This window comes from Manacus vitellinus, unplaced genomic scaffold (genome assembly GCF_001715985.3).
Source record: "Manacus vitellinus isolate BGI_N305 unplaced genomic scaffold, ASM171598v3 scaffold_4_pilon, whole genome shotgun sequence".
Lineage (NCBI taxonomy): Eukaryota > Metazoa > Chordata > Aves > Passeriformes > Pipridae > Manacus > Manacus vitellinus.
In genome coordinates, this window is record NW_021940604.1 from 2,758,660 (window position 1) to 3,025,475 (window position 266,816).

Genomic DNA, 266,816 nt, shown 5'->3' on the forward strand with positions numbered 1-266,816 from the left:
TCCGAGGTGCGGTTCTTTGGTGCCCGGTGTCTTTGTGGGGGCTAGCTGGGCTCGATTCCATATATAGTATATTTGGGACGTCGGTTTCCATTGTTCGAGTCAGTTTAATTGTTGAGTAGACATTCTTGAAATGGTTCTGATAAGAGAGGTTTTGAAGAGAGGAGACACGTACTGTTTCTCGTTTTCTTCTCTTTTTCTGTTGTGTCCCTCTGAGAGACCTGGGAAGGCTGTGCGGAGGTGTGTAGTGCTTTGTCTCATTCATTGAAAGGCTCGTGCTAAAACTCTGAATGCTCAGCCCAGATGTAGCAAGGCCTTCAGGGCAGAAGCCTTGTGTTCTTTGTAATGTACCTGGTCTCTCAGCAGGGCCTGGTTTGTGCCCAGGACCTGTGGGTGTCCCTGTATTAGTGATAGTAGGTGCATACATTAAAAAAAGAATTCCAGAGGAATGCTTCTGAGCAAGGAGTGGGCTTCAAGTGTGTTTTTCTAGTCATTATAAGTTTAGGGTATTTGATATAGACTGACAAAAGCAGTTTCTGACATTCAGCAGTAGAATGCTGAAAACGGTGCTGCATATAGTTTTCAGTACTCTAATGTGTGTCTTCTGAATATCAGCAGAAGTCAGATAAAGTCGTTATCTTAGACTGTTCAGATTGGTTTGTATAATAATTTAGGCACTGAAATGGTACTACACATGTGCTGCTTTATAAGGAGGGCTAATGACACTAATAGCAACACCATTATATTCATGATTGGCCACGTGGTTTTTTGAAATTGAGAATAATTTTCAGCTTGGGTGCTGATTTCATACACATCATTCAATTATTTGTTCTTTATCTATTCTATTGTAATTGGGTTTTGTTAAACCCCAGAATTCTGATACCTGCTTTTGGTAAGAGGGAAGTTCCACTGACACATTAGGAGACGCATGTCATCAGCTTCAGTAAGTTCTGCTCTCCAATTTAAATGAAAGTTTCAGTCATCTGAGATTGTTATCCATATGTTAAACTTAGGGATGCTCAGCTGTAGATGGTACCTTGGCTTGCGCTGCAGCAGAACGGACACTGAGTTCAGTCTCAGTTTCTTTTAAAACCTGAGAAAATCCGTGTGGTTTTTCTCATGTTGCTTCACAGGAGAGCCTGGAAGGGGGAAGGGGAAAGGAAGGCAGTTGGCGGAGAACTCAGTCTGTGTCATTCCAATTTTGTGTTTGAGATGCTTGATAAAGCATCATCCATGTTTCATTACATGTGGGGGCAGTGCCATCTTGCTATGCTACACTACTCTTGCTTGTACCAGCTTTCCAAGACTGTGAAATGTAAACCATTTTCCTTCTCAACATAAGAGAAGTCCTAGGGTTCTGCTCTCTTCCTTTATATTTGCTGATACAATAATAGAATTCTTGAAAACGGGCCCTCTTCCTATGACAGTGTCCTGGTATAAACTTCTCTTTTCCAGCAGTGACAGAATGGAAGAAGATAGTGGTTTTCCTCACTTGATTTGAGTGCTGAGGTCGTATGTTGTTTTGTGATGGTCTTTGGCTTTATAGGTAACTGGTATGTTTTTCAAACCATGTAGAATTAAACCTGTCATCTGTTGAAGAGATTATTCTCAGCAAACTTGTATGTATGTTTTGGTTTTTTTGCTAGGCAGTTTAAAGAGCTGTTGGCAGACTATTTCTTTGTGAGAATATGCTTTGAAACATAAAACTAAGTTACTCTTCATCCTATTACGAAGTGCAGCCTCCTTATCATGATCTTCATGGCTGGAAGCACTGGAAGAAAAAAGGTTGGTCAGATGTGACCTTAAGTTTATGAAATGACTGTAAAATTAGGACTGCGGGATCAGGCTGATCTTTTCTGAACTGCTGCAAGCGGAATGCTGAATGATGTTGCTGTTGGTGCTTTTACAGGAAATAGAACAAAAATTCCAGTGATTCAGAACTGGATTTTTTTAAAGCTATACCCAAAACTCAAATATTTAAATGTTTGAAATGAAAGTTAACTTTTGTTACCACGAATGTATGCAGTAATTCAAGTTGGTTTGTTTTTTTTTTATTTTAATTCCATAGTAGGTTATCGCAGCTGGGCAAGTGAAGGCATTCTGTTTCAAACAAGAGAAATGCTGGTGGATGCTCTAAGACATCTTGAACCCTGCTTAGCAAACTGGTCTGGTTTGGATTCCACATATTTAAATGCAACTATGAAAGCACAAAAGCTGTCAGATTTACAATAGGATAATATTTTTTTGCAAACTCTTAATTGTAGTCAGGAGTTTCAGTATAATAGTTGTTTCAGTTTCACCCTCTTTTGAGAATGCTTACCAAAAAATCACCGACATAGTATTGATGCTTTCCCTGACAGAAGTTTTTGTAGACCTGTATTCTAATTATACTAAAATTAGGGATTTATTTTTATTGAACTGATGAGTAAGCTCAACTCTCATTCAAGGAAGTATTCCAAACACTGTGCAGATGTTTACTGAGTTTTCTAGTTTTGTCTTATGCTGCCTTTGGATTTTGGAGTTCCTTAATTGCTTGTAATCGGGTTCAAGTGAAACCAAGTGAAATAGCTTGACATAATTAAAGTTAAAAGATCTCTGATGTTTGTGTATAATATCCTGATATTCTTGGAACATATCTGTTGCTGAATGAATGGCATCACTCAGGATGTTCTTGTTGCCGTAGGTGCAATTAAGATGTCATTAAATAGTTAATATTTTTAGAATGTGTTAGATTATTTTTTTTGTTGGTTGCAAGAAGTTAAGCATAACTTGGTATGTGCTAAACAAATTGTAAGGTAATAGCTAGTCACAGAATTTAACCAGAAAAAGACTCTTTTGTGTAAAATATGCATTATATTCTTAGAAAATAGCTATGTGTAATCAATTTCTATAGCAATATGGAAATTGTGTAGCTCTTTCCTATTCTGAGCACAGATTAAGATCAGATTTCACTGTCTTTGATGTTGAGTGGTTTAAAACTCATTCAGATCCTGGTTGTACTATGAGCAGAATTTAATTTTTCTGTTATTTTAAAAATCTGTGTTTCAGAATGGATGTAAACCTTGTACTCCCTTTAGCATTTAGAAAAGCATTAGCTCGGGAACACCCAGTGGTAAAAGAAAATTGTAGGTTGTATATAGGAATTTTTAAAAAATAAAAAAGTCACCCAAGCAACCAGAATTGTGCACCTATTAGTCAGGATATTGTTAAGTTTGCTAGAATTTACCAAAACCAGGACAAAGCTAATATATATGCTCACTACTTTGACTGTCTTAAGCTAGATGAACACTTTAATGCAAAGCTTCTTAAGCTTGTTCCAAAATGAATCAAAGCTGGTGCTATGTGGTGCTGGCTGGTTGGTCTGCTGGGGCTGCCAGCGGAGAAGGCAGAATTCCACCTGCCTTTCCCCTCATCAAAAGCATGAATTCGAGTTTCTTTTTTCTGCAAAGCTGCTAGTTTTCACAAAATTTGTAGAACCCTCTTTATCTGTGAAACTTTTATGTGTCCTTTAAAATGCATTTGAAAATTATCAGAGAGGATGCAAATACTTATTAAAAGGACAAATAAAATACATAAATGCAATTTCTTTAAGAAACCTTAGTTAACTAGGCATGCTAGAAGATGAATTTTTGCAGTTTGGGAGTTCAGAATCAGCTGTCCTCACATGGATAAGATACTGAGATGCACTAATTTTCTGGGTTTGTTTTTTAAGAAATAGTTGCTTTTGGGGTTTGTATATCTGTGTAGTGTATAAACAGTCTTTAATTTGCCTTTCTGAAGTCACAGATCTTGAGTAATTATGTTTCCTTTGATCCTGTGTCTCAGTAAATTTTGAGCTCCTCCACTAATTTTCAGCAAAGAAATTAGCCAAGGGTCAAGGTCTCAAAGATTTTACATTTTAATAACGTTGAACAAAAGTTAAATTTGTTAAAGTTGATGACTTCATTAAGATCATCTCTTTAGGGGAAAGTTTTGCATGAATTTAGGAGCTACCTGTGTTTAGCTGCCAGTTGGCCCGCAGACAGTTGTCTATGGGGTAAAAACTAGGTGTGAAGTGCAGTACTCTTTTCTTCAGTCAGTAGTTAGAGGACAGGAGAGGTTAAGTATATTGTGGCTAATGCTTGAAAGAGAGTGGTTAGATAATATAGGCATCTGGGATAGAGGTGGAATGTGACTAATTGGAGCACGGAAGCATGTCTGAGACAGAGTGCAAATCTATGGGAAACGGGGCTTTGCTAGTTTTGCTGTTTATGGGACGATGCCTTTGAGAGGAAGGTAAGCAGCAGCTGCCAGTTTTGGTTTACTAAACAAAAATCATGTTAAAATAGGTTCTTAAGAAGATGAAGACAAAGAAAAATAGGGTGGAGGACAATATGTAAGGTACAAAGCAGATTGCTGGGCTGCTAAGGTTGTCTTATAACAGTGGTACACTTTTGACTACAGTGTAGCAACTGTTGTTGTGAGTGGCTGTGAGATGTTTGGTGACAGTGTTGGTTCCATGTGTACAGAGCCTCTTGAGCTGTGCCTGTATGTGTGTTTGTGTGGGTCTGATTCAGCAGGATTGCCTAGACCGATACAGGGCATGAAGCAGCACGGGGCAAGAATGTGCGAACTGCATAAGACATATCTGTTGTTCTCAAAATACGCTGTCAAAAGCATTATTTTGTTACATCATATATAATTGTAGTTTCTTTAGACAGTGTGACTTACAAGTTTGTTGCATGCTTACAGTGTAATGCAGTCATGTCTCTGTGGGCTGTTGCATGCAATGGCATATTTAACGTGCTCACAGGTCTAACTGATTTATCTGTGAAGGTGGGCCATGCTAGTATCAAATTATTTAGAAGCCTGAAATTACTTGTTTTTTATTATAGATTTATTATGGACTAAATATTTCATGGAGTTTTTTGAGTCTTGAAATAAGTATTTACCTGGTACATCTCTATTTTGTATGTAACACTAGTAGAAATGGATAAGAAATCCCTGGCAGACAGGAAATACTCCTAATACCTTTTAATTTTATTTGCTGCAGCCTGTCTTTATTGTTCAATAATATCTTGCTGTTATCAGGTATTTTCATAGATGACTTGTAGAAAGATCAAGCATAAATATGTCAAAGCTAGGGCTTTAGAATGCATTTTTTAAACGAAATTGAATTGTGTGTAAAAATCTCTTTGGTTGGTCCATCTGTTTATCACCGTTCTCAGGATGTCTTTTTCAACAGGGTAAAATAACTAAAGAAAAATACAGTAAGTTTCAGAATTTAACTATCCCACAAGACACCAGTACTTTTTACTGATCCAGTGCCTCAGAAGCTGTGACTAACATGTAGGTTCAGATAAGTCATTTGTTTTCCTGGAGCCGTTTGGGGTTTGGAAATCGATTTCTGCTTTATACTGAAGGCTAGAAATGCAGAATAGTCTTTTGCAGTCTAAGTCCTAAGCCTGATTTCCCCAGGTGGAAAAAATTAACCGTTTCACCTACATAGGGGGGGAAAAAAGACACAGTTAAAAAAAACGTTGTACAGTGTGGCCTGTAATTAAATCCTTTGTCAGTTCATGTTGCGTTTAAACTCTTAAGAAAAGCCTCTACCCCCTGTGTCTGTGCTATGCTATGTTTCTCTGTTTACAGTACTCTCGTGTCTTTTTACAGCATTTTTTTTCTGTTTGTTTTTTCTTTGCTTTTTGAGAAATCTGTCCCATGCAGAATTTATCTCCTCCAACCACTTTTTTACTGACACCCCATCATATTTGTAGGTGAGCTAGAAAAGAGGAAATCTGGTCCTTTGTACCCCCTTTTCACTCTCCCTTTGCCTTGCGTAGGCAGTATATGATCTATACTGTGCAACTGAAGCATTAGTTTCCCCTTGTTTAGACTTCTCTTTGTTGTTCCTTTGTTCTAATCTTTCTCAGAAACTTTTATTTCTTAAGAGACCCATTCAGCACTTGTCATTTCATTCTTGTTTTGTTTCTCCTTCAGAGTATCAATTGATAAGTTTACCCCTGCTCCATTTGGGCTTTCCTGAGCGAATGACAGGGGGGAAAAAAAAAGGGTCATGAGTTCTATACTTGGATTTTTTTCAATTCATTCAGCTGGTTCAAACTGCTACTTTCCATTTGTTGAACAAGTATTTGTTTTTTTTAAAGGGAATGGTAGGTTATCTTTCTTAAAGAGCCTTCTTAAGTCTAACAGGCTTAAGCCTGGGAGCAGACAATCTCCAGTTGCTCAGCAAAAGTATGCTTAAAAAGGCATTTATGTTGATAAGTACAAAGCAGTATGTTTCACATTGACTTATGAAGCTGTTTCAGTTAAAATATTTGGTGTCTTGCTCCTTTTTTTTTTTTTAATAGTACTCTTGTCTTTGGTAAATGGGGATGAGATTATTTTGTGTGTGTGTCCCAAACTCTGTATTTAAAACTGTCTTACTGGAATAATTGCCAATAACAGATTATGTTTTACCTATGCTTTGGTATTGGCTAGAGAGTTTGACTTGGATTAGGCCCTTTAGTGCAAGGCACAATATTTATTAAATAAGTCACTCCTAGAAGAGTTTACCGTCCTCTGAATAATAAAGTTGTTTACCTAGATGCATATATTGGATTAGACAAAGACATTTAGCAAAGTATGTTATCTTTCACCTATTATTCCTGTTAGTTCTCCAGTCATTTTAAATTGTTCCAGTCTTTTAAAATTAATTAAAACTGATTTTAGTAGCTGTAATTCATTTAGTGATGCCTTGACATGACTTTTAATATTTGCCTGAAATACATAAAAGAATTATGAAATTACTTGAGTTAGACACCAGCTTGTATGTGTTGGTAGCTGCTTATGGCAGAGGTAGGTGTATCATAGCTGGGAGTTGAAGGTTATCACAGTGGATTGTGTCTGATACACTCAGGACTTCAGTCAAAATGAGAACTTTTTTTTCTTTGTAAAATCAGTTGAATACAAGGAAAATTTAACCACTAACAGTTTTTTAAGAAATATAATTTACTTTGTAGTGTATCTGAGTTAGAACTTAGTATGAACATATGTGTAAAAGGGAGTGCTACAGAATTAGTTTTTGCTCCTGTACAAGAAGCACATTTTGATTTTCCTTTTCCATACCTAAAGTGCAATGCTTTTTGATTCCTCTTCCACAGTATCTGGTGAAGGAGAATAAAATAAATTGGAAGCAGCAGGAGAAAACTGTCATTTGGACTGTGGAAATTTCTGTTCTCTCCAGCCTCTTGTGTCTAGCAGGTGATGTGTTAAGCAGTAAGGGTCAGAGAAAATGCCCATTATTTGTTTCTTTTTTTCCCCTGCATGGTGCTGAAAACCCCTGTGGTTTCCAGACTGAAGGGAAAATATGATTTCTACCAGTAGTGCTTTCATACATACGCTGTGGAGGAAAAATACCAATTAGATAATGTGTTACCTTCACTATTCCGGTTGATAAAGGCCTTGTCAAAGCTGTGAAAGGTACGAACAAGGCTGCATCATTTTGAATGAATGAAAGTGTGTCATCCTTCCATAATGTAGCAGTCTGCATACAGAGGTTGCTAGTGTAGCTGCAGTTACATGTGCAGAAGGGTGTTTTTGTGGAAGAGCTTCCACATTGACTTGAGCGAGTAGTTTTGGTTTATTGGTACAAAAGTATGCCTTTGCTGCCGTGGAAAGGAATGCTCTAGCTATTTTGTTAGTATTTCTGCATAAATTAAATACTCTTGGAGGAATACAACAAAATGGCCTCAAGATAGCTGGTTTAAAGCAAAACATGGAAGAAGGCAAGTGTTTGTGAGCATCAGGGGCCAGTCTGATAGTTTGCTGTGACTGAACAGGGAAGATTCCTTTCACTGACATAAGCAGCTGGTCGTTCATACTAGTCTCATCTGTCTGTGAGCTGGGTCAGTCTAAGTACTGGGGGTTAGAGAACTACCCAGTTTGCTCTTTACCTGTGTTAGGTGATCTCATGGAGTGGAACTAAACCCTTGGTGCTGAGGAGCTCTTAGATCACTTTGGTAGTCTACTGTAACTTCACACTGATGGGATTGTTTTCCACATCAATGCTGGGGTATGGATTTACCATCCTTTCCCCTGAGTTCACTGATGTGATTTTAGTATGAGCCCATAAAGAGGTTTTCCTGCAGAACTAAGGTGTGGTGAAGAAACAGAAGAAATAAGAGTTAAGCTGGTATTGTTGGTGAAGAAAGCCCCTCATGGAACTGTAGACCTAGGAGAGGTGTTACCACAGACAAGCAGAAAGACCAGTTCAAGGATTCATCTCTACCCACTGTGGCACTGCATCTGTTCACAAGGTCAACTGAAACACTGAAATGGTGTGAATTACAAGCTAGCCCTTCAAAAAGTAGGACAGGAACTAGTTGAACTAACTTAACCACAGAATTCACTGATGTGGATTCTGCCACTATGTTAAATCTTCAGTAGTGACCTACATGAATGAAAGATGACAATGGTAATATTTCTTCTGTTCCATGGATGTAATCGAAGAGTCTTAAATGCAGTCTTCTCTTTGCCAGTAAGAATGGCTGTGTTTTTCTAAGGTGTTTAGTCTTAAAATGTTGTAGTCCAGTTTTGCGGTGGAGTAGGAAATTCAGGTCCTGTTTAAACTTGTGAAAACGTGGCTAATAGATAAGCATAAATGCCATGAGTTATGTAAACTGTGGAAGGAAAGACTGAGAGAATTGTATAGAAAAGAGGTGCTACACTTGTTGACACTTGAGGAAAGATGTGGTAAAAATGGGATAGCAAAACAGGTGTTTTGTAAAGATATTTTTTTCACCTGTGTACTAGAAGGGAGCATTATTTGAGGTGGCCCAGAGTTAGAGCCTTTCATAACCTTTAATGTTTGTAAGAGAAAACTAGTGAATCTGTTAAATTATTGTCTGCTATTCAGACTTGTTAATGAATATAAAGCTTCATTTAATGATGAGTGAATTAAAACTAATGTTTAGGTATTCTCTTTCTTTAAATCACAGAGTTTGGGTTTGGATGCACTTGGGAACACAACAGTAGTTGCTAATCTGGCCTGCATGTTCATTTTCTTGGTTGTGTTTATTATATTTGTTTTGCTTGATTTCTTGTGGGTTTAGGTTTCAAGGAGTTACACTGTGATAGTGTCTTCAAGTCAAAGTACCACCTAATGGTATTAGCAGAGTTGATGGAGCTACAGGCTTCCTTCCTGTTGAAACTGGCCAAAAGAATGGGCCAAACTGGAGTTTGTTTCTTCAGTGTAGAGCCAATGGCAACTCTCAGGAATGTTGTTTTCCACTCCCCATCAATGAGTGGGGAAGTTCTTGCCAATGCAAATGAGACTGAGACCTGCAACTTGCCTCAACATAATATAGTTTACACTAAAAAGAATACTTTAGCTAGAAAAATATTCAGTTACACTAGCATGGAATCTTGTTAATTAAAAAACAATTGTCTTCATGTTTGAAGTTTTCAAGAGTCTTGTAGTAAAATACTGTTTCAGCTTTGTCTGTGTGACTTCAAGCTGCTGCCGGTTTGTGATAAGAGCAAGTCGTCACTTTACACTGTCATATCAATGAACGCTGCAGAATGCCTACATTGACTGTGCAGACTGTCAAAATTTATTGATTTCCAAAGCACTTCCTCATTTCATGTTTTACTGTTGCAGGGCATCTTCTGTGACTCTTGTAGCTTTGTTTTCAGGTATACATGAGTTGACAAGGATTTTAAATTGATTTAGGAGAAGCCTAGTGGTGCAGCTTTGTTTGCCTTCTGAACTTAAGAATATATTGCCACTGCTTTATCATCCTTTCTGAACCTATTGTGAGAATTAAATTATGTAATTGGAAGGAATAGTACTTACTTTGCTATTCATTTATGGGGGAAAACTGTGGTGATATCACAAAATTAAAAGCATAAGAGATTTTTTTAATAGCCTTGTTCTTGCCACCTCCTGTGAAAAGTCCCCATCTGCATTTTTTAATTATACATGCTTGTAACCCATGGCTTAGTATTTTTGCAGGACAAGCGTTAGAAAATTGGGATGGTGAAAAACTGAATTCTTGTGAAATACAGAGTTCAATAGTTATGAATCCTTTGCCACTTTATCTGCATGACATTGTTCATCTTATCTTTCAAAAGTTGGTCTACTTCTATTAGCAGGCCTCTTACCTTTGTTGCAAATGCAAGAAATGTATTATTATGTCTAAGTCGTAAAGAGCTATCGAGACTAACAGAGTTACTTTTTCTCCATGGACTTGTTTAATATTTATTTTTATGAAATGGATTCCTGGCTCTCTTCAGTTTCCTGAAAATACGCAATATCTGGCTATATCTGTGGTTAGAAGATAAACACTGAGGCTTAACGATTCTTCTTAATTGTGTGTACTTTTTATATTTTCAGTGTTTAACTACAGTTGTAAAGAGAGAGAAAAAACACAGCTGATTTCTTAATAAAAAGCTGTAAGATGATATAATATCCAGAAAACACCATGGAAGGTCAAAATCTGAGTGGGAATTGTTTATTTCTGTGCTTTTACTCTGCTTCTCTCTGCACAGTTTCCAAGAGAGGGCCTGGAATGGGGATAATACAAGGACAAAATCTTAATTGAACATGTTCTGGATTTCTTTATGTGAATTTTAATCTTCCATAAGTCTTACTGCTGTTGTGGGAGTCTCTTTTCTTCCCGAGTGGTGTGACAAAGCGGACCTTACAAGGTTAGAAGCTCTTTACTCACCTGGTGCCATGAGGCATCTTTGCTATTCTTTCTCAACTTCCCTCTGTTGCTTTCCTGAGCTGTCTTTTTTGGAGAAAGTTACTTAAAATTTTTTCCTTATGAGTATCTGGTTGTTTTGTTAATCTGTATCTGGTGTCAGGGCCTTTGTAAGCATTTATAATGTAAGGTAGAAAAAGTAGAAGAAAGGTTAGTAGAAGAAAGGATTAGTGATCATCTTTTTAAAGGTTATGACAGCAGGAAGCAATAGGTATTGAGCAGCCATGAATACTGGAGGCATTTCAACTCTTAACTGCTTTCCTCTCCCTTTCCCTTGCTAATCTTTCCTTGAATCCTGTGTGGAATGAAGTGAAGAAAAAAGGAAGTGGTGGTATTAGTCCCTTACGTAACAGCAAGTGCAGTGATCGCATCTTTCTTTCCTTAACGAAAGGTTGGAGAGCAACTAGCATACTTCTCTTCCTTGAAGGCAATTCATAGTGAAACAGGGAGAAAATAGCAAATTCTAAAATTATGCGTTATCAGTTCCTAGGTGAGAAATCTGTTTTATTCCAGAAGAAAATAAATATGGCAAAATATTTGGGAGCTATATGAATAGCTGTTTAAACATCTGTCAGTTACTTTTCCCTCCTTGTGTATAAAATATGGTCTTGGAAGAAAAGCAGCAGGAAATCCAAGTTGTATTGGCACCAGCATGAGTATTTCTGTTTGACTCTTGCCTATCAACATCTGTTACCTCGTGTTGTTGTAGGGGCTTTTTCCAGGTTAATGGATGGATTTTTATTTTTCTCTACTACTATGGATGTGGCAGAAAATAAGTGGAAATTAGAGGCTTCCTCCCAAATGTTGCAGTGGTGGTCTTGTGTTTGTCCTTATATATGTTGGTTTGGGAACTAATAGAGAAGCAAGAGAAAACGACTAGTTTCTGTGGCCATGGTTCTCCTGTTCTTTCCCCCATTTTCCCGGCAGCTGTTCTGCCACTGTAGTTTCATGGGTGAAGGTAACTGCAGATACAAAGTTAGCCTGAAACTATGGCAGCCTGGCTGTGAGCCTTTTCCTACTATGGACACCCTTCATATCCAGGGGCCTCAATTCCCTTTCTAGAGAAGAGGATTGACAGAAAAAGGGACTTCTGTAGCTGTGTTAAATAGCTAAAGGTCTTTTCTTCCCTTCCTCTTGGTGGGAGGTTCTCTCTTGGGGTTGCTTTACCAGTCTTTCTGAAACCTCCACAGGCTCTCACTTCAGGTGCTGTCTTTTAGCACAGTTGTTTCCAATTTGCTGTGAACAACTCAAGGAAGTGGTTTGCTGTTATTAACCCTTTTTCATTCCTTCTGTAGAACATGTATATCTCCTTGTTCTTATCCTACAGGCCCACATTATTGCTTGTTTGTAACAGCTGCCAGAGGCAACCTTGTGTGGTTGGACTAGCTTTTAAACTTCCTAAATGTTTATTCTAGTGCTAAGGCAATGTAAAATCAGAAAAGTCTGTTTTAGTGTTGAGTACATCCTTGATTTATTTTTTTTCCCCCCTCCTCCAAGATTGTCCTTAGAAATGTTAAGAGTGTAATTCGTAAATCAGTGTAAATTGGCTCGTCTTTTTTCTCTGTGTTCACCCTGGCATTCATCTGGCTCAAAGCCAAACTAGCAGAAAATTAACAGAACCTTATCTCCTGCCCTGATTTTGCTCCATGAACTGGCTTGCTGGAGAATTAGCAAAGTGCCAGCATTGGCTTAGGTCATGGGAGGAAGAGGGGGAATGCATGCCTGGGAGCAGGAGGAATGAGAGTGGCAGTACTGAATTGTTTTGAAACTGCATTTTAAGGAGTGGCTGAAATACCCAGCCTTACTGTCATTGAGACATTATGAGTAAGTGATATATTGGTAAACAAGTCTTTATCATCTTGATTAAGATGATAAAGAAATTTTTTTTGCCGGTCTGGCTTTCAGTAGGTATTTACGCAAATGCTGGATTTACCAGTGACACCTCACTCATCAATTAAAGAAATTGTTTGAGTTTTGTAAAGAGTGGAAGAATGGAAAAGAAAATACTGAGCCAGCCCAGAAGTAAACGAAAGTATTCAGCCAGCCTAGAAGTAAAAGTGTATGTGTGACACAATCCCCTGTGCTCCTTGACCAGGAGAGAATAGCATGAGGGTTGCTGGGAAATTAAATCAAATCTCAGAGTTCGTGAAATAAACTGAGATGTCCTTCAAGGTATGAGTCACCTAGCATAAATGAGAAGGAAGTAGAAGTTGCCATGTAGTTACTTGGTTCATGATTAGGGAGCAGGAGGGAAGTTGGAGCCTATGGTACTTAGCTACTTAGTTATCTAACTACATGCCCACTGGCCCACTTGCTTCAGACCTTTCATTCTGCTTGCATCTGTTTCTGTGGGAAATAGGACCAGGAGCTTTCTAAACAATATCCAAGTGCCTGATAGGGGCCACACATTTTAGTCTTGACCAATTGTCAGTGACTGGTGATACTGTCATATTACTAAAGGGGGAAGTTCTGAAAGTGGTCAGTGTACTTCCAAGGAGTGGGTGGATTCTTTTCTTTGCTCATTAGCCACTTCCCACCAACCCACCTCTCAGCTGACTAAATTGCTATGGAATGGGAGTTAGCCTAAGAGATTTCACCTTTTCGGAGTCTGCAGGACAAGGTGTTAGTGGTCATGACTGAAGAGAGTGAGAAAATTGGGTTTAATGCTGCCTTGGGGCTTGTCCTACTGTGCCAGTTTCAAGTGTCATTACAAAAACTTTTTCAGTATGGCAAAATTAAAAAAGGAGAGTCTCCTTTTGGTTAGAAGCCTAGCAAAGAAAGTTCAAAGACTTTTATATACTAACTGTGTAGTCGTTTTCTGAGGAAAGTATGGGTAAAATGAAGTACAGCAGTGCACAAAACTGAAGATGTGTTCTCTTTGATCTTCGGACATATCTTTTAATTGTACATTCGGTTATTACTGTATCTTTAAGCTTGCTGTTGTCAAAAGATGACCTCTTTGAATAAACTCTTGCATGGAAATGTCTGCAAATCCTTAAAATAACCAAAAGTGTTTACCTCTGTTAGAACAAATATGCTTTATATTTCATTTAAACACGAGAAATATATGGCTGATTGCATTAGCCAGTCATTTTCTATGTCATTAAAACTTTTACCTTTGCAAAAGAAGTAATTATCCTTGACTTCTGCTTTTCAGCTTGATAAAAGTTTAAACTGTTACATGTGTAACAGCTTTGTGTGGTTTACTTTAATTGATGTGTGAAACTTTTTACTATACCAGTTGATATTTTCTGGGTTGAAGTAGTATGACCATTTTGTAGTGAAACATTTTAACTGAAGCTCTTGTTGAACAGAAGGAAATACGCTGTGTGTGAAGGGTGTAAAGACAAAGGCAGACTACTTTCCTTGAAAAACTGGGAAACCTAACTTTGTACCTGGATGTTCTCAACAAACTAGTTTTCCATTAGACTTAAACGATTAATTTAATCTCTTATGATTAGGTCCCGATCTTATGATGGTTCCAAATCAAGGTTCTTTTTTCATTTTTTTAAATGAGTGAAAGGAATTGCTAGTTTCTTGACACTTGTATTTTAACTCTCTTTTTTTAAAGAAGATGGTCACAGATGTTCATAAGGGAGAGGTTTTTTAATTTCTTCCCTTTTTCTTCAGCAGTGATGCTGTGTATATTTGCTCTGTTAAGGGACCATGATAATAGTTTTCAGGTATTTGGTTTTTACCTTTTATGTCATGCAGAGAGAACAGACATTTGCTTGTATTGGTATTTGAACAACAGAGAGTCTGTGTGTGGGAGGGGGGAAGTCTTCTCTGATAATCTGTTCTGAGATGTTTACTTCTCTTTTTTTGGTCAGAATCATGTTTATTTACTTTTTTCCCTTGACAAAAAGAGGTACTTTTTTGTTGTTATTATCCCTGCAAGTTAAATGCATTGTCCAGCTTCGTGTAGGTAGCGATTTTCTTTTTGCAGCTCAGTCACATCTTTCTTGGACTGAGAGAATGAAATTTAAAGTGTTGGAAATTGCTGGGATTAGAGGGGGAGAACCTGAGCTTTGAGTCTTAAAATCATGCTACTGTCTTATGTATTAAGGTAGATAGAAGTTTTACCAGAGCAGCCAGTAAAACTATCTTTCAAGAGCAGATGCAGTTTCCAAGAACTGGATCAGCAAGTCATTGCAGGTAGACATTTGGGCTTCTATATTGAGAATGTTGTAGTTCTAAACAGTGCTTGGTAGGATTTGTATCAATAGCACATAAGTTAAAAGAACACTGCAGAGGGTTAGACGTTCTAGTAGGCATTATTGACTCACCTGTCCCTTCCAAAGAGCTGCAGATTAAACTGGGTATTTGCTGTGTGAGGTTTTTTCCACAGTAATGGGGTTTTTTTCTACAGTAATGGGTTTTTTTCTCAAGACCTTTCTCTTCCTTTCTTCATTTACCTGAGTGTTCTACAAGGGAATCTGCACTGTCCTCCTTAAATACCTGTTTTTAACCTTTTCTTCCAGTGTACAGTGACAGACCTGTTTCAAACTAGATCTTTAGCTGGTTTTGTCTTGCTGATTGTGGCAAGTGGAATTTTTATTATGATTGGAAAGTGAAATTTCTTATTGTGATTGCTCTTTAACAGATGAGAGATTAGAGAAAAAGGGGTGTAGGGTAGTTGAAGTGTTGGTTTCTGAATATATTTTTTGTTTACTGGGAGGATGCACATGAAGAGACGACAGGAACAAGTAGCAAAAGAAACACTCTGTCTGCTCCAGTGGTTTTGCAATGAGCTGCATGATACTTGGTGGTGCTTGAGCCCTAGCTCCTGAAGTTAGAATTTGAATGTTCTTAAAATAGAAGCTTCTGTCCTTTGAAGCTGAAGAACATAATCTGCATATATAAAAATTCAAGGTTAAAAATTTGGGGGAAGAGTCTTGTTAAAAACAAATAAAGAACAACAACCAAACCCCCAACAAACCGACCAAAAAAACCAAAATCCCTCCTAACCCACACCCCCCCCCGAGTACCCAGAGCTTTCTAGATTAATTTTGACTGCTTCTATTGTTTTCCCTATTTTTAATCTTTGAAACTGATGAATGTGGGTGATGTTGAAATGAAAGAGGAAAATAAGAGAGAAATGAGGACAGGGTTCCAGGAGTAGGAAAAGTTCATTCCAAGTCCTTCAGTCAGATAAAATTATCAGGTGTCATTAGCAATGAATGTGAAACTGAAAGTCTGTGCTGAGTTTATAACTGCTCAGAGTCCAAGCCTTCTAGACTGGTTTTAATGTTTTACCTGCCGTGCTCTCAGGGAGAAACTGTGGAGCCTAGTGTTTTCACATATACCTTAGAATTTCCCAAAACTTAGCCTCTAATACTTAGTCTGCTCCATTAAAGGGTGTAACCTGCTGGTTATCTGGAAATAAAACAAAGTGAAAGAGAGAAAAAGGAAATTTTATTGATAAGAATTCCTTTCTCCTTTCTTTCTTGCCTGAAGTCTTTCAGAAAACCAAAGCCCATTTTTATGTGGTCGTTTGTATTGATGACTGTTTCTTACTTTTGAAACTGGAATTGCAACCACTTGTAGTCAGCTTCATGCAGATGACTACAACTAATGTAAAATTACATTTGTTGTAAAGTTAAAAATGTAAAACTGTCCAATTGAAAATTGGGTGTTCTGAAGGGTTTTCATAATTGAGCGATAAAATAGAGATCTAAGCAAACGCATGTTGAAACCGTTATTTTTGTGAATTTCCAGATACTTGTACAGCTCAGTTACTTGATGTACTTTGTTCATGCTTCGTACCTTGCTGCACTTGCAACTTTGGTGGGCTTAATTCCAATTTTAAAGAACCTAGTGGAAAGATGAATTGGTATTCAGAGATTACTTTCCTGTTCTTTTACCAAAATGATGGGTACTAGCCCAGTTGCTAACAATGACATAGTTTGTCTTAACTCCTCAGAGATTCACTGAAAGCTTGAAATCAAATATATATAATCTTTACTGTGTGTTAATTCAGTACTTCAGACTATATTTTAATTACTAAGTGATGCAAGACCAGGAGTTCTAGAAGGTACCCGAAGTCAGCTAAGAGTTTTATTTTCAAAGGCACAGTGTCTTTAAGCATGCACGTAAAAGTGGTAGACTTGAGAACCAACTTTTCATGGTTGCTGTAACCAATATTGATATGGTTAGTTTTGTTAATGGTAACAGTAGGTTACTTTGTTTATAACTAGCACGATGCTGTTTGACTGTTAGCTCTAGTGTTCAGCAATCATTCTCCTTGTTCCTGTAACTGGAAATTAAACAGTGCTAATCTAACAGTTCCCTTCTGTTAAAAAATGACATGTATCTTCTCCTACATGTGGGCTTGTCTTGGCACTTCTTAGGTCCCTCTTCTATGCAACTCAGTTTGCTAAAGACAGAATCAGGCTCCCCCTTATGCACCAGAAAATCACTTTCTGCTGATGTAGCAAATGGCATTTCTTCTTTTGAGTATCCAGTGAGCAGAAGACCCAGAGAAAAGTTTCGGGATTGGTGAAAGGAGAGTAAGAGCTCTTCTGGCAGGTAGCAGCAGCAACCTGTTGAGCTGGGCTGTATTGGAGGGGTGAGGGCATGGAAAAATGAGGACAGGTATATGATAAACAGATGATGAAAGTTCACTGATGGTAACTTGCTGGCTTTTAGTAAATAATATCTTGTTAAAGGATTTATCTCATAACTTTGACTTCAAAAGAAGTTGTGATACAGGACACTTACCAAAAGAGCTCTGCGGTGGTATTTAGAAAGGAACCCTTCTGAGTGACAGCAAGCTGCTCGTTTGCTCAGCTACCCATTGTAGGATCTTCTGAGAAGGTACATCTGTGTTACTGCAGTGGTATGGTAAGACTTATGTAAGAGACAATATGCATTTTTAAATAATGCAGTTTACTTTTTGTGCATAAACAGGTAGTAGTTGTGTTGGGTGATGTATTTGGGCACATCAAAATTCATGTCTCTTTATCACAGTTGTGTAAGACCAGTTAAGGTGCTAGAACAAGTACCTAAATAAAATTGTATGTTTGTGGGCTACAGTTTGACCATGAGTTTGTCAGAATTAAAACCCTAACAGTAGTATAGTGAAACCTGACCCCTGAAGAGGTGTGTTCAAACCAGATGAGAAGCCGGACTGCTGTTACAGGACTTCAGTCTGCTGTTTCCTTTACAGTATAGGCTACTACAGAGTTATACTGCAGGACGATCATTTGAGGTCTTTTGGTCAAGGTCTGAGAAATACAGTGCTTATCATTATTTTGTGCCTCTTAATTGCTGAAAAAGTACACACTTCTGCCTAGTGTTTTTGTCTGAATGGATTTGGAAGCGCACAGCCTTAACCCCTGGGAGGGGACAAGCAATAGGACAAGAGGCAGTGGGCAGAAACAGATGCACAGAAAGTTCCACCTGAACATGAGAAAGAACTCTTTTACTGTGCAGGTGACCAAGCACTGGAACAGATTATCCAGAGAGGTTGTGGAGTCTCCCTCACTGGAGATATTCAAGAACTGTCAGGACACAATTCTGTATTGTGTGCTTTAGGACGACCCTGCTTGAGCTGGGAGGTTGAACCAGATGTGCTGTGGTCCCTTTTGACCATCCTGTATAAGTTGTATTTAAGAGAGACAGGCTTAATTAAGCCTGTGTCAGTGTTTCACACTAAATTCATCCCTGCCTGAGGTTTTTTTTTTTTAAAAAAGTAGTCCAGGCTTTCATGTATTATTGGTACTGGTTTGGCATGTTGTGGTATCTGTTGGAAGGTAAATAAGGAATCAAAGTACTAAACAAGATCTGCTACTCATGTCCCAGCTCAAGAAATACCTTTTGCTCACCAGTGACTGAAAAGACTACAGCGTATACTTGGCATCAAAAATTCTTCTGAATCAATATTATAAGGCTCATTCTTTAGTTACAGTATTCCTTATTTAAAATTCTAAACTGTACTTTGAATTAAATCTGATGATAAACATATGAAGTTAACAGGTGAAGAAAAATGCATTTATTCCTTATTCTCAAAGTTGATAGTGTTAAAAATGTCTCATGAATTCTTTGAAGCAAATTCATAGCAAGAAACTACAGAAGTTGGACTTAGCTGCTTGATATATTTTCAACTTAAAAACTTGAAAAGATACATTTATTCACTTTTCTGATATGTGTTCAGAAACTTGCCTAAATGTGAAGCATGTATGTGTAAATAAGGTATGAACTTAAATAAAAGACTGTTACCAAAATTAGTGGGGTTTTTTCCCTGTAAGAAAAAGTAAAAATAGACTTTATTTCGGATATTAGCTGCAATCCTCTTAAAAACAGTGCTGTAGCCAAAAGGAGGTAGAAGATTATGTGCCAGGGATGCTGCTTTTATATGCTTTTGAAGGTGTGTGCCCCCTGTGTCTTGCATGCCATACTAATATGATATAAACCAGCTTCTGTGTCGAAGCTTTGTCCACGCAGTTGTAAACTTGAGTAATTTGTGTGCCAGTAGCTCTTGTCCCCAAGATAGAAAGTGCTTGTATCAGTGGAGTGCAACCAGCAAGGGTTCATATCTTTTCCTGGCCCTGTAGAGATCTCTATGCAGAAGGAGTAAAGTAGATCAGTAACAGAAAGGATTGTCTATAGCTGCTGAAGGTTAAAATCCTATCAGGGAGGTAGGGTGTAGCCCTTACACAAATAAGAGAGCTAGTATTGTGAGACAGATTACGTGTTTTTAGTCTGGTTACTTTTTCAGGGCATAGAAAATGTGCTTACATATAAAGGTGCTGTAAACTGTTGTTACTGTCTTAGCTTACAGTTTATTTTCCCCTTCTTATGCATTGCCTAGGATTTGTTAAAAGAACAAATGCAGTAGGATCTTGCCCATTTGTCTGAAGGGCAGACATCCTGTGTCAGGTTTTGTGCATGAACTACTGAAAGAAACAGTAAATGATAAAATACACTTGTTGAACAAACAGAAAATTATAATGGGGGAGAGGGGTGGGAAGTGGGGGAGGTTTAAAGCTTCTGTTTTAAAAAATAACAGTTTCTAAGGGAATTTCTTATAGCCCTTGCATAGTATTTCCTGAAAAGTGGGTGGAAGCCTCCTGTGCTTTTTTTTTTTTTTTTTACGTGCTTGTGAGGTAGTAGTATTCTCTTTTATTCTGCAGTATTTGGATAATGCACTGTATCAGGGAATGCCAAAAGATTGAAAGACCCAAGAGTGTAGCTTCATGAGCATTTCTTTCCATGTCAGCACTGGCATGGGCTGCCCTGACCTTAGCTTCTTATTCCTGCCTTACCCCTTACTTGTACTGGTTTAACTAGTTAATGTGCCAGGTGGCTATGCAGCAAAGCAGATTGTGGAATTTACCATCAGAAAAATATTATTTTTAACCTGGATCAATTCCCTGACTGGCCTCACTGCTCAGCTGCACAAACAGTTGTGCCAGCACAGCTGAGGAATGAACTGCTTAAGCTGGTACTGCAGTGGAAAAAGTGTTGTGAAACTATAGCTTAATCTGTGTGTTCTAGGTACAGTTGTACTATGCTGGCAAAATATTCCTCACACAGATACAGCTTTTATCAGCACAGTTTGATTGTGGAATGGAGAAAAGGATAATTGCGGGTTTTGCTCTGATACTTTCATGTTGTCAAAATATATAAGGTATATGTACAACACATCTGACAGTTCTGTATAATAACTACTGTTCTTTACATAAACTGATTTCAACTGCTATGGATCATTAGAAAATTAAAGACCTATAAAATCAAGATATCATCTGTTTATTTGTGCTGTCTACTTGCAATACATGTAATGTTGAGATAGTTGCTTCCTTTAATCACATCACTGTTCCTGCAGATGATGAAAGATTATTAGCAACCTTTATTTTAGAAGGTGAGGGCACCAGAAAGTCTAACAAGAAGTGAAATTCACAGTTTTTTAGTAGATATGATAAGAAGATCCTCTGAAGAAGATGTTTAAGATTTCAGGAGATAATATGCAATTTCTTAAGAACTCCTTCTTGTATAGCTATGAGTCCCCTCGGGATAGAAAGAATCATTCATTCTTTGTCCTGAAACTTTGACTCTCCAATTGCTTGTCAAATGTCTGGCATGTAGGCAGTTATATTCTTTAATTTCTTTTCTGATTTAGGTGTCACTTAGCTTCAGTTCTCAATCTCATGTTTTAAATGGACAGGGGGGGAGGCAAGTATTCTCCCTTACTTGGACTTTGAATGTTGATATGTTTGAATTTATTATGCTTTGCTTTTAAATTTTGTAATTCTACATATTGGTACTTATGGTATAGAGTGATGAATAATACAGAGCTGATACTGCATTTCTTTGTATTCAGATACCATTCAGCTGATATGAGCTTTCTTCAGTCGTGTGCCTAATAGTGTATTTCTAGGATTTTCAAAAAAATGCTGCACTATTTCATATTTTTTACTCTCTGGTTGGTAAATATCTAAACTTTCATGTGGCTGTAAAGCAGTATAATTTATTTCCTTTGGTAACTAGTGTTTGGAATGCCTCCTACCCAATTCAGCTTCTAGTGTCTGTCTGGAAGGGACTTTAATACATGCACAATGAGAAGTCTTAAGTTTTGAAACAAACTAGTGTTCTAAACACTTTTATTAAGCGTTACCATATAATGTTGAAGTCAAACAATTACAAATTGATTGAGAAATATAATGTATGTTACAGTAGAAATTTGTGCTTCTCTTACTCCTTTCAAGTTCACTGTCCCTATGGCAACAGCTGGAAAGAGCTTTTTCTAATTATGCAAAGTTTAAGGTTTCATTAAAATGGAGGGGTTAAAAAAAGCAGCTCCTAAATTTCTACATTTTGTGGCTTGGAAAGGAAACACAAATCTGTTCTTTGTAGACTGTTTTTTGCTGACTGTTTGTAGCTGTCCTAAGCACTGAAGAGAAATTTTAATATAAGGGTAAGTTTACTGGATCTGCACAAGAGTGAAATTGTTAAAAAGACTGATATTTTAGAAAATTATGCAATAGTTTAGAAGCTATAAAGACAACTCTAACAATTTCTTCTAAAGTTGGACAAAGGAATATGGGCAATGCATTTCACTGCAATAGTAGTTTCCTTTGCTTTTGAATCTATAAGAAACATATTTCTAATATCCAGTGTTGCTTATAATGGAGTTTTCTTTATAGAATCCTAAGTTATGGGAAGAACTGGGTTTTGTCTCTTACAATATAAATTGGGATACAAGGAATACTTTTCTTAAAAGGCATGTTACATATATTGTTGTAGAGTTTAAGTAATTGTTAGTTTTTACTATGAAATGTTATAATGAGTAGAATGTATTTTATTCTACTCTTATACATATTAATTTTACTATTAGCCTTGGCATAGGAGCATTTCACCATTCTTCATTCTGTATTCATATAACTGAAATGGCAGTTTTCACTACAGAATTTCTCAGTTTAGACTATGTTGGTTTGTTTTGTTCCTGAATGATAGGAGGCCTCTCAGGTTGGTGGTGTTGATATTGGCATTTAGTTTTTATTTGCCTGGAGCCATCAATCCTGCTAGGACTCACTACTGGTAAAAAGGGATTGATTTTTGCTGTAGCTGAAACAAGCAAGTTTCAGAATATTTCAGAAGATGCTTTACCATTGTGAACTTAAATGGCTGTAGATTTTTGAGTTCTAATTTATTTATGGTAACCTGTGTTGCATTGTGACAAATCCAGTGGATTCTGCGGAAGACTTACTTTACGTTTTGCTTACTTCATTCCTTGCATGCTTTCTGTGCCATGTCACTAAGCCTCTCTCATAGGACTGAAATTAGTCATATATTCTAAACCTATCTAACTCTCATTAAGAGAGCATAGTATGGTCAAAATTCGTGCTGCAATGTCTTGAAAATTTATCCAGGTGTGATTTAGTTACTTACTGTTACACACTGAACTGCTCTATCTGTCCCCAGTGTCTCCCAGTGAAACGGTTGAATTGTCTTGGTCAGTGTCATTAGAACTGCTACATAATAATAGGGGGTGAGAGGCCTCATCATCCACAGACTGAGACAGGTTTCAGGGATACCTGGAATTTTAGACTGATTCCCTCAGTGACCCAATCACTGAGTGAACTGCTTTTTTAAGACTTGTGTAAGGGTACCCTGACAGCATCACAGTAAGGATGTAACATTTCCTGTGGTAGACTACTGACTTTTTTACAGCTTGAACATAGCTTTAAGGCTAAGGTAGAAAGACATTTAAACTCTTGTTCTGAGGACTTCTTGTGTAATGACCAAAAGTGATTGCATGTCTGTCTTGAGACTAATCAGTAGGCATTCTGGAAGATCTGTAGGATAAGAGGAAGCCACAGCATTTCAAAATATTTTTAATCGGGTTTTTTTCCACAGAAGGAATTAACTATACCACCTCATTTTAAATAACTAACCATTCATTTGCAACATGGTGGTAACTTTTATTTCATGGAAAGTATAGCAGTTTCCATTCCTTACTGGAAAGAAGCGGCTCTTTAGGGCAGTGTGGGGGAAAATGGAGTTTATAAAGTCCATCTGAAACCATTTGGTTTTGGTTTTTATTTTTTCCTTAGTTTCATAATGACTGGTGCCAGTAGCAACTCACAGTAGCCCTTTTTGATACCTATATGCTTTTCCATTTACAAGGATTACTGTTCTTTTACCCAGTAGATGGCCATCCTGCATTTATCTAGAAAGTCAGAGCAAGACCTACCAGCTGCAATGACATGGGACAATGTGGAGCATGACAATTTTTTCTAAACTTCAATATATGATATTGAAAAAGGTTTTCCACTGTCTGTACTGGCATCAAAACTTTCCTGCTGTGAAAATAATATTTGCAGTTGCTTTGATTTTTAGCAGTGAAAAGTTTGGCATTTTAAAATTTTAGTTTCAAATATTTAAATGAGTTCTTTTTGATGTCTAAAGAGGACATATGCCTGGGCTAGAAAGAAGTAAGTCTTATTCAAATGGAACTAAATTCCACTGAAACATGTAAGCATCTAGCTAGTGAAGAGGGATCTAAAGGTCTGGAAAAAACTGTTGGAACTCACAGTAGCTGCTGATCAAGGATTTACATAGAGCCCAACAGTAGTAGACAAATAAACGAGTAAACTTGGCACAGTGGTTTGAATTTAATTTGGACTGGGTCACAAATTGCATTGAGGCCTATATTTTTTCCTGTAGCTCTTCCTCATACCTTATTCAGCCCCATAACTTTTCATTTATCTCTGTGTGTTTTTCCCTTCGATTCATAAGTAGGTAGCTACCAAACTGAATGGTTTTCTCCAGGTTCTGCAGAAGAGGAGGATGCATGTGTTACACATGTAAAAGTGGAGAAGTATTTAATTATTTGTTTAGATACATAGCTTTACTTAATTTAGAATACAGTTGCTGATGCAAAAGCACTGTAAAAGCATCAAGTGAATTAACTTGTTTTAAAAAAGCAGATTTGATATGGCAGCTGTGAATCTAAATGGATTTCAAAGTACTTCTCAATGTGTCATCTCCTCAAAGGATAGGAAAAAGGGCTTTTCAGACTGAGCACGAGAGTACAGCCAGCTTACTATAGGATGTGGTTATTCCTTCTCTTCAGTACCTGTGGGTGTGCATCTGACAGTCTTGAGCCTGCCATTGCAAGAAATGCTGACAAACTGAAGTTCAGCTGAGGGAACTGAAATGGTTAGTGATGTAAGTGGAGAGGCTGAGGAAACTCGGTGTGTTTAATGTGGGGAAGAGAGGTCTAAAGATGGATTAATGCACAGTTGGAATTACACGCAAGATGGGGGAGGAATGCTTTTCTCAGATGGCAAACAAAATGACAAGAGATAAGTCATAGGTTGCAACAAGGGAAATGCTAATTGGATATAAAGAACAAGTTCTTCTTAGTGGGGCTGATTAAACAGTGGAGGAGGTTTTCCAGAAATGTAGTGGAATCTCCATCCTTGGGGTTTTTCAGAATTTGGTTGGACAAGGCCTGGTGTACCTGGTTTAAACCTGAGTTTAGTCCTGCTTTGAATAGCTGTTTAGAGCTGTTGACCTCTGAGTCCCTTGCAATCTAAATTTTTCAGTAATTCTATGAAGACAGAGTTGTTTTTTATTGCAGACTATTCAAGAGTTGTAGGCCCAAGTTTAGAAAACATTATAGATCCAACCCTGTTTTATCAGGGATGCTGCTGGAAGTGCTTTGAGACAGAGCAGCCTTAGATTATATTGTTCCAGTCTGTTTGATGTTGCATAAATTGAGACTAGCGCTTCCTAGAATATACTTTTATGTGTTTCTTAGAAATGCTTTTGATTTGGTTGTTTTAGGCAGTCACTGCTCTTATGTACCTATTCTAGCTGTAGAATTGGCTTAATGTGTGATCCAATAGGAGTGTAATAGGAGGGGAATATACAAATGATGCAGTCATACCACTGATCCAATGCTGGCTGCTAAAATAACATAACACATGGCTCATAACTCACTGCTAAAATTCAGCTTTTGGTCTAGCCATGCTTACAGGATCTGTAATTCAGATTCTTAATTACAGTTCTTGGAAAGCGGGCATAATTTATGTCAACCTGTTTCATTGTTCCTCTCAGTTTAGCAGTAAAGTCTTTGATTTCAGAATAACGCAGTTTCAGACTTCTTGCACAGTAGGATCTTCCAGTCCCCTGGATATGATACAGGTGAATGTACCTGAGATGATTTGAGTTTATGCAGCACTTCATTGCTGCTGAAATGTGAGGAGTATCCAACAAAAAAGAAAGGTATTATCTTCTAGTCAGTCAATCATTTGAATTTGACCCAGAGAAGAGGTGGACAAATACCATGACCAGAACAAGAAAGATGTCAGAATTGCAGTGTCTAGGAGCAGAGTGGAGAGAGAATGCAAGATACGCTCTCTTACTGAAGATTTTGATCTTTTCAGCTTTCTTATGTAGTTTCACCCATCAGCATATTTGCAGATGACACTAAGTTGGGGGGGAGTGTTGATCAGCTGGAAGGCAGGAGGGCTCTGCAGAGGGACCTGGACAAGCTGGAGGGTTGAGCTGATTCCAGTGGGATGAGGTTCAACAAGGCCAAGTGCCGGGTCCTGCACTTTGACCACAACAACCCTCTACAGCTGGGGACAGCTACAGGGGGGACAGAGTGGCTGGAGAGCAGCCAGGCAGAAAGGGACCTGGAAGTTTGGATTGACAGGAAGCTGACCATGAGCCAGCAGTGTGCCCAGGTGGCCAAGAAGGCCAATGGCATCCTGGCCTGTATCAGGAACAGCATGGCCAGCAGGTCCAGGGAAGTGATTCTTCCCCTGTACTCAGCACTGGTGAGGCCTCACCTGGAGTGCTGTGTCCAGTTCTGGGCCCCTCAGTTCAGGAAGGACATTGAGGTGCTGGAGCAGGTCCGGAGAAGAGCAACAAGGCTGGTGAAAGGACTGGAGCATAAGTCCTGTGAGGAGAGGCTGAGGGAGCTGGGGTTGCTTAGCCTGGAGAAGAGGAGGCTCAGGGGAGACCTCATCGCTCTCTACAACTCCCTGAAAGGAGGTTGTAGCCAGGTGGAGGTTGGTCTCTTCTCCCAGGCGGCTATCAGTAAGACAAGAGGGCATGGTCTTAAGCTGTGCCAGGGAAGGTTTAGGTTGGATATTAGGAAGAAATTTTTTACAGAGAGGGTAATCAGGCATTGGAATGGACTGCCCAAGAAAGTGGTGGATTCTCTGTCCCTAGAGGTTTTTTAAGATGAGACTGGATGTGGCACTTAGTGCCATGGTCTAGTAACTATGGCAGTAGTGGGTCAAGAGTTGGACTTGATGACCTCAGAGGTCCCTTCCAACCCAGCTGATTCTATGATTCTATGATCTCTAAGCACTTAGTAGAGGAGCATGCAAGGTTGACTTACTACCAGACTATTAACTTGCAGTGCAGGTCTTCTATCTCATAGTCTTCTCATAGGGGAAGATTCGTGTAACAATCCTAACCTTACAGTGAGTGAGAATAGCGATAGTGGACTTCTTGAATATTCCTCATAAGTGGACTGGAAACAGAAACTAAAAAAGCCCAAATCAGCTCAAGATGGTTCTGTGCTTTCCTTACTGAGGTGGCTTCTGCTCTGGACTTGTGCTGCAGGAGGCAGTTGACAGATCTAAAAATGTTAATGCTGGAGCTTCATCGTATGCATCTGGAACACAGAGTGGCTCTTGGCCTTGATTTGAAAAGGTTCATAGAGATTTTGGACATATATATTCAGAGAATTTTTTCTACTTTTTCTCCAGAAGAAAGTAGGCTAGAGTGAGTGTTAATTCTGGAATTACTTTGAAGAGCTGAATATCAGAAAACTTTTAGTTGGCTACTAACCAGCCTTCATTTGTATTGAAGCCAGTAGATTTTAGCTAAATATTTTGAAGCAGTGTTTTCTTTGGGGGGGTTGTTTATGAAAGGCCTTAAATACTTTGTTTTAGTAAAACTTGTTTATTTTGCATTTGTATGTTCAAATAAATGTTATTCAATTAACAAAGAGCAGAGAAGTTAAGAAGAGTGAGATAAATTTCCTGTGGAGTCCTTAATCTGAATGAGCACAATTCTCTCTTTAGCAACTAATTCTTTTCTTTTTTCATGCATAATGTTTTTACCACAAATCATTCTCTTAGTTTAGTAGTCTGAATTATAGGAAAAGTTCTGATTTTGACACATTCAGTAACATTACCATCCTGCACCACTGATTTAAGTTACCTGGTTATTTTTAGGTTATTTTAATTGATCTGATTGAAATTGTTTGTTCTTGAAATATGAATAAATACAATGAGGGACTTTTTACCTACAGAGCAGGGAACTATGAGTGCTTTCTGAAAGGAGTATGTGGAAAGTAAAGGGAATACTTGGAGTTACCCAAACGTTTTGGATTTCTTGTGGCTTTTTGTGACACATACATTCACTACTTAGTGAATACCAGAGAAAGTGTAATTTGATCGTTGAGCCACGTTTGGTAAATACTAGTTTTGTGGGGACGGCCTGTTCTGTCCATAGGGGGAAAGCTCACTGCCAAAATCTAAAAGCTTTCTCTGTTATTTGGTTCTCTGTTCTTTTGCTCTAGAGGACTTAAATACAGATGCATGTTACTTGTGACACTAAAGCATCTGTATAGGTGTTAGTTGCTGTAGTGTTTGGTTGATAGGATTTCAAACTATACTTTTGTTAAAGTCTTGCTAAATAGTTACTTGAGAAAATATTTTGATAGATGATTTTGCAGAACTTTAACACAGGACCAGTGAAACATTAAAATCTGATGTGATGCCTGTAGCCTGCTGCTGCTTAGCAACTGTTTGAATACTTTCTCAGGTCAATTGTATATGAAATCAAACTATTTGTGTTCTGTTGTTTGATGCTTTCTTTAACAGTCCAAAGCTACTTCCAGTTTTTCTGTAAATGGTGTATTTTAAAAGGGATTAGCAAGTCTTCCACACATAATTTAAACTGGGCTAAGTTGAAAAGACTAGCTGAGAGCTCTTTAAGTGTTAAATTTGCGTTCCTTCCATGTGGATTGTAAATGAGAATAAAGTACCTGTAGCTAGACATACTTTTAAAAGAAACATTCCAAAAGCTTATTTCTTTGGCACCAAATAATACTTTTTTTCCTCTAGGGAAGAACATTAGGGAAGAAGGCAAGCATTAGCATTCTGTGAAATGGTTTTTCATCTTCAAATTATAGTTCTGAGAATGATCTGAGCTGACACATCTTCTGCCAGCCTCTGTTGCTCCTGTTGGCACAAGTGTTTGATTACCAGAGTGATGAACAAGGCTAGGAAACTGATTTAGGTTACAATTAATCTAACCCCTTCAAAAAATGGGATTACTAAATAAACTAAGAGGTATTCTGAGTGAATAATCTAATTTTTTCATCTAAGTGCTTGCTCAAGGGAGAAAGGGAAGTGCCAGCCCTGGTACTACTGGAGAGAAAAGCAGGATCTTTCCCTTGAGAAAACCTGCACCTCAGACTGTCCTATGTGCCACTTGCCCTAACCATCATGCCATGCCTGGTATAAATCTACCTAAATTACACATATGAATGATTTTGATATTAGCGTCTTGTAAGGAAATTTTGATATGCCAGGAGTGATAGTTCCACAATATAATCTTAATTGACTGGTTACTTAATGATACTGAGTTACAAATGCAAGTCAGGCAGCTTAAACTTCATTTGCATTTTCATTGAAACATGGGTGAAAGGATTTGTTTTGTACTAACAAAGGCTTAAACTGTGGATGTGAGTTCAGTGGCTTGAAAAGCAAGAACTTCTGTGGTAAGGACTGCACATGACTCCTGGGAGGAAGTTGTGTGGTGTGATGACTACACATGACAGCTACAAAGAAGTAAACCAGCTTGTTCCTTCCCCTTCTAGTGCAGTGTACACAGCTGTGGGTTGGTGATGATCAATTGTGGTGCTTTGTGCAGTGACTTTCCTGTAAATTAATTTGATCACAAATTCCACCACCAAGCTTCGGACTACAGATGTGTGTGGCCTATAATGTACATTTTGACATTAAGGTAACTGTTGATACTGTATAGGAGAGAACACTGAAAATGGTAGGCAGTGAAGTTGTTTTGCTCTTAAATCATACAATTTGTAACTTGTAATAGCTTACAGACTAGCTCAAAAGCTATCCTTAGTATCTTTTTGCTTTTCTCTAAGCAGATAATCCCTCTAAAGCCGGTGTACTGCTCAGGAATTTTTCACTTTTCTTTTGAGTGCTTTGAGGCATTCTCAAAGTAGTCTATGAATCACATGCTACATGAATATGGCTTCAACAAGTTGAATTGGGGGGGGGGGTTGTGCACATTGTACACCGGTGCTGAAAGAGCCCTTACTATAAATTTTTGCCAGATGTTAGTATTCTTAAGTATCTGCTTAGCATAAGGAGAATTAGAGATTTTGACCCTATGACCTGGAAAAATTCTTGTTGTTTCACAAGTTAGAATTGCTGCTATGTTTTAAAATTAAATCAGCAAAGAGACTGCACTGATAAGAGTTTTTGGAACATGATACAGTTCAGAAGTGTAGTGTTTTGCCTAGTGCAATACAAAAGAAAGATGATGAATGAGCTGTAGTATGATAAGAAGAGAGAAATTGTCTCTTTGGTTGTGTTCCAGTATGTTAAGATCAGAGTGTGCAGTTCTCTTCCTGGCATTACTGTGGAGTTACTGCATTATGTTAGGCAGGACTTGAGTGATGTGTGTGCAAATGCACGTCATATGGCTTAAATGTGATGATACTAATGTTTTACTCTTCTTAACTTCTCAGTGCTTTATGATTTTTTTCCCTATTATTTTATGTGTATTTAAAGCCTTTACTTAGTTAGATCACCATTAATATAGTCTGCTCCGCAGTAGATATATGAACTGTTGAACACTACACACCAGTTTGAGACACAAATTAATAATAATTAATTAAAACCAAGATATATTTAAAGCAGGTACTACTTCTGGAGTTTGGCTGTCACGATACGACTGAACTGACATTAAGTAATTCAGAGTATCACAACTATTAATTTGCCTTTTGTACATTCTTGCTTTTTTGAGGTCTTTTATTCAGTTATTGCAGTGATCTGTCTCTTTGTTTGTAGAATATGATGAACAGTACATAACAGGGCTATGAGGGCAAAGACCCAACAGCATTATTCATAGCAATATTATTGTTCATGGTAGCCCTGTAGCAGGAAATAAGAATTTTAAATGCTTCTTTTATTGTTGTTATTCTAATATGCACATTGTCAGAAGCTGTTTAAAAATTTTGTAATGAGAATTCCTCAAACCTCTCTTGCTTGCCCTGTGAAATGTTATTGTATCTCATTGGCTGAGTTAGAAACTTAGTAAAATATGTTTCCCTCCATGGCCTGAGGAGGTCTCGGCACTGGGCCATGACAATTGCATTCAAAAACATTAGCGTTACTGTTGCCCTTGCTGCAGTACTAACAACCATTAGACCAATAGAATAAATGAAGGATGGAGAAATCTCTTGGCTGGTTGACTCTATTCTGGGAACATTACAAAGAAAACAAGATTCATTTAAGTCTTAGAGCAGAGGTGGTAGTTTCCTCCAAATCAGTTTTCCAGACCTGGAATTTTTTCTCCAGCTTCTGCTTATGGCAGGAGTTAGCCTTATATCTTTTATATTCCTTTAGACCCCTTACTCTTTCCTCAGTAAGAGGATTGAATTGTCAGCCTTTAGGCAACCTCTTGCCACTCTTATTGGTAACTCATATGGGCTTATACTAACATCTTTAAATTTGTTTCATCTGCTTCTCTAAACCACAGCTGAAGTTACCTACTTACCTGGTTTAGTCAGAGTCAAGAGACATAAAGGAAACAGGGCAAAGAAGTAATAAAAAGACCATACTTGCCAAACGTGAATGTCTTCCAAATAAGAACATGCATGTTTTGATTTGAATTTCAAAGCACTGGAGAGAGTGTCAAAGGTGCAAATAGTCCTGAACTTGAAATGTGTGCTTTGTTTCTTTTTGTAGTCATATAAACATTTGAGAACCAGGTTTTGTTCGAGTAGGACTTGCACATCTTTGCTTCCTGTGTCTTTGTTTTCTGACAGTGGACACCCCTGTCTTGCTGGGCCATCTTGCAGTGCCCAGGTTGTGCCAAAGTGAGTGGCTGTCTACACTGGGCTTGCACATCTAAGAATATAGAAATTTAAATTAAAAAGTAAAGAGTGGAGATTGGTCCAATGAAATCAGGGAAATAATTAGAAAAACTTCCTCCCAAAACCAGGAAATAGCCTGTGTGTTATGTGGGCCTAAGAAAGAGAGACTGATGCAAATGACTTGTGATTTTTTTTTTCCCATAAATTAATGTTTTCAGTCAAAGCAACAAGAAAGATTCACCATAACCTTTAAATTATTTGTGATGAGGGGTTTGTTTGGTTGGTTGGTTGGTTTTTAGAAAAATCTCATTTTTTATATACTAAGTGTGCTATAACAACATTTTAGACCAATATTACAAGCAAGCCATTTCTTTCCTCTAAGGAAAAATGTAATTCAAATACTAGAAAAAAGGACGCAGCATATAATGTGAATAAGAAAACAGTCGGCATCGCTTGTTACTACTGGGATTTTTATGAATATGTTTTTCTTAATGTAATTGTATGCATACAACTTGCTATACAACCTGACTTCAGCAACATCATGTAACTGCATGAAAAAATTCTAAAAGCATTACTTAGCTGCACCAAAATCCAGTGCATTAAAAGAGTTAGTTATCTTCAGCTTGGACACCACTGATACCAAATGCTTTAGATCTGAAGGGGCCTGTAAAGATCAGGAACATCTTTCAGAGGGTCAGGTTGCTCAAAGCTCCATCTAACCTGATTACTGCCAGTGAGGGGCACCGACAACTCTGAGCAATCTGTTCCAGTGTCTCACCACCCTCATCACAAGTAGTTTCTTCCTTATGTCCAATCTAGATATATGCTCTTCTAGTTTAAAATGATTACCCTATGTCTGTAGCTATGGGCAATTATTGAGATACTTTGATTCTGGAATGTTCTCCCTAAAATGCTGTCATGTCCCTTGATCTCTCATTAACTTCATTTCTGACTTACAGTTTTAGGATAATGGAGCTTTTTTGCATTTCTTAGGGGTACTTGCTTTAGTATCAGTATGAAACACAGAAATTAGTCTTTCAAATACCAGTCTAGTCACAAGCAAAACCACTGTAAGATTGGGTTACATAATGGAAGCTCTGAGATTTGTAATGCTGTTGTTGGCTTCTGTATGGAACTGCTGAAGTTCAGCTATTTGCCTGGATACAGAGGCTTTCCAGAACTCTGTGAACTGAATAACCCAAAATACATATCAGAAATTGAACTACCTGGCAAGCTCTAAAACATGGTACAGCAGGAACAGGGCTTGTCTTGTTTGTTCTCATATGAATCTTAAAAAAATATGGTAATACTGTCAGTGGGAACATATTAAAAGTTGCACAAAGTTCGCTCTCAGACTTTCCACCGCTGTGAAAGTTTGACAGCAGGATAATTTTACATTCAGCAATTGTAGGTCACTATAAGTGAAAGCAAAATTGTTATATATCATGCAGGTAAATTAACTTGTCTTCAACCTTTAGAATTCTCTCATCTTAGAATTAATACAGTAATGAAATTGAAATTTTTTTTCATGGATAAATCTGAGAGTTATTTCAGTTTCAGACCGTGTGGGTTTGAAGTGTCTCTCCGACACAGTCTTCCGAGTCACTGAGAAGGGTTTAGTGTTAACAGTACTCTTAGTTCTGAATTGATGACGCTTCTTGCTGTTCTCTTTAGAATGAAAGCTAAGGTGTGCAAAGTTAACAGCAGGCTGTGGGTAACTTTAATTTGTGAGATACTTTGTAGCTATGCTGTAATGGAGGGTGAACTCTACAGTGGTTGCATGGTAAAGCATGAACAGCTTGTTTCACAGAATCTGTTGGCTCCTCAGTACGAAATGCAGCAGTTGTTCTTTACTGCAGTATTTCAATGTGGATTTGATTCTCTTCGTGCTTGGTTAAATCCAAATCCAGTTTCAAACTGTTTCCATCTAAGTTTATTTCTCTAAGTCATATTCTTCTTGTCTTATGAAAAGAAATTGTTTATGCATAGTTTTGAATAGAGCTTTACACTGAGAAATCCTGAGGTATTCCTGGTCATGTGATCTTCTAAGAACAAAGAGCAGCAACATGCCCTTCCTATGTGCCGCCTCCACGGTGGCCCTTCAGATACTAATCACGTGCATCAGTCTCTTACTGAAAGAGATATCTAGTGTGTGTGCTGTCTTGTTTTGGTTTTAAACTGGGAAATTGCTATTAAAAACTACTGCTAAATATCTAGCTTGCTAGAAGTCATGATTCTTATTTCATCCTATCTCTGTTGCATTTAGCTGAAGATTTTTAAATGAAACATGAGCCTAGCAAGCAGCATAAGCTGAATCTTACCTGGTTTCTTTGAAGCTACCATGGGACTAGTGACTCTAGGGTTCAGATTGACAGCTCTGAAGCAGCCAGTCATGCTGGACTGTGGTTTTCGGTGGTGGAGCCAGAAGTCTGCAAGCTCTGCAGATCCAGGTCTAATTGGAATGTGATTTCATACTGTTGAAAAGGGCATTTGGAGCCAAGAGGTTTTGAGATAGGCTTCTGTGTACTTAGGCTACAGGGTAGTCCCCTTTGGCCCAGAATCAGCTATTGTAGAGGTTCCTGAAGCTATTGAATGAACTTGTCATTCACATCCATTTTATTGCTGCTGTTAGACAGCAGTTTAGGTTACTGGCACATTGCCTGAACATCTACAGCTTTTTGGGAGTAACTTGTTCAAGGAAGACTTTCATCTGATTTGGACTGGTCAGATATAAAAACTGAAACTTTACGAACTGCTCTGGAGCCAGCTCAGAGCCAACTTTTAGAATTGATTTGTGTGTAGTGATTAAAAGTCATGAAAGCAAGGGGATAGCGACAAACAAAGTAACACTTTCAGGTGCTTGTTACTGTACTTGTTACTGTGGTCACAACCAGAATGTACAACAGGCTTTGTATCACAATCTTAACACTTTTTTGACTCCAAACTATGATGTTCTTTGTTGCCTGTGACTCTAACTCTTCTTTCTGTTGCAGCTTTTACCAAACTATCTGCTACTTGTCAAACTATGAAGTAGTAGAACACTGGAAAGTGTTTGAAACTTTCACAACTAATGATGTTTAGGGAACTAGGTATGGAGAAGGAAAAGCATAGGTGGGAGAGAGGGATAGGAATAACTTATTAATGTTCCAGTGCGCAGTCTTGTGTAATAGGCATGGTCATGCTTACAGGTACTCTGTTGATAAGGGATTACAATGCAGAAGAGAGATCCTGGATTTGTGAATGTTACATAAAACTCTTGGTGCAATGTTCAGCAGCAGATGGAAAAGCCAGCAGAGGTATTGGGTATCAATAGTGTTGTCTTATTCCTACATAAAGCCCTGTTGAGCCCTTCTCTTGAGCACTGAGGACTACAGTCCCCATATTTCAGGGAGCATATATTGGTGTTACAGAAGGTAGTGTGGAGATTTTATTTTAATTTTTTTTAATCAAGACAGCAGCTTTTCAATGAGGCATTTAGAAGACAGACTTATCAATTTGGAGAGGTGAAGGTTGTAGGAGGATTTATGAGTGAAGCTTGCAAATTCATGCACGTAGTGAGTGCAGAACTGTTACCAAATCCTGGAACCTTAGAACTGCGTAGTACTCAGCACTTAGAGGACAAGAAGTTCAGAAAAGTCTGAGGAAGATTTTGGGATGATGATTATTATTATTTGCACACAGTAATAAAATTCTGGAATTCTTTGCTGCAGGGTATTGGAGGAGCAGATAATTTCAGCAGGTTAAGAAAAGGAATTTGATGAATATGTCGTCAACAGTTCTGTAAAGAGAATAGACAGGCGACTGTTCTCTGGTTTCCTCAATCACAAGGTTGTACATGCAGAGAGAATGAGAGGGATGTGCTACAAAGAGATTCGGGCTTTCGTGTTCTTCCTGAGTATTGCTTTTTGTTGCCTCTGTTGCAAACAACACTGAGCTAAAACGACCCTTTTTCTGGCTAAGTAGGATATTTATGTTCTTACATTAGTGCACATTGTGATCAGAGAATCTGTGAGAGATTATCACATATAGTTAGATTTAAACTGTTTGTTTTAAAATCACTGCTTCATTTTAGGAAGGCTTTGTATCTTTTTCAGTCATCAATCAAAAACAGACTTTAAAGGAGATAAGCGAGTTGAAGAAAAAAGTTTAATCATGCTTCTGTGTAGACTATGTCATTGTCATTGTTTAAATTTTTTTTTCCAAGTTTTTTTAATAAAGACTGGTCATAGGTTTTCTTGCCTCTTTCTCTGACTGGAATTTTTTTTCTTTTTTTTCCTCTTCCTCCAGCTCTCAAAACAGTTGTGCTGGAAATAATGCACACTTTTTAAAAACAAAACTTCTTCAAAAAACCTGCATTTGACAGTAGATTCCAGGGAGTTCATAGAAGATTATCTTTATGGAAGCTTTATGCTGCAGCCAAAGTAGAAGTTTGAGGGTGCAGAAGGGAAAAAAAAAAGTGGAATATACTTCACAACTTTCTCATTGTTAATCTGTGTAAGAAACCTAATACCATGACAGTTGGGGATGTGAAGGTTAATACTTGCTACTTGACCTTCCCATGAATTAATAATGGAATTTTCATTCATTGGGAAGCTGACAAATGGAAGCAAAAGTGCAGATGCATAGAAAAGAAGGGAGTAAAACTACTTAAAGGTAGAGAGATTTGATTATCCGGGTAAAATTAACATGAAGAATATTAAGACTGGAATCTTAACACAGGGGGAATTTAGAGTTACTGTGGAGTTCATTAATATAATCTGTAAAAATACCCTGACTGGGTTATGTAATGCAATTTTTCATTTCCATGTGACATCTTAGAGTTGCCATGAAACAGGTGCTGCAAGGCACATAAGAAGTGTATGGTTGCTTCTGAAGTGAAGGAAATGTTTCATCTAGATAGATTTTTAACATTCTGAGACTTCACATTTCTGAGTTTCATCAAGTATTGTATTTAAAATACACATGGCATTCAGTAGTCTTGATTTTTATCTTCACATATATTTCCAGTGCAATTTAATAGGTAGAGCCCCAATTTTCAGATTCATGTGGTTATTTGATAGCAATCAATTGCACTTTTACTGTATTTATCAGGGAATAAAACTGAAGAAAAATAGCATGCCTAGGACTTTCTGCTTGTGACCTTTTAATTTCAACCTGATTAGATTGATTTGGTTTGGTGGAGATGGACAGGAGGACTAGTATGTTCTCCACCAGAAGGCTGTCTTGTGATGTAGAGCTCTTAGCAGTTTTGTGGGAACTGTGTGCACAGGAAAACACGTGAGCAGTATTGCTATTAAACAGTTGGATGGGCCCTGGAGAAGAGTAGAAAGAATTGAAAACACCTTCTCTACTGTCTTAGAGGTGTTTTTCTTTTCTCGCCTCTACTTCATCTCCAGTAAAAATGAATTAAAACCCTTTTTACAAATCTGAAATCTTTCAGATCCAGATTTCTGTTGTTAACATACTGTGGGAGGAATACAGGTCAAATTTCAAACTGTCAACTCTAGCAATAGTTTGAGACGAGCTCAATAACTGTTCTGATAGGTTTTTCTCTAAGAAACCATATTCCTGAGGAGTTCTCTGTAGTGATCTTAGAAACCTCATTTTTAAGGTGCTCATGTAGGAGGTTTGCCAACATATTGCTGAGCTATGGAAAGGTCAGTTATGCTCTGGTAGAATCCACAGAATGACATGCAGTAAAAGAAAGTGGCCTTGTTTTTAATAGATACTGTAAGGGAAGAAAAAAAAAATCCAACACAAATTTATGTAAAAACCATTAATAGGATCCCTTAATGTGTACATTAGCATGTGACCTAGCAAGAATTAAAATAATTCCTGGTCAAACAAAACAAAGCTTTTTATTTGCTCAACGTGAAAAAAAGTACAACCTCAACTAACTAATTTTCCTTGAAAAAGAAATTGTATAACTGCTCATAGTTTCCAAGGAAATACCTGACAGATTAAATCTCTTTAAATGTTTTATATGTGCACACTTTTGCTATGGGACCCATTATAGTACATTGTTATTCAGGCCAGGAGTTTAAAAGACATTATGAAATGTGTTAAATCAAAGTTTATTTCTGGACATTACTCTTTATAATGAATTTGGAGGAAGAAAAAATACCAAGTCGTGCTTCAAGGTAGGAATTGCTTCCAGGTATGGTCCCTTAAAATAAATTTTCCATAGGAACATATTATTTCTTTGAACTGTTGCAGAGTTTTTCCTCTGACCTTGCTCATCATTAATTATATTATAGTAGTGTTTTGGTTTATTTGCAGTTCTGATTTTTTCAGTTTTAGGGTCACACAATGAAATCAGGTTTATATCCTCCTTGTTCCTCTGTGATCTTGTTTGGATTCAGAACAGTGTAGAGTAGAGATCTGGCAAATAGGTAAATGGGAGTGTCACTGTTTATTAGGTTGAAGATGAGATCAGTAACTATCTGTGATGGGCTAATTTTATTAATTTTTTAGTTATTTAGGAAATGGATGGTAGTGAGTGAAGTATAACTTGTGGGTTTTATAATATTCTTCTTTAAGCAGAGAAACTGGTGAAGAACTGTTGAAATGGTTCGAATTAGCCATGGAAAAGCTGAGCAATGTATTAGAACAATTAAATTCTGCTAGGAATATTTAATAAAGCAGTTTCCATCATCCAGTTCTCACACTTTCTTTTAAAATATGCATTTAAAGCATTAGTGATGTTAGTGTAGGCTTTTATATTCTGTCATTTTACTTCTTAATCTCTTTTGCAGAAAGAATATGGGACTCTGTGGGAGAATGTTCTTGTTTCTATATTTTTTCCCTTACAAAATTATTCTAAATTTTGAGAAAACAAGTGCGTATTCAGGTTATCTGATATTTGACTCCATGTAAACTTTCAGAAAAAGTCTGTTAGGGGAGAAGATAATTTCATTGTTTCTTGCTGTTTAATTTCTAAATGGCTTTTTGTAGTGTAGCTTCTCAGAGAGTCATACAATTTTGGTTTTGTTATTCTTGGGTTTTTCTTCTTTCCTGCTTGCAAGTTGTCAGTGACACAGTTAAAACTGTACAGTCCTCCATGGAGCTAGGAACCCATTTCTTTAAGGAAAGTTGGCCTTACATGCAGTGGTATCTCTTGATTTTTATTTTTCTCCACTCCATTTACTAGGCACATATAGTGAGAGTTTTTAGTCTCATGAGTAACAAGAATATGCAGTTATAAGTGAGGAAGGAAAGGTAGGACTAGTAGGTATGGAAATTGGTAAGCAAGAGGTTGGAGAGGTGGGTTGAAAGAGAAGAATATGGCATTTATGGTCTGATTTTTCTTTGTTTTTTCTAAGCAGCAGGGATACAAAAATACACTCTTAATTAATATTCCATATTAATATCAGTCATACTTTATTGTTCAAGCCACTTGGTGTAAACTCCTCAATGGAAAGTAAACTGAGGTTGGCCTTCCATTGAATTATTGGAGTGAAACGTCAGAATTGAGGTCTGGCTGAAAAAACAGACCATAGAAGCTTTTTGAGTTTTGTTGGCTTAGTGTTTGTATAGGCGCTTGGATAAGATAACAGGAGAAAAGTTGCTAAATATATAGGGGAAAGTACTGCTCAAGAAAGCATGGAGCAAGGAAGGGAGAAGATAAGTTTCCTTCTTTGAGTTATTCAATGGATAGATGCATAGTTTGGGAGAACTGGGGAGGGAACTACTTAGTCCTGCTGAAGGAACCTGAGATAAGTGTAGAGGGGTTGGGTGGTTTGGGGTTTTTTGTTAGGATTTGGGGTTTTTTTTCAGTCATCTTTATAATTGCTTGTCTGTTTCTGCTTTCTGCACCTCTTGGATTCATCAAAAGAGACACAAGAAATCCCTTGGCTGTTAATCTCAACAGGCAGTTTAGCAGCCTCTACTGGGCTTTTATTGCAACTTGTTGCATCTGATTTGCTGTCATTACAGCAGTCTTTTTATGCACAGTGTCTATAATCTGCACCGTTAATGCTACAAGGAAATGCCCTCTTCTCTCTTCATTCACTCTCTTAAGAAATATTTAAAGCCAGGTTTCTAAAATAAGCTTTTAGATAGATTACTTTTATGGCATTTTAGCCATGTGAGTAAAACACAGATGAGATTAAAACCACAGAAAAGCACAAGCTATTTACTAGATGTAGCTGAAGTAAAAAGGGACTTATAAAGGTTGCATTGATTTGAGTTTGGGGAAGGTGAAGGTGTGCTGGTTACTGAGGCAGTTCTGCATATTTCCAAATGCTGTTCTCCTGAACTCTCCTGAAACTCTCCTGACCATGGTAGCTGACCATAAATGGGACTTCAGTCATTATGAGCGTATCATAACTTCAACTGGAATTATTCTATACAGCAGTTATGTTACTACCGGCACAATTGCCTGTGATATTTCTTACAGCATGGACTGGATGTGCAGTTGCAGTAAGAGAAGATTAGTAATGAACAAGAAGTGCAGATAACATTCTAGTCTGTCAGCTTCTTTATGAAGACTTTGTCAGGTATAATTATTTTGTAAGGTCTGGTTTGGCAGCATTTACTCTGAAAAACACTTGCTTTATAAGGGTTTTGTGAAAAGTCAGTGTGATATTAAGGTTTGTATTGAGGAATTTTCTCTATGTTGAACATGTACTCTGTCAGAAGAAAGGAGACTTTAAAATTTATTTATTTATTAGCTAGCTATTCATCCAGCATTATAATGGCCTTAGTATTTGCCATCTGAATCATATTTCACATTGTCATCTTTGAATTTTTTAATAAACAAGAGAGGCAGTTTATTTTGTGACTCATACTCATGGATCTGAGTAGCCTTTGGGAGATGACACATTGTTTACTTTGGTTTCAATAGTTTTCACAGAATAAAGCTTCAACAGTAGCTCCATCATGTTACGATTTCCAGGCCTTTTAAGTTGTCTGGGGATCACGCCAGTAGTCTTTAAAAGAACACAGCTAATTAATTCTTCCGGTTAGTTAGTATTTCTGGCATAAATGAGCACTAGGATCTCTCTGTGTGTCTCTTTTCAACATTATAAAGTCACACTGAAGGGGTTTTTTTTAAATAGCTAGAAGCAGGATGTAAAAGGATCAGTAAATGGTCATTACTACAAGCATAACTTTATATTGTACTGCACTTCAGTATTTAAAAGTTTTGCTTTGTAATTAAACTCTGATATTAATGGTTTTAGGAAGAATACTTTCTCTGAGTCACCATTGCTGGATTTTCCTTCTGGTAATTAATTTCTTGAATAGATTTTTCTCTTTACTTCTATGATGCTGTATTGCCTTTATTTTTATGCCCAAGTCTCTGAATGAAGCCAGAATGTTGCTGCCAGCAGTTTCCCTTACCTCCTGTTGGTACCTTTTTCTTGCCAGTCTATTTACTGGCAGTCTTGGCTGTTCACTCTTGCATCTGTGCCTTTTATTTGCCACTGGTATATATAACTTTCTAACAACATTCTGCATGTCCTGCTGCTGAATCCTGAGTTCTGTGGCTGACGACAGCACTACATGTTTGTTCCTTTGGTATGCATCTGTCAAAGTAACTTTCAGTTCCTTTAAGCTTTCTTCTAGAGATGGAGGCTGGGTCCATTTTGTAGTTTCTTTGCAACATCAATATTTGGGGAAAAAAACCTTTTAATCTGTTTTTACTATAGAAGAGAGGCCTCATGAGGCCTCGTTACCTTCTACTTCAGACTTCTGTAAGGTTAATAATCTTTTGATGCTCTGCAGTAGGTTGGGGTTTTTTTAAGTGATGATTGGAGAGAGACCTTCATATTCATATGATACAAGTGCATTTTTCATGTTATGTAGTCAGTGCAGCCATATTAGTTGCCCATTGTAATTGAAATGGAAAAAAGCCCCTTTTTTGTTTTTGTGAATATGTTGGAGTATATTTCTCTGTGAATGAAGATAGTGGAATCAGAACCTACTGGGTGTATTTTTATCCATAATACGGTAAATGTAATCATATTCCACTATGTTGCCACATTTGATGCACACGTACAAAAATTTCTTAGTACCTTCAGTAAAATTATAGACTGGATGTTAATTCTAGCTCTTTCTGCACTAACTGCCTGCATCCATCTTGGTTCTAAGCCACTGAAACTTAAAAGTACAGTAGTAAAATAAAAATAAGCAGTCTCTCAAGTTTTGCATGCTACCAACACATAGTTGGACTTCAGAAGCGTTGGATGATGCCCCATAAGTAATTTTATGTCTCATGAAGATGCAGAAAACTTTCTCTGTAGCACTTCTTTGAATTTTAAGATAATTGTTATAGTAGTTGGCAGTTTTGGAGTAATAACTGGAAATTGTGTTTTATTGAGACTCCAGACACTGAAAAATGAGCTAGAATACAAAATTATGTTATTGAAATGAAGCACTAGGGTGATGATGGGGTTTAAATACTGTTTTTCAATTTGTTCTGTGTGGTTTTTGTGAAAACTCTACATACATTAATCTTTTTCCGTGGAGTTTTTGCTGTAACAGCTGTGAAGGTGCTTTTTTTGCCCATCTGATAAAATTTACATAAGGAGTAAGTACAAACTTCTTAGTACTGTACAGGGAACTTGAGATGGAGATTATAGAATTTACTGTTCTGATAGAGTGTAATGTGATATGGATTACTTTAATGTAGGTTAGAGAAATTGGAAAGAAAAATAAGAGGTCTTAGGAGGATTGAGGGGACTAACTATTTAGCAGGAAGTCTTAAGGACTGTTCAGTAGACAAGGGGTGGAAAAATGGCATTTGCTACTGAATTATGGTAAATCAATTTTCTTCTTTTAATGGAATCCTCTGTTTTTGTGGACTTGATGTGATCTTGTCAGATACAAATTTTAATTAGGAAAGTATTGCAGTACAGTTATTGATAAACTTGTGTTTCTTTTTTTTGTGGAGTGTTTTTTTGTTAGATCAAAAATGCCTGCTTTCCATGTCTCAAGGCTTTCCTTTCTCTTCCAGAAAATGCTGGGACAGAAGAGATGAGTACTCCCTTTACTAAGGCCTAAAACTGCCTGTTGAAAAACAATCCTGACCAGGCAATATACGAATGGCCCAAGGAAGCCAGCAAATTGATATTCAGGTTTTACATGACCTGCGACAGAAGTTTCCTGAGGTACCTGAAGGTGTTGTATCCAGATGCATGTTACAGGTCAGTGTTCTGTTAATGACTGTAAGAGTAAGCAGCAGTGCTTATTTTAAGCCTGGGTGCCTCCTTTGAAAACAGATGTTTTTCTTACTATTTTTCTTTATAAATGAGACAAATACAGCCAATTCCTTTATTTTACACAGCAAGCAAAGTGTTAAATTGGCCTCTCTTTTTCGGTGTCTAATGAGGGGGGGCCCAAGGTAAACCAGCCTATAAATCAGTAATCAGTGTGTGCATGGAGACTATGGTCTCACCAATCAGTATGCTCATGCCTTTTGGCCATCTCAAGAGTCAAAACTAACTGTGGCAAAAGGAGGGATGCAAAGCCAACTTGAGTCCAACAGGGACAATTTAAGGCAGTGCTACAAAATGCATTATTTTTTTAAATTTTATTTTGGTTTTTATTTGAGGTTTAGGGCAGGTCCAGAAGCAACTTTGCTATCTAGTCTCCATCAGACTTTGAGGTAATTAGTGGGCCCTTGCCTGCATACAGGTTGGCCCCAGTGCTTTCCACTCCCAGTTCCCTTGGCCTGCAGAGCCAGCACTGGTGGCCTTAGGTAACTTCTGCACCGGCAAGTGTGATGTGGGCACACTCCAATTCTCTGTCTGACTCAGGCTCAATCAGGCAGGACTAGATGGTTGTAGCTTAACATCCACCATGTTAGACCTGAGTGGGTGTGATGCACTGGTGTGCTTCTGCCCAGAGCTTCCTAGGGCTTTGGCTGCCAGATGGGATTCATTTGTTTTGCTGTAGCTCTGGAGTCCATGTGGCTAATTAATGGATTTCTGTTGGGCTTGAAGGTAACAAAGTGTTTTTCACAGGTGCTGCAGTTAGTGCTAAGACCGTGGACTGATGTTCTCAACGTCTGTGTGCTGTTTTTAATGCTGCCACTATCAGGATACGTGCCCATGTTTTGTAGCAACTTCTACTCTATAATATGACGTTAGCCACTTCAGCAGATAAATCAGTATGCCCATCCAAAGCCCAGCAGGGACACCTAAATGCCTAGAGTTAACAAATGCTGATAGACTTACTTAACTATGTTCCTTAAACATGTTTGCTTTGCATTTTTCAGCGATTCAAAGCATCCATACTGATTGAATTTTTTTTCATTATCTAAGATACTCAACCTTTGAGTACTCAAGTTAATGAGAGAATTATCTTAATATTCATACAGATAATCTGTAAACAACACTTGATTTGAAAAATGACGGGTCATGGGTTCCCAGAAGCTAGTAGTCTCTGGACTATGACTAGGACATCTGTGGTTAGGAGTCAACATCCTTTATATCATAATTGTTTGTCTTGCTATTTATATGTATTTTTATTTATGAAATACATATATGTGTGTACTTACAAATGTATATGTACTCACACACATACATCCAAATACAGTGTTCGTACTCTTGGTAATAAACTTGTTAAGCTGTGCCAGTTTAACATTCATATTTTCAAGACTTTATCATAACTCTCCATTCTTACTAAGAAGAATCGTTAGACTAAGAAGCCATGAAAAGTGCAGTCCTTCAAGAGAATTGCTTTTGATTTACAAGAAGACAAAATTTTGCTTGGGGCTTGTGAGGTTTTAAGCTTTCCCCAATTCCTTCTTTCTAATTATTTAGCTGAAGAGGAAACTGAACCAGACTATATTTGTTCTCAAGACTGTACACTGCAAGTTTTATATTAGTGCTTTGTAGGACTTAGTACTACAAGTACAGTTTTGTTCTTAAAACATGAGAACTGCTTGTTGAGCAAGGTCAGTGGACTTGACAGGGTGAATGTATCAGTAATCACCTTTTGAATGTAATTCTTGATAAATTTAAAAGCTAATGCTTGTCTTTAGGGAGACTCAGCAGTCTTCATAACATTGAACACAGTGGATTTTTTATTTTTAATAAAAAGAGTCTTATAATTGTGAAGAAAAGATACTGTACATCCCATACTTTGACAGATTTATGCAAGGAGGGTTTAGCTTTTGAGGAAGTGTTTTAGGTCAGCTTTCGTAAGAGACTCTTTAAAAAGCACTTCCGTGTTTTTATTTGAGGGTTGAGTTCCATGTGTGCAGTATTGTTACACTAATTTGTTACACTAGAAAGCTACCTGTTTTTGTTAGTTAGCCCAGAACTAAGACTCACCAACAGAATCCTGTCATCTCGGTGGTTCTTTGAAATATTGTGAGCTCTGGTTTCTCTGACTCAGCTTCTAGCTTTTCTGTTCTGAGTTACTAGGGCTTTTTGGTTTTGTGTTTTGTGGGTTTGTTTTTTTGCTTGCTTGCTTGTGTTTTGGTTTGTTTGAGGGGGTTTGTTGTTATAAAAGCTGCCTAACATGACTTCTTTAAACCAACAAATTTTGTACTTGGACTGGCAGGAAAGATTGAAAAGCAGAATTTGAGAGTACTTGTGCACGTGTTTGCAATACTGTTGCAACAGTGTGTAAATCCTGAGTTCTGCTGCCTTGTAGTTAAGCATAGTGAAAGGAATTCCAATAAAGGCACTAAGTGGTTTAGGTCAAAGACAAGTACTTGAGGACATTATCAGGTATAAGAAATGGTGTGTTTGCCTTACCCCCACAATACCTAATGTGCCTGATATGTCAGGGTGAAGTGATTTTTAAGCTAGGCATTATAAGATATCCTAGGAGAGAATCTGAAAGAGTTTAAGCAGTTAGGCAGTTTATAATATTATTGATGAGGCTTTTATAACAAGGAAAGTTTCTTCAGATCACTGTGAATTATGCATGAAAAGCTATACAGATACTTCAGTCCTTCTCCTTGAATTCTTTTTAGCCAAACACAGCATAATTTTAAACAAAGGTTTGTAGCATTATATGCTTATAATGAAAAAAAATTATGGATAAAGAGAATATGCAAATGTCTCAAGGTAAATAGGTCACTGTTGAAATGTCTAAGCAATATATAGCATACTAAAACCAGAGAACCACCAAAGATCCAATAGGATGAAACTTAAACCCTCTTAATTAGGGAGTAAAAAGTCTTGGGCTGACAGCACTGAATGTTCCTAAAAAGTTTTGTATCCCTCTGTTCTTCCCAACAAGCCTCCTGCAATTCAGCTCTTCCATTCTCCTCATTTAAAGGAGTCACTGCAGTGCCTGCGATCTGTGGACGTTGTTCCCTGTTGTTCTGTTTTTTGTGTCTGGAGCATTCTGTAATGCCTGCTCCTCAAGTCTACGTCCTCTCCTTGCTTCCTTATTTCCCTCCAACATTCTTATTCTTTCTTTTTTTTTCTTTCTCTTTCAGGGTGCCAACATTTTAAACTCAATTGGGACATGGGCAGAGATAAGATGAGGGGTATTGTTTTGCTGGAATATGCTCAGTTCTGCCATCAACCGGTTCTCTGATCTATAAAGAGCTAGAAGCGGTTGAAACTCTGCCTCTGCCAGCCAGAAGATGCCAGGGGTTCCATGTGCCCCCGTTTCCCCTTTGAGTTCTCCAATTTTCTCATTGACGTCACTGAAATTTTGGAATTGATTGGATGCAGTCTTAAAAAAGAAAAAAAAATTGTCCAAAGAAATGCATTCAAGCTGAATGTAAGGGCCTTGCAAGCTTGGCCTGTTCCTTTTTGGTTTGGTATTTTTGGCCTTTCTGTTAATAATTTTAATTCACTTAAGTTCATGCAAAATCTGCCTTTAAGATCTTTCTAGCTTGTTTTTCTGTGGCATCCTATCTTTTTTCTTTTCTGGCTCCCTTTTCTCCTTTGCAACAAATACAAGGCTATTGTTCTTATCTTTTCTTACCCACTGTTCTGTCTGTGTGTTTCCTTTCTTCACTACTAACTTCCTTTGATTACTTTGTTCTCTGGTGCTTGTTCCAAACTAGAGCCAATACACATATCATCAATTTCACCCATTTTCATATATATGAAGACTTTTCTGCAACAATCCTTATATACAGTTGTCTTGTTAGATAGCCTTTAGGGAATCCTGTTATTTTAAGAGGTTTTGTGGCTGGGTTTTGGGGGGAATTTTTTTTTTTTTTTTTTAGAGTTCAGAACTGCATCTGGTCTGTATAAACACATAGTTTTGGTTTTGTGGGTGGAGTTTAGCCTTGTCATTCCTCTCCCACTTCTGTTTTCATTTTTTGTTTTTTTTTTTTTTTTGTAAATGTGTAAGGTAGAGATGGTCTTGCTATGTCTGCACAACACTGTCACCCTTCAGCTTGGTTGAAGGAAGAGAAATAGGTCTGCTAGTTTAACAAAAGTAACTTGATAGAAAGCATGTAGCATGGATCAATTTATCTTGCTTGTGTTACTCTTTAACTAACTGATCACCTTACTTCTTGGCATGTGCAGTTTTTATCCTTGGTCACGTGCATTCTTTCTAATAACTGTTTTCTGTGTGCTGGATGAATTTGACACCTCTTTAGTTTTATTAACATCTGGGCCTGAACAGATGCTCTTCTGGCTGAAAGTATTAACCTTTATTTCTTGAGGGGTGAGGGGAGGGAGGTTCTGTAAGAAAAGTGATATAGACAGAGCACAATATTAAGAAATTATGCCACTGACACATGTTCACTCTTTTCTAAAAATCCTTATGTAGGAAACTAAATTGGGAAGATTGGAATACAGTATTACTAAACATGTGGAAAAAGAGAAGAGAGATTAGCAGTTTGCTTCTGAAATGTTCTTAAAAAGCAAATTAGCTAGGTTGTGGTTTCTTTTCTAAGTCATCCTGTTACAGGTTTTATGAAGTAACTTTGTACAAATATAAATATTTAGGAGCTGTGCAAGCAGTGGTTTAAAATGAAAATACAAATGTCCCCTGGGTTTTCCATTAATAGTAATCCTGCAGTATTTTTATAAACTGAATTTCTACATTTCTTCTGAAGTCATGTACAACTCCTTGGGTCAGCATGTTTCTTCTCTGCATAAAATTCACTTTCCATTTTCAGCAACAGGTAATGCATAGCTGGTATTGAAGTATTTGGGAAAACATTTAAAATAAACGTATATTTTTATTTTTGTTTTTAAGTTGTTAACCAATAACGTGCAGATGCTGTGAATCCACTTCTGCTGTCATTTTCCTCCTCAAGCTGGAGATTTGGTCTCTGCTGAAGATTATTCTGAAATTGAGAAGGAATAGGAAAAGTATTCATCCAAGGTGTATCATATTGTATAGTGTTAGCTTGTCAAGGTCCAGGATCTCCCTGTCATTGCTTCAGCAGCAATGCTGACCTCTGCCCTTGGTGCCTCTGGCTGTCTCTGTTCTCAGGATAGTAAGCTTCACATGCAAGCCCCTTGTGTGTGCATAGCAGCTATGCTAGCCAGCCACCTAAAGCTTTCTGTCTGATGCTACATTGTTAATTTATCAGTTGTGATTGGGTGTATACATGTATAACTATGACAGTATTTAATCACTAATGTCAAACTTGCATCTGTCTTTTATAGAATAACAATAATTTGGATGCCTGTTGTGCAGTTCTCTCTCAGGAGAGCACAAAGTATCTCTACGGTGAAGGAGACCTAAGTTTTTCGGATGATTCTGGGATTCCTGGACTACGAAATCACATGACATCTCTTAATTTGGATTTGCAGTCACAGAATGTCTATCACCATGGAAGAGAAGGAAGTAGAATGAATGGAAGTAGGACTCTAGCTCACAGTGTTAGTGATGGACACCTTCAAACCAGTCAGTCCAACAATGAACTGTTTCAACAGGAACCACAGACAGCACCTGCGCAGGTTCCACAAGGATTTAATGTCTTTGGGATGGCTAATACAGTTAGTACTTCTAATCCAGGGCAGCATCTTGGATTTCACCTAGGCAGCAAAGGAGTATCTAACTTGTCTCAACAAACGCCCAGATTCAACCCCATCATGGTAACTTTAGCCCCAAACATTCAGCCTGGTCGCAATACCCCTACGTCTTTGCACATACATGGTGTACCTCCTCCTGTACTTAACAGTCCACAGGGAAATTCTATCTATATTAGGCCTTACATCACAGCTCCCAGTGGTACCTCTAGACAGACACAGCAACAACCAGGCTGGGCATCTCAGTTTAATCCCACGCACCCTCAGCAAGTCTACCAGCCTTCACAGCCAAGTCCCTGGACTACTATTCCTACATCCAGTACTACGCCACATACCTCATCGCAACACTCAACACAGCCAAACCAGCAAGGCCACCAGACTTCTCATGTCTACATGCCTATCAGTTCTCCTACTACTCCACAAGCACCTATGATTCATTCATCTGGTAGCTCTCAATCTTCTGCTCACAGCCAATACAACATTCAGAATATATCCACAGGACCTCGCAAAAACCAAATCGAAATCAAACTTGAACCACCACAGAGAAATAGTACTTCTAAGTTGCGTTCAACTGGCCCTCGCACCTCCACTGCTCCCTCTTCCCTCAACAGCCAGACATTAAGTAGAAGTCAACCCACTGTTTACATATCGGCCAGTCCTCCAAATACTGATGAAGTGATCACTCGTGGTCAGCCCAAGGTCTACATTTCAGCAAATGCCACAACAGGAGATGATCAACTTGTGCGGAACCAGCCCACGCTTTTCATATCAACAAATCCTGGAGTATCTACTACTGCTAGGAATATGTCTGGTCAAGTAAGCATGGGTCCTGCATTTATTCATCACCATCCACCCAAGAGTCGAGCAGTGGGCAACAGCACCACTGCAACCTCTCCTCGAGTGGTGGTTACGCAGCCTAACACAAAATATACTTTTAAAATTACAGTTTCTCCAAATAAGCCCCCTGCAGTTTCCCCAGGGGTAGTGTCCCCGACTTTTGAACCTACAAACCTTCTAAACCTTCCTGATCACTATGTTGAACCAGAGGGTATCCAGCATCTTACTGACCCTGTTTTAGCACATGTGGATAGGATCAGTGATGCACGGAAATTGAGTATGGGATCTGATGATGCTGCCTACACACAAGGTAATATTCTTAATATAAATCATAGAGATTTTGACCAGGTTGTCCATTCAGCGTGTAGATTACAGAACAGAAAACAGTTAGTAACCTTTGTGATGTTAATACAGTATTGTCAACTTTAGCATTCGTGAGTATTTCTAAATAAATAAAAGTGCTTCATAAGCAAATCACAGATTTCTTTTTAAGGTAAAGACATGTAACTGAATACTTGGAGATAATTCTTCTGTTTGTCTTAAGTAGATATGTTATCTGTTTAATGAAGTGGAGTCATAACATCTTCATTTTTTACGTTGTTCTGAAAGAAACATCTACTCTTATTCGACTTGTCTTAATGACTTAAAGGTACAAGTCCACTGTCAGATTTTTAAATCAGTTGAGATACTGTTTCCATTGGGTAATGTTCCCATTTTTTCTTTTTGCGAGTGTTATTTAAGAAAGAAGAAAAGCAGACTTCAAAAGCAATTAATGGGATGAAGTCTTGGCCTCCATGTTCTCTACTGTGTGCCTGACAATAAAAATCTTAAAGTCTTGGTACTTACTTCTGTTACGTTATAAAACGTTAGAAGGAACACCACACCAAAGTTAGCTGTTTTACAGGATCAGTGGTAATGGAAGGATAAAACTTAAAATATGTGATATGGCAATATAACCTGTTAATCTGTTTTCTTCTTTTTTCATGGGTTTGCATGCTTTTATTACCAACCTGATGGTTTATTAACCCTCCTGTGGACTTTTTGTATAAAGATGCTGAATGAATTTTAGGATATTTAAGCAGTATTCAGGAGAATTGGTCAAAATAATTTGTCTTTGACCTCACTGGTCCTCAAACAGTTGGTCACACACCTCCTCCAGACAGTTCAGAATTAGAAAAATGGGCTTGTTCCATGACCACTGTAAACATTCTTCAGATGAATTTAGCCATTTTGTTTTATGTATGTAAGTACAGTGATCAGGAGACTAGAAGCCATGTCTGCATCCAGAATACTATATGAAGTAAATGAACACTAATTATAGCTTGTGCACTACTTCTGGATGTAATTATCTTTGGTGAGGAGTAGTCAATCCTAACTCAAAAGTTTCTAAAGGTTAGGTGTGAGAACCAAAAGCTAATTGTCCTAGACTGTCTTTTACATTCAGTGCATAGTTAAAGAACTTCAGAAAATTACTCATCTGTAGATAAGGAAAACAAATAGCCCCCCAGAAGTCATATTCCCTTTTCTTACTTTGAAGGGAGACTTGACTGGCTCTTTTAGTTTTAGTCCTAGTCCTAGTAGATTTTGTATACCTAGAAATTAAGCAGCTGAAATCTTGTCCTTAGGCTCTAAATACTCTTCTAGATCATGAACTTGCTTCCCAAGCATTCTGCATTTTGAGTACTTTTTGATGTAGGGTATCCCTATCTCCTGTTTTGCCTTTCTGACGGCACTGACTTCTCTACCACGTCTAGTTCTTTACCTCTTGTACTCTTGGTAGCGATGGCCACTGTAACCTGCACAATCTCTATAGGCTGCAAGTATCAGCATTCAGTTTATCAAGATGGGGCAAGCTTGATACACAACATAAGAGCTCAGAAGTGTTGACCTCAGACCTGCTGTGGAGCCCAACTCTTCCTGAAGCCAAGACATAAATGCAGCTTTTAGATGAAGTGTAGATGCATGATGTGGGTTGGTACAGCTTTAGGGACCTCAGGGAAAGACCACCTTTCTGTGTCTTCAACTAGTTCATATAAAGTATATTCATGCTTCCGAAGTTCTTTACATCCAGAAGATTTCTGGCATGTGTGCTTAATTTCTGCTGCAGTAAATGCAGTATTTTTTACATTTTTATTATTATTTAATCTTTGGAAAGTTGAAGTCTGTGATAGGCTTGCTTGTATAATATTGATACTTGAAAGTTCTAATTATTGCTTTTAAACATGTTTCTTTTACTTAGCAATGGTTTTTTTTCTGTTACGTACAAGAAGGGATTTGAGTTGCTCGATGCTTTCTTTTGTGAGGCTGTGTTCTAAAGTGCTCATAATTTAGCCAGACTATGCCAAAAACCTTCCATGCGAGGTGATTGTCTCATTCTAATTTTAACCAGAACAGATGAGTAGTTTCTCTGGCCATGATTAGAGAAAAATGTATTTTCATCAGCTTTTCCATTTCTGCCAGAATGCTCCTTATCTTGGCAGGAAGAACTGAAAGTGGCTTGGAGTAGAAGGAACCTTGGGGTGGAAGGTGGAGTTGCTTTGGTGTCAAAGAAAATTTCCTGTACTTTTTTTATTTACTTTACATTTATATGCGTGGTCCAACCCAGGAGAAAAGAAGATGTGTTGGACCTATCTGCAAGTGCTGCTGTCTGCCATCCGAGAAGCTTTACTTAATTATGTGTGTAGGCACTCCAGTCTCCTTCCACGATTAGATTTCTCTTTGTCCTCCCAAGTAAGTCGCAGCAGGTAGTAGGTGGCTTCCCCAGATCTCTGTCTTGTTTGCTGCCAAATCTGGAGGTTATATAGTGTGAAAAGGAGTGGATACTGCTCAGAAAAAAATGGCTATCATTACCATGGAATGCTCAGTTATATCTCTGGCACTGACTCTGTGATGCTAAGAAACTCACCAGACTTACCAGAAGTGGTTGCTAATGGATGTCTCTCATTTTCTGGGATTCCTGTTTGAGATACTGTGGACATGCTTGTGGAAATGTCGAGCATCCACATCCGCTACTGAAGTCAGTAAGAATAAAGCTGTGAGAAGAGTAATGCTAGGTGTATGCCCAGAAGGACAGCCGAAAGAGGATGCATTTTTATGCCAATCTGTGTAGTGTCAGTTCTCTGCGTGTACAGGAGTATTGGTTCCCATTACTTAGCAGAGATTTCAATTTATAATTAGTTTTATTAATATGAAGGAGGTAAATGAGATTTCAATGTATACTTTAGTTTAAAGTGTTCTTATGGATGAAAAAAGTGAAATCCTGTTGGAAATGGAAAATTCTGTACTCAGATATGTTGCTGTGGTGTATGTTCACTCTGCGTGTACTCGTGTTGAATAGTGAGGCTAAATAATTATTTAGTAGTTGCTCATTCTGTGTGTAGCTTTCCATCTGTATAATGGGAAGGCATCCCATTAAGAAAATGCATAATTGTGTAATAAAATCTTTAGGTAGATGTTTTCTTACTTGGGAGCTTAAGTCCTTTAGTTAAGTATTACATGGCTTTGGCTGTCTGATTATTTTTTTTAGCCTGGGAAGGGGATGGTATGCAGAGTGAATCGTTGATACCATCTATAGGTGTTATATATGTGGGTGCATGTTTGCTTAGCAATTCTTGCCACTGTGTTTTTAATAAGTGAATTGATAAACTAGATAAGTAAATTAACATTTTGCACTGTTCTTGCTTTGGCTTCTTGGAGCTTTTTAAAATTTTTGAAAATAAAAAAAGCTGCAGGAAACCAGTTTCCCAAATTCCTATCAGTCCTTGTAGATGCTTAGGAAAAAAAAGACTTCAATGAGACACAGCTGTGCCCCATGCTCCAAGAGGCTTTGAGCCCATTGCATCATGTGATCTAAGAAAAAACTGCAGCCTTATATTTGGCTCTCTATATCAGGCCCCACTCTTCAGTGATGCTCTCTTTAAAAAATTAAATGAAGAAAGTGTTGAAAAGGGGAGAACAAAAAAAAAATCAGAATTTGCGTATCAAATGACTGAATTCTGTGCAGCTTCAAAGACAGATTTTGAAAACATGCACAAACATAAGTGTGTCCTGAGACTTTCACAAACCTACTGCCGCAGAGTAATTGCGTTGCCAGAATTCCCCTCCATATTTGGCAAACCAAGAAATCTCAGAAATTCATAGGTCTGTGGAATAGGGTGAAATCATTGCATTCCCAGATTAGCTTAGAAACACAATAACAGAAGACACTCTAGATTTAAAATTCAGATTCAAAGAGGCCTTGAGAAAACAAGTATGCCCGCATTTCCAAACTTACAAGTGTACTCAGAACCCGATTGAGTAGGTCTCTAGGGGAGGAAGAGTGAACTTTTGTCCTCTAGACTTTCATACTCTCTGTAATTATAATGATACACAGCCTTTGTGTGAAAAATATGCACTTTGAATATCAAAGGAAGCAGTGGCATCTGCTAGATTATTAAGTGTAATGTGCTTGCCAGTCTGTTGAATGCAAACATGCAGAAGTTGAAAAAATTGAAGTACCTCGTTTGCACGTAATTAAGAAGTTGAACTGCAGTGTTTTTCTGAACGTTTTCAGTTGCTCTGAGCAACGCTAGAGGGAGCTGAATACCTAAACTGCCGGTTTCCATTCATAAATAATGCAGTGGGATATGAGGAGGGGTTTGTCTTCCCCAACCCATTTTTTTTCCTGGAGCGGCCCGTTTTGTATTTAAGGAAAATTGCCAAATTCTGTGTGAAAGTCTCCACTTAAACTAATGTCTTCGAATTCCTTATCCAACTTACTTTTAGTGGAAGAAGTATAGCATAGCAATACAGAACGCAATTGTTTAGAGCATGGTGTTGATAATGCCAAGGTCACAGGTTCAATTCCCACCATATGGACCATTTGCTTAAGAGCTGGACTCAATGATCCTTCTGGATCCCTTCCAAATCAGAATATTCTGTGACTGAATTAATATCAAGTGATTCTTCTTTAATCATAATGGTAATTTTGTAATGAGTTTTTCAAAACCTGTTGGGATTTGAAATTGTAAAATGGTAAAGTAGTCACAAAGCTGGTAGGAGAATAAATGGCATCACTTTACAGACCTGGTGTGAAAATGGAGAGCAAGTAATAGTGCTGTGGGCATCCATCAGTGCCTTCTACCCCTTGTGCGGTTCCATGACAACTAAATTTCTAAACCACAGAAGTGGGAGAACATTGAAACGAGAATTTGTGGGGGTTTTCCCTTTACGAGAGTAGCTGAAACAAAAAAGGAGGTGGGGGATGCACAGGTCAAAGTCTTGAGTCCGTGCCATGCCACCTGGAGATATTCTGGTAACATTTTTCCTTACCTACCACATCCAGTGGTACTGGCTGCATGCCAGCAGCCTGCATCCAAAGGTCTGAAGAGTTCTGAGTCTGGTCAGTAGAGCACAGCTGTGTTGCTGCAGGTCAAGTACCAATAACCTGAGCTTTGAGATGTTGCCTCAGCAGTAATACCAAAGCAATAAAAATAGAAGAGACTGTCTAAAAGTGGAAATTAAGTGTAGAAGGAAAAAGGGCCTGTATTCTCCCTGCAGGAAGAGAGGCAAAGTAGCCTTTGATTTCATTTCTTTATAGTTGCAGCTGCATTTGTAACTGCTGGGGTTCATAAATGAGAAAAGTTTCTTCCACTATTTTTAAAAGGCTTTTCAAGAGGAGATAGTATCTTTTGAGAATACTTACCTGATAATTCAACAAAAATCTTTACCTTGAGATTTCAGTTATTACATTTTATATTACATATGAGCACAGTGGCAACTTTAACTATGGTGTGACTACTTTGACCTGAAATGAAGGTGCCTCTTTATGTAAACTTCTCTGATTTGATCGAAACCTAGCAGAAGCTTCATCAGCTTTGTCATTTCGGTATCTTGTGAACACATGACTCAAAAGCCTAGACTGGGTCTCAGTAAGGCTTTGCAGTCTGTAACACTGTACAAAAATAGTTTGACGTGGTTTCTATTTTTGAAGAACCTCTGGAAGACAAAATATGATGTGTGACTGAATGAACAGGCAGGAGTTACAGCAGAAGACAGTTCTGCCTGCCAGAGATGTGGAAAGTTGCATCTTTTTGATGTGCTATTTTTTCCTTTGCTACTACTCAGGAAACCTAGGCAACCAAATTTGAGTGCTTCTAATTTTTTGGTACCTGAAGAAACCACGATGAACTAAATATTATGTTTGACTTAAAGCTAGAGTTTGACTTAAAGACCTTTGTGAGGCAAATTCAGTCTATTGGAACGTCTTGTTATTGCTACTTTTTTATAATGTCTTCGGTGCTATAAAAGTATCCATGGTCTATGAATGGTCCTAGTTTGTGTGAATTACTGATTGAATGGATGAATTAATGACTATGAAGAAGTTGAAATGATTTCTGGATTCATTTAAAGAAATACTTTTTTTGTAGAAGGTGATTATTGCTTTGAGCAGTGTTATCTGCTTTTGTGGTGATATTTAGTAGTAAATCTACTTTCAATGAAATGAACTCATTAAACTGCATGAATTTGCATCTTCTGCTGCATACGTTCTTTGTACCTTTAAAAAGCTGTGGTTTAAATGCTAACTTCATTGTTTCTAAATTGGGTCTCCTCATACCTTTTGCTTTACAAATAGCAAACAGTGTTAGAAATTAGAAGCTGAGCTAATGGTTCTGCACCGTAGTTTAGGGATAAAATGACATACAATCCAGCCTCTGTGATAAATATCACTGTTTCCTAGTCATATTACTTATTTCTGGTTTAGTTTCAATTGGTGTGCCCTGTTATAATCAACACTGGATTATGTTCCAATCTTAATAGCAATAAGCATACCTAGTGCTGCATATTGCAGTTGTCTATCCTCTTTATGCTGTTTTACAGTGATGAGGTTGAATGCAATGCAAAGAAACATTTGTTGTTGGCTTCTGGTAGCCATTCTTGTAGGTTTTTAGAGATTACAGTTAAATTTTGCGTGGTCATCTATTATGATGTATGACTCATTTTATTTACTTGTCTGTAATTAATTTGTGCTGCTTTCAAAAATACAGCACATTCTGTCTTATGACAGAGATTTTTCTTGTGAGGAAAACGGAAAAGCAGTGGTTTTGTCTGTATTTTCCCAAAAGAATACTAACTTGCTTCTTTATCTGATATTGCCATGTGAAGGATAATAAAGTAGATAAAATGGGACTTTATGTATTGCAGCTTTACTGGTACACCAGAAGGCCAGGATGGAGCGACTTCAACGAGAACTTGAGGTTCAAAAGAAAAAGTTGGATAAACTAAAAGCAGAGGTCAATGAAATGGAGAATAATCTAACACGAAGGCGCCTGAAAAGATCGAATTCTGTTTCCCAAATTCCATCAGTAAGTTGAAACGTCTGTAGGCTATCAACCTAAACCACAAGTGTGGTCTGTCACAATAAATTGAAGGAAGAGCTGTTCATATATTGACAATATACTAGTGACAGGCAGTATAGCTAGAATTAAGCTGGTAAACAGTGTAGCTCAGAGTAAAGACTAAATATGTGTTATTTAACCACAACCTTGCAGTTCACTAATTGCTTTGTGAAGTATTGCTTTTAAAGGCAGTCACAAAAGGGTTGGCCTGCTAGTCCTTTCTAACATTTCAGACTACAATTTAATACTCATACTACTTTCCACACCAAATATTCTTTGGTCTTTGTGCATATACCAATCTTGAGGAAACCAATTTAATGCACCAGTTTTCAGTGCATTCAACCATTGATTTGGTGGACCATTGGCGATGTCCTGACCACAGTCTAGAGTTGTTCAGTCAGCTCTGAAGCCTGATGTGAGGGAATTAAGTGGGTTTCAAAGATTTTTGTAAGATCATACTTGGATTAAAAGAAAGGTGGTCATAAGGGAAGATTTTTAATCTTCATTTCTAAAATAACTAAATGCTGTCTACCTGTGTGTGAATGATAACTGTTAATAAAGTGGGGAAATTTAGTCTAACAGGCAGATTTATTTTTCCAGCTGGAAGAAATGCAACAGTTGAGAAGTTGTAACAGACAGCTGCAGATAGACATAGATTGCCTAACCAAAGAGATTGATCTTTTTCAAGCAAGAGGTACAGTATATCTTAGTACATCAACAACTGTAAATGTTGATTTTTTTTTTATTTTTTTTTTCACTGTCTACATTTATCAAAGGAGTCTGTGTTATAAGTGATGGACACTGTTTGCAAAATCATCACAGTAGTTTGAGCAAAACCATGGAAGTAACTGTCTTTTATGCTTGTTGTTTTAGTTGGCTTTATGATTTTCCTAATCCCACGGTCGTTCCTGTTTCATACTTGGCTCAGAAGAGAGAAACTTGTGATGCTATTTATTTAATAAATACTGGGGGGAAAAATCTGATTATCTGAGTATCAAAGCGAGAAAAAAAGTTTTTTAAACCATACAACTATACGTATGTGTCCATCTCTCTCTTTTGTCTTCCACATCTGTCTGTATTCAGCCTCTCAAGTTAGCAAATATAAACTACAGTTGTAACTTCCAGTGTGCTCTCCTTCTTCCGCTTTCCTTGTCTGCAGGGACACAGCCTGTGGTCATGAGGGTGAAATTATGAGACAGCTGAGCCAATTCAAGAGCTGCCAACAAGAGATCCTGCTCTCTTCCTGCTTCCCTCTTATGCCACTTACTGAGCTCTGGCTCTGTATTAGTCTTTTAGACCCTTTGCAGAGCTAATTCTGTCCACAAGCCAAGCAAAAACTGTTGCATTGCTGGAAGAGCTTACTACATACAGCTCATGTGAGGGAGAGGCATGGGTAGGGAGAACTGAGATAGTGAGAGGGAAGGAACCAATACTTCCCACTTCTAGCAGCGGTGAGCTGTTAGGTCAGTTCAGACATAAACCGTGGAAGTTCTCCTTCAGACAATATACCTGCAGTTAAGGAGAAGGTAGACAGGTGTACTGAATGTAATGCTACACTAAAAACCTGACCTGAAATAGAATATTTAAATTGCAGATGACTTTTTTATCTGTTTGTTACAGTAAATTGGATGTAGGACTTCCTCCGAGTATTAATTCTAAGCATGTATCTCTGAGTATAGTTGCAGTTTAGAAAAAGCTAGAATTTACAATAGAACAGTGTTAAAGCATAGCAGAAAAAAAATACCTTTAAGAGTTTAGTCTGCTGGATTCTGTCTCTAGATTGCACATTTTGGGCAATAAGTTTCTAACAGTTTATTGTTGACATCGCTAATATCTCACTTGGGTCTGTATTGACACCTTGATATAAAAGGTGATAAGGGAATAATAGTACTGTTACAGAATTACTGCCAGAAAAAAAAAATTGACATGCTTCCCGACTCAGATTTATTTTTTTAAACTGCTGCACCTTTTTTTTTCTATTTTTAGGACCACATTTTAATCCCAGCGCTATTCATAATTTTTACGATAATATTGGATTTCTTGGTCCCGTGCCACCAAAACCCAAAGGTATTGTACTGATAAAATTTGGATTTAATTCAAATATTTGGTTTCCATCTAATATCAAGTTCTGATTTACAAATCTATTTTAAATGTTGATTATGGAATAGATTTCTTCAAAAGTATGTGAACCTTGCGTTTTATTTGTATTGGCAGTAAATATGCTTCTGTTTGCTCTTGTTTCCTCTCTATTCATACATTCAGGAAAGAGAAGTATATTAAATGGGTTATGTTAAAGATGGATAATATATTGGAAGGTAGTTTAAGTAAATGGAAGTATCCATCTGTCTTTAAAAATGAGCATGAGGTACATTGCTTAGGGATGAGTGAAACTCATATGACTTTGTCATTGTCTGTGGTGAAGAGTGGATTTGCTTATAGCAATAACTCAGTTTGGTTACCTTGACTGGACTTCTGTCTACTGTAGAGATTGTATTAACAAATTACATGAAAGCCTCTTCTGACTATTGTTACATATAGTTCTAGCTAGTTGAAGAGGAAAGTAATGTAGCCCAGTAGGGCAGTCAGTATTGCTGAATATTAGCCAGTCTTAAACATTCTGCTTGTCATTGTTTGGTACATTACTTATTTTCTTCCCTCTCAGGATGTCAAACAAAGCAGAATAATTTCCTCTTGTGTGTTACATAAAGCAGAGAATGAAATTAACTTATTTGCAAGGGCATCATACTATGAACTTTAGGCAAACCACCAAGTGAAATAGATAATCCACTGATGTTTCTGTGCAATCTTTCTGTTCAGGAAGTTCTCCACATAATATATATATGTGTGATTGGTCCTTATCATGTGCAGTAACTGTTGCTACAGAATCTCATCTTAACAGATTTCTGACCGTTCTATATTGTAAAATGGTCTAGATAAATAGGACTTTCTTTATCTTCCAGACTGTTTGTAACATCTCCAAACTGATACTGTTTTTCATGCTTTATAAAGCTCTTCTTTTATCTTTTATCTGAGCTGTTAGTGAAAATACTAACTGAAGTTAAATCCATGCACAGTCCTATTAGATACATTTTACAGCTGAACTATAAAGAATTTATAAGAAGTTCTGTCAATTATTTATTTACTGTAGTTCCCTTTACAGTAAATAAAAAATAACCTATCACAGAAGAAAATTTAAATTAATTTTCTGTGACTAATTGTTAACATTTCCATTGGCTTATCTCCTAGGAACTCCAAAATTTATTTGATTCAATCTTGAAAATGCAAAATTAACCCCGACTGGTTTATAAAGCCCTGAAGTCCCTTTATCAATTGTCTTCCTTTTCTTCTTTCTTTTTAAAAAAGTATCAGCGGTGTATCTTAGTTGTTCATTAATTTTCAGTTAAACTGAAGCTTAAAATTAACTGTCACATAGGCTTTGATTTAATCCACAATTACTGCTGTTCCCAAAAGAAAGAAAAATAATTCTTCTTGCAGTTGTGAGCAGTACTGTTGTACTTTATGAAGATCTTACTGTTGTTTTGCAGCAACTTCCATTGTCTAGTTGCTGATGAGATGTTCTGCAGTTGAAATAATGGGATGAAGGACTTTGCAGTTGCCTAAACTGGGAACCTTTAACTTCAGAAGTCACTCATCTCCCTTTTCATCTTTTTCATCCCTTTTCTCTTTTCTTCTTTTCTCTTTTAAAATAGTCTAACACATCATGCAAAAAGATGCACTTGTATGGTTAGGAGCATTACTCAGTAACATGACAGAGCCAGGCATTGTTTTTTCTTTAATGTATCTGCCTGCTGAGCTGGCTTGAGGAAGAACTGCTGATACTCATTCTAGGGTCAAAAAGTTAAACATGTTGGAAGGTTACAGAGCATTTACTTCTTGGCATAATGAATTTTAGACCTCAGACTTCTAAATCTTGTGCATGTTTCCTGTGCTGATTAATTTCTAAATTTTATCTCCTTTCCATGCAATAGCTTTGAACTGAAGGCGGAAAGGAAGAAGGCAGAGTGAAGGGATGGGAAACTTGCTTTTTATAGTTTCACCTTGTGCCTTTTGGCTGACTTACAATCAAACTGTAGTCAAGGGGGTGGTAAAAAGCTGCTTCTGTCACTCGTAATAACTGTGCTGTTCTCAGAGGAACAAGATAGTTCTAAGTTACTGAAAAAAAATAATCTCAAAATTCTTTCCATGCTGTTCTTGGTTAGTAACTTCTTATCTTATCTCTTTCGTGTCACAGATCAGAGGTCCATTGTGAAAACACCAAAGACTGTTCCAGACACAGATGAAGATGAGGGAGCTCAGTGGAGCTGTACCGCCTGTACTTTTTTAAATCATCCAGCCTTAAATCGCTGTGAACAGTGTGAAATGCCCAGGCATTTCTGAGCCAACAGGCCCATTACCTTCTGTAAAACCACAGCAAACATACAAGGAATTATCCAGTCATTGGGGGGCAAAAAAAGCATTTATGCGTAGGATATTGTAAAATCGAAGTTGTGAGGAGACGGTATTTTGCTAATGTTCAGTGTCAGCCCACAGAGCAAGCAATACCTCAGTGTTGTGCCACAGGCAGTTGAGATTGACTGACTGAAGGGTAATCTGCTGAAAGACTTGCCAGCTGCCTAAGCCATGTACAGTATTACCAGTGTCCCAATAACAAACACCATGTTCAGTGCCTGGGTGTTGCCCATCCTCTTCTTTGCCCCAGTGTCACTACTGAATTTTGACAGGGGAAGGGAATAGAGTGCTAGTGTTTTTGTTTTCAGAGCTCTCGGTGAAACACTACATGCACGGAGGAGATCTTAAAAGGAACAAGGTTTAAATATTTAAACTGTTTGCTGCCACATAGTGCCTTCGATAAAGGGAAGAGCTTCACGAATCAGTGGTACTCTTTGCCTTGTCTTCCCTGAAAACATCTCTGTGAAGCCAGAAATCAGTACAACTACGTCTAAAGATGAAAAGGAAAAACTGCATGCGTTGTCTGTACAATACACACAGTGAAATACCCCAAAGCTTTTCCTACTGTACATAGTTCTAGGGCCTGCTTTAAGTGATTTCTTTTCTTCACCTTTATTATTTTCTTGTAATTCTGTATGTATAGTGTAATAGTCTTTTTGTTAACTTTCTTTTTTTCCCTTTAAGTGATTAAGCACGATCATGTCCCTTTTTTTAAGCTTTTATCTGAGAGAAGCAATGCCTTAAAATAAGAGCATTAATAAGAAACTATGCACAAAATAGCTTTCCTCTGCTCGTTCTGTACATTGCTCTTGTAAATGCTGATGATCTGTGAAGACCTGCAGATGCAGCGTGGTAAAAATGCAGGAAAAGTTTGAAGAGTTACACATATAGTTCACTCTGTACACTGAGTTTTACGGTGGGTGACACAAAGGTAGCATTTTGTCTGGCATGAGGAAACTTTATACTAGGAAACTTTCAACCCACCAACAGATCAGCATCCGAGTTGAGCTTGCTTCATCTGCTGGGTGTCTTGCAGACTCCTGAAGAGAGATTCATTGGGGAAGTACATACAGTGCCAAAATCAACAGCAGCAGCATCGTACAGCTTTGTTCAAGGACTTTAAATGCTTTCCTGTTTTGGCAGCCAGTTTCTAAACCTGACTTTGTGGTGAAGTCTCATATTTATAGAAAACAAGGATAGCGATATTTAGGACAACTGAAATAAAGGCTGGAAAAGAGAAATCAAACAGACTTGAACACTGAAGCAACCTCAAGCATCTCTTATATTTTGATGATCTATTTTTTTAAGGAAAATACTCACATGATCGGGGATGTATGTAACCGAGATCAAGGAAATGGAATTCCAGTACAATATGCATGAAAGACGGCACGCAAAGAATTATGTAGCAGCAGCACTTAGTGTGAGGCTGGAGGGAGTGCTAACAATGTAGCAAAAGATAAAGTAGACTGTCACCCACTGTAAACATCTGCCAGTGGACACTTTTATTAGGAGTTTTACAAGTGATCTATGTGAATGCACAGAGGCCTTTGTTTTGAAGGCTTTGCATTTTTTTTATGTGGGAAGAAAATGTCAATCCCAGGTAATTAGGCAGTAGACCCAAAGCACACTTGCATTCAATGCATTTTGTTTATAAAATGAGGCCTTGTTTTTCAGCTTCATCTGCAGTTCTATGTGAAGATTGACAAATCAGTTTTTACCTGTTTATTAATAAAACCTAATTTGGATATCTTGAGTTGATGGTTTTGTGATTTAGCTGGGTAAACTGCCTTTGTAACAGATAAGTTATTTATAAAAATTAAAAAAAAAATTATATTCTAATGTTTTCTTCTGTGATTTGTTTGCTTTTTCCATGCTATGGAGCAACAGAATACTCAACGGAACAATAAGTATTAACAGTATTAAAAGTAGGATGATTTCTTATACCAGAGTTTTTACTTAAACTTTTGTCTTGTAGAACCTTGTGTCACTCCTCCCAGGCACTATTCTGTTTAATTCAGGGAGGGTATGGAATGTATTTCATAAAGTTGCACTGACTAAATTGTTTCCTGACCAAAGACCATACTCATAAAGTAATAAGCTGGACACAGGCCCTTTTTACTTCATGCTTCAGGGGTTTACGATTTTAAAAATATTTTTCTAATCAAAATGGGTAACCACTTTGTCCAGGGCAATAGATGATATAGTTACATCGATATAAGCATGGTTTAAAGGATGAACGTGGTTAAACTGTATTTTGGTGCTATGTATATAATAAGTGCTGTGAGATATGCAGTGTTCTTAGACATGTCTTTCCCGCATGGATCCTGTCTAAGCAGACAGTTAGTACTTGGAGTTGGACTTTCCTGCGACACAGTGATGCTGTGTAAAAGTCCTTCAGGAGGCCTCTGTAAACAGATCTAGCAAAAAACTAACTGCAAATCCAGCAAAAATCTTTCCTTAACACATTCAACTGGAGTGCCTTAATCTGCAGTAGGAAATAAAGTGGTTGGAGCAAGGAGGGCAGCTGTATTTAAAAAGCAAACAACAAACTCCAGTCAACTGTGGGGTGGAATGAGCATATTTGGAAAATAGGCAAGATGGAATTCTGCTCATTCTATAAAATGCATAATTGATCTTTTCCCTGCATTTATTTGAACGTTTATTTTTCTGAAGGGGAAAAAAATATTTACATCGTAGCTCCAGTTAGCTGCGCAGAGCCATCCACACAATATGAGTATGTATTGGACAGTCTGTTCAATAAATGATACTGGAATAGTGGGATAAGAGCAATTATGTCTCCAGTGTCACCTCTTCTACAGACTTTTGCCTTCACCTTCAGGGGTTTTATGTTCCTTGTGTATTTCAGGTCACATGTATCATCAGCACTTCCTTCAAGCTGATACCAGTATAGTGACATGTCACTATAGTATGTCTTTATTGGTTTCAGTTAAAAGGATGAAATAGGACTGGATTTCACTGCTGATTTATTTTTTTAATTTTTTTCCTGATAGAGGATAACTATAAAAAAAGAAACATTTGCAGTAAGGTTAAACTTTGTATTGTGTACATCGGTAGTTTATCTTGGACGCTGATTTATGACTTGACTTTTCTGTACTGTCTTTGTCAGAGATCTCTGTAACTGTAAAAAAAAAAAAAAACCTTTTTGGCAGGAAAGCATTGCCCTTCCTTCCTGGCTTTCAGAGATGCTCCTGTGTTTTGTGAATGCTTGGTCAAGTTTCAGAATAGGGGTAACATTAAAAATGTAGCAACAGAACTGAGACAAAGAGATGGTAACGGACTGCTGTGTGTCATCATCTCTATGGAACTGACCCCAGTTCACCTTGCCACTTTTCTAGATAAATTAGAAAAACATTTATCTTGTGCAGTCAGCACTCAATAGAGCTATTCTTTTGCCTGGGAGTGTGGTTAGGTGTGGCACCTCTGAAATTCATATTAATTGTGAGATTCAGTATCTTCAGTCTCAAGCTAATGATAGATTGGTTTATAAGCTGCATGGTTGGTATTTGTGCCTATCTTTGGATTTGCATTATTTGTGTGAATTTAATCAATTTTGTGGTCTCGAAATGTCTGCCTTCAGTGTACTTTGTAGATGACCAGGGACAAAAGTATCCTTATCAGTACTACATATCTTCAGTCAAATTCCTCTGCTATAAGTGTACATTGGAGCCTGGACACATTGATTAAAGATATAGAACAAATAATTGAAAAAAAAAGCCAACTGTTGAATTTACCAAGTATTTACCCTTTTCAGTACTATGTTGGTATTCTAAAATGGGAGTATTGCTACAGAGCAGTGGCAGAAACTTTACAATACAGTTAATTAACAGCATCTACAATGCAGCTTCTGAATGCATGGCAACTCCCAGGAATATCTAATTCTAACTTTAGCAAGAAAAAAGATATTTTATTTGTCTCTTTATTTGTTAAAATACTCTTGTAAGTTGAACAGAAAATAGAAATTAGCTTTAAACTTTTGATTCCTTTCATGGGTACAGAGTAGAATGGAAAGGAACAGTATGTTCCTTTTTAAGCTGACTGCTTGAATAGCTCTTTTATTGCTTACTTTGAGGAACAGTCTTTGATTTTATGTAGTCCAAAATGCCTTGTAAGGTTCATATTTTAAAATGCATTGTGTTAATGGCTTTGAATTCTGTGACTGCTTTTTTTCCCACTGCTTATAGGAGCACAGTGCCAGTACAATTTTGATGTAGTTGATGTGGTAATGAATGGAGATGATGTATATTGAGCATTTCCAATGTGGTTTTGTCTTAGGACGTATTGGCAGACCCCACCCAGGATGTGACTGATAAGCTTCACCTAAATTCAAGTTCCTATGGGGAGTGATTTAAGATCCAAGGCTAAGAAATACAATGTTCGAGACACCAGGGAAATGGACTAAGGAATCCTGTCTTTTGCTCTTCATATACAGAAGCAAGTGTTGTTGCTTTTCTTGCACCCTTCTGTAACATGCAAATTAAAATGTGGCAAACATAAGGCCTCAAGGCTGGAAAAGGATGTCAGGAACTTGGAAGGTTCCATGAGAGAAATGCAGGTGTCACCACTGTGTATCTGTTTATGTGACAGCCACATCTCCATTGTGCACTAAGGTCTCACACTTGCCACACTTCGTTACATGCCAAGGAAAGATTCACAAGGTTTCCATAAGAAAAGGATAGTGGGAAGCAAGTCCCTGGAGTGCCTCATCTGACTTGTACACAGATGCTTACCCACAGGAGAGGAGAGGGACCTGCATCTAAAAGGGGTTGTTCTTCCTCCATAGTGTTGGAGATTGGACACCAATTCCTTAAAACAGTCTCAAAAGAAAGGCCAGCGCATCAGTAATTCTAGATTAACTTTGTACCATCGTACTACAACAACAAACTCTTAAAAGTGGTGTTTTCTAATTAAGGTAGTAAATCTAGAAGTGAGTTCAAAACAGGTTAATGAATATTGATAGGTCTTCTGAGGTGACAGGAAACATATTTCAAATGAGAGAATGAATGTTTGTTCAGAAAGAAAACTTGATTACAAAAGTTATCAGCCCTAAAACTTTAGATAAAGAATAGTTTTATAGTGGTTTTATGTTGATATACATTATAAGCAAATCAATGTTTGTATGTACAGCAGATATAAAAAATATTTCATTTACAAACTGCTTATTTGTAGTAGTAACTCTGTACTTAACAGCTGTAAATTGGGGCCCCTTTTTTCTTTATTATTGGGGTTTTTAATATATTTTTAATATTTGATATTTCATGTTTTGTAGTCTGGATAGAACAAAATTGGATGGATGGATTTATTTTTTTACCAAATCTTTTCTCATTTTTGCTCTTGTTGTTTGTATTTGTTTTGTGTTAGTCAGATTTCCAGAATTACTTCTTTAGTGTCTTACCTTATTGTCATGGAAACTTACTGTCACATCATCTGGGGACCTGCTGTTTGGAAGAAGGATGTAGGAGGTACTTGCATGTGTTGTGCCCCTTCCTACTACTCTGGTTACTCTGGGGCTGGAGCTGACTGGGAGACTGTGGACAGCAGTGAAAAAAGTGTGAAATGCCACTTAAAAGACATTTCACCAAAAGTGTCATAGAATCGTTGAATGGTTTGGCTTGGAAGGGACGTTTGAGGTCATTAAGTTCCAAACCCCCTGCTGTGGACAGGGACACCTTCCATTAGACCAGGATGCTCAAAGCCTCGCCCAACCTGGCCCTTGGTTTGTCTAAAGGGACCTGTTAGAAATGGTCCATCTCAGCAATATTACTGTGTCACTGGCTCACTTTTGAAAAGATCCTCTGTTTTTATGACATGGCAGCTCTGTGCCAAGAAGTGTGCAGAACGTAAACCCAGCTTCTTGCTATTCCCTGTGCCTTTTCTCATCTCTGTTCTTATCTCTGCCTCTGTCTTTTCAGCTTTCCTTTTCTCCATCTCTAGAGACTTGAACAAGCACTCAAGCCAAATCTTGTATGTTTTTTTGTAGCTATCTGATAGCTAGAGTGAAAAATAGGATTAAAACTGGGATGCATCTTTTGTTTTCTTTCATGAGCCTTTTTCTTCCCTCTCTGTTTTGGGGCCAGAAACCAAATTTAAATAGAACCTGAGGAAAGAAAATACTGTTCTTCTGGCAGAGATATTTGACACAATTATGAAAAGATTGTCATGAGATGTCTTTTCTGCCAGCAAGAATCACTTTTTGGTAGCCAGTGTCTACAGCTCATATTTGCTGTCATAGAGAGGATGCTGGATGCTGTCATCAGACATCCAGCTTGAAATCAGTATGGTTTGATGCCGTGTCACAGACTTGTTCAGTGGTTTGGGGAGAGTTGTGTAGATCCTTGTCTAGATGTTCCATAGCAGCAGTATGACCTTTCTCACTTCTACGCTGTTTCTTGTGCAGTTCCTCTGCAATTGAGAAAGCATTTAGAGGTGTGTATCTCTTTTCATGTTTTCTGTCCACGTTCCTATGTTAAGGTTTTGAAGAACTGGAGCTGTGTACTAGAAGATCATACTCTGTTGCTGCAACTAAGCTGCTGCCGGGCTTAAACTAAAAAAAAAAAAAAAAAGGCAGCGTGACTCTTGGCTTTGGCTTCATAGTCCTTGGCACAGCTGCCCTGTATATGAGAAAGAAAATGTCTTGTTAGTGTTTTTTGAGCTGAAGGACATTACAAAAGCTTTCCCTCTTTAATAATGATTAGTAATCTGGGGGGTTTTCCTGCTGAGCTTGATACTTTTAAATTAACTGGCTTAGGCTTTTTGAACCCCTAAGGAAACCAAGTGCTGTGCTTGCCTGACCACTGTTCTGCCTCTATGAGCTTCACTTCTGGCCCTGGGACTCTGGACTAAATGAAACAGAGCAGCCAGCTAGCACGGGCTGGGGCTGAATTTCCTTTTGTTAATGGACCCTGCAGCTGCCCTGATGGATCTCACCAGGCAGGGCTCCACAACCCTTGCCATCAAGCTGCACCCTCCAACTGTATCTGTAGTTTTGCACTGAAAAAAAAAAACTTTACCATTTTTCAAGGCAGCTGTGATGTGTTCCAGTTCTTGATGCTTCCTGAAAAAACAGTACAGTTGAGTGGTGGAGAGAGATAGTTTTCATGAGTTATAGTTGCACCAAAAGCAACTGTCAAGCGTAGCTGTGCCATATGATGTGATGCTTGAAACTTTCCTTCCCACTTTGAGGGCCCAGGAATGTTCAAAGTGGATATAAGTAATGTGCAAAGGTATGTCTTAATGTAATTTTTTTGAAAAGTGCATCATCCATCTCCTGATCTATTGCTTCGTGTTGGTTTTCATTCTCTTTTCATCCTGTTCTTTTCATCCTGTTCTTTTTCTGTACCAATCCCTGTATCCCAATAGCAAGATTGAACCTGTTGATTTTTTGATTGTGCACAGTGGTTGAGTTCAAGACTTGAATAAGCATCTAGATCTCAGTTGAACATCAGCTTGTCACTCCCTGGCAGCTGTGCTTTTCTCTTGATTTTTGAAACACTTCTAGTAGTCATAGTACTGCCCCAGGAGGTGGTAGGCTGCCATGTGGTGATTTCATCTTTTAATTTGACATGTGAAATTCATCTCATGCAACTAAGACAAAAGGCATTAGTAATGCTTCAGAGTGGGGATTGCATCACACCCTCCGCCCCACACTCAGCTGGAAGTGTCCTCATTGCTTGTTTACAGGGCTGTACTCTCTGATGCTCCCGTTCTCTGTGGAGCTTTTAATGAGCTATGAATCCTGTGTTCATAGAACACATCAGAATGGCATCAGAATGGCACATGCTCCCTAGAGGCAACAGGGAATGGCTGATCTCAGCACTACCCATCGTTTGGTCACAGCAGCTGTTTTCTGACTAGTGCTGGAGGGTTTTCACTTCTGAAGGCAAAAGGAAGTTATCAAGTGATATTTTTTCTGAACTTTGATTTTATGACTCTAGCCAGGTCTCAGGAAGGTAACACAGCTCATTTCACATCACAGTTGGCTTCTGCTGTTACTGCCATAACCTAATTTATTTTTATTTTCATTTTGTTTTAAGAGTACAAGCATTTAAATCCAACCTTATAAAGACCAATTACTAGAATGCACGAGTGAAGAAGCTGTTAGGTAAGGGCCTGACTAGGTGGCATACATTGGATTACTCAGAGGCTTGTTACGTCTGTCATTAGTTTTCTGTTAGCCGCTTCTGTATGAGCCTCTAAATCATCAGCCATTGCTCATGTTTGACAGAGCTTGCTTTTTCTGGTATTCTCCACCCTGAAACCCTCCTGTAGTGTGTTTAGCTACAAAAGCTGCTCCATACCTGCAGTTTCTCTTGGCTGCCTCTGGTGGCTTTTTATCTGGTGGTTTGAGAGGGTATCTACCAGCTGTCAGGACACAGGCACGGTTAGCTCTCTCTTTATATCCTCGAGCAGTAACGTTAACCAGCATGCTTGCTGACCTTTTCCAGATGTTTTTTCACCAGCCTTCAGTATTTGGGTCAATGGAGTTTGCTTTTCCTGCCGTTTTAGCCCTTTCCAGTCAGGAGCAGATAAACCTGCTGCAGTTTTGAGAGGGGTTATACCACGTTATGGGCATGGGGAACTCCCAAACCATGTGTTTTCTCATTCTCTCTTGTCTTTCCTGCTAGCATGTTTGATGGTGCAGGGCTTGATGTAATGCACACGAGCTGCTGAGTCACTCCTGAGCTGGCAAAGGTTTTATTGTACTCTTAACCCAATATAGAGTGTCTGGTCCCTGGGCAGGCAGGAGCGAAGCTGGTGTTTCCTGCTTCCTTCAGAATCACATCAAGACCAGCCTGGGGGAATCTTTGCTTTTAGCTGTGTGCAGCTTTTGGTGCTGGTAACCCTGTGCTTCAGCTGCCATGAACTGCAGAGCAGTGTTTCGAGGCTGGGCCATGGCAGCACCCTAGGGGTGTTCAGCAAAAGCCTGTGTGCACAGAATATTCTGAGTTGGAAGGAACCCACCAGGATAGAGTCCAGCTTCTGGCCTGTGCAGGACACCCCAAGAATCACACCATGTGCCTCAGAGTGTTGTCCAAATGCTTCTTGAACTCTGTCAGGCTTGGTGCTCTGACCACTTCCCTGAGGAGTCTATTCCAGCACCTAAGCACCCTCTGGATGAAGAACCTTTCCCTGATATCCAACCTAAAACTCCCCTGACATGGTTTTAGGCCATTCCCTCGGGTTCTGTCACTGGTCACCAGAGATCAGTGTCTGCCCCTCCTCCTTCCTCCATAAGGAAGTTGTGGACTGCAATGAGGTCTTCACTCAGTCTCTTCTCCAGGCTGAACAGACCAAGAGCCCTCAACAGCTCCTCTTATGGCTTCCCCTCAAGGCCCTTCACCATCCTTGCTGCCCTCCTTTGGACACTCTTGAGAGTTTAATATCCTTCTTATGTTGTGGTGCACACAATATTCAAGGTGAGGCCGCACCTTATGGGTCCTTTTGGATGCCAGCTCTGTATTGATCCAATGTAAGATAATATTTATACATAATAAAATATATATTTGTATTTAGAATAGAATAGAATTTATTATATATAAAAATATATATTTATATTTTTATAAATAAGACATATTTATACACTGTAAAATTGTCTGTTCTCTGGAAGATTTGCTTTGGAAGTTGTTTAAGAAGGGATAGGGATGCCTTCTTTTTTTCACAAATTCTGGTACATATGATGGAGTTTAGAAAGCATGTGTAACTTTCGTGATATCGCTACTAATGACTCTGATGTAATTCTGCCTTGAAATAGGACAAACTGCATTCACTAGAACAGAAAAAAACTGTATGGAGCCCTGAAAACCAAGAGCTGGGCACCACAAATGCAGTAGTTAAAGCAGGCCTGAATAAATGAAAACAAATATGTCACAGCACTGGGAATATCTGCTGGTCTTTGGGCAAATACGGGCTCCATCAGGAGGCTCAGGAAATACTGCTTTCAAGCCAGCTTTGCTGCTTTGCTGGTGAGGTGATAGCTGGAGCTAAAGGGTTATTTGTGCCTCTGGCAAGGAGCTTAGAAACAAGGCTGCAGGCAGGTTTCAGATAGCTGTGAGCTCAAGCCGGTAAGTGCTGAGTTGCACATCCAGCCTCTGCCTGGCTAATGGAGAATTTTATTTTCAGTTCTGTGGAGATGTGAGCGCACAACCCAACTACCCAGCTTTGGGCAATCGTACAGCTGTGGTGACCCCACTCCCTAAAAATGCAAGGAAAGAAGGTGTAAAATGAATTCAATAGGAAATTGTGGCATTTTGAGTTGTTTTGGAAGAAGCTTTTCTCCCCCTTCCTCCCACTTAATCCTGCCTTACAGTTGCATGCTGGGAATATTTGTTGTTGTATATCTGCCTAACTGTTGATTAACACACATACAAGATAATAAACTTAATTAGTTAAAATCCCATGGATTCTGATTGCCTGCTAATACCCAGAGTACACCTGGAAAGACTTTGGAGATAACGTTTGTAAGGCAATGCTATCTGGGCTTGGAGAGAGAGTGTTTTTCCAATTAATTTCTGCCTAAGGATTGGCTGTGATACTTATCCAACTGGCAAACCTAGTTTCATATTTCAGCTTTAAAATATAATTGGCAGCTCAGCAAATTCATAAAATTGATCCCCATTCACACTTATTTTTGGCTTGCATTAAGAATGTGCCAACCTGGAACTCTAAACTTAACCCCAAGTGACTTTCCCAGGGCTGCTGCCCTGAAAGGAAAGCCTGGCAGCAGTGCCTGGGCCCCAGCCAAGATAAATCCTGAGCTGCCAATGGCAGGACAGTCATAGCTTGAACTGCAGGTGAGGGGAGAATAAAAAGATGGAATAAAGGGTGGATTTTGCGAAATGTCCCCTTTCTGAAACCTGTTACTCTGCATTTGACGTTTACTGCTCCACAGCCTGACACAGTGCTACAGCTTCTAAGACCATCTGAGCTGCTGTGTGTGCTTTTAGGGCTGCTTAAACATAAAACACAGGCCAAAGTCAAGGTGTGGGGTAAGTACGTAACAGTGCCATGTGTTTCAGCTCTGTGTACGAAGCAGCAGATCACAGACGGCAACAGAATCGTTTCAGATGGTGTGATCAAGCTTCACCTGCAGGTACATGGTTTCTTTCAACCTGCAGGAGCCTCTCTGGCCAGGAGGCAGGCCAAGGCAGAGTTGACTTGGTGCTGAGCAGAGCTGAAACTCTGCCACACAGCCCTCCAACCTGTGCTGTCGTGTCAGGTCTGTTCCATGTGCAGATGAAGGGAAACTTCTGCTGATGGGATTTATGCGAGTGGATAGGACCGGCTTCTGAAAGTCAGCCATGGAGCAGCAAGTACTGTTTCTAGTGCTACCACATTGACACCTTGTGGTGAACTTGGCCTTCATTTTTTTTTAAAAATATGGTACTGGTGTATGTCTTATGAATGTCAATTGCTAGACATTTCCTAGAGGCTTCCACTTGGCTGTGTATACTTTTTCTTTCAACAACTCTACTTAAGCCCCCTTGGACAAATTCAAATATTAGAACATCAAAGAGCAAAGTGCAGAGACTGACCTAAACCAGTCTCCCAAATACCATCCCCAGTTGCATATCGGTATTGTAGAAGATGAATAGAAATAATCACTGGAGAATATTTCTTTTAGCTTTCTGCTGATCTAGAACTTGGATTATCTGCCCATTTTTTCCAGTATATTGTATATTTGACTTCAGCTGAAACTGATATTCACTTTTTTCCCCTTCTGCCAGGCTTAAATATGACCTAAGGAAGATGCTCTAAAGGTTTAAGGATCTTCCATCTGGTTCCTAAGTGAAGCCAGGGCTCCAAATCCACCATATGTCATACATTACATTATGAGCAAAAGGATATGCAGATACTGAAATTCTTCTCCAAGAATGTTTCCCTGCTGGAAATAACATTTTTACAAGCTTCTGTATTCCCTTCAGTTTCTTCCTAACAGGACCTCCTGTGGGGAAAACTTGGTATTTCTCATTCCGATGATGGTTTTGGGTAACGCTTATAATTGTCTGCCAATGACTGTGTATATTTTGGCAATAACAAATCATACTCAAGTTTGTTTCCCTGCTAAAAATCTCCTTAGTACCACTTTTGAAGCAGTGGTGAGATGGACTGCAACCTTTTTCAGGCCATCATGGCATTTAAGCTTTTGGTTTCCCTGTTGCTGCACAATGTGGTTTTATTTATGAAATACATTTTGTCATTTACCACTTCAAGTACTAAAAGCCATCACATTCCTCTGCTTCTCCTGCTGCCCCCCTTAGCAAGCACTGGTTACTCTTTAGTCCTGTTAGGCAGTTCTTGTCTCTGTGCAGCTCTCCTGACAGTGCCAGGAGAACGTTAATTCCTGTAGTAAAATGAAGTCTAATCTGGAAACCAAATCACCAGAGAGTGCAGGTATCTCTGTCTTGGCTTTGTGTTCAGTGTTGTAGTTCATTTGGTTATTAGAGTTGATGCTGCTCCTTATTTAGCAGTTTTCTCAGTTGTTTGGAGTGTCTGCAGATATTAGATTACAGCTACTAAATTCAGCAAGCTGCCAACCACAGGAGAGCTGGACCCACTTTGCTCAGTATTGCAAGTGTGCAGATGGGTGGCAGCTACCTTTTTCAGTCTTTCTTTGCACAACAGTTTCTTTCTGAGGTTTAGCCTACCATATGTGACATTCAGTACTTGCTTCTTCAAACTCTACCATTCATTAATTTTATTTAATTGCTTTTTTATCTTTTCTTGAGAAAATTTACTTCTGTTTGCCCTCTTTGACACTTTTTATGTTTTGTTGCCTGCTCCTAGTTTGTTTTTCTTCTGCCATTAAGTGTCCTAATGACCATTTGTCCTCTCTATGAAACCAGTAGTGTTAATAACTCCCTCAAATGTACAAACTAGGGAATAGTAAGTGAAAGACGAATGTGGCTTTTACAGTAGGATTTAAGAGCATATGGTGGCTGAGTTTCTGCTAGCATCCCCTTTGATCCTTAGAGAAAAGAAAACTGTATGAAGTCAGCACAAGCACCTCTGAATGTAACTTTGCCTCTGTTTCCTTCCCCAAACAGCTTTTACTGGGAAGACTGCTTTAAGGTGCTATGGGAAAACAGCTTGAGCGTATCAGACCTCTGCCAGGCCAAAGCCATCTATGTCATGATTTTAACAGCACCAACAAAACCCAAACCAAACAATATTTAAAAAAAAAATAAATAAGAAAAAAGAAAAGGAAAATAGAAAAGAAACTCATAAAAAAACCCTTCAGCTGGAGGGCGGAGGGGAAGGGAGAGAGAGGATGCTATCTGAGTATGTGGGACAGCAAGGCAGGAGGTGAGCACACAGGGAGGTAGCAGGGAAGTGAAAGGAGCACAAAACTAGAGTTTGGGCTGGCAGTGGGTGGGGATGCATGGTTTTGTGGAGGTAGAAGGAGAGGGTTTGGGGTGACAAGATGTTTGGTAACTTGTGCCCCGCTCCATAAAGATTGCAATGGAAATCCTGATCCCAGCAAGAATAGGAGAAAAAAGGGAAGACGAGGAAACTGCTTGACTCAGGGAAAGAGGAGGAGCCAGCAGTGTGGTTACAGTGAACAATTCTGGTGCTGCTGAGAAGTTGTTGCAGGGGTGACCTCCCCCCAAGACTTCTCAGTGAAATATTTGTGTATAGTTTCCCTAGCCTCTTGCAAGGGAGTATGTTGGTGGATTCCTGACTGTTTGGGAAAGGGTGAGAGTTGAGAAAGTAAGAGGATTCCCTTTTCTGACTTTTTTTTTTTTTAATCTTAAAATTAACTTGGCAACACTGTAAATCTCCCTTGGGAAAGTGGCCCATCTCCTGGAGGATTGCTCCCACTGCTTCCAGCTTCTTCCAAAAGAGTCTTGACAACTAAAAAGCAAAGAACATCAAGGGCTTTCTGAGTCTGTTGAGATTTATGGGTTCATTTTCAACTTGGCAGTGAGAGCTGGCCTTAAATGCATCTCAGCAGAGATACCAAATAGCAACAGCCTCCTACCCTGTCTGTATAAGAGCTGCCACCTCCTTTCTGTTAACATGTTAGCAGCCCCTTCCCTTATTTCAGGAGCTGACAAAGGCAAAAAGAAATCCTCCTGCTTTTGAAAGTGCAAAGGGCGCTGGAGCATGAGCCCCATGTGCTTGTGCTGTGGTGAATAACAAAAGGGTCTGTGCTTTCTGTGGGCTTCTGGCCAGCGGCAGAGCTCCTCTCAAACAGGCAGTGACACAGCGCTGCTGCTGAGCTGCCCTGCAAACAAAATCTCCATGAGAAAAAACCCTCTGGTGAGCACAAGAGCCAAGAGAAATCAATTTCTGTTTAGCACCAAAGTCTGATTTATTTTCTCAGACACTTTCTCAGCAGAATGCACATTCTATGTACTTTACTAAAAGATTCCTCAGTAAATAAGACAAAAGTGAAAGAAAAATAAGTTCTTGAACAACCACCAAATTCCTGTGCATCCTCAAAGGAAAAGGAGAAAAGCTTATGCATGTCTCCAGCAAGCTGAGGGCACCATATAGAGGCAGTGTGCCAATTTTCCTGTAGATTTTTAAATGCTTTCTGTGTCAGAAGATATATGTACATTCCAGACATGAAAATAAATGTTGACATGTAACAGTTATATCCTGGTCTGTTGCTGTGGTATATTTTCTGAATGCTGTCATTTGGGACTTGCTTTGTTTGAGTAGGTGAAAGGTATTTTTCCACTCTGCAAGTGTACAGCAGTAGTTGAGAAAGACCTGGTCCAGGTTGCAAGGCAAGCTGATGTGCCTGGCCCTGCATAGGCACAATGTAGGCATTTAATCCATGAAATATCTCAAGTTGCTTCTGTGTAGGTGAGATGCATTGTGTATCACAGTGCAAATAACCATAGCTGTAGAACTCAAGTACTTTTCAAAGAACTTCGTGGGGAATTTATTCCATAGGGTTTTTTCAATACAATTTCTAATCTTTATGTAATATGCAGTGGATAAGTTTATAAGCCATTCTGACAATCCATATGACAAATGGAAAAAACTGTCAAGTTCTGTGAAGATAAATCATATCTCCAAACTCCAAATTATAATTTCTTGGAGCCAACCACATTGGCAAAAGAAATTGAACAGATACAGTATATTATTTCCTGAAGATTCTTTAAACACCACCACCAAAAAAAGAGCTGGTGGTGGTTTCCAGAGGGAAAACCGCTTTCAAAAAATGCATTGTGTGATAATGTCACTACATGTAAATTACTACTCCCTTTTCAAAAGCAAGAGAATTCAAGCTTCTCAGTGATGACCATGTTTAATTCCTGCCCGGAACCAACAATACTGATTGCACTTCAGAGAAATTAAATACTGCAGGGTCAGAGAGTTTGAAAATCCCACCTGAATGATGAAGCATCAGTGCTAAGAGGATTGGAAAACAAACAAAACCAAACACTAAACGAAACCAAGAAAACATCCAAACAAGCCCTAGAAAATAAGGAAGACATTATCCAGAACAAAGTGTTATAGATGAATGTTCTATAATGTGTTAAAGCGTTTTTAAAACATGTCATACTGACATGCTTAAACTTTGGTATAATGCCAAAAACCCTCAGGGTCAACCTTAGTATTTGAATTATAACCTGAAGAATTCAGTGGAATAATACAGAAATTAGCAGCTTTACAGCTTACTGGAAATCAAACATGTCCCAACAGGACATATTTTAAATATTTGTAATCATAAATTGTCTGTATAATTGCATTATGGGGCCACATTTAGTAATAAAGGGTTAAGTCAACAATAGTTTTCTTATTCAATACAAGAGACACTTTAAGGCTTTTTTTCTTCTTTTTCTTCTCTTGGCATCATTTGGATTTCTGAATTTTTTTAATTACCAACCCTTAGCCCTCAGTCCACATCAGGAGTTACACTGAAGATTACTTCCTTGAGTTGACTTATATTGTGCGTGGTACCTGAGAAATGTACCTGCAGCTCCCTTCAAGGGCTCTGGTGTAGCTCCACCACCTCTGCTAGTGATTCTGTGTGTTCTCAGCATTGCTTAATAAATGTGAAATATGTCTTTGAAAGCTCACTTATATCAGGCTGGGCTTGTATCGGCTAATAACACAGACCCAAAGATGCCTTCTAGCAGAGAGCACAGCCCTATGTTAGGGGAAAATGGCCAAATAGTTTTCTATGCTAGCTGAGCAAGTAGTCACAGGGAGGTCATGGGGGAACCCGTTACTGAGGACAGTGGAAGTTGAACAATAGGTTGGGACTTCAAAAACATGCCTTATATTTCAGGGCATTAATGAAACTCTATGCCATCCTGAATCCAGTCACCAGTGAGGTTCAAATGCTGACAGCCCAGTTACCCCAAGCCGTGCTGTTCCCTTTCCTGGGAGGTGGAATGCGATCCCACTGCGGTGGATGACAGCCTTTGCCTTGACTAGATGTCCTGTGCAACATAGCTGGTTGATACTTAGACTTGTATTCCTGGAACAGCTGCAACCCTGGCCATAACACACTTCAATAACACTTAGTTGAGCCTCAGAGTAGCATCTTTTTACCCTCGGACTTGTGCTTATTGGGAAAGGTTTGCTCTAGAGATTTCACAGGTTTCTGTGTTTTTGAATCAGTAAAGCCAAACAAGCAATAGGATAGAATCATAGAATGGTTTGGGTTGGAAGTGACCTTAAAGATCATCTAATTCCAACCCCCTTGCCATGGACAGGAATACCTTCCATTAGAGCAGGTTGCTCAGAACCCCATCCAACATGGGCCTTGAGCACTGCCAGGGTTGGGGAATCCACCACTTCTCTGGGCAACCTGTTCCAATGCCTCACCACCCCCACAGAAAAGAATTTCTTCCTCATATCTAATCTAAACATATCCTCTTTCAGTTTGAAGCCATTCCCCCTTGTCCTATCACTACAGTTCCTGATGAAGAGTCTCTCTCTGGCTTCCTTCTAGGCCCCCTTCAGATACTGGAAGGTGCTATGAGGTCTCCAAGCAATCTTCTCTTCTCCAGGCTGAACAACCCCAACTTTCTCATCCCGTCTTCATAGGGGAGGAGCTCCAGTCCCCTTATCCTTGATATCAGGGTACAAAGTCATGACCTGGTTCATCTCGCTGTAAGGAAAAAGGGAGCACAGCTCCCTGGGTATGTTTACTTGCTGGGCAGAGGATGGCCTTTCAGCTGGGGCGCGCCAGTAGTCACTGTAAGAAGCACTGGGGTAAGCACAGGCTTTCTGGAAGAAGCCCGGTCTGTGGCTGGAGTCTAACAGGAAGGGCTGCCGTGGGGGCTGGCTGGGGGAACAGTGCTGCTGCTGCTGCTGGTGCTGGTGCTCACTGTACAAGTGAAGCATGTCCGGGGGAAGAACTGCGGACTGCAGCAAAACATGCTGCTGAGTCCCCAGGGTCTGTTTGTGCTGAGCACCATCGGGGACATAGCAGCTCCTCTGTCCCGTTCCGTGCATGCCGCAGCACCCATGAGGCCAGCTGTGCTCTGGGCACATCCCGCCTTGCCCAGCGGGGAGCACTGTTTGCTGGAAAGGGCGCCCCAGTGAGCAGGTGTGGTCCAAGCTGTGAGGGTGGCGAAGTGAGAACAGCTTGTACCTGAGGTCACCGCAGTGATGAGGGTTGTCCATCAGCTCCCTGTCCTGAGAGGTTTGTATGGACCAGTTATAGCTGTAGGTGCCATCACCAATGGACATGGCTGACATCTGCTCCAGGAGCGGCTGGTCTCGCAGCGGCTCTGGCTGTGGCAAGCACTGGTCCAGCCCCAGGTCAGAGCTGGGACCACCAGCCCAGGCACTGGATATCTGCTCAGGACAGCTCCTCTGGGAACTCCCTGAGCAGGAGGAAGGCCCTGCACCGCCTCTGGCTTCTTGCAGAGTTTCTGTGCAGGCTTCGCAGGGTGCAGGCTCTCCTCTGGTCTTGTACAGTGAGCAGTTACATCTCTCCTCCTCTTTCCCCGGGGTTAACAGGACCTTTGTTTTGGCCCTGAGCTCATCAGCAACTGAAAGCTGAGCTTGACGTAGTCTCTCTGGATGGTAAAATTTACATTTATTGCCATAGGTGCATTTTTTACCTGAAAGAGTCAAAAATATCAGGCAGAAGGTTGTCACTAGCACCAACATCAATTAACACACTCATCACTTCTCCCCAGCACCAGGCATTTGCATGGGTGTGATGAGAACAAATAGGGAAAAGAGGAACTGCTATTTTCGGATTTGGTACTGTTGACCCCAGATTTAAATAATGCCGACATAAATAACAGGGTGAAGCAACAGTGAAAGGAAGTTTCTGCTATTTTGGAAGTGTCTGATATTCATTTATGTTTTGGTTCCTGCACTCAGTGGGCTGGGACGTCTGCTGCTACAAAGGGTTGCTTTAAGAAATGGCATAGGGGTTTACCTCTGAGAAACCTGCACATTGCTGGAGAGGTGTTGGGAGGGGAAAGGGGGAAAGTGTTTGGATGGATTTTCCCAAGTGCTACAGCACAAGTTCACTTCACAAAGTGAGAAATGTGTGCAGGTAGGGTGGTCAACACAGCCATGGTGCCCAGTTTGGGTGCTGTGTGCAGGCAGGGATGGAGGAGCCAGAAACAGCTGCTGCCTTGGCTGAGGTTGAAGCTACTTAAGCAGGAGAGGAAAAAAGCATCACACTTTAGAGCAGCCCCAACCTAAGTCCCTACCACACACAGCAGGACAGCACATGGCAACATCACTTGCCCTTAACCAAAGGGAAGCACCACTGGGATGTAAGGGGCAGGAGGAAGAGGAGGGGCAGTTCATAGCATAAGAAGAAACCCACCATAGGGGCAAGGCTGCAATTTTTTTTCAGGAAGCACTGGCTTTTTGCTGAGGAAGTTATCAAGAGTAGGTCCATGCCGGCCTAATGGATCATCAGGAGGCATAAACCTGGAAAAGTAAAAAAAGTCATGGATATAAGCACTTGTCCATGCACACTGGATGTCTCAATGATGTGCATTTCCCCAGAACACCTGAGCTCAGCTCAGCCTCTCAGACATGGTGCAAGTGCCTTATTGAAAACCTTCCCCAGTGGGGATGGTGAAGGGTCAGAGAGACCAGCTTCCTGTCTCTTCTGTTCTAGAAAGTTATGATTACAAAAGCACAGGAAAAAGTGCTGTTCTGTCTTGTAGGAGAATTAAAAATACTACCAGCCAGGTTTCTCTCATGGATTTAATTCTCTTTCTTTTAAGAAACAGAAATTAGAAGATATCAAGCTGTGGTTTAACATCCCAGCTTGAATTGGAAAGAAGCAAAGCTGGTCACTAATGCTGTCATTCAAATAGAAAAGTTCACAGAAGAGTGACATGGGAGAGTTTAACACCAAGTAGTAGACTACTCCTGAGGGAGTAGGAACTCAAGAAACAAGATAAGAGAAGTTGCAGTAAATTCCTCTCAGAAAAAGGCTCATGTATTCTGCTCCTGGTGGGTCGTGCATTGATGTTGGAGCTGACTTGGCCCATAATGTTTAAATTCTAGATTATATAACACAAACTGTCTCTTACCTGTTACTGACAAAAGAGTACATGAGTAGTCTCTGTTCAATAAACCATTTCCATTCAGGGTTTTCATTCTGAAGATCCCGGTAGTGGTCATTGGAAACAATGACTCCATCTTTTTCATAAGCAACTTTCACTATATAACGATCATCGTAGCAAACTACTCTCTTGCCTTTCACCTTCCGAGACGGTGTGTAAACAAGGATTGATTGCTTTTCAAGCTCTTCAAGAATGTGCTGATCTGATTGGGTGGTTAGCAGAAATGGATAGGATGAGGGGGGGAGGAAAGAAAAGAAAGAAACTAACTAATTAAAAATGACCAGGTCTCAATCATCTGCTAGATGTTTCAGCAATTTAGGCAACTCACAGCGCTGTGATTTTCAGATGCACTGATATCTGTTGGTTATTTGGCAACTTGTAAAATTTGAGACACCTGTTTTTAAGTCTTACCTAAAAGGATGCCTTGAATTCTACACCAGAGGCATACTGAACCCTTGTAGTGCCCTTTTTACCCTGCTAGATCTAGAAGGCTCGTAACCAGCCCTGGTGTGAGCTTTGTTTGGAGATAAAATGTGTGTGATAAAACAAAGAAATAAACTTCTTTTGCTGTTATTTAGAACACTCTGACTTCTTACCATTCCTGGTCTGCAAAAAGGCAGATCCCCAGATGCTTCATCTGCAGACACCAAACTGCTGGCACAAATCCTGCAGATTTATTCCCATACAAACTGAGTCTCACTCCCCTCCATAGACTTTTGCTGATACACTTCCTTCGTCCAGAAGAGGAACCCTCTTCCGTGAGGGTTCCATGTACCTTCTGTATCAGGTAACAGGCTAACAGATAATAGTCATGCAGTAATGAATGTCGCTGTCTCCTGGCTGGACTTAAAAGCTCTGTAGACTCACTGTGAGCTGGAAAACTGCTTCTTTGACTCTGCTGGCAACAACTTGTGCTTGTAAAGCAGAAGGTTCAAAGCAGTGTAACAAATCCTTGTAAGTAATTTTAGCTACTAGCCAGGAGCAGTGAATGGGGCAATGAATTAATGGCTAATTTGAGTGGTGGGAAGCCTGATACGCAACTTGCGTTATGCTTGTCTTTGCAGGGCAAAACTGTACTGGGTTCTTCACACCCCCTCTGTCTCTAAACTGCAAACTATACCCAGGATGGTCACCTACCTGCAATGGGACTGTCTTGTCGAGGGGGCTCCTTTCTCCAGAGTGGGACAAAGACCTTGATGTATGTGTGCCCCCTCTCTCGAAACCAATCCACCGCCAGCTGGATCCCCCAGCAGGAGAATACCTCTTTGTTTCCATGGCTATAAAAAAAAGGAGGTTGATGAGGCAAAGCTTTTATGAAGTTTAGAGTTCTCTTTAACCAAGCCAGTAAAGGCTAGAAAAGGAAAAATAAACAACTTTTGTGTCATTCACCAGTTTCCAAGAAAACAACCTGGCAGGGTGTCCTGGTTAAACAGATCCAAATACCTCTTCAGAAGCAGAACCAAAAAAATTCATCTGAAGCAGTTTGGATGCTTAAAAACAGAGATATCCTATTGCCCATTTTTATGACCCAAGCCTGTTCCTTCCATCTATATCTGCATCTGGGTGCACTTGGGTACCAGCAAGTTATTAGGTCCAGTCTTTACATGCCTTGTCTGATAAGGGTTTTTGAGGAGTGAGAGTTTCTTCTAGCACCAGCAGAAATCCATTAGGCTCTCCAGTGAGAAACAAAGTGTGGCAACAGTACCATTAATGGCTGAAGCGGCTGCAAGTGTGATCACAGGGCATTCAACTGCTGATCTCCTTAGGAAACAAAAGGCAAACTATGGGGGAAGAAAAACTGCAAGAGGCAGGACATAAAATATAGAGAACCTAACCCAGGACACTAAAAATGGGACAAGACATCAGGGGAGATGACCACAGGCACCTCATAAACACTTTTATCTTGCCCTAGTTGGTGGATTTTGTCTTCATTGCACAGAGAGGTAGGAAAGCCCTAGAACAAATGTTGTCAAAGATGCCAGCAAGAAGAATTATCTGAAGAATTATCAATATTCAGCATAAGACAGAAAGGATATCACCTCTAATTGTTTTTCTTGAGGTTGTTTTCTAAGTTTCTCCCCCTCCCTGAAAGTTCATACTGCTTGGCATTCACTTATCTAAAATTCAACTACAATGCAGTGCATGTGTAAAGGAAGGTAATTTGTTAACTACCTCCGCACGAGGAAACTAAAATGAACTCTACACAAAGTCCTAAATGAATAAACACCCTCACAGTATGTACAGAAACCTCATCCTTGTACTTTGACCTTTCTGGCTAATATCACCACAGTCTCACTCAGGCTTTCACCTCTGAAAAATGGACTTGTAAATTACTCTCTCAATTACTACACCTACCTACAGTGACAGAGCAGTCAAGGACAATGCTGCAGTCTTAAATGACTCTCCCATCACCATCCCCTGGGGATTCATCTCTAGGTACTGCCTACATCAGCCTCATAACCAAAGCTCCATTTTACACCCCATAAAAGTTTCCATCCTGAAATGGTGACCACAAATGAAAAATAGCACAATTTGGAGCAAGAAACCTCATTGCCTATTAATAACTACCAAGGCAATAGGAAGCCTTACAAAACCCCGAGCAATAATAAATGGTCTGAAGTGCTCGACACATCGAGAACAGCTGTTTTGTTTGGTTTTACATGATAGGATCTACCCAGGATACACATAACATCACCTGGACAGGTGAATTGGAAGTTTGGGTGGCTTTTTCAGATAACTGCCTTTAAAAGACACTCTAGGTACATCTTTGATGCCACGACTCAAAGAAAGTTCAGCAACAGCCTTCTTTAACATTGACTGCTTATATATATAATCCTGCGAGCTTTAGGAAAGCTGGGCTAGATATACCCCAGTGCAGAAGGGGTACTCAGGCACAGGTGAGTCGGCCAAAACGCCAAGCAGAACAAGCAAATGAGGCACCTGGAACTGTTTCTCAGCATTATCACTTTGCTACAGCCAAACCTGGGGACCGTGTATCTAAACCAGTACGTACATGTGTGGTGTGCTACACTGTCCACACAATGCCAGCATCTGCTGTGCAGCAGAGATGGGGACTCAGAGCTCTACATTCTCCTTGTGTGGTCACAGATCAGCTCCTGTCAGTCAGTTATGTCCAGTCTGTGGACCATAACTGACCTGCCAGCAACAGGTTACATTGCACTTGAGTCACAGACCAGCATGGTCCATTTCTCAGAAAATGAAGCAGCAATTTAGCATCAGTAGCATGCCATCATTAGCATGCAGTAAGTCTTTTTTAAATAGTGCAATTCCAACTCCTTTGAGAGGAAGTTTAGGCAAAACAACTCCTTTTGGAAATTGCAAATGGCCCCATCTCCACCGTTCATGGCACAGACTCTGCCACAGCTTTGTCAGAAAGGGGAGAGCCTAGTGCAGGGTTGCAGTGGCCTAGGAAAGGGCCTTTGTACCTATCACAGCTTTTAACCTAGGTGGAAGTGCAAGCACTAGAGTAGATAGCCTCTTTGGTGTGCAGTGAATAGGGTTATGACAGTTCCCTTTTCATATTAACACAACTCCATTTATTTTTTCCACTAGCTGTCCTAATTGTCCTGCCCACTTCCAGTGGATAGGCTGGCAGGCAGTTAAGCTTCTCATTACATCTGATGGAAACACAAAGTGTACTGAGACATTTGATGAGTGAGACTGGCTGAAGGCAAGGTTATTTTCCATTCAGTTTCTATGGGTAAGCTGATTGATGGTTGAAGACTGCCAGCTCACTCGCTTTATTACCCTGGGGAATATACATCCTTTTCAAAACCTTGCAGTCTGCAGTAGGCCCTCAATGCCAACTCTGAAATGCTCCAGAAATACCAACCCTAAGATATACATACAAATGGTTGAGACATTTTTCTCCACACAGGCAACTGCCTCTTGAAGCTTTAACTTTGATTGTTTCATCCCTAAACAGCTGCTTCTGCTGCACTTTTATGGTTGTTGGTGTTGATGGTGATGCAGTTTTCCCCAGCAATGAGACCTAACTTTTCCCCTAACTTCTGCAAAGAGTCCTTCTCTGTCTGACAGCAGCAAAACAGAACAATTAAAACAAAGATACTGAAAACACACACTAGGCCTATCCCATTAGCCAAAGTAAATGCCATTCAGCACCACTTTGAAAGGCATCCAGGATAGGAAAGCAGCTCCTCCTAGGCTATGCCAGTTCAGTACCAGCTGAACTGACAAGCTCAATAGTCTCCTCCATCATCCAAGTAGTCTTTAATTTTATCAAGACAGAGGTTGGGATGTTTGAGAAGAGCTGTAAAACCTTTGCTTTTCTGAAACTCAAAACTGCTTCACATTCCTCTAATTCCTTTTAGGTGAAATATTATGACTCCAAATCAGAACATCAGACTTCAATAACCTATCAGGCAAACATCTCTTGGACTCATGCTTTGGAATTTATTCTAGAAAAAAAATTTAAATTTACATGCCACAAGCATGTGTGGTTTCTCAAAACCCATTTTGGTGGGCACGTGGTCTAGGAGAGCAATACAGCGTGCTAGCTCAAACCATCCACTGCACCTGTAATGCCTGGTTTAAATAATCTCTCTCTAGCAAGCTCCCATGCACAGGTTGGCACAAAAGGATGATCTCAGAGCTTTCCCACAGTACTCCAAGCTCAACAAATGCCCTATTTCATCAGCTACCAACCTACTCTGAGCCTCCTGCTCAGTGGCCAGAGTGCATCTTCTGTCATCTTGGAAACAATGCTGTCCTCTGCCTTGTCCACCTCTGCCTGTTCTAAAAAAAGCCCTGGTAAATCATTGAGGATAAGGTTGTGCCAGGAGACTGGAGAACAGAGCACGTGACCCGTCAGGGGTAATATTGTCCCTGGCACAATGGAAAGGTGGGTGAGCAGCTCAGCCACACTGCCTGAGTGGGTGATCAGTTCTTCTGCAGAGAAGCAAGAAGGACACCTCAAGAAGGGGCTAGGGTGAAAATGGAAAGTGGGGCAGGAGGTCCAAACACCTGGCTACCTGAGCTCATGGCCCAGTCAAGGTCAAGCAATTTTGCTCTGGTGTGTATTTCCCACTCCTCGTGAGTCACCCTGAGCAAGAAACCCTTGTTTTCAGCAAGAATTTCTGCCTTCACCCAGAAGATGGCATAATTTGCTTAGTCTTCAGTTGCTTTGGATTTGCTCGTCCACTTTGCCCTCTAACTAGAGGGAATGTGGTCTCATCTCACCTCACAGGACAGCAAACCAAAGGAGGAAGTCCTCCTTTGCCCTGTCCCAGCCTGCAGGGACAGGCTTGACCCTGCTGAGTGGACAGGGAAGTTAACAGAGAAAGCAGATGAATAGCCAGTGCATCCTGGACTCTTGGCTCCTGGAGTCTCTTGCTGTCCATACTGCTTGGGTAAACAGAAGCCAACCCATTGCTGTCTTTGGACATCCCATCCACATGGACATGTCAGGTTCCCCACCAGTAAGACCTCTTCCATAGTGACAGGGCACTGCCTAGGCAATGTAATTGGACAGGATAGGTTGATGTGACATTTCCCAGAAACAGAATTATTAAAGAGGAAGTGAGTCTATTCATTACAGGTCAACTATCAATTCCCTGATATTTCCATAAAACTGAAGCCAAATCGAAAACCAACAAAAAATATACAAGCCAGGAACATTTTTGGGTTTTACTTGCAAGTCAAAACATTACAACTGTGATATTGTTAGAAACCACAGTCACTTGTCTTTATTTCCCCTCTCCTTCTTAGGTTAGTTGAGTGAGTCTGTCTATATGTTCATCAGTTTTTCCTGGAAACTTCTCAGCGTATGGATTCGGAAATCCTAGGCACCCATTTGAAAAGGCAAGGAAATTCAATGGTGAGATAAAAGGGAGAGATACTGCCGCAAACAGTAGTGGCTAGCCAGCTGTTGCCTTATAAAAGGTCAAAAAGTAGAGCAAGCCAGTGATTGCATGCAACGTGCATATTTACGGGCATCAAGATATCAAGAACCTGTGCATCAACCAAAGAAAAAAAATAAGTGATCATTCATACATTATAAATCAAATAAGTGCATCTCTCACCTGAAGAAAAAACATACTTCAATCCATCAGCTTTAAAATTCAAAATCTTCAGAGGAAGAGAGATCCCTCTGAGGAAATGGAGCTTACCTCATTGCAACATTGCTGCCATCAATCACAATGGGTCTCAAGGAATCGGAAGAATCACTTTCGTCTTCTCCAAGCCACTTCAACCCTGGTGTAGTGCTGCATGATCCACGGGCAACAAGTTTTAGTGGGGAAGGCTGAGCCTGGTTCTCCAGAGCTTGAGGTTTACTTCCCATCCGAATCAGTTCTTTCAACACATCATCCTCCAGGGCCTCTGGGCCCAGGTTCTCCAGCACTTTGCAGATGTCCTGCTTACCATAGCCCAGCTTGCAGAAAAGATCCAGCTTGCTCTGATTCACTTCCACCCCTGCTGCAGACACTTTTTTGGAGCGTGGTGGTACCAGTTTGCTAGAAATTGAACCAGCCAGTGCCATCTTAGCAGGCATTTGCATTCCTTTAAACCCAGTGTTCCTGTCTTCCTAGGCTTGTCCAACAGGCATCAGCTTTAGGGAGGGAAAGATTAGAAACAACCAAATGCAGGTGTTAAGGAAGAATGTGCAGTAATCTCAGTTATCTGCCTAGTGCACAGCAAAGAGACCATCACATCATCTGTCTTCTCTCTGAGAAGACCGTCCAGTCTTCTCTCAGTATTAAAGCATTTTTCTGGTCCACTCTCACTTATAAAAGCACCAGAGTGTCCCATACAATGTTTGTCACTCTCCAAACATTATGTCAGACAGGTGTCATCTTAATTCATGAGCTATGCCAGCCTGCCTCTACGCAGACAGCCTGTATGCGTGAATTGGTTCTTCAGACTTACCTCACAGGAAATGATATCAAGGACGGTGTAACCGGGGGATTTTCAACTTGCTCAGTGTGGTTTGTCAGCCAGAGATAAATATCTGTCAGATGTTATTGGATGGGCTCAGATGCCACAGCAACTTAACAAGTATAGCACATTTTATCCAGTGATTTAAGGAAACATGCTGTTTGCAAGGTATCTGGGAACTCTGAACATTTTTTGTAGTTTTGTCTTTCCTAGCATGTGTTTGTCTCTATGCACACAAGCTATACATTATGAAATTCTGTCACTCATCTATTCTGATAATGCCTGACTTACTCTTTTCCTGTTACTTGCTATTTCAGTGAGGGCTTTTATATTCAGAGAAGCAGCTTGTTTTTTGAAATCTCTCAGGGCAGTGCTTGGAAGCAGCCAATAGGCAATCTGGAAAGCAGTTTCAATTTCACTTATATTTATTATCGAGAGAAACTGGTAATTCAGAAATGAGTGTGCAAAAGTAGCAGAAAGCTACTTCATGCTTCTCCAGAACTGCACTATCTATGTAAGTTTCTGGTCTACCCAGTGACAGAAGGTGATGGGCAGCATATGCAGGAATAGCCTGAACTGCTTTAGCCCAACAAGGGTGACACAGAAGGACATACACAGTGACCACTCATCCATCAAACCAAACATCTTCAGTCACTGTTGGCATACTTGCACTGGAGCTTCTCTTGCTGCATCACTGCAGTTATTGGTGCTACCTGGATAAAAGCTGTGGCTGGTTCTTCTACCCACGTTTAGGATGTAAGGGTGACCCTGTTCCCTTTGCTGGTTGTGGTCAGCAAATGACGCAGAATTAACTGACCAAATAACTACCCCAAGGACAAGCCCGGAGCCATAACAACATTGTACCCACTAGCTCCACTTCTCAGCCTGTCAGCCACTCCCTGCCCAGCAGCAGGCCACCCCAGGAGCTCAGAACCCAAAACCATGTGAAGGAAGGCATGGAGGTACTGGAAACAGGGAGCTGAGAGAGGAGTCAGAGTGAAGCTCCTACTGAAGAGCCCCACGGGGCTGTGGGGAAGAAGTCCACATTGTGTTCAGTGAATTTAAAACTGATTAGTTCAGCAGGAAAGCATGATGATTAGTTATAACCCTACCTCATACAATTTTGATCTTTACTTTCCTATATAGCTTTATAACTTTCAGGTATTCTGTGGAAGAAATCTGGCAATGTGAAAAATGAGAAATTACATCAGTAAAATAAAAAATACCTTAACTATGTCATAATCATAAGTGTAAAGCAGTTGCCATGTGTATTTTTCCATCTAAACTAAAGCATTGCTTTTTTTAGTCAGTGACTGTTTTTCCTCACAGTGCACTCCATAAATATAACAATTTTTACATCTAATCCCTGTTTTTAATTCATTGACTAAAGATGAAAATGCAATTGACTGCTTTTTCATTATTGAAATGGTTTCTCAGCTTTGAAATAGCTATTTGCTGAGCTGGAATACATTGATGTACGTAAATATAGCTGAAGCCATCACATCTGGGCTAGCACTGAAGCAAAATCTGCTTCCAGGTATGTGGTCAATGGCTCAAAACACTTAATGTGTACTACTTGACACAGACAACACTCAGGTCACCCTTCTAGAGAGGGAATTACAGGACCAAAATATCACTAGCTTACATGTTAGTAAACAGTCAGTAGTGTGCCCAAGTCCAACACCTCAGTTGGTTGCTTATAACCAGCACAAAAAGAGAAATTTTGCATCACAGACTCCAGCTTTTGCTATCACAGATAAACAGGCTATAAAATCCCATTTATAAACTTTGTGACCTTAGTTTTCAAACTACTTAGATTTCGACCTGCCACTTTCCTCCCTTCATCTCAGCAGATCCCATTGGGAAGCTATTTTTGTTTTCACTCCACCGAAAGCCAAAACCTTCTCATTTCCTGGCTGAATTTATCCACAGGTAATGGTGTGCCCATCCTGTGTTCTGGCTTAAAAAGCACTCCTCTCTGTCTGTTAACCCCTTGTTGTGACCCCAGGTGCACACACACACAAACACACACACACAGAGGAAATGGCTTCAGTCAGGTATCCAAAATTCTATTTTAATCTTAACATTCTAAAATGTTAACTTGTAAAATCTTAACTATTTTTTAAAAGTACTTTTTACCAAAAAAATCAAAAGACCTCTTACGGTCTTCAGTCTTTCTTTTATTTTGACAGATTTTTTAAGATTAGAAAATAATAATTTGAAAAACTTTCCTAAAAAATGGTGATAACTACTACATCTTGAAAGACTGTAAAGAATAATTTTTTCTTGTCCTTCCACCAGGTTTTTGCTCTACTTGTGACCAGTCAGAGCAGGAGACCTGGTGCCCTGCAGGTGTGTGTTTAAGCAGAACCTCCAGCAGCCTCAGGCCACAGAACCACAATAAGGACCAGCTTGACTCACAGGGAGCTAGGACTCCTCAAAGCCCCTACCAAAGCCACATCCTGCCTGAGCAGAGGCAGAGGGGACGTAGCCCCAGATAGACCTGGCATTGGTCTAGGCAGAGCAGGTTTAGGTCTTCTCTAAAGTAGATGTGTGTGCTAAATAACACAAGGAGCGCAGCAAGAGCTCCCTGCTATGGTAGTGTTCCCGCTCTCACCTTAGGTCTGGACCCTCTTCTTCCTCCTTCACACCTAAGAATAATGCTGCAAACCACCTAAGACTGACAGCCCATTCAAGCCCTGCAGTATTTCTCTGAAAGGACATCAGCTGCTCTGCTTTCAGAAAAACAAGAATTTTTACTTTCACAAATTAGAGATGCACATAAACTCTTAATAACCAGATCAGTCATTCGTCGTATGGATGACTAAGAAAAATTTGCCTTTTTCTTCCCCAACCTCACTGCTCCTTTTGCCAAAAATAATAAAGCTAAACTGTCCAGAGAGCGAGGTGTACTCACAGGTGACCCCACTGGCTCTGCACCTTACCTGACAGCTGTTCTTTCTGTGCCCAGCAGTATCTTCCCACCACCCGCTGGCCAGCAGATGGATTCAGAGCAGTACTGGCCTCACAAGGAAGTCACCAGCTCGTATTTAGAGGCTTTATGGCAAGGCTGATGTCAACTGAGAGCAAACAAGTGCAGTGAGCAGGACAGAACTCCTTCTATAGGAAGGTTTTACTTCCTCATTTGGCTGGCCAAGCTCTCATTTAACTGTACCGTTTGATAAACTTTCACTTCAGTTTTCAAAAGGGAAAAACTAAAAAAAGAGCTTCCCAACATATCTCAGTTCTGAGTCACAGGAAAAGATTAGTCAAGTCCACTATGGCAGGAATCCATAACATAAGGCAGTAAGGACATGGCATATGAATTCTGGGTCAAGTGAAAAGTTTGCCACCAGGGTTGCTCTACCAAGTTAGGGTAGCCTCATTCCCATACATCTGGCAAATTTCTGACCTTCAGGGATACATGGAAAAAAAAAAGAATTTTAAAAAATCAACATTTTGCTTAGCACCTGATATTGCAAAGCCTCATTCAAACACTTCCACATCTGAGGGAACCTGGTCTGGGAGACTACAACAAAACATGAAAAACTAAACAACTCCCTCTAACCTACTGGTGCCTCAATTGAAAGGCTACTTCAGAGACACAGAGCCTGTCCATGGCAAAGAATGACAGGCACTTCCCAACAGAAAACAGAGGTTTTCGTCTATTTGTTCCTTACCTCGCTGCAAAGAAATATGCCCAAAATCCAAGTTTGATCAGCAGGAAGGGTTGAAGACTCAAGGAAGGGTTAACCTCTGGGACCATTCAGATGCTGTAATCAGCTCTTGCAGGTGCAGTGCCCTCTGCCTCCAGGGCCAGGGAGGGTGGGGGTACCCCACTGTGGAAGGAGAGCACCTCTGCCACTGTCAAAAGGTGACACACCAGAGCAGGGTTGACCTTTCCCAGTCAGAAATCCCTCCCTTACTTGCGTACTTTGTGGGAGGAAGCAGGGTGGCCAAACCCTTTGTAGTGGTATCCTGTTTAATCCAAAGACTGACTGCTGGTAAGCAAGCCTCACCATCCCTTCCCAGATCATTCCAGTAGGTGGTTATGCCTTTGCATTACACTCACGGTCCTGGAAACTCTTTGGGACCCAGATTGCTCTACTGTTGTGTAAAGCAGTGCCCAGGTAGTCACAGGATAAAGAGGAAGCACACCAGCTCATCTATCCCAGTTCTGTCACAACACTTCCTCTGATCCACAAAGATCTGGCTGAGTAGATTAGTGGATATGGAAATAAGGGAGTGTTCCTAAGATCACAACTAAAGAAATATGTTAGTTTGTTGCTGCCCAGAACAGCTATAAACTGAACAGCCACAGCCTTTGACTCCACACCCCTGGAGAGGAAGGATTTTCTTTGCTCCATTTAAGCTTGCAGAATGTCACACACCTCATTACAAGACCACTAGGAAGCAGTACTATTGGAAAGGAAAGAGAAAGTTGTTGCATTATTTATAATCCGGGTAGGCAACAGAGCAAAGCATACAGCATTGCATAGTATCATTTTAAACTCTATTTCTCACTAAAATGTTTTCTTTACCACATAAATAGAAACAAAACGGAGCTTATAAAAAGAAAAGTCAATTAGATAAGAGAATTTCCATTTCTAATGAAATTACTAAACCCATCTACCATAAAAAGCCATGAGGAAAAGACCTCAATATCATTCAAATTGTAGTCAGCTAGGAAGGCCCTTACCCACTTGTTAAGAGCCTTTACCTAGGTGGTTACCAGCTGACAGAGAGAACACCATGAGAAATAAAGGAGCATATTTAATTTTTCAGATGGCCTCAGGCCCTTTCACTTACCAGTGCAGATAAACATTTGAGCACCCAAGGTTTCATAGACATTTGCTTTCTCTGCTGTGCTTCCTTGTGCTGAAAAGCATGCTGAGTTTTCCCAGCACAGATTTATTGCTGCTCAAGGCTGTTGTTATGTTCAAGAGGGAAAGAGCTGCAGTGAGAGATGTTTTCAGCAGGGAAGATCTTCCCACTAATGGATGTTCTGATGCAGAGCTGAGGACTGAGGATTTACTGGCTTGTGAAAAAACTAGACCTTCACCAGAAAGAATCACTACCAATCTCAAAGTGGGACAGCTTTTTTGTGGCAGCTCCTGGAGGCTATGGAGAGGACCAAGCATGACTTTCAAGGAGGCTTCCTGTGCAAAACCACTTTCCTGATGGTGTTAGACTTCAGTATGAAAAAACCACTCTCTTGAAACCAGTACTGCAGAACACGTCAGGTGTTTTGGTCTGCACAAACCAGTGAGCTATTTGCTTTGCTAAAGGAAACAGTCATTATTGCGTCATCACAAGAGAAAAGCGTTATCACCATCTTCCTCATCTGTAAAAGTTCACCTGCTGGGAAAATCAAACAAGTGTATGTGGTCATAGTATCACAGTGAAAATTCTTTAGCCCCTAACCAGTGTAAGACAGTTGGGATAAAGCAAGTGCTAAATCAAATGCAGGTCTATTGCCAGGAATATTTTAAATAGTCCTGGAACTAATACATTCCTCATCCTACCTCAAGCAAGAATATTTCCCTAGTGCCTTCGAGGAAGGGTTGGGGCAGACCCTCAAGCCAAGCTCCCTGTATTCAACTGTTACACAGTACTTGCTATGCTCCCAATTTTAAATAGAATTTTTGCACATTAGGCAAAGTCTAGATGTTTGCTGCCAGTGCAGTGAACTGTTGGTGGCTGTTTGCTGCCAGTGCTGTTGGAGACACTGGAAATTTTGACTTGGAGACAGTTTTTTACTCCAAACATCTACATCACTAACTTAACAGGTGCTACTAGAGTGACAGCTCAGTTATTGATGGGCAATCCTGTATTCAGGCTGGTAGAGAGCCACTATCTTTAGAAGAGGTACTTTTGCCAAAATGACCGCCTTTCCTATCTCCCCAAAACTATGCCACTGTGGTGAGCACTCCAACTGACCAGGGAACAGGGAGAACAAAAACCAGGGAGAACTCATTTCAACAATGCAGACAACGGTAACTTCTTGGAAAATTACAACCCCATCATAAGATGTGATGCAGCAGGATCCCAACTTGGTTTTGCCTAAAATATCTATTTTTCCTCTGCCTTTTATATAACAAGATACAGCTATTACTCAAGTGTTTTCCACTAGGCTTATAACAAGAAAGTACCTTTCACAATCAGAAAGTCCCAAACAAGTTTCAAGTTTAAAAGTTTACTGCTGCTCAGCTTAAGATTTCAGAAAGCTCTTGGAGCTGTCTTTCAGCTTCAATAATTTATGTCATGCTCAGAAGACTTAAACCTTAATGTGGTTGACTGATACCTTTTAACACACCTACCACGTTTAACCAATACGATACTGGCTTGCTCACTGAGAAAAAGCACTTTATATCAGTAACCAGACCAAGCATTTTACACAAAAATACTGCCTTGCAGCAAGTTGTCACATAAATCTGTCATTTAACAGTTTTCAAAATGCTTGTGCTACCCCTATGTGCGCAGCAGGCGATTGATAGAAAAGGAGAGACATCACCCATGCTCTAGGAAGCTTACAAGCAAAACTTGTAATCCTGTTGTCAATAAAGTACAAGTTTTACATGAAAAAACTCAGGCTACAGGAGGGTGAGATGAACAAAGATAAGGGCAGCAACTGATTCAGAAATTATTCTAAACATCTTGAAAGTTTTTAAATGCTTCTCCAGGGACTTGTTTTGTTAGGGGGTTTGTTTTGGGAGTTTGTTTTGTTTGGGTGGTTATTAGGGCTTATTTGGTTTGGGTTTGGGTTTTTTGGACAAGTGAAAGGAAGCAGGTACAGCTTTACCTACAGAGAGTAAAGATTCTTGGCAGCACAGAAACAGAGGCACATGGCACGCTCTTCCATCCACATGTGGGGCTACGCAGAACAACTCTTCCAGCACGTATCCCAAAGGAAGAGTCAACATGCCAAACCATCGTGCCAAACCAGGATTTTGATGAAGAATCCTTATGTGTTGCCAGCTCCAAAGCCACATGGAGCACAACTCAGGTGAGTTTCATAAACATACTCGTGACCTTTGAGAAAATAAACAGGAAGCCATCAGCAAGAGGGCCGACAGCCACCAGGCAGAGCACACATCAGGAGAAGCACAGGGTTATCATGGATGTTTTTGGGTAACTGTTTACTGTGTCATCCATCCTGTAATGCCAACCACTTGTATACAATCTTTCTGCTACTTCTACTGACTTGTATGGTGTCCATGGGACTATAGAGAGATCTCTGTTGCAAAACCCTACCCCTCTCCCACTCGCCTTTAGTGCTTTAAGACTACACCCCATTCATAACATGGTTTCGGTCAAGAACACTTCAAATCTTGGACTCAAACTCAGGAGAGATAAAGAGAACTACAGTAACTACAATGCACACCATCAAAATAGGTCTCCAGCTTCCTGTCATCCACAGAATATAACAGTTTTTAAGCTGTTGCAGGTAAAGGAAGCCAGTAGAAAACTCTGAGGAGCTGTTTCTTTAAGCCTTTAACCTCTGACAAAAGAGCCCAAAGCATGAAGAGTTCCCCTTCAAACAGGTCTCAGCTATGGCGAAGTGCACATGTTGATGTTTCTGCTGCAACATTTCAGTGTTATTTCTCAACATTATAGAGGAAGGTGGGGTGTTTTTTGTTCTGTTTCCTGACTACCACAAACACCAAAGGTCAATAGTGAAACTGAGGTTGGAGATAGCACTGACGAAAAGGAAATGAGGATAGGGAAGTGTGAACTCCCATTAGATTAGAACAAGTCAACTCTTCACCTCCCAGATAATAAAAAGTCCTGTCCACTCTACACCTCTGGCAGGACAGAACCAGCTGGAAGTGTTTTTGGTTTCAGCTGACCATACAGCTTGTCTATGTCATTTCCTGAAGAACCACATACACACAACCATAATTTCCAACAACCATAGCAGTAAATCCCATCTAATCCAGAGCGCTGGGCCACCCATGTGTGTGCCAGGTGAACTGCGATCCCTCCAGCGTTAGCAGACTAGCCTAGAAATGCAGTCCTAAAATTAAGTACTTGCCTTCAAATTGGGAGCTTTCATGCTGTCATTTAATCATCTATTAATATCACCTTACTTTTGAACAACCACATCTGAGAGTTTTCTCTTAAAAATATAAACAGGTAATCCCATCAATCTGAAGCTACTGGGTACATTTTTAAAAGCACTAAGGCATATTGGAAATCAGAAACTTGAAACCTTTCGGATGTACTGATTTTTTTAACCTTTTATTCTGAAGACTTTTTGACCACCAACACAAATTGACTATTTACTTCCATACGATATTCATATAAAGGTTCAGTTCTTAAGCATTTACTTTTTGCAAGGAAAAAAAAAGCCATTTCTGCTGCAGAAAAGTGAACACATTCATCTGAAATAAGGTGTTTGTTTCTAAATATCAGGAAGTTCTGTATGTCCCACAGGTGGCTGGGGGCTAGCTGAAGCCTATGAATGCCTGCTGAAATTCTTTGTGCTGTAAAGTTACAACTCTCCAGTAAGAGATCTCTGGTGTCCAGCAAGAATTCAGTGCTCTCCCCAAGTGGAAGCTGTTTTTTTGTTTCTATGACTGCCATTTCCTAAAAGCAGCAAGAACTCAATTGCTCTACCATCTCCAGATCCTTGTCAAATCTACAGCACAGCAGCATTTCAGTGCCTTTTACCACTGCTGCACAGTGGTGGCAGCACATGGAGCTGGTGGGACTAAGCCAAGCAGAAGCCCTTAATTTTAAAGGAAGGAAAGAGTTTTAAGTAGTCATAGACAAATGGCATCTGCCCACTTCCTGGAAGGACTGTGCACACTTCTGTCTTCCCAGGTCTTCTATCACACTCATTACCATGACATCTGAAAGTGCAGAAAGGTAAAAACAACCTCCTTGAATAAAGGAGGTACGTCATGCAAATCCTGTCACAGTGGAGAAGGGTAATTCACTTGTTAGTGCATGCTTATGTTTCCAAAAAGCTTTAGACAACATTCCTTACCAGAGATTCAGACCAATTAACTAACATAAAATATTTTATTGAAACCATGGGTTTGGAATCACAGCTTACTCTGAGAGTCATACACTGGGCATTCATAGAATTATAAGGTCAGGCTGTCAACAGAAGGCAACTGCTTTTATCCAGTAACTGTACATCCATTTGAAAGAATGCAGGAAATACTGGAAGAAAACATATTTTAGTCCCCCTCTTTCTTTTCGTCATCCTTCATCTGTACTTGGACCTCTCTTTGTCTTTTGATTTCTTAGGACTTCTGCTTCTGTCTTGTTTTTTATCCCAGTCTCTTACTCGGAAGTCTTCTTTGTATTTGTCTTTCTGTTTGCTGTAACTGTAATCTCTCTCCTGAGAACGGCTGCGACTCCGATGCCTGTCTTTCTTCTCACTCTTTATCCTCTCTCTACAGCGTTCTCCCTCATGTTTTCGATCAGAATCCTGTTAAAGGAATTGGACAGAAATGCAGTTACAGACAAAATGGGAAAATATATGAAGACATGAAGAGTGAAGAGAACTTGAGAAGACTCAAGCATGGTTGGTTCCTTAGCTAGGGCTGGTACTACCTGAAATAGATGCACATCCATGATGATTCAAGAAAGACAACACAAAAAAACCCCCACCAAAACCACATGAAGAAGATAAGTTTTTGTCAGTGTGTATGGAAAAATGCAGGGCTGTCAGGAATGCTTCTCCTTGTATTTCCTAAGGAGCATTACCAAAAACTGATGATATCAGGGATTCCACTCGGATATTATTAAATTCTTCATAAGCATCACACAAGCTTCTAAGCTAGATTTGGATTTTTAATGTAAGTATCCAATGCAAGTATTTCCATCATAAGTTTTGGTTCAAGCCCTACAGGCATTCCAGTGCAGATGCAGAACATTTTTTAAGACATGCCTGTAATAATTCTTAATGGCCTAAACTCTAGGTTTCAGCAAAATAAATGACACTGTTACAGAGACCAATGACACACAGACAGGTGCAAACTACGTTTCCTTGAAGTTAGAAGTCCACAAGAAGAGGCAGCATGGAGAATATGATCCTCTTAAATGCACAATCAAACAACAACACAGGGTATGTGAGTTGAAATGGAAATAATGAGCTAAAGAAAAGCTAGTTATATTTTGTAGGCTTATTGGTATGACCAATAGAGAAAACACATGAGGATACACTCATACACAGGCATAGTAAAGTCTAAGGGGTCCAAGTATTAAAATGACCTAAAAAGGAGAGACCAACAGTATTTACAAGTGGTTATGGTGTTTAAGCACATGCATAAAAACTCCTGAAAAAAAAAGCTGCAAGGTCAGGGAGTCAAAAATTAGGAAATTTTGAACTTTCCCAGATTTCTTCATGTTGTCACTGAGAATGCTGTGTGAGTGGGCTCAGTGCACAGAACAGATTTGCTCTGGAGAGAAAAAAGATTAGGTAACAAAGGAGGAACTGCTGTCAATAGAACAACTGCTCTATATGTTGCACTAGGCAGTATGAAACCACTGAGACTGTAGTTAGGAAAGACAGTCTAATCAGTCAGGCCTGAAATGTCACACTGACAACATTACAGCACAGCACACACTAGACTCACTATGTGCAGACACCAACACCTGCACAGGCCGTGGCATCACAGCAGTTTTAAAAGTAAAAAGATACAGATCACTTAGGAAGCAGACACTCCATTTCAAGGAGCTCTAAAGATTTTATTAATACAAAACACTGATTTTTGACATGTGAACTAACATTTTTCAAGCACTGCTAAAAACTAGTTTGTTCTTATTATTCAATTAAGATATACCACGAAACAAAATACAAGAGGGAGCTTCAGAATCCTGCAGAAAGATACTTACACACCTCGCTGTTAAAAGGTGGCAGACACTTTTTTTTTGAAGGTATGACTGATCACCTGAAAGTTCAGTATGACTAAATGCTCTAGCAGACAGGTACCAATTTATGGAATTTTAATAACAACACTAAGCACAGATCACGATGAACTGTGAAAAATGTCTGCATTAAATTACACAGTGTTTCCTTCCTCGTTTCAGATATGATTTTCCTAAATACGCACCATGACAGTAGCATTCACAACTGTACGGCTGAAACCTATATTCCATGTACAAACAAGCAAACTTTATTTATTTAAAAGAACAGTGAAAAAACTCTACTCCAAACAGAGCTTTTATGCAGAGAGCCAGGGACCAGGATGGTTCCCAGAGCAAACACCACTTTTATAATGACATAGGTAATGCTGAAATACTAGGGTTACAATAAGCAACATAAACCCCCTGGATAAACACCCACATGAATAATTACAGGTTTGATCTATAACAAAAAAATTCTCCTACTGCTGGCTACAGTAATCTCACTGGTGGCCAAATGCCTATTCCATGTCTTTAATGTCAAACTTATTTCAGTACAGATGTTGAAATCTGAATCCGCCAAAAAGACTCAGTGGTGCTTTGAGCTATTTATAAAAACTTTGTCCATTCACTGTCAAAACGATGCACAGCCGTAGTACTCTTCTAGCCAAAAACCCTCACTCTCCATATGTTTGAACAAGACATCAAGTTTCGAGCCCCTCTGTGGCAGGAATATCAGAAGATGGACATCAGAAGATGGACATGCCAGTGGTGGAGTACAGAGAAACAAGACAATATTGGCCAGGTGAACAAGTGGTGGGCTTTGTGAATGGCTGCCTTCTACCTGATTTGTTGCTGGAGTTGCCTCCCAGCACATGGGAAACAGGAGAACAGCAGAACAGTGCTGCTGAAAAATCTAGCAGGTCATCACTGGAGGCAGGCTACTGGCCAAGTCAGGGCAGGGAACAGGTTAGTGAACACTTGAAGCTACAGAAAAATAGCCCATATTGAATGCCATAGAACGGGCAACTTGTTGAAAGGATTAAAGAAGTCATATAAGCATTGAGTTAGCCAAGCTCAGTGACGTTCATAGAAGCATTTAAGGTATAGGTGTACAGGGCAAGTCAGAAAGGGACACAAAAAAGTCACCACAGTAGCTACTATGAACACGGTGTAGTGGTCTGAATTAATAGAATGAATTGCATCTTAGTCCACCACCAACACAAGCTGCATTACCCCTTAAATAAGACTTTACATTTTAAAGTCTTTGGCATAGAAAAAGGTCAGTTTTTTAAACACTCTATATTACTAAAAACAATGTTACCTTGATATCAAATCTTTTATGCCCTAATTCAAAACCATGTTGTTTCGGAAGAGGAAGAAAAAGAGATTCTTCCTTAAAAACAGGCTCTCTCCTACTGCTGATGTTCAGATTTCTCAATACAGGATCACAGCCTCTCATCAGTTAATGACTAATGACTAAGAGATGATCACCCCAATTCTTAATCCAGCACCAGGCTGGGTTGTTTGAGGAAGGAAATACGAAAAGAGGGAAAGACATTTCTCTGGAAGTTCATGGCTGACTTCGCCAAAAGTAGTCACTTCCTAAACAGCACCTGCAGGTAAATCAGCTAGAAATACTATGACCACAAAAGTAGAATACATATGCTACCTCTAAACACATTAACCATACCACTTATAGGTACACTAGTTAAAGGTTAAAAGGAACAAACAAACAGAGACAGCCTTTTCAGGGGGAATATTTTGATCAAACTTGACCCCGAATCTAAAGGGAACAGTATGCAAAAAGCAGTAAGAGCAGGAAATTAAAACCAGAAAAATGAGTATCTCTGTTGAAACCATGCAGCACAGAAATTGGAAAGTCAGGAAGCCTCTATGCCTCACAAAAAACTATTGGATAGGCTATACTCCTCCACAGATCCAGTTATCTTAAAAAATAAAATCCAAGAGAAAACAGAGAAAACTGGAAGGGGAACAAAGTTGTAATACAGATCTCAAGCAGGAGCTTGACCTGTATTCAAAAAAACTACCAAATTCTATTCACAAACCCACATGGTAGTCCAGCCTCCTGCCCCAGACCCACATCCTGTTACCTACTAAACGCAAGCCACAACACCCTACCTCTTCTACCCACTGGAATCAAGTCAAACAGCACAAGATTCAAAAATACATTCTTAAAACATCAACACTGCTGAAGATTCAGGAAACAGGAGTCAGACTAAGAAAAGGATGAGTCAAAATATACTAAAGAAAAAAAAAATCACCAGCAAGAGAACAGAAAAACAACCTAACCTTATGGAAACTATTCAGAAAATAAAACCCCTTCAAGTCATAGCTGGAGTTCATAGAACAAACTGCAGTTCCAGTTGCCAGAACTTCCCACTATAAGCCCGTGATCTCAATTAAAATCTCAGCCACACTAAGGACTTGGGGTAGAAGTTTCTGTATGAAGCACGGCTATTGTGGTCTTTGGCCAATTAGCTGTGGGAGGTCTGCTGTTGCTTTGTTTTAAAGTTCTTACTTCAAATATATTCTATGATTTACAAAATAGGGTTAAGGGAGAACGCTTTGTTTGCCTATACTAAAAATGCTACTGTTACCCTCTGTGCTGGCCTCAGTATTCACAATGAACACACTCCACAGGATTTGTCAGCTAAGCTGGTTGCAGATTTCATTGGAAAGGCCATGCCCAAGACACTTACTGAATCTCTACATGTGAGTGAGTACATACTGCTCAGTATGTACATACTATACACTACACACTAACGAGAATAGTCAAATCCAAAGAGAAAAGTTCTTCCCAGAAATTAATTTTCACAACTCCAAGAGGGATCTATGATTCTTGTCATCAGAGAATAGAAGTAAGCCTCCTTCTGTGATTTTGGGCATAAGAAAGGTAAGATATTACAGCGAACTGGGTAAAGGTAAGTAAGAGAAAAGAAAGCCACGGGAAAGAAGATACCAGAATACTGGGCAGAGACTACAGGAACAAACCACACTAGGAGAAGGTGACTAAATCACAAAAAGATACACATACACATAGAAGAGATCATACAGTGAAGCACTAGGAAATATTCTTTTCCAGTACCAGAAACAACGCCAGGAATCCATCTGTCTTCATCCATGATTTTGTGAAATCCACTGTGCTATGAAGACTAAGACTCCCTTGAAACTATTATGACAGAGATTAACACCTTATATTGCTGCTGGTACTTGTGCCATTTGCAGGGGTGGAGACTTCTAAATGATTTTTAAATGTTCTCTGCTGATAACACATGACCACCAAGTTCCACAGGTGTAATTTCTGAACCATCAAGAACAAAGATTACTGCCAGAAATACCCTTTTCAAGAATGCTGAAGCGACAGCGTCAATCAGCCAAAAAGACAGGAGGAGGTCTAAACCAATGGTAGCCCAGACCTCTTGTCTGTACGTGCTCCAGTTGAGATTTCAATTATCTGAACAGGTGTCTCCCCTCCTCTGCCCAAGGGACCCTGACACAATTAGTACACAGTGACAAAAAGACTTTGTCCATGAATGAGCAATAGGGCTCATTGGTGGCACTGAAAGAATTTAATTACTAATGTTCATGAGAAAAGTTATTTTTAAGCATCACAGAAGTAGTGATGTAACAGAACAACAGAATCGTGAATGCTCTGTGTACACAGAACTTACAGCAGTACTCAAAACTCATGACAGGACAAAGGCTTTATTTACTGTGGCTGAAACCTTACCACTTTCTACAAAGTTGGTAGAAGACAGCTTTGTTCTCACTCATAAAGCTTGCTTTTTTAAAATAGTAGGGTTTGGGTATTTTCTTTTTCAGCTTAACTCAATTCCTCCTAATGCCCACACTGCAATGACGGTTCAACCCTCCACTTTATCATTGCAGACCTTGTTTCCACAGAACACCAATATCTTGGCTATCCCAAGTTCACAGAAATGTGAGAATGCTGTCCTGACAGGCTGCAGTGGAACTAATGAAAGACAGAACCAGTCTTTCCTGATGATCCCCTCCATGGTCCCAGCCTTACAGTACCATATGCTTGCACAGTAGAGATGCAAGCAAACCCACACACAGATTTTACAGAAATGCTTCCAAAACAGTTAGGGAAAAATAAAAAAAAAAAAAATGCAAAGAGATTGGGGGGTTTTCCATATGGGAAAAAGTCAACATATGATGGTCTGGCAAGAGAATGAAAAATAATCTACAGTCATGAAATATGATTAACTACTAGTTTATGACTGGGAATATGTGAACAACGGGTTCAAAGTGCTGAAGATCTCCTACTTTATGAGAGGCTACACTGCCTCTTTAGGATGTTTTGGTGAAAAGCCATCTAGATATGCCAAGTTGCAAAAGTCAAGAAGGATTTGGAAAGCCTCTTTTATAATCAAATATTAACATCAGGTTCACAAGTGTTGTATTTTAAGGGACTTTGCATGCCATGTCCTCATTCAATATCGGACCTGTTTTTCCTGGCTTCTTCTATGAGGAAACCAATCAACAGGTATAAAGTTAGTGCATGAAGAGGTAAGTACCTTAGATTTTTTGGTCCTCTTGTCATCATCGTCATCTTCGGAGTGGTGGTGCTTTTTCTTCTTTTGTTTTTTAGCCAAGTGTGAGTGACTTGTTTGAGACTCTTCTACATCCTCATCCAGCACAAGGTCATACTTGGCACTGATGGTGTTGGTTAAGGACAGATCTGTTATTTAATATCAATAAGTAGCAGAACACAACACCTCGTGAAGCAAACAAATCCCTGTTTATCGGAAAAGCATTTACCAAGACTTAAAATGTATTTCAGTCAGAACAGGGTTGTTAACCGAATTCTGTCCTGTCAAACAGTACAGCCAGGTCCCAGTTCTCCTTTTTTTAATACCTGTGGATATCTGAACAAGCTATGGGCTTATTTTCTCTCATGCTTGCCACAAGCAAAGTATAATCTCAGAGAATGATTTAGTTACTACTCTAGTTTCATTCTGGATACAATGTCCCTTCTGAAACTACTTAAAACTCTGTTATGCTATACGTCATTCCAGGGCCGTAGACTTGGAACATTATTTACCTGCACACAACATGGAAGTAAAAGAGTATATTTACTAAATTCATCAAAGCTATCAAGTGAAAAGCACAAAATGCTTAATTCTATCTCAAACACCAAATGGTTGGTTATGAGGCAGCAGCAAAACATCCATTTGGCAAGCTTTAAAATTAAGAAGTCTTTTCCAGGCTGCTTTCATAAACTGTACTTAATTCAAAAAGCACCTTTGACCAGAAAGGATACTCTTGCTTTGGTTTTACCTTCTCTTTCAGAGCAAGTTTTGAAGGTTTGTCACGTTCCTTCTCGTACTCTTTGAAATCGTCCTTGGTATAACGCCCACCTGTTCACAGAAAAATATAATCAACTCATTACAGCTAAAAACAACAACCAAGACACACAACTATTATTAAGTCCTGATTAAGAGCTCTTCATAACCATACAGAGATGCACAGCGGGATACAGTTCCAGAAAAAAACCTGACATCTTGGTTACAAAGAAGGAAAGGAGGACAAGCTGTGATGTTCTGTCCTTCTCTTCCTTGCAGATATCATTAGGCAACACATGGTTTTCTCCTTATTCATGTCTAGTGGAGACAACATACGAAGAAGATCACAAAGCAGAATTCAGTAACTGGCTTAGTCCCATTTAGGGATCATGTGTCACACTACTTAAAATTCTGTTACCATGAAAGTCCACAGACTATTATTAATTGACTTTTTGCTCTGGGCTGCACAAAGGGAAACCTCTGAGACAGCTACAGCTCAGTAATTCAAATGGAAAACTATATAAAAAAACCTGGTCACGTTTGGATTTAGAGAGGGGCAAGGCAGATTCCCGTTTCCATTCATTCACCGGAAGTACCAGCCCAGAGAGGAGCGAACCACAGCAACGTGCTGCCATCTCACGGCCACCCTGAGAACTGCAACATTCACTGGCTGGGCCAGAAACGGCCTCCCAAGGAACAAGGATAGCACCTCCCCTAGGTCATTTTTTAGGTACCATTGAAGCACAAGACGACAATATAGTTAGCTTTTCAATATTTTGAACAATTTAGACCTAATCTACCCAGATAAAGTTTCCCAGACAGTCAGTACAGGATGCAGTGCAGCGCATGGTATAGACAGACTACAGAGTCTGCTTTGCTCTGTGCAGGACAAGTTCTAGTACCTCAGTGTTCATGACCAGAACCCTACTTGGAGAAACTGTGTGCTAACAACCAAGGGCTGACTGCATTTTTAGGAGAAGACACATGAGAATGCCACCACTGCAATGCACAGTTGCCTCTCCAAGTCTAGTGTTTTCTTCATTCCCCAGCAACAAAATAACCACTGCATCCACCTCTTCCTCCATTTTTTTTCCTCTCAAAACATCCTCAAACACCTGAACTTGGGTTTTCATACAATACAACCTGCTGGACAGTATGTTTGACCTACTGGATGTGAAGACCAGAAATCCCTGGCCTGAATAGTGGCTTTTTCTTATATATACCTGACTGTCATACAGTGAATAAAGAAAAGAAACTAGAAAGTAACAATGTACTGCAATATTAGTTTGCTAATAAGTAATATCAAAAAACATCATGTCCAAAGCTTGAGAGGAAAAAATATTTTAGTGGCAAAAATACACTGGATAAAAAAGGTAATCAGTGGCAATGCAATGTTAATGTAGTACAGTTGTAAACCCTTCTACTCTTTCATACAAAACAAGTGAAAGGAAGAGCTAACAACTGTGTTGCTTTATTTATTACAGTACCAGGAAAATTTATATCCCCGAAGATGAGATGATTTAAACTAGAAACTCTTTATATAATGCTTAGTTTTGAACCCATAGCTTATTAAGTTATGAGGATCAAAGTATTGCAAATGTACCTACCTTTTCCTTTCCATTTAATCTTTGCAACAGACTGGCTAAAATCCACATGTATCCGTCTGTCATCTATCAGCACATTGTCCATTTTGAAGTAGGCTTTCTCACAGTCTTCCTCCTGATATTAACATTACCAGAATACCTTGAGTCATGATTATTTCGTAAGTATATTCAACTGCTTAATGACATACATTTCTTTCCAAAATTGCCTACAATATACCAGTTCTTGCATTGTACCATTTCAAAAGCAATAGTTATGCTTTCTCTGAACATCAGCATTTCAAATTCCAATTCTTTAGTTCAATTCACCGCTTTAAAAATTTGCCAGTCCAGTTAGGTATTCGGCACAATGTAATACATTCAGAAAAATAAGGAAAATAGGACAACTAAAAAAAGCTCCATTTTAAGTATGTAAGTAGGCTAAAGCAAAGTGAGAACACTTTTCCAGGATTTTCCTCACAGATTAGACAGATTACCACATACAAAGCTATGCACCACCCAGAGAACTATCACTATCAATCTCCCAGTAAGAGCAGCATGTTGATACAGTAAGCATCATTTACAAGCCCAGTGCAGGACACTATTGTATTATATATTGTATTAGCTACCCCACACTTGAAGATGTCAGCGTTTTTCCTTAATGGAAGTACACCAGATATGAATTTTTATAAGCAAAATCTACATATAGTATACCTAAAAAACATACCTTTTCAAACTCAATGAAAGCATAACAAAGAGATTCACCAGTCTTCCAGTCTCGAATCACTTCACAGCTGAAAAATTGATATAAAATTAAAATGTCAATGCTGTTGAAGCAAAAATCATAGGATAGGAAAGCATTGCTTAAAAGGGAGAGTAACAGTTTAAATAAATAAAAAAATTAATCACAAAACCAAAACACCTCAAAGGTATTACAACACTTGATTCTGAGACCCCCTACTGATGTGGGGGTGTCTGCACAGAAAAAATGCCTGCGACATTACTTGAGTAATTACACTTAACTCACAAACAGCTACCATGAAGTGTAGAACTAGAGATTAATTTTTAATTAATGAAATAAAATATATTTTCCAATATTTGTTATTAATTTTTTGCATTTCACTAATGCAACACAAGAAATTTCACATTCTGTTTTCTCAGTCATTTTAAGCGAAGTTTAAACAGACACCATGTGACAAACTTTCTCTTCTCAGCAAGCACCTCTTTAGCAGCCATCATTTCATCAGGCAGTTCACAGGGCAAAAATAAGAAGCCCAAAAGTATTGAATCAGTAGATGCAAAATGGGAACAATACAGAATTGCATCAGTATTACCCAACTCTTGTACTTGACATGAGAATTCTGACTACAGGATGCTGAAGGAGGACAGACAACCAGGGCAGGAAATGTGGCATTAAGGTGAGACTTAATAATGTGAGACCTCCCCCACATGTACTGAGGAAATGACAAATCAGGATTAGGATACACAATGAAAAGGGGGGGGGAGAGAAAAAGAAAAAAAGCAGAACACAAGGCTATTCAGAGAAGCTATAGCCATTCATTGCAGCAGCCATCAGCAAGGAAGATGACAGGATGGTTTTCTGCAAGAATGCTGCTTCGTGGATTATTCCAAGAATCTATCTCAAAGTGGAAGGATTGCAGAAGAGGTAGTGAACAAACTGATAGAGGGAAAAAAATAAATCCCTAGGACAAACAGACATCATGCTGGAGTTGTAAGAGCTGCACACAATGCCCATTTCACCACCCCCTTTCCCCCCCAGACAATCCAGTTTAGGATCTGGGTGTCTGCAGGCCTGTGTGCCAGTACCACACAAACTGGTAGAAACTCAAAGCAGAACAGACTTAGTGTGTGTCTGAATACACAGGGCCTACTCAGGACCACCTGAATAAACCTAAGTGAAGTGCTCTGAAAGAGTCAATATGCTTATGCATGATGATGATGCATTTGATGCAGTCTTTTGAAATCCCTCTGGAATTTCTAATAAACTCCTGAACCAAAGGCTTTCGGGGAAAAGGATATAAGGAACATCTTTGCACTGATAAACTTGCAAAAGGTCAGGTAAGAGCAAACTGATTTCAAAGTTTGCTGATGATAATAAATTGTGCCGATGATACTAATTGTTAAAGGTAGCAAAAATAAAGACTGAAGAAATTGCAGAAAGTCCTTATGAGACCAACAAGACAGCAAATGATGCTCATATGATGTAGATAAATGCTACAAGGTGAGCAAGGGTAGAATCGTGTGCATTATAAAAAAAAAAAATCCAACAAAACCCCCTCAGCTTTAGTATTCACTAGAAAAGGAGTTGAGAATAATGCAGAGACCACCACTGTGCCACTGCATATCTGTAATTTCTTCAACACCATGTGCAGTTCTGGTTCTCTCATCTTGAAATGAAAACAAAAGAACAGGAAAAAGTCAAGAAAAGAGAAACAAGGTAAGGAAATTCCTACTACAAAGCATGAGTATGTAGGCTAGTGCTCTTAGCAGTGGAAAAATTTACTTTGGAGTATAGGACAAAGAGGTGTAGGAAAGCAGACTTCATTGCCCATCATGTCTTTTGATAGCAGTACTAGGAGGAATCAATTGAAACTACCAGAAGCCAAGTTCAAAACTCAAAAAGGCAGCAGGCACCAGAAACACCTTACAGTGAGTATATCAGATGTCAGAAATGTTTGTTGCTTTATCCCAAAACATATTTTACCATAATTACCTTTTAATGGGACCAAATCGTGAAAATATTATCTCCAGGTCTTCCCCTGTGGTCACAGGATTCAGCTTACAAACAAACAGCACATTTTCTGGTGGCTTGACATCTGCATCTGGTAAGTCTCCCACCTGTGGCATACAGAAAAGGATGTTCATCACTTCTGCCTAAAGCTCTTTACAGGCAGCACAGCACACTGGCAACACAACTTTTGTATGATCTCAAAAAAAAAAAATCTTTCCTATCACAAAATCAAAAATTAAATTATTTTTCCTACTCAGTGCCACAGAAAAGTCTTTTCCATAGCACCTAAAAATTATTATCTATTTGCAATTCCACCGCTGGGACTTCATTGAAGTTGACAAATGCTTTCTACTTTGCTTTTCCTGTTCATAACGTAACAGAGAATTCTAAAAGCGCTTCTTTTTCTCCTACAAGTCTTCTGCAACATTGCAGCCATATCTGGGGTTTGACCTTGGAATTAGGCTCTGCTGCGAACTATTCACCATAAATCTGAATTTGGTAGTTGTAAAGGAGTGACATGGATTCACTCATTCTTCAACAGTGCATATGCTTTTTTAATTTTTTTTCCCTTTAAGAAAAAAAAAGATTCCAAAGCCTATTCACAATTTTTGTTACTACTGAGTTTACAACTGCCAGCAGTTACCAAACACTAAATTTAAGAAGGAGGAATACAGAGTTAACCAGTGTTAAATTCAACTAATTCCACAGGAGGAAGAGTGCCATTACAGATATGAATAATGCAACTTCAATGCCACTGTATGTACTGGGAAGAGATTATCACAAATTAGCTCAGCTCTCTCCCACACATGCTAAACCTTTCCCAGGATTACAAATACTCAGCAGCATGTTATATATGTTACGTTTTTTAACTGGATGCATTTCTAGCAAGTTTTTACAAAGCCTCCACTGCCCCACTTTTAATCCTGGCTTTGAAAATGAAGTATCACCAGTTTTATCAAAAAACCACATCCACTGCTCACACTCAATCCTTTTCATTGTACCACAGACATTTAATAGCACAGATTCTGAAACATGACATCATCACAAGATAAGCAATTTCAAGATAAGTAGCACACATTCTTCTAGACTTAATAACACATGCACACGCTGGAATAACATCTGCAAGGTAAATTCAGGAAGATTTTCACCATTTCCAGAAGAATGGCACGAGTTTTTGCTTCTTTTTCTGCTTGAACTTCCTCTATTTCATCTGCAGACCGTCCTTTCATGTCATCAATTTCTTCATCTGCTCCTATTCTGCCACTCTGAAAAATTAAGGAAAAAGCTATTTATTACCAAGTCATGGCCAAAAATTCTTTCCTACTTTCCAAATATTACTTGTATGATCTCTCCCCTCACACCTCAAGACATGAAAACGCTTAAGTACTGTATCTCCGCAGAAATGGACTTTCAGGCACTGTGAACTGTGTATGAAGTTTTGGGACCAGTCTAAACCATATTCAGTTAAGTATTCTAAATTCTTTTATATTCCCACCTCATACTCAAAAAGTCATCACAAGTGTCAACTCATTTCTAATTCAGATAGTTCCTACCCAAAATGAAGATCAGGAACACTGCAAGTATCCATGATGTCTTGTAAGACTCAAACATTAAATAGAATATAGCAAAATAAGAATTTTATTTTTATACACCTACACCTAGATAGGATTCAAAGTTTAATTTTTCTCCTCTTCAGCACCTCCACAAAGCTCTCCCTCTTACACCTTTTGGTGTCTGTATCTTCAGAAAGGTTACAAAAAAGAAAACTAAGTAAAAGTTTTCAAATCCCTACACAGTTGGCAGTGAGCTATTAAACTCCTTATACCATTTAAGGTATCTGAAGGCACATCAGACTAACCACAGTGCAGACGCACTATGAAAGCCTCCTTCCAATCTTGTAATTATATGTATTAAGTTTGAGAATAAACAATATTCTCTCTAGTCAATTTATTCATTGCTTGAAAAAACTCCTTTCCATGCAAGGAGATAATCTCACATATAACTTCCATAACTCCATGCTATGAGTGAATTATTAACTACTCTAATTATTTTTTAGAAAATTCCTTCTGTTTGAACAAGTAGTCCACAACAGTATGCATGTTAGCACATATGACTCAAAGAATGATCACAATTACTTCCACTGAAACACATACTATTTCACATTTAAAAGGAAAATAGTGGTAACTACTTTAACAATAGTAAATGTTAGTTATATTTTGTCTTCTACCAGAGTATACAGAAAACAAATAATACCAAAGGTGAATATTCTGAATGTTCCGCTTATCTACACTGCAAATAGAAATCTAAAATACAGCTTTCAAACCTAAATCCACCAGAGCCACAGGGGAGAGCACTCAAGTCACGCTTTTAACATTTTCTTGAAAGATTAAGCAGCTGTATTTGATTCAACACAGCAATAGCTTCAAATAACTGACAAGCACTTGACATATCAGAACTCAAGATGCGCAGTAGAAGAGTATTGCTTATCCTCCTGTGTGAAAAAATGTGTCGTTCTTTTAGGACATGGATTCAACAGACAAAGTCTTAAAAGACTGAATTCTTATTTTGGCCGTGTCTGTGCTGGACACCACTAGAGATAAATTTATTTAATTATTTCTTCCAACTTTTCCCCGAGAAGATAACATGAGCACTCACATCGAGCTGTTCCTTCGTAGGTTCTGGTGAGTGATCAGGAACAGCCAAGCCAGGCGGATCATCAAATGGATCATCTAAAATGACTGTGTGATTTATCCTTACAGAGAACAAAATCAAGATCAGCATCAGTTACATGCAAATAAAACTCTCTTTACCCAAGTAAGAGCAAACCAGCCCCACTAATTCTCAGTTATATCCCAAACAGCCAAACATAGAATCATAGAATCAGCTGGGTTGGAAGGGACCTCTGAGATCATCATATACTGTATGCTTGTAAATTCTAGTACTGATGCTTGTAAATTCTAGTACTGATGCTTCTGTAAGGGCGGCATAGTTGAGTTGTTTATTTAGTACTTGCTTATTTTACCACTACTGGAATAAAAAAATATTTAACATAGCATGTACAGGTCACCTGACTTCAAAATATTCATCTAGTTTCAAAAAAAAAGACTAATTCATTTAATTACAATGTATTCCTCAAAAAGTGAAGTTAAAAGCAGTCACACCTGATATCTTGATATGGGATAAAGTCCTTATCTACAAAGGTTTCATTAATTGTCTTCAATACATCCATGCCTTCTGTCACTTCTCCAAATACTGTATGTACACCATCAAGGTAATCCAGGTTTTCCCCTGTAGTAATAAGAAACTACAAAAGAAGACACAAAACCAGTAACAATGAATACCAAAATTCAGTTTTGTTTTGTTTTGTTTTTTTAACTTAGGAGAGAGAGACAACTCTCACTGAATTCGATGGGAAAAAAATTCTTCCTGACTTTTGCAGAAGAAGATTAGTCTTCTTCCATCAGCTCTGGGAGCATTGTGAGCCAACCTACAGCTCACAGCCACTGCCTGAGGCAGAGAGGCTCTCTCATACAAGTGTCCCTCTGCATGAGCCTTCAGCTCTGGCTCTCTGGATCCTTTTGTGAGTTGGTTTGACTCAGCAATCTGGCAGAAAGTCAGACAGGCAGAGGAAGAGCAGACAGCTACCTGCTGAGTAGGTTTCTTGAGCAAGATCAGCAAAGGCTGTGACAGGCACCGCAGCTGATGAAAGGGAGAGGGCAGAAAGAACAAGGCTACCCCTCCGGGTAGCAGTGAGTTGGGAGCTGAGCTCTAATCACCTGTTCAACAAGCAGCGGTCAGCAGGTGCATTTTCATTAATTTGGCAAAAACTTCCACAGTTCTACCTTCACCTAATTCTACCCAGACTTTTTTCCTTACTTCCCACAAACCCTTCTCTCCTGAAAAACAGGATGCAGTAGCATTGAGAGAAGAACTAGCACACAGTAGCACTGACTTAGATCAACTGGCACTGAAATGTATCAGTACAAATCAGGTCTTTCACTTCAGGGCAAAAGTGAAACTCTGGAAAATGATACCAACTGAGCACTTGGTAACTAATCAAACATGGAGGGCACTTGGTAATGAATGAAGGAGGAAGAAGCAGATATGCACAAATAACAGAACACAACCATTACATCCACACTTTACAATCTGACCGGTAACATCTCACTCCTCATTCTCTCTGCAACACAGCTAAGACTGGCTAGTATTTGGTATAGGTCACACCAAGCTACATTCTACTTGTAAGGCAACTCCATGTAATTCCTTACTGGAATTTTTCTTTCCCAAGGAAGAAGCTGAAATAATGTTCCTGGGAATTGCATTCGTTCCCATATGCCTGTATATACACTAGCAGGCTGCATCTTAAATATAAATACAAATATCACCTCTTTTTCCTAAACCCCACACCCAAACACTTTTACACATACAGTGTAAGGAAGCAGCAAAATTAACTGCATATATTACAAGCTCTAGCTGGAATAAACCCATACTTTTTTCTTAACTGTTCTTCACATATTAAGAAACCCTCTTTTTAAGAATTAAAACATATGGATATTACAAGTGAGGCATTTTAAATTTATAAAAGTGACAACAGACCTAAAATAACAATTTAGAAACAACAGCATTCTATGCAAAAGAACTTTAAAAAAAATGTAAAAAACCCTACCTACAGCAAAAATGCACATGAACAAGGAACAGCAAAGGGCACACCACCACTTTCAAAAACTGTTTTATACCAGCACTGGGGTAAACTGTAAACTTACTGTATTATTAATACACACTTTTATGTAACAATACAGAAGAAACCGTGGTATGATTTCAGTTTCCAAACTAACATCAAGTCATAACCAGAAAATTTCAAGATTATTTCAAACCCCAGTTTCCTTACTTTTCCCTTCCATTCAACTACAGATTTTTTTCCTGACTGTTTTATACATTAGCAAAATCCCATCAAAGTATTAACAGGAATAAATAAAGGAAAAAATAGAGTACTGAGTGCTAACAAATAAAACTAATCTAGGACAGGATTTGAATCTGAGTATTTTAATTTTTCTCTTGTCTGTAACAAAATACCCATTGGGACCTGAAATCCTATGCAAAATATTGAACTATGGCTGGTTTTTCACATGTCTTTTGACCATATTACAAGATGATGCTATTGAGATGACGCTATCATTGTTGCATTGCTTTTGTAAACTCATGGAATCTTCATTTTAGTTACTTAGATGTGTACCAACACTGTGTACCAACCTGTGATCCATGTTGATCACTGCCATTGTTCACCATTGACACAGTTCCTTTCTTCTTATGCTTGATTCTCGGCACCTTTTCTGCCTCAAAAAATCTAGCTTGATCACCATAGAGCTGACTGAAAATATATATAACAAATTCGTTATAAGAAAAAGTGAGCTAATTAAATGCTGTAAAACAGTAAATAAGACATCTTAAAAATTTTTACATTGGCCTTCAAATAAACCCAGAACATACACTGCATCCATGCACATTTTTATGGACCTGTACACTTATATAGTTCACTTTATATTACAGGGGAACAACAGATTTTTCTGAGACATTTCACAGAGTCTTTCTGGGTTGGGGGAGATAGAGGGTGTATTTACATGCTGTTAAATGCAGTATATAACATTTTTCTGAGGCATGAAGTAGGTTTTAAGTAGGTTCTGTAAAAATAAGTTATTCCACACTGTAAAAATGCAGTCATTTACATCAAAAATTTCTCTTCCAAGAGAAACAGAAAACTAGATTTTGTGGACTTCAGCAATAATGAACAGGTAAAAAAGACCAACTGCCATTCTCCATGCTAGCAGCAGGACAGGATCTCACATTCTCTCATCACACTGCACTTCTCTACCTGCCATATCAATAAGTCTCAGAAGACTTGTAACAGAGCAGAGTATCAAAATAAACTTGATCTACTTGTGTGCAGAGAGAGCTTAAATCTGGCAAGTTCACCTTCCTAGACTTGCATCTGCTTAGCACAATTATACTGTTTCCAGGACCACAAAGTGAGGATTCATGGATCCATGGGTTCAAGGTTTTGTATTTAAGAGGTTCAGACAGACTTACAAAAGCCAACACTGGTCGAGCACCATTGTCTCTGTTCAAACTGAACTATTTATCTCTGTATATTGTGCCCCCCAGCACTTTGTAATTAGTCCTGCTCTGCAATTTTAATTCTACTTTTAATAACAATTTCAAAGGAATCATATAGAACATACACATTTTGCTAACTTCCATCCTAGCTGTTCGAATGATTTCTTCAATTTTTGTCTGCATGACCACTGGACATGTCTTAAACAAGGAAGAAAAGCGATTTCCTTATATACATTCAAAATTACTAAAATGAACTCAAATAAATTTTTAGAACAAAGGGATTACATTCTTATAGACAGAGGAAATCAAATATAGCCTCTATGTTTCACTCATGTTCAATTAACTACATTTTGTTACAAAGATAAAAGTAGTAACAAACTGCTAATGGTTTTGCCTTCTACAGAGCACTTAGTTATGATACTTCTCTTACCAAACTACAGTTATTTGCTAGTTTTTAAACAAACAGAAGTGTATGTACAAGCTGTTAGTTGTAACTTCACTTCTAAGGTTAAAGATAGAATAATGTCCAGGGAAAAAAAAATGGAATGGCCAAAGGCAGCATAGAAGTTAAAAGGTATCTGGGTATGACAACCAAAGAAGCCTATGCATCAACATTTTTACTTCCCACCAGTGATCCTGCCTCAAGAGAGCTGAAGATAGTCAAACTGGAGCCCCTATTTCCCTACACAATTCATTGTTGATACATATATTATACACACACATACATATATCACGTTGATACTTACCAAAATATGGATTCCCCTCCACGGCCAGTTCCCATGGGGTCCCCAGTTTGTATAATAAAATCCCTCTGTCACAAAGCAGAATATGTTAGATATTAGCTTTCGTGTTTGTGATTTTAAACCAACAACAAAAAAAAGGAATTGAGAATCCTCACCTGTACATTGTGAATAAGACAATAGTTGTAGTACTTGACTTTGCAGAGTTTCAGGAAATTCAGACAAGCTGTAAAAAATCATACCAGCATTTACTAAAGGAAACTCCAGATACAGGAAGAATAGATATAACAGATATTCAGTTTAACGTGTAGAAAAGTGTTTTTGGAGCAGATTGTGTCGAGATTTATCAGAGTATAATCTATAAGCGCTGAAATACTCTAAGGAGAGGTAACATTTCCTCCCTTCCTACAGCCCATCTCTAGCGATTCGAAGAACTCTAAACACGGCTAGTTATACAGAAACACACTTGATTTTCCCTCCCGTTTCTTTTCAAACACCTAAGAAAGAAGATCGCAGCAGCCCTTTGATTTAGAATATATTACATTTGTGGCCGCAAGCGCCGCCTGGATCCCCCGCCCGCCCCAGGGGCGCCCAGCCCGGCCGCTATCCCGCTCGGGGCCGCCACCTGCCCGCGCAGGGGGAACGCGGTACCAGCAGGGGACAGGGGCCAGCCCGGTCCCGGTGGCGGACAGGGGCGGACCCACGGCCGGTGGGGCCGGCTCGTACCGCGGGGCCGCTCCTCCGTGTACAGGTCGATGACCAGGTCGCCCACCGTGGTCTCCAGCAGCACCGCCATGGCCGCCGCCCCCCCCTCCGCGCGGTGGCACGGCTGGCCGCGCCCCTGCCGGCGCGGAGGCCCCCGGGGCCGTGAGGGGCGGGAAGGGCTGTCCCGGGGCTCTGAGGGCGCAGGTGTCGGAAAACGTGGAATGTGCCGATCTTAAGGCAGGATGTAAGATGTAAGATCCTTGTGTAGCTTCACACAGAATCACGGAATGAATTGGGTTGGAAAAGACCTCTGAGGTCATCGAGTCCAACCTATGAACGAACACGACCTTGTCAACCAGACCATGGCACTGAGTGCCACATCCAGTCTTTCCTTAAACACCTCCAGGGACGGTGATTCCACCACCTCCCTGTGGGCAGTTCATTCCGGTGTCTAATCACCCTTTCTGTGAAGAAATTCTTCCCAATCTCCAACCAAAACCTCCCCTGGCGCAGCTTGAAGCCATGTCCTCTCATCCTGTCATTGGTTGCTTGGGAGAAGAGGCCGATCCCCACCTGGCTACAATCTCCTTTCAAGTGGTTGTAGAGAGCGATGAGGTCACCCCTAAGCAGCCTCTTCTCCAAGCTAAACAACCCCAGCTCCCTCAGCCTCTCCTCATAGGACTTGTGCACCAGATCCTTCACCTTTGTCGCCCTTCTCTGGACTCTCTATTTCAAGCCTAATCAGCAAGAAAGGAGACCTAATCAGTGGAACAGACAGCAGTCAGCATCCCTTAGCCAAGGACATCCTAGAACCAACAAGCTTTCAGGATGCAGCGAATCAAGATATTGATGCCTCTCTATATATACACTGCTAACTTGGCAAAAGACTCAGTCAAAGTCCATCTATCCTATAGCCGAACTATGCTAATTATAATACTAAAAAATCACAGCCATAGGTCAAAAAGACCCCTGCTCATGTGAAGACCCTTCCCTTGAGCATATGTAGAAGTTGTCTGGGATTACACAGCTTGTATGGAAATTATGGTCAAAGGTTGGACTCGATGATCTTGAAGGTCTTTTCCAACCTTAACAATTCTAGGATTCCCCCCATCCACCCCTAGGAGCAACCTCTTACAGCAAAGTGCACGTTTGGAGGTGCATCACTCAACTTTTGAGTGTGGTGTGCACTGAGGGGGTTGTGTGCTTATTCTACATAGTCAAAACCAGTTTTACCTCACAGATAGTAATTAGAGCAATTAACAGTCCCAATATTTAACTTGAGTACATGGTCACAATATGACCTATAGTACTGTGGGAGACTCTGAAAGAACAGACAAGTAAACAGAATTTATTCCCTTCCAGTGTGTTTTTGGGCTTATGTGTTACAGCTGAACTCAATCTAAAGGATCGTTGCCTTCAAAACAAGGGATCCCACTCCCCCGCACAGAGAGCTTCTGCTTCAAGCTGCACTGTCTTCACCTCTTTCTAGATCGTGCTCTGGTACTCGCTCACTTGTTGATCCAAGTCATTAATGTGTTGGAAAACTGGTTTTGTTTATTGCTGAATTTGTTTTCTGCCAGCTTAGTGACCTGAATTGATTCACTGAGCAGGAATGCACAGTACAGAGTACAGAGGTGCAGGTAAGTTGGTAAGAGCAGGACCTCCTCTTCAAGTAGCAATAAAAGTAACAGCAGATCTAATAGCACCCTTATGAACAGCCAAGCAGGGAGTTTACTCTGCAGGCCTATACTGCTGCATAATGGTCCTGGAGACATAGTGGGCTGGTCCTGGGGCCAAGACATGCACTGCAGGGCATTGTACTCTGCCTCCATATTCTGCTAGTTTTCAAAGCTGTTTGTGCTATCATCAATTATTTTGCAGTGTTGTACTCTTTTTGTGAGCTTATTCCCAGTCTCCATGTCAATCTGGAATTGATTCTTGGCTGTTTTAAAACCATCCGTATGGCACTTATCGACAGAAGAAAGCACTATAGCACACATTACATTTATTACTCTAAAACTTTGAGATGTAAACAGTACATTAGTCTCATGCAAGCCTCTGCTGCATGAAATTTAACTAACTTGCTACTTTAAGTACTCTTACTTTGAACTTCAGTAAGAAAGCATACCACTAAGGCCAGGCTTTTATCACTCTTTTTAGTCACAAAAGAAATTAAATCCTAATTTCCTTATTCTTTATACTGGCTTTTGTCTCCTAATAACCCATGTCTATAATGAAGATTCAAACTAAAAATGGCTTTTCAGGATCACTTAAAAAAAGTAAAAAATGTGACTTTCCAACTTAAATATAAATCCAGCAAAATATAGTACTTCTGGCACACTCAGCAGCTCGAGCAGTAGTCAGTCTCAGCACCACATACTTTAAAATGTTACATATTCTAATAGTTACAAATGTCATGACATGTTCACCAGCACTCTAAAGGAGCCTAGAAGCTTTGGGGCTGAGCCAAAAGGAAAAGCCCTGTTATGCTCCCAGCCTGTCCCAGCACCGAGTACTTCCTTTATCACCCAAGGACTATTCACTTGTGAAGCTGATCATAAGTTACTTATTGCAAGAAATTTTACCATTTAGGTTAAATAAAACTGTTATGTCCTCTGTTGTGCTGTGAGACTAATAAAAGCTTTGAAATTTGGGGAAAACAGAAGTATCTTGAAAGCATTTTTAGTGAGTGGTTTTTCAAGTTTTGATTAAGTTCCAGGAGAATAAAAAGCAAATAAGAAAGAGGACTGAAGAGAAGGGGATGCAAGAGATTGAGAGAAAAAGGAAAGAATGATGGAAACAGAAGGAAAACATCAATAGGTAGTTTACCAGGAACCATACAAATGAAGACAGTAAAAAATGAGCAGGCATTCATCTACTATTCCATTTCAGTGAGATGCTAAATTCCTTAAGGTCAGCTGAGAGCCCAGCCAGAATTTTGCCAAATCTATAAATTCTGCAGACCTATAAATCTATAAATTCTTGCTTCCCTCTATTTTTATGTACCCTGATAACATTATTTGTGAACATTTTAGTTAATTAATCTAATACACAAAACACTGTAATACTGTCCTGTTGGAAGACACCCCCACTCTGATTTATACAGAGTGCAACTCATAGTTAGGAATTTCGGTAACTTAAACTTCCTCCCACCAGCACATGCAAATGACTGCAAGTACTGACAAGAGCTGGATTCTGGCACCCATCATATCCCTGAAATCACTCATGCACCCGTCATAAGATTGAGCAAAACGCTGTCTTGGAGAGCTGACTTACCTCCTAGTTTTCTGCCTCATGAGAACTGCACAGTGAACAAATCCTTTACGTATTTCTTTCGGTTTACCAAACACAGCAGATTTAAAAAAAAAAAAAAAAAAGAAAAGAAAAAAAGTCGTAAGGACAGGCCTAAGAGAAACTAGGTAAATCAGGTGATGGTGGTAAAGAGAGGTGGTGGAAATTAAGACATCTGAGTTTTTATTCCTTCTTCTGTTACTGACTTTTGTGATTATTACAGAGGCAGTTAATCAGCTTCGTTTTTTTCCAGTCTCTAAAACAGTACTAACTGCTGATAATAGAGGTGTTTAGGGATTAAATATCTGAGGTTTTCATGTAATTGTGTGAAATATACTTCACAATATATGACTCTCTAAAGCCTCATTTTCCAATACCTTGTACCTTGTGCCAGATGTTTATACCAGTGTCTCGTGAATGCAAACTGCACATAAAATACTACGTTTCTGTGGGGTTTATGGTTTATATTAATTTTCAACCAATTGGGAGTCACAGATTGCTTCCACAGGACACCTAATTTATTGCTGTATTAAAACCTCCCTAGACAAGGTGTTAATATATTTACTACCCTTACCATTGGGAAGTTTTTTGCTAATAGGTAACAGCAATCTTTCCTGTTGCAAATAAAGCACTTCTTATCTTCATATCCACTGGGGACTTCGAGATCCAGCTTGTTTCCTTTGTTTTTGCCTAAGACTTCAATGGCTTTGACTCCCACCACTAAGTTTCCCCGCCGTTTTCTCTTCTTTAGAATGACCTCTAGCTCTTTCAGACTTTATCTTGCGCCTTATTCCTTTCCGACGACCCTTTTTGCTCCCTCCCGGAGTATGCTGCCCTGCTTCTGCTTTCAAGAAGCCCCCCTTGCAGGGCAGTGCTCCAGCGCTCAGCCCGGTCCCCCTCCGGCCATACAACCCTCGCAGGTGGACAATTGCAGGCGCCCCGCGGGAGCCTCACGACGCACGCCGGCCATTTCAGAAACAGCTGTAATTATTAAGACTCTCTACAGTGGTAGCTCTCTTATTCTGCAAAGTGCTTTCAAAGGCTGCTATCGCCTACTAACAGTGACGGGCTCTTGCAGGCGCGGGTCCGTGCCCGCCCCTTACTCTGCAACGCCGCACTCGGGCTCTCCCAGCGGCGGCGGTGCCGGGTCAGGGCCAGCGCAGGGGCAAGGGACAGTGACAGTGGCAGGGGCAGGGCCGGGGCAGGACCGGCCCCCTCCTACCAGCCTCCCCGGCTTCCTCCCGGCCCCGCCTGTTGATGTTTCACTTTGTTTTAATTCCCGGGTCGCAAGATGGAGGCGGCGCTGAGACGTCGGGAGTTGTTGCTGTTGCTGCTGTCGCTGCTGCTGCCGCCGCCGCTGGCCACCGCGCTGCTGGGCCCGGCCGCGCCGCTGGGACAGGTACCGCCGGGGCCACTCCCTGCCCCGTCTCCCTTCCTTCCCCTCTCCCTGTCCCTCTCCCTTCCCTTTTCCTTCTCCCTACCCCCCTCCCTCTTTCTGCCCCCCTCCCTCTCCATGCTCCCGTCCCTCTCCCTCCCAGGGGTGAGCCCGACGCTGCCGCGGGGCGACAGAGTTCGCCCCCCTCCTTTTAATGGTTCATTTGTATAGGATTTGGTGTGCCGAAACAAATAGCTGACAGGTCGAGGAGGGAGATAGTTACTTCTGTGCAATGTAGGTTCTTTTGTTGTATTTTCATGCTTGTCCGCCCACACCTTGGTAGTTCAGTGCTGTAGCAGTACGCGGCGCGTTAGGTCCGCGTTTGTTCCTAGTGATTTCTGTACTCTTGAACCAAGAAAAAGGCTTTGATGTACTGGTGTGTATCTATCTACCTATATACAAATATATTCGTACAGCGCTCTCTGTTTTTCTGTTCCAATATCTATGCTGTATCTTGGTGACACTAGTTTTAAATTTATTGGCTCTTTAAAGGGTGGAAAGGGTATTTTGGGTATTACTTGGGAAACCTTTTCAGTGGGAATAAAAGGATGTGCCACAGGACCAGGTGAGCTTTGACCTCTAGAATTACAGAAGAAAACTGGGTACTTCTGCCTGTAGTTGAATCATGTCCAGATACATCCTCTAATTGTTGTAACTGTGAAACTCAAAAGTGTGAGATTGCAAAGAGGGAAGAATTGTCTGGGGTTTGTAGTCACTTATTTAGCCAATGCAAATTTGCAGTTACGTAAGTAAATTTATTATGGCTTTTTTTCCCTCCAGAGTAATTTATTTGTTAATTTAATTTACGTAATTTAAGTTTCCAAGAAAGCCTGACAGAAGCCCTGCGCTGGCACATCCTGTGTTGCAAAGCAGAATTCCTGGCCTTACTTCCTGGCCTTGCTTCTCTGTATGAACTTTTGAAGAGACATTTTTAGCCCTGATTTCAAAATGGGGATCTAGATCTTCAGACACCTATAAAAAGGGCATGGATGCTTGAAATCACATGTGCAAAAGACAGCAGGGCGAGCTCAGTCCATGTCTACTTTGCTTATCCCTCAGAGAAGGGGAGTGCTAGCTTGAATTTGCCAAAAGACACGTGAAGTGACAATGTAATATAGACCTGTGCTCTTGCTTACTTCCGCCTAGAAACTTCTACACCAAAACTTCCAGTTTAGCAGCACTGAAGTTGTTTGTAACAGCTGGCAGTTGTATAAGATGTGGAGACACCTTTGTGTGTGCTGTCTCTGGATCTGAAAGCCTGAGCGTGCCACAAGGGTGCCAGGGTGGTCCCACAGAAGGCAACTTGGGGTCAGAAGTAGAATAGGTATGTTTTAGGGTGCTAATAGGACTTGACTTAGTAACTTAGTAACTGCTTTATGGGCACAGCTACACTGTTTGTGGGGTTGAGTTTGTCCATTTGTGCAGTACTGCTCAGGTGGTCTTGTCAGCTCAGTTTTTGTTAGTTGGAAGTGTCTGCGCTCTTAGCTTTATACTGGTGAGGTGGCATAAGTATATGCAGAAAATCTCTTAAAAGAATCAAAAAGGGAACATATAAATTTCTACTTTAGTATTTTTTTCTTTTTAAGTCTTAAACTTAAAAAAAAACACAAACCCTTGCATTTTCTCCTGCACTATTTCGTTTTGTACATACAGGATCACTTCTGATGTGAAAGGAACAATGTGTCTTGAGAAAGTTTTGAGTAGTATAGTTGATATTTTTTGAGCATGAGCTGGTTTATGGTGGCCTGCTAGGAACAGAAGTGCCTAGGCAGTGGGAATAGGCAGAGGGGGAATGCCATGCTGTGAGGTTGCCTTCAGAAGCCACAAGCTTAATGATAGTGGGTGCTCGGGTCAGAATAACTGTATTTTCCTCAGAATGGCTTGGGACAACAGACTGGTTGGGAGAAGGCAGAATCAACATGTTCAGCTTTGCTTTGACTCGATACCACAACTGTGCTCTAAATTCTGTGAGCCTGCTGGACTCACACTACTGACAGCTTCACATTTTGTAGTTCTTCTGTATGGGATTAAAGTCTGCCTCCTTACTGATGGTGATGGGGTTACAGAAACCATAGTGGAAAGACTGGGGAAAAACTTTGAACCTTTGGAATAGTATTTTGTAAGGCTGAAATGCTTTTCTTCAGCTCTGGAATGTGAACGCCTCCATTGTTGTGCAATACTTGTAATTTCTTAAATAAGCTGTTTTGAAATCTGGAGTTTTTTTTAAACATTAGCATGTCTGTTTTGATTTTCCTTTCTCCTCATGAACTGGATTACAGATAGATTAATTTTAGACGAAGTTTGGGTGGTTTGTTTTGTTTTGATTTTTTTCTTAAAAAAAAAAAAAGGCAGGGAATGATGCAATAAGACAACTGACCTTCACATTGAAGTAACATTTCTGGTGCAAGGTTTGGTCTATAGAGTATTTTTTTAATGTGTTGATAGGAACTGGCTAAAAGCACGGTATGCTAAATGCTATCGCTATGTTGTTTACTTTGTTTACTTCTCGATAATTTAGGCTAGCGAAGTTCTTTATAAATGGCATACTTGCCTACCAGACTTTTTTCTTTTTAGTTCAGTTCAGTTGCCTGGAAAAAAAATTGTTTTCGTATTATTTGTTGGCTGTAAGAAACATCTGTGTGGATGGATAATTTCAGAACACAAGAAAATAATCTTCACTACATCAACCATTTGATGCAGGGAGTGTAGTGTATTTTTATCAAAGAAGAACTTTGTTAATAGTGACATGCTGAAATGTTTCTTGCATTCCTTTATGCCAGTTTCTCTATTAAAAGCCTAGCACAAGTTCTGAACTTTATGCCTAAAAGAGCTGACAAAATCTTCCTATGTGTATTTGATTAAATTAAAGCACAGTATGATGCAACCGTGTCTCAGTGTGTGAGAATGAGTATTCACCTGTAAAACTCCTGATAAAATATTCATAGTATGAGGGAGAATACAAAGGCAATTCATTCTAGTAACATATGTAGGGCAAAGGAAAGGATAAGCAGTGTTGTACTAAGAGTCATCATTAAGCAAGGAAGGAATATGTGTGCTTGTTCAGAAAAGCAACATAAAGCAATGGCATCATGTTAGATTTTTTTTTATTATTATTAACAAAGATAGTTCAGCTTTAGTTAGTTACGAAAATAATGGATTTAGTTATCTTGCCCTAAAGACTGACAGGCAGCTTAATAATGCCAAACCCTAATGGAGAAGATTTTGTACTAAAATTTTGTAAAATGTGAAGGACTAATTATCATCCTGCAAACTTGTCAAGTCTAACTTGTCATGTCAAACTTGTACCATGACTGTTTTTTAACTCAGTTATGCTTGATTGCAGTTAAGAATCATCCTAGCTCTGTTTTGAGTCTGATGAAAGAATTATGTGAAGCATGGATCACGGAGCTCTGGATTGCAAATATATAGTTACACTATTTGGAGCCAGTTGTCCATACGAGTGCCAGGACTCAAATGGCATGAGTTTGTATGGTAGTTTTGTTTGTCTGTTCGAACACTTTTTTTGCCATAATCTCTTCTTAAATTTAGAAACAGGTTATTAGTTTTGTCTATTTCTTATCTATTTGGCAAGATAAGAGCCCACCTTCATTGGACTTTGTATTTTCCGATCACAAACAGGATATCCCAGTAGTGCCTGTGTAATGGCTGCGAGGGGATTGTCTGCCTTTCAAGTCTCTGTACAGCTGGCCATCTTGCAAGGCATTGTGCCATCTGTTCCTAGTGCTGCCCGCTCCACTTCCCACAGACCTCCTAGTGCAGAAAGAGCCTTGTTGGGAGAGCCTCAATAGAGAACAGCTGTGCTTTAAGTGGGCTGGCCCATAGCAGCTGAATGGGGTTTAAGTGACTGATGCAGTTGTATAGGGCTTAACAGTTACCCTGTACTGGGAGAAACTGTACAGTGCATCGGGTACTCACTGCCTGTGGAAGAGGTTTTTCCATGATTCATTAATCAGAGCTGTTTGAAGTTCATGCAGAATTAGACCCATCAGCTTTGTCATGTGCAACATTTTTCATAAAAGAGCAAGATTAGGTGAAATGTTCTCTGTACATTTCTGTGTGGTGTTTAATATGGGGAGTCTTTGAGAATTAATGAATATTCCCTTTTAACTTATGCCAGATGCTTTGTATTCTTTGCTGCCATCTTTTCCTTATCCTGTTCTTCTGCTGCTACTGCAATTATACTGCCTCAGTTAACACTCCTGAGTTCCATTGCAGCACATGCTGAAAGAATTAGAAAATTATCAGTACCTGCTTATCTCTATTCACTAGTTCACTGCAATATATGTCATCACACTCACTGCTGTTGCCTAGCTGTCTTTTAGAACATAACGACATACATTTGTGGTAGCAGTGCTGTCCTCTTTACAGGTTCTGTGGCTGTTACCACTGTAAATATCACTGTTGGAGCACTAAAGCAGGGATGAGAAATTGTAGGAAAACTCAGGAGACACATTTACATCCTATGAGAGCATTAAGAGTTATAGGGACATTTTTAGTGCAGATTGGAGTTTTGTGTGAAGGCATTTGCCAGTACAGGAAGGGATAAGGGGCTGTGAAGTATGGAACGGGTATCAGTGTTAAGCTGAAAGCACAACCTGATTCCTGCAGACCTGAATTACTTCTTGGGGTTGTCCTTTGATTCTGACCCTGTCAAAGTGCAGCTTTCTCAAATATTCCAACGAATTCAGAACCTTTTAAGTTTCAGGACTGTCTGAAATTATGTGAATCTTCATGATATTGTTAATACTGAAAAGTGTATTGTAAGTTATACAAAGAAGTTTTACACTCATAGTTCAGGCTTCTCCAGAACTTGATGGTGCCATATTATGGATTACTGCAGAGGACCTATGTCCTGTTCTCAATGACTTTGTTACTACAGGATTGGCTTGCTATGCTTCTGATACCCAAAATAAAGGATATGGGGTTATTTACCTTTCTTAGTACTGAAGTACATAGTACAAGACGTATCTATAAAGCACTATAAAACACCTTCTCCTTCCCCTCCCCCAAGTAGAGAGTTTTATTATGGTAATATAAAAAAAATTTCTCTGTTGAAATGAAAGGATGTTTTGTAAGTCTGACTCTTCTGCTCTAGGATTGGAAAGATGAATACTGAATTATCACTGGAGCACTTTTTAGCAAGTATGGCTTGTCAGGCCAGGGATTTCATCATGAAAGGCTGGTACAAGACCTATTGGCCTGCCAGGTCTGTGTCCTTCCCACTTTAGTAAAAGTAAACATAAACAAGGTATGGCTCTTGAGGCTTGAGCGCTGCTGTGGATGAAAGTGGATCGGCTGGGATGGTGCACTGCTCTCCTGGGAGCTGCTTGCAGTAGTGCCTTCCTTTCCCCCAGCTCTCCTGCCTGGCTTTTCATTGCACTTGGCATGTATCCTGTGGTTCTTGCCCTCCTGTAGATTTTGGTATGGGGTGTGTAGGATCAGGAAGACTGGCTGCAGCAGGACCTGTTGAGTTTTAGGTGTGGCACTGCAGGAGAGGCCAGTGGGAAGCTGTGGGAAGACAGCAGTGAGGAACTTGCTTCAAGGAAGGGTTAAGTGAGCTGGAGGCTTTAGCATAAAATCAGGAAGAGTGAGTTGAAGTACAGTTATTTTCCTCGGGAAGATATTATGAAGAGTAGTGAACAACCTGTTCATTATTTGCAGCAAGGAAGCTTCAGATTAGATACTGAAAAAACTTTTAATATTAAAGGTAGCTGAGTAGTGGAGTAAAGTGTTGAGGAGAGTGTGAAATTTTTGAATGTCACTGGAGAGCTTTAGGAATACATAGACGCAGCTGATTCTGACTCTGGAAAAGTTTGCTGTCCTCTGGTCCTTGAGATGTTACTGTATCAGATCAGGAAGGTTTGGAGCAAGAGCAATTGAAACTAATTTTTTAGCACCAAAACCTTGAGATCTATTTGAAATATTTCTTAGCAAGACTGGCATCAAGTCTTGTGAGACTGCTTAGTGAAGAGGCAAAACAAGAACATATGACAGCTCAGGAGAATGGAGGTACAGAATATGGGAAAGTATCTAGAATTTGTTGGATCTGGATGTGAACAGACTGGTCTTGGGAATGGCAAGAATATGAGTTCTCTGTTGCATGTGAACACAAAATTGCAAGAATAATGGTGTAGCTGCTGTAGCAGAGTATTAATAATTTCTTTAAGTTATTGAAGAGCTTTATGAACCTGTGCCATTCAAGAGATGCATCACCATCTGCTGAGATGATGGTGAGGGCAGACATCTCTCAAGGAGATGCCGCAAGGACAGGCAGACCATGCAGCAGAGCCAATCCAACAGTCTGTGGCCATCAGAACAATTAGCCTGACTCCCTTCTCCCAGCTGCATTCTTGGATCTCTTGTGCTTGTCTGGCTCTTCCTTGCTTGTTCAAAAGACAGAAAAAATAGTCTGTCAAAAAAGGGAAAGTTTTTGTGCTGATTTAATGACCTAGACTGGCTCACTGACTTGGCATAAATGAGAGGGAAGGATAATATGCAGGAGAGATCTGCACTCTCAGTGGCAGAAGCAGCAAGCGGTTAAACCGTCTTATTTGTCTGCATGTTATGTTCTAATTTTTGTAACTTTGACAGCATGGAAATGATCCACTGAACTATTTAATTTCTTAAACATGTAATATGCTCTTCAAGTGCAAGTTGGATACTACGGGAACAGAATTGACAGCTGTTTTTCAGGAAATTAATCATTGTGTACATAGCTCACTTTGTACATTTAACAGTCAGTTGATGAGCGTATCTATCTTGCTTCATACCCTTCATTTTCAAAGAAAGCATTTGATTCAAATAAAAAAAAAGTAGGAGGGGATTTTCCTATTTTTCCCCACTCATTTCCTTTTTCTTATAATCTGTTAGTTCCTTCGTAGATGTTGAAAAAAGATTGCAAAATACTTCCTGTATAAAAGCCCTCAGATTTCACTTGAGGCTTAAAAAATTAATTACTTTTAAAACTGCCTGGAAAATCAGTCATTTGTGCCCTTTGAATTCCCAGAAAATAGAAGAACCTAGGAAGTAATGACACAAAGTTTTGGTAATCTGTTAAACAGTTTGCGGGTATAAAAGATGTACAGCTGTGAATGCTAAGAACTAAATGAGCTAAAAGTTTGGTGGATTTTTATTTTATTATTAATATACAGAATTCTTAAAACATGACAAGAAAATAAGTGGTTCAAAGAAATTACAGATGACAGAATAGAATACATCCTATGATTATACTATTAATCTAGTTTATATTTTCAGTTATATAATTCCAGTTCTCTAAGGAATTTGGTAATTTTCATTTACTTTGAATAGCTGGGATTTAAGTTTTGAAGAAAAGTCAATGTAAAAACCTGTTTCCTAGAAAGGGCATTAAGGAAGAGATTTCTTTTTGGTCTTGGTGGCCAGGGAGTTTTCCTGCTGATAGGACAAATGTGTCTGAAGCATCACTTATGAGTCACTTCCAACCAAAAGCTTAACTGTGTTAGATTTTTAAGCTGTACTTTTCATAATGCCAGTTTTCTGCTGAATCAGATTTGGATGTTGTTTTTCAGTTTTTGACAGTCCTGGCTAACTGTCTATACTGTTGATCACCCATGGTTTTAAAGACTTTTTGACATTATACTTGCATTTCAGAAGCTCTCTTTTCATGAATTGGGACTGTATTATGCTAGGTACTGCATATTTTAAGTATTTTCTGGAAGAATATTTAGTGTTATATAAAAATCCCAAATGAAAAGCCTTTTTGTGTATTTATTTATTTAAAATTTTGAGCAAGCTGAATTTTTTATTGAGACTTATTTTTAGCTGTTGGGTGTGAAACCATGACTGAAACACAGAGCTGAAGAAGATACTGAAGGTATGGAGAGGTTTTCTAGAGGAAAATGAAATGCAGTTAGAATCACTTAAGGCTCCCAAAAGGCAAATAGGGAGCTTAACATTATTTTTGAAGAGGTGACTCAGGAAAGCTCTGTGGCAGTCATTACTTTTGGCCATGTGCAAGAGAGATTTGACTTTTGCATGCAGTGTTTTTGAGGGACAGACCTGGGAGAGTTAAGGTCCCATCAGCAAAACAGCCCCTGAAATTACAAGAGGGAAATGAGAGGACAGAATGAGTGAGTCAATAAATTACAGCAACTGGGGTTTGAAAGAAAGAAGCAAATCCCCACTGGATGTGGGTTTGAGGAGTCCTGTGTGGCATAATTTGGGAATGATAACCAAAAAAAGAAACAGGATTACTGCTAAAACTGACACAAATGAATATTCTTTACAATAGGCTAGCATGCATTAAATTAGAGTTCACTTTGAAGACTGAGTGCTTAAAAAACATTTACAGAGAAACTGATTTTTACCTTTTATTGTCTGTTATTTTTTAGCTGAGAGGCTTCTTTTCCATTATATCCTTGTGAAATAAGTGATTATTATTATTTTATCCTTATTAAAGAACCCCGGGCTATACAGTGGGGGATGCAGATGTCATTCTTTCTCATCAATCCTCTTTATTAAAAAGTGGTGGGGAAAAAAACAAACCAACCCTTACATGAAACAAGTAAGAATACTCCTGTTTCTTCTGTCTGCTGGATAGAAAGCCTCGGGATGTGCTTTGTGTATTGTAGGTAGTCATTCTGTCAGGATAATGCATGAGAGTTGCCCGTGCCCTGCAGTGGTTTATGTGCTTCCTCAAACTTATGTCTCTTCTCAATGTTTTGTTCCAGGAAATGGTCCGAGTGGGTGTTACAATGTTGCAAGCCAATGGAGAACTTCACAAAGGACAGGTTTGTCTGGTTTTTCTCTTTATTCAGAGAATTAATATGTAGTGAAACAAAGTCTGCATGTGGATGCAAATATGTCGTTTTGTCTGACGTAAGTCACTATAAAGTGTGTTCCTCTGAGTGCAGAATTGTAGGATAGGGCCAGGAACTGTATACTTATTCTGTCTGTCTTTCTTTCAGGTTCTTTTTAATATCACCTATATTAATGGACAGGTATATGTAAATGATTTTCCTATGAAAAGCGGGGTTGCCCACGTAACATGTCAAACAGTAATATGTGAGTATTCCCTTTTCCTTTTTTTGTTTTTTTTATTTTCCTCCTTCCCCCTGGGTATTTGGCTTCCTGGTTATCTAGTAGTAACCAAGGCTTACAATGACTGTGTGTTCTGTACTCTGCAAACCCAAGCATTGTAGAAACAAATAATTTCCCAAGGCAGGACAATGCTGGTATTAAAATGGGCCTCAAGTCACATTTATGTGCTTATATGTAAATGGTCTAATCTGAAGTCCAGACTCCGCCTGTCTTTTAAAAAGAGTGTTTTGCAGGACAGGCTAGACAATGTAAACTGTAGGATGCGACTCCACCCTGCTAATGGCTGTGTCCCTAGGTTCGTTGGCATAAATCCAGAAGGAGATTCAATAACAAAAGTATGAATTGTTGTTAGGAAGATCTTTTAATGATCTCACTTCTGTGTCTAATGAACAAACAAGTTTCTGCTGGATAGGATATTATAGCACCAATACTGCAGCTTTGCTAGTGTCCTGCAGTGGTTAATGACTTTGAATTATCTTGAAACTTCTATTTTTCCACTGATTCAATGCTACGCTTTTTGTGAAAGACCAGCGAGTATTGTGATTTTTTTGGAGATACACAGGGTATACTGTATAATTAATTAAAAAAGGACCATTATTCTCATTTGGTTTAAGCTTCTGTTGTATTCAGAATGATCTCCTGATGGATCAGGTACAATCAATCTCTAGCATGATATCTGAGGTCATCATCATCAGACATTTACTTACAGAGTACTAACACTTTTTCAAAGTGCTTCTCTGAGCCATGACTTTGTTGCGTTAACCCTTCTTTCCCAAGCACGATCAGTTATCAATTTGACACTAATTATTTTCTGGAGAGGGAGAGCAGTAATCAATTTATCTTTTTCTGGGATAATTATGTTCCTATTGGTTCTATTTTTTTCTATCCTAGGGTAGAAAGCTATGGCAAAATGTCATTTATCTGCAAAATAATTCATTCCAGAAAAAATACTCTCCTGTAGTTCCTATTAATTTCCCAAATCATATTTTTGTATTCAGTTATGAACGTGAATCTGAAACAGTGAGGGAAATACTGATTTGACCTGGGAGCTAGGAACCTGGAATTCTCTATCTCCGTGTTTGGGTCTGGGACCTCAGCATAGTACCTGGCTCTGTTACTTGTAATGTTTGTACTCTTTACATGCTAAATCCTTCACAACAGATTCAAGTAGTGTTTGTAAAATGCTAAAGAAATATAGAAATAGGGGGGAAATACTCCTGAATGTATATAAACCCCAAACTTGAGCTCAATAGTCATGCTTTTGAATATTAGAGACGAAGTATTCTGAATGACATTGTTTTGACATCGTTGTCAGATCACACCTGACACCTATATCCCCACTTGAAGCTTCCATAAATGTCAATTTTGGAAACATATCTGTCATTCCTGTTGAATGGGGTGGTTGAATGGCCTGACACATGAAGGGCTGGGACTACAGGGAGTTTCAGCTACTTGAAATCTTAGAGGTTTTGGTTCTTCAATGTGTGCTCGCTGCTCTAAGACACAAAGCATTCAGCAACTAGGTTTGTGCTCTGGCTCATAACTATAGGGAACCCTTCTCTCCTTCTGCCACCTACTTTTGCAACAAAAGATATTGCTAAATAATGCCAAAAAGTATTTTTCTATATTTAAAATAGGCAAAATAACCTTTATGAGGACAGGGATTGTAGCATAGAAGTAATGAACACACTGAGTTGTTACTGTAAGACTAGTCCAGCCTTACCCCATGTTACCTCACAGGCTCAGCACTGTAAGTGACATACACACACAGCACCAGTGGCTTAGCAATAGTCTTAGTTCATGTACCTTGCTATCTGCATGTTGGCAAGATCTGCCATGTCCACTCTTCCGCTTCACCACCACTTCAGTTCTAGCGTGGCCTCACCTGTAGTACAGGTGTGGTACTTGGGAGGAGGATACAAAGTCTATGCAGAAACAACTAGAGCAGGAAGCCAGTTCTGTGGGTACTTGTGGAATATTAGGCTGTTGAAATAGCTGAAAGCTTTTGGGCAGGAAGAGTTTGAGGGTCACCAGTCACATATGAAAACAGAGAGGGGGACAGACAAATATGTATGAGGGAACTGTCACTCATCTTGAGTAGTAGATACAGTGTGCCTGGAAAAGAGCACGTTAGTTTCTGTATTAAGAGGAAGGGGAATGTTATGCAAACCAAGATGTTTACACAGGTGGCTGGCTGGGCTGTGGCATTACTCTTATGAGTAATAGAAATAGAACGCAGCAATAGCCAAGCCAAGGAGCACAGCTTAACATGCTTCAATGCAAACCTCAAGGCAGGGATGCAACATTGTTTGCAAGCTCCCTCAGTCCAGGGGATCGTGCAGCTCTGCTGTGTTATATTACGAAACTTGCTCCATGTTTGATTTGGTGATATACTGGTAAAAAAAATCATGGCATCTGTTCTGCCTGTTGCCCAGATTACTACTGCTTATAATAGTTGTTATTGGAAGTGTTAAGGACATCAGCATAGTACAGACATCTGTACCACTGTTCTGGCATCTCTGGTGTGACGCTAGTGCTGCTGTGACTTTTCCGTTCAGGTGCTGCATTTGCATCTCTGTCAGAGTTGCAACTGTTTTCGCTATGGCTGTGTACTGCTTTCTGATTGGGGTGGTTTCTCTTTGAAAGCTGTGATATTGTGTGTTAACAGTGGAGAACGGAAACTTGGATAACTCAGCAGATCAGCAGCGCCTGGGAACCGTCAGTGTTCGCATCATGGTTCACGAGTGGCCTTTGGCATCCAGTTCTGATTTGCAGCTGATTGTCGTTCAGGAGGAAGTGACAGAAATTGATGGAAAACAGGTAAAAGAAACCTCTGCTGCAATATTTGGGTTGTTTTTAACTTAAGAGAGGCAAGTAGTTACCAAGGATTGAAAGATTTACATGTATCTGTCTGGTGATCAGAGCACAAAGTATATAATTAATGTTAGATAGCACAGTATTGAAGGAGATAATAGCAAAGTTGGCAGTATAATAGTAGGTGTGTTTTGTGAGGAGACTTCAAGTTTTAATGCTTTTATTCATATTCTAATGATTAAGTGTATCACAACACATGCGCCTATGCAAGCAATGTCAGACTCACAAGCAAGACTTGATTTATAATATAATGTACAAAATAAACAAAAGGGGCATGGGCTTTTTTTGAGTCCTGAGGGCTTCCCCATTGTTATTCCAAGCTAACAAAGGGTTTCAAGCACATACCGAACAGCTTGCAGCAGCAAGCTCTTATGGCAGATGGGCTTGTGAAAGCCCACAACACCTGAGAGTTTAGCCTTAGAATATTTTGCATGTAAGATAAAATCCATGTTCATTATCAAGATTCAAATTGAGACAAACAAACACCTCCCCGCCCAATTCTAACTGTGTCTGTAGGAATACCAGTGAATGTGAGGGGTTACTGCTCCAGCTGAGATTGAAATGTGCAGATCTCTCAAAATTGCCTGTAAGGTATAGTTAATTTACTAACCAAAGAGGATCTGTTGAAAAGATCGAGCTGCTGAAGCCAGCAACAGCATCATATTTTTGTTTCTGTACATGTCTGCATCCTATGTGTGGCCAGGCTTTTTTGAAGCTGGCTTATGTTCTGCTGCCTTTTTCTTTTTTTAAAGAAGAATACCATTGATCCTTAATTAATTGCATGCTCAGCAGGTAGTATTTTTTACAGCAATCTATATCATGTCAAAATTTTACTCTTTTAATGAAAAGCCCCACTGAGAGGTCTGTAGCTTTTCTAATGAGGTGTTTATCTCACTGGTAGGAGCCTAATATATCCTGCTTGATTCAGTTGTTACACAATAGTGGTGTTTGTATTTCAGATTGCAAACTAGACATCACAATGCATTTCAGATTTTCATAGAGACCTGGTAAAAACAACCAGAAGGCTAATGCTGTTTTCTTAATTGTTCCTTTAAGTCAAAAGCAGTCTCACATGAGCATGGTAGAGGGGCAGAATCCCCTCCCTTGCCCTGCTGGCCACACTGCTCAGGATACTGTTGGCCTTCTGGGCTGCAAGTGCACATTGCTGGGTCATATGGGGCTTTTCATCCACAAACACCCCCAAGTCCTTCACCTGTGCTTGGGGTTGCCCTGACTCAAGTGCAGGACCTCGCTCTTGGCCTTGTTGAACTTCATGAGGTTTACACAGGCCCCTCTCTCAAGGCTGTCCAGGTCTGCCTGGATGCCATCCCTTTCCTCTAGCATGTCATGCACCACACAGCTTGGTGTCATCAGCAGACTTGCTGAGGGTGCACTCAATCTCACTGTCTGTGTCACTGACAAAAATGTTAAATGGCACCAGTCCCAGTACTGACCTTTGAGAACAACACCTCTCACTGGTCTGCATTTGGACATTGAGCCATTGACCGCAGCTCATTGAGAGTGGCCATACAGCCAATTCCTTATCCAGGGAGTGGTCCATCTGTCAAATCCATGTCTTCTAGTTTAGAGACAAGGCCGTCAAGCAGGACACCATTGAATGCTGTGATACTTTGCCTTCAGTTGTTGAAAAAAGAAACATTACTGAAAAAGCAGAAATCTCAGTCTTGCCTCAGCAACACTTTCAATGTTCACAAGTGCTTTCACTATATACTTTAGTTTTCCATGTCCTAAAATGCCTCCCTGAGAGAGGATAGTAATGAACTATGCAAGACTTGGTTACCAAGCCCATGGAGTGACTACCACGTGCTTTTGCAAGGAGAGAGAGACAGTCTGTTCAGCATATTTTCTAGTGTGACATAGTCTACAGAAATGTGGTTTGTAAAAACAAAGAATACTAATTCACGTTATAACAGCCCTGTCTCTACCTCTTAATGGCTTAAGAGTTTTCTGTGATGTATTGGTGTCCTCTTCCAGCTAGCTTCAGTCTTACTTTAAATGCAGTAATATCAACATGTTTGCATCTCTTGCAGGTTCAGCAAGAAGAAGTAACAGAAATAGATATTTTAGTAAAGGACCTGAGAGTACTCAGACATTCAAACTACACTGTCCCTTTGAAAGAGAGCATGCTGTATTCCATCCCAAGGGACAATGACATGTTATTTACACTGCCCAACCTCTCAGGAAAAGGTATCTCTCTCAGCTGCTACATAATATTTTCATCTGTAGCTGATGTATTGCTTTACAGGGGTAAAAGAGCATCATTATTCCAATGTTTTACATAGTGAAACAGTTTCTTCATTAACAGGAAAGCGTTTTATGTGGTTTGGTTTTTATTTTTTTAAACACTTAAATTCAACTCTTCTACATTCTAGGTATTTTGTTTGTTTGTTTTCAAATCTGTTCTCCTTTGAAGCACTTGATATTTGGCAGTCTGCAATCCAGACATCTGACAGGAATAAATTCTTCTCTCAGATCTATGATGGAAGTTTCTCTAAAGCTCCCCCTTCTTCCTGAGAATGAAAGAGAAAACTGTAGAGGAAATACCTGTCTGGGTCATTTCCAAACGAGGGAACAGTTTTATGTTATTAAACTTGAATATCTTAAATGCAAGAGAAGTTATTTGATTCCTTAATCTTACTTCAGTTTTGTTTAATCAACAACTCTCAAGGATTTAATCAGAGATTAATATTTTGATCTAGTTCATCGCTTTTTAATCTGATGACAGCTGAAATTTACAACTAAGGGCATAGCTAAAGGCAGCACGGTAACACTGCTTCTGCTTATCAAGTTCACTACTCAAGTTAAAAAAAAGGTAGTCAGTCTTCTGTGTTCTTGGTGTAAATGTGTGAGAACATACTATAAGTATAGATATACACCGTATCTTTGTTTTCCTGAAGAGTGAGTCAAATAAAAAGAAAGCTCTCCACTAAATCTAGCTTTTCTTCTTCAGATATTCAAGATCCACTGCAAACCACCAGTCAGTACCTCATCCGGCAAGTAGAGACTACAGTAGATGAAGAGACGTTACCTGGCAAGTTACCAGAGACCCCTCTTAGGGTAGAACCTCCATCTTCTTACAAGGTACTTTTGTTGTTTGTCTGCTTTTTTAATTATTAGTATATACACATTTAAAGAGAGCAAACTACTAACACCAATGGACCTCTAGGAACCTTAAAAAAACCTCTCAACCCCCCCCAAACTATCAAAATAACCAACCAACAAAAAAAACCCCTCTTCCTAAATTACCTTTTAGCAGTAACAAGCTGTTGGAATTTTTTACTCCAGTAGGAATCAAATGGGCTTTTAAATCCTGCAGTGTTCTGACCTCACAGATACTTCATGATAGTCAGTTGTGATATTTCCATTATACCAAGCTAAGCATTTATGACAATTTCAAATTTTGCTTAGCTTTAAATTACATCATTTTTTTCCTGACTCTATGAAAGTGCTTACTCCTCTGAGAGATGGACCATTGGTATCAGCTGCTGTGAGAAAGACAGTAAGAGCCTTAGAAGTTTGAGTTTCAGCTTAGGTAAGGATGGGCTTGATGGCCTCCTCTGTGGCCAAAACAAACCTGCTGCTGAGACAGGAGGGCCAAAATAGTAGGCTGAAAGTTACAGATAGGCTAGAGAAGGTGCTACCCCTCTCCTGGGCTGGCAGTAACCCTTTCACTGCTGTACACTGCCATGGTATCATAGCTGTCTATGGCCAAACAGCTGCCCCTTCGTCTTCTCTGTTCAAGTGTCTTTTATTTTCCAAAGTGGCCTCTCAGAGAACTCTGCTACGATGAGCAGAGAACTAAACCTTCACCTGTTCCAAACTTTGAAGAAGATCCAAGTCACCGGTCAATTCCATGCTGCTTTTATCTATTTTAAGGATACATAAATTAAGTAAAACTATCACCATGTAACTACATGTATCACCAGTAGCTACAAAACCAGCGCATGCTTTGTTTTGCAGCCTGTCTTTTTACCTCTTTGACTGTAGGTGATGTGCCAGTGGGTGGAAGACTTGAGAAAAGGATTGTGCAGATTCTGGTTCCGATCTTTACCCATCTTGTTTAGTTTCATGGAAGTTGTTGTAGTTGGAATTGCTGGAGCAGCTCTTATTATCAAAGTCTTAAAGGTGATTCTCCCTTCCTGTGAAAACAAGTAAGTATTTTTTGCATATTTTTTTTTTGGCTGTGGTGAAGGCAAAACATTAACAAAAAAAATTTGTCAAGAAGCAGCCCCGTTCTGTAGGAAGATGCTAGCAACAATTCAGTGAAAAAGCTACTGATAACTTTCCTTTCCAGGTGAACTTTTGACATATAAGCATTTCAGAGAAACATGGGAAAGTATTTAATTGGAAATGTCTTTAGCTGAGCTGTCATACTGCCAAATTTTTATCAACTCTTCTAAGGACTACATTGTGAGACACTTTTTACATAGCTCCAAGAGAGGAGGGTAGAAGCTAGAGCTAAATAATTCCAACATCTCTATAGCTTTTCATACTCCTACTATGTTGGAGTTGTTGCAATAGTTCTGAAAGGCCTCGAATTTGGCTTTGCAAATTTGCGTGGGAATTCTCCAAGGAGGACCTACCTCTGTAGGCAGCTTCCAAGCCATAGCGATTGGTGCCAGCATTGGTGGCAAAAGGTCATAAATAAAGCTGGTGGCCTCCAGATGGCTTTATTCACTCAGTTGGTGTGTTACCAGCTACACTAAGATTTTTCAGAAGAGCAAGTGCTCAGAACAAGGGCTGGAAAGATGAATTAGTAGCTGCAGGTAAGAAGTCAGTGTCTATTTAGTGCTGGAATGGGCAAGCATGTGTATTTTAAAGCTACCTAAGTCAGTTCTGGAAGACCTATCCCTTGGAACCATATGTTCTTTGAGAAGTGACTGACAGCATAGTGTGCTTCGTTAGCCACAACAAGCACAGCTGATGTCTTCTGATGCAGCTGATCTGCTGTGCTTCTGAAGGGCCCTGTGTGCAGTTAATTTATGTATCCACTCAGGAATATGAGTGGCATTAGTCCTTCTGAAAAAGCTAGAAAAATAGAGGGCTGGAAGATCAGGAAGGTTGGAAACTGCACTGACGAAAGAGACCATGCTTTTCCCTGACACTTCACACAGTGTGCTGTCAGATGGGAATGCTTCAGTTGTTAGAGCAGAAAAACTGAAGAAACACTTTGTACTTCCCAGAGGAGTAAGTAGCTTAACACTTCTACGTGTGACACTGAACTAAGTAGAACTAGGAAGAAAAACCTAATCCCAGCTAACTATTCAGCAAAGTGTCTCAGTGCCTGTCCATGGCAGAGGAGAGTACAGAGCAGAGGAACCAGCCTGCAGTAATTCCTCTTCCAACCGGAGAACATGGGGCTTGTGCATGGCTTGTCAGAACATTTAAAGAAATTGTGCCACTCCCTCCCCTTAAAAAAACAAAACCCAACCAACAACAAAAAGAAAAAACAAACAAAACCAACAAACCCCCACAACCTCAAAACCACACAGTTGTTTTCTTGCTACCTATGTAAAGTGTTCCCATAAAAAATGGTAAAGGTTTAAATCATGATTGCAAACCAGTAGGAATGAGCAGAAGATCTCATGTGGTGACTGACACAGTTGCAGATGTCAGGACCTCATCCCAAGTCTTTAACGCCATTCTATGGTACACTGATAAAACTACCTAGTCTTGGAGAATTAAATGTAGCTCCTGACAGCAGACAGTTTTAGGCTACTATGAAACTAAGCATATATAGAGTCTACACTGCTGACACTTCAGATGTAGAAACTGGGTGAAGGGAGCCCTCAGAAACCACAGCTAGTACATTTTGGAACCAGTTTTCATTCTAGCTTCATAAAAGAGGTATTATGAGGGTAATACTTGACACACTGATTTAAACTTAAGTTTGGGGAGTTAAAGAGTAAATCTAATTTTTAGAACACAGAATTGTTTTGTATATTGTTTTCTAATGCCAGGTAATCTTACCTTTCAGAGGCATCCTTCTTCTGGATCAAGTCAGCTTTGTACCTGTGACTACTATCAGCCTGCCTTCAGATCTTCCAGACAGGAAAAATAATTTAGATGAGAAAGCATGTACTTAATACTGTATTTACTTTGGAGTTACTGATTTTTAAAAACACACTTTTAGTTGACCTGAAATTTGGCACTTGAGCTTAATACTTTGTTTGTCTCCTACTAAGAAAACTAAGTCAGTTGATTAATTGATAAAGGGCCACTCAGGCCGAGGCCCAAAGCTGACTTCCTTGTGCCTCTTCATAAAAGCAGCCTTTTCAGAATCTTCAAAACAGAGCAGCTTTCCACCCTGAGGGCTACCACTGGTTTTAGCTTCTGTGAAGTCACTTTTCCACACCTTGGACAGGATGCTCGCTGCCTTCATGCCCATAAATAAACCAGGTCAGTTGTCCTGACTAGCAAGATGATGAAATTCAGGGTGTCCTTAAGTCTGCAGAAAGCATTCTTCAGAAAAGGACTAGGGAGTATTGCAAACATCAGCTGTGCCAAAAGCCTAAGCAAAGCTGCCCAGCCTGGCTCAGGTCTCATAGGGTTGAGTGTGCCTTGCAAGGAAGATACCACTACGCAACATTTGTGTTACTCAAGAAATTTGACATTTTATATATGCAAAACAAAAATTAAAAAAGCAGATTTATATTTCAAGCACTTTACGTTTTTATGGTCCCTTCCATTCATAAAAATTGTTAGCAGTTGTAATTATAGTATGCTTTTTGTATCTGTGACAGCAATACTATGTGAAGTCCCAAAAGAAAAATGAAAATTCTATGGAATTGTACAGAAATACTGGCTTACTATTGCTAAGTAGGCCCACTCTGCCCATGCCAGTTTCTACTGTTAACATTTTTCAAATAAACATTTAAATTGTTTATTAAACTGTGTTCACTTTTGCATCTATAGTTATAAAGAACAGCAGTTTGCCACACGTTAGCTACAGGGTACTATTTGTTTTTTAGCTTTTCACTGTTCTTACTTAGAAAAATTGTTTGTCAGAAGAATGACTAGGAAAAAACTTCAGAGCCGTAACTATCTGGCACTAGACTGAGCACAGTTATCATCTGAGTGATCAGAATTACCCATGTGCAGCTGATTTTCCCCCCCCCCACCTGAAGGAAACATTATCACAAATGTAATCTGATCCAAGTTATTCAGATGCTGGTCCGTACAGCTGGTCTGTGACAGGAACAACTCACATTGTCTCCCTCAATTGACAGCACTGCAGTGATAGAAGGAACATTTCTAACACTGACTTGCCTTGCAAAAAACTAAACCAAGACTCACCACCCAGCAGTGCAGTGTGGTTGGTACATGTCAGCCCAAGGTAACAGGGACACTGCTCAAACTTCCCCTTGCTTTTTAATTTTATTTTTTGTTCCAGCACTCTTGGGGTGGCAAAGGGGTTGTCATCCATGGCTGAACAGGAAACTGCTAAGATTAACACAGGAATGGTGACTGCACGCACAAGAGCAGGTCTTCAAACAGTTGTAGACAGACTTCTCTGCATGTGGAAATTCCTGTTCTTTACACTTTATGAACATAGCTCTGGCTCCTTCATTAGCATGGTTCAAGTAGAAGTGATGTATAAGGCTGAAGTTAGCTTCTTCAGGGAAAAAAAAAAGTAGGATGGAAAGAAACACAATAGTTCTTCCTTAGTGCACAAGCACAGTATGAATTACACTGCAGATGGAAATCTGGCAGATGTTTGCATATGCTCTTTGCATCCCTCCTTATGAAACTGTAAACCAAGCACCTGCACAGAAACAAGGAGATTTAGCTCTTCTAAACAGCTGCAACAAATGAGTGGTTAAGCCTGAAAAAAAGTGTTGGTACTGCTTCACAACTTGGCTGATTTCCATGAGCTCAGTAATCCTCTTCTGTATGGTGTTTACAAAGTATGAGGAAAGAAGTACTACCACCAGGTAATGAAATTCTAAAGATAGTGCAAATCTTGAACACAGTAATTGCCAGACAACATAGCAGCTTTAAGGAGCTGGAGTTACTGAGTCTTAAATAAAGTTAAAGCACTTGTGTTTCTGCTTTAGCATGCACATGGATTTCCCAAATCATAAGTCTTGCACCTTCCAGAGGAGTGCTACTTTGAGCTGGGACTAATCTGAACTATTTTGTAAATTGATTTAAAAACCACCTTATGCAATTAATGCAGTTGGGAAAGGGCAACTGTCCTGCATGCCAGTCACGGTAGGTCTCATTTTCCCAGGACATGAACGATAAGAATACATGTGCCTGCTAGGGAAAAGAAAGTAGGGGGACAGGGTACTGAAAAAAACCCAAAAAACTCCCAACTATCAAAAAAAACCCTTGGTAGGATGGCAATAGGTTTTTAGGAACAGCAACATCTTACCTCCTCACAAACTGTGGCTCTCACTGCAACGATGTATCACCATATGGTGTGTTCCAAAACAAAATGAACCTCTGAGCTACAAATTCAGCCTCTACCACATATTACAGAGGTGTTCATTTTGTTCATTCAGAGTGAACTGGGCTGGTTGAGAACTAAACTATTGCTTTTAAAGTGAGGTTTACTGTAGGAGTTCTCAAAATATATCACACTTTCAGTCTAAGTGGCCCCTTACCAGACTGCTTCCAAGGATCAAAGCTTGCCTCCTTTCCCTTCTTACTTGGGGGACAGATTGAATATTTTGGTTTGCCTGCAATGAATCATGAGAAGAAATCTCCTCCTGCAACACAGTTAACAGGTCCACTCTCATCCTAACATAAAAAAAAAAAAAAGTAGTATGAGAACCCACTTCTTCAAAATACCACATAATTATAATTTTCTTAACTCTGACACACAAGGCTATCCATTTGAAATGAAAGAAGTAAATCAGTTTTCCACTTTGGAAATGGAAGCATAAATGCACACACTTGTGTACTCACCTGAACTTTCCTTCATTTCTGCCAGGTTCCCTCAGGGGTGCAGGAGCTCTCACAAGATCTTAGTGTTTTACTAGATCGTCTCATCGCTGACACTGCTGGAAGTCCCTTTTCAGTGTGTCCAGCTGTCACTTACAACATAGTGATGAATTTTAAGTACATAGAAGATGTTCACAATAATGGCATTTACACAACCCTATCATAGAGATGCACTTGCCTCCTACTCAGACTGCAACTTTTCGTTACCATTTGTCCTTCCCGGCTGCTTTGCAGCATCTAAAGAGACATGAGCAGGAATTCCACAGCCAGTTTCATATAGCATGTATCTACCATCTGAAACAAGTCTGGACCTATTTGATTCATGAAAAAGCATAAAAGTTTATCTGTAAGCAGAACTACAGCTGGCTGCTGTGGGAGGAGCTAGCAGAAAGAAGTGTTTCCAAAGTAGTAGCAGATGGATAGAAATTAGAGCTGGTTTAGTTACAATTACCATTGTAGAGAAAAATCTAAAATTATTACCTAGATGGTCACCATAGAACCATTCTCAGAGAACTGCTTCTACATTCTACTAACCAAGTAATGAAAAAAGAGAATTTAGATTTTTTGCCAATTGTTCAATCAGGGTTATCAATTGAGCACAAATGTAACACATGCCGCCTTATCAGAACAGCCTTACCAAAATAAACATGTAAGCCAGGACCCAACCTACCAGTCTAGAGTTCTGACCCTTACAGTACCATACAGTCAAGGAAGAAAAACATATTTCAGAATTAATGTCAGAAAGATTTTGTTTTCTCTTAGACTTACAAGGAGACCTCCCATGTGACTCAGCGTCACCACTGACCACACAGAGTTAGTTAACACTGGCTGGATGTATTTTAATATCACTTAACAGACACCGTAAACCCACAGTGATCCTACCCCTTGCTTAAACTTCAGTTGACTCTATTAAGTGTTACAGCACGAGGGCTGCTGTTCCACATCTCAACCTTTGCACAGGTTCCTTAGTAATACCTTCGAAACAGTTTGAGGGTAGAATTCTCCAAGATCAGATAGGAAAACTGTCTTTGTAATCAACTCGTTCTTCCTGTTTCCCAGTTCTCAGCATCCCTTACTTATTTAGCAGGGCTAGTTTGGTTTGGTTTTTTGGGTTTTTTTGGTGTTACGGCAATATTTTAAGAGTAAATACTCTGATATGAGAACTCTAGTATTAAATTTAAGTAATCTTGAAAGTCAAAGCAGATACCATCAGCATTTGAGAAAAACTGGTGACTTTTGAGCAAGTTAAAAGAGAGCTAGACAAAATTTGCATTTAAAAAAAATTTATTGAGACATCTGTTGCTCTTAAATTACAAAAGTTAAAAAGAGCACGCAGTGCACTGAAACACCAGTGATTACATCTAAAGCTGTTTTAAGACATAAAGTAGCTTCTTCAAGAGAAGACAACTCAACATGATCCAAATTCAGCTATCCATTTCTCATATTTCTCAATGTCCGCAGCAGATACCGATTTAGAAACTTTCTTCAAAGCTATTTCAAAGTCTTCCATAGTTGTTGGCATGTGCATTTCATCTCGGGGAAGATTTCTTATTTCTTCTGGTGTCAAGCCTTCAATACGCCTTCTCATAGCCATCAATGATGCATCTCTATTCAGGAAGGTAAGAAATAAAAAGAAATGTTTACTCAATGCAGGACAGTGAGTTCAGTTGTTTGAAAGGCTCAACATACCATTCCAGTTAAGCTGTTGCATTCAAAAAGATAGAATAAAGAACTGTAAGTTTTTATATCAAGATCTCCAAATGCTATCCACATTTTTCAGACATGGATTTATCCTCACTGGATGTCTGAATAGCTAGTACTCACAGGCTAGGCAAAAGAGGTGATGATTAACCAGTTTATCTAATGCCTATGATGTAGACGCTGTTTATTGTATTTTTAAACAGAAACAAGGCAAAAATAACAATTTCACTCCTCCTAGATATAGCAGGAGTAGCTGGAGCATTTTGAATGTTTCCTGGTTTGAACAGGAAACCCGCTTCAAAGACAGTCAACAGTATCTACCTCCAACCAGCAAAATGCTAAATGACAAAATCTGTTCATCTGTAGCTCCTCAAACTTCTGGCCTCAATGAGCATTAAGTGTCTTTAAAAGTGTGTCATTTTCTTTCTGCATTAGGTTTGACTGCATTTAGATTTCCAGCAGTAAATCTAGTAGCAGCAGGTGGTGAGCTGGTGAGGTGACAGATAACACTGGGAGACTAAAGTTCCTCCTAATTCATCATTATATAGCTTATAAGAAAATGCTGCTTATTTGTCTAGTAGTAAAAAAAAAATGGAAGGGTAATCCCACTGATATCACAACAGTGTATCATATCACATTAGCAGGTGAGAATCCAAAGAGAAAAAACTTGCACATTGTGTTCTAGGAGGATTTAGAAAGATGGTTTCAGCATATTCTGTTTCAGTACCAACCCCACCCCCTAAAGAAAATCATAACTGACAGACTTCATGAACATACTAAATAACTGTTAATTAAGAAAGTAAAATGCATAATACAGGAACTAGAATTTCAGAACAACCCCAAGAAGTTGCCTTGTTGAATTCCATCTTAGCCAAATATCACCATGCTTTGCTGTTATAACATCATTTGTGAACTAAAAGCCAGTGTTACACAATGGTGAGGGGGAGCATTCCATGCATCTAATTTGCTTCTATACAGCAGTTAAAAAAAAAAAAATCCAGCAAAACCAACCCAACCTACCAAACCAACAAGCCCACCACACCTCAACACACCCACACAACTGAAGTGCAGCTGCCACCACTTCCTTTTGTAAAGTCATTTTATCGACAGTCATTCCAACATGAACTCTCAGTGCTTTCTCAAACGCATTCTTGGTGCCTGGAGAAGCACCAAAACTGTATTCAAAAAAACAAGCAGCCACCCACTGAAAGATGCAGCAGGGGCCAGTTCTGTTCAAAAGGCCTTTCAACATTCACAGCCCTCTCAAAACAACGATTCAAAGTCAATTCATACTCAATCTAATACACAATTCAGATGCATTTTGCATTCCCTGAATGTAATTTTAAAATAAAGTTTTGCCTTCATTTTCCATGGTTATATGCTGACTATTAGAAACTATACTGTAACCTCTGACTGATTTTCACTCTGGCTCAGCAAACTCTGAACTTCAATTTCTTTAAGATGGGGGAGTAATTTCAGTAGACCTCGTCTTGGGCCACTTTTTCTTTGGTTTTGGCTTGTGGCACTAGCAAGGACTGTCATAGTCTACAGGTTTGAACTTCACTATGCTTACATATCGTGAGTCTGAACCATACAAAAGCACTTAAATCAGCCACATCTTTCTGACTCAGTGTTAATGAAACAATCATATCCAAGAGCTGTTTCTCCTGACACTATGAAAAAAGTGTAAATACACAGACTAATATGAGTACTTCCTAAGTAATTTCAAATCATGTGAATCCAAACCTCAGTTCATCTGGATTTATGCTTGCTGCCACCTCAGTTATCACTTAGAAGACTGCCACAAATGAAAGACTCAGGTGTTTCTTTTTAGTTTTTTCATCTGTTGGTTTGCTTTTGTTTTGTTTAATAGTATTTGTACAAAGGGACTTTAGGTAAAAAAATCAGAAGCAACAGTGTGTGCATATATATATACACATATGTAATTCACTGAAAAATATTAAAAGTATTCTGACTTTTAAACAAATGTATTGATATTCAGTCTAAAATTAATCACAAAAAAACACTAAACAGACCAGAGGAGACAAAGTACAGCTAAAATGCACAAAGTAGCAGACCAAATAAACTCTTTTATATGACATGAACCTATTAGCACAAGCTCCTTTCAGAGCACAACCAACACCAAGACCAAGACTGATCAAAAGAACACCACAAATTCATCTCACAAACCTACAAATGAAACAAATCTGCACAACACAGATTCAAAGCAACTAACATACCATTCTTTTCCCAGACACTGCACAAGGTTTGTTCAGGAAGCCGTACTGAGGCTCCATATTCTTAGTTCAGCCTTAAGCGACCCTGCTGATAGAGCCTTTGGTGGCAGTTTTGTGTACAGGCTACTTGCATTCATCCCTGTGGCACAGCATATTGTCCTCTCAGCTGTGCTGACACATGTTTGCAGAGCCTTATTAGGAATCTAGGCAAGAAACAGATTCGCGTTTGAGGAAATAATGAGAAGGTGTTTTTAATCCAGAACAGTTCTCTCATCCTGTTCAAAGTACAGCACCACAAGGGTTGGCTGGCACAACGAGGAGCTCAAGCCTTGCCCTGCCACACCACAGTGCTACCTCCAAAGCCTGAAAGCATCATTACACAGGTGCTTATCAGATGACATCATCATCTTAAAAACCTTCAGTTCCCTTCCCTTCCTGGCAATTCCATAATTTGCCACTGCTGCAACTGTGCCAGTGCAAGTCTTTTGATGTAAACCACATGACTGAAGATCAGTCCTCTACTTTTCAGTTTTTGAAAGAAAATATAGAGGAAGGGTTAGAAGGTATTTTTAGTCAATTATTTCAGCAATCTAGGTTAGAGAACAGGCTCACAAATGATTGTATGTCGACAGTATGGAGAAGAAGGAGAAATGGAGGAGGTAGAAAAAAACCTTAGGTCAGCCTCATCACAACAGCCACTGTGCTGAGTACAGAGCTCTTGTACCACCACACAACACCTTTTCTGTGTCATGAAGGAAGAATGCTCTGTGTTGTTACTTAGGTACTCTGGCCACTGCCACTATCACCTCTCTACATATGAATTTCTGCAGAAGTGTAACCCCAGTGGAATGACTGCAAATCTACAAGTTAAAGTTTACCATCCTGTGGATATTCCTCATGAAAGGAATTTAGTCTACACGAAAGAACGCGGAATTTTACCTATATCATAGCTTATTTAAATTACTATGTTGCAACTGACTGCTCTTCAAATGGAAACTTAGGTAAATATTAACGCAGTATTTCTCACCTTTTAGCCATACATAAAAGACAAGTTACAGTCCATTTTTATCCCACAACTTTAATCATGTAACTTGGTTACCTTACAAACAGTTTTCTTGCAGTGTGCAGCGATAGTAACGCAAATGATGCAATGTTAACTTACCTGCATACATTGGTGATGTCTGCACCTGAATAACCTTCCATTTTCTCAGCTATGTTTGCAAGGTCAACATCATCAGCCAGTTCCAGCTCTCGCAGATTTATTTTTAGGAGTTCCTCTCTACCTTTTGCTAATGAATGAAAAGAAAATTGAGACTATACAATTTGCTCTCTGAAGATAAACAATAATTGAAGAGTGATAAGAGGGAAGAATGAGAAAAAGGATAGTGTATTTGCTATAAAGGTAAATTTCATGTTTAGATTTCACCTGGTCCTGAATCCGTAAGTGAATTTGCTTACATGTATCAATTAGATTTTTAAATCAGGCAATCAAAACTAAAGGAATATTGATAAAGTTTAGATTTTAGTCTTTTTAACCACTCCTCTCCCCAACTCTTCATACCTGATGGTAAAGGAATGTAAATTCTCTTTTCTAGTCTCCGTCTTAGGGCTTCATCAATATCCCAAGGAAAATTAGTAGCAGCAAGTACCATGACCATCTTAGAAGGATCATCATTTTCAGTAGCCCCTCCAACACCTGCAATAGAGAAAAGAGAAAGTAAAACATACATAGAAGTTTCGTGTATAGAGAGAACAGCATCCATGGTTCTATAATATTAAAGCAGTTACTCTATTGCACTTTAGTGAGTCCAAGCATAACAGACTCACCAAGTGCAACAGAATTCACTTTTTCATCTCTATGACAGTCTGCAAACATAAATGGAAACTTGGTTTAAACAGGAGCAGTGGCACAGGCCACTGCTGAGATCAGGAAGTTCCTCTCTATCATGGTTAGAATGGTTTTACAGCAGAATTGTATGCATTTCTGCCATTAGAGCATTTCAATTTTCATATCAACATCTTCTAACAGCATGTGAGGAAAACCAAAACAACTCTCCAGAACCATCACTACACTCTAAAACAGACATTCCCCCACAGTATTCACTAAGCCACACAAGAGCAGTATTACTTCCTTACAAAGTTTCTTCAGTTCTGAATACACGCCAAAGGTTTCATATATACAGATGGATTCTTACAAACTGCTGGAGTTAATGTTTAAATTGGGTGGACTAAATCACAACTTCTCAGAGACAGGGAGACCACCCCACTTTCTAGACACTATGAACCTGCTGGAACAGGAAGAAGGTAATTTCATTAAACTTGCTACTCTCTGCATTTACTGTTTTTGTTTATAATTATAGGATTGGGCCATGGGATAGGCATTGTACCTAGTCTGCCAGAGAATCTGCAGATAAAACACCATTTATGAATGCTCAAGTAAAAGGATTCAAATAGTTGCTACTAATAAATTCAGATTATGTACATCCTTGACATGAGAACAGTATTACAGCTCTGCTGCTATTTAAAATCAAACATAAAAGGGTATCGACATCAGAGACTGAGAAATAAATAAAGAGATGTTGCGATTCATGGAATTCTATCACAAATCATCCCACAGAGTAGCATTTTTCAGTTACTCCTTTCCTTCTCTCTGCTCACCAGAGTATAAAAAGGATACCTCTAAAGAAACTTTGCACTGTATTACCTACTTTTGAAGTTTGTTGATTTGTGAAATATTAACCAAATAGCTGTAATAAACTCAGTGTTCTAAAATGAAAACTCTCTAAACCACTTCTATACAAAAAGTCTTCATTTTTTGATCGTATCTTTAAAAGAGATCCCAAAGAAATTAAGTGTACTGATTGCCTTTGAAGTTTAAATTGGAACAGGTGGCAGTTCTTTTGAAACACTTTTTACTTGGTTTTGGAGAAGTGAGTGATATGCTAGGCAAAGATTGAGAGAAGCAGTTAATACTTTTTTTTCTTCTGCTGTTTTGAAATCTTGTATTTTCCACTGAAACTTCATTATTCTGGGTCAGTAATATAAGGTCATAGCTCAGAAGCTAAAAGACTGTTAAATAATTTTTCCTTCCACACCAATGATTGGAGTAGTGCACTTGTAGATCTCTAACCCAATTCTATGTAAGGCTTTGACAAAACTGCTTCTGAAGAATGAAGTTTTCAATGTGGGTTTTTTTTTTTTGGGTTCCTCATGCTTCCTCCAGTCCAGCACTTCCCAGTAATAAGGTTATTTACCATCCATTTGAACCAGGAGCTCTGCCTTCACACGTCGGCTGGCTTCGTGCTCCTCCGAAGTTCCCCTTCGACTACAGATAGAGTCTATCTCGTCAATAAATATAGTTGTTGGGGCATAAAATCGAGCCTAAAGAAAGCAAAGACAAAGTGGAAGCTGAAGTAGCAGTCTACTCCCATTTAAGAGCAGCATATTCAGACTTGAGTAAAGACATATTTACCCCATTCAATCAGCTCATAAGTATCAAACAATTCCCAATCTTCCCTCTCTTGGACCACTGCACACTGGTATAGAGCAGCTGTGCATTTGAGCAGAACAGCTTTTGGCAAAGTCCTGTAATTGTTAGGGCTATAAACAAACATTTAATGAGCTAAACACAGTTTTCCACATTAGGACTAACATTTATAACTGTGAAAGTCATCACAGAATGCCTGAATAAGATTTCAGTTTGAGCAAGAATCAATGTTATGCTGGGACACCATGACATGGAACCTGTCCAAGAACCAGGTCAACTGCAAAATAACTCTGACCCTTTTGAAAACAAGGGAAGTCAAGGACAAGGATCTACAATAATAAAGGCTATTGTCTTAAAACAGTTGAGATAGTATTCATTGTGTATATACATTTTTGATCAATCATATTAAATGAGTTGATATCATGCCTATCAAACTACTGTGTAAAAGATCTTTTATTTCCTGACTTTTCTGACTACTGTAATTGCAACTCTGCTGCTCCTCCACAGAACTGGACACCCTAACAAACACTGCATACAAACTTGGTAACACATGACAAAAAAAAAAAAAAAAAGAAAAATTACTATTTTCTGAGCCAATTTCAAATCTTATGTGCTCCAAAGCCAACTACAGTTTGGAAGTCCACTTATTCTAAGCATAAAAAAACCCCAAAAACCCACCCATAATAACAGCAGAACACACAAAGCCTAAATAGGGTTCAGACCCAGAAAGCAATTAATTTCATCTCAGTTTTATATTCAAGTACATTCTGCATCACTCATTAACTTATAGTGAGCTCCCTCTAATGTAGCAAGCTAGTCCTGAAATTAAAAGATGACCTAATTTTTCAGCTTTTATAAAGCTATTTAGGAATAATCTTGACATGTAAACAGGCAAATCAGAAAGGCATAAAGCATTTGAAAGCTTGGAGAGTAGTTTGTGCATACTGTTTGAAACCTTGGCAAGGTTTCACTATTCTGGAAGAGATTCTTCTTCATTATCTCCCTGTTCATATTCAGAAACTTCAATCACCATTTCAAACAGCAGACGAACAAGTTTTTCAGATTCTCCTCTGTATTTTGAGGTAAGTGTGGAAGAAGAAACATTGAAAAAAGTAGTCTTGCATTCAGTGGCTACAGCTTTTGCTAGGAGGGTCTTTCCAGTACCAGGAGGACCAACCATCAGAACTCCCTATTAAAATAAAAAGAACCATTTTTAAGACCAGAATCAAACCACAGGAATTTACAGTTTATTTAGTAGTGCAATAGTAAAACAATGGATGTAAACTTTCCCTTGAAAAGTTACTCAAAGGTAAGTATTAATTACTATTGCTTACCCGAAACAATACAGTTGAAGACAGTGTGTGTATCTGGCTGACATCTTTATTTGGTTGGTACTATTTACCATAATATTGTTGCTAAAGAGTGGAAAGAACTTATATAAACTGTAAAATACTCGAAATTTCTTGTTCTGCCAAGATCCAATCTCAGAATCCTAATTATGATCACAGGATCAGACTTTTTCATACCTTCCATGGTCTTCTAATTCCCTTAAAAAACTCTGGCATCCACATGGGTAAAACTACAGCTTCCTTAAGCAGCTTTTTGGCTTCTACTAAATCAGCAATGTCATCCCTGACAAGAAAGAGAAAGTTGTTTGACAGATTCAGACAGGATGCAAAAGAATCAGTCCACAGCTCAAAAAATTATGCAATTAAACTTATCGTTATGTATTGGCTCTCCCATAAATCCAACAAAAAAAAGGACATTAACTATTTCACTAGAGCGCCACTGTTGGCATTCACAGAATGATAAGCAGAATAGAGCAAGTTGGTTAAATTTATGCTAGAGGATAAATTAAGCTACAGATTATGCTTTCTTCTTTTGCCAAGAGATTGGGTGTCCCTGAAACTTAAATACCATCTTTCATTGTTACAAGAACAACTTGCTGAAGACCAGTAAATGGAGCAGAATTAAACAGATTTTTCAGAATTCTTTTTCAGAGTTACAAACGTACTAATTCTTAGGTACTTTATAGGCTGGTCTTATTTTGTTGAGGGTAACTCTCAGGGCATTCCTCTTATCAGCATGTGCCCAAATAATACTTTGGTTTCAAAGCATATCTATATGGAGAATTAGTTTCAAATCTGAAGTCATAATTTAAGATTCCATATAAAAACTGAAACATGTATTTACATATTAAACTGAAATACATGACAATTGCATGCACACCAAGTTTTTCTGGGAGTGTTTTTTTAAAGCCTACTTTATTTGACAGAAGATTTTTGCTCATTTAATCCTCACGAAACCACCTGAGCTTGAAAACATATGGAATACAAAACATCCTTTGTATAACATTTAATATTTAACACGTTTATGTAAAGGTACTGGTACAGGGTTATATTTTATACTGGCAGTCACATCACATCCAGCAACATTTCAAAGGGTTCCTATATTGACATAATTTCTTTGTTAAACAGTCTCCTGTCTTGATACGCCCCTGGGTAGCAAAACAGTTTTTCAAATGAAGAGACACTGACAGACACTAGAAACTTTTACACTGCAAAAGAGTATCTCAAAAATTGATTTTAGGTCTCTTAGAAAAGTTTGAGAAGCTTTGTATGGTCAGACTGGACAGGGCTTCACACAACCTGATCTAGGGAAAGATGTCCCTGCCTGTGCCAGGGGATTGGGCCAGCTGATCTTTAAAGGTCCTGTCCAACCCAAATTATTCTACAAATCTATGCATGGAAAATAAATGTTCTAAAAATATTAAACTTCTTATGAAGTTTAGATGCCTGTTTAAAGCAGTAAGGAAAACCTGTAGGTACTTTTTATATGTAAGTATATGTTAAAATACTTAATTCCTGTCATACTGTATAAGAGGAAATAGAAACAACAATTCAGAAAGACTAGCAGCAGTACTCAAACTTACCATCGAATGTTGGGGTTCTGAGAAATTATATCTCTTTCCAAAGCTTCTACTAAATCTTTGTCATATCCAGTACTATCAAATTTCTTTGGTTCAGACTCTGAAATCTCAGATGTGGATTTGTTCTACATATAAAGGATACAACAACATAAATACATAACAATGGTTATGCTACTAATGGATTTTATAACAAGTCCACAATAGCATTGTATTTCTAGAAGGCGGCAACATAAACCAGCATGAAAAATTATGAAAGCACTTGTATTACAGCTGCACTGCAAGATCTGTGTGTTTCACCCAGATTCCTGTACTGCCCCAGTTCCATTTCCTTCTCTCCAAAGCCAGCATATTGTACCACTGGCTTAGTACTTAATAAAAACTGCATACAGCTATCCCACTTAACAGTTTTTGCCTCTTCTCCCAGAAAAAACAAAAACCATCTGAGACAGTAGCTGGGGAAGGGGAAATTATGTGTAAGACTGGAACCATGAAGTCACACTGACCTAGGTATCTCAAATCCTCTAAGTGTCATATACATGCCATATACATGGGACACAAAAAAAGTAAGCACGATTTCCATATAGAATGAGCAAAGGTGATCTGCAGGAAGACCACAGAAGTAATAAAATAACTAATTAACTGATATGGAAGCATGGACATGAACAGCAGAGAAGCAGCTCTGCAGTAGAGCCGAAGCAAAGAAGCTAGACAGTTGAAAGGGCTCAAAACCAGCAGAGACCATGCAACTGAGAGGAAATAAAATGCACTAGACATACCCCATTTTTTTATACACTTAACAGCAAGCACTGGTGATGACAGAACAACTGTAAAAAAGAAGAAAAGTCCTATCCGGTCTCTCTGTGTGTATATCCTGAGTGAGCTCCTAATAAAAGTAGTAGCTTACATAGCTAAACAGTTCCACCCTGTACTATCTCCACAGGCCATGACACCTTGCCACAACATAAGGTTGTTGAAGCTAACAAACTATTACATGGAGACTGGATTTATTTAGACCCTGGAAAACTACGGTTCTAGTGCCTTCTGTATGATCTCTTACTCTGGTGATCAGCTAAATTTATGGAGATACAAAGCAAAAATTAAAGCAGTCTGATTTCAAAGAATAGATCATAGATTATTCTCTCTCATGAAGTATGTTGGGTTTTTGTTTGTTTTAAATTGAAAACTAACTGGAACTAACATCAGATCTGAACAACAATAAACAAAAAAACCCACCAAAACAAAAAAAGTAAAGTTCTCCTTTTAGGATTACATAAATCTTGAAGTGCTTTGGAAGAAGCAAGTCAATCTCAGTTTAAAAAATCCAAGTTGCAGTAAACAAGTCACAGAATGGGTAAGAATGGAAAGGACCAGAGTGGGTCATCTGGTCCAACCTCCCTGCTCAAATAGGGTCATCCTAGAGCACATGGCACAGGATTGCATCCAGACAGTTCTAGAATATCTCCAGTGAGGGAGACTCCACGACCTCTCTGGACAATCTGTTCCAGTGCTCAGTCACCCACACAGCAAAGAATTTCTTCCTCATATTCAGGTGGAACTTCCTGTGCATATGTTTCTGCCAGTTGCCTCTTGTCCTATCACTTGGCACCACCAAGAAGAGCCTGGCTCCATCCTCTCGATACCCTCCCTTCTGATACATTTACCAGATCACTTCTTCCAGAAGAGCATCTGTTTGTTTCTAATTCATCCATAACCAACACTATCCACAAAGCAAAGACATCTTACAAGGTGAGAGATTCAAACTGGCACACTGACTTGAACAAAAGAAATACTTTTAGGCATCTAATTCTATAATACACTCAATACTAAGAAAGAAAGACTGAGTTTCTCAACTCCGTGAAGTTATTTGCAAGCTTACCTTTTCCTCTTTTCCTTTATTTTGTTGATCCTTTTTTTCCCGGCTGCGGACTGCCTTCCCTTTATCATTGGGATTTCGAGAGGACGGACGGTGAGGGCCTCTGACAGCTGCACTTACACGATTATTGTGACCTCGGCAATCACTGCATGGAACAGACTGACGCTTTCTGGGTCCTGGCGAAGGTCTAATTAGTTGTAACATATGCAAAAAGCCTCAGTGTAAAGTCACTGGTGAGCACTACATGTCAAGGGGTTACAAACTGCAAAGCCTTTTGCTCAAGATCATGTCAGAAACAAGACAAACATTTCTAGATAGTCACTAAAAATCCATTTTCCCTTGGTCACAAACTCAGCAGGGTTTATTTGCTTAAAACAAGCATGGGAATTTACTGCAGTTATTCCAACACAATATGGTCCAAGTTTTCACTGTGGCTTTTTCATATTGCTACAATTCAGTACCTCAGCAGCTGGCAAGATAAATGGAACAGAAACAGTTCTCTCAAGACTTTCCTTTTTTGGACCATGAATTTGTATATTTTCTCTAGAAATCTTCAAAACACTAGGAAAGTTCTACCTCTCAGGCTCTATTCTTCTAGAACGTTTGAATGAAATTGGCTAGGAGTGTTCCAAAGTTATTAAATGAGGGGAAGAAGCTTGACATTAGTCATGCCATGGAAGATAAAACCCTCAGAACATTCTGGCATCTCCTTCACTACAAACAGTGGCAAGCTGCAAGTATTACACATGTAAGTTCTAGAACAAAAATTACACCACAACAGGCTGAAGTCAAAGCACACTTTGTCCTGATAAATATTAATTTAGGCCTTCAGGTTTCCTCTTACCTACGTTCAGCAGGTACTGGCAAAGACCAGACTTCTGCATCATGAGCTGGTAATTCTTGTTGTGAGGCTTTCAATGGAGTATTGTCTAATTTAAAACTCTCCAGTGTTTTCATTATATCTTTCACATGCTTAGCTTCCACACTTATTTCCTGCCAAACCTGATTAAGAAAAAAAAAAAAGAAGTAGATTAAGCACATTGGAAATAAGTTTGTAACAGTTCTCTGTTCAAGCTCATGTAATGCCTGGATAGATTCTACAGGGTTTAATGAGCTACCTAATTCTACTTCGATAAACAAGAATTATGCACATTACATACTGAGGAGGTTTTTCTGCCTTCCTCAGCACATTTAAAGAATAAACAAATAGATTTTGGATTTAACAAAAGAGATTTTTTTTACAAAGTTTGGATATTAAAGAAGTATGACAGAACCTAATAGATTAAATATCAATTAAAACTATCAACTCATCAGACTGAACATCAATGAAAAAAAAATGTTGGTTTGTGTTAAGGACAAATTACCATGGTAGCCACAACTCACTTTCTATTAAGGACCTTAGTCATACTAAAACATTGAGGGAAACAGGGCCCAAATGAGACCAGACTACAAAACTTCAGCATTACAGGGGCACTCATCAGCAAGAAGCTGACAAGTCAGAGTGCACTGGCTCCCCAGCGCTGTGTTCCATTGACTTTTTTGTCACTGACAGAGAAAGTCATAAAGATGACTTAAATAAGTCTATATAATAAAAAAGAAGCCTATATATAACAGTACTAATTTATCAGAGAACGGTTTAAGTATTTTTATACTTTTGTTTACAATAAGAGTGGCAATTTTTGCTACTTTAATGCTTATCCTGCAAAATGCCCCAGAAAAGTAATATTTACCTGTTGCCATTTCTGCTGCAGATAGGTATCTCTCACAGAGTACAGATACTTATTCATTTGGTCAAGAACTCCCTGGTAGTAGACCATTGCAGAGTCATAATTTCCCAGTAAGGCATATTCACGGGCCAACTTTACATTCTCAATGATCATAACAAGGCTCATGTTCAACATGAAGCTGAAAAAAATAGAAGATATTAAGGAAAGAAAAAAAATCCCAGCAGCAGAACAATTTTTTGCAACTATTTTCATACACTCATCACCTCATTTAGCATATCAAAATATAGAAGCTGGAAAAGTGGTAGTTAGAAAAAAAAGCCCTAAAATTAATGTCATCCATATCAAATGGTAATTGTTGCTCTGTTACTAGAAATGAAACTCTTCACATCACAGCATTGTTTCTTGCCATGGAGATTCTGTTGAAAAGCCCATACAAGATTAGCAGATATAAATACAACTGTTGCAAGCCACAAATGCATATTTCCCTTTTCATTCTATTGTAAGATAAACTAGTATTTCGCTGTGCTCATCTGTGGTTTAAAAAAAACTCCCAATAAGCAACAAATGAAACCCTTTTCCAGATGCATTACATTTTGTTAATTTTTTTGCCTTAACATTCCATGCATGTAAGTTTTAAGAGTCTTATTTTGCCTTGTGGAAAAAACTATTCTTCCATTAGTTTGATTTTACAACTCTTGAATTTTATTTAATGTTTGTTTGAAACAAATATACACCTTCTGTGCCCAGCTTGCACGTTCCTATCACCTTCATTTTGACACTTAAAAAGGAACACTTGAAACATATTGAGGCTGCTAAATTAGCACTGATAGGTAAGGAAATGTACAATTAAATGTGTAATGTGTGATGACCCACTTTATTTAACATATTGTTCAAACCATGCTACATTTCTCCACCAGCAGCAGTAGTTTGTGGGCTTTTGGAGCCATCATCAATGGCTGCGACCACTTCCACTTTGCAGCACTAGCAGAATCTGCACTTTTAGATTAGAATAGCACAGAAGTATTATTTATACAAAGAGAGTAGTAAGTAGAAGCAGTAGACTTGTTCTTTACAGTTGCCACTGTCCATAGAGCTGTTGTTCCACGTTCTTACAAGTTTCTTACACATCCCATGCCCTTCTTCTCTATGATACCTTCACTGTCTCTGCTTTTCTTGTCTCCTGCACATCAAGAATTTCCCCACTCTCCTTCTACTTCCTTATCCAAGCACAGAAAACAATAAAATAAACAATTAAACACACCTGCAAGAGAGTCATCTTGCTCTCATTTTGGTACCTGTACCCAGTGCCAGTAAGAAGCAACTGCAGACAAGCAATTAGAGCTAAGCCCTGGGATGAAGCATACTTGATACAGATCAACTATTTAAAGAATGTAAGAGGTACTCATGCGCAATAAACAGACTTAAGACTGAACACATTTCAAGATGAGGTCAGGGTCGAATTCGGCCACATCAGAGGTTTCAGAAGCCGCACTTTGCACACACCTGCCAACCTAATACTAAAATGTTAGCTCTCCACTGTAAAGAGGGGCTGTGAAGTACAAATCAAACATTTTAAGACTTGCACTCCTTTTTCTGTCCCCTTCCCAAGTAGCTTTACACACAGACACACAGCTGAGGCATTCCTGAGCCAACATCCTTCTCTTTTTTGCTTTCTTCCTCTTTCTTCCCCACCTTCCCTTGGAGCAGATAGCTGCTCTGAAAATTTTCAGTCCAAACCAGCAAAACTCTAGCAGCAAGGGAGCTGAAGACAGGCCTCCAACAGCCTACACCCATCCATACAGAAGGGACCCGTGGGGCTGAGCTTGGAAACCTGCTATCATAGAACCTACATTACGTAATCTCACTCTGGCCAGAGACTTGCTGAGCTGGCCATGATGTCTACAAGCTGATATAGTTAATGTGACCAGCAACTACAAAGGCTAACATATCCCAGGCTAATTAGGGTTTGGACACACAGTTTGACTTGGGAGTTTTGTTGGTTTTAACCTCAGGAGAAGAAAGCCTGAAGATGTTTGTCAACTGCTGTATGGATCATCACACAGATATTACCAAAGTTTTCCCTGCTAAATTTAGGAGCAAGCTTTTCCACTTCTGCTCATCCTACCAGAAACACCTGTTTGCCTGTCCTGAGAATTCAAACCCATGATTAACACTACTGAAATCACAGGTTGAGCAAGATGCTAATAAACAGTTTAAAAATCAAGTAATAGCAAGTTACTATAACCAAACTAGACTTTTAAAAGCCAAGAGAGGTCATAGATAACTTTTTTTCTACACTGAATGCTGTAGAGCAATCCAAGCGGAACAGCAATTCTGTTCATGTATTGAGAAAAAAAACCCCACAAACAAAACAGCCTGTAATATCAGTTTTCATCTGAAAATAGCTAGAAGGAAAAAAAAACTAAAGAGGCTAAGTCAGAAAGATATGAAAGCTTGGGACCAAAATGATAGCACTGCACATAATAAAAGAGTTAATGAGATTTTCAGGTTAGAAAAGGCAGAAAAAGTAAGGACAGAAAGTAGAAATAGAAGAATAAGCAGAATGAGTTAGCAACTCATGTAGGAAAAAAAAAAAGAAGGTGCTCACTCAAGTTTATAATGGTATTCGAATCTATCTGTTTCATGAGTGGTATTGAAAATGCAAAATAATTTAGTTGAAACTAGAAAACCAATTTAATTTGTTGCTTCATCTTGACTCATAAGAGCAGGAGAGCTTGAAGTGGCTTCCAAATACAAGGCTCTTGTGTACAAGTGAGGCAGAAAAAGCTGCTGGCTCTGCTTATGTCTGGACATGCCACTGATGCTGCCACTTGAACACAGGCAGTGTTAGAGCTGATACACTAATCCATGGGCTTGCTGCACCTGTAACTGAAGATGCTGAAGCAGTTCTAAGAGGAAAAAACAAACAAACAAACAGGAGTCAGAGTACTAATCTGAAACTAGGTTAAAGTTTGCAGCAGAAAGTTGCCATATGCTGTGGCAGCTCAGAGTAGCGTGTAAGACACACGTGGGAGAGGCGTGAGCACACACAAATCTAGAGTTAAACCAGAACCGAAGGGATTAAAACACCCACGAAACTAATCCTGACCACTTAATAATTTTTAAAGTAATATCACATGTGTTCAATACTTAGTAATACCACATGTGTTTACAAATACTTGGTGTTATCACGTAACAGGATGTCAAAGCTGCAAGGCTGCACTTATCAGCCACGACCTTTCCATGAATCATGACCAGTGAAGTTATCTATGTTCCAACAGCAACTGAAATAGTAAAGAGCTCATAAAGTTTACAGTGAACAGGATATAAGGAAAATAAGCACTTTGTCTTGCAAGTTTAATTCTACATTGTGTACCAACACACACTTCCCAATAATCACTCTTTACACTAGCTATGGCCATATAAGGTTCCCTGAAATTAACCCATCTCTAGTAACAGAATACATTTTATCATTTGCTCAGAGGACCTAAAATACTTCTTGAGTACAGAACAGCCAAGAGCAGAGAGGGTTGAACCTAACCAAAGTTCAAGATACCTACAACTTTTGAGAATGAGGTTTCGGGACGTATTTTTGTATTTCATTTGAAAGGTAACAGATAATCATCAAGAAAACACTGGGGGCACTTCATGTTTTCCATAAGGACTTTAAGAAATTATCATAAGGACTTTAACGAATTATCATAAGGAATGACTATAACTGATTTCTGCTCACAGTCATACATTAGAATCTGGGAAACTATAACCAAACACTGCATCAATCGTGTTTCACAAAGAAATCCCCCAAACTTTAAAAATCAAGAGATTGATAATGCAAATGTTGGAAGTGAAGATTTAAGTTGGAGTTCATCAATTACTGCAGCGGACTTGCTGACCTGGCAAACAGCACAAGACATACATGGAAAATATTTCCGAGAGTCTTTCAGTCCAACCTTAATATCTGGACTAAGCCAGAGCCTGAATTTTGGCAGAGCGCACATGTTTCCATTATTTCAGCCTGCTCTACAGGCTCTGACATCAAAGCAATCATGTAAATTTTGCAAAGTTCTCTCAGCAAGCCAGATGAGAAAAAAATACCCCAAAGTAACATCTTTCAGGAATCAATTTTTACTGATTACATGATGGCATCACCTTGGAGCTCCCTTCTAGCTTAATACTCATCTCCATAACATCCACGGCTAGCAACATTTGGTATCAAGAAGCGACTGCATTAATTACTTGGGAAAGAGAAGAGTTGCCAGACTTATTGGATACTAAACAAAATGGTTCTCATCCACTTATTGTATTTAACAATAATGGTAGCAAAAGAAGAACCACCAGCAGCCAAGAACACAAGCGTACCTAGACGTGGAAAAGAAAAAAACCTAAATCAAACATTAGGCAGAGATACACTTGCGGCAGATGATTTTATGTTTTCCGGGCTAAGCCTTTCAAAAGACTTGATCAAACACGTTACTTACTCCCCATTTCATGGGGGGCTAGCATTCTTTTTGATGATCTATATTAAATTAGCAAATTTCTCAGAAAGTTTTGAAGGGTCTGCAGCTAAATGGATACGTGGAATTGCTTCTCTCTATCTAGAGAGAAAACTTACATCACTGCAGATCATTGCAAACTACTTCATTAAGAAAAAAAACAAACAACAAAACAGGTGGAGGGTGAAGGGAAAAGTGGGAACCAGAGTTCTGTGCCTGAACCAGCACCCGGGGTGCCCAGCAGCCCACCTAGGAGGATTCCCGGGGCAGGGAGCAGCCTCCCCTCCCGATGGCTTCAGGACACCACGCGATGCCGCGCCGAGCACGTGCGAAGGAACACAGCCTCGACAAACAACCACGACGAGCACGCCTGTAATGGTGGCCGGGTAGCGAACGCAGCGGACCAGGCCGCTCGTTCTCCAGCCGGCGGGACGGGAGGAGCGGAGCCTTGCCCCGCGCCCGGCGACCCTCGGGGCGGCCCCCACGAGCGGGAGCCGGGCATCGCCCCGCCCGGGCCGCCTAGCGGAGGCCATCGCCACGGCCTCGCACGGCCCCCCGCACGGCAGGCGGGCGCGGGGCGGGTACCGCGGGAGGGCTCCCTCGCTCACTCTTACTCCTCTTCCAGAGCTCGGACCGGTCGGCGACAGCCGGCAGCAGCTGCGACTCCACCACCTTCTTCCGGCCCCCTTCCTCTCCGCGCCGCCCGACCCCCACCCCGGGCCCTGCCCGCCACCTCCCCCTCCTGCCGCCGGCAATTTTTGAAGGCAAATCCGGCTGCGTCACTTCCAGCCCGGCGAGGCCGGGGGTGAAGGTCTGCCCGGCCGGGGGGGGCAAGAAGTCGGTGTCTGAGCATTATTAGTGACAACGATGAACCAGTTTGGTTTTAAACTTTAAGGAAGGGGGGGAAAGGGAGAAAAAAAGAAACACAATCAGGCGGAGAGAAACAAAGCAGGAAGAAAAAGAGTAACTGCATTGGCCGGGAATCGAACCCGGGCCTCCCGCGTGGCAGGCGAGAATTCTACCACTGAACCACCAATGCTGTTTGTGCTGGTGATCGTGCATTCGTCACTCGAAACTCACCAGAGCGGACTTGCCCGCCCCAGCGCACCCGGCTGATATCCCGCGGCGGTGGGTGGAGAGGCTTCACTCATCTATCCCCTTTCTATAACTCACAAATGCGGGCTTTGCCGAGTGAACGGCACGCACCAACTTTTGTTCGCATGTTCCTTGTCTGTGACTCGTCTCTACCTCTTCACACTCTTAATAGAGGGTGTTGTTTCGGGGAAGAAAACGCGTCCGACGGTGCTGAGAAGAGCCAGCTGCCGAGCTGAGTAAGACCAGGAAACTGCCCTTGAGTGTCCCTGATGGAGCAGTACCTCACCTGTCTAAATAGACTCAGCTGCTTAGCAACAAATAGGATCTAAAGGTTGGGCACAATGCAGCAGGTTTGTGACAGTTCTTCAGGGTGAACTCAAGACCCACAACATTATGTCGTTCTTTAATTAATTATATCACATCCATTCTTACTCTTCTTGCTCTTGTATTTTTACCCGTTCTTAAACTGACAATTTTAGTCTATCCCTTTAACGAGTGTCCGAGTTTAAAACAATTTCTGCATTACTTTAGCTATAAAGGCAGAGAAAGATGTTGATGAGTTTCTAAAATTCGAAGTGCTACTGTATCACATCACTTGGTTGAGGAGAGCGGGAAGGATTTCCCTCCTCCTCTTTGTATGTGGCTAATAAATGAAAAATGTGCTGTACTTCCACATCCCTCCTCCCCAACATAGAAGAATTAGGATATAATGTAGTCTTCTGCAATAACACACTGGTTTCTCCACTAGCACTCTGAGATGTGCAATTAAAGAATGGGATTTTCTCAAGGACAATTTCCCCTCCTAACACAGATGAAAGCTGTGATATGTTGTCATTCTCTCAAGGAATAGCTTTATGATACATAATGTATGTATAATAATAACAATAATTAATAATTAAAAATATTTACTTATTTTGATGAAAAAGGCAGCAGAGGACACAGAAAAAGCTCCAATAAATTGAACTCCTGAACATCAAAATGTATACTTTTGAGAACAGGTTACAAACATGAGGTGACTGCCAAGTACAAGAGCATCTCTACTGTTACACTTTGCACCATTTTATTGTTAGACGGTAAAGCTGCTGCAGCATAAAAGGGACTTGTGGAAGACGGATGTGAAGAAGGAAAGAACAGAAATGCATTTGGGCAACTAGTGTTTGCATTTCATATCTGCTTAGCCAAATCAAGAATTTGATTTTCACTTCTTATAAAGATTCATTGTGGTTTTTATTACTCCAGCAAGTGTTCCGCTACAGAAACTGATTCTGAGAAAACAGTTTCTAAAACTCAGGAAAGTCACTGACTACCAGTAGGCGATAATTCAGTTAGGCTGTTCACAAGTGCTGGAATTCTTTCTCTAGTAACTTTTAAGAAGGGTCAATGCAACCATTCACTCACATCCTGTCCCCTAGGTGAAACACACATGCTGTATGTTAAGTCAACAGAGGCAAAGAAGTCTCAGCTTCTCAACTACCGGGCATAGACTGACAAACTGGAAACCTGTCACTCTTGGACAAAGGGTACAGATGCTCCAGTGTACCTACTAGAAAAGCAACCAGAAAAGATGCCCTTTCTTTTCATATGAACATCAGGGGACTTGGAGATTATGCTCCAAGCCAGCACCCTGTAACCCTCTAAGACCCAAACATCCCAAGTAAGCATTCAGAGATCACACGTAGCTGGACTACAGGTATGTAGAGATCTAGCAAAAGGGGATGCCCATGTCACGACCGAGACAGGTAAAGAACACTCAAAAGAGCATTGAATAACTTACTAGGGCCATGAGATAATGCAAGTTTGTTAAGTTTACCTGCCAGGCACAGCATAAAAGAACGATTTGCATGAACAGAATTGTGCGGTGGTCTATGTATTTAATTGGAGAATCCAAAAGAACTGACAGTCTTATAATACAAAAAAGACATTATATATATATACATATACACACATGGAATATGTCTATATATATCTATATAGATATATATAAATCAGTAAACTTGAATAGTGCCTTTCTCATGAGCATCTTAAGGCATTCAAACATTTTACTATGACATTGAACCAATTTATCATCTTTTTGCTTTGGCTGAAATAAAGCAAACAGATTAAAGGTCTGATCTGAAACACCGATGACATCTGAAACATAAGCCTAACTCTATCTTCAGTGACAGCATCATCATCTAAGAACGCACCCACTGCACTGCCTGTTAGCTGAATAATATTAAAAGGAGTCTAAATAAACCATTCCCACTCACAGCCTTGCAACAGCAGAAGATAAGTCAGTCTCAAAGAGACTTTCTAGCTATATATTCTATAGACTTCTATTACAAATCAAGGATAGAAAAGATACAGCAAGAGGGCCTGCCCGAGGATAGAATGCCACTGAATATCAAATAGTATTTACAGTACAGTTATAGGATTATAGAACATTTTATAAATACAATTAATATGTATACAAGGGCACATAAAAGAGAATCTGGTTTTCATGCTTTACAAAGTGAAAGCAACCTGAACTAAAACTTACTGCAGAATTCCACAGCTGCTGGGTAGGAGCCTCTCTTCTTCACTGCCTGCACAAACCAATCCCCATCATAGGTCACCAGTGAAAACACCCATGTTTTAAGCAGCAGCTACGAAGAATCTCTATAATAGACTCTGAATCTATGTATGAAACGTGAAGTTTCAAAACATGGGTAAGGCAGAGAATGTTAGAGAGTTGTGACAACATTTACGTGTAACTAATTTTCTCAGTGAACATGGATTGTAACAAACCGTATTTTTTTGCAAGGAAATACATAATACTGCAGCATCTAGGTGGCAAAATTCAAACAACATATATTACAACTTCTAACACATGATGTTAGGAAATGCCAGAAGTATCTACCAAATTCTAAAGATATGAGCTTTTCATGTATTTGTTTAAAAAGGCAAAATAATATTTAAGATTTCAGTACTTGCAGGTGTCCTTGAAAGAATTAATGATGTCTTTTAAAAAAAGCAATTGGGTTTGCTTGTATAGAACAATGGTGCCATTACAGGACCCTTTTTTATATATTTTTAAAATTTATTTTTAAATTGGTTGAAGACCAGTAATAGTATTAAACAGGAATATACCATAGTACAGTGCAGGCAGAGGAGAAATATACTTTAAGAGTCAATTTAATGAAGAATTGACATTATTTTCTCTGCACACTTCAAAAATGGTGAGGCAAGCTTGATTAAATTACCTTTAACCAGTAATATATTACACTTTACTCTAAGACAAGTAGACCAGTTTTACTGGGATACTTACTATGAAGGAGGGTAATCTTTAAAGTTTATTTACAAGAAAAGCAATCTTTTTTACATAATATATAAAATGGAGTAGTTACACACTGCAGCCATTTTATAATATTTAAGCTAAATGAAATGAATCTTAAAAGCTATTCTATTTCAACAGCTGTGGAAAAGGCAGACAGAACAGGAATTGTTTTATTAAACTGCAAACTCATTTTCATTATAGAAAGTAACTTACTACTTGTTTGAGAAAACAACTTCTCATAACCACCTTCTAACAATTATACGCACTTCACAGTAGAGGAGTGAACTTCCACAAACATTTTCTCCTGTGACCAAGTATGTTTAAGAAGTTTCCTCGCTGCCAACTGCTGCAGTTCAGACCTTCCTCAGTTAAGCCAATATGAATCATTTATGGACCACACTAGAAACTGGATGGTTCAAATGAACACGCAAGAAAGGAAACTCCAAATGCTAAACACCACACAGTTTTTTCACTGATCCAGTATTTAGGACAGCACTATAGACAGTTGCACTGGCACAAAGAGAGACACTGCACTGGAGCACACAAAGAGAACAAACTGGCCAGAAATAAACAAACCAGCTTGGTGAGAAAAGTAAGCTATAACTTGTGTTTGCTGCAAGAATAGCTGTGAACACCAATTTCACGATGTTTAGATAGTTGCAATGCCAGTGCAATGGCACAAGTAGTAATTTAAAAAAGCAGTAATCGTTACAGGCATGTTATGAGATTATCCATTGGAATTCAATTCCAAGGAGGAGGAAATGTTTTAAAAGACATGAAGTTTACTAAAAATAGTGCATTTTCTTTACCACTGTGTTAACTTTAGGAGAAAGAAGGAGAGAGATAAAATCATAATTCTTTCTGCCTCTCACCTGTAACTCCCATCTAGTCTCCGGGAGGCTGCTTAGGGGGATGCTCCTGTCTGTACTCCCAGTCACCTCAACAGCCTCAGTACCCTCCCACCATGAGACCCAAGGGGATACCTGATCAGCTGCTGCCAGAAATTATGGAAGAGTAACGCAGAAGGCAGCAGACACAGCTCTAAGTTCCTAATTCTGTTCTGAACTGGGCTGTGACAGACCATCGATACTGTACTGATGGCTCAGATAGGCTGGTGCACGGTGCTTCTCCTTACTGTCTCTGTGACCAGGAGGAAAACTATTCCAGCCAAGTGAAACGGGTCTCCGCAACAACAGCCTCAAAAGCCATAATCCTTTTCCATTACTATCTCAAACTTATAATAAAGACACTAGTCTAAAATTTATTTTTCAAACTAAAAATTCCAACTCAAGCAGCACTGTACACACTTTACAGTTTGGCTGTAGTCAGAAAATTAAACTAGATTTCAGAAAGTGTTTTTTCTAAAGCTTCTTTTCCTCTTCTATCTATAGGATAACTGATGACAGGAGACAATCAAGTTGTTTCTGAGTGAGCAGTTCTGCTTTGAGAGTACCAGTCAAATGCTACTTTGTTACTAATGTCAAATCCAATTACTATTTAATAAAATACTAGTTTTAATGCTTTATCATCTTACAACCATCCTATAGCCGAGACTGACACTTTCTTATTTCAAAGCTGAGAACTAGGCCACTTAAACAGTAGCTGGAAATGTTTCACCAGATAGATGGCTCAGTTTTTCCAACACTGTGAATAATTAGGTTAAATACAGTGAGAAGTGACAGTACAGCAGCCTTTTTTTTTCCTCTTCAGAAATGTATCAGAGAGCTTTATTAGTAAAGTAGGTTTTATATTTGGTCAATGCATGGAAAAACTGTCATTAAAAATTCTGAAGCAGAGAACTGTTTTCTAAAATTATTCAATATATGTACAAATAGATACCAGGCATCATCTTAGGGAGGGAAAAAAAAAAGTCACTATTTCCTATTTTGAGTACTTAGAGTACAGAGAACCAATAACAAAATTCAAGTGATATTTTTTTCACCTAACATCAAATATCTTCTAAATTAAACAATTAACATCACTGGAATAAATTAATGTTTGAGGATTTCTCTGTATTTGGGGGAAACAAAATGTACTGACAGGGAAGGAGAAGACATAATTTTTTTAGTGTTTCCAAAAAAGTGTGCATGTATTTACCGTAGCAATCTTCTTTCACGTCTCTTAAAACAGACTTTTCAAAAGGTATAGCTGCAAAATTGATTATTTACTTTTTGATCTTTATTCCTCTACTAAACATAAACCAGATCACGGCTCTGAACTCCTCTACCTGCCTGTTCATCATCATCATCATCCTCATCTGACTGCTGTTCTGAGTTTTGGGAACTACCATACTCGTACTCAATGGGCTTTGGATTGTTGTATGGGTAGCCATTGTCATCAAAAAACCTTCGGAAGGTGAACTCATAAAAAGCATGTTCAGGATGTTTTCCATTTTTGTACCACCCGTTAAGGGTATCATTTCTGTTCCCCTCCTTATCATCGTCACTCCACAATTTATCTGGATCAACTGGATCAAAGTTTGATGTGTCTGTAGGATGAGCAATTTTGGGAATGTAGAAAGCAGACTGTCGCCGTAGATCGCTTGAAAAATCAATTGTTTTAAAAAATGGATGAGCTTTTATTTCATCTGCACCGTTTTTGCCTAAACGATCTTCTGGCCCTCGGCACAGTTTAATAATAAGGTCGGAGGCCTCTGGAGTCAGTTTAGCCTGAGGTGGAATATGAAGTGCAGTTTGCCAGTTGATAACCTTAAAAACAAAAAGAGGTATTATTTATTTATAAATTCATAAAAAGGAAAAAACAGATTAAAACAACAAAACAAACAGCCACAAAGAAATCATTCAACATGTCTAAGGGTTTTCACACTAGAGAGGAAAACATGGAGCTGCTCTTTCAGAAACACGAGGAATATTTTGTCTGGAAATCTAGCATAATCCAAATCTAAATTAGAGTCTGGCATGGGATGCCCCTGGTATAAAACAGTGAAGATCCCGTAAAATCCAGCACCTGGAACCTAAGATTAGGCACATGGCTCACAATCTTAAAAAGAAGGTGAGGCACATGAATTTTGAGTTAGATGATGCACTGTAAAATTAATGGATTTAAAGTTAAAAAAAAATAAATCAATACTACACTACATTTAAGCCAACTAATATCTTGCAAGCTGAATGCAATCTTGCAAAAATGACACCTGCAGAAGATTGACCTGATGCTTTCTCTGAAACAGCTGGGGCTCAGGAAGGAAAGAACCAATGGCTCCAAGCTGCCAGTAACTGAGCAAGCACAACCATCTGCTATTCGTCCACCTTTCCATGCCAAGCACCTGCAGGTACATCACCAAAGGAAATCCTCTGCAGGTAAGCAGGCATGGAAGCCAAGTATGGGAAAAGAACACTGAGACACAGGAGAAGAGGAAGAGAAGAGGAAGAGAAGAGAAGAGGAAGAGAAGAGGAAGAGAAGAGGAAGAGAAGAGGAAGAGAAGAGGAAGAGAAGAGGAAGAAAAGAGGAAGAAAAGAGGAGAGGAGTGGAAATAATAACTGGAATAGATACAAGAAGTGAAATGTGGTTTTTAGTTGGCATGTTTACTATACCGAGATAAAAGATGCAAACATGATCCCTTTACAAAGGAAGTGCACCTCCACAGTAACATAAAGTTATTAATCTAGTTAGTTTATAATATGCTTGGATAGGCAGCACTCTCAAACATCACCTTTGTTTCCAATACAAATTAGAAAGCTCATGTAAATTTCAAGCCTGCCTTTTCAGACTGTTAGTACCAGAATTTTAAAGTTACCTTCATTTGTGTTTCCAGTGGGGTTTGTGCCAGGAATGGAGGCTGCCCCACTAGCATCTCAAAGAGAATTACTCCAACACTCCACCAGTCACACAACTGTGTGTAACCTGAAATAAAGTTCAAATGAAGTAGTCAAAGCCTCAGTATAATTTTAATCTTGGATTTCTAGGAGTACAAAATTTCACAGGAGAACTCTATTCAACACTTTTAAAGATTTCCATATTAACAACTATTTTCTTTTTTTGTTAAACTATTATATACTTGGGAAAAGCGGCAGTGTAAGAAAGGTGAAGCAAGATATCTGAGTATCAGTTACTTTGCAGCACGATTACAGTACAGAAGTACAGTACAGTACAGTTACCTGTTCGTAACAACACTTCTGGAGCGATGTAGTTGGGTGTGCCAACAAGGGAATGGGCCAGGCAGCGCTGGTGCTGACGGGCAGCCCTGCGCTCCAGCGGCTTCAGCCGATCTCCGCACCTGCAGTTCGCTGGGTCACCCCATTCATTGCTGAAATCCATGCTGTCCTGTCGTGCATGATCACCTGTAATTGAGGGAGAAGGATGGCAAAATTGAGCATGAGTACTTTACTTCTTATCCAATATGAAATCTTCTTTATCTGTTAACATCCCTCGTTACACGACAGAATCTGTTTCAGTTTCAACACTTGAGTTACAACAGTCATCAACACCTGGATGTTGACTTTTTGTTTATGATATAAAACACCAACTTTTGAGGACACTTTTTTTAAGCTTACTTTCGACACAACTAGAGAAAGTATCAAGTTTGATATAGTCTCAGTTTTTCCTTAACAAAACCACATTGGGGGTACAGGATGTATACTGTTCTTGTTCTTATGCAACCATAAACCAGCCAATATTTAAATCAGCAAAAAATAAAATCAGATTAAATCTTTTTCTTCTCACCAGAGACTGTGTAACAGTCTGGCCTAAGATACATGATATTTTGATAGAAACTAGTCAAAAGTAATTCAAAAATTGTTTCTGAAGTTATGTGGGTTTTTTTGAAAATTAAAAACAGGTTATCACAAAATCTGTATTTTACCACTCTCAGAACTGTGACTTTTTTTCCTCTTTCTTTTAGCTTTTGTTTTAAGTAATCAAGTGGGATTTTTAAAAGCCCACTGTAACCTAGTCAGAAATCAACAGGTTACACTAAAAGGAGTACCTGAGACACTCAGAACTTGGGGTAAGGTTTTCAAGAACAATTACATTTAAAACATCAGTCCCATCTTCAAAACAGAGTTGGGGCTGTTGCCTATGTAATTATCTCGCTACCTCTGTGATTTTCTCTCCAAATTTCAAAAGCCACTAATGGGAAAAACTTACAGCAGCATAGCTCATTCCTTCTCCCTTAAGGAATCACTGCTCACATTGGAACCCTCCCATACTAAATGTTGCTTTCTGTAATTTGTATGGTGTGCAGACGTATTGTAAGATGCGTTATTATTCAGAAAGGAAACAGCACAGTCATCTTTCTATTCAGTTATTATTTAATTCCTTACAAAGAAGATTTATATTTCTCTTACCGCTCTGGTAGTATTTTGAATCATGGGTCCATCGAAAACCTGTACAGAGCCCGAAGTCAGTCAATTTGATATGACCATCACGGTCTATCAAGATATTATCAGGTTTAATATCTCTGTGGATGAAGCCCATTTTATGAACACTTTCAACTGCGCAGGTCAGTTCTGCTGTGTAGAACCGTGCTAGATTTTCTGGAAAGACACCCATTCTAATCAGGAGACTCATCATATCACCTCCTGGAATGTAGTCCATTACAAAGTACAAATTGTCTTTATCTTGGAATGAATAGTACAGGCGAACCACCCATTCATTATCAGCTTCTGCGAGGATATCCCGCTCAGCTTTAACATGAGCAACTTGATTTCTAAGCAAGACATCTTTTTTCCTCAGAGTTTTTGTTGCATATAAAGCATTAGTATCCACTTTTCTTGCTAGGCAAACTTCTCCAAATGCACCAACTCCCAGGGTTTTAATTTTTACAAACATTGACTTGTCCATTTTAGCTCTTCTTAGTCGAATGTAATTAGATTCTTTCTGGCACAACATTTTCCTCATTTGATCTCGGGCTTCTGGTGACAATCCAACCTGTGCAGCAAACAGAATTATATCCGAAGAATTAACAGTACTTTTAATTCTTGATGGTCTTCTCATAACTACAAGACTTAGGCAAAGCAAACCAAATACTTAATACACAGCACAGGAAATAATACTTAAAGGGGTTTTGCTTTGTTTTAAACATTAGGATTCTATAAAAACATATAGGAGTGATAAAAGCCAAAACGTGATTATTTTCAACAGCAAAATGCATAAGGTGCCATGCACCAGAAGGTTCTTGAGAAGGGACTACATTCTTGAGGAGAGAAAGGGTAATTTACAAACCACTGATAAAAACTACTGTGAATATTATCAGAGTAACAGTGTGCATCAACTGCCTCCCTGATTCTCTTTGTAGAGCTAAAGGGAGCCAAGACACGCCTAGGAGCTGTAAGCTGCTGAGGGCTGATGCTGCCATGGGAAAGGCAGCCCCTCTCCAGACTAGCTAGAACAGAAGTCACTAAACTTCCTGACCATGCTGTGGAATTTCAATTGCAGGAGAGGACAGGCAACTCTCTCACTCTCATGCTTCCTTCTGTAGCTACACAAACCAGATCCACATGGCACTGTTTCCTACTATCCGCCCACACCAAGCCTGGGCCTCTGCTGCAAGCCTGGACCTGATCTTCTCTCTTATCACATAACCCAGCCCTTTCTAACAGGTCTTTGCTCACACTCTCACTCCTGCTCTCCACACCAACTAGTTGAGCAGAGCACTTTCTTTGAAGTGGCTCGCTCCTCCCCACAGTAGCTTTTCTTGGCTCCCATCTCTATACCTACCCCTATCTTGACTGAACATCCCTGGTGTTCTGGCCAACACCACCAACACTGTGACAGCTGAAACACTCACAGGCCACATGCAACTCATCACCTACAACGTGGAAACCCTTATCTGCAAGAACCACATTGAGCATTCTCAGTGTACTACAACCTGGGTGCCTCCTGGTGTATTTCTTCTGGTTTCAATTCCTTTGAAGTGCCATTCAATTTCAGTGCCATTTTTCTTGCTAAATTTCAGGGCCTGGAATCAGACTCTCTCTTCTTTTTTGTTTTAATGTCAGTAGAATCTGTCTTCAATTTTTTATATTCTTTTTTCCATGACACTTCCCCCCCAAAGCTTCATGTTCAATCTTTCTTTTGTTTTTTGACAGCGTTTTCTAAGTACTATATGCTCCCTTTCTCATAGGACCTCAATTATTTTATCTGCCTACCTGGCTTGAAATCACTATCCCACAGCAATGATTTCCAAGTTCAATCTAGGGTATATTCCCTTATTTTTTCATGGACATTCTGATCCTAAAATTGAACATGGCCAAATTGAATCCCTGCAAACATCACAACTGTAATCAAGCACTATTCTAAAAGTTTTCAATTTCTTATTGTCACAGCTTATTGATTCTTGATACCAAATCTTGTTGCTTCCATCTCCTTACTTAATGCTTCAAATGTTTGAGACACTGTCTGCAGAACACTACTCAGGACCACCATTAGGATTATGTAACTAGTTTAGGCCTGTATAAACTGTGTTAATAGATGACTTCTGCTTTGCCTAACTTACAATCTAACTTGAAACAAAGCATAATAGATTTGATTGAGAAAAAAGGTACGAGAAAAGATCAGTTAGGTATCACTCAGTATCTTAAAAATGCTTTCAAAAGTTACTATATGTCACCTATTAAAGAAAATACTGTTAAAACACATAAAATTTCTTGCAGGCATCAAATAAAAAATGGATCCAAAGAAGATGCAACTAGAAAAATGCACACAAAATGCTTGTCTACCCCAACAAACTGCCCAAGGAATATGAATTCAGTAAAATTTAAATGGGGAAAGCTGTCTCCATTTTGAGACAAAATTTTTTGTCAACATCAGATAGGCAGTAGTTAGGACTGGGTAGCAGTAGTTTAAATATTGGATGTGCAAAATAGACAATTTTTTTATTTGAAATAGGAAGTTGAACCTTTTTCAACACATTACTGCAGGAATATCTGGGCACTGTCTTCCAGGACAGAAACATCTCAAGTTTTCTGTGAATGAACATGCTTAAAGCCCATTTCAACACATAAGGAAGAATTTTTTGAAGACTTACAAAAATGTCAAGAAGACAACTGAAGACCTGACCCTGTTAAAAGTTCAGACGATGACGAGTCACCTTCTCAAGGCCCATCTGAAACCTGAAGTCTGCTTCAGTACAGACTCACTTGCACACAAAGTGAACCTCAATGATCAGTTACAAAATTAGCAAAGAATATAACCTAGATGGCAACAAAACCCCATGAGGAGACTCAATACAGTAATTAATCACTGCAAGACATACAAATAAGAGTCTCCAAAACCCTTGTAGCTTACTTTCTACTGCCTATTCTCTAGCTGTTGCGTTCTAACAGTTTTATTGTAGAGACCAACCCAAGTACTGCAATTTGTCATCTCTTCCCTCAACCCATCTTCATGTTTTCCTGTCATCCACTAAACCAAATATTAATTACAAATTCATTGCTCTCTGCATTGCTGCATTTTCTCTAAAACACTCCTCAGCTTCAGCATTCACCAAAAATTAAGCAACTTCACCAGCTGCACAAACTCTTCTGTGCATACATCTCCAGTTATTTCTAGACAATGACGGACAGAAGAGCTTCCTGAATTGCTCTGTATCATCACGCAGTTTGCTTTCATTTTAGTCCCTTTTCATCTTGCTGTGCTTTAAAAGATGACTTAAGTTGCTCTCTGCAGCAGAGACATCTAGCATAATTCTTGGCCAGATTCACGGATTTAAATTAAATATTTCTGAGACTGCTCCATTCAATTCCCTAGGGAACCTGAAAGCACAGAAATATGCCACCTGTGCTAGAAATACAACCTTCTGTGAAGGTAGGTATTTCCATAGGGATGCATTTGGGGGTTTTTTTTCCTTTCAAAAATTCCTACCAAAGGGAAGAAAAGAAGGGATTCAGTACTTGCTTAATTTTAAACTTTCTGAAAATAGATAACGAGCTAGTTTCCCTTTCTCCTTCTCATGAACATCCAAAATACACTTCACTGTTTTGGGATTCTTCTCCTAAAAAAGTAGAGGTCTGCTGCAGCACAATAGCCCATTTCCCACCCTTCAGCCTGTAATTAAACATCCCAGCTTTAAATCTAGCATAAATACTATAAATTGCATTTCATATAAGAAAATACATTTACTAGGGTGCTTTAAATGCATATGAAAAGTTATATCAGTGCTTTCATATAAGTAATACTTATTCTTATACAGAACACAACACAGTAAGAAGGGAAAGTGAAGTTTGCAAATCAACATTAATTATAATCTTACTTTTAAGTACTCAAAAATAGCCAAAATGAATTCATGCTTAATTTTGATGCAGGATTGCATGCAAAGCCCTCTAAAAAGGAATCATGCTATTCTTAATAAACACTGTTGCTTCAGAATCTTACTTGTCTACACAGGGATGGAGGCTACAGAGTTCAGGAAAGCTTCCCACACCTTAACAGTTTAAATCAGCTGTTAGTGGAAGTGAAAAAGGAAAGAGAGAAGACTAAGAATAAAGATCTAGTAAGAGTTTCAGGATGAAATCTTGCTAACATTTACATATTCACGATTAAGCAAACACAAAAGACTGAAGCTTAAAGTAAGAATTTTCAAAATAGTAAGAAAATACATTTAAAAAACAGCATGTCAAGAAAGTGGTGTAAGCCAAATACATATTCTGATAGAATAAATTAAAAAGTACATCATACTTATGTCAAACTTTCAACTGCAATTGTTAAGAAATATTTATGTGACATCTCAATTTTATCTTTCTGCAAATCTTAGTTTCACTGCGTCTCACTATTTGCTCTTTTGAAATGACATCAGCTCCAGTTTTTACCCTTTTGATTTGTTTTAACCGAACACTGAAATACTAGAACTAGATGACCGACTCCAGGCAGGTACAACATTTTACATGCTTTTGTTGATGTCCGTTGTTTTATTACCCCATTCAATTGCCTCTTGTTTAAACAGATGCATTTACAGCCTGGATTATAAAATAATCAGGCAAAAGATACCATGTCTTTTTCATTTAAAAAAAATTAACTTTTAAAAAATGATTTTTTTATTTTAACTTAAAAAAACTATCACTACTGGAAACAAACAGTAGAATGTAAAAAATATCACTGTTTGGGTAACTATATAAATGCACTAACCGGCTTACCACTTGTCCCTGCTTTGCTTGTACCTGTAGTGCTTATTTAAAAAAAAAAGTATTTTTGAAAATCATTAAAATATTGCATATAACTAAGAAATCAGGATTAAATAGAACTCATAACAGAAAGCTATGAGCCATGTATCTCATGAATCTCATGAATCTCCCTTCATGTAACAATTATTTTGCTTCTGCTGCCTTACTGTACACAGGCCAGATAAACTACATTTAGACATGCAAAAAACTTACTTAAGCACTGAAGAACTTGCCATATCTCAAATAAAAAAATTAAAAATAGACTTCAATACCACAATTTACCACAATATTCTATTTATCTATACTATTTAAACATTCTACAATTAAGATATATATCTTAAAATCAATGTAGGAACAATTCTAGTCACAGATTTAGAAAGAAGGAAGAGTTTACCCGCATCATTTCATTCTCTAGTTGTTTTTTCCGATGCAAACGCTGCTGGTGTGACTTGAGTATATTCTCCACATGCTGCTCCATGAAGAATTTAAAGGCTTGAGGGGAATAACTTTTGATGCGAGACTCTCTTCTTTCTTCATCTTTCTTGTTTTTTCTAACAGGAACAGGTGATGTTGTGATTTGTTTCTTTTCTTTATCTGTTGAATCAACACATTCGTAATTCTTTTCATTCTCATCCTCCCTGGATAAAAGAGGTGGCTCCTCCTTGTTGAGCTTGGGTCCTGCCTCATACAGATTGACAGAAGGATTCTGATGTAGCAAGTGTTTAGGGTAAGGTGGTGGGGGACCCTGGTAATTTGGAGCCTCCACAACAGGAGCCATAACTCCCATATTTGTAGATGGGCTCTCAGAGAAGGGAATGGTCTGCACAGTTTGCATGGGCTGTGGCATCCAGGAAGGGTGAGTGGGTGCCAGGGCAGTCTGCAGCTCTGGTTTTAACACACGCATGCTTTTCACTGGTTGCTGGATGGGGGCTGGTGTTATGGCTGTTACTGTTGTGGCCGAAGGCTGAGAGCTGCCAGAGTGACTTTGCCTATTGCCATGATGGTTGTTGAAAGAATTTGACCGCACGGGAACATTGGGTTGCCATGCAGGCATGTCGTGCCCATTGCCAGGTGATGACTGCGGCTGCACAGGGGAAGGCTGTGACCAGGAGGTGGGTATTCCAGCTACATTTGTGTTGTAAAGTTCCATGTTGTGGCTATTTCTGTTTGGCACCATCATCGCCTGAGGAAGATTCCCATTGGTGTACGCTGAAGGAGGAGCAGATCCTCCTGCCTGCATCTGTAGTGCTGTGGGACTCTGCCTGTTAGCTGAATTCATGGGGTATGGAGGTGGCTGGCGACTCACCGAATTCCCAGACACCACATTCTGGTGAACTATGAATTCTGCCTGACAATTGCCATTTTGCATTCCAGCTCTTCCTGACGGAAAACTAAATTTGCTGTTGGCAGAAGTCTGCATGATTATTGGTTGCCTGCCAATGGGGACAGCACTCATGCCCCTCTGACTCTGCGTGGATGAATTCATAGGTGGAGGATTCATAGGTGGAGGTGGATAACCATCCTGCCACGCTCCTGGTGGCACTGGAGAAATACGGGAGATCACATATTCCATGTTTCCAGAGTACCTCTTTGTTTGAGAATTTGGTTCCCAGGAAGGAGGTGGAGGAGTAGTTCCCCTTGGAGGGGGTGTCTGCCCTCGAGGAGGTGGAGGAGGAGGAGTGACACTCCTTATCTGTGGTAGAGGTGGGGGATTCACTCTTTGTCCATTGCCAGGATGAGCCTGAGCAAATGCCGCAATGCCAGACCCAGATAATGGCCTTCCTACATCAGGCTGAGAACTGGGACTTTCTGAGCGATAAACTACACCTTCTCCCAGGGAAGGGCCGTGCCGCTGAGGAACCAGGGACTCCTTAGAACCCTTCCAGCTCTGCTTGCGGTTAACTGATTGCTGAACAGCCCCTGCTTTCACAACAAGAAAACACAGCATTTATATTATTAGAAATTATTTACATTTACCGCTTTGAAAATTTTGCTCTTCTGCATTAATTGCTACAGAAAAAGGACATGAAACCTCTGACACAACATAAGCCACCGTACTTCACATGAAAAATTCTGTCTGTCTAGTAATACACATCACGGTATGGTAATATGCTCAGTAGACATGTAAGAGCAAAAAATGCGTTGAAACTACAGTATCAGAGTCTTTAGAAATAATTTGTCTGAAAATGCATTTTGCTTCAGTAAAAATGCAAATTTTAATTGAACAAATGGTAGTATGCAAAATTATTAGGTACACAATGTATTTTTAATCTTGTGTACAAGAAACCCTCATAAGAACGTTCAGCACAAGTGCAAAAAAAAGTAATGGCTCGGAAAAATATGTTTAGTTACATTGCTATCCCTTCCAGTTTAATGTTTACAAGACATTTAGTGTTCTTAAACTAAAATGTAAGTGAATGCTGTAAAATCAAGCAGCCTGCACCCTTGTGTGCATATAGTTCATCCAGACTTGTTATATTCCTTGCATGCAAAATTTAATTAAGTACTTTAATTTCAAAAGTTATGTCCTTATGAGTAAAAGTGTTGTAGACAGGCAAGAATTAAAACTGTAGGAAAGCAAAACTTAGAGAATAAAACTCTACTATCTATGTACTTCATAGATGTTATTTTGTGTCATATAAACAAAACAGTATGCAAGGAACTGATAGTGCAGGCACTCTTATTGTGCTTTTGCAATGTTAATACTTAGGTAAGTGTAAACACATACAGGACTGTAACTGCTGAAAGTCACTCTATCCTTAGTAAAAGAACATGTGAATTACTAAACCTTCGCAAGTAAAAATGAAAATTGTGTCTAAATGGTGGCATTTAGCTAGCAGCTTCACAGAAGCACCAACTAATCCTCTTAACAGACTAAATGACAATGACACCGCTCTTTGCTACTCTTTGACTACTAATTTTTCCTCATACCTATATTGTTAATTTAAAATCTAACTCAAGAGCCAGCAGCTCAGAACCCAACTTCAGTCAAATAAAAGTTCAGTATTTCTGCTGCATTTGAAAGTTACCCTTGCTTTAGGCCAAGATGTATAAAAATGTGCTTCCATCTTTAAAGAAAGCAATAATAGCAAGTGGCAAAATTCTGACTCTGTTACTAAAGCTATAGCCTGTCCTCTAACACTTTCAAAAACAAAAAGTCTGCCTTAAAAACCATACAAACAAAATCTGGAACCAAGCAGAAAATTAAGCAAATAGAACATCCTAAAATACAAATATTGTAGTCATATGTTATATAAATACACATATGTACACAAAAATACACATACATAGTGCTGTTGTGTGGATGAGTGTGTGAAGAGAGACAAAAAATTAAAATAAGAATTCAAGGCTCACCACTGATTTCTATATGACACTGAGAACAAAATACAGGCACTACATCAATGAGGGACAAAAAGTACTAAAATGAGATCTGAATGCCATTCCTTGTCTACACATAATAATAAAACCATGCAGTTATAAAAACAAATGTTTAAGAAATTCATGTCAAATGGATCTACCTTTTAGAAGAACTACATTATATGCTTAAAATGTGATTTTTAAAGGCAAAACTCCCTGTATCTCAGCATCTCTGTTGCACTGTGAGCACACAAAGGCAGAATTTACTATATTTTTTATCTAGAAGAATACACTCAGTGAGTTACTGAGTTACCATGGGGTAACACCTACCTGGGGGTTTCATACCTGCATTTACAGGTCTTGCTGCTGCTGCAACCATCTGCTCCCGACGAGGATCCTGGTAGCTCATTTTACTTATAAATTCAATGGCAGCTTCTATACTACGGTTGTTAGTTTGTCTAAGAGCTTGTACAACCATATCCTAAAGAGAAAATTATATACAAAAAATAATTTACAAGAAAATCACAAAAATTCATGGTTATTTAGCCAAACATCCTCCAGTAATTTTACCAAAGTACATAACCGATTTCTCTCAATCATTTTCAAACTAATTTTAAAATGTTTTCCCCACAACAGACTCTTCAAAATAGTCTGGATGTTCAGAAAAAAGTTAATGTGTTAAAGCACTGCAGTTTGATGTAAATCTTGTCATCTTGCTATTAGTACAACAGCTTGCTTATACAACAGCATTTATTACTGCTGTGCACTGCCCAGGTAACAGCTAATTACAGAATGGGCAGAGGACCCTTCCAGTCTAAGTTCCTGATGAAGACAATGTTATTGGCAGAAACTCTATTCTTTCTGTGGTAGATTTAGGCTCTGTGATCTTAGACATCCAAACACAAGTCCTGATCTGCTGGACAATCCCAGCTCAGTCAACATAAAATGTATTATGGACCAGTGGCTTTTCCACAGGTTTGAATGAGGTAAGGTCAAGCAACAGAGGCAGAATTCCAGAGATGGTACTGAATGGGATTTGTACAGCTGACCCAACAATTTTGAGACAAAGCCACAGCATAACTCCCTATAGCTAAGCACACTGACTTTAAAGATTTATGGCCATATTTTGTCATATCAAAGCACTTAGTACCAATCCCAAATTCAAACCCACATTTATACTTTCATTATGCCTGTGTACGCTTCTAACACTCAAACATACAAAATTACCTACAACTTTCAGAAACAGTAATTACATTCCGTAAACAAAACAGAACCTTAAAAAAGGATTTTAAAATAGAAAAACCTACACAATAAGGTTGTTTCAACCTTTACCAGCTGACCAGTTGATACTGTTGGAAAAATCAGATACAACTTTTGATCTCTTACCTCCTTCACAAGACAGTTATGTCTGCAACACTTTTACTATTATAGGCAAGACTATCTGTGGCAAGAAGTACATTTTCAGCACTGGTAAGCTATTTGATCATTGTGCAAATGGAAAGTTAAGTCGTCCAGGGTATTTAATTTTCAAATTGAATATATTTTTATAGGATACATCATTAATTTCTACCTATTTACTTTAATTTTTTTCTTAATCAGCTTCAAAACCAAATTTATTGTCTTTTTAGCCAAGTAATTCTACAATACAGAGACCCAAACCAGCAAGTTCACATCACTGGGCCATAAAGACTCACAGAACGTCAAAGTACAAAACCAGTAATATTTTAAGAGACAAAATTTTATTCCCTCTCCACTAACCAGAGGATCTGAGTAAGAGCCAAAGGATCTCTATCTCCTTTAGCTGAAGCATAAAAAACTTGGTCACCTATGTGACATGAAGTATTCAATGTCTTAAAAGAGTATCACCTTACACAGAACTTCTGAGGACTGAACTTGAATCATAATAAGCAGAAGAGATTACCAGCAAGCTATTTAGGATGTTGTTTAAAAAAAAAACCAAACAAACAAAATCCAAAGACCATGAACAGCATTCTACCTGAATTATTATACATATATATATAAAAAAAAATATATGTACAGACATACCTGATACTAATTGATATCTATCTGTTCCACTTTAACCCTGAATATTATCTACTACCTGAGGAATGGGGACAAAATAACCAGAATGTTTGTGACATTTAATATATTTTAAAAAGTAAAAGGTAAAATATAAATTCAATACATTTTGAAACTTTCCCACCAAGAAAAATGCTTTCTGACTTCAGCTGTATCTGTTCCTAATGCACACATGGATCAGTGCCATATGGGCTATTGTGGCAATGCAACTGTAGGTTAACACACGGCAGAAACGGCTCTCACTGGCACTCTGCCTGAAAAAAGCTCCATACAATCAAAAGTGTCACGGGAATTCTCAGTTCCATCCAAGAATAAAGGGCAGGAGCAAAAGGCTTCAAGATACAAAGGATCCAACAAAAATACAAACTTAAGATACCTTTCTGGGTTATTATCCAGCCACATACCACAAACTTCAGTTTGCAAAAATGACTGCAAGTTCAATCTGTAAAAATGGATCTAAGAACTGATCCACTTTGAAAAAACAAATGCACACCCCCCCACTGCTGTCCCAAAATCCGACAACAACAACAACAACAAAAAAGCAACCTCAGCAACAAACCAGAGAGCAGGCACAAATTATTGCAAAAATAATTTATCATTATGAAATCCTTCCATTCTTCCTGACACACTGTGTCCTGACTGGACTGTGCATTTGATCAAGCAAAAGGAACATGAAAAATCACTATCAACACTTGACACTGGGACATTGTTGAGGAAAAGCCAGTTCTTGAAGCAGCTCACTCTTGGTAGAGGTAGATCTTCTCTGTAAATACCAAAGCATCCCAGACAGCAGAACTCATGAGCTGGTCTCTACTGCAAGCAGTACACTCCTGTAAAGTTAATCCCTGTCTGGTACTGTGCCTTTTTCCTTTAGAAAGATGAGTGGTTTGCTAGGGTTTTTTTAATCTCCTTTTGTACCCAGGTTTACACAGAAGACATGAAAACAAGTGTGATTTACTTTGATATGCAAGTCCCAGTAAAAACAGAGGAACTATAAATGTATTCATTTTTTCTTCCTGGAAACCACATTTCAGATTAATTTCCAAAGTATTTGGTATTGCCTTTCAATTTAGAATGGTCATATTGCATCAATCTGTTTTAAATGAATGCAATCCAAAATTCCATTGAGTATCAGAGGCACAATCCATGTTCTAGAGAGTCCAGTCCTTTCTGACTATAATTATATAATTAAAACAACCTATCACATTAGAACAATCTGCACAAGATGCTTAAAAAAAAAAAACAACCAAGCCTCTCTAAATCCTTCTATTCCTCTTCTACATCCCCCACTATTACCAGTTTCATTCCCTAATCAGAAACCTATCAGATTTTGAAGCTCTTTTGCTTGTCAAGCTGTTCAAATATTCCCTGACCACCACCCCCCCTCCAACATACACTAATAGTTTATAGCTAGCAGAACACCAAATCTTCAAAATAAAACACTTCACCTCATCAAAGCCAGCAGCTTGTAAGTCTTGCAGCATTTGTCGATTAACTTCTGATGCTCCTTTGACAGCTGAGGTCGCTTCATTTGCAAAAGGCAGAAGTGAGTTTCTTATCTCCTGCAAAACTTTATGATATGTTACAAATTTGGGAGGATTTCGACCTTGTCTAGGATCTTCAGATAACATTTTGCCCATGCTGTGATCAGCTTTAGCAGCATCGGAGGGTTTAGGTAAATTCCTGAGGCTCTCTCGTATTTCCTGTAGCATTTGCTGGCTGCTGCCAGTATAGTTACTGGCAGGAAAAGTTTTAGGCCTCATTTGCCTATAGCCTTCTGGTTTCTCACTTCTCTTCATGAAAACATGTATATATGCAACCTCCACCAAGGACTTGCACACACCAGAATTCAAGGAAGACTGGCTGGTGTCAGAACTTGTGAAAGCAGTGGCTCTTCACTGTGAAACCTTGGTTCCTGTAGTGGTGGAGCTCATCACAACCCAAAACGGTATTTCTGCTAGCAAAACAAAACAAAAAAGAATCACATTATATATACAGCAGTAAAAAAAATTCACAATATAGCTTTGGTGGCAGTGAAATGTTCACATGTAGCACTTCCTTCACAGATACTAAAAGCCTGCTAAGCAAATTCTTCAGGCAGCCTTTTCTCAACCTAATTTACAAACTGTGTTGGACTTTTAGCAACAAACGTTTTAGGTGCCTTAAGTCTGAACAGTCCTGAACTGCAAAGGGCATGGACAAAGAGGAACTCCTCTGTATGGTGGACAAAGCTTTCAAGAGCAGATATGAACTGTTGCTGTGTGTGCTACCCCAGCACTGCTGCTTTGCCTCTGCTTTCCACTGTGTCCTGTCCCCATTTGTCACCTCTTCATCAACACCTTTATAGCCAAAAGTGCCAACTCTGCTATCCATTTAGCCAGGATATGGATCGAATACCCTTGCTGTTCAACAATTCTGACATCAAGCTCCACAAATAGATGGAGTACACCAGTAAGAGCACATAATTACAATGATTTTATCCATTCTTCAGCAGTCACATATGTAAAAAGTAAACACTTGCCTAGCTCACCACATGCGACTTTATGATTTCTTGTACCATCTGCCATTTAAATCTGTTTAAGGGTTCAGTTTTCTAGGGCTGTCATAGTCTCAGCTCGAGTCTCCTTGAATCAGGTTTTGTCAATAGTTTAAGTAATTTTAAAATTTATTTTACATAAGGGAAGATGAGAGCAGGGGAAGCAACAAAGCAAAATGAATCAAATTTTTTTACTGTAAAATTGTTTAACAATTTAAGCATCAAATTCACTTAGCATAGCTATGACATTTGGTAAGGGAAACAGAAATTTCTGCCAAAAGCCAAATAAAAAACGTTTGCATTTTGAAGGCACTGACTCATCAGGGAAAGAGCCCTGTGTCTGCAGAGAACTCAAATCTCTGCATTCAGGCTGGGCACTAGTTAGTACTGCAACTGCTATGGCAAAGGATAGAGCAACCAGAGTGGAACATTGAAGAAATTACAGAGCATTTGCCTCTTTAGAGTATCATGAAATAAAACCTTTTCAGTCTCTACTGCTTCACAGAGGAAGATCAGTTACTAAGATACTGCAAGATAAAAAAAATTAATATTTTAGCACTGTCTTTTCTTCAAAGGCAACTAAAATGGTAAAGCTCAACTCACACTTCAGCTTTACTATCATGCAATGTCTAACTAGCAACATTGAAACGTTCTTATTTTGTTTCTGTTTCTCAAAGTGTTAAAAAATTGCATTCCTTGTTTTCTGAAGGACTATTTTTGAGGATTCAGACATCTGCAAGCATCTTCTGTCTCTTAAAGAAGTACTGTGTTGATAAGTGCTTCTCATATTAGACATAAATTAAACAGTCTAATTAAAATCAATTATATTAGACATAAATTAATGAATTAATTTATTAAACATAAATTAGACATAAATTTACACAGTCTACAAAAAAAGTCACTCTTCATCCACGTTTCACTTCTATAATACTTGCACTGTCATAAAACAATCAATGATTCAGTGATTGAGGAAGAAAATGACAAGTTAATAGGAAGAAGAACCCGCAAACGACATAAATATTGTATAAATTAAAGATACATGCTACTGATATATAGATAAAACCTGAAAGCTGGGAAGTAATACATAAATGAGGACTGCAAAAAGAAACACAACGGACGCTCAATCCCATTCTCCTTTGAGAATCATTTAAGAAATAACAGAATTTCTCTTATAAAACTATCTAAATCTTAAGAGGTATAACTGCACCCACAAGCTTTCTTTGCCCTGTGATAGGTTTGACACCTTAAATGAGTGTAATGGGGTAGTTATACTATTTTTTCATATGGTCCAATACCATGTAATTCTTCAGTGCTCACCGAATAAGGACAAGATCATCAGACAAATCAGTTCAAATTCAGTCAGGAGTAATGACTACTCCACCACTGGCAGCATAATCTAGGCAAAAACACTTGGTATTGTGTTACACATACACCAGTGAGCAGCGGAAAAAAGTGTCCATACATGAGTTATTGCTTTTAACAAATTCCAAAGGCCCGGAATTTAAAAGAAAATAGCTGGTTTACACCTACATATTTTACATATTTATCTGGTATTTCAATATTCATTTATGATTACACCTCGGATAGCTGAGATAGTAAAATCTAATACTCCTAAGAGAAATCAAGGTTAAATTAACAGTACACGTAAACCATAAATCAGGAGCAGCCTTGGAAAATAAAGCTGCACTTTCATTTACATTTTTAGCAGCAGCATAGCTTTAGCAGTGTAAACCAGCCAGGCCACTTATCTCCCACCACTTACCACTGACAGCATAATTGTTTGTAAGGCCATATAGTGTGAACCAAGCTAAGGAACTTACCCAAATAAACAGTAACTTTTTTTGGTGGGTTGTTTCTTTTGGCAGCACTGATGGGTATCAGGAGTTAATGTGCATGTGAAACTAAGTCTTAATTCTCAGAAATCAAACTAAATTGGTCCTCCAGAAAGCAAGATTTACTACAGTTCACCTTGCTCTATATATGAACCTCAAAGTTCACAAGTCACCTCCTCTAATAGACATTTGCACATATTTTAAAGCAAGAAAGTGTTGACTGCTGAATAAGAAATGGATGCAGTTTTGTACTTCTAACTAGCAAACACCAACTGCATCCAAGGGAACTGATGTCTATTCCCCTTTGCAGTGTTGTGTCATTACATGATTTGTTTGTTAATGCTGATGTCTTTGCTGATGCAACTCTCCACTTCCCTAAAGGAGTTTAAAAATGATATCTTTAATTTATTTTCAAAATGTGGGGATAAAGCATTTTCTTCTACAGGTCAAACTGCAGGGAAAGAAAACCCAACTTGTTTTTTTTTACACTATAATCATTAAAGACTGGATTTAAAAACAAGTGTTTGAATGAAAACTCAGAAGCATTCAAGGCCAGGTTGGATGTGGCTTGGAGCAACCTGGTCTAGTGGGAGGCATCCCTGCCCGCAACAGCGGGATTGGAACTGGATGATCTCCAAGTTCGCTTCCAACCCAAACCATTTTATGATTCCTGAACGGTTGCAAACAACTGTCAGTGACCTCCAAGATTTTCTAATGGAAAAATACACAGCTTTATAATGTAACTCTAGCATTTCTTATCTCCAAAAGTTTTGAATATAATTTAATTATTTATATTTACATGTAAGTATTGAATGGCACATATAAATCTATTTTGGTACCCTCTCTCATGTACCTATTCTAATATCTTATTTTATACATAATCACAACACTTTATTGCTAGGGAAAAAGAGAACAATCAAGACTTTGGAAGTCATAAAATTAAGTTTGTAGGGGGCTTGGTTCAAACCAACAAAAGGAAGCTCTTCTTCAGGTAACGAGTCATCGAGCTCTAACAGTAATTTGCCAAAGGATGCACTTCCAACGCTAAAAGTTTCCACAGAATGAGGAGAAAGCTGGACCCTGAAATAGCACATAAACAGAACTACATACGGCCAGGGAAGCCTGAGCTGGAAGTGACCGGGTGAACATTGTGCATTCGCTCGGCTTGTTTCATCCCTCACGCTCTGCTATCTCCTTCAACAGGATACAGCTCTTCTACGCACACGTATTCCTGGCAGCAGGAGTTACTGCAGGCGCACCTAAGAGCGACTTTTGCGGCTAACACTACCAGGACCAACATTCTGAGGACCAAGGTGGCTCAGTGAGCACCGAGGTCATTCCTGCAGCGCTGCAGGACCCAGCCTCCCAAGGACCACGCAGGCCAGGAGGGTTTCATCGTCGGGATGAGTATCCCGAACGTCCTGCTGGGACACCTGCGCTCCTCTCGCCCCTCCGGCCCCAGGCCGTGACCCGAGATCGCTTCTGCCACGGCCGCGTCCTGACAAGGGCTCAGAACCGCCCGGCCGGGCCGGGCCGGAGCGCGCTCGGTACCGCCCCCGTCCCGCCACCGCCCCCACGCCACACCGCGGACCGTACCTGCGGCGAGAAGCGCGCGGCAGCGCCCCGGGCGCCCGGAGCTCGGCCCCGCCCGCGCGGGCCACGACCGGCCGCCCTTCCCTCTCTCCCTCCTCGCCCGCCCCTCGCGATCCGCGCGCCCGCTCGGTGCTCCGCAGCGCCCGCGCTGCTCGGCCGCTCACTTCGCGCGCGCATTTTGTCGGTGTCCCCGCCGCGGAGCCGCCCGGATATGGGCAGATCCCGGCCTGCCTCGCGCGGCTCCTGCCGCTCCCGATGGAGCTGCGGCGGCTCCCGCCCGCCCCGGCGGAGCGGCAGCGCCTGTAACCCCTGCGAGCCCGCTCGGCGCAGCCACACACAGTACACACACAACAGGCACCCCCCGCCGCTGCCGGGCTTCGGGCAATGCTTGTTGCTCCCGTGGCAGTGCCGAGGTCGATGGACAAATCCCGATCTCTTCATGGGGGTGAAAAAGCTCTGACGAGCCTCCCGATCCAGCTACTGCCCGAACGATGGCCTCGTTACGGACCGACAGGAAGGAACACCCACCGATTATCACTCAGAGTCGCACCTCGACCGTTTCTTTCCATTTCATCCATTTAATTTCCATCTTTTGCATTTCAAACAAACCGAGAAGCAAAATTTAAGCTGCTCTAACGAGCCCGTTGGCAAGTTCCTACGCTGCCCGACGAAGGAAGGACAGCCCTGTCACCCAGCTCCTGCAGCCAGACACAAGGAAATCGGATCAGGTAAGGTGTTCTTGCACAGCAGACCAAGGCCATTCTTGCAGATGTGAAGTAAAATACACTCTAAAGTGGTTATGGTGGAAAAATATCACATAAAACCTTGTAAGTAACCTGTTGCTGCCCAGATCTCGAGGATTCTCTCCATCCTTCAGATTGCATACCCAGGATCAGTCCAAGTGAGTTAGTTATTTACCTTTCTCCAAAGATGAGTGCAAGCACACCTGTTTGAATTAATTTAGTAACTCAGACCACTACTCTTGTGCAAAACTTTTTATTAAAAAGAGAAAGGGTTCTTTGTAACAAAAGGTAGGTACAATGCTAATCATAAAATTGAAATTTCCCAAGATTTCAGACCAGACATGAAATTTTGACAAAGACTATGTCTCAAGTTTAGAAAGTCTTATTCTTACACCTGAAAACACAGCCAACACATCTGTCAAATATGACCTCTTAATTATAAAAACCACTTTTCAGTTGGTAAATTTACTGGTGCATTATCAGGTTTTAACATGCAGCACCCATGATAAAGCTGTATATAATGCAAAATAATGTTGCTAGAATGCTTAGATTCTTACAGAACCTTTCAGATTTCATAGCTTTAACAGTTTTCCTTCCAGTTCTCATGAACTAACATTAAAAGTTATGTTCCCCTAAGTATATAAAAAAACCCCTCTGCTTAAAAAAACCCTCATGTCTCTCAGGTGACATAAAAAGAATTTCAAAGAACCCCATAGTTTTGCTTTAGAAATAATACTTGAAAAATATCTTTACAGGGAAAAATAAAAATCCAGGGTTTACCTTTTCTTCAGTTTTTATGCGTGTGTGTATTATAGACATAACTTTACAGCAAAGATCTTGCCATAGTGACTACTTTCCCCCTTATCCAAACAGGCAGCAGGGAAGAAATGGCATGTAAGCTTGCTCAGTTACCCATCCCAGAGTATGAATAGCGAGTGACAGCTGTCAGAATCTGAGGTACCTCACATTTCTTCTGCAGTACCAGGACCAAGCTGGAGGTCTCTCCCCCACCCGCCAGTAACAGACCAACAAGTAGCAATAACAGTGAACCTGACATTTCCCAGTAGTTCAAGTTGATCAGTACTTCAATGGGATACTGCAGTCATTTCATGCAAAAAGTTGTCTGTTCACATAAATAGCCTCTGCGTCAGTACCATATACTAGGCATGGTCCTAAAACATCTAAGCTATTCACAGACAAAGTCTGATTTGGAATTAAGTTGGTGATTTCCATGCGGTCTTTGGTAGGATCGTTGCTTAGCCAGGCACTTACTACAGACTGGTTAATGGTATTGTGGGAAAGATAGGTAGTACTTCTTCCTCCTGAAAGAAGGAAAGAGGGAAGAAAGGGGAAAAAAAGTTTCAATTTTGTTTATATATTCTCAGAATTTGAAGAAACACAGTAGATATGGGACAGACATAATAGGAATATAATTTTACATTTAAGTCAGTTTTCAGATTAGTTATCAGATGTCATTTCTTTGGTCAATGAAGGAAAAAATAGCTTAAAAAAATCAAGTACTTAATTACAGAAACCTAGTACCAGCTCTGACCTCAGTTAAGACAAATACATCACAACAGCTATGAACTCATCTCACCAGTGTAAGTACCTGCAAGTTTTTCTAGCCAGAAACTAAAGCAAGAACAGAAGAACAGAAGTCTGTTTATACAGTGTCTTGCTATTATTGGGTGTTTCAGCTTTGCTTCAGTAACACTTATTCCCTACTGTCCCTCCTCCCTACTTACTCTGCAGCAAGTGACATACCTGTATTTGACTTTGAAATTTTTCCATGTAATATTTTACATTTAAACTGAAGTATCACAGTTTGAGAACTGTCATTCAGCATAAAATTAACAGGTGCCTGAAGTGATGCTAAAGGGTTTATATTTCATATACCTGAAAACATGCAGAGTGCAACTTGAAATCAGTAATCCTATCTCTTCCATATATAAAACTTAACTTTGAGGCCAAAGTCAGCAGGTGACAGTTTCCCCACTGTTTACAGTCTGAAGTGACAAACACTTAGCAGTCTTTGTGATTATGTGAAATGTTTGTATTAAGTCAGTATCATAACTTTAAAATCCTGCCATAATGCAAAAGGATCCATTTTCATTCATTGGAATTTGACTGAAATTATGACCTTGAATTGTAAATTCCTAATTCTATCTCATTAACATATCAATTTTGTGGTATTCTAACTTTGTGTATCTCCTCAGAGACTCAGTAATGTCATTGAGGCTGCCTCTGTGTCTTTTCTACAATACAGATGATTTTTAAGTGAACACAATCTCTCTTTGAAATCATAGCTGTGCCCTTTCACACATTGGTAAGAGTGTAGCACATTAAGAAAACCAAAACCAGACCACAAAAAACCCTCACACAACTGTTAGCCTTTTAAGTAGTTTTCCTCAAGTGCCTATCACTGCTTGCTTTCTAAGAAAAGAAACTAGGTTTTATTATTCTGTATTAGGATTGCGTTATTAATTGGGTCACGTAAGAACACTGACTGTCATGAACACTGACAAATTCAATGCAGACAGACTTCTAACATCCTTACCTTGATGAAGAAAAGATGGTTTTTCAGATACATTTGTGGAAGAATCCCAGTGCCAAAGTGATCCATCTTCAGAACATGTAAATAAGTGATCAGGGTTGGAGGGATGGAAGTGAACTTCCCACACTGGAAGTATCAAACAGAACCCTGTCAGAACCACTTCAGAACAAGTATCAAGTACTTCAATCACTGCACTTTGGATAGTATGATGTGGACATGCACTTACAAGAACCCATGCCCCCATCAAAACCTTCCACTCTTAAGTGTGTGTGGGTAGGAGACCCAAAGCCCCATGCTTACTTATATACTGCAGTTTTCCCTCCCCTGGGAGAGGGGTGGTAGGAGGGGTGGGGGAAAACCCCCCTACTTTCTTGCATTTTCAGTATTGCAAAAATTGCTAAAGGTTAAAGTTATATCTGAATTCAGGCATTCTGTATACCATCTGATGCCATCCTCCCTACTATTAAGTTTAAATCTGCACGCAGCATGCATTCCTTCCCAGCACGTTATTTTGTTTCTAGATACCACAACTGTGGAAAACACATTTAAATCAGTAAAACTTAACATCAAGAAATATTTTTACTCATTTAATACGATTGTAGCATCAAGTAAAGATATTTTCTGCATAAAATGAATTGCTGTCTTTTTTGTGTAAAGTTACTAGGAAAGTGAGCTGTTTCAGCATTGTGGAGGCACCAAATGGATGTGTACTATCTTGAGTTTCCCCTTCTTCCTCATGTTTTCAAGTTTGTTAGCATCTGCATTCTTGCTTTACTCTATGTGCATAATTTTTATGACTCTTTATACACCTACCCTGCTAGAAACAATCATTCTAATCAAATGCATTTAAGGGCTCATTAAAGAATTGCTTACCAAGTCTAGTTTTAATTTAGATAGAGTTGGCTTTTAGATAAGAACAGTCTCACACACAGAGAAGGAAGCCAACTGGGTGAAAACACATTGAGTAGTAGTAGGTATCCTGGGAAGAGTATAGAGGTGAAGGTTATGTAGGGATAGGGTGAGGAAGGCCAAGGGGAAGCTGGAACTGAACCTGGATGAAAAGAATAAAAGGAATGGCTTCTACAGGTATGTCAGCCAGAAAAGGAAGATCAAAGATGTTCCCCCCGATAAACAATGCTGGCAAACTGGTAACAACAGATAAAGAGAAGACTGACATACTTGGTAACATTTTTTGCCTCAGTTTTCAATGGCAACCTCTCTTCCCACACCTCTCGAGTGAGTGGACTGCAAGTTAGGGTCTGAGGGAGCAAAGTGCCTCCTACTATAAGAGAAGCTCAGTTTTGTGACCAACTAAGGTACCTGAACGTACATAAATCTATGAGACCTGATGAGATGCATCCCAGAGTCCTGAGGGAATGATATTTGAAAAGTCATGACAGTCAGGTGAAGTCCCAGGTGACTGGAAAAAGGGAAAGATGGGTACAAACCCATGTTTAAAAAAAGTAGAAAGGAGGACCCTGAGAACAACTGACCTGTCAGCCTCAGCTCTGTGCCTGGGAAAAACATTCCAGATCCTCCTAGAAGCTGTGCTAAATCATGTGGAGGACAGAGAGGTGATTCAAGACAGCCAGCACAGCTTCACCAAGGGCAGGTCTCCTGCCTGACCAACCTAGTGCCCTGTGTCCTAGTGTCCACTGTATCAGTGGACAAGGGAAAGGCTACAGATGTCATTTATCTGGACTTCTGTGTATGGCCTTTCACACAATCTCCCACATCCTTCTAAATTGGAGAGATTGGGTAGACTGTTTAGTGGATGAGGAATTGGTTGGACACTCACATCCAGAGGCTAGTGGTTAACAGCTCTGCATCCAGATGGACATCAGTGACAAACTGCGTCCCATGGAGGTCCATACTGGGATGAATGTTATTTAATATCTTCATCAATGACACAGACAAAGGAATCGAGTGCACCCTCAGCAGGTCTGCAGATGACACCAAGCTGAGTGGGGCAGCTGACACACCTGAAAGACAGGATGCCATCCAGAGGGACCTGGACAAGCTTGAGAAGTGGGCCCATGGGAATCTCATGAAGTACAAGGCCAAATGCAAGGTGCTACACCTGGATCGGGGCAACCCCGGGTATCAATACAAGCTGGGGGAAGAACAGATTGAGAGCAACCAGGGGAGAAGGACTTGAGGGTGTTGGTGGATGAGAGGCTGCACATGAGCCAGCAATGTCTGCTTGCAGCCCAGAAAGCCAAACGTATCCTAGGCTGAGTCAAGAGCAGTGTGGCCAGCAGGTCAAAGGAAGTGATTCTCCCCCTCTACTCTGCCCTCATGAGACCCCACCTGGAGAGCTGCATCCAGCTCTGGGGCCCCCAACATAAGAAGGACATGGATCTGTTGGACCGAGTCCGGAGGAGGACCACAAAGACAGTCAGAGGGGTGGAGCACCTCTCCTATGAAGACAGGCTGAAAGAGTTGGGGTTTTTGAGCCTGGAGAAGAGAAGGCTCTGGAAGACTTTACAGCAGCCTTCCAGTACCTAAAGGTAGTTTACAAGAGAGTTGAGAGGGACTTTTAACAAAGGCATGTAGTGATGGAACAAGGGGGAATGGCTTTAAACTGCCAGAGGGCAGGCTTAGAGTAGGTATTTGGAAGAAATTCTTTACTGTGAGGGTGGTGAGAAAAAGTGAGCTGGAACAGATTGCCCAGAGAAGTTGTGAATGCCTGCAAGTGTTCAAGGCCAGGCTGGATGGGACTTTGAGCAGCCTGATCTAGTGGGAGGTGACCCTGCCCATGGCAGGTGGGTTGAAATGAGATGATCCTAAAGTCTCTTCCAATCCAAACCATTCTATGATTCTATGAAGAGGCAACTATGTGATTGTTTTCTACCATAGTTACAACAGCTTACCTTTTACAAAAAATAGAAACTTTTCTAAAATAACACCTTCTTCTCCCCCCTCCATTTCAGGTACTTACTTTCTGCTTCATGAGCATTTAGCAGGGACACTGGCATAGTACCCTGCCTGATGTCCCATATGCTCAGCATCCCATCCTGGCCCCCCGTGGCCACAATATGCTGCTGATTGGGATGCCTGTCCACACAGTGCAGTGGAACTCTGTCACCTGCCCTGCAAAGAGAAAAAAACAAAACAACCAAATAACCCAAACATGAATTCTTTATTTAGTTTGTGTTTTCTCCTTCTTAATCCCTAGGAGTGTTGACAAGTGAGGCACAGGTATCCATTGCAGCTTCAATTCCTGTAGCATCTGATCACCACAGGCTGAAGCCACATGACATCTACTGGAAACCAGAGGTATGGCAATAACATGAAGCTATAATCGGATGAGCATCAGATTCTGTGCCCTACGGTACACAGACATCTACATGGCATCTGACAGATTTACAGGAGTGAGGATGCCTTGCATACACATAATACTCTACGTATACCTACCATAAGATTACTGTGAAATACATGTTATAATTACAGTTTCAACATATACTAACAGTTACCAAGAGAGACTGGGCACTGACAAAATCACTTACCTAAACCACAGCCTATTAACAGCAATGGGAATTATTACACAGACAACAACAGGATTTAAATCTAGCTCAGTTTGTTTTCTCACAGTATCTTATAAGGCACAAAGTTACCATTCAGATACATTCCAAATGCCAGAAACCTTATATTAGGCCTGTGGAGAAAAGCAGATGTAAAGTGTATATATATAAATAGGGAAAGAGTTTTTGGTTGAGAGTTGGAATTTGTTTTCTTAAAAAAGAGCAAGTGTACAGGTGCAATAGTCCTTCAAGAATTAAATCATAAAACAGACCACCTAAACACAATGCTTAGTCACAACAGTGGTTCGGCCATTAAGCAGTCTGCTTTTGATTATTTAAATACCAAAGAAGTTAAAATCCTTTTAAAAAATCAGTGATATATCATCCCATTGTTAGGATGCTATCAGGAAAGATTTACATCAGATTATATAAAGTAGGCATGCTTCTCAGTAAATATGTAAAAAAGTGGAGGTCTTACAAAGAAAATATTTGAGATGGCTCATTTCTTTGCTGTCTGAGGTCCCAGATTTTTAACTGTCCAATTGAATTTACTGTCAAGATCTCAGTTGTGCGAAGGAAGGTCACTGCATGGAGCGTACTGCTGTCTGCATTGTCTGCAAGAGATGAGAAAAGCATTCAGGTAAACCTATGGAATGCTAATCTCCCCTTAATTACAACAAAATACCTCTTTATAGAAAACAGAAACACTTACAACCTCTGCATTTTCAGCATGAGAGACAGATCAGTATCTGCAAATACCCTGTGAAAAAGAAGCCCTTGCTTCCTATATCAAACACTACTGAGACAAATCTGTAAGAAGCTGTGTTGATTAGGTTTGGTGCTTAGAGAACTCCTTGTTGATCCATAAGATTTCTTTCTGCAGTTCCTTCAAGAGGAATCAATTCAGCCAAGTTTATGGTTTTCAACAGTTTTCTTTAGATGCCTAGCACCTACTGACAGGAGGCAACTATAGAGCTTTTTATAATGGAGTTCTTCTGAACACAAGGAACAGTACTCTGACTGGGAACATTAAGCAGTTGTATACAGAAACCCTTAATTCACCAACTTTTAGACCTTTTCCAAGAACTGTCAATGTGATATCAAGTTAAATCAGAGTTTGTTAAATCAGTGCTTGTTAATAACTAAATGGCAAAGCTCTTTTTTTTTCAGGTCCTTTTCTCCAGAGCTTCTTTTGGTCAGAGTAATTTAAAATGTTAAACAATTTTGAGGCTTTAGGAGAAAATGTAGACACCATTTTCTTGTAATTCTGTTACTATATAGAAACTTCTCATCTTGATTATGATAGGGTAACATTTTTAAGTCTACTTTCACCTCAAATATTTTAAAATTCTTTGTGTAAGCCCATACGAAAAGACAACATAAGTGAATTATTATCTTTCTGAATAAGATAGTTGCCTAATTACAGATACTTGAATTACTTTTCTGCTTTCTATTTAAATGAAAACTGAGGGGAAGAAAAAAAAACCTCACCAAAACACTTTTAAAAACAAATGTTAGATTACTGAACAGTGAAGTTCTAAAGGATTTAAAATTTTATGACAGAGTAATACTAAGTGATTTAGCAATGATACATTTTTATGGCTTCAAAAGATTTTTACAGAATCTCTAACTTTGGAGATTTTTTCCTACCATAATTGACTACAAACATATCAACTTTGTATTATACTCTTAAATCCATTAAACAATAACAAAAATACCAAGGTATTCCTTTCCATATATTGAATGAGGTACAAGAGTTCTATCAGCTCAGTGCCTGTGAAATGTCAAGGTGTCATGGAATTGGGAACCAGTATGAAAGATTGCTTACACCATAGAACTCCATCCTGAAGAACCTGAGAGCATCTTCCAAGATGTCCTCTCTCCCCTCTCCAACTTTTACTGTAAAACCATCCATAGTACATAAATTTGTGCATGTGCTTTCCACCTAACTCCACATAAGCTTCATTTACGGGGTCATCGGTATGACAGACTTACTTATGTACCATTCCTAATCTACCCTACCCATTTTCAAAAGGACATTTCTCAGTTAACTCACATCTGATTTCTTAAATGCTTACGTGGCAGCAAATCTAAATGCAGTCTTCCCTGCAGCATAACACTATGCTATCACAGTGTTATGCTAACAGATGAAGCTATCACTACAAAGCAAACATTTTCAAGGAGCACTATGAAGTGAGCACCAATAAAACTAGCAACTTGCATCCAGCACATTATTAAATTTGTATGTAAGCATCCAAGAAATTACCCAGAGAAAAATAATTTTGGGGGTTTTGACATTTACTGCATGAGAATTCACAAAACACTCTATTAAACTTGTACCAGAACACTCTGTGTTGGTATCTGTGTATATGTAAAACTTTTCCAATAAAATAATCCTTTTAAATTAGTTAATGTCCTTGCCCCTCAAAAAGTCATAGAATCACGAATCACAGAGTCATTAAGGTTGGAAAAGACCTCTAAGATCATTGAGTTCAACTTCTGACCAAACACCACCAAATTAATGAGACCATATTAATGTCCAGTCATTTCTCGAATGCTTCCAAGGATGGTGACTCCATCACCTCCCTAGCCAGCCTGTTCCAATATTTCCTGTGAAGAAATTCTTCCCGATGTCCAACCTGAACCTCCCCTGGCACAGCTTTAAACTATGTCCTCTTGTCATGTCACCAACTGCTTGAGAGAAGAGGCTGACCCTCACCTGGCTACAACCTCTTTTCAGGTGGTTGTAGAGAGTGATAAGGTCTCCCCCGAGACTGTTACTGTGTTTTGTGTGTACCTGATAATAAAATCTGGCTCATGCCTTGCTCCTTTTTTTTTTAATATAGAAAGGTTTTCTACAGAAATTCTCAAGGAACTTCGGTAAAGGGCTGTATGCAATTAGTAGGATTTATCTTGTGTGTATATACAGCCATGGACACACGAGAACACTCTCTGCCCAGAAATCCCAAAGTACTTCCTTTCTTAGTTGGCTTTATCACTGTGTAAATTCCTTTATCCACTGGAGGACAGGTTTTGCTTAAGAAGAAAGAAAGGGCTGTATCAAACTGAACCTTCAGAAATAAAGTTTTGGTTTAGCAATGCCACTATCAAACATAGTGTTACCATCCTTTAAATTACTTCTGCTTTTAAGTTCAATTTCCGGCAGATGCTCCAAACTTGTATTCTGTTTTCACTATTCTAGCATGATAGAAGAGTTGGGAATAACCAGGTTTTGACACCTTGCTTCATCACATAATCTATTACTCTAGGGAATACGGAGCTTTTTCACCAAGAGAGAAATGATCCCTTGGTATTATCACCATATTTGGCAGAAAAGTAGGGTACAAACAGTGGTTTCTGGTTCTTGCTGTTCCTTTAGACACAGACAAATAGATATTTTAGTATATGGACACCACAAGGGTCAATCTTAATACAAATAGTGAATTGAAGTGACCATTTCCATGGCCTCCAGTTATGAAGAACTTGGGAGACAATATCTCTTGAAACCTAGCTGTGTTTCATATATACTGGTACAGTATTTAACAATTCTAGGTGAAACAGAAACCTACAGAGAACATTGGGCTTGAAGTTTCTCCATCAGCTAAAACATTAACTTACATATACTTGAATAAATATAGAAATACATCTGAAATATGTTCAAGTATTTAAAGTCTGGAGAGATACTGCAATAGTCTGGAGCAAACGCATTCAGCTTGGAATACTGAAATCAATTATCAATTGACTTTTTTTTTTTTTGGTTATCATTTGAGAAGCTGAAAACCAAACAAACCCCTCTGAACTGTAGTAATTTGAACAGTTATTTGACATACCTATAGTTCTTACTGCATCTTTCTGGTCAGCTCTGAAGAGATTTATTCTACCATCTTCTCCAACAGTGACAATTTCTGGGTTGTTGCAGACGACTCCAGTACATGCTGCTCCACCACAAGATGTGTCTTGATCCACGTGATAATGGGCTCTCTCCCACCGGTGGTTGGCAGATAATGTCTAAGTAGTAACCAGACATGAAATTATGCTGTTAAATAATGAACCTTGCAGAACAAAGCTTCCAGACTACTCATGAAACCAGAAACAAGCTCCAGAAAAGCCATACCACCTCACAGGAATAAGAACCTCGTTTGCAAAGCCTAGCCATGACACAAAAAGGAATCAAGAAATCTAAATTTTCGTCAACTCTTAAGGACACAACCCTTCCATGAAACATTATTTATCTCTTCTCTGAACCACCATTTTCACATGACCTAGAAATTAGAGAGAACACTATTTATGACCTGTAAAATGTCTTTGACTAGGCTGATGCCTTCAATCTTTCCCCAGGACAAGGGAAAAGACCTGAAACCTTTAGATTTTGATGGCAAAGAACTCAGTTTATTTTAGGTACCACACCAAACTATTAACAGACATCTGTCTTTATTGTGTCATTCAGAATACATAAGAAAAGTAATTATTTTCAGTGATTTATAATCAAAGCAAAAGACTACAGAGTTTGCATATCTTCCCTCACATGACACTCGTGAGAAGAAATTCAACATAAGTCATTTACTTCAAGAATGCAAAAACTCTAATAAGGCAGGTACAAGGCCATTAATACCCACTCCCCCCAAACAATCTAATCTCCTAAAGTATGTTTTCAGTGAATGGACTATTTGGTTACAGATGTACACTACAAGATACCCCAGTCTTGCCCTGAAATCTACTTTATGTAGCATGTGTGTAAAATGCTTTTTTCTTTCCTTGTATGTATAAAGTCAAAGCTTATTCTAACACACTTATTAAAATAACTGATTTTGGTAGGCAGATGTTTCTTATGTTGAGATCAAAGTCAGCTGTATTACACAGAATAGCATCTTAAAGCCAAGCATGTTACATACCTGGTTATTTTGATGATGACGGAATATAGTTACGGTTCCTGTTGATGAGGCAACAACGATTCTCTCTTGATCCAAAAACTAAGGAGAGATATAGTAAGTGTGCTATTAGTCAATGTTAATACTAAGATGATAATTTTGACTTTTGAGTAACCTAAATTATTGGTAGATAGAGGGAAAAATAAAACAAAACCCCCAAAAAAACAACCCCACAAAGCCACAGCGGCTGGCTTTTGCCCTCTTTCTTTGTAGGAGTTTTTTGGCCAATCTGAGCATTTTGACAGCTCACTCTCACTTAACTTCTCCTAAGTAACAAGCCCTTAAAAAATACAGATCTATTCAACACTGCTATTTTACCTGCATGTCCATAACATCACCATTGTGCTGGATATCACACAGCAGGTGAGGTTCTCCATGATATTCACCATTGAGGCCCACATTTCCAAGGTCGTCCGCAGACCAAAAGGAGATCCTGTTATCCTGTACGGAAACGACACCACCACTTTTACCCGAAAATACTTTCGAAAGTATCGAACACTACGCCTCAGCCAGGGAAAGCGCCAAGCAAGCGGCTGGGCACCGCTCCTCGACGAAGCCGCCGCCCGAGCCCGGCGGAACATCGCATCGCCGGCGGGCATAAGCTGCCGGGCGGGGAGGCGGCCCCTCAACCTCCTACAGCAGACACGACCACGGCACAAGCCCGGCGAAGGGCGGACACCCGCCGGGCCGAGGAAGCGCTCACGGCGGGGCCCGGCCCAGCGCGAGGCGCAGCGGCACAAGAGGGCCTTTCGCGATAGAGGTGCCCCCCGCCCGCCAAGCCCCGCGCCCCGGCCCCGGGCAAGGTTCGCGCCGCGCCTCGGTCCCGCCCCGGGCCGCCGTCCTCGCTGTGTCCAGGGACACCGGTTAGCAAAGGACCCGTCGGAGGCTGATACGCGAGGCGCGGCGAGGCGGGGGCGCCAGCGCCGTCCGGCTGATCTTCTTGCGACACGAACTTGAGCGCTCCAACGTCCTCCATGCCGCGCACCTGTCCTGTCGCGATTCTTGCTTTCTCTTACCGCCCAGCAAACCCGCTGCCGCGCGCCACCTCATTGGCTGCGGCGCACGGCGAGCGCGGCAGGGACAGGCCCGGTGAGGCGCGGCGGGCGCCGCCACCGGGCGCGGCGGGGGAAGGGGCCGAGCTGGCCCGCCGCATGGGGCAGCCCGCCCCAGCGCGAGCGCATCGCCCCGGCGGCCTTCACCCCCACTCACCTATTCTGTGGCAGAACCGGGCCGCAGGGGAGCAAATCGAGGAAGGAGTGAACTGTGCTCCCTGTACTGCTCTGGCTGGGCCGGCGCCCCCAACGTATTATGTATCTGTGTCACAACGTATTATGTATCTGTGTCACCTTTGCATGACGTGCACCAGCTTCCGTTTTCTCAAAATAAGTGACTTGGACAGCAATTAAGCATCTCTGGTCTAGATTTGCTTTTAAATATGTCCTGGTTTCGGCTGGGATAGAGTTAATTTTCCTCCTGATCGCTGGTACAGCGCTGTGCTTCAGATGTAGTATAAGAATGATGTGGATAACAGACTGATGTTTTAGTCGTGCTTACTCCAAGTCAAGGACTTCTCAGTCCATGCTCTGCCAATGAGCAGGTGCACGAGAAGCTGGGAGGGAGCACGGCCAGGACAATTGACCTGAACTGGCTAAAGGGATATTCCATATCATGGAACATCACTCTCAGTATAGAAACTGGGGAGAGTTGGCAATGAGGGACCAATTGCTGTCCAGGGATGGGCTATTTAATCTTGTTTTATTTCAATTATTAATGTTACTAAGAGATAAATTATTATTAACTCAACCTATGGGTTGAGTTTTACCTTTCTTTTATTCCAGTTGTCCTCGTCCCACCTTGGAGGCTGGGGTGGGGTGTATATGTGACCAAGTACTGCCTGGTACTTATTTGCTGGCTGGGGTTAAACCATGATAATATGTCCAAGTGACACACTCATTCCTCTGACAGATTCCTACCTGTACAGAAATAAATACAGTATTTTTTTTTTACCAAATAGCATGTTAAATCAAATGGGAGGACACAGGTACTTCCTTTCTAGTATTTCACTTGAGACCTAAACAACAATGCAATAAAAGGTTCAGAGGTTAGTTGTAAAATGAACTGATGGCTGACATAGCTATCTTCACAGTTGTCATTTCAGAGGATGAGATTATTTGTCCAGCCACTGCACTGCAGTAAGGGACTTTCTCATAAGCACTTTTACAATCTGATTTTCTGCTGCATTTTTTCTTGATGCTGCTAATGCTGCCAGCTCTCAGAGGTTCTATCAGGTGGACTTAGCAGAGGCTTGGACAAAGTTTCACCTGTGTTACTGCAGTTTTCCTGCTAAGGCCATCTGTCTGATTTCTTCTATACAGCATTCTTGAGTTCTTCATCGAGTCTGCTATGCTGTTTTGTAATCCCTCAGATGTGATATGAAATGAATGATATTTTATATGCTTCATGCATCATTTGAACTTTCAGTTGAGATTAACTTTTTTTTCCATATTTATGTACAGCAGAATCCAACACTGAACATATTCAAAAAGCTGGATTCTATTGTAGTCTACCATGCTGCAAGCCTTAAAACAGCTTTGTTGCACACGGCAGTAGCATTATTATTCTACAGCAGCAAATACCTCTGGCACCCTGTATTAAGCTGATAGCAGCAATTCTGCAAGTCACTGTCAACTCCCAGGGTATTTTCAGCTAATTTTTGTAACACTTGTGAGAAACATCAATAGGCAGCCTCAGAATACAGCTACAGACCAGATAGCTAAAATCTGAAGAGATAACACTTTGGGATTACCAAAAAGCTTTATTAGGCAAATATTATTGTTGGTTTCTTTGTGATTTCTGTGTGTATTTTTTATTTTGTGGGTTTGGATGCTTTCTTTCTTTGCTCAGGATTGCTTGTTCGAAAGCATTTGTGAAGTATTAAGGAGAATAGGTTGGACATAGAGGCTTATTTTAACTTAGAGGAAAAAAAGAGTCACAGTTTTTCTTCCCCGCCCTACATTTTTTTAAGAAAATGTTGGCACCATATATGATGGAAGTGAGAGCTGTGATGGATTTAGGGCTGCTCTGTGAACCTTTAAATATATTCTCTATGCTTGATTACTATGAAAGATGTGCACCGTGTTAGTGCACTGTTTCAGTGTAATAGCAGATTTAAATAAACATAAAAAGGGGGAAATAAACACCAGGAGAAAATATGCCTCATCTAATATTTCTGAGGTTTTCAAAAAGAATGTTAAGTCTAGATGAAGCTGACTCTTGTAATTGGGTCCAAACATATTAGCTGAGACAACAAGGAGCATCTGTGGATTATCCTTAAATATGGCTAAAGCTAGGAGAGTAAGTGAAAGGGAAGAAAACTCTGAAAGCATGCCTACCTCTCTGGCAGAGGTTAGGAGGCCAAAGAACAAAGGCACTCACTAGATCAGTGGTTGTACTAGGGCAGGATAAAGCTAATTCTGACCTCGATTTGCTGATAATCTGGTTTCCTCCAATTATCATTGAACAATATTTAAAGAAAGTTGTTTGGAGATGCCAAAACAATATTTACAGCTAGTAAGAATTCCTGGAGTTTTGCCCAGTTCAGTCCCCTGAATGAATACAGTTGCTATGCAAGGTCCTGCAGAGCAGATGTAACAGCAGAGGGCCCTGAGTGCATTCATAAGCCTCACTGGCCCTCAGCTGGGCTCCCATGGGTTCTGGGGCACCCTGCTCTTGGCCTGAGCTGTGTTGCAGGAGGGCCTGTGCCCAGCCACATTGCCCAGACTTGGTGACTGGCTTGACTTGGGGCCTCACTTGTCATTTTGCTTGATGGCAAAACCATTACTGTCCCCAGCCCTGCACTGTTTGCCTCGCTCAAACACTGTGGAATGGTGTCCTGCTGTGTAGTGTTGTCATCCCTGGCACACCTTCTCCATGAAGGAAGGCTTACCTTCCTTCATGGAGGGGTCCCAGTTCTGCTGCTTCCTAATGTGGAAAGTCACTGATGTGACTAAGTCTTTCTCACTTCCTCTTTGAGTGCAGAGCTGGGAAAATAATGTAAATTGCTGAAATGGTAATACAAAATGAAGGTACGCACCAAACGGGCTTGAGCTTACAGGAAAAGAAATGAGATGAAGGAGAGCCATTAAATTAAAAAACAGAATGGAAGCAGTGAGAGGAGGAAATGTAGGTGTAGAAGCCAATTAGTGTGGGGTTTGGGACATAACTGCGGAAATGTTCAGCAGGAACATTTCACAGGGAAATTTCTGCTCGTGGTGTATATATATGCAGAAGCAGATGGGATCAGACAGTGATGACCAACTTTTCAAATTCTTTTCAAATTCAAAGAATTAAAAAAAATTCTAATGGGTTCATGAGGTGGGAGGGAAGGGATAAAACAGAAATAGCAGCATGGAGGGGTTTATATATAAGTACAGTGTAAGTACAGCCAGGGGATTGAGATGTGGGTGAACGAGAAAGAGCCAACATGCTTACGGTTAGTGGGATCTTCATGTCAGAACAATCAAGTGATGGCCCACTCTGGCTGCTAGCATTCCTCTGCCTCTTCCCTAAGAGAAGCATCCATGCAGCAGCTCCCTGGAAAATCCAAGGAGATGGCTGTACCTGTGGAAGACGGAGGTGCCTGCAACTGACAGTGGGCATCCAGGGACCAAGGTGCTCACACTGATCTGGACAAGTGAGGGGGAGTAGGATACAGAAATACTGAGTGTCAGAGCAAATGGAGAGGTTCCACATGAATAATGATACAAATAATTTTTTAATTTCTGCTTGTATTATACTCTAGTGTAGAGTGCCTATGTTCCTTTTAGTTTCATCTCAATGGATGTGCTCCTAATAAGTTTTAAAAAAATTGATTAATGGCCTGGGATTATAAAATAGAAAGAGTTAGAGACACTCATGTTTGTTTACTGCATAAATGGGTGCATCCTGCCACTACTGGTGTATGTTAATTTCCCAGGGCCCTTTCAGGCAAGTTGGCTTATCTTAGAGCTCCTGGAAACCTGCCAAGCCAAATGCTGTTTCCTTCACACATGCCTGGTATCCATCCAAGACACCCCAGATATTGCTAAGGAAGGCCCACACTTGTTTTAATTCTCTGAATAGTTCTGTCAACAACATAACCAAGAGATGGCCAATGGATACCTTCAGTCAGAAGGCAACTGGGCAAGTCTGCAGGTTCCTAAGAGATAAAGATGGGCTCTTTCTTGGTGCTCTGTGACAAGCCTAACCCTAATTCAGGCTGGTCCTAGTAAGTGGTGTCAGTTTATATGTAAATGGTTTCTCTAGTATTCCTGGTCTCCCAAGGGGGGTAAGTATCCTTGGAATGCTTTTAAACATGGGCCAGCTAGTTTCTTGCCAACAACCTCTCTATGTGAAAGCAATGCAGTTTGCTTGCATCTGACAGCAGAAAAACATTTAAAACAATTAAGTATTTCTGTGCATGTGCTTTTACAATGTCTCTCTGTTCTCTGTACTTGCTGCCCTTTGGGAATTCCTCTAACTCCACGGCTTCTTTTCTCCCAGCCCACTGGATGTAACAGGAAGACCTTTTATATTCTAGGGCAGGCTGGGAGCCTCTCACAGACTGTAGAGCAGTTGTTAGATCATGCTTAGGAGAAGCTAGATGGAGAATACAGAACACAGCAGTGGATTTGTCTCCAAGATTAAAAAAAAACAGATGGGAAACATCTGGGAAGTCTATGGATGGGCTCTGGTGTATGCATTGAGCAACTGCCAGATTTGCTGTGGACTGACTGCGAGCTAGGGAAGCAGATTCCCACCTTCACCTCATTTTCTTCACCTGAACCAGCAATGATTGGATGAAATATATGTGTTGTGTGGAGCTGGAACAGGTTCACCCCTCTCAGCCAGTACGGGCTCTCTCACAGATGTTATATGTGTCTCCCACGGTGTTATGTTAGGCTGTGTGTCCTTGTATCAGAAATGCTTTTAAGAAACAATATAATACATGAAATTATACCTGCTGGATGATATCTCATTTTCTCTAGTGTTTACACAATTTAGACCCTGCCTATTCATAGTTATGTATCGCTACTCTCATGTTTCAAAAGCCAAGAACTGAAAACCCTGCTGTCTGGTAGCAGGCAGATGACATACCTGCGCTGATGCACCTGGTTAAGAGAGGAAGTCCTGTAAAATTGCATTCCTGGGCACGTGGAAGCGCATTTGCAGAGAACAAATGCAGAAGTCACAGCACTGACTGTAGGTTCCCTGAAATTGCAATGCTTTCCCTTGAGAACAATAGAGTTATATATACGTAACAGGTTGCAAAATTAATCATTAAGGAGTTTTGGAGTAGCCAGGAATACCACATGATTGTAGGAAGTGAATCCTATGGTTTTCTGTATTATGCTACAGGCTGTGGGAGGAACTGGAGGTGCTACTTTTCCCTTAAGATTGCGACTTCATCGTGGCCTGTGCTGGGACAGAGTAAATACCCCATTGGAATCATCAGTTTGGCATTTACTAAATTCCGAGCTATTGACCTGGACGCCTTTTGAAAAGAATTTTAATTTCCAACTTTGTCCTGCGTCGTCGGCATCAAGCCGGTAGATGCTCTTGTGGAACACCGGTACTTTGGCAGGGTTTAGCCAACACACGCCGATGCCAGCTCTCCGCAACCTGCTCCCCCGCCCCAATTTCGGCGCAGTTTTCCGGCTGCTCAGTCCCAGCCGTCCGCCCGTCCTCGCTGCCGCCTCACGGGGGGGACACCTGGAGCCCGCCCCTCGCGCGCCCCCTGACCAATGGCAGCCTCCAACACGTAGGCCTGGCTCGCGCGGGCTGCCCTGCGGCCAATAGGCGCGCCCCATGAAACCAGAGCGCCGGGGGACAACCGTGATTGGCTCCGTCGCAAGGGCGGCAGGTCGCGCCGCGAGGCTGGCGGGGCCGGGATGGGCCCGCCGGCCCCGACACCGCCTTCTTCGGTGCCCGGCGTGTGCCGGCCTGTGCTACGGGAGCGGACAAGGCAGAGGGGGAGACGGCGGTTGTGTACCGAGGTCCCGCTTCGCTATCTCATTCATTAACACAGCTCCTAAGACCACAAACTCCGCGCCCCTAGATCCGTTCCGTCCCGCCCCGCCGCCGCTTCTGGGCCGCCGCCGCTTCTGGGGCAGAGGGCGGGACCCGGGGCGCCAGCACGGGATCAGCAGCCCCGGAGCCAAACCGGTAACCGGCGAGCGGGCCGCTGCGCAATCCCACCCCCGCCCGCCCCGTGTGCAGGGATCTCCCCACGCGCGCCCGGGCGCGTGTGGACGCGCATAGCGCGAAGGACTGACGCGGGGCGGGCGAGCGGCGCGGGCGGCCAGGTCTGTCGCGGCGCGCGCGAGCGGTGGGGGTGGCCTCACTGGCGAGCGCGCGCGCGAGCGGCAGCAGGAGGGGAGGGCGGAGAGCGGCGCCTGTGTCGCGGACGCTGGAGGTTGTGTCTTCCTGGGGAAGCTGTTGTGCGCATTCGCGGCGCTGAGGCGGTCTGTTCTGCTCGAAGTGTGTGCCTAGCGATGGCCTGGAAGTCGGGGTCGGCGCAGCCACTTCCGAGCTCTTCACACCTCCGCAGTGAGGTCCTGGGTGCGGGAGCGCGGGCGGGCGGGGCCCTGGGCCGCGGCCTATTACGTTACGTTTACGGCCGCTTGCTGACGTTCGGCCGCGCGCTCCGCTGCGCGGGCGCCCGCCGCAGCTGTCACAGGTGTGAGCGGCGGCGCCAGGCTGGGGGTGTGTTGTCTGTGTGTCTGACGTGTCTGCGTGCGTGTGTGTGTATGTCCGTGCCGGGCTGTCCCGTGTGCCGCGCGGGAGGTGTGTGATGCTCAGGCGGCGGGTGTCGCAGGGCGGGCCGGGTGTTGTTGCCGGGAGGCGATGCGGCGGGCGGGGCGGCGCCGACTGGCGGTCCCGGAGGGGCAGCGGCCGTGCGGGCATTCCGCGATGTTCTCAGCCCGCACCGCCTCCCCTGTCCGCCCGTTCCCGGCCGCTCGTCCCCGGCTGTCTGAGCTGAGGCGGCGGCGGCTGCTGCGCACGAGAGGGCTCATGATTCCCTACACGCACCGGGATCGCGTCCGTCTGGCTCGCTGCGGCTGGCGGAGCGGCGGTGTCGGAGGGTGCCCTCCGCTCTTGCAGGCCACGGCTGAACGCAGCGGGAGCCGCCCGGGTTTGGGAAAGGCGCCCAAGCGGCCGAGGGTGTTTGTGTAGGGGGAAAGGGGCGTGTGACAGCCATCCTCCCCGGGCGGGGTCTTAGGTGCTCGCTGCTGGCCCCAGCCCCGAGTGGCTCCTCCGGGACTGCGAGGAGAGGAGGGCAGGGAAGCTGTCGGGGTTGCGGACTAGCGTTGTAACAGCTGAGGTTTGAGGTGGCTGCCGGGGACTGGGCGCTCCTTGTCCTTATCCAGGACAAGTGTGCTGTCCCCGTGCTGAACGTGGAAGGTGTTGGGCGGGTGCTTCTTCGCCAGTGTTCTTCGGTACATCCTGAAGTATGCAGGTCCAGAGAGGACAGGGTGGTAACACCTTCTCTGTTTGGAGCTTCCGTTTTTCATATCAGCATCGGATTAACCTGTTTTAGGTACACTTGTAGTGTCTCTCTTCTTTACTCCTGGTCTTTTCCCTTCCTCTCCTCAAGTCCGTGTCCTAGACATAAAAGGATGTGGATTTGAGGCCTGTATTATGGCAGTTGTCTCCTAGTTTAGTGATGCTGAAAGACCACAGACAACTTCACCTGTGTGACCTCCTCATTATTCTGGAGTCATAAGAGAATCACCCTACTTGTTTTCTCCAGTCTGCTTTTGTTAGATCCTCTGATCATGTGGTCTTTTCCAGTATTTTCTTTTGAGAACTATTCCATCCAGCACAACAATATATGCTGAAGTGACTTTCAGTTTCACTGTAAAAACTGCTAATTGCTGTACAGTTTCACTGTAAAAATCTATTTAATAAATAGATAATAACTACTTATAAGAGTTGTAGTGGTTTTTTTTGTTTTGTTCTGCAACTGAAAGGCTAGAAATACTGTTTTAGTGGAATATTGTTCTCCTACATAGTCGGGGAAAAACTTTCTGATATAAAAATCAATGTTAAACTCCAAAATATATACAAAAAGTGAGTATTGCCAGAATTGTCTATGGCGCTCAGAACCTGAAGGCAAAACCAGTTTCTTTGTTGCAAAAGACAATGACAGTGTTTTTCAACACATGGAAACTGTTTTGGGCTTTGCAAATAATAATAATGAAAAGGCTAAAAACCATTGCAGTTAGTACACAGCAACAGTAGTATGGAAGCGGAAAGTAAAATAGAAGTGCTTAATATTGTAATCTCACAGTATTCAGTGATGGTAATTACCTGGAAAATTACAATCTGTAATTTCTCCCTCTCTGTTTTGCATATGCATGCCAATATGTTTTGAGGGGTGTTAAACAGTGGATTGGCAATAAAATGTTGCGGAAACACAGAGGCTTTTGATCTTGCAGCAAGACTGTGTTGTCAGCCTCGGTGGGACTCTGGTGATGGTGTAGGGCTGTATCAGTGCAGAGCAGTTGCTGAATTAAGACCATAATTTTTAAACTAGAGTTCCTCAGGGAAGATGATGCCTTGTTGCTAAAGTTGGGAACAGATTTAGAAGAAAGTACTGTTTTATATGATATAATTCTCCCAGATGTTTTAACAAACTTAAAAATCATTGGTTACAGAAAGACTAAAATGCTCCAGAGGGTTTCTTTGGAGTAGCAGATCTCTCAGTGTACTTTTCTCCCCTCTAAAAACAGCTGCATAGCATAGCATTTCTAGCATTTTATGCTAGAATTGAGAATAAAAGGCAGGTGAGGTTGGTTTGATGTTGTCCAGTGTTTGTCTTGTGCATAATTTAGTAACTGAGTGTGTAATTTAGTGTATAATTTGCATAACATAAAGGAAATAATGCAGGCTGTAGTGACAAAGTATGTTTTCTTCTGCACCAAAGCCTGGTTGAGAGGGTCCTGCTCATGCTCGTATGCCACAATTCTTCTCTTGACTGTTTTTGTAGAATTGCTTGTGAGGGAGGGTGTGCTTTAAGACTGGGTCACTTTCCCATTACTTATGAAACACTGAGATTTAAACTTCTCAATATCTGTAAGCTGTTCTACTATTACGGTTAGAGAAGCAGTGAACTTTGTTATGGGTATAAGAGGGATGGGAAGAATTGTCTTGTGACAATAAAGTTCTCTAATTTCATGAAACTATGTTGACATTTGCTTATTGGTCACTTCACTGTTGCATTAACTATAGAAATAACTTCTCTGTAGTGGTACGATCATTCTGTTGATCTGAGAGCAGTGAGAAGTGATTTTGGGTATTTGCAATGCAGATTTAGGCAAGATAACCATCATCTTTGCTTTCATGTCTTAAAAGGGACAAACTAACAAAGAGGGCCCTGGAACTCTGCATATTTTTCAGTGCGTGCTTAGGGACAAATGACTAAAGAATGTTGTGTGACATTTTGTTGTTCTGATTTTTAGCTTCTTGTTGCATTAGAAACATGTTCTTGCACTGTTAATTTACGGCATCATAGATGCATTTGACATACACAAAATAAACTTGTTTCAAATGCACTCTTCACAGCAAAAATGCTGTCCTTGAATGTGCTGTTGCCATGAGGTGTTCAACTGTGTTGTTTCCCAGTCGTTCTTGAAAGTACTTATAATTTCTTAAAAATTCTGAAGGTTTGATTCTTTCTGCATTAAAGCTACTTATAACAAATATTTTTCACCTTTACAGAGTAATTATTTTAATATTTGCTTCTTCCTAACTGAAAATAGTTGAACATGTGCTTTCATACTTGAGCAAACTTTCTCCCTAAAATATATTTAAATTAAGATCTTTTAGCAGACAACATTTCTAGGAAGCTATCTAAATGCAGGTTACTGTAGGGATAGAAATCATGCTAAATATAGAAATAATTGCCTGTGTTTAAATAAATGCCTCTGACAGGAATTTCTTTTTATTATGAACCTGCCATATAGGGATGCTGAGAAAGCAGGAGAAGACTGGGTAATCAGTGAATTATTTATTGTAATCTTGCTTGGTTGAAGGTCTTTGGATTCTAAATCTGTATCTTTTTTTCTCTCTTCAGCTATCCACTGATAGTTCACTATTAGGTCATTTTGATCTCCTTCTGTCTTTCATCCTTGGGCTCTTGCCGAGTCCTGTTACTTTACACAGCAATATCTTCGAAATCAGCTTTTCTTTCCTACCTGCAGAACTGAAAAATTCGTTCCCTGTCTAATTTACAGTCCACCAAAGTCAATTAAGTTTCCTTATTGCGCCCTTCTCCTCCAATCAATTTGTTGTGCTGCCGTATGATAATCTTGCTTTGCTTATTTCTCTGATCATATTATGCCAATGGTGTTATCACCACATATACTTGCTTCTGAATCCACGTTTCTCGGTGAAAGTGAAGGTGAATTAACTTGCCTGTGGCTAAAGTGCTGTGTAATGTTGTTAACCATTTGTGGGCTCGTTTCCTGCACATTGTGTTATCTTCCTCACATAAACTTGTATCACAAAACTTAGCAAGATACCACAAATTCCATAGAATTTTGTGCCTCACTTGAGACCAGATCCTAATTTTTTAGTGTGAATGATGCTTCAAATCAGTATGTAGTATCAGTATGGTCAGGGTTTGAGAATTCTGTTGTTAAACATGCTAAAGATATTTCTCCAAGTGTTTTATTTCTCTAGATGTTAAATTATTAAAAGTGTCATCTTGGCATGCTTCCTCATGATGAAGGGTTATCTACAATGAATCTGCACCTTTGGTGCAGGCTTCTAGTTGCTGAGGACAAATCTCCTTGGGAACTGCCATGGATAGGAAGGAATTGGATATGGCATTGCTAAGCCTTAAGCTATGTTCAGCAAGAGGTAAACAGTGGTTTTATTTTGTTTTATCCTGTCATATCTCTTCCCGTGGTTTATCCAAATCTCTTCTACATCTGTCTAATTTTGCTTGAGGAAGAGTAATGTAACTTGCATGAACATGAAAAAGGGAAATAATAATGGAAAATTAGACCTAAAAACCTCCTAACCCAAATTCATTGCCTCCCCTCTACAAGCAGTTAGGCTGCCCGTTGTGTACATTCTGTGAACACCCTTTCCTTCAACGTAAATATTGTATTGAGGCTTCAGTGACTAAGCATTGTGACTTATGGCCAGCTAGTGAAACCATTGGAAGAACTATTTTTTTTTTAAATAAAAAACTGACACATCCACTGATATGTTAGTCTAAAGTTTCTAAAGTTTAGTTCATATCTCAGGTGGCAGACATGAAATCTGATGGTATTTTTTGGAACACTGATTTTTAAAAAAATTTTTGAACAAGTAATTTGAATAATTGCCTAAAAGAGTTGCTGTGAGACTTTTTTATTAGTGATTTAAGCATTTGTTAGTGATTCGTCCATGTCAGTGAAGTGTTTTGAAGAAATTTCTACACCCTTGATCATTAAAGAGGCAGGCCTTTAAGTAAATCAAGACAACTAAACATCCCAGAAAATAGGAAATTATAACAGAAAGAAAAAAACCTAAACTTAAAAAAACATCAAACATCCCGTTTGATCCGTGTGTAAATTAAAACTGTGTTCTTAACTGGTTCTTTGTTGTTGGCACATTTTTTTTCTCGTGATGTTAGACATGGTGTCAATATAATGTTAAAAACATACCCATATGTTCCCACAACCCCCTAAAATTGAGTGCAACAAAGTCCTAGTCCTTGGTCATCCAAGAAGAAAAGAGGGCATGTTTTTGGCTGGTTATTTACATCACAATTCTTTATAATTAGTAATTTTAATTAAAAAATGTTTAGTTCTTTTGCTTGAGTGAAGATATGTTTTTATTTTTGTATCTGGATATAATGGTATGATACGATTTTTTTCCTGGCGTTCTGAATCTGCCTAATAATGCATAGCAAAATTAAAATAATTTTGCAAATCTGTCAAAAACAGGTCATTACTGTTGCATGCGGGCATTTTAAAAAGATGGCATCTTCTATGGTTTAGTTTTAATATAACTAAGCTTTTCTTTTAATATTACTGTTTCTTTCATCCTGATGTAGTATCAAGAGCTCACTAAGACCTGTTGGAAAGCCTAGAAAGAAATGCATAATGTTTGTTTTCTTTTGAATGATTGTTTCTGTGAATGTAATATCTCGAAGTCATGTTTCTTAATACTACATAACACTTTAAGTAAATAAATTACTTGATTTTTCTTAGGATCTTCATTTCATTAATGTTTTTAATTTTTATTTAGATTACCAACATTTGGCAAAAACTGAGTAAACTCTTTCAAAGACTAAGACCAGTAAAATTTTGCAATGACATCTCTCCTGGAATGGCTGACTTATGTTTTAAGACTTCAGAACCTGAATATTTCAATATTGGACTTGAACACAAAATATTTTTAAATGCTTGCACTGTTGAAATCTTAAAGAGATGGTCAGGCAAATATAACTTCAGAAATTCTTCATAATTTCTGCTGCTATAACAGCTCTGTGTCATTTTGTCCTAACAGTCAGGGTTATGTTCAGGGTTATGGTCTTCCTCAGCTTTTGCATAGTATTAGTGAAACCACTTTCATAATAATAGGCTGTTCATGTGTTCTGGCTGCTGGTCTTGACATCATTGGCTTTTCTGAAAACAGATCAGCAAAGTGCATGGAATCTGCTCAGTAAGGTGTGAGATGTGCATCATCTGCCTTTCTTTACAGATCTGCTAAAGGTGTAAGTAGTTCTGCCTCAAGCCTTACTATGAAGAGAGTTCCTTGTCTGTCTGTCCTATCCAGTTAAGTTTATCTTTAACCTCTGCAACAATTTTTAATTATTACTGATGGTTGTTGCCACTTTATATTGAACTTTGCAGTTTTGACATTCAATGTGATGCGTAATTGAAGTTCAGCCCTCTGAAATGTAGACGAATCAAGGAGTGCTCAGAGGTGAAGTCTCCCTCATCTGCATATGCTTGTTAAAATTCATTGGAAAGTGCAGTTCTATGTTTTTGCGCGCTGAACCCAACCTTAAAGTCACTTTCTTCTTTCATGTACTCCCCAAAGTTTCTTCATCCAGCTGCTGATACAGATTTAGACAAAATCAATATAACCATTTTGACTGGTGTGAGTACATTACATACATGACTTCTATGATAAAGCTGTGTGCTGAAGGGCTATGCTAGTAGGCCTTTCTCCTCCCCCAGAGAAGGAGATGGTTAATACCAACTTTGCAACACTGGCCTCCAGTACAAGGGAGCAATACAGCTGTGGTTAAATACGTCTAAATTAGTTACCTGCAGACCTTCAGATCCATGAAAATTAGTAGAGAACTTGTATCTGTTATACCAAAATGGACAGGTTGTTTTTGAAGATGATTCTTTTCAAACAGGGAAGGAATACTCCCATAAAGTACAAGCGAAATTTTGAGAGATAAGTTTGTATTTAAGTGAATCTTGAGGCTGTATACTAGTTTGTTGTGTTGAACCAAGCTCATGGTTCCCATGTTGTTTTACCTCTGCATATTTTGAGTAGCATTTAAATGGTAACTGACATTATTACTATTATTATTTCATTATTTATTATCTGCCACTTTTGGATTTTCATGGGGTTTGATCTTCTTGTTTAATTTCTGGACTCTAAGGTTAGCTCTGATGGATCCTTGCTTTCCTCAGTCTTTCTGTCATTGTGTTTCTGAACGACAGACTTTCAGCTGATTCCTTCCACTTAGTTGTATGCAATGTCCTGTTTGAATAACGTATTATTGTGAATCCCAGTGATAACAAGTGGGCAGCTGAATGTTTGAGGCAGATAACTCTTAAATTATCAGCAAAGCACAAGAGGTTTGCAGGTATGAGCAGTTTAAAAAAAACTTGTTTGCAAACACCTACTTTCAGTTTCTTTAGCACAAAGAGCTTTGTATGTTTTAGGGTCAGTATCCTTTAATAGATCTTGGGGTGCTGATGCATCACTTCTTGTTCAAAGTGCTTTCTTCGGGTTCATGCTTTAGAGTGAAATCTTCCTATGCTCGTTACTGAAATAAAATTCAATTAACTTAATCACATTCTTTCCCATCTTTTTTTTCTTCCTCTGCCCACACAAAAACACCCTGACTTTAAAAACATCAGTTGATCAGGTGCTTAAACCCAACTAACTTCACAAAGCTTGCAAATCAAGATGTGGTTCTGTTCCAGCCCACACTCCTCTTGAAACTTGCTCTCTAGTTTGCATGGGTCAGATGGAGACTGTCATTTGACACTGTCCCATACCACATCCTTGTCTCTAAACTGGAGAGGCATGAATTAGATGGATGGACCACTCACTGGATAAGGAATTGGGTGGATGGTGACACTCAAAGAGTTGTGGTCAGTGGCTCAATATCAAAATGCAAACCAGTGACGAGTGGTGTCCTCAGGGCTTGGTGTATAGACTGGTGCTGTTTAACATCTTTCGTGAGTGGGATCAAGGGCACCCTCAGCAAGTTTGATGACACCAAGCTCTGTGGTGCAGTCAACATGCTCGAGGAAAGGGATGGCATCCAGAGGGACTTGGACTTGAGAGAGGGGACTGTGTGAACCTCATGAGGTTCAACGAGACCAAGTGCAAGGTCTAGCATCTGAGTCAGGGTAATCCCAAGTACAAATACAGGCTGGGAGGAGAATGGATTGAGAGCATCCATGCCAAGAAGGACTTGGGGGTGCTGGTGGATGAGAGGCTGCACATGACCTGTCAATGTGCGCTTGCAGCCAAGAACCAAAATGTATCCTGGGCTGCATCAAAAGCAACGTGGCCAGCAGGTCAAGGGAGGCGATCCTACCCCTCTGCTCTGCCCTTATGAGACCCCACCTGTAGTGCTTCGTCCAACTCTGGGGTCCTTAATATAAGAAGGCCATGGATATATTGGAGCAGGTCCAGAGGAGGACCACAAAGATGGTCAAAGGGGTGGAGCACCTCTCCTGTGAAGACTGAGAGAATTGAGGTTGTTCAGCCTAGAGAAGGGGAGGCCCTGGAGAGACCTCATTATAGCCTTCCACTACCTGAGGGGACCTACAAGAGAATTGGAGAGGAACTTTTAACAAGAGCATGTAGTGATAGGACAAGTGGGAATGGTCTTAAGCTGAAAGAAGGCAGGTTTAGAATTGATACTAGGATTAAATTCTTTACCATGAGGGTGGTGAGGCAGTGGAACAGGTTGCCTGTGAATGCCCCCTTCCTGTAAGTGTTCCAAGCCAGGTTGATGGGATTCTGAGCAACTTGGTCTAGTGGAGGGTGTCAATGCCTATGGCAGGGGATTTGCAACTAGATGACCTTTAAGGTCCAAACCCAGACCATTCAATGATTTGTAATCATAGAGTAATCTTGAGTAATTACTTGAGTAATTTTAATCTACTTGTTTTAGTCTTTTGTGACATACTGTTATGACGTGCTTTGCATCATGCTTTATGACATCTGTATGATTTAGAAATATCACTGTTTTGCTGAAAATTCATGTTCATAAGGGAAGTATTCTGCAGTGGTTATGGAGAAAGTAATCTAAGAAGAAACTGAACTATGTGCATACTGATGTAGTCCCACAGTAAATGGTTTTGGGATCTGTAAGAGGGTTTTTTGTGGTTTTGTGGGTTTTTTTGTTTGTTGGTTTGGGGTTTTTTTTTAGTTGTTGTTTTTTGGTTTTTTGGGGGGGTTGTTGTTTGGTTTTGTTTGGTTTGGTGTTTTGTTTTTGTTTTTTTTTTATGAAACCAACAACAGGACATGTTTGAGTAGGTGTCATAGTTTGTATAGGAAGCTTGTGTGCTGGATCTTATCATGTGGCAATGACACATCCTCTTTTCTGGTTTGGAAGCCAGAGTTGGTGTTAGTGTTGACTGCTAGTATCTTATGGTTTGGTTAGAAATGTGTTTGATCAACAGTCAGGATACCGTCAGGTTCTTTGAAAAATAAGCACCTTAGTAATGCATTTGTTGCTAAATAAAAGGTAAAATAAAAAAATAGGTTGTTTACTCATTGCAAGTTTGTGGTGTCTTTTCAGACTCTTCTTTCCTTGCTTTCTGACAGCCAACTGCCCAGTTTCACAGGTTTCACTGTTTTCATGGTGTTATTTGGGGAAAAGAAGCATACCAGAGTGAGTTTTCAAAACATGCTCCAGTTATGTCAAGTTGTCATTGACAGAGCCTCTGTGCAGAGTAACTCCTGAACTTGGCAGGCAATGCTCCACTCTTTAAGTAGTTACTTTTCGGCTTCAGCCCTTTGAAGCGTAGGAGTTGTACTGATATAACTCTGATAAAAAATGAAATTACTTTTGATTTTAAGTTATCAGTGTGTTTGTGTATTAACCTTTGCTCGTAAACACTTTATAATTTAATATCTGATTTGTTTCCAGTAAAGATTATCAGTCTTGAAACCCAACAGTCTCCTCAAGGAGAATCTTGTGTGCGTGTTATAACTGGAAAGGATATTTAACCTATATATATTTAATTGTGAATTATTTTCTTGCAATATATATCTTCCTTTTCAGATTTAGAAAATGGTTTTTGTTGGCATTTTATTAATAATTAATTTATTGTTGTCATGGTTTTTTGGTAGACATGAAATTAGAATGTCTTCTATTATAGGCTTTTTAGGGGATATATTTGTTTTCTGAACTTGAATTGGAATTGGGTAGAGACTTGATCCAGACAGAATTAAGATCCTGGCAGCTGGTCATCTTCAGACTGACTGTTGCAGGAAGGAAAGGACTTTCATTGGAGTTCAGTACCTTGCAGTTGCTATGTTTCTCTATATTCAGCCGTGAGAGTAAAAAAAAATCCTTTTGTTATCAATTACTGTTTAGTCAAGATAGACTTCACTGGTTAGGACTTGATTGCTTTTCTTACTTCTCACCTAAAATTTGCTGTTGTCCCCATTGTATAATTAGCAAATTTGAAAAGCAGACTTAATTTATGGGGGGATAGCTGGGAGGGTATGGGGTTTTTTTTTATGATGATGGAGTATTTTTCAATGATTGAAGTAAATGGCTGAGATGAAATTCAGCTTCTCCCACAGATTCTGCTAGGGACTCTGAGTGTGGATAATTTGCTTAAATTCTTATTTACTAATGAAAAAGGTGATACTAATCAAAGATAGTTCAACAGTCAGCAAATCTCAGGAGTGTTTGCTTGAATGAGAGCATCCTGAATGCTCAGAATGTGTAGAATATTAGTAGTTTCTGTTTTTAGGGGTTTCTCGGTCATTTTTGATCAAGTTGTATGTACATTGACTGAAATGAAGTTTTGTGCTTTGTTTAGCACACATATGCAGACAATCTCTGCCACAGAGCTCTTATACTCTGATTAAACAAGTTTGGGGAAGAATGGGTAAAATATGTAAGTAAAGTAGTAGAATGAAGGCAGAATAAAATTTTTAAAAGCTGAGAAGTGAATTTAGTTACTGATACTTGAACTAGAAAGATGACAGGAGTAGACGAAGGAGTGGCAGGTAAGGACTTCCGTAAAAAGAGGGAACAGATTATGAGTAGTGTGAAAGAAGAGGTTTGGAAGAAACTTGCAGTCACAGCAGTACAGAGAAGGTCCCCTGAAAACTAGAGAAGGTTCTTGGCCTTACCATAGGGCCCTGCAGTTGCTCTTCCAAGCTGGAAGCTTAGTCTGTGTTTTCTGCATGTTTGTTTCCCCAAGCCACTAAAGGAAAAAGGAGATGGCTACCTATAGCTTCTAGAATGTGTGCATCTATCCACGAAATACACAATGTCAAGAAATAAATCACTATTTTAGGTCTTTTCTGAGTGCTTCTCAGCTGCTGCTTTTTAACCTGTCTTCTGCCCTCCAGAACTTTTAGCTCTTCACTTTTGCTATATTCAGCTTTGCTTGTTCTTGTACCTTTTTTTTTTTTGAAAGTACATTTGTTTTAGAGATACTAATTTCTTACTGGTACCTAATGAAACTCTAATTTTGATTGTTTTGTTTTGTTTCAATTTGCAGAATTGCTGTACAACTAATTCAACTAATTCCATGTGGTCGGGGAAACTTTTTTTCCTTACTATGTTATGTTGTCAGTGCCAGTGTGTCAATGGATTGATTTGTTTGTTTTCTTTTGAGTACAGTTTTGCTCAGTAAGTGAGCTTGTAAACTGCTGCAAATGCCTGTTGTGTCAATTTAAAAACTTTCATTGAAATGATTAGTTAGTATCCTCTAACTGCTGTAGTATTCGGTTCTAAATGAAGTCAAAGCACAGGATACGTGTAATGCGTGTGGACTGTGAGGGGCGTTTTCTGGGACTTATTAGATACAGAAATACTTCTAAAAATTAATATTTTTTAAAAGGGATTGTTTTCCTTAATAGTAGTATATTCCTTTTGCAGTTCTATCTGATACTTTGTGTTCAGATCAAAAAGGAAGATAATCTATGGGGTTATTTTGCTCTCTGAATTCAAGCCTATGTTATACAGGATAAATAAATCCTTGACACACATGGTAGATAAAAAGACAAGAAAATCCCGTCGTTAACAGGTGTAGTTGGGAGCACACTGTAAACAGTCAGGGAAGCCCAGTCCTGTGCACAGGTGTGTTTGTGTTGGTGGTACTTTTAAAACAAAACCACTGGTGCCACTTCAGCACAGTCTTACAAAACTCCATAATCTGATTTTTATGTTTTAGGTTAGATTCTAATCGTAGTAAAATTACCTTTTTTTTTTCCTTTAAAGTATAATTTTGCAAATAAATAGTTTTTATTTAAAGGAAGTAGTTAATAAAGCAATCCATCATTGAAATTTCAGTTATTTATAGTTTATACTGTCTTTTAATGCAAATAATTAATTTCTTCAGTTTGTTTTCCAAAGTTTTCTGTTATTCGCAAAAGCCTCTTCAGAACTTCAAAAAATAGAATTATGATTGTTAAAAAAAAAACTTATTGAAATTGCAGGGGAAAATGGCTGCACTGCACACTTCTTCTGACATTTTACATGCATTTACGTTAACATTTTATTTTGAAAAGTGAGCAGAGAGTCAGAGTGTTTTGATATAAAAGCCTTGTGGCCTCAGTCTGCCCAACCATTACAATTCTGATTCTGTAGGAGTTTCTTTACAAAAGGATTTTTTCTTTGCTAATGTAAGAGAAAGAGATCTTGAAAATAAAATACTGAGCAAGGATGCTTCAGCTTCACATTCCTAACTTGCTTCTGTAAATTTTCCAATAATTACTTATATAGCTTCTTAGAAATACGAAGTATATCTTGTTTGGTGTGTAGAGTAATACCAATTTCTTACTGACTGTATTTTCAGGAATATCAGAGGTGTCCAGGAAGTTCAGTTTTCTTGGGGGATAGATCTTTGCAAATGGTTTCAGAAAAGCATCTGTAACTGCTGGGAAAGTCTTGTTCAAAGTTCACTGGCTTAAGCATTGTTTGATCTCTGGACCACAGATGTAATTCTAGTGTCACAGAAGAGTTTGGACTGGAAGGGAGCTTTAAAGATCATGTAGTCCAACCCCTGCCACAGGCAGTATGACATGGGTAAGAGTATTAAGAGGGTAAGATGACATGATTTCTCACAATATTAGGAATCTGTTAACACATTTCACAGGCTCTTGCATGGCAGAAGATAATCAATGCCTTCAGTTTTATTTATTTTTTTGTTTATAGAAAATGGAATAATCAAATCAGACAAGGTATTTGAAGTAATGCTGGCTACAGACCGTTGCCATTATGCAAAATACAACCCTTACATGGATTCTCCACAGTCTATAGGTAAGAGCATCTTGTAAAAATGATTATTTTCATTTGCATAACTGTGGCTGCTTTAGTCATATATGCTCTAAGAATGTGAACATAATTTTTTAAATTTGGAAGCGTGTCTAGTTTTTTAATCAGTTTATTTGCCACCATGTAACTAAGTTTCAGTTTGTTATGGAATGCAATTGACATATTTGGATACATCAAGTAGAGAGATGTTCTTCAGTCAGAATTAATATATGTAAATTTGTGTTTATTTTTGAAACCACAGCAATTTGTGGTGGTGCAGCTGATGTTGAAGTACTTAAAAATCATTTGCATCCGGTTGAGGACAGAAACAGTCTCTGTCTTTACAGAAATTATTCTGTTGAGATTAATGCAGAGTTTCTTAAACCTTTTACATGAAATTTTTAAAATATGAAAATAGGCTTTAAATGGGAAAGTCTACTGATAGGACACTTGCTTAGACTGTTGTTTCTCATCTAGATCCCAGTTTTTTCTTTCTAAGACAAGAGAATGAATTACATGAATGTACGAATTACTTGATTCTCCCCCTGCCTTTAATAGAAGGTGGTGAGATCTGTGAATTTTATTAGGATTTTGTTAGTTGTGTCGGAAAATTCAAAAATATTTTAAGATACATATATACTGAAATCTTGCGTATCTTCACAGAAACAAGTACAGGTGAGCGTTCCTGCGTTCCTCCAGGTTTTCTCCTAGGCATGTGCTGTTTGCAAAATACATGGGGTTATTCTTCAGAAGTTCTCTGGTCGCCACCACATCCAACTCCAATTAACAAAATCAGGTTTCTACATAGGGGCTGAGTGGAAAAGGAATTACATTCTTCTGGGAGACGTTGCTCTTCCGAATTTAACATACTTGATCAAGCTTAAGGCAGAATAGTGACAAAATGGAGATTGTAATTAAGATCAAGGATAAAACCTTTTTTCACCTGTCCAGAGTTGACATGGCATAGCTTTCAGCTGATGTACCTTAACTCACTTCTGAAGTACAGTACCTGTGTAAGTGTTGGGGTGTGTATGTCGTGCCCTCAATGAGAGTGACAATGAAGGCATTGCATTTTACAGTCAAGGTTATAAAGATTGTAAGGTTCCTGTCTGAGCAACGATCAACATGTTCTTCCATTCTCTTTTTTTATAGGTTTCCAAGCAACAATCAGTGCTCCACATATGGTAAGCTTTAAACCTAGAAGATTAGTATAGGTGATTTTATAGACATCCAAATGTTTTGAAATAAAATATTTATCCTAGCAAATTTAACAAACAGTTGATTGAAGTGACATTCTGTGCCCACCCTAGTGGGAGGGCACAGAAACTATTGATCAAGATTTTTCTTGGAGGTGTATAGTGATAGGATGAGAGGTAGTGAGGGGTAGTGGACAAAAAAAACCAAGATGGGAAATTCTGCTTAGTTTTGGAGGTGAAAAAATACCCATTGAGGGTAGTTAAGCACTGGGAACAGGCTTTCCAGACTGTGGAAATTCTATTCTTTGATATATAAAGAAGCTGATTGAAGAGGGCCCTAAACAGCCTAATTTAAATTGCCCCTCTATTGAAAGAGGACTGGACCACAGGATTTCCAGAGATCTTTCCAATGTAAATTACTCTGTAATTTATAAAATATAAGAACTCAGGAGCAGATAGCACTGATTTCTGTAGCATGCTACTGCTGTAATAGTGCCTTTAGTTCTTTGCACACAAAAAAATACATTGTACTGAGTGGTGGGGTTTTTGTGAAGTGGTTTGAGACCAGGATGAGTGTTAGAGTGGAGATTTCAGTACATAAATCTAACCTAGATACAGTTTTTTTATGTTTCTTTATTTGAGATGAAAGCTGGATAGAAGCATATGTTTTGGCCTTGCAATGTTTGGAAAGTGTCAAAACAGTAAAAGTCTGCTTCTCTGGAGTAAAAACTATGTAGTTGGCTTAGAATTTACTTAGTTATCAACATAAAAAATCAAGAATCTTGTAGAGAAATGTTATTTATATTATTAAAGGAAAGAGAAAAATGTACTGTGGCTAAGAGGAAAAATAAGTATTAATTATGCTTTCAAAATTTTAATGCCCCTAAGTCATTATTTTTGATTCGTTGTGTGTGTACCACTGGTAATATATGAAGTGTTAGAGCAAAAAGGAGATGTATCTTTTAAGTAAATGTTCTAACGAGGCGTGTTCTAATTACTTCTGTTTTCTGGGTGTAATGGATTAAGCCAGAAGAGCGTAGTAATGGCTATCTCTGAAACATTAAAGAACAAATTGATTTTTCAGTGTGCAGCCTAAGCTTAGTTTGTGTACTGGTCCACCATTTAGGAAAACAAAAGTCATCAAGTGTGTCTATAGACTACTGCATTTCATACGTGAGTCTGGTTATCTGCCTTTGTAAAAGACAACTTCTTTTTCCTACTCTTTGAATCAGCAAGTGTGCAGATAATACAAGATGTAGTTTTAATAGCCATTTTCCTTGATGCTCAGGAGCCACCTTCTTCCTAGCTAGCTGTTATCCCAGCTTATTCTGATGTGTATAGCATAATGATAGGCTAAATTCTTTACTGACTACATATTGCCAGAACAGTAGGAGCCACCAGACCTGAGGAGAATTAAATTGATCACAGTGTCTCTCCCAATATATAAATGGAGCCTGCGCTAGAAGCTTGAATGGTCAGATGAGTCTATATGTATGGATACTAACCAAAAAAAAAGTGCACAGATATAATTTGTTGAAGTCAATGAAATAACAATGATTATACCATGTAATTAACTCCTCCCCCCATTTTTGTAAAAGAAGATGATTCTGAAATTTCTTACACAAATGCTCAGTGCATTTCCCAAAATTTCTGAAGAAATGAACATATATGGAGTAAAATAGACACTTAAAATACCCAGAAATTTTCTGTCTCTGTCTTCTCTTAGCATGCATATGCTCTTGAACTTCTGTCTGATCAGTTACATGAAGGAGCCAAAGCACTTGATGTAGGATCTGGAAGTGGAATCCTTACAGCATGCTTTTCCCGAATGGTGAGATATTTAGTTTAATCACTTGACTGTCAGAACAGCTTGAACTGTAGTGTAACTCTGAATTACAGAGCAAAAAAAAAGCATCCTTTGTACAGTGGACTGAAGTATATTATACAGAAAATAATTTGCTCTCCTGGGTGAGATTGGTATGCATTTCTTATGGTAGTTGATACTTGATGTTCAAATGAAATGGTCTAATAAACTGTGTGATGGTGAAGAAACTGACTATCAGGGAAGTTTGGTTGGTTTTATTCTGGTTTTTTTTAATTGATTACCTTTTAGTCATTGCTTTATACCTTGAAGGAAAGTGTGTTTGTCTTGAACAGCTCGATTTTTATGTTATCTTGTGTGGCTATGAATGTTCTTACTATGGTCAATTATCATGTATTCATGCTATGATGAGAGTTTAGTGAGACCTAAAAGAATCCTTTTTTTAGGATTCCTGTGGAATTATTTCCACAGGAAAATATATTGTATATATGTAAATCGTATTTGAATTTAATTTCTTTCTTTTCTTGTTATATTGCATGAGCATCACTATAAGTATCCATTTAACTTTTTGTAAGTTAGATATTAATTTATATTTTATATCTTCTCCAAGTAACTTAATCTCTGTGTTATTCAACCTGTACATAAGGAATTCTCTGTGGTTCTGCCCTATCTCACATCAGGGAAAAAAAAAGATGAAAAAATTTGTTTTTGATGACTGTAGCTATAGTATAGCTAAAATGATTCATGTAGAGGAATATAATCAGTTTTTCCTTTTCTGTTCCAGGGCTTTATAATTGCTTTATGACTAGCAAAGACCTTCATTAAACTGCTAACTAGATTTTTTGGTTTGTCTTTCTGAGAAGTTAATTTGAAATGTGCTAATGCATGTGATAAATTCTAATGTAGGTCTCCTTGCTACTTGCTACTTACTGTTTTCAGGCACCAGCCTGTTGAGAATGCAATCACTTCTGCTTTCCTGTATTAAGAAACAACTAAGAATGTTTAGGACTGGGCAATACACTAGCAAAAGTATTTAGGTTTCGAAGTGCTAGCTGCAAAATGGAAAAAATAATTGTAGTTGAAATAAGTTAATCAAACTGCAGTTTAGAGAAAATCTTAAGTGTCACTTATTCCACTTTCTGCCTATTATTTTTAGTCTAACTTTATAGTTAGTAATCAAGTGCTAGTAGCTTGCATGGGAACTCCAATCCTACAAGCATTAAAACTTTTGTCCAAGCTATATGTATTTCTTACTGAAGTTATGAATGTGTAAACAAATAGCCGTTCGACATGGGCTAAGTTCTGGTTGTGTGCTCTCCTTTCTCTGAAAACAGCTGCAGAGAAGTCAGAAGTAGCACAGAAAGGAAATCTCTTTCCAGTTTTGCTGAGGTTAATCATACTGTCTTTTTATTGGCATATGAATGTTGCGTTTCTGTCATGAATCCTCCTTGGTGGTTTGCTGTGGAATACCTTACGGACATGTGCTTTGTGAAACATTGGATAATACTTTTGTTCTGTTTGATAGCATTGCTAACAGTAACAAAAACTTGAAAGAAGTATATTGTGGGAATTAATGGTAGAGTGTTTGCAATCAAAATCCAGTTGGGGATGTGCTTTTTGGACCATCTGGATGTTGTGTTGCTTCTCAGTCAGCTTTTGACCTGGACTTAGTAGCTCGCATTTGTGGCACAAGTGCCTGAGTGCACATTGATGTCACAACAGCTTTACTCCTATGATGATAATCTCATTTGTGGTACCTTTGGGAAAGCTTTATGTTTACTTAGAGTGGTGAAGCATCTTTAAGATTTTTTTTGGGGGGGGTTTATGTTAAACTGCTGTGATAAACTTATCTACATAGCTTACAAACTTAAGTTTATTTGCTTCTAAAGATTGCTGGCAAATTAAACGAATTATAGTTTTCATCCTGTAAGTACTGGAATTATAAAAAGAGTGGGATATATTTTTATTCTTAACAGACCATGGAGATCCCAAAAATTGTGCCATTTTGCTGTTGTCTCAATTGCAGGTACTTCAGAGTTCTAGGGTAATAGAGGTAATTGATGAGGACTCAGAAATAGTGTGACACAGAAATAGGCTGTGACATGCAGCAGGAGATTCTCTATATCAGGCTATTTCATGCTCTGTCCATTTTGCTAAATTTTAATTTCTGTGATGCTACCCTTTGGAATACACTGGATCTTTTGCCAGTTAATGGTGCAACTGACTGCTAGGCATTCCTCCAAATAGCAACCTATAGTTGTCATAGTGAAAACTTATGTGTCTTGCTCTGTTTCAAAGGCTAGACCAGTGGTGTTCCACTTGAAAAAGAAAACTAACACTGCTCCTTTGAAGTTTTTAACATAGGACTTGTTCATAATAAAACAAAAAAACATTCCCCATGATATTCATAACCAGTTACTAATTTTCCATGTCTTAACAACATTACAGTATAAGATACAGAAACAAAACCAATGCATTCAAATGTGTCCAAAGACAGTTACATGACAGCGTGGGCTGCTAGGACATATTCTGCCATTGTGTTCTTTGAGCTGAATCCTGTTAAAAGGGGTCAGATTTTTGAAGATGTGGGTTCTTCTTGAATATTTTTTTACACCAAAGACAAAATTCTAGAAGAAGTACCTGCAATGGAGAAGTTTTTGCTAGTAGACCTTCCCCCCCCCTCAGAATACACAGAAATTGTGTGACCTTTTTTGAGTTATGAGCTCTAAGAAGTTCCGTTCTTGCTGTGGAGAAGAACTGTAAATCTGAAAATAGATTCATGAATGCAAGCATTGATGGAAGGTAATTTGTCCCTGACTGTTAAGTGCTGCATTTGTTTCTGAGGGAATGGGACTCCTGAGATAACTTAGAATGGAAGGCATGACTTAATCCTTAAGTAAATTTGTTCAACATGAAAGGAGATTAGTTCTAGTCTTTGTCTTTGCTTTCTGTAGCAGGTACTGAAAAAAAACGTGATCAAATTTAACTTCTAAAACTTCAGAGAAATCTCCACTAATAGTATAACTCAATTGAATCACATCTCAAAAAGATCACTGTAACAAGTATTTATAAAACTGTGCCAACAAACATGAATTACTAAGTGCTTCTAGCAGTCAGGATTTGTCATTCCAAGCAGTAGTTTTAATAACATCAAGAATATATGTTTCCACTTTGCTGTTTTTGTTTTTATTTTAGAGATATAAATACTCCTTCTGTAAATAAATCAAAACTAGCAGAAATTGTTCAACTGTGTATTTTTATTCCAGGTTGGTCCCAAAGGACAAGTTGTAGGAATTGATCATATCAAAGAACTAGTAGATGACTCAATAAATAATGTCAAAAAGGATGATCCCACATTGCTGTCTTCAGGAAGAGTGAAACTGATTGGTAAGCATCAGACTGATAGACGTACTGATTAAACTGATATTCTTTCTAGCAACTGATTGAAAATGACTGAATTGGATGTGATTAAAAGTTCTAATTTAAGAAGTTAAACCAAAGAAAGAACAGCCAAATAAAATTTTTAAAATCCAACTCATCTTTAGGCCTTTGAAAAATAGTATCCTTCACCAATTTTGAGATTATGACTTTTGGTAATCTAAAGAATACATATTCATTCTACTAGAAAAGCCTAATAGGGAAATGTTTTTTGGTGAGAATACTTTACATGCTGAAGGTCTGTCATGTTAAATTTGCTATTTAAAATTGGGATTAAACTCACAGCTTTTCTTGAATAAATGTCCTGTCATCTAAATTTGAGTGTTTTAACAAAGCCTTTATACTTCTGATACGGAAAGCTGTATGGAGAGAGTCAAGTGGAAAAAAGTATTAGATTGGCAGTATCCATCACTGAAGTTTATTTCGCTTTTTTTTAAAATTAGCCGTATTTGTATGTTAGGGAAGTGGTTGATTGACACCAAACGACTTTAATTCAGTCAGAGTTACTGAGGAAATAATGCCAAAATGATACAAGGACAGTGAATTGTTTTAAATAATGGGTTTTTACTAAAAAGAAAATGAATTTTTGTTCTGTTCTTTTAGAAGATGCAAGGCTGGCAGGAGGAAAGTATTCCTTCATTATTCTATTCATCAAGTTTAAAAAAGAAGTTGAAGGTCTGGATTTTTTCAAGGCTTCCTACAAGAGCACTTGGAAAAATTATTATGTGATGTTTGGTTCTTACATTAATTATCATTTTGATTCTTGGTCTTTTTTTTTTTGTAAATGAGTATGTATAAGTATGGTGTCCTTCACTGAGAATACTTAGGCCTTAAAACTTCTTGGAAAAGAAGTTAGACTGTTAGAGCTGAATGGGGGAATAATTTCCATTGTTGCTGTACAAGAGCAATTTTGACTTACGTTTCTGATTGTACCTGAAACAAACTCTGGTGCTCTTGGAAGTCTAGAATTCTAAGTAAGCCTCATCATCTTTATTATCTTTGACTACATAGCAGGATGATTAGGAGACTTGTGAATATTTTGTTGTGAGGTATATCTTAGAAAAGTACAAATGGACAAGTAGCACTTTTGTGAATTAGGTGGAGAAGAATGTTTCAACTGCTCTGGATTCCTGGTCCAGAGAGCTGTTTTGTTCTTGTTGTTGTTTGTTTGCTTGTTTTTTAACAAAACAACAAAAACCACCCCACCCAAACACCCCCATCCTAAACACACAAACAAAAAAAAACTTGTGAAAACCCAGGATTAATTGATGATGGGAATTGTGTGAATTAAGACTATGTGTGTTGGTTGCTGGCTTTTCATGAGTAGGCTTCAGACATTCTCCGTTGCTTTGTCACACCTCAGTTAAACCATAACTAGATTTCAGGAGCATCACAATTATTTTGGGGCATCTCAGCAATAAAACTGCACTGAGAACTTGGAAATAGGTATACTTAGACTAACAGGTCTATGGTAGTTTGTTGGTGGTTTTGTGTTTGTGGGTTTTTTTCTGTTTTTTTTTTGTTGTTGTTGTTGTTGTTCTTTTTTTTGTTGTTGTTTGTTTTTTGGGGGTTTTGTTTGTTTGTTTTTCTTTTTTATACTTGTTATTTGTTTTGTTTCCTATTAATATCAGGAGGAAGCCTTTGAGGTGAATCTCTCAAGTGGTTCTACTTACCACACTTTAGCTCACAAGAGTACTCCTGGAGAGCACAAACTTTGATTCCTCTTGGATGAAACTAGACAAGATTATGTGCTCCAAGAAGCAACCAAATATGTGTGATATGTTACTGGATATTAAGCCAATAAAACTAGATCTAGACCAAAATGATCATCCTGAAATGCGTGTGTTGCACGGACACCATGTTCTCAGCAAAAACTGTTTTGCTGTACAGATCTGGTTCTATTGTACTGCACTCTTTGCTGATGCAGACATAGCCAGAGGGGATGAGGGTATTCTAGCCACAGTAAAGTTGTTTTCTTCTGTTTCTGTGCTCCTGCTGCAACTCTTTATGAAGCAAGTCTGCATAGAGACACTGAAGGCTTGAGTACTGTGATCAGCAAATCAGTTCTGGGTTCATAAACAAGCTACAAAACCCTCATGTCACGAAGTCCTGACACTGCTTCCCCCCTCATCACCACCTGCCATCCACCACCGTGATTACTTCATTAACAGGCTGCATGTAACTGGAGATATGAGTAGGATAGGTGGTGTTATTCAGGATGCCGCCACAAGCTGAAACTTGGGGCTGCTCTTTCCCCTTGGACATTGAATAATTATTTTTATCACATTGAATGCTGACTTAACTATTTTTTACACCTTCTGGATATGTAAAAGTGACTTCCCATTGTGGATGGATATATCTCTGCTGCAGCCATGACAATTTTTGCGGATGTTAAAAGGGAAGGCCATGCTGTACTTGATGCATATAAAGGAACAGAATTTTTTTTTCTTTAGTGTGTGTGTACTGATTCTGAAGATGTTAGCTATGGTTTGGACTATTGATTCTAAGAGCAAAGTGTTTAGATCTTTTGGGTCCATTTTACTGCTGTCAGTGAAGTGATAATATGTGCTGAAGTCACATTCAGACTTCTCCGGACAGTGCACAAGGTGCATTTATGTCTCGGAATATGTGTGTTCTTCTTCAGAAGACAGCTTGGTAGCTTCTTTCACAGCTGTTTCTTCGATTTGGCAGTGTCTTCTTTTGCCAGCAGTACTGGAGATCACTGCCTCTGATGCCTGCTGCTGCATCTTAGGGATTGAGGAGAAACTCCTCAATTTTAATTGTTACAAGGAGCTGTCCAGATCTTCCTGTATACTCTTGAATACCGAAGGGTGTTATTGCTGTCCACATGGCCCTCCCTATCACTGAGGTCAAATGAAACCTGCTGTGGCAACCATATATTTTTTCCTGCCTTGTGAGTTGTTGGCAGGCAAAAAGTTGGCAAATTTTAAGCCCCTAACTGGGGCTTAGAACTTCTTTTGACTCTTTCAGCCTTTTAATTAACTGTAATGTTAGTGATTGCACAGAAGTCAAAGCTCAGCCTGAAGATGGGAAACCCCAAACAACTGTACTTGTGCTGAGCAGAGGACTGTGCTCACTAATGTCCTGCTTTTTTTTTCTAGACTGATTACGGGGACTTCTACAGTCACAGAGTATGAGTTCAGATGGTTCAGCCTTGTGTAGTACTTTGGTTCCTAAATAACTCCAGAGAGACTCTGCCTAACTGGCTCTGAATTTCTCGTTGGTTTTCTGTAAATACTGGATACTGTATTCACATCATCTTCTTTCAAAACTTAACTCAGGGTCCAGTTTAGTTTGCCACGTTTCAGTGGCTTAAGAAGCTCAAGCTTTACTCTTTCCTTCTGTGTAACTGGGATGCTATGAGACATCTGTGGTAGGGTGCTTCTCCATGAGTTCTCCAGCCTTGGTAACCCTCTGAATACCTTAATTGCTCCTAACATCTTCCAAGCAGCCACCTTGAACTTTAACCATGGGTCTGATGTGGCTATCTGTGTTAGTTCAGTGATTGTCTGCAGGAAGAATAGCGAGGCCCATCTGCTGCCAAAGGTGGGTGCACGAAGATTAGTGTGGTACTGCAATAATGTATGATTGTAGGTGTGGGCTTTCATGCCAGCCAGGCATAGTTGTAGGCATATAGTCCATGGGAACACTTCCTTTTTCTTTTCCTCACTTTTGGAGTCTTCTGATATGTGCTTCTGACATTTAGTGCTTCAGACTTATGATTTGCGTTGTATTTAGGAATGGCACGTGTGGAGACAAGGCAAAGCAAATGTATGTTCTGAGAGGGTAAATGAAGGGGGAAAACTCACTTGCATTGGAATTGATAGGGCACATAAATACTTTAGGATCTTTTCTAGGTGGACCACGTGTCTCCAAGGACTTTCATGATAAATCATTCTAATTTCAGGTGCTTCAGTAGTATTTAATATCTTCTGTAAGCACGTGTATGCACATATGAGGATGTTTTGTTGCATCTATTTTACAGATGTGTTAATTTTTTTAAACTGACTTCATTATATTACTACTGCACAGCAAAACTTTAGTTGAAATCTGAGCATAGCTTTTTATCTACCTATAGATACAATAAATTAGCTGTTTTCTCCACTCCTTTTGAAAATGTTTTAAAAAAATGTTTTCTTGTAGTGGGAGATGGACGCATGGGATATGCAGAAGAAGCTCCCTATGATGCAATTCATGTAGGAGCTGCAGCACCAGTTGTGCCCCAAGCAGTAAGCCTTTATGTCTTATGTGTGTGTTTCCATAATCTCTTAGCTGTAAAGAATGCTTTGCATGCATCTATATGTAAAATACTTGGCAACTTGCACTGCTGGGAGTATCAGTGGGCAGTGTGGTATTACTGTATGGTGTGGGGTTTTTGTCTCTTACAACTGGGCTTTCTTTTGGTTTGATAAAAATATATGTTCTAATAACTTTGCTCTAAATAAACATACTTTAAAATTACATGTGTGCAATCCTCCATTACAATAGCAAACTGGAGCATTTTATTTTGTAAGATAATTGAATTTTATCAAGCATTGAGTTACAAAATCTAAGTATTTGTTTCCTGTGTTGTAAGGCATTGAGCTTGTTGAGGAAGTAAATGCACAGCTGGAAATACAAACAGTGCCATGTGTTTGTAGCTTTCAGAGTGAATACAGGACAGTTCTTATGCTGAAGAGTAGCTAGGGCCTTTAGAGTGTGCATACATGAAGTCCATTCTGGCAGATAAGATTTTATTTCTCTTCCTCTCTTGAAGCAAATGGTAATATATAGCATGATTTTGATATATTAGATGCCAGTTAAGGCTTTTTGAAATCTTAATGATGAATAGTGAAGGACTGGAAGTTTGAGGTGCTATAGAGAGATTGGATGTTTCCAAACAAGGACCAGTGGTGGATTTTTTGTTGGGCTTTTTTAATTATTGTTTTGGGGGTGTTTTTTTTGTTTGGTTGGTTTTTTGGGGTTTTTTTGCTTGGTTGGTTGGTTAATGTTTTTGCACGTATGCGTGTGTGTGTGTGTGTGTGTTGTTTTTTGTTGTTGGAGTTTTTTTGTTGTTTCGGTTTGGGGGTTTTTTTGTATGTGGATGTGTAGGGGTCTGTTCTCAGCAAAGTGTTAACATGACAGTTAAAAAAGTAAGTGAAAGCTTATTAGTTCTTAATTATAACTTTAGTTATCAATGGGGATTAAGGTTTTTTGCATCTGAGAAGTATAGAATTTTCCTTAAGACTACTGTGATTAGCCTCCTTCTTTAATTATGAAAACAAACCAAAAAAAAAAAATCCAGGCATTCCTGACACACTCTGTTTACTTGTCATTTATTTTACTCATATTCATGTATTTTAGACTAGTTTCATAATTTCATTCACAGACTGAAAGAGGAGCTGTTGGATGTAGTGAGTGTGTTGTAGACAGTTTAAAATTATTCCAGGAAGAGAAATTAAAAAAAATCATCAATCTCAAATCTTATTCTGAGGGCTTAAGGGGAGATCACTTACCCCCAAAATTTTAGACAATGTGCCTCTACTGATGCACAATAACTACTGAACAGTTAAAACAAGCAGTTAAAAGAAGATTGAGTCTCCTGTAAAAATAATTTGTGATTTACATGTTTTTCCCCCTTATATAAAAAATAAAACCGCAACCAACCCAGTTAATTAAATTAATATTTTACTGTCATTTAGAATTATATTAAGTTACTGTGAATGTTTCTGTAATACTAATTGTTTACCATGTTGCTGTGATACTCTCATTTTCAGTGCATTTTTTATTTTTCCTAATCGAAGTAGTTATCTACTACGTAAAAGTAGATAGATACATAATGGCAAAGCTATTAATCTACTGTAACAAACTTTGGATCCAGCTTCTCTGAAGTGGCTGGTTACATTCTAATTTCTGTGTTGTGTTCTAGCTTATAGACCAGTTAAAACCTGGCGGAAGATTGATATTACCAGTTGGCCCTGCTGGGGGAAACCAGATGCTCGAACAGTATGACAAACTAGAAGATGGCAGTGTCAAAATGAAGCCTCTGATGGGAGTGATATATGTGCCTTTAACAGATAAAGAGAAGCAGTGGTCCAGGTGGAAGTGATTTTCTGTTCCACTTACTTCTTCCACACACATGCAAGGTGAAAGGGTGTGAATTTTAAGCAGATAGACTGCAAGGCCTGTCTTTGCTGCTGTCATTGCTTTCTGCTCCTCCATACCATGAAAAGTGACTCAGTCTGCATTACATCACAAAAGGAGGTTATGCTAAGTTTGAGTTAATTTAAAAGCAGGAGAAAAATATTGCATGGGTTGCACTTTGTGTCTTTTGGACGTGTTTTCTTTAGTCTTTGGTGTGTTGAAGATTTTTATTTGTTGTTTTAAATACAGTATTTTCTAAGGTTAAACTTCCCTTCTAATGAATTTTTTATAACTATGTTGCCCAATAATTAGGGTGAAGTGTAAAAGTTTTCTTAATAAATATTGTTTTGTCCTGTACGTTAGTGGTAATTGAGTGTTCATTTTTTATTTTTGTGAAATGCTACAAATGAAGAAAAGTTTTTGTAAAATCCTTTGCGGAAAATATAGATAATTTCTCAAACACTTTTCCTTCAGCCCCCGAGTATCAAAAAGTGGAGGAGGTAATCTTTTCTTCCCTAAAATATAAAGGTAGTTGAGTAATGTCCAGAAAATTTTCTCAGATATGTTATTAGAAGTATGTCGTATGTCTCTGATGGGGATGTATTTGTGTTTGGCAACACAGCAGACTCTAAGGCCTTTCTAGAGGTAGTAAGCCTTCCAGTTTGCTGAATTGAACAACCAGCAACATAGATGTAACATAGCTGTCAGCTTAAGCTGTGGTAGGCATTAGTATCTGAATGAACAAAGCAGCAATGCTGTTTTACTTCCTGGCAGAAAATGCTTGTGAATGTATTATCGGCATTAATAAAGGGCATAGATGTGCACTGAACTCTGAAAACAACTCTTGAGCTTTATAACTCCTAAATTTAGATTTTTGGCTTTTTTCCCTCGATATTATGGAGTATAACTTGTTACTTGAATACTTGAATACTTAACATCTAACCTATCAGAATATTCATAAAAAGTACAAATAAAGCAGTTTGCATACTGCTGCTTATGGAAACCTCATTTTGGTGTTTCTTGGAGTATTATATAGCCACCATGTACAAATTACTCTTAAGAACAATGTCAATGAGTTACTGCTTAGTTCAAAGCTTGTGAAGTGTGCTTGCTATTCAGATGGTTTTTTTTGTTATGCAGTTGAATACTTTGGCCTCGAATATTGCCAGTTTTCCCTCAGTGTGGTACTCAGGGGTTTCCTGCCTCTTGCAAGGCTTTAGAAATTTTGCTTTGTGGTCAGTTTCCTCCTCTGGCAAATGTTGTGGGTTCTGTTTAAGTTTGGAATCCATGCTCTGCTTACTCTAGAAAAGAGAAGTATTCTTCTTAAGCCTTCCTTTTTTCAGAGAGGTTTTATAGATTTTTCTGCATTTCCACTCAGTTTGGTTATAGCACCAGATTGGTACTATATGGGTTTTTTTGGTAACAGCAAAGTGTGTTCAACAAACCCTATTTGTAAGAAGGGTTTCTGGAATGCCAGTGGTTATAATTTGCTACTAGCGAAGGTGGTGTACTGTATTAAGGACTAGAATTCTAATGTCTTTGCATCTTTTCTGTGCAGTTTGGTATTCCATTTTGTCTGCTAGTTAAGTTTTCCCCAGATTTGCTTACCAGTTTCTGTTCTTTCCTGAAATACTTCTTGATTTTATTTATTTTTAATTTAAGAATTTACACTGGTGTTATCAGAAAATAAAAGTGCTTAGCCTGAAGGGTTAACTGGATTTACAGAGGCAGAGAGGCTGTTTCTTGCTATGTACATTTAAATTTGTTTCAGACTTGGAAATCTCTGTTAAAGAGAATCTCAGAAGTCCACTTCTTGCAATGTTTGTTTTTTCTGTAATTGTCCTTTTTGTGATCTGAAGAAAATTCCCATTCCATTTTCTAGGGTAGATACCAGTGCACTTCTGACCTTACAGGAGGCCACATCTTTCTTTTTTGTTGTTTTTCCTTATTGGTGAGTCCGAAGTATGTGGTCAGCCAGCTGCTTCTAAGCAAACTCCTAATTACAAATCAATATTTGTTATCTATGCTGGCATCAAAGATGAAAGAGGTGTTTTTCTGCTCTTCCTAGATTTCAGTTTAACTTTTTTTTAACTGTTGAAGATCTGTGAGCAGAGATCATTATAGACTCATCTGAAAGAGCATCTATAAGACTTTCTGTAATAGAGAGTTGTAGTGTATGAGAGACTCTAGTTGTTGTTAATCTAAAATTCATTAAACAATCATCTTTTTAAGAGTAACTCAGTCCCGTGTGTTTAGTTTGTCATTCTTTTAGTTTACATTATGTGATTTCATTCCTAATCCAGGTAACTGTTTCATCACATTAAGAATTGGTGTCCCTTCACAAAATACAATTGGTAGGCCAACAGCAATTTCCTAGGCTACCAGACCTTCCAGTTGGCAAGAAAGAAGCCGCTTAAATTTTTGCTTAACCATTCACATGTTGGAGAAGTTAGTACAGTTCCTTAATGGGGCTGCAAGGTGCTCTTTGCAAAGCAGCACAACACTGTAAGTGGTGTAACAGTAAGTGGTGTTTGAAGTCAAACCTGCCTTCAAATGTTTTGTATCATTCTTCACTACATAAAACTGGAACTTCTAGCAAAAGAAAATCTGGACTAGCTGGAAGGAAAAGATTCTTTGGATTTCAGTACATTTATATTGTCATGCTAAATAAAGAATCTTATTTTGTGAATAATGTTGAATTTCTTTAAATTTAGTCCAATTTTCTAGTTTAGGTTCAGTTGCAGTAGTATTTTTAAGTTCCAAATATTAGTGGGAATCCTCTCATGTGACTCCCTGGGACACTTGGAAGTAGAATATCCACAGGAACCCTATCTCTGGTACAAAACAAAACAATGCATAGTGTGCCAGAGATCCAGCAGTAGATCCCCAGTTATGTGATTATACTGATAAGGATGTTTATCCTTTCATGTAAAACTTATCAATTGGGTTGTTTTTTTTCTTACTGGTAAGTAGGGAGGAGAAAAGGTCTCTTGTGTTGCATGGCTTTTTGGCTGCCTTATTGACAGTTTTTCTGTAAATTAGGATCTCTCTGGTTTTACTTCTCTGTGAGAGTTCGCTTACTACTTATATGGAAAGACAATTTTAAAAGTCATAGAACCGTAGAATCATTTAGGTTGGAAAAGATCTTTAAGGTTATTGAGTCAACTGTTAACTCAGCACTGCCAAGTCCATCACTAAACCATGTCCCTAAGGGCCACTTTTACTCATCTCTTAAATACCTGCAGGGTATACCTTGTCCTGCTGGCCCTACTATTGCTGATACAAAGAGAAATAAGAGAATAACAATCTAAGTAACACTTAGCAATGAGTCTGTGTTTCGTCTTGGGTTTGATTTCCAGACAGGCAACTGTTAAAAAAGTTAACTACTTTAACCTTAAAATATTGCGTTAGTAGAAATTATTTATAAATGTCATGCTAAATTCATATTTGCTGATAAAATACAAAATTATTATGACAGTGTAACCTTTCTGAGCAAAAACTGCAGTGGTTACACTGGGGCTGTTACTGTATCCCACTTACTTGTACATAAAACATGATTAACCACCCATTTAGAAAATGTATTTATTAGGATATATTAAAATATGGTTCTGATTAGAAACTCTTATTCAGTGTTTCAAATGCCCCTGATGAGCAAGTTGTCCAATTTTCTTTGAAATTAGCAGGTATTGTTTGCATGGAATTCCTCAGGCTATGCAGAGTAATGATTATTTTACTTTGGCAAAAACAATCTCTGCACAAAATATTTTTTGTTAAACTTAAAATGTATTATTGTGATGGTTTGACCCTGGCTGAATGCCAGGTGCTCACCAAAGCTGCTTGATCACTCCCCTCTGCAACTGGACATGAGAGAGAAAATATAACAGAAGGCTCCTGAGTTAAGGACAGGGAGAGATCACTCACCAATTACCATCACAGGCAAAACAAACTGGACTTGGGGATGTTAACTGAATTTATTGCCAGTCAACATCAGAAGAGGATAATGAGAAGTAAAACAAATCTTAAAAACATGTTTCCCCCATCCCTCTCCCGTTCCTGGGCTCTACCTCCTCCCCCACAGAGGCACAGGGAAATGGGGGTTATGATAGTTCATCACAGGTTGTTTCCTAAGCTCTCAGGAAGAAGAGTCCTTCCCCTGCTCCAGTGTGGGGTCCCTCACACGAGAGACAGTTTTCCACAAACTTCTCCAGTGTGAATCCATCTCAGGAGTTACAGTTCTTCATGAACTGCTCCAATGTGGGTCACTTTTCCATGGGGTCAGTCCTTCAGGAACAGGCTGCTCCAGTATGGGTCCCCACAGGGTCACAAGTCCTGCCGGCAAACCTGCTCCAGCATGGATTCCTCTCTACACTGATCTGCAGGCCCTGTCAGGAGCCTGCTCCAGCATGGGTTTTCCATGAGTTCCCCATGCAGGTGGATCTCTGCACCCCAGTGGATCCCCATGAGCTGCAGGGGCACAGCTGCTTCACCATGGTCTCCACCAAGGGCTCCAGGGGAACCTCAGCTCTGGCACCTGGAGCACCTCCTCCCCCTCCTTCTGCACTGACCTTGGTGTCAGCGGAGTTGTTCACATGTTCTCACTCCGCTCTTCTCTGGCTGCAACTGTGATTGGCCCAACAACTTTTTTTTCCTTCTTAAAAATGTTACCGCAGAGGCGTTACTGTCATTCCTGATTGGCTTGGCCTTGACCCAGGGTGGCTCCATCCTGGAGTTGACTGGTGTTGCCTCTGTTGGACATGGGGGAAGCTTCTGGCAGCTTCTCACAGAAGCCACCGCAGTAGCCACCCCACTACCAAAACCTGGCCATGCAAACCAAATACAGTTAGACAAAAATGCATGTGCTATAACTGATACAGTAGATTGCAGACAAAATTTCTTTATCATTTAAACCGACTCTCTCAATTTTATGATTTATCATAGTAAATAATAAATATTTTTATAGTAGCACCTTTCCACATTAAAATGCTACAAGTCTAAATATTGCATCTAGTTGCCTTTAAAGTTATAAAGGGAGAAATAATTGGCTGCTGAAACAGTGGGTATGTACTGTATTTCTAATTCCTGTTAGGCTGCACTCTGAATTTCAGTATCGGTAGTGGCAGCATGTTTTTCATAGATGAATGATGTATTGAAAAGGGAAAGTCGTGCTGCCTAATGACAAGAAAATTGAAGTGGATCTAAAAGAGTGAGATACAGACTTCAAATAAATTTATAAATGCTTGTTCAAATATTTAATTTGCCTTCCGTTAAAGAGGTGGTGAGGGATTGCAAAGTTACATGACTGACTTGTATCCCAAATTTATTGTTGATAAGATTTGTGATTTACTTTTTTTTTTCATTACTAACTGGTATTTACCTGAAATGCTACCTATTAGATTTTTCTGAGAATGTTTCTTAGTTTGTTGTTGGATACTCACCATAGGAAGTGTGGAATACACATGTATGTGTTTTCCCTCCTAGAAATTTTTAAGAAAATTTTAAAAATTTTCTTAAATTTATTTCTAGAATAGTAATTTTGAGCTAATGACTTCTGAAATTTGCTTTTACTTGAGCTTATGAAGTTGCTTTGATGCCACAGTTGAGAGATGAGTGGTTTTCTTTCTAGAATTCCAAGGGCCTGAGAAGGCCCGCTGTGGTGACTTAAACCCTAAATATATACCTTGCTTGCTAAGCAGGAACTAGTAAGCAGATTGGAAGGAGTGCATATATGAAGGTGGAGGGCAGTTACACAAGTTGTGTAAGAATCATAGCAAATAGTCATGGCCATTAAAAGGGGGAAAATACAAATTAGTTAGTAGATCTTTCCTATGGCTCTAGAGGACAACTAGAGGGGAATAACAGGGAAATAGCAGTTGTCTTTTGAGTCTCCTTTTAAATTTTGTATAATTTACCACTGGGAGGATAGACCTGTATCCTGATTCTTACCACTAGTGGAAACTTGATGGATTTCACAGCTTGGCAGCTTCTGATCCATACAACTGAAGTTCAGGTTAGCTGATGCTGGTTTGCATTTTGTATTTGTATGTGCAAGCTGTTCACTTTAGGTAGAAAGCTGGCAACTGTTACCTACTAGGTGATCTGAGACTTTTCTGAAACTTTTTAATATATATAATCTGATAATGCACATACAGGCTCAGCTTCTCTTAGCAGTAGAAAATAAATGCTGTATAATTTTAATATGTATATCGTGGATTGTTTTGGGCTGGTGTACTGTTGTTAGATTAATGAGCAGAGAAGAGCAAATGAAAAATCTCTTGAGGGAACCTGATCTCGTTAATACAGTAAATGTTCTAATAAACAGAATATGAAAATCTTTATTTTGAAAGTCACATCTAGGATGTAGTGGCCAGGAATATGGTAAAACAATGCAAAATACCAACAATTAAAACATTGGCATGTAAGAATAGTTTGTTTTAAATTATATATTTATATAATAATTATGTATTTTAAGTGGAAATACCATTTTGTAAAATAAAAACCAAACCCACACTTTGGATACATTAAGTGAGTTAGCAGCATTATGCAAAAACCTTGCCAACGTCTGTGACTGGGTAAAATGACCATGTTTAATAGTTTCAGAGTAAATACAGAATTTTTCTTAGGCTTACAGTTTCTTGAGGATCTAGCTTGGGTTTGAAGGATTAAGAATCGCTTGTCACAGTAAAAGGCCAGGCTTTCATAAAGCTGTGAGAGTATGTGATAGGAATCAGGATGAAAATCACACCCACATTTAGGCATATGAGACTAAACCAGCAATAGCAGTAGTCATTACTTACATATGCTTTTTGAAGTTGTGAATATTAACTGATGATGCAGCTCCTGGAAGCATTAAGGATGAATGAAACACTTGTCCTGAATTCACTGGTACTGCATTTTAAACTGGGTATCAGATGTTTGTTTATTTTTATCTGTTTAAAGTAAGCAAATACCCATTCTGTGAGATAGGGAAATATGGAGAGCTTCCAAACCTATGGCTATAAACAGATTTTTCTTTACCCCTGCCAAGATGTGTTCTTCCCCCTTCTGCATTTTTCTGCTGTCTGTAATTACTGCAACACTCTGAAGCTGTATGATTAGTACCTTACTATTAGGAGGCCGTACAAAGTGCAAAGAATGCAAATATTTATCCCTCACAAATCACAAGGTTTGCATCCCAACTGCATTAGATAGAAAACTAGTCATTTAAGCACTAGTTTCTACAGGCTTTTCAGTTGCTTTTAAAATGTTTTGCATGCTGTCATTCCATGCTCTGTGATTCCTGAAGGACAATAATACCTTTGTAATTTAAAAGTTTTGGTTTTGTGCATGTAGAACTATATTTTTGTGTGTTAGTTTGCATGATAGCTGGAAATACTCCGGTGTATTGAGCCAGCAATCACATTAGTGAAGTTTTTTCTAACTCAGACACTGTTTGCTTTGGCTAATGAGAGTGATGCATCTACTAAAAGAAAAAATTGCAGCAAGCTCATTGTGAATTTATAGATTGCTTGTGCCTTGTGGAAAAAAAAAGGCAAACACTTCTATTTGAGTTTTCCGATTTTCTTAGCAGGACAGTGCACAGCTTTGAAATTTGGTAGATATTTTGCATTAAAATTAGTGCTTTAGGAAAACTTAAACAAATCACTGCTATATGATAACTTTACAGTTAGAATATGGGTTCTATGGGTTTCCTGTTCCAGTGTGTTTGAAATGTCCTGCAGGAACAAGTGCCTGCATTTTCTAGATTCCTTGCAGTGATTTAGAGAGACTTCTTGATGCCTCCTTTCTCCTAACTGAATCTCCTTTTAACACACACACGTACACCCACGTACACCCCCCCTTGCATCCTGTCCTACCCCCCCCTTTCCATAACCTACTCCTGATTTATCATAGCTCCTTCAGGAGGTAATCAAGCTCCTCTGTGAAATAAATAAACATAAGTGGTACAAACTGCATTATGTGGATGCAAGAATGTGTTCTTAGCTTTCTTGAGAGTCTATAGCTGAAGCTAAACTTGCCGTTTTGGCAGCTACAGAGGATGGTTTTTGCCAGTACTCTGTCTAGTAAGTTGGCTCAGTTTCTTGCCAGTGTGTAGCCAGCAGAATTTGGATGACAGGTAGCTGTGTAACTAGCTGTGCAGTGGGGGGGATGTTCATTAAAGCAAGTGATCCATTAAATGTAAAATAGAGGGACCCATATTTCACAGTAAATCACATAATAGAATGAGATGGTATAGATGATATGGGATTGCTGTTGCCTTTCCTTTGGTGTTTGTTTTTTTTTTTTTCTTAAATGCTTGAAGAGATTTCTGAAGTTTTGCTGATGTGCATGAGCGCTTAAATGTAATCTGATTCAATATCAAAACTTTTCAAATATGATTTCCAAAGGGAGGAGAAACATAACTCCATGTGTTTTCTTTCTACAGGGATGAATTGTAAAAGCTACATCATCTTGACCCAAACATAGTGTTACAGTGGACTGCTCATCTCCAGTTCTAAAAGCTTTTTGAAAACCAACAGCATTGCAGCTTGTTTTGGACTTCGTTATACTGTTGTTATCAGCATGGAAAAGCGTGGTGTTTGTTTTATTTTTTTAGATGCTCAAGGCAAATCTGATAAAGAAATGGTGGAAAGTTTTATGTGGGCACTGTTTTATTTAACATGCCTTTATTTCACTTTCATCTGTTCAAAGTGAATTTCTGCAAAACTGCAGATAAAGACCTATAGCTTGTGAACTCTAATTTTGATGGGGGTACTTGAACACTCACTTCTCTCGGCTCCTGTGTCCCTTGGTAAAACTGCTTCTGTGCACCTTACAACACTATGTAGGTAATACCAGGTTTTCTGTGTTCTGATGTCTGCTAGATGCTACTAAAAGGAGATGAACTTCCTTTTTAAGCTTTTGACATGATGTCATAGACTAGCATGTAGTAGATACAATCAGCTGCTTTTTTACCTTAAACCCAGGCATTTGTATATATTAAACTTCAAGACATCAGAGGTGGGTGGCCACTCTTATCAGACGTTCCTGTTCAAGTTGGATATAACAGGCATGGTTTTCCCTTTCCTTCTAAAATTAATTAATGGAATCTTTAAATTCTCTTTTGATTTATAGCTCACTACTGGTATGATACACATATATTTAAATCCATAAATATGATATAAGCTGTGTCCCAATCACTGAACAGTTTATGCAATGCTGCTTTGCCAACTGATGTTAAAAGCAAAAGAGGAGTTGTGTGCTTGTGTGGAAGACTAGGATCAGTATGTAGTAGACTACTGAGATATGGATTGCCTTTTGTTCTTTATTAAAAAACAAAATCCCGTTTGGTTCTAAAAGAAAGTTGCTTTTGTCAAAGCCATTTGCTGTATCAATATTCTCATTTTTCTTACTGTGGGCACCCAGGAAAAATTCTGACTTTTTAGAAAGTGAATTCTAAATTGTTATACAAGGAAAACATCATACATGCAGAAAGAATCATGGACTCCTACATAGAGATAGATGCACTTGTTCAGTTTTCATATAGAAGAATAGTTGGAAGGCTATAAAACTTTTTTTTCTGTCCTAAGTTTTCTGTTTTGGTATTGTAAAATGCCAACAGCAAATCATGAAGCAGTACAGTGAGGTGGGCTGCTTTGGGAAAGGGGGAAAGCGTGTCTTCAGTCATCTTGCTCAGATTTGAGCAACCAGAAATAAAACAGCATGTTATCATTTTTTTGGTAGAAACATTAAAGAATAAAATAACTTGCATAAAAGCAACCCATAGTGATTAATGAAAAAAAAACCAACTTTTTATGGTGGAAGAGCAATAATTTGTGCTGAGATTAATCCCTGGAAGCATAAAGGTTAAAATTCAAAGGACTCTGAACATGAAAAAGTAACATTTTAAATAACCTTCCTTTTGAGGGTCAGCCCCATCCTATTCCTCTGTAAAAGATATGTATGACTTAATTTAGATATTTGGAAGTTAGAGTACCACCTCCTGATCTGACTGCAGCCTGGGAGCACATACACAAGATTAATCTTAAAAAGAAATTAATATAGCGTGTATTCTAGAAAATACAATCCAGAAAAACCCACTTGCGTCTGACAAATTTGTACTAACCCACAATCAACTGTGAATCTAGTTCTTGGTGTTGAAGTGAAATATCTTAACTGATGCATGCTAACGTTCAACCTTCTGGTCACTGTATCTTTCAATTTGAGTTCAGCTTTATTTACATCTTCTCACTAATTTAATCAGTTAAATGAAAGATATGAGCTCAACTGTATCCAAACTCCTGTCTCTGGACACAGTGTAATAAGCTAGCCTGACTTGGAAGTGGTGTTAAAACTGAGACCCGATGACAACTTTTTTGGGGAGAACCACTTCATGAGGTGTAAGGCTTCAGGGACCAAGGCTGTTGGGAGTAGTGCACCCATTCCACTGAGGATTTATATCAAGGGATGTATCAAGGTACTCGGACAGAAAGGAGTATCCAGGAGTAGCATTTAGGAATTGGAAAATGGAAACTCCTCCATGATGGAGCAATGGTTCTGAAGTAAAAACTTGGAGACGAGGACAAGTTGAAATGCAGAAGATTTGAAGAGCTTGAATAAGTGCTGTGTGAACTGTCTGAATTGCTACTTTGCCAAATAAAACAAATTGAGAGGAAGCTGTATCTAGGTGTCTGCCTGGTTTTGTGGTTGATTTTGTAACTTTCAGCAGGACTTCACAAGTCCAAAAAGAAAGCAACTAGGTATAAAAATACTAGTTTACTAATTGACCAGAACTATGTGTCCATTTTAAGTCAGTTAATGTATTGTAGCAGTTACAAAGCCTGTTAACTAATATATGGAATGCAAGTGGAGTTTTACACGTCTGTTTGGAATTTATTTTGTTCACATCTGTGTGTTTTGGGGAACAGGCTCTTCCTGTGCGCAGTTCTGCCTGCTCTCCATAGCTGAATCCAGCTACCTCAGAGGAAATGATCTCTGGGCTATTACTATCACCTCTAAGCTAGAACAGCTTGGGAGAATGGATTGGCTGAACCACCAAGTTACTTGTCCGGTTGTTTCCAGGATCTAGACAGTAGAAGACCACCAGATTTTGAGCAGCGGAACCAAGAGCCAATACCTGTGTCTTCAAAATGCACCAACATTTGTGGGTGCTCCACAGAGAAGTTTAGTGTGCTGTATGGATGCTTTCTGTTTACACAGCAGGAATGATCTGCTTATTCACTATTTCCATTCAAAGTGGTCAGCTAGCTTGAGGGCACAGAGCTCATTAGATGATTTTTTTCTGGAGGGAAACTAGCACACAGCACGTGTGCACCAGCACTGCTGATGGAGGCCACCTGGATGGTTCCTGAAATGTTTTGTAGTTAGCAAGTTTGAAACAGGCATCCAGGGGGGCCTCTATGTAGTAGGCTCTGGAGCTTCCAGCTGGCAGCAGTTCTCTCCATGAGTACAGTGTTTTTGTGACAGAGTGACAGGCTCCAGGGTTTTTGAGTATGGAGGGACTATGGAATTGACCGTCAGCAAAAAGAGGTAAAGTAAAATGGCCAGAGGAAAATTCTGAACTAGTACTCTCCTTCCTGCCAGGAAGAAGGGTGTTAACACATTCTAACAGTAGCAGTGTTTTCTTCCTTTTTCTCAGTGTGCCCTAGGATGTGCTGCTTTTGATTTAAATGGAGTTCACAGAAAGAGGATGTGATCTCAATTCCTTCTTGATTTTGACATGATGGAAGTAATGCAAACCAAGCTCATGATTTATATCTCTGGTTCTGTTTAGCTGAATTTGATCCTATTATGATGCAGTTCAAAAGATCAGTAATTCTGCTCACCTTTATGGAACCCTTGATCCTTGTCCCAGGCAATGTCCTAAGAAGAGGTATTCTGCTGAAGTGAACGAGGGGTGGTCCTGGCTCAGAAAAAAAGGTGAATGGTGAGGTCACACCAGCACATTATGCAGAACCAAACAAAAAGAAAAGCCACAGAGGGGAAGTGTTGCCCGAAAGGCATCATGTGCACAGGGGGATGCAGGAGATGATGAGGTCTGAAATTGGTCTTTTGCATTTCAGGATGTAAATTGGAGTTTCAATGCTGTGGTGTACAATAAATGGATTCAAGCATGGGGTTTAAGACGATTTTGTGGGTTTGTACACTTTGCCTTTGTTGGCACTATCTGAGTTTTTGTCCATCTGCTTATAAGTGTGAAAAGTTGCAGACCAGTTGTGGGAAGTGCAGAGACACTCTAGATATCATAATCCCTCTTTGCCTTAACTGCAAACAATATGTGCTTGTGTGCTCAGAGCCCCCCTGGTGGCAAGGTTTGGGTTTCCGTGCTTCAGCCAGGTCTGAGGAAATCAGCGTGGACTAAAACTTGGCCTTACGCAGGCAGAGGTGCTGTAAACTTTCCTCTGCCTGACCTGTTTGCCTCCCACAGTTCATCCTTGACATACAGGGCTGCTTTCTTTTTCAGGTGGTAGTTTTTTTACACAGCACAAATTCATCATGCAGCTGATGTGCTCTGAACTTTCCTATGAAAGGCTCTTATTGTTCTCATGCTCCTGGCAGGGTGTTAATGAGATGCTCAGCAGAATGTGCTCAGGAACTAAAATTGTATTTCTTTAAATTATGAATTGAATGGCCGTAGTTAATGCTGAAATATGTATGGAGAAGATCCAGCTGCCCATTGAAAATTGCCTGAAAGCTTCAGGAAGGAAAAATGAAAATAACTCACTTTGTGTCTCATCACACCAAACTTGAAAATTTGAGACACTTAATCCCATGCCTTTTAGCAAAACTGTTTTAGCAACAACAGACTGTTTTCATAAAGACTGTAAACAGAGTTTCTCTGAGATCTCACTTCGATCTTCTAATGTTTCTTTGTAGTTCAGCCATTTTCATCATATGCTTCTGGGCAAATTACCTGATGATACTCTTGAAAACATTCCCTGATGCTACTGGGAAGCTGAAGTCTTTTTTTTAGCCATGTTTAAGCTTATGTTTCCATTTTATGTGTCTTTAGTAGGAATGGGTTAAGTTTCTTGTTTACCATGTTCTGCCAAATCCTTTTTCAGCTCATAATGGAGAAAGGGCATCTGAGACTAATCAGTAACTTTTATTGCAGGTGTCTTATGGATTAGCAGGACACTCTCAAAGGCTTCTGGTTAGGGAATGGGTGATTCAGAGCATCTGCCTAGGCTACTGCTCTGACTAGAGCTCTAGAGAAGCTCATCTCCTCTGGATATAGAGGCAGCATCAGGAAAGTTACCTCTTGTGCATAGAATTAGCCTTCAGGGATGCTTTCTCTGTAGGCCCAAACTTCCTTTGTGCTGCCTGCTTTCAAGTCCTTTCCAGTCCTGCACCCATTCAAATTCCCTGCTCCCTCTGTATATGTGTTGTCCAATTATTTCTTTCAAGTGTAGGTACCTTTAATGCATGTCTTTAGTGCATTAGTGCATTTAGTTGTGAAGAACTATGTGAAAGTTTCTTGCTCTTGTGAGAAAATTCTCTTCTATCAATTTATAGAAACGGCAAAAAAACTTTCGCAGGACAAGGAAACTTACAGAAAAGGATCCTTTATTTGCAGCGCTGGGTGCAGTCCCAAGCCGCCCGCCTGGAAAAGCACACCACTCCCAGAGCCCGTGTCTTTTTTATCTACCCAATATCTTGAATATTCAGCAGGTAACAAGTATTTTACCTTAAAGGGTATTTTTCAAACCGGCGGGTGGGTGTCACCCTCCCACCTGATTGGTTCCTCACTTGATTGGTCCCACCTGATTGGATCAGGGCATACCCCCTGTACAGCTTGATTGATTGGTGACGTACCCCTCTGTACATGTACAGGGGGCCCCCCTGTACAAAAAGACACGTGGCCGATGTAAAATTTCCATCTATATATTGTATCCTACCTCGGCCGCAATATTCCCTTGGTGTACAGCCCTGACGGGGCCTTTCACCTTACAATCTTCGCGAGACGCCTGAAATAAAATTAAATGGGAGGTAAGAAGGAAGTCCCAACACCCCGTTTCCCACTTTCATAACTTTACTTATAATAAAACCAGATTATTTTACTTCTCATACTCTGTTCCCTAGAACAGGGTTATACATTTCTATTGGCCAAGCAAACTGTGACTCAGTCCTTCACTGAACCTTTCTGCCTGCTCAAAATACAGTTTTTGTTGATTTATGAGTGGTTTATAACTGTCAGCCAGGAGCCTTACAACTGCAAAAATTAAAATTTTAGCAGGTATCTTTAAAAACTTGTTTCTGAAGTTGCTTCTTTTGCTGGTCCAGTCCTTCCAGACTTCTCTTTGTGTTTCAAGACTCCAGTGCAGAGTGCAGCTCACCTTCTGACTTACCCCTTTTCTGCTTTACCCCTTCCCCCCCACTTTAAATATTCCCTGTTTACAGCATGTTTCCCTCTTACTGAGCTCAGGCCAATCGTTTAATGGGCTTTTTTCTTTCATAGTAATTACTGTGTGTTTATTGCCTCTGTCTGGTTTTTATATTTGTCATCACTCTGAATCTTTTCCACGTTTTCCCTCTGCTGTTACTCTTTAGCTATTGCCATTAGAAACCAAAAAATCCCAATTCCCGATGCTCATGAAAGCAGCCAGCACAGACCTCAGTGATGCATGACTGTGGATTCTGTTGGGGCTTACTAGAAAGGCTCTCTCTTTGTTTTGGGATGGCATGTTTGCATTGCTATTGGTTCGGGCCTCTGACTTGCTCTGTGCAGCTTGGGATTGAAACTCTTATGTTTATCTGGGATTTGAAAAGCAAATGGAGCATCACACTGACCTATTTCAGCCTTTTTGTTTTGCAAATGTGCTCTTGGAACTGCCCCTGTTATAATCCCGCAGTGCTATGGAATGATTAAGGGATGCTCAGCCTAGGATCCCCTGCAAAAGTGGGCAGCAAGCAACACATATCACAGAAAAAAGCCCTTACTTCTAAATATGGATCAAACCTAGGTATTGTTTGTTACTCTGAAGTAGTTTTTACCCTTAAGGTGGTCTGAATGGCAAAACGGAGGAAAACACAAAAAGCAGTCTAAGTGAAATATGTATCTTGATCAACATTAAAATACACTGACAAAACAAATTATAATGACCTCTCCTAGTACTCAGAGAAGCAATATCCACAGGGGTATGTGATCTGAGCAGTCAGTATTCAATACTTACCTGTCTAAGCATGCTGGTAAGACTAGGTGGATTGAGCATACTCCCAGATATGTGGATAAACACATTTCGGTATTTGGGACAGGAAAAACAGATCTGACAGACCTCAAATAGTGACACTTTTCCCACAGAACGTTGCACTTCTACTGCAGTATAAACACTGTATAACCCCGTAGCTCCTGGGGTCTGCACGAGAGGCCATGAAAGCAGTGTTAGCAGTGCCGCTGTGAAGATGGGCTACAAGCACCGCCTGCTCTGAGTGCTGCCTTGTCATTAGAGGGAGAGCTCCAACCTTGGGAGCATCTGGGAAGGGGCTACAGAAGTGGTGTCAGAAGGAGGCAATGACTGGGAACTGCCTGGAGAGAAGGGGAAAAGTACCCCAAGTGTGTCAACAAGGGTGTCTTGCCACAGTATTTTCTGCTAGTGTCCAGGTGTGCTCCGGCTCAGTAGTTCAGATTTAAAATCAAATGGCATGAAAGTTATTAAATGATAGCACATGGTATTGAGACCAATGTGTGTGTTAATGCAGAAGCTGCCAAGGCAATGTTATTTTGCTAACTTTGTCTTGCTCTCCATCCAGCTGATGATGCCCAGGCTTTCTGGTAAAATGCAAACTTTTTTGTTTATTTCAGTCCAACCGTGTAGTTTGCTGTTACCTGGGAAGTAATAGGCCTCAGGCTGGTGGTCTGCACAACAGCAACTGTCACCATCTCCCCTCCTGGAAAGAACAGTCCCTGGGAATACTGTGGCAACTATAACACGTTATTATAACTCCTGTACCGTGCTTGCTGTCTGCTGCTCTCTGCTTGGAGGTGTTCATTCTTGCCTGTCATACACAGAATCCATGAAGGTTTATTCCACTTGCAGCAGCACAGCAACAAAGCCTGCTGTTGTGTGAAGTGACTGGAAAGCTGAGCAGCTTTCTCGCACCATGGCTGTACTAGCTGGCTTGTGCTTTGTGTGGGATCTCACTGTTGTCCTGCCTGGAAGAACAAAACCAAACCTTTTGTCCTGCTGCTAGCTGTGTGCTGGTGTAATGGATTTCAGTAATAGGAGCACAGTGGGCACAGTGAGAAAAGACTGCTTTTCTTGCTGCTATGGTAAGATGGTGAAGGAGAATTAGGTATTTAATTAAACCTCCAAACAAATTTCAGTGATGGGAAATAATACCTTAACCAGATGGACAGTGTGTCTTCCCTAGAAGGCTGTATTTAAAATGTGGTCTTTTGGGTCTTGTGCTAATTGCCACATCTGCTGTAGGCTAGAATGGAAGAGAGGCCATGTTCCCCAATTGGAAATGGGCAGCATTAGCAGATGGTCTCCTGGACCCACTGTAACACTGAAGTACAGACAACCAGACTTTGCCTAATGTGGCATGAGGGCTCTGAGCTAGGAGCACTAGAAACCAGATTCCCTGAGTGATTGGCACAGTCAGCTCTGGGACTGCTGTCCTGCTCAGCTCAAGCACTGTTGGAGAGACAGGTCATTGCAGGTAGATGCCCTGTCATTCTCAGTCTTCCTGAAGCAAGTATCTCAACAACTCCCCCCACCACACACATTCCAGCTTCTTACAAGGCTGCTTCACAGAAAGGAGAAATGTACTTCCTTCTGTGTGCTCTCATGATACGGTCTAGTAGCACAAAATTTAGCTGGTAGCTGAAAATAGAGACAATGCAAGAAATATAAGAATAAAATAGGTTTATTAGAGCTATTTTACATAAAGTAATCAAGAACGAACAACTTGAAGAACTATTTTTATACCATGGCAATATTTGTGCTGACTTGAAGCTACTGAAGTACAAAAGACGACATACAAAAAGATGCATGCCTCATTTGACTCTGGTTTTATTGGGACCCATGAGGAATGTGACATCCTTGGACAGTCAAACAAGACAGACAGCACGATTCTTGTGTATATATATGTATATATAACATGTACTGTACACATTTTACTGTTAACACATCTGAAGTTCACTCACACGTATCAATTACTTGCTCTAATTCTATGAGAATTTTTCTGGGTTGAGGGCAGATCACCAAAGCTTTCAAGCTTTGCAGGGAGCTATGGGATAACCAGCAGGAATCCTACACTCTGGCATCTTGGATAAAAACTGCTGTGTGCTGCTTTCTCACGCTGTGGAAGGGTGACAGGCTAGGGGGAGAAAAGGCTGAACAAGCCCTGAGCTCTGGGGAGACAGACAGCTCTGGGATCATGCACAGAATTGGTGGTTTGGGTTGGAAAGGACCTTAAAGATCATCCAGCTCCAGCCCTCCTGCCACAGTCAGGGATGCCATTCACTAGATCAGGTTGCTCAGGGCTCCATTCAGCCTGGCCTTGAATACTGCCAGGGATGGGGTATCCACAGCTTCTTTGGGCAACAGTACATGACTGCTGTTGAGCACTGGGAGGTCCAAGCTCACCTGCTGAGGACTTGTATTTTTTCATTTCAGCATTAAGTAAGCGTGGTTCTCTCTGCTAGCGGCACAGAAGTTTAAACTATGAATGGAAGAAAGATGCTTTGTTCTTTAAATCCCAATTTTCTTTACAAAAGCTGGTGCCTAGATAGTGATTGCTTTTAATTAACAAAGCAAGGCAAATTCTTTAATGAAAACACTTCCAGTGCATTAGGGGGAAAATACACAAATGGGTTTCTGCTGGACAGTGAAGTAGTGCCTTGGTTGGAGCATCCCAGTCTCCAGAGCAGAGCGCAGCAGTGGCAGCACTGAGAAGAGCATGCTGGCACAGGCTTCCCCCTGTGCCAGGGCTGCTGGGCCTTGGCTGCTCCAGTGCCCTGGCCCTGGGGCACACTCGGCCTTGGCTGAGACCCCAGCTGCTGTGGGGAGGGCAAGAGCACCCTGCATCCAGCACGGAGTCTCCCCACGTTGCAGTGTCTTCTGCACAACTGCATCTACTCTCTGGAGCCTGAACACTTCTTATTTTCTGAGCATGGGCATCTACTCACTTTTTTATATTATCACTGAAGGGGAAGAATATGTTCCTCATCTTGTAAACTGCTTCTACACTTGAAAATTAACTAAGGATTTTGGTCCTGTTACAGAGGCAGAGGTTCATGGACACAGGAGAAAGGGGAGAAAACAACTGACCAAAATCCAATTTTTAGAGATACATCCCATTGATGAGGTAATCAGACTCTTCAGATGTAATGGGTCGAGCTTTTTTAAGCTTCTGTTTCACTAAGCGCAGTCTGCAAGCAACCATAAGAAGCAGCAAAGCAGTGATGGCCAAGCCTAAGGCTAAGGGTAACACAGCACCTACAATGAGGTTAAGAGAAATTACATTTTATTTAATACAGTGAGATGCTGGTAGAGAAAACCTGACATTTTTCTTTAAAAATACAGCTAGTTTATCACTTAGATGCTAATATTTCGAGCAACTCATGCTATGAAACCAGAATATGGAGTACATTATTCAATTTTTGACCATTGTATGTGTATTGTACCAGCTGACTGAAAAACTAATGTAATTCAAAATGAATTCACATGGTTGGTCTTACCTGTTTCTGGGACTGGATGACTACCTCCAAACTGATCTCTCTTTGGCACCATTATGCCATTCCCACTTTTATCATCTGTTCTTTTCCCTGAGGAACTGTTATCTGCACAAAGTCAAGCAAGATAAATGAATATGGCTGTTCAGTGACTTAGAAAGTCTTATCCCCAGGACACTAGAATTAAATAATGTGAAGTACTAAACTTAGGGAAAAAAAATCAAACAAAAGAACAGTAGTTAAGAACTTCAGACTTCAACTGTATAACTTGAATTTTTGAAATAATGTGAAGCTAAAGCTAAAATGTGAATTCAGTTTTGCATCCCAAACCCCAATGCATCTCAACCAAACCCAAGTGGGGTCATCTTCCACTAAAAAAAGGATATCAATTCTGTTTTACAAACAACGTATAGACTAGTCTGAGCTAAAACTTTGCTTAAGCTCTTTACGTCTGTAGTTGAAAATGAGGCCATTTCACATTATATTGATCTCTATCCTTGGAACTTGCAAAGCAGAAAACACATAGGTTGGCTGCACAAATCACCTTAACTTTGCCTGTTACCTGACACATACAGATGCAGAACTTAGGTACTTGGAAGACATGAAAATACATGGGGAGAACATTTCAAAGAGGATGATTTGGAGTCACTGCAGCTTGTGTGGTACGTAAGATATTACAGAGCATTGTACCTACTCAAGAAGAGACAACACACACTTTGCTGCCAAGGAGTGTTCTTGGGAATGCATAGGGCGGCAGTTCTACTTTAAAAAAGCAGAGTAACTCAACTGGGACTCCCTCCTCCTGCCCTCCCACTCAAGTCCTACTCCGATAGCTGTGGGGGCACTATGCAAGAGTGACAGCTTAATCCACCAACACCCTCACAAAAATCAGTGATATGCCTATGTTTTTAAAGTATTGACTGTATTTGGGGTTTACTGATAACATAAATATTGAAGGGCACTTTGACTGCACTGCAATACATTTGCTGGCAGCCTTCAGAACTGTGACAGAGCCAACAGAAATACACTATGCTACAAGATCTGTAAAACATGAATGTGAAATGTTGTAATTGGCATTACATAGAGTGGTGGGTGTTAAGGAAGTGTTTAAGTCAATTAGCTTGGAACTGCACTCTGTGTAACTCCCACCCACCACCATCAGCTCTGAAGAGCTGCAGAATGTGTCCCTGTCAGTGGCAGCAGCGAATACTCACAACTGTTAATTAAAGCTTAAATTGTTTTATCAATACTGTCATGAGGTCAGTGCTGATGTCCCCACTCTAAGGCAGAACACCACCTCCCAGGCTCTGGTTTTACTGCCTTGCCATTATGGATAGGTGTACATAAACACTAAGTTCACCTGCAGCAGATGCCTTAGGAATGAGCTGTGGCCTCCACCTCACTGGGCTCTTTATGTTGTTCTGGCAGGTAAAGTGGACTTAAGGGAATCCTAAGTGTACATTGTACTGGCTTTAAAGTACCTGTATGGTATCAGATCTGTGCAAGATCACCTGAATGTAACTTAGACTAAAACCAGCAGCTGTTTTCTGCTTCTGTTTTTCCTGAATGAAATTAAACAAACATTTGTCTTTATTTTGGAAATACCCAAAAGATATTGGCTTTTCTTAAGAGCTGCTCCAGTCTGAACGGCAAGGCTAGATCTAATGCCTGTTTTGTAAATTTGTTTCCTGCCATTTGAGTAAATGGAATATTTAAGCCAACTGCTTGTAATGACATTTGGCAAATATGGAGAGAAGTTTGGTGGGAAAATTTTGGAATGGTAGAAGAACAGAATCCCTTCAATAAAGCCTGTAGGATTTTGTTAAGACTTGTGGCTGCTTTTACATGACTGGAGAGACTATCAGTCAGTGCTCCTTAACACCTTATCTATTATCACTAGAAAACAAAGAGCAATTTCCCCAAATAAGTTTAGAAGCCTGACATAAGCATGTTACCTGGGTTTCATTTTGTTTTCACTTTCTCTTGATTTTCTAGTCTGTTAATAGTAAATTGCAATTTACAGCCCTTTCCAGTGACCCTAAATTAGAGATCTAGGTTAGAGCACCCGCTGTTGATGCCTCCACAGTAAAAACATGACTAAGGCTTGGGCACTCAGCCAAATGTTGTAATCCCAGCCTTGAACAGCACTGCACAACAGCTGGCATGGGCAGCCTGGAAGAGGCAGGGACCTTGTGCCAGGGGAATGCAAAGCTGTTATGGTGATTTATACACTTGAGTTGGCTATGCTGGGAGCACAAATCTTCAGGCTGCTCATGAATTCAACCCGTCTGCATGACCACGTTTGCTACTGGCTGTTGCTGCTTAGAAGTCAACCCACTGCTCACTCCAGTGAGCTTTGCTGCAAATGTATGTTTGCTGTATTCATCTGCACCTGCAGCAGTGCCAGAATATGCAGCTGGGTTTAAGAACTTTCCTGGAGAATGACACTTGGGCTCTTTGGAGAAGAAATGCTGTGCTGGCCTTTGCAGGAGATGCAGTCTGGGTTACTTTACTATGGAGATATGTCTGCAGAGAGAGAACAGATTCCTTTATTGACATAAAATGCCTCTTCCTGCCTCTGCTCCCAACTTTGGAAGAAAATGTTTGGCCTTCCAGCTTGGGCAAAAATTAAACCATGAGTCTGTTGCAGAAGACTCTGTTCCCTGAGTGTCCGAGGAAGTTATCTCTTAGTGTTGGACTAAGTGTTCCCCTGGAGTCACCTAGGTGTAGAGGAATCCCACTGGAAAGGCAGGATGCAAAATGAGATTCAGCCATTGTCAACAATGACTGATTTTTGGCTTTTGTTTTGGTTGCTTGGTTGTGGTCTTTTTCTCCTTATTGTGAATAAATCCTCTGCTAGGCCAGGTAGAAATTTTAAATAGTACTTAACTTGGACTTGCATATTTTCATATTTTCATATTTTCACACTTCAGTGTAAATCCTTAAAAAGTTTGTGTCAAGTCAGAGACAAACATGAGGGCCACTGGAGTAAAGACAGCAGGTTAAGGGACATTTGGAACAGAGAAACTATTAAGAGAAAATGGATTCTGGGACAAATTTTCCCTTGTATGACCCTCATAGGCAGAAAGCTTATATTCTTGCTAGGAGGAACTATCCCACAGTCCAAAATATTACAGCGTAGCCCAGCTCCTTTTAAAATGGAGAAAGGATAAATATGCTAGTACTCGACAAGGAGGTCCCTTTATTGGACATCTTTATTGGAATATGAGAGATGAAATCTGTTTATGGAGAGGTAAGTAGCAGAAGGGACATGTCCTTATTGGTACTGTAACCACCACTGTATTAAAAACAAATGTATAAAAGAAAACAAAGCAAGTCCCCAGTCCTGCAACTTCTTGGGGAAAACTTCTGTTCGTTAGAAGTCAGCTGAAAGCTCCTGTATCAAGCATCAAGTCTAGCAGCCAGCTAGAACGTGCCACATGCTGTCTCCAGTAGGTAACACCTTCTTTTACTCTGCCTTGCATTCACTGGATTCGAGAGCATCACGTTTTCCTTCCTGGATTGTATTTCCATGACAATCTGAAATAGTCAACTAAGAAATAAGACAAATGTAGCCCTGAATGGAGCAGCCACAAGTAAAATGCTGGAACCTGTGCTGCCACTGTAAAGCCGTATCCCTTTAATATGTAAGCTAAGTAGACAGCTTTTCAACATATTGACATTAAAATAAGTAAATCTTTTAAAATTTATATATAATAGGAAGCCCGAATGTTTGCAAAATCAACTCCAGGCCAAAAAGCCTTGGGCCAACAAAGACCTTTTCAGTGTGACTCAGAGGCAGAGGTTCCACCTTGGCACCAGTAGTGGCTCTAGCACTGTCTCAGGAGACAGTCAATCCCAGAATAGCATTTCTGCCATTGGAATTGCTGAACTTTTGAGGCTGCTGGTATGGTTTCTTTCAGTGCTGCTTCCCTCTCCTCAAAAATGCATCTAGCAATTATTGCCCCTCTGAACACCTCCAGATGAGCTTCATGGAACTTCTTCAGCAGTTCTGTGTGTCTAATTTTTGTATCACATAATTATTAGGTTTGGTCTGTAACTTTCTTGAGATGGCAGTGATGGAGAGAAGTCTAATTAATGGATCTGGGTGAATTTTTAGGAACAGGTTAGGTGCCTGTCTCCTCAACTTTATAAAGACTGTGATGCTCACCAGTGGGGCAGGACTTGAACCTCTCTGGACCTCTGTGAATCATTAATGTACAGAATGTGACTCCTATGAAGTGTAAGTGTCTGCAGAAGAAGACAGCAGCTCAGAGCAGGTTTTGGCAGAGCATTTTTTGGCATTGCCCTTCGGATCCAGGTACGTGGCACCTCTTCACATCCCACCACATGCACCCCATTTGGAACTGATCCATAGGTGATTTTAAACCTCACTGAGCTGTTTGTTGCTTTTTTGGTTAAAAGTATTGGGTTCCTAGGTCAGTAAAGACTGGAACCTTCTATTCTGAAGGAAATTCTTAAGCATCTAAAATTAAATTTTGACTGAGTTTTGTCAAGAAAGCAATATTAAACCCAAGAGAATTAAAACTAGACATGGTCAGCTCGAAATCTTGCCTTTTTAAAATTAAAACAATTACAACAGCTACTGGTAGTACACTTATTACTGAAGCCCCATCACACTTTTTTAGTTTTATAAGAATTTCTTTGCATGTCTACTGCTGTGCAAAAGGCTGCCTTGAGAGCAAAACCAGTGCAAGTAAGTCACTGTGCAACAGGTAAACACAGAAAATGACTATGTAAAAGTGCCACACTTCTAGATGTACTTCCAATTACAACCCCTGATTATAGGTTGCTGAAGTTGGTGACCTCAGTTCTGGTTTTATGTCTGGATTCACAATCCAAATGATTTTTGAGACCTACTTAGCAGCTGAATTTCCACTGGAGGCTGCATCGTTCCTTGGAAATTTGATGTTTAGTTTAGGTGGTCCCATATTAGGTGCCACTCAAGACTATGTGAGCAAGAAGGTTTTGGATCAGACTTCAGGATTTAAGTCATTCCAGTGAGGAGCACCGAGGTCATCTACACTGCCAGAAAAGGGGAAAACTGAGGATTTTGCTATCAGTCTCTAGGCATTCACTAAGGCAGTCTAATTCTTGAAGAACATTGTTTTCACTCCCTTTGCAGTCTCCACAGATGAAGCACAAACATCTGAAGAAACACTCAAGTGCCAGCCAGGGCAGTGCCCTTTACAAGAGTCGGCAGCAGAGGGCCTTGAGCACTGCTCTGTTGTAACTGGAAAATAAAGCTGGTTATAAATAGCTGTGTCTTGGGGTCCATGAATCAGTCTAAACGTGAAGAAATAAAAGTGGGAGGTCTCATACAAAGGCCAGGGCTGGGGACTCTGCCTGTAACATCACCACACGGTGACTCACTACAGGCCTGCAGCTACTATGGAGAACAACACTGGGCACCTGTACACGTTCACTTGAGGTTGTTTGTTACCAAAGACTGAGCCTTTTCTATAGTGATGAAAGACTTCTCCTGCCCTGGAGACACAGTTCAGAAAAAAAAATGCCCATAATACTAAAGATATTAGTTCAGAGGGAAAAAAAAGAAAGAAGTCATAATTAACACAAGGAGGAAAGCAATTACTTTCACCCAAGTTGAATAGTACTTTATTATGTTCTCCTGAAGTACTCCCCTACAGATTGAAAGAGCCTTAATACATCAGCCTACAGAGCTGAACCTGGGGTGGAATTTGTATTTAGCTCACTGCATGTTTTGTTCCTTAGACTGTATTATTTTCCTGACATCCCTACATTTTAACTTTCTTTTTGCACCTGCTAAAAAGTAGACTTGACAATAATAAATCGAAAGCTACATAGAACTTCATTATTACAGGTTTCTTTTGTATCTTTTGCATTTTCAATTTTTTTCCTCTTAGGCACCAAAAAACAATTAAAATAAACTTAAGGTGCAAGACATTTTCTTTCTTTAAAGAGAATGATTTACTGAAACTGATTCATTTCAACTCTTACCTGGCACAAATCCACTGATTTGTTTCTTTGGTCCCTGAGAAAGCGATTGGTTAGACATGTCTGCATCCACTGAGAGAAATGGCTGATTTCTGACAGTGGCTTTCAGGGTGTTTTCTGCAGAGAAATTTTCATCTGTGTTTTCAGTCAGTCCCACAGTCCTTTGCTGGGTAGTGCCAAGAGCTGCGTGTGTCACTGTCTTTCGACCTGGGCTGACTGTTAACAGAAACAAAAATCATAATTTTTGTACATAATTAAAGGGAATGGGAGTGTTCTTAAGGAAGACCCTTCAATATGGGCCTTGAGGCAGGCTAAAAAACTTCCTCAGGTTCACATATATGATGATATGTGAGTTCCAGATACATAAAAGGTTAGCAGTTGCTTGCTGCCAACTGTTAAGCAAAAGTACATTCATGAACTCTACAGTGAAGTCCAGCAACTAAAATATCAATGCCAGTGGTTAGCCATTGTGCCAATTCACCCTCTGAAGATTTTCGTTCACTTAGTTGAGCGTGGGCACATACTGAGGGATGACTAATGAGAGCAAACAGAGGGATTGTGAATCAGCTGGTTCCCCTGCCTGCTCAGAGTGAGTGTTTCAGATTCTTGTAAGGTGTGTAGCAGCACTTTGAATAGTATCTCTGAGACACTCTGAAACACAGTTCTTCTTTCCAGAATCATCATGCAAGTGAAAAAACTATCTTTGAAATATTCGACACAAAATCAGTCATTTAACATGCTTTGAAGAAAATTTCTGAGCACCTGCTGTATGTGGACATTACATCTTCCCATGTGCTAATTCCAATGAAAGGCTCTATGTTGGAAGCAACTTAGGGAGCTTATTCACAGGGAGAAAGAGGCCACAGAAGTGGCATCATTCCCCTTTGGTCATTTGGGCTGTGGTTACTTCCACAATCTACACCACGGCCTGGCACACTTACGATTCTGGCAGAAAGTTTCATCTGATCCATCAGGGCACTGTCTCACGCCATCACAAGCAAAAGTGATGTCAATGCAGCAGCCATCATCGCAGATAAACTGGTAGCGAGAGCAAACCCCAACACAGGCTGTTGAGAAACAATTCCCAAATTACCAAGAAATCTAGGTAGTAAGTACTGGGTCAATGACTAAAATCTGCAGCACTGAGGAAAAAGCGAAACCATGCTATGTCAAGAAGGACCATGAACAAGGCAGAAAGTTGAAGAAAGGTCAGACTCAGCTATATGATGTCATATTGACATAGAAGCTAATATAGGTAATAGCTATTTCTGGCACCTTCATCACTATTCTAGAAATCTCTTTACTGCAGGAATACTCAACCTGGAGGCTGTTGCACCTTATGCCTTGTGCAGCACCCTTACAGTGCTTTAAATTCTGTTGGCCTAAGCTAAAAGGAGATCTTCTCAGGCTTAAAAGACCCAAAACAGTCCTGAAAATAAATAAATGAAATCTCTATGGCTGTAATGGCATTGCTCCAGCATGTAATTCCTACTACATACCCATTATGTATTTCGGACAATATGTTGTTTTACGTGCACACATACGGACTATATGGGATCTTTTATAGCATGTTTTCTGCAACCTAATTAAAATACATAAAGAATGCTTGTCATTTATTTACATCAGTAATCCAATGACCTCAATACAGCACAGACCAGAACAGGACTACCAGAAGGTCTCTCAAATGACTTTCATCAGAAAGGACTGACTGCTGCCTGCTCTAATATTTAGATTCCCCCAGAAATGGAGAGTGTCCCTGCACATTTCAATTTGCATACTCAAAGCTTTCCTGAAACCCATTCTGATCCTATAATTTTCACGTGTTTACATGTATGCTTTTGTCTTTCTAACAGCAGTGTAGTTCATCACTTTGTAAAGCCCTATCAAATTCAGTGTTTGATTAATGTTGTAACAGCAAATCGATTTGCATAAGGATGTCACAGCCTTTGGTTGTTATCCTGCTATTCACCAGAAAGCTGTGCAATGCTAATGGAAGCATGGCAGGAACATGGATGCCTGTTTAAAACTCCTAAAATCAGAAAATGTATCTCCTAAACTTCAGTGCTAACAATAGCATGGATCTTGCATGCATTAAGGCACTAGTTTAGCTATAGTAGTAACACTTGAATTGCTAACACAGATGGAGAATTAGAAAAATAAAAAAGACAGCGCATCCTCTATGTGCTCCATACAAAAGATACCCCTGATACCCACAGCAGCAAATAAACAAACCAGTAAACCTCTCTGGCTGCTTTAGCTGAATTAAACATTTATGAACACAACTCTATAACCCATTACTGGAACACAGGCATTATTAAGCAGGTTTTTTTGCAATACCAGTTTATTACCACAGGGACTACCTTCTCGCAGAGGGATATTGCACTGGTGCAGAGCAAGGTTTTCACTGGTTCAGCTGAACAGGGTGATAACACTATTTAACTTTTACTTTGTGCCAGAGCAGCAGATATGTACTAGCAACTTGTTAATTATAACGTAATTAGAAGTTATTACATTAAAGAGACCAGGACTGACAGCCACTGAAATCTAACTTATTTTCTACCCTTTATGCTTTTTACATGTTTCTGGAGCTCAGAGTTTAAATATGAAGGGTCAGTTCCAGTTTCAGTTCCCCCAGTAGCATAGGCTTCAATAACAACCACTAGACAGAAAATCTTAAATGCAAGAAAACAAGAAGTCATCTTTTAGACTACAGATGCAGGTCACTATTATTATTAGTCTGCCTCACACAGATTAACTGATTTTAGCTGATAGCACAACAGCTAAGTTTAACTGATAGCACAAGCCTTGTCATGTTGTCTACACCATCCCAATGTTACAATGTGCCTGATACCTATGGCAGTATTTCATTTTTACAACCCTGCATGCTTATAAGCACTAGAAGGACAAATATTCAATACTTGGAAATATTATTGCTGTAACACACAATAGCTGCTTGTTTGTTTCTTCACTTTGAAAGAGTGACTCAAAGCTGAAAGAGATGCCATTATGTAGTGGATAAAGACAAAATAAAACACTAGAAATGGAGAATAAGATTTTGCCTCTATCAAGACCCTTGCTCTGCTCTGAATACCATACCCTTGGTGTCACTCAGGCAACAAAAACTCGTTTTCTCACCTCCTGCGGAATGAACCATGGGCAGAACGGTCACAGATACATTGTCAGAGCTCCGCTGACCTGCAGTGTCTGTCACAGTTAGCTGGAAAATATACCCGCCTTCCTGGACGTGAGACAGTTTCAGTGTTCCTGGCTGTGGTACCTGATTAAAGACAGAGAGTGAAAAGACCCATATTGGTATAAACAATCCATCCATAAACTTCTAGGAATAGGGAGCTCGTTTCATGCAGATTAAATAATTCTCTTAAATCTAGTCAGCCCAGTCAAGCATATATGTCTACATGTAACATTTGATCTCTTTTTTTTTTTTTTGCACCCATTTGTAAAAATAAACACAATATTTAGGTACTGTTTTTCATGGTACACTCAGTTACCTGGAGCTGTGGATCTTAGCACTGGAAAATAAATGGACACATACATTTAACTCAGTTTTTCAGTAATTAGAAATGTAAGTTTAGAGGGTAAGCAGTAAAACATCAGCCTTTTGCTCTCTATTGAGTTAGTCTGTAGACAATATACATGGATCCACAGAGGTGACTTCTGCTACATATTGATTTATGATAAAGTGAGTGGTAGCATGGCTTTATCAACAAGACTGCCCACCTCTGACCAGTATGACATTTGATACAGTCACAACTTTTGCAAATTGCTGGACTGAATTTTTCCACATCCTGTGCTGAATTTCCATGGCTTGCTCTGAACCAGATATAAGTTCATCTACAGTGAGTGATCTAATCATTTGGTTTCAGAAAGTCATGGGATAAAAAAACTTAAAAGTGTATTAGATCATTAAGAAATTAATAAAATAACTTATTCTATGGTAATTTAAAGCAGGTACCAAACTAGCATTATTAGTACAATAGTAATTTAGAAGTACCTCTAAATAAAATGAGTGTGGTATTTGTAAATGTTGAACTTTTTTTAACCTCATAACCATTACCAGTCACGAATAATTTCATCTGTCTCAGAATTCACTAACACATACTTCAGTAAGTACAAAAAAGCACATCAGGTTTACTGGACATGTAGTGCATTTTTACAAATAAAGCACACAGGGCTATTTTTATAAGTAATTGAAAGGCATAGTAAAATCCTCTGTGATTATCTTTAATATTAAACCAAAGATTCAATAAAGATCTTTGCTTATTTAAAGTTGCTTTTCATGAAAGAAAACAGGAGTTTTTGATTAATATGATCATAGCATTCTAGACCTACCTTTATAGCAGAATGTATTGATAAATGCATTTTTCTCTCTGAGTAACAGAATTTGCTAACTGAAATTTCTTTCCTTGTCTATTTGCATGAATGCACTTGGTTATCTGATTATTCTGTTGATTACATCCTGATGGAGTGTATGACCCATTAGAATTTTATTCTTTAGTGTATTACAGAAATTAATATGCTCTAAAAGATATGTGCTGCTGTTCACTGTGACTACTGGGAGAGCAAACACGGTATTTAAATCTCATGAGCCCTGGAGTCCAAGTTTCTTCTCAGTGCAGAGCTAGAGAAATGCCACTGACTTCCAAATATGCCACCACTGCTCCCAGTGACCTCTGTGCTTTCCTTTTTATCTTCATCCTGCCCCGAAGAATGCTTGCCTGAACTTGCTTTCTTAGAAACTTTGGCTTAAAATAGATAGTAAATTTCCAGATAATCAGCATTTTAAAAAACCCCAACCCATTATTGTCCCTAAGTGTCAAGGAGCTGCACAGCTACAGAGTGTGGGTCCCAATCTGAGAAGCAAATTATCTAAAAAGCAATAATCAGTCACAATAGAAAAAAAATAATTACGCTGGCTTCCTTCTACAATATGATAAGATCTCTCTATAGCAGTCCTTTCACCTCCTTTGTCTTCTATTTATTCTTCAGTCCATAAGAGCAATGCAACAGCTGCCTTTTATCTTATTTAAACACATTCCCATTCTCCCTTGTAGCTGTGGATTCATGCATTATTCTCAAAGAATAAATGACATGAAATTTAGTAACTTCAGGGCAGTAACTAAAGCACAAAAGACATCAACTGAAGAATGTATGAAAAAAATCACAATTATTAATTCAACTCTAAAAATTAAATTATCATGAGTAATCATCAGGGTACATATCTGTAGGAGAAATCCCAGCTTATTTGAACACAATGAAAAAGTATTTATTTAAGCATGAATGTGTGTCAAATTCATTTTCCGTTAACAGATACAAAGAAACCACCAAGACTAATGTGATTTTCACAAGTTTGAATGGATATGAGGCTTGTCTGTATTTTCAGAGTGACTCTGAGTAATAGTAAAACATATAAATTTTAAATCTTTTTTTTTAATTTTCATTTTTTTCTTACTCTAGATATATTACTACATCACCGAGTGTTTAATTGCTCTTGAAAGAAAATAATACTGCAAGGGGTTATATTAACAAGTCCTGCTAATAAAATGTTCATTTCATCTAGATAATATCTAGCAACTATTCTTAAAGCTTCATTTTGGTCCACGCTCTCCCACCTTTACATATCCTCCCCGCTCAAGATGGAGTTCCCAGTGTGCCCTGGATACTGTGGGCTGTGAACAGACTATGAGTAGACTCTTTGGGTTTGAGACATTTTTCCTTTCTTTTCTGCTGATCCTAGAGCATTCACAAAGAAGGCTAAGACGAAAGATCCCTCTCTCGATGGCTAATTTTAAGCTGAAACAAAAGCGATGGATGAAATATCTCAAAAGGTCTATATCACACATTTCTTTGCAGTTTCTCCAGAAGCATTGACAGAAAGCTGTTGGTGAAAATACCTAATAAGGTAATAATTTTTAGTAACTGAATTACTGATGGGTCTCTAACCTGGATCACAGAAGCTGAAAACCAAGTGCAAGTGAGCACTTGGCAAAAGGAAGCAGAGCTGAAATGTAGTAAAGCATTAGCATCTACTTGTTTGCTGCTGGCTGTCTCATGCCATCTAGGATAGAGATTAACTGTATAAACCACTAGAAATAATCACTGGAACAAACTCCCCAGGGAGTCCTCCTTCACTGGAGGTCTTCAAGATGTGACTTGACAGATAATTTCATCTAGGCTCCTTGTCCCACAAAAGGGTGGCCCAGATGATCTTTTGAGGTCTCTTCCAACCTGGGCTGCTCTACATTTCTGTGAAATAAATGTTCAAATTGTACAGACATCCTAATTTTGGTGCCTGGTAGACAGATCCATTTGAATACATTTAATATTTTTAGCTCTACATTTAAAACTGTATAAACACAACAATCTGGAATTAACTGTCCATGTTGTGAGATTGCACATGTACCTGCATTTCAACCGATGAGTCACCCTGCAGCAGTGTCCACTCATACTGCACAATTCCATGGTCATCTGAACTTTCTCGGCCATCCAAAAGCACCCAATCAACAGGTGACTGTAGCACAATATCTTGTCCTGCCTTGCACTGTGGAGGCTCATCATATTCTTCTTCTTCAATAGAAAAGGAGAAGACCAGTTACTATCAGGGGAAGCTGAGTTATTATTTATATACAACACATTTTTTTTCTTGGTTAAGGTATTGTTTCACTGCTGTGCAACTTTCTGAAAGATGGACATGTTCATTAGTGCACCAAAGTAATATCTACTTCAATTTTAGTTAACTGTTCTATATTCAATGATGTCTTCGGGAATTAACTGCTACATTAGAAACACATGGCATAGAAAACCTCTCAGGCACCTGTGTGTTTCAGTAACACAACAAACAAGATTTTTAGCATCAGTGTAGTTTTTTAATCTGAACTAATGAAAATGGGTTGAAATATGAATTACATAAACAGTTACAGCACACTTTTTATAGCACTCTGCATAATTCAATAGGCTTTTAGTCTCTTTATAATACATCATTACAGGAGTGAAAGACTTATTTAGCATAAGGTGGCACCCTGGTGAAGCAGAATCAGAAACAACCACCAATTTTAAGTGCCTCATTTAAGACATTCAAAGGTTGATTTTCAGACTATTTAGGATTTGTAGCATTTTGCTACATTCAAAGTACAATTGTTATTGATTAAAATTGTGAGTACTAAGTATTTTTGCCAATCAAACCACAAATTTTTCAGGTTAGACTAACAAAAGCCATGATCTGTTAACAGACAGAGCCTGTGAGAAGTAAAGCCATTTGTTCTGCAACCTGCAGACAGTGCAGAGAAGACAGAGGGATAAAATCTAGATCAACAAGTCAGTATTTGACAACTTTAGCCACAAGATTGTATTTTTCTGCAGTTCCCCACTCAAGTTTCATTCTTTCTGGCACTCTGGAGTGCCAGGGCGTTTTCTGCTCTTCAACCCCTGTAAAGGATATTGATATTATGCTCAGAAAAGCATCTACTGAACATAAGGTTGTAACTTCACTGTGTTAGCTGCACAAGGAAAGGCATTTCCCTGTCATTGTAGGGGATCTTACTTGGATATGCTCTTCAACAGTATCAAGAACTTGCTCGAAGGCACGGAGCTCATCAGAGCAGTTGGACAACTGTTTATCTCTGACTGAACAGCAAACTTCTTATTTCTTGTTTTTGTCAGCAGTAGGTAAGAGATAGAAAAATACAAGGCAAATGTCGTAAGTTAGGAAAACATACAAATAAACAGGGTCTGATAATAGAAAGTAAGGAACCAGTTCTCACTCATCCAGCTGGCACGGGAAGGTTTGCCTAATTTGTACACACTCAGTTCTCAAAACCAACTTTGTTTTAAAAGCAACATCTAGGTGCAAAAAAGCCCCTAATTGTTAATAACCACCACCATTATAGTGCCAGGGCAACTTTTATTTGGTATATATGAGTTATGTAACATCTTCCCACAATTATTAACTTTACCAATAACTGTAAAAAAGAGACCAACCTGGGTCTGAAACAGCAGAGCCCATTCTTCCGCTTCTACCTTGGAAAGGGGTTTCATGTCACATGCCTGTTTAAATGACTAGATCAATGTCCTGCAGGGGCAGAGACAAACCCCACTTCGCCTGGGCCCTAAGCAATAAGGATACTGTCTTCCTGGACTAACTTTATACTCCAGCAGCATGAGTTGCAATGGAAGGACCACTGCACGTTGAGGCAGGTCACAGAAATTCATGCCAGCTCTTTGCTAAAGATGAGTGAGGGACCACTCTGGTCCCAAAGGATGGAAGCACCACCTTTTGCTTGTAAGGCACCAGATTATCTTCAGAAAGGTAAATCAACAGCAAAACTGCTCAGGTTTGTTCTAGTAAAGGAAAAATTGGCCTGATAGAGACATATGGCATGGGAGGAGATATTCTATTGAGCTGAAGACTCTTTTTCCACAGCAAAGTTTTAAGTAATGGAATACATAATCCTTAGTTAGTGAAACACCTTCAGATCTGGGGAATACATACTTCTAAGAAATCAGCATAAAAAACCAAGGAGGGATACTCAGGAGCCACTTAAAACCACCACTCATGGGAGTAAAGGACTATCAGCCACAGGTTAGCAGAAAAATAAAACTCAGAAAGCATCTCTAAACTTCTGTTTTTAACATGCAATTAGGTTGAATGTAAATAAGCAGTACAGAACTGGTATCTCAGGTCAACACTCTGAGATGATGGAGCTGGCTACTTTCTAGAAAAAGGGGTGCAACTTTATAATGCTTTTTATTTTGAGGGGGTAATACGATAGGTTTAATTTATTCTGCTTCCTCCATCCTTTATACAGACTTATCCTGCCAATAATTAACCTGCCTTCTGAATGAAAACTTTGTTACAAAAGTTTATTTTGCTGACAACTCCTGAATGTGTTTGATATTAGTTTACCTTAATGCTGAATCTTTTCATTGCTCATCACTAATGAGCGGCACAGAAGCAAAGTCAGACATTTCCAGTGAGACACTCAAGTCCTCTTTATTTCTACATCAAAAATTTAAGAATTTGCCCAGCAAAGGTGAAAACAATTACCTCTCATTTCCGTACAGGCATACGGGGGTTCACTGTTAGCACAGCACAAACTGCCTGGGAGTGCAACATAAATCCACAGCCAAACCAGCATAAACTGGATGTATAGTGAAGAACTTGGACTTACACTGAAATGTAAGTCTCTCTAAACTGTCCTGGAATTGCACAGACACACTTGATCTGAGAAATATGTATCGGCCATTAATTGCTCACAGAATTAAATAGCAATTTGGTTTGGTTTAATGAGGATCCTTAACATAAATGAAACCCCACACTGTATCCTAATGCTCAAAAATATTTTGGAATTATGAGGGCACCACATCTATGGAAAAATGTTGTTTTGGTATTGTCAGAAAGAAAACAACAGAAGACTAAACACCAAATACTCTGAAAAAAAAAAAGGAACAGCTAAAACATGATCCCCTCATAGAAGAAAATCTTGAAATGAGAAGTTCTTTCTTAAATTTTCTAAATTCAGTCATGGGGTGACAGAAGGGAAAAGAGATGTGCCTTTGTTGTCCTGTTGTCCAGATTATTTTTTCAATGTAATTTAATTCAGTAGTAAAGAACATCAGAGCAAAATAATTCAATCTTAATTTTATCTCTTCTGGTCCATGTCACAGCTGACAGACATTTGAATAAAAGTTCATTCTCCTTTGTGGCTTTGCTTCAGCTCCAGTGTAATTGCATTAAGAAATCATAATCCCCTGTTTCTGATACCACCATCACCCACAAGGCAGACTTTTAAACAAACCCAAAAGAATGCAGAGCAATTTGCAGATTGGGAATTGAAACTGCCTTGCAAGCCCAGTGCCGACAGACACAAATCTGACAAAAAGGCAAAGCATTTAAGAATTCCAGAATTCAAGAACTCAAGGAACTCAAGAAATTCAAGATTTCTAAGAGGTAGAGTATTAGTTGTACAATAGTATTAGCTCCAGGTTATAAAAGAATTAAGGCAGTTCAAAATGAAGCCTAATTCAAGACTTCAATGTAAAATTTAGTCTTAACCCTTCTATCTTGCAAGTGCATATGGGCTTATGAAACACAATTACCCTGAAGTTGCTACATAAATAGTGCTGTGTAACTAATACTTTCCCCGTTGAAAATGTCGAAATCATACCTTGGGTTTTTCTGGTACCTTAAGCTTGCTTCATCTCTGGTGACATAAGATTCTTGCTATAGTTCTCTAATTATCCTGCTCACACACTTTGCAAAAAATATTTAGGCATCATAACACCTCTACAAATTCAGCCCCTGCTCTCTCATATTTCCAGGGGATTCCCACTGACATTCTCAAGAAACAGGCAGGACTGGATGGACCCCTGCCAAGGGAGCAGTAACAGCAGGCACATCTGGGCATGGTTTTCATCCACACCAATATCAGGTCTTCCTGTTGCATGCAGTGACTAATTTACTTCAGTCGAAATCTATTGCTGAAGAAAATGCAAATGATATTTAGGAAGGTATTGTCAACAGAGGTAATGAAATTAAGTCAAAATTATTTAAGATGTAACTGTTTAACAACAGGAGGTGGGGGAGGGAAAGTAAATTCTTTGGATCAGGTGCTAGGAAACAGACTCCAAATCTAGAAATCCAGACTTGTTTTCATCTACAGCTGCTTGCTCTGAAATATGTTGTTTTTAAATATGCTTCAGGGTTGAACAAACCGCTGCTTTGGATGTGGCCCAGGTTCCAGAGGTGCTTATGGAGAATGTCCATGCTGCCTCTGAACTACTGGTGAGGTATCCTTGTCTTCTTCAGTCTAGCTCTCAAGTTCTTAAGCAGGAAAAATCCTGAATTAAGTGAATGAGAAACCAGCTTAGGCAATAACATTTGGACAGCACCCCCAAGAAGAAAGGCATTTGCTTGCCCTCAGGCTACTGCACCAGGTTCTGCCATAGCTGGGATCAGCATCCCAGTCATGCTTTCCAAGGTGTCCAGCACCTGCAGTTCCCAGGGAGCTGGGACCTCTCTGGTCCCCCAGGGGTGTATGGCCCGTGAACAAGCTCACCCCACTGGCTGGCTCCCAGCCACAGGCCAGCTGGCACAGTGGACCCCAAGGGTTCTGCAGAGACAGACGGATGAGGAGTGGGTTTCTCCAAGCCCGAATACCCCCAAAGCCCGAACACCCTCCCAGAATGGGTAAGGTTGGAAGGGACCACAGTGGGTCACCTGGTCTAACCTCCCTGCTCAAGCGGCATCACATGGCACAGGATTGTGTCCAGATCGTTCTTGAGTATCTCCAGTGAGGGAGACTGGACAGACTCTCTGGGCAACCTGTTCCAGTGCACGGTCACCTGCCCAGCAAAGTTGTTCTTCCTCATATTCAGGCGGAACTTTCTGTGCATCCGTTTCTGCCCGTTGACTCTTGTCCTATTGCTCGGCACCACCTAGAAAAGCCTGACTCCATCCTCTTGGCATACCTCCTTTAGATACTTATACACATGGATAAGGTCACCTCGGGCGCGGCCGGGCCGCCTCTCCCGGGTCGGGGAGTCCCG

At 39.6% G+C, this 266,816-nt stretch overlaps 9 protein-coding genes and 1 non-coding gene across 18 annotated transcripts in view; 3 read left to right on the forward strand and 7 right to left on the reverse strand.

Annotated features, from left to right (window-relative positions):
• The first annotated feature begins 115 nt into the window (after positions 1 to 115).
• On the forward strand, positions 116 to 62,782 carry TAB2 (TGF-beta activated kinase 1 (MAP3K7) binding protein 2). 2 transcript variants are annotated; one of them, XM_008928382.3, is made up of 7 exons: positions 116 to 237; positions 42,305 to 42,494; positions 47,895 to 49,407; positions 56,280 to 56,440; positions 57,074 to 57,167; positions 58,460 to 58,540; positions 60,726 to 62,782. In XM_008928382.3, exons 2-7 carry the CDS (start codon positions 42,393 to 42,395, stop codon positions 60,869 to 60,871), a joined length of 2,097 nt encoding a protein of 698 aa, XP_008926630.1. In that variant the 5' UTR covers positions 116 to 237; positions 42,305 to 42,392; the 3' UTR covers positions 60,872 to 62,782. The 2 variants fall into 2 exon arrangements, with proteins under 2 accessions (XP_008926630.1, XP_017933658.1); XM_018078169.1 differs by lacking the exon at positions 116 to 237 and adding an exon at positions 45,749 to 46,038 and having other exon boundaries at positions 42,388 to 42,494.
• Positions 62,783 to 77,935: 15,153 nt separating this feature from the next.
• On the reverse strand, positions 77,936 to 87,007 carry ZC3H12D (zinc finger CCCH-type containing 12D). The gene is made up of 5 exons (XM_018077866.1): positions 86,625 to 87,007; positions 81,613 to 81,752; positions 80,443 to 80,677; positions 79,722 to 79,828; positions 77,936 to 78,996 (listed from the first exon to the last, which is right to left on the reverse strand). Exons 1-5 carry the CDS (start codon positions 87,005 to 87,007, stop codon positions 77,966 to 77,968), a joined length of 1,896 nt encoding a protein of 631 aa, XP_017933355.1. The 3' UTR covers positions 77,936 to 77,965.
• Positions 87,008 to 96,398: 9,391 nt separating this feature from the next.
• PPIL4 (peptidylprolyl isomerase like 4) lies at positions 96,399 to 115,577 on the reverse strand. The gene is made up of 13 exons (XM_018078356.3): positions 115,490 to 115,577; positions 114,922 to 114,989; positions 114,770 to 114,834; positions 113,163 to 113,280; positions 111,074 to 111,216; positions 110,568 to 110,664; positions 109,061 to 109,177; positions 107,895 to 108,019; positions 105,888 to 105,954; positions 105,188 to 105,299; positions 103,559 to 103,655; positions 102,813 to 102,951; positions 96,399 to 96,832 (listed from the first exon to the last, which is right to left on the reverse strand). Exons 1-13 carry the CDS (start codon positions 115,557 to 115,559, stop codon positions 96,608 to 96,610), a joined length of 1,443 nt encoding a protein of 480 aa, XP_017933845.2. The 5' UTR covers positions 115,560 to 115,577; the 3' UTR covers positions 96,399 to 96,607.
• A 4,350-nt stretch (positions 115,578 to 119,927) lies between these two features.
• GINM1 (glycoprotein integral membrane 1) lies at positions 119,928 to 139,074 on the forward strand. Of its 2 annotated transcripts, none has more exons than XM_025895727.2 (8): positions 119,928 to 120,158; positions 128,924 to 128,983; positions 129,161 to 129,257; positions 131,962 to 132,113; positions 134,219 to 134,375; positions 135,139 to 135,269; positions 136,176 to 136,339; positions 138,166 to 139,074. In XM_025895727.2, the coding sequence occupies exons 1-8, from the start codon at positions 120,051 to 120,053 to the stop codon at positions 138,272 to 138,274; spliced, it is 978 nt and encodes a 325-aa protein (XP_025751512.2). In that variant the 5' UTR covers positions 119,928 to 120,050; the 3' UTR covers positions 138,275 to 139,074. The 2 variants fall into 2 exon arrangements, with proteins under 2 accessions (XP_025751512.2, XP_025751513.1); XM_025895728.1 differs by lacking the exon at positions 119,928 to 120,158 and adding an exon at positions 120,410 to 120,428.
• Positions 139,075 to 142,403: 3,329 nt separating this feature from the next.
• KATNA1 (katanin catalytic subunit A1) lies at positions 142,404 to 159,258 on the reverse strand. Its single transcript, XM_029962790.1, has 12 exons — positions 159,241 to 159,258; positions 157,700 to 158,000; positions 155,095 to 155,269; positions 154,209 to 154,366; positions 153,368 to 153,551; positions 151,495 to 151,616; positions 150,089 to 150,194; positions 149,593 to 149,751; positions 148,330 to 148,456; positions 146,637 to 146,771; positions 146,238 to 146,364; positions 142,404 to 142,744 (listed from the first exon to the last, which is right to left on the reverse strand). Exons 3-12 carry the CDS (start codon positions 155,263 to 155,265, stop codon positions 142,546 to 142,548), a joined length of 1,488 nt encoding a protein of 495 aa, XP_029818650.1. The 5' UTR covers positions 155,266 to 155,269; positions 157,700 to 158,000; positions 159,241 to 159,258; the 3' UTR covers positions 142,404 to 142,545.
• A 1,294-nt stretch (positions 159,259 to 160,552) lies between these two features.
• On the reverse strand, positions 160,553 to 160,623 carry TRNAG-GCC. The gene has a single exon. It is a non-coding gene; the product is annotated as a tRNA-Gly (tRNA).
• A 1,907-nt stretch (positions 160,624 to 162,530) lies between these two features.
• Positions 162,531 to 181,503, reverse strand: LATS1 (large tumor suppressor kinase 1). 3 transcript variants are annotated; one of them, XM_018078162.2, is made up of 7 exons: positions 180,974 to 181,503; positions 177,792 to 177,927; positions 174,484 to 176,009; positions 169,278 to 169,860; positions 168,090 to 168,272; positions 167,729 to 167,835; positions 162,531 to 166,682 (listed from the first exon to the last, which is right to left on the reverse strand). In XM_018078162.2, the coding sequence occupies exons 1-7, from the start codon at positions 181,322 to 181,324 to the stop codon at positions 166,164 to 166,166; spliced, it is 3,405 nt and encodes a 1,134-aa protein (XP_017933651.1). In that variant the 5' UTR covers positions 181,325 to 181,503; the 3' UTR covers positions 162,531 to 166,163. The 3 variants fall into 3 exon arrangements, with proteins under 3 accessions (XP_017933651.1, XP_017933650.1, XP_008932942.1); XM_018078161.2 differs by having other exon boundaries at positions 174,484 to 176,012; positions 177,777 to 177,927; XM_008934694.3 differs by having other exon boundaries at positions 177,777 to 177,927; positions 180,974 to 181,502.
• Positions 181,504 to 186,468: 4,965 nt separating this feature from the next.
• NUP43 (nucleoporin 43) lies at positions 186,469 to 204,083 on the reverse strand. The gene is made up of 9 exons (XM_029962718.1): positions 203,712 to 204,083; positions 199,058 to 199,147; positions 197,554 to 197,676; positions 197,200 to 197,277; positions 196,138 to 196,315; positions 192,786 to 192,921; positions 191,725 to 191,876; positions 188,787 to 188,909; positions 186,469 to 187,551 (listed from the first exon to the last, which is right to left on the reverse strand). The coding sequence occupies exons 1-9, from the start codon at positions 204,081 to 204,083 to the stop codon at positions 187,337 to 187,339; spliced, it is 1,467 nt and encodes a 488-aa protein (XP_029818578.1). The 3' UTR covers positions 186,469 to 187,336.
• Positions 204,084 to 217,833: 13,750 nt separating this feature from the next.
• Positions 217,834 to 241,239, forward strand: PCMT1 (protein-L-isoaspartate (D-aspartate) O-methyltransferase). 5 transcript variants are annotated; one of them, XM_029962683.1, is made up of 7 exons: positions 217,861 to 217,987; positions 219,134 to 219,165; positions 220,904 to 221,008; positions 224,266 to 224,386; positions 228,602 to 228,687; positions 230,367 to 230,583; positions 239,004 to 241,239. In XM_029962683.1, the coding sequence occupies exons 1-6, from the start codon at positions 217,921 to 217,923 to the stop codon at positions 230,544 to 230,546; spliced, it is 591 nt and encodes a 196-aa protein (XP_029818543.1). In that variant the 5' UTR covers positions 217,861 to 217,920; the 3' UTR covers positions 230,547 to 230,583; positions 239,004 to 241,239. The 5 variants fall into 5 exon arrangements, with proteins under 5 accessions (XP_029818546.1, XP_029818545.1, XP_029818544.1 ...); XM_029962682.1 differs by having other exon boundaries at positions 230,367 to 230,536; XM_029962686.1 differs by lacking the exon at positions 230,367 to 230,583 and having other exon boundaries at positions 217,834 to 217,987.
• Positions 241,240 to 247,431: 6,192 nt separating this feature from the next.
• The window catches only part of LRP11 (LDL receptor related protein 11), a 67,702-nt gene continuing 48,317 nt past the window's right edge, over positions 247,432 to 266,816 (reverse strand). Inside the window, exons 2-7 of the mRNA XM_029962719.1 lie at positions 261,676 to 261,839; positions 258,390 to 258,531; positions 256,196 to 256,321; positions 255,258 to 255,470; positions 249,264 to 249,365; positions 247,432 to 249,021 (exon numbers count right to left, since the gene is read on the reverse strand). Of these exons, the coding sequence (XP_029818579.1) occupies positions 248,867 to 249,021; positions 249,264 to 249,365; positions 255,258 to 255,470; positions 256,196 to 256,321; positions 258,390 to 258,531; positions 261,676 to 261,839 (902 nt within the window). The 3' untranslated portion in view covers positions 247,432 to 248,866. The remainder of the gene's footprint in view (positions 249,022 to 249,263; positions 249,366 to 255,257; positions 255,471 to 256,195; positions 256,322 to 258,389; positions 258,532 to 261,675; positions 261,840 to 266,816) is intronic.

What these genes read in the sequence shown, in the direction of transcription:
- ZC3H12D (XM_018077866.1), bottom strand. Translation starts at nt 87,007, where the DNA reads ATGCCTGCTAAGATGGCACTGGCTGGTTCAATTTCTAGCAAACTGGTA. An exon ending in GGCAGCAATGTTGCAATGAG is followed by an intron (nt 81,753 to 86,624) that starts GTAAGCTCCATT and finishes TTTTTTTTATAG; the next exon opens with CCATGGAAACAAAGAGGTAT. An exon ending in ATTGCAGCCTTGCCCCTATG is followed by an intron (nt 78,997 to 79,721) that starts GTGGGTTTCTTC and finishes TGACTCTTTCAG; the next exon opens with GTAAAAAATGCACCTATGGC.
- TAB2 (XM_018078169.1), top strand. Translation starts at nt 45,913, where the DNA reads ATGTGCCCCCGTTTCCCCTTTGAGTTCTCCAATTTTCTCATTGACGTC. An exon ending in GAAATGCATTCAAGCTGAAT is followed by an intron (nt 46,039 to 47,894) that starts GTAAGGGCCTTG and finishes TGTCTTTTATAG; the next exon opens with AATAACAATAATTTGGATGC. An exon ending in TGATGCTGCCTACACACAAG is followed by an intron (nt 49,408 to 56,279) that starts GTAATATTCTTA and finishes TATGTATTGCAG; the next exon opens with CTTTACTGGTACACCAGAAG.
- GINM1 (XM_025895727.2), top strand. Translation starts at nt 120,051, where the DNA reads ATGGAGGCGGCGCTGAGACGTCGGGAGTTGTTGCTGTTGCTGCTGTCG. An exon ending in GAGAACTTCACAAAGGACAG is followed by an intron (nt 128,984 to 129,160) that starts GTTTGTCTGGTT and finishes TCTTTCTTTCAG; the next exon opens with GTTCTTTTTAATATCACCTA. An exon ending in AACATGTCAAACAGTAATAT is followed by an intron (nt 129,258 to 131,961) that starts GTGAGTATTCCC and finishes GTGTGTTAACAG; the next exon opens with TGGAGAACGGAAACTTGGAT.
- NUP43 (XM_029962718.1), bottom strand. Translation starts at nt 204,083, where the DNA reads ATGGGGCGCGCCTATTGGCCGCAGGGCAGCCCGCGCGAGCCAGGCCTA. An exon ending in AGATGCAGTAAGAACTATAG is followed by an intron (nt 192,922 to 196,137) that starts GTATGTCAAATA and finishes CATCTCTTGCAG; the next exon opens with ACAATGCAGACAGCAGTACG. An exon ending in ACCATCTTTTCTTCATCAAG is followed by an intron (nt 187,552 to 188,786) that starts GTAAGGATGTTA and finishes TCCTTCTTTCAG; the next exon opens with GAGGAAGAAGTACTACCTAT.
- KATNA1 (XM_029962790.1), bottom strand. Translation starts at nt 155,265, where the DNA reads ATGTTGAACATGAGCCTTGTTATGATCATTGAGAATGTAAAGTTGGCC. An exon ending in ATAAAGGAAAAGAGGAAAAG is followed by an intron (nt 151,617 to 153,367) that starts GTAAGCTTGCAA and finishes CTTTATATGTAG; the next exon opens with AACAAATCCACATCTGAGAT. An exon ending in TTCGTCTGCTGTTTGAAATG is followed by an intron (nt 148,457 to 149,592) that starts GTGATTGAAGTT and finishes TGCTTTCTTTAG; the next exon opens with GCTCGATTTTATGCCCCAAC.
- PCMT1 (XM_029962682.1), top strand. Translation starts at nt 217,921, where the DNA reads ATGCTGGCTACAGACCGTTGCCATTATGCAAAATACAACCCTTACATG. An exon ending in GGATTCTCCACAGTCTATAG is followed by an intron (nt 217,988 to 219,133) that starts GTAAGAGCATCT and finishes CTTTTTTTATAG; the next exon opens with GTTTCCAAGCAACAATCAGT. An exon ending in CAATCAGTGCTCCACATATG is followed by an intron (nt 219,166 to 220,903) that starts GTAAGCTTTAAA and finishes GTCTTCTCTTAG; the next exon opens with CATGCATATGCTCTTGAACT.
- PPIL4 (XM_018078356.3), bottom strand. Translation starts at nt 115,559, where the DNA reads ATGGCGGTGCTGCTGGAGACCACGGTGGGCGACCTGGTCATCGACCTG. An exon ending in CACGGAGGAGCGGCCCCGCG is followed by an intron (nt 114,990 to 115,489) that starts GTACGAGCCGGC and finishes GATTTTTTACAG; the next exon opens with CTTGTCTGAATTTCCTGAAA. An exon ending in GGAGGGGAATCCATATTTTG is followed by an intron (nt 113,281 to 114,769) that starts GTAAGTATCAAC and finishes ATATATTTTCAG; the next exon opens with TCAGCTCTATGGTGATCAAG.
- LATS1 (XM_018078161.2), bottom strand. Translation starts at nt 181,324, where the DNA reads ATGAAGAGAAGTGAGAAACCAGAAGGCTATAGGCAAATGAGGCCTAAA. An exon ending in TAGAGAATGAAATGATGCGG is followed by an intron (nt 169,861 to 174,483) that starts GTAAACTCTTCC and finishes TTTGCTGCACAG; the next exon opens with GTTGGATTGTCACCAGAAGC. An exon ending in AGAAGTGTTGTTACGAACAG is followed by an intron (nt 167,836 to 168,089) that starts GTAACTGTACTG and finishes ACTTTATTTCAG; the next exon opens with GTTACACACAGTTGTGTGAC.